The sequence below is a fragment of the Sciurus vulgaris genome, assembly GCF_902686455.1.
Source record: "Sciurus vulgaris genome assembly, chromosome: 10".
In the NCBI taxonomy this organism is placed as follows: Eukaryota; Metazoa; Chordata; class Mammalia; order Rodentia; family Sciuridae; genus Sciurus; species Sciurus vulgaris.
This window is the reverse complement of record NC_136470.1, coordinates 143,981,577-144,269,934: the sequence shown is the minus strand read 5'-3', so window position 1 is coordinate 144,269,934 and position 288,358 is coordinate 143,981,577. Positions and strand designations below refer to the sequence as shown.

General features: G+C 41.0%; 1 protein-coding gene across 1 annotated transcript; it reads right to left on the bottom strand.

Moving 5' to 3' along the window:
- Positions 1-86,816: 86,816 nt before the first annotated feature.
- LOC306637702 (uncharacterized protein) lies at positions 86,817-243,655 on the bottom strand (the record flags this gene model as incomplete). The annotated part of the gene is made up of 5 exons (XM_079100455.1): positions 243,546-243,655; positions 211,565-211,691; positions 202,768-204,164; positions 87,519-87,586; positions 86,817-86,861 (listed from the first exon to the last, which is right to left on the bottom strand). Exons 2-5 carry the CDS (start codon positions 211,636-211,638, stop codon positions 86,817-86,819), a joined length of 1,584 nt encoding a protein of 527 aa, XP_078956581.1. The 5' UTR covers positions 211,639-211,691; positions 243,546-243,655.
- Between the last annotated feature and the right edge of the window lie 44,703 nt (positions 243,656-288,358).

Here is a 288,358-nt window from a genome sequence, read left to right as displayed (position 1 = left end):
CTACCACACCAAGCAGAAAAACCTCAGGGGCAATCAGACCTTCAGGTACGCCAATGTATCTTTAGCCCTGGCCTGAGTCCCCAGACCAAGGTGGCCACACCCCAAGATCATAATAGCCTCTGGGGTGAAACTGAAGGCCCTGGATGTTGCTCCAAAATGGAGGTAGCTATGTATAATCAAACCTGCCAATATTGTTACAGTGAACTTCCCAGCAACAACAAACAGCAAGTGATCTGCTAACTGTCTGCAGGCAGTCTGCTGGCTAACAGTGGATGGTCAGTAGGTGGATGTTGGGTAGTGGGCAGTGGGTAGTTGAAAGGCAGGTGATGGGCAGTTAAGAGGTGGGTGATCGGAAGGCAAGAGGCAGACAAATGGGCAAATGATGAATGATAGGTGGCAGTCAGCAATCTGCACTCAAAATATAGGTGATATGGTGGGAATTGGAGGATGATCACAGTGAAAAATTGGGTAAACAGCAGGGGATCAGTGAGCAGTGAAGACTGCCTCAGAGATAAATGATGTTTTCTCTACTTCAATCCCAAGTTGCCGAGTGAAAAGGAATGCAGCCTCCCTCTAGTCTGCCATCTTGGATCTCTCTCTCTCTCTCTCTCTCTCTCTCTCTCTCTCTCCCTCCATATATATATATATATATATATATATATATATATATATATATATATATATATATCAGGAATTGAACTCATGGATGCTTAACCACTCAGCCACATCTTCATCACTTTTTATTTATTTTGAGAAAGGGTCTCATCAACTGGATTGAATCCTCACTCCATTGCTGAGCCTGGCCTCAAACTTGTGATCCAATTACCTCAGCCTCCAGAATTCTTGGATTACAGGCATGCTCCACCAAGCCCAGCTTGTATTGTCTGTTGTAAATATTTTTAACAGTTATATATGCTTCAACATGTTTTAGTGCCACTCTGAAAAGTTTCTGTTTGAATCAGTACTTTACATTATGTTGTTTTAGAAAGATAGTTAAGTTTTGGCATGTATGCTGTTATCAGGTAGATGAGTAACATAACATCAGCCCAAATTTTGTATTTGACATTAAAGTACAACATGAACTTCTGAGACTCATTGTTTCAAAAGACAGATAAAAATATAGAACTATTTTTTTAAAATAAAATATCAGGTTTACTAACTTCCAAGACCTTATTTTACCTTACATAAGTCACATTTAGTTCATTGGACTAAGTCAATGATTTTATCTGGTGATTTATCTGACCCAGCACCATGAACGTGAGCCATCACATTCAGTGCCATAAAGATGCCAGGTTATATCATTTAGGAGCCCTGATGATTAATCTTTCCTGGTTTTACTCCCAAGCAGATAGTGGAGCCAAAAAGGTAATTATTTACATACCCTCCAGTTATACAACATATGGTTATTAAATGCAAAACCTGGAAAATATCTAATGTTGCATAACTCCACACTAACCATTCACTGGTTTCATTCTGCTCCTTGTGTTGTGGTAAACTTTGGTTCATGTATTTCAGACACCTTCACTGTTTTTATATCCCAGTATCCAAATGAGAAAAGAATAGCAAAAGGCAGTTACAGAAAGAATGACTTGGTGCAGTAAGGGGAAGGTGCCCTTTTGTCCTCAACCCCACAATGCCGTGTGCTCTAAATATGGCAGTTTAATATAAAGACAAGACAGAACAGGACACCTATTTTATCCTTTTTTTATTACTTCTTTCAATCACAAAGGGAGTATAAATGTTAGATAGCAAAGAGTGAATGGAAATAAAAGCATATAATGAAGAATGTTTTATTTTAAAATTTGAGAAACTTAGGAAACAGAATTTACAAACATTTCAAGGACCATTTATAAAATTAAAGATGTACAAATATATTGTTATGGATTGATATGAAGTCATTTGATAAAATCAATTATGACAACACAAAATCTTCTTGTTGAACAGTAATAGTTATCCTTCATATCAAATTTTGATTAAAGGTTGAAGTTAAAAGGAAGAAGTGTGCAATTCAAGAGATAAAATTATCACAAAATCTACACAATTATGCTGACAACACAGATGGTGATGAAGATGTATTAATTCAAAGAAGAAAGACTAGAAATGCTGATTTCCCACTGTTTCCTCCTAAGGGGAAAGGACAATATGATAGGTGAGAAGATGATAGTATTTCACACTGGAAAAATTGTTCCTGTTCTATAAAATTGATTCTGAAAGCATGATTTGCAAATTATGATTTTACTTGAAATAATCAGCCTTACAGGAATATCAAAAAAATAAGCAATGAAGTAATATTTCCATATGGACTTGTAAATATTTACTTAAATGGGATAGTCATGGTTGGCAAATGTGAGTAAAAAGGTATTCTCATGCTCTGTTAGTAAGTGGAATTTATTAGTGTTTTTGGAATGACAGTTTAGTAGCATGTGCCAGAATTTCAAAATATTGTTCCACAAACCTAACAGCTTCACTTATGTTACTGGAACCTTCTAGAACAGGAAAACATGACTTATAAATGCATGCGTGTACATGTTAAATACATGTGTTACATATTATACAAAACTTAGGTGAATAATGTGTCTACATGTATGTTAAGCACATTAATGTAAACATTGCAAATATAAATATGCACATTAAGAGTATTTTGTATAGCATTGTCACATCATTAAGTTGGGGTTAATCTAAATAATTATCAATGAGGAAATAATTAAATTATCATATGTATAAAATAATGCATTGTACAACCATTTTAAAATAAATTTAGTTCTCCAGGGTACTGATATTTTCTCATGTAAATTATATTTAAAGTGCTTATTTTGATGACACCCCTTAAGAAAAATATTTTTCTAATATTGAACATACATCGTATTGTTAAAGGATACTCCTTGCTATGCTGGCACTGTTCTTGTTACAGCAAAACTACTCAATGATAGATTTGGGTCATATGTTCCCAAGGCCTGAGTGCTCAAATATTGAAGGATCAGATTAATCTATATACTGCTAATTAATTGCACATGGTTACAAAGTTTCCATCAATACTTCATTATATTTGGTAAAATCTTATAACTTTTCTCAAATAATATTTGACATATTAACCAAGGAATTGTTAAATATTTTGGTCTTTGTGAAATATAAGGTCTCTGTGGTTGTAGTCAGAAACATGTTATAGATGATAGTGAATGTGAGTGGTGTATTCCACTACAACTTTCCTCGAGAGGGATGTGGAGATTCCTCAGTAGTGATGTTTGTTTACATGCATGTAGCCTAGGTTTCATCGCCACCACCTCAATCAGTCAGTTAAGCCGTCTTTACAAAAGTAGGAAGAACTTACATTTGGCACACAAGCACTAATTTGTTGACTCCTGTGCTAAACTTGAAGTGCACCTAATGTAGTGAATCTTCATTTCCAATTTATTTTGCAGGATATATTGATATCCTTTTGAGGTTAATAAACTCAAGCATTCATCATCCCATATTATTCAACAGTGACTTCATGTAAAGTTTATAGAAATTAAATTTATAACAGATAATATTCTGAATTGTTTCCCTTTTATTACTGATATAAAAAGCAATATTTTAATATAACTTATAAATGTATATTTGCATACTCTAAAATGGGATAATCTGCTTGAAACAGAATTGCTGCCCTTGAGACATCATTTCTTTCTGTGGTCATTTTTAATCAATATGAGCAAACGATACTCAGTCTATACAATAAATAAGAAACGTTAATGGGTGCTTTAGTCCAGTTTAGAATTTCATGATTTAATGATTTAATATCTTCATCTAGTATGTTTGGGTGACAGATATTTATAATATTAAAAAGTGATGAAGTGTCATAAACATACTACATAATCATAATGTAGGAATTGAAAAGTGCAGCTGAACTAGAAGAAAATGAGTCATCCCGACTATGCTCTTCAGCTATGATGTCACTGAAAGAAGGGTCTTCGCTCACTGACCTACATTGCTTTTCCTTGTTTCCTGTTCCTTGTGGTGCTGAGATCAAACCAGTGCATTGAGCATACTAGGAAAGCAGTGAAATCCCGAGCGACAACCCCAGGCTTCCATTCATTCTTGAACTCACTCCAGAAACTTTCATGCCAGTCCTTCCTCCAAAATTGCTTTTCCCAATTTTTCCTCTGATTTTCACTTGGATAAATCTAGATATAGTTTCTCCTACCTCATTTTACTTAACCTATCAGCAATATTTGACCCAATGGATAATTACTTCTTTGAAATGTCTTCACTTGCATTTTAAGATATCATTCACTCTCCTGGTTTTCTTCCTACCTTTTAGTCCGTTCCCCTTAGTCTTCTGTGCTTGTTTGTACTCAGAGGACCCCACAATTTCTCCATACCTTGTATGTGCCAATTATTTTCAAATGTTTATCTCCAACCAATGTCTTACTCCATAATTGCAGTCCTGTATAATAAACTACCTTCGGGTTGGGGAGATAGCTCAGTTGGTAGAGTGCTTGCCTTGCAACCACAAGGCCCTGGGTTTGATCCCCAGCACTGAAAAAAAAAAAAAAAAAAAAAAAGAATAAACTACCTTCTGTCCTGTTGGGTGTCAACAATGTAGCATGTCCAGAATTCTGTTTCTAAAATTTTTCCTCAGACCTATCATTCCTCCTTGAGTTAATAGTAGCTCTTCCAGTTACTTTGACAGAATAACTTGGTATCATTATTTTCTCACCTCTCTCTCATACTGCACAGATAATCTGCTTGCTAATTTTGTCAAGTCTGCCTTCCAAGTTAGTCACATATTTCAGGTCCAAGTTACCAGCATCTCCCATCTAGATAAGGGCAAACACTAGGCTAATTAGTCTACTTGCCTCTTTTTAAATCCTCTTTCCATCAATTCATAATACAATAAACCAGTCAAATCTAAATTAATCCATTTGTTCTCCCCTGCTCACAACATTTTAATTTCATCCAAATATGCTGAGTCCATGCCAAAACTTTTCTTAATATCAGCCACATCATGCATTGTTGGTTTCCTGTGGCATCTGACTTTAACTTGTATTTTCTCTTTCACTCTCTTCCAACAGTACTGAACATCTCACTATTCCTTAAACTTCCCATGCAGATTTCTGTATTTGAAGCTTTTCTATCAGAGAGCCTCCTGGCTTGCTGATTCTTTTCCTCATTTTTTTACTTAAAGCCACTGTCTCAGAAAGATCTTTCCTGGACATCCTGAATGATGTCTGGACCACTTCTCCACTAAGATGCATAAAAAGTTTTAATTTTGCTTTTCTTTGGCATACCATATATTTTGGCTCCCTATCTTGTGAGTCTACTTTACTTTCAAAAGTAGGATTATTTTTTCATGTTTGCTATCTGGAAAAGAGGGTCTATGTATAGGAGGAAGGAACTGCTGAATAAATAATTATTAACTGTGTGAGTGGAGTTGATTCTTGGTGTATTATTTGAATTATTAGACTAATTCTCACTTAGAAAATGTTTTGGATTCTTTGAAATCTTTATTGTGGGCTATATTCTATAAATCATATTGTTCCATTGACTCATAAAAGTCTAATATTGTAATTGCTCGTTATTCTTTTATTGGTATTTATGACCTTTTAAACTGCAGTAAAATGGATCAAATCATTGCAAAGTTCTTTTGTATTAAGAAAATTGAAATATGAGTATACTAAATTTAATAAAATTAAACAATTTTCAAAGGATTAAGAATCTTCATAAACTGAAATTCTAAAAAGGAATGTACTATTATTGCTGGTAAGAGAAAGCTGTATTTGTCAGACTCTTTCTAACAGAGCACTCTACTTATCTTATGTAGGATTTTGAAAAGAGTGGAGGGTAAGGTTCAGCCAACATTGAGAAGGTAAGTGACATCTGGAGCGATGTGGCGTTTCAGGCATGCAGTTGCTAGTTGGCTGGCATTCTGAGGCATGTTCTCTGGTGAGTGTTTGTCTCCCACTGATGCCTTTCATGGCATCATGCCTTAGTTGATATTTGAAGCCATTAGTTACTGATTGCCTAAATAAGTTTAAAACTGTTTTAGGTGGCTACTTGATACCATGACTATGGGCTATTCCTTTCTAAAACCAACTGTAATCAGATGTTTTCTATCTAAAAGATGCTGAACATCAACTGTTCAGAATAAAAACTATTTCATATTTTATAACTTTTAAATAACTTTTTTTAATAACTTTTAAAGTTATAACTTTATAACTTATATTTGGACTTTGGCATGAGATATTTTTTCATAATTCCTCTCAGGAATATCTCCCTTTTTAGATGCTTAGAATGGTTAGTCTGAATAAGGATACTTATGTTCAAAACTTTTTTTTGGTAAATTTTAGCTTTGATTTATTTTTGATATTTTCATGTGATCATGCTCAACTTCTCACAAAATAATCTACAATGAAGCAGTTTCAGTCTCTGTAAATTATGTACATTTGTGATGGTGATTTCATGTGACAATTCCGTTTTCTTCATATAAAAGAAATTATGATACTTTGTCTGGGAAATCCAACTTTTTAATTTTAAGAATTTAATTCAGAAAAATTATCTTCAGGTGCTCAGAATAGGAAAATACACAAAAACAAGATATGAAGGTACATAAATTTATTGATAATGATTACTATCATAGGAAATTTACTCAAGTTTACCTTTTATGGTTTTAATATTTTTGTTTATTTTTGTATTATATTTTTACATAATATCAGGGTTCCTTTTGACATGATGATAAAGCATGGAATATAATTTGTTCCAACTCATTCTCTACTACTTTCCCTTTTTCTGCATTCCTCCCCGTTTCCTTTCCACTATTCTACCAAGTCTTTCTTCAATTTCTGATTTTTAAATTAGTGCATTATAGAAATACATATAGGTGAAACCCCATGTAAAGAAGAGAGATCAATGGAGTAGAGCAAAAGAATTTAGGGGTAATGAGGAGAATGGGAAAAAGGAGAAACAGGGGTATGAAAACAACCAAACTATCCTTGATACATGTATGAACATACGACAGTTTATATCACCTCTATCTGCAATACACCTTTTAATATTGTAATCATATACTAGGCTAAAATCTGCAAACTTTACAAATGAATTTTTGATAAAATTCACAACTAGTTATAACATTATTATTTTGAAGTCTGTTTAACATATTCATGTGTCTTAAGAGGATTTGCCACTAACATGTGTCCCAGATTTCTTCTTTCATCTTATATATCTCATGTGATTTTTAAAACTTCATTGAAATTTTCTAAAATGACCTTTAAAGATAAAATGGAAATGTGGCACAAATCTAAATTAATACTTTAAGAATCATTGCTTACATATGTAATGAGCTCTAGTGTTCAAATACAGCATTCAGACTTATTTAGCCCTAATATATTATTACTTGCCATTACCTATTTTACATTTCCCTTTGAAGTGTCCATGAAACACCTAGATGCCACATATATAACCTTTGCTCTTACATTCTATTCTCAAAGTATATTGGTTTTTTTGCCACTTTTGTGTGCTTTTGTAAGATTCTTTTTATATTTTATCTGTTCTATTAAGTTCCCCTTGGGATCAGATCCTACATTGTGGATACCAGTTCATATTTCACATTACTTCATAAGCATATATCTATTTGTCAAATCATAGTATATATTTTCTCATATATTTATATTACTTTATCACTTTTTAAAATTAATAAATGAATTAAATGGGGAAGAGTCAGAGTTTGACCAAAGTTGATTTTATTTATTGTCAGAAGACAATATGGGGAATCAGTGGCTTTCTATGGATTTTTTTACATAGTGATTCTGCCTTGTCCAATAAAGAGATAAAGAAAAATGAAAATATAAAACAGACCACCAAAGAATCTGTGGCATCATTAGTGTTAACTGATTCACTATCCAACAGCATTCTGCAAGCAAAAGTATGTCCAAATCTCCATCATATCCACTTAGAACCAGACTTACTTAACATTACTCCCAAAGCACAAGAAATAAAAGCAGAAATCAATAATTGGGATAGATTCAAAGTAAAAAGCCTTCTCTTAGCAAAGGAAACTATCAACAATGTGAAGCGAGAGCCTATGAAGTGGGAGAAAACCTTTGGCACACAAACTTTAGATAGAGCACTCTTCTCTAGAATCTATAAAGAACTCAAAAAACTTCACACCAAGAATACAAATAACCCAATCAACAAATGGGCTAAGGATGAGCAGATGCTTCACAGAAGAAGATCTACAAGCAAGTAACAGATATATGAAAAAATATTCAACATCTCTACTAATAAGAGAAATGCAAATCAAAAATATCCTAAGACTTTATCTCACCCCAATTAGAATGGTGATTGTCAAGAATACAAGCAACAATAGATGTTGGCAAGGATGTGGGGGAAAAGATACATTCATACATTTGCTGGTGGGGTTGCAAATTAACGCAGTCACTCTGGAAAGCAGTGTGGATATTCCTTAGAAAATGTTCAATGGAACCATCATTTGACCCAACTCTCCCACTCCTTGGCCTAATCAAAGAATTAAAATCAGCATACTACAGTGATACAGCTACATCAGTGTTTACAGAAGCTCAATTCACAATTGCTAGATTGTGCAGCCAACCTAGATGCCTTTCTATAGATGATTGGATAAAGGAAGTGTGATACACACACACACACACAATGGAATATTATTTATCCATAAAGAACAATGAAATTATGGCATTGGCAGGTATATGGATGGAGTTGGAGTATATCATGCTAAGTGAAATAAACCAATCCCAAAAAATCAAAAGCTGAATGATTTCTCTGATTAGATGATAATACATATTGGGGGATCAGAGGAAGGCAAGAATATAGGAAGGTAGTATTGTATAGAGGAATAAGGGGTGGGGAGGTGGTGGTGGGAAAACTAATAGAATGAGACAAACGTCATTACTGTATATACAGGTATGATTATGCAAATGATGTATCTCTGCTTCGTGTACAACCACAGAAACAATAGTTTTACCCCACTGGTATACAATGAATCAAAAATTTTAAAAAAGGAAAAATGAAAGATGGTTGCAGTTTAAATGAGATAGTTCAGGATGAAGGAAGGCAAAATCTACCAATTTTTATTTACCTGTGAAGGAAAGTTAGCAGTTATTTTTTTTTCTGGAAATAATACATAATAGTGTGAATCAAAGGAAGAGTTTACTAGATATTATCAATGCTGCTGACAGATTAATTAAGTTGAGGACAAGTGAGTTTGACAAGGAGCAGTTTCAATGAATGGTCACTATGGAATCCTGACTTCAGTGGATAAATATAAGAAGCTGCTTAAAGAATTGTTCCTGGGAAAAGCAATAGAGAAATGAACAATAGAACCAGCCCCAAGTCCCTGATCCAGTGCACGGCGAGCTCTGGCCCGCCCACATGCTGCTTCAGAGACCAAGACAGGGCAGCCAGGGACTTCCCCAAGCAGCCCGGCTCCCTCCAGCAGGAAGTGCCTTTCCAGGCTAGCTTCTCGGAGCAGACTGCCCAGTGAGAGCCTTTCTACACAGAGCCAGCCACAAGTCCCCAAGCCAGCGGAGACCTCTGACCCGCAAGCAGCCTCTGGGACCACAGCAGGGCAGCCAGAGACCTCTCCAGGTGGCCCTGCCCACCTCTGGCCCGCAGGCTTTTTCAACTGGGCAATACAAGATGGTGGACTAGAGGGTGACTGCATCTCCAGTCACTCCAGAACCCAGGATTCAAGAAGGGGAGGCATTGAGAAACTCAGACTAAAATAGAACCACGGGGTGAGTCTCCCCCACCCAGTGAAGCTCAGCCAGGGTGGCAGGCCCGGATTCGGACAGCTTATTAGAGTAGGGCAGGGCAGCTAGAATCTTCTGCAGGCAGCTCTGGGCACTCCAGAAGTGGGCACCTCCCACACAGCCAGCTTCTTGGAGCAGGCCCCCCAGTGAGAACCTTTCCACACAGATCCACCTCCAAGCCCTGGAACCAGTAGTAGGGTAGGGGCCCCTTTCTTCGGAAGTACTGCATTATCAAGTTACTACAAGACTTCAGGCTACTGAAGGCTGGCAGGTGATACACTGGAAATCTACAGGGACACTATAAGCCAATAGAGGAAATCTGCAATATCTCAGAGTCCCACTGACATCTCACCAATATGAGAAAACGAGGGAAGAAAATGTCCCAAACAAACCTAGATACTATATCAATAAAACCCAATGACAGCACAGCAGAAGACATGTCAGAAAGGGAGTTCAGAATGTACATAATTAAAACAATCAGGGAAGAAAATGAGATGAAAGAGCAAATGCAGGCATTAACTGAACGCACCAATGAAGAGTTAAAAGAGCAAATACGCGAAGCAAGAGATCATTTAGAGATACTGAAAAAAAAAAAAACAAACAGAAATCCTTGAAATGAAGGAAACAATAAACCAAGTTAAAAACTCCATAGAAAGCATAACCAATAGGATAGAACACCTGGAAGACAGAACCTCAGATATTGAAGACAAAATATTTAATCTTGAAAACAAAGTTGACCAAACAGAAAATATGGTAAGAAATCATGAACAGAATCTACAAGAATTATGGTATATCATGAAAAGGCCAAATTTAAGAATTATTGGGATTGAGAAAGGCTTAGAGAAATAAATCAAAGGAATGAACAATCGTTTCAATGAAATAATATCAGAAAATTTCCCAAATCTGAAGAATGAAATGGAAAACCAAGTACAAGAGGCTTATAGGACTCCAAATATACAAAATTACAACAGACCCACACCAAGGCACATTATTATGAAAATACCTAACATACAAAATAAAGACAGAATTTTAAAGGCCACGAGAGAAAAGAATCAAATTACATTCAGGGGGAAACCAATAAGAATATCAGCACATTTTTCAATCCAGACCCTAAAAGCTAGAAGGGCCTGGAACAACATTTAACAAGCCCTGAAAGAAAACGGATGCCAACCAAGAATCTTACACCCAGCAAAACTTACTTTCAGATTTGACGATGAAATAAGATCCTTCCATGATAAAAAAAAAAAAAAAAAAGTTAAAGGAATTTACAAAAAGAAAGCCGGCATTACAGAACATTCTCAGAAAAATATTCCATGAGGAAGAGATGAAAAACAATGATGCAAATCAGCAACAGCAGGAACTAGCCTAAAGGAATAGCCAAATAAAGGAGAAATGAAATCATGTCAAAAAAAAAAAAAAAATGAGTCAAATGACTGGGAATACAAATCATATCACAATAATAACCCTGAATGTTAATGGCCTGAATTCATCAATCAAAAGACATAGACTGGCAGATTGGATTAAAAAGAAAAATCCAACAATATGCTGCCTGCAAGAGACTCATCTCATAGAAAGAGATACCCATAGACTAAAGGTGAAAGGATGGGAAAAAAACATACCATGCACATGGACACAGCAAAAAAGCTGGAGTATCCATCTTCATTTCAGATAATGTGGACTTCAAGCCAAAACTAGTCAGAAGGGATAAAGAAGGACATTTCATACTACTTCAGGGAAGCATAAATCAGCAAGACATAACAATCACGAATATCTATGCCCCGAACATTGGCTCATTCATGTACGTCAAACAAATCCTTCTCAATTCCAGAAATCAAATAGACCACAACACAATATTCTCAGTAATTTTAACACACCTCTCTCACCGCTGGATAGATCGTCCAAACAAAATTGAATAAAGAAACCATAGATCTCAATAAACAATCAACAATTTAGACTTAACTGACTTATGTAGAACATACCATCCAATAAAGAATGAATACACTTTCTTCTCAGAAGCACACGGATCCTTCTCTAAAATAGACCATGTTTTATGCCACAAAGCTACTGTTAGCAAGTATAAGAAGATACACTACCTTGTACTCTATCAGATCATAATGGATTGAAATTAGAAATAAATGACAGAATAAAAAACAGAAACTTCTCCAATACCTGGAGATTAAATAATACACTATTATATGATGAATGGATAACAGAAGACATCAGGAGGGAAATAAAAAATTTTTTTGGAAGTAAATGAGAACAAAGACACATCATATCAAAATCTCGGGGACACTATGAAACCAGTTCTTAGAGGAAGATTTATTTCATGGGGTGCATTTAACAAAAGAAGTAGAAATCAACAAATAAACAACTTAACACTACAGCTCAAAGCCCTAGAAAAAGAAGAGCAGACCAACACCAAAAGTAGTAGAAGACAGGAAATAGTTAAAATCAGAGCTGAAATCAATGATATTGAAACAAAAGAAACAATCAGAAAAATTAACAAAATAAATAGTTGGTTCTTTGAAAAAATAAACAAAATTGATAAACCCTTAGCCACACTAACAAAGAGAAAGAGGGAGAAAACTCAAATTACTAAAATTCAGAATGAACAAGGAAATATCACAACAGACACGAGTGAAATACAAAACATAATTAGAAGCAATTTTGAAAATCTATACTCCAACAAAACAGAAAACCTCGAAGACATCAACAAGTTTCTAGAGACATATGAATTACCTAAACTGAACGAGGAGGATATACACAACTTAAATAAATCAATTTCAAGCAATGAAATAGAAGAGGTCATCAAAAGCCTACCAACAAAGAAAAGTCCGGGACCACATGGGTTCTCAGCCCAGTTCTACAAAACCTTTAAAGAAGAGCTCATTCCAATACTCCTCAAAGTATTCCATGAAATAGAAGAGGAGGGAACCCTCCCAAACTCATTCTATGAAGCCAATATCACCCTGATACCTAAACCAGACAGAGACACATCGAGGAAAGAAAATTCCAGACCAATATCCTTAATGAACATTGACGCAAAAATTCTCAATGAAATTTTAGCAAACCACATACAAAAATATATTAAAACAATAGTGCACCAGGATCAAGTGGGTTTTATCCCAGGGATGCAAGGTTGGTTCAACATCAGGAAATCAATAAATGTCATTCACCATATCAACAGACTAAAAGTTAAGAATCACATGATTATTTCAATAGATGGAGAAAAAGCATTGCATAAAATACAGCATCCCTTCATGCTCAAAACACTAGAAAAATTTGGGGTAGTGGGAACATTCCTTAACATTGTAAAGGCCATCTATGCTAAGCCCAAGACCAATATCATTCTAAATGGTGAAAAACTGAAAGCATTCCCCCTAAAAACTGGAACAAGGCAGGGATGCCCTCTTTCACCACTTCTATTCAACATCGTTCTTGAGACTCTGGCCAGAGCAATTAGACAAACCAAAGAAATTAAAGGGATACGAATTGGAAATGAAGAACTCAAACTATCCCTGTTCGCTGATGACATGATTATATATTTAGAGGAACCTGGAAATTCCACCAGAAAACTCTTAGAACTCATAAGTGAATTCAGTAAAGTAGCAGGTTACAAGATCAATGCTCATAAATCCAATGCATTTTTATACATAAGTGATGAATCTTCAGAAAAAGAAATTAGGAAAACTACCCCATTCACAATAGCATCAAAAAAAATAAAATACTTGGGAATCAATCTCACAAAAGAGGTGAAAGACCTCTACAATGAGAACTACAGAACACTAAAGAAAGAAATTAAAGAAAACCTCAGAAGATGGGAAGATCTCCCATGTTCTTGGATAGGCAGAATTAATATTGTCAAAATGGCCATACTACCAAAAGTGCTATACAGATTCAATGCAATTCCAGTTAAAATCCCAATGGTGTACTGTACAGAAATAGAGCCAGCAATTATGAAATTCATCTGGAAGAATAAGAAACCCAGAATAGCTAAAGCAATCCTCAGTAGAAAGAGCGAAGCAGGGAGTATCTCAATACCAGATCTTCAAATCTATTGCAAAGCAATAGTAACAAAAACGGCATGGTATTGGTACCAAAATGGACAGGTAGATCAATGGTACAGAATAGGGGACACGGACACAAACCCAAAAAATACAATTTTCTCATACTAGACAAAGGTGCCAAAAATATGCAATGGAGAAAAGATAGCCTCTTCAACAAATGGTGCCGGGAAAACTGGAAAACCATATGCAACAGAATGAAATTAAACCCCTATCTCTCACCCTGCACAAAACTCAACTCAAAATGGATCAAGGACCTTGGAATCAGACCAGAGACCTACATCTTATAGAAGAAAAAGTAGGTCCAAAACTTCAACTTGTTGGCTTAGGATCAGACTTCCTTAACAGGACTCCCATAGCACAAGAAATAAAAGCTAGAATCAATATCTGAGATAGATTCAAACTAAAAAGCTTTCTCTCAGCAAAGGAAACTATCAGTAATGTGAAGAGAGAGCCTACAGAATGGGAGAATATCTTTGCCACTCATACTTCAGATAGAGCGCTAATTTCCAGAATCTATAAAGAACTCAAAAAACTCTACACCAAGAATGCAAATAATCCAATCAACAAATGGGCTAAGGAAATGAACAGACACTTCACAGAAGAAGATGTACAAGCAATCAACAGATATATGAAAAAATGTTCAACATCTCTAGTAATAAGAGAAATGCAAATCAAAACTACCCTAAGATTTCATCTCACCCCAATTAGAATGGCGATTATCAAGAACAAGCAATAATAGCTGTTGGCGAGGATGTGGGGAAAAAGGTACACTCATACATTGCTGGTGGGGTTGTAAATTAATGCAGTCACTCTGGAAAGCAGTATGGACATTCCTCAGAAAGCTTGGAATGGAACCACCATTTGACCCAGCTATCCCACTCCTTGGCCTATACCCAAAGGGCTTCAAATCAGCATACTACAGAAATACAGCCACATCAATGTTCATAGCTGCTCAATTCACCATAGCCACATTGTGGAACCAATCTAGATGCCCTTCAGTTGATGAATGGATAAAAAAAAACTGTGGCATATATACAATGAAATATTACTCTGCCATGAAGAATGATAAAATTATGGCATTTGCAGGCAAATGGATGAAATTGGAGGATATCATGCTAAGTGAGATAAGCCAATCTCAAAAAAACTGAAGGACGAATGATCTCACTGATAAGTGGATGAGGACATATAATGGGGGGTAGGAGGGTTAGCATTAGGGTTAAGATTAGGTTTAGGGTTAGGGATAAGGAGGGTGGTAAGAAAGGAGGAAGGAAGGACTGTATAGAGGGAAAAGAGGGGGGATTGGTGGGGGGAAAGGGAAAAAATAACAGAATGAGTCAAACAACATTGCCCTATATAAAGTTATGATTTTTAATAAAAAAAAGAAATGAACAATAATTGGAGAACAATGTGGGAATTAAGAATTTTTTCTTTTAAAGTAGATTTTTACGTATATTTACATCCTGTTGAAAATGAGCCAGAAGAGAACAGTTTCATTCAGTTACTTGAGTTTGCAAGTTCTTTTTAGAAAACTTTATACATTATCTTGGAGGATTAATACTAAGCTACTTTTCTTCAGAATTTCTATTTATTTATAATTTTTCTGTGGTAGGAGGTGTTTTTCCATTGTGCATTGGTTCAAATATGGGATATGCTAATGTACTTGAACATGCAAATGATGATCCAAGATTTTATCTATCATAATTTTTTAATTATATAATAGAAAATGCAAACACATAGGTCAACAAGATAGAATATAATCATGCCTTGTATCATTCTGAATAGCTATGATTCTGTATGGTACTCAAAAATGTCAGGTGAATCAATGTAATAGGTATTTAGATTCTGGGTCAATGCGAGTATTTGTGTGTTTACAATCTAAAATATTAAGGATGCAGTGTAGATTATTAATTTTGAATTTTGTATTTTAAAATTTTAAAGTATCAAGGCCTTGTTTCCCTGTGCCAGTCGCAAAAATGAAAGTATATTTTGTGCTCAGTAGCTGCTAAATGAGGGAATGAAGCATGAATACATAAATGGCATCTGCTGATGAATTTGATTAGAAAAAATAAATATAATTTTTTGAAGCTTCCTTTCCAAAATTTGCTAGGTAATACTTTTATTCAAAAAATATTGCAAGATTCAGAAATTGTTATGTATAATTACAGACAGATGTGGAGTGATAACATAGATTTATCTGCTATTATTTCCCTCAAAAACCCCTGGAAAAAAATGCTATTTCCACAACACAAGGCAAAAGAAATATTACAGAGACTAAAAGCCTGAGTTTGATTTTGGGTTTGCCAGTAACCATTTGGAAAAGTTACATGGCCTTCCTGTGCCTTGTTTGTACCTTTTATAAAAATACCTAATGTGATATCTGCATATTACAGAACTGTTGTGAGGATTAAAAGATGTTTAGCACATGTACAGTACTTCTAATTATGTTCAGTGATTGTATATCCTGCAGCATAAATGGCTAACATTTTTACAGAAGCGTTTTCCTCATTTAAGGATTAAAGCCACATGCTACAAATAAATTTTAGCACCTCGTAGAAGTTTTATTTTTTGAAAAGGATAACAAAGCACTGCCATATTTCTCTCAAAAATTGCAAGTAACATTTTTTTTGGCTTGGAATATCATGAGTGTGCTCCGAATTTAATCCTTTGCTTTGATTCTATTAGTAGTAGTATTCTTATATTTTTAATGTTATTCTTCTGTTTATAATTGAATTGTCCTTGTGACAAAATGACTGTAAAATTTCTGAATAGGAGAAATAGAATACAAATGTAGAAATTTTATGTAAAAATATAGTAGTCATTGATATTATTTATATTTTAAATATATATAGTATTTTCTGAAAGGATTTTATGTGTATATAAATTTTTGTAGGCCCAGAATGAAAACATCTAAAAAAACCGAAAAGGTATTGTTAGAAATAATGCAAAATAATATCATATTGAAAAAGAACATTATGAAATGAAAGGCAATACATTTTTAAATAAAATTTAAAATAAATTATAAAAGGTAAAGTGAAAAAATAGTGAATCTTTTGTTATGTACAAACTTTAATTTTGAAATATGACCAAAAAAATGAAAATAGATGGTACTAGAGACCATTATGTTAAGTGAAATGAGAGGAACTCAGAAGGTGAGGGGTCCTGTATTTTCTCTCTTGTGGAAGCTAGGGAGTAAAAAGGAAATTTGGAACAGAAAGGTGGGGTTCTCAGATCTCATGAGAATCAATGGAGGATCTGTTGAGGAAAGAGACCAAGGCAGAAATTTGGGAGGGAACAGAGATGTGCTGGGGTGTGATACTAACCAAATTATATTGTGTATTGTGTGCATGTACAAATGTAATGACAAATCTCATCATTAAGTACAAAAACGATGCACCAATAAGAATGTGGAAAAGGACAAACAACCTGTGCTTCTGCTTATATAAAAATGTGGCTAATAATTTCCTCTGTATATTTAGTACATGGTATATAATTTTGTGTGAAATTTTTGAAAGTGTATTATTGTATTATAGGTAAAAAACCATCAGATGTTATGGAAGACCTTGATGACCTAACTTACTCACCTGAAACAGTCTCACAGGATAGTGAATTGGTTTGCCCTAATTGTAATAGTATTTTACTAATCAAAAATCATGGAATGCCATGTAAAGGTAAGATCTTTGTGTAAAAATTAGACCTTTTATGTATATTAGTACACACATTTCTCAGCACTGCACCATAGAGGACTGGTGTGCTGTTAAAGCCATAAATGTGCTTTATATTAAAATAATGTGTGAACTATGGTCCATTCTCAACTGAACACCTATGATCATTCTCCCTACACTTGTCTCCACTCTTTTTATTGACTCCTCTGCTCTCTTGTGCTTGACCATTATCAGGGCAGGTTACCAGTGTCCATACCTGAATTCTGAAGTAAACTTAGAACTGTTTTTCCTACTATACTACCTCCTTAAACCATTCCCTTTTCTACAAACATAATAATATATTCTTTAAAAATTTAGATCTACAAATGTTAAATTCTTCTTAGAATTCAGCCATCTCTTCTCTTTCATATAACATTAAAGGCCTCAGTTGTCTAGGTTTATTCTGCTCCTGTGTCCCAATCCTGTTTTAGATGTTTCTTCTTGAAATAAATCTTCCTGTTGAGGTGGTTTTCAAAAGCTTTGAGGTACTATTGACCTGATAAATTGCACATGGGAGAAGTGTGAAATTTGACAAGTTTTGACCTACATATTAATCACATACTTAATTATCATAATTAAGGTACATAAGAAATCCTTTTAAAGTCTCCAAATGCCCCTTCATGAGAGATACCAAATTAATTTTCAAATTATTTGTACAATTTTCAATGTCCATCAGCAGTATGAGAATCTCTTTTCCTCCCCATATTCATTATCAAAAAGTATTGTGGGTACATAGTGTGGTTTCAATATGCATTTCTCCAATGACTAATATTGTTGAAATTCTTTCCATGAGCTTATTATCCCTTAGGATGTCTTCCTTTGTTGAACTGTATTTTCAAATATCTTACCATAATAAGAATTAGTGTGTTCATTATTTTAACAGTTCATGATAAGTTCTGGATAGTATTTCATTATCAGTTATATTTTTGCAAAATATTCTCACTAATTTTTGTCACGAACTATATTAAGCTTTAATTTTAACCTTTTTATTTGTTGTTTCTACTTACACTTAACAGTGGAATGTATGTTGATATATTTATGGAGTTTAACTTCTCATTCTTGTTGTACATTTTGTGAAGTTACACTAGCTTGTATTCATACATGAACTTAAAAATCATGTCAAATTTATTCCACTGTCTTTCCTATTCCCGTTCTCTGTACCTTCCCTTCATTCTTCTTTGTCTAATTCAAATAACTTCTTTTCTTCCCTCCCCTCTTTATTGTGTGTTAGCATCCACTTATCAGGGAGAACATTCAGAGATTTAATATGTTGTTTCACTCTTTTCATTTACCTCAATTTATTTTTTAATTTCATCCTTCATTTCTTCTGTTATCCATTCATTATTAAGTACTGTATTATTTCATATCCAGGTGTTACTGTAGCTTCATTTTTTTAAATTTTGTCATCAATTTCTATATTTATCCTCTTATAATTTGATAGGATACAAGGTATTATCTGTATTTCTTTTTTTTATTTCCTAAAATTTGCTTTCTCACCTCAGTCATGTACAAACTTTAGAAAAAGATCTGTGTTCTGCTGAAAAGAAAGTGTATTAAATCTTTGATTAAAGAAATATTCTATATATTTCTATTAAGTCTAAATTATTAATTGTATTTTTTGATTCTATAGTTTTTTATTTAGTTTTTGTTTAGAGCATTTGTCAATGGTGAGAGAGTGCAAAAGTCACCCAGTACTATTGTGTTGTGGTCTATTTGTGCCTCAGAATTTTGAAGTCTTTTTTTGATGTATGCAGATGCTCCAGTATTTGGGGCATAAATATTTATGATTACTATGAACTGTTCTTCTTTGTCCCTTCTGATTAACTTTGGTCCAAAGTCCAACTTCATCTGATATGAGGACATAAATACCTGCTTGTATATGGGATTCATGTGACTGATACATTTCCCTGCATCCTTTCACATTCAATCTGCAGATGTGTTTGCCTATGAGGTGAATCTCTTGGTGAAAGCATATTGTTATTTCTTGTTTTGGAGTCCAGCCTGCAGTCCATGTCTTTTGATGAATTTAGGCCATTTACATTCAATGTTATAAATTGAAAATGATTTTATTCCCTGTCATTTTGATTTATTTCTGATTTTTAATTTGATTTAGTTTCTCCTTCAATTGACTATTCTTCTGGTGCAGTTTATTCCTTTGCTGGCTTTCAGTTTTGTTTTTCATTCCTTTTTCATGAAATGAATTTTATTGAGAATGCTTTGTAGTACAGGCTTTCTAGATGTGAATTATTTTAAGTTCTGTATATCATGGGACATTTTTACTTCAGCATCAATTCTGAAGCTTAATTTTGTTTGGTATAGTATTCTTGGCTGGCATCCATTTTATTTCAGAGCTTTGTATATATTGTTCCAATATCTTCTAGTTTTGATGGTCTGGTTTGAGACATCAGCTGAGATCTGAATCAGTTTCCCTCTAAATGTGACCTGCTGTTTTTCTCTGGCAGCCTTTAAAATTCTATCCTCATCCTGTATGTAATTTTGTAATAATGTGCCCTGGTCAGGGTATGCTGTAATTTTGTTTATTTGTGGTCCTGTAAGCCTCCCATATCTGATTTTCCATTTCATTCCTTAGGTTTGGGAAATTTTCTGATATTTTTTCATTAAGTGGGTTGTGCATTAATTTGGTTTGTATTTCTAGGCATTCATTTATACTGATAAACCTTAAATATGATCTTTTTTAGGTTATCCCATATTTCTTCAAAATTCTGCTCATGGTCAATTAACATCTTCTCTCCATGATCAACATTATTCAAGGTTCTATATTTTCTATTCATTGCCTAAAACTTTGTCTTCCAAGTGGCCAAGTCTGTGGGTGATGCTTTCCGTTTAATTTTAAATTTGGTTTATTGATTACTTCATTCTTCAGGATTTCTGCTTGATCTTTTTTCAGAATCTCTTCATTTAAATGACCTTTTATTTACTGTATTTGCTCTCTAATTTCACTCCTTACATCATCCTTTAACTTGCAGATAAATTTAAGTATGTAATTTCTAAACTCCTCTGATATTTCTTCTACTGTGGTGTCAATAGATTCTCTTATTAAAGTGTCTTGTTTTGTCTGGGGCAATTTATTACCTTGCTTTTATAAGTTTTTTTTTTTTTTATCTATCCATGTAATATTATGGATATGAGGTAGTAGAGATTCTTCCCTGAGGACTTAAAGTGTTTCTGGCAGTTTCAAGTACCTCAGCATTTAGGGTATGACAAATAATGAAAAAAAATGAACAATATTTATCATTAAACCAATGATGTGTACATTGTTGTCACAATAAACAAATAATATTATTGCCAACAATAATAGCAGTAAGTTAGCAAAAATATTTGCAAATTTGAATGGTGGACAGGGAAAGAAAGAAGTGATGTAAGATATGATGATTATGATGGAGGAGAAGAGAATTTAGAATTTAAAAAATTAAAGGAATAATGAAAGAGAACAATAGAGATTAGCTGTTTGTAGAAGAACAGAGAATGAGTCAAGGAAAACATATAAGTAAGAGATAAAAATATATGTATATATAAAGTAAAAATTTTGAAAATTAAATAGAATACAAAACCAAATGGAAGTATATTAATCAAACATCCTAGTCCTCAAAAAAACTGATGTATTCAAAATAAGTGGTTTCAAAAATGCTAGAAATGAGGGTATAAAAAGAAATGTGAATATATATGAATGTCCATGAACCATTAAGGTCACAGAGGAAAAATAAGGAAAACAAAAAAGATTTCAATGAAAAGTTAAGAAATTGTTTTCATTGGGATTCAAAAGATTCTTAGTTTTCCTTCTTAGCAGTATTAAGTGAGTTCATCTAGACTGTGATGCTTCATCTACCTATCTTCTGGGTGGGATTGCTACATTGAGAGAGGTAATCCCATAGGTAGAACTCCTGGAGACAGGTTTAGGTAGTCTCCAAGTTCTTTACTGGATGCCAATTGATCTGGAAATTTGAAGTCAGCACTTCTCCTGAACCAAAAATTCCTGAACCATGCTGGAAGTGATCTTCCCACGTTCCACTTGTGTGGTAAAGGAGCCAATTCTTATACAACTCCATCACCTGCAGACCCCAAGTTTTCTGGTCTTGGGTTTGGTCTCCAAAGTCAATCTCCTGCCTCTGCCCTTTCAAAAATTCAGTCAGTCACATCCCTTGAAGCTGGTCCTACAAGCAGTCAGGTTGGATTGGGAAGGAGAGCAGGGTGGATTTCCAAGACCAGTTTCCCCTGTGTAAACCTCTCTGCACATTTGATTTTCTCCTGGTCAATTAGGCACACTCCATTTTGTGCAGTATGGATTTGACAGGCCTGTATTTTCATCCAAACGTGGGTTTGCTGGGAAAGGACTTCCTCAGCTGCCAGCCCCAATTCCACATCTGCAAAATTTGTTCCTTCCACTATTCTCTGCATGCTGCAGGAAAAGGTGCAGTCTCTTTACAATATAAGGTTGTTGTGCAATGTGCCTTTCAGTTTAGCTGGGCAGTGTCTTTGATCTCTAACCTCTTTATACCCAGACCTGCCTCAGTCTGCTGAAAATGTGGGTTCCTCTAGTTCTCTTATATCTCTGCTTTGCTCACTTAAGGACTGCTCTGGGTAGTGCCTCTGATAATGGCAGTGGCTGTGCTGCTGGATATTTCTTATTTTATCATATTCAACTTCCTGAGTGTTTTGTGTCCAGTATTAAATTCCAGGAAAATCCCCCCCCCCTTTTTTTGTTTGTTTGTTTGTCCACCTTTCTGAAAATCTGCCTGCCTGCTTTCTTCGCTTCATGTCATGGATCAGAGGCAACTAGGAAATTGACCTTGTCTATTCTACCATCTTAAAACTCCAAATTTCATTATCGTAATACTGTATTTCCAAGAGCATAAGTTTTATATGAATTATATATTTGTTCATCTATGAATTTTGATGTTCATGTCATAACTATAAAATCATTTTCTATTCTGAGATTACATTTTCTCCTATGCTTTATTCTATATCATTTATTGTGGGTGTTCCACTTTCATAAATGATCCAATTTACATTCATTTTGATACATGATGGGAAGCCTGGCTCTAAGTTCATTTTGTTGATATGGAAATCTGGTTGTCCCATCACCATGTGTTAAAAAGGCTGTCCCTTCTCCATGGCTCTGCCATCATGCCTTTGTTAAAATTAATTTGGTTATGTATGTGAAGTTTCAATTCTGTACTTTCTATTGTATTCCATTTATCAATTAGAATTTCTCTATGCTAGACTCTCACTTATTTAATTACTGTAGATTTAGAGTACTTGAAATTATCCCTCCTATCCCTCATACCATTTCTTGGTTCAGAAATACTTGATCTATCCTAAAATCCTGTTATCCTCATGTGATTTTTTTTTCTGTGCCAGAGTAGTGCATGATAGACAAGCACTCTATCACTGAAATATACCCCCAGTCCTTCGTACGAATAAATGATATCTTTCCATTTAAGTGGTAATTTTCTCATTAGTAATTTGTATTATGGTGCACAGGTTTTTTTTCCATGCATCATGAGATCTAACTGAATTTCGAGTAGTTTGAAATAATGTTTTAATTCAAGTAGTTTCTAAATAATGTTGTAAATTCTTTTGTAAAATATATTTTACTTTGTACTGATACAATAATTGTATACATGTTTATGGGATGTTCTGTTTATGTATATATATATATGTGTGTGTGTGTGTGTGTGTGTGTGTGTGTTTGTGTAAACCTTTATACATATGTATATATACAAGGATTGATAATAAAATCAGTGATTGAGATATCTGTTACTTCAGATATTTATCATTCATTTGTTTTAGGAATATTCAATTCTCTCTAGAAACAAGTTATTTTGAAATATTCAACTGTCAATCATAGTTATCTTACTGTGGTTCAGAACATCAGAAATTATTTGTTCTATCTGTCTGCACTCCTGTTACTATTAAATATTCTCTCGCCATCCCACTCTTGCACACACTCCCAGCAGGCTCTTGTCACAACTATTCTATTCTTTATTTCTGTAAGATCAACTTTTTACATGGAGGCCAAATAGAGTTTTATCATTTTTATACATACCTTCCAAGTATTAGACTTCATTGACTTCTTTTATTTTTTTGTTTATGTATGCATGAGCTTATCTTTGATTTTGCAATAGTACATTTGTATTGCTATCATGAAAATACCATAGACTAGCTACACAACAAAATACAGAAAACTTTTTCCTAAAGTTCTGGAGGTGTGGAAATCTAAAATCTAGGCACTAGCAGATTTGGTGTCTCATGAAGACCTACTTCCTTGTTCACAGATGTCCAACATTTTCCCATGCCCACACATAGCAGAAGGAGTGATTGATCTCTCAGGGATCTCTTTTTAAAGAGGACTACTTATATTGTGGTGACTCTCCCCCAATTACCTAACTGCATTCAAAAGACCTTACCTTCTAATGTCATATGTGATTATACTTCAGAATATAAATTTTGAGGGGATGCAAATATTTAGAATACACCAAGTGTTTCTTACTTCAGTTCTCCTGCTTGCTTTGGGTCTGAGTTTCATACTTTCTGTTTCTTAAGGTATAAGTCAAGGTCATTGATTGGAGATACTTGTAATATAAATTTTCAGTGCTGAAATGTTTTATTTAAGTGCTGATACTGATATAGTTCTCAAATTCTACTGTCTTGAATTTTAATTTTTATTCAGTTAAAAATGATTTTCATTTCTATTTTCATTACCTCTTTGATAGAGGATTACTTATATGTGCGCTATTCAACTTCCACATGTGTGGGCATTTTCCAGAGATGTGTTATTGTTTTCTAATTTAATGACTGTGTGATCAGGGAACATACTTTGTGTGACCAATCATTTTGACTTAATCTCTTGATCATAATTTCTTGCATTTTCTTAGCATACGTTCGATTTTGAAAAGAAAATTGGTGGTATTCAAATCTCAGCACCATATTAAAAAAAACTAACTAAACAAACCTTTACTTTTTTAGAGCCAACTGTATTTTGGTGTTCTGGTCACCAGGCCCTTTGACTCCTCTCCATTTGCCTCCTGTTTTTAAATTATGTCTTATGTGCTTCTTCTTCTACTAAATTTTATTTTTGGAATTCAGTTAGGTTACTTGTAAATACCTTGATCCTTCATAAACTTGACTTTATAGTTTGTTATGTGATCAACCTAAGGTAAATTCTTCACTGTTAGGCAAGATTTCCAGATGACTCTATTCATTGTCCTATGAATTATGAAATTTCTTCAACGTAGTTGATGAGAAATGACATTCTTTATGGCATGTATAAGCACCAGGCAATTTTCTCTAATCTTTTGAAAGTTTTTTTTTTGCCCCCCTCTATATCTCAGGTCCTCTCCTGGAACACATATGTTGTTCATTAATCTGCTACATATTCAAAAGGGGCCCTCTGTAGAGCTCCTGAGATCTTTGAGAGTACTGCTCTCTTATCTCCAATGTTAAGCCCTATGATCTCTTTGCCTTGGTTTTACCAGATTAATTTTCAAACCTCAGTTAATAGAGTCTGGTGGACTCTGCTTGTGTTAATCTTGCTTGAGTCATAGCCCTGAAGTTCTCATTGCATGGAGCTGGTACATTTGGAAGACTTATTTGTTTCCAGTCTATCTGGGATGATTGTCCTCATTGCCTGAAGTCTATTGTCTTTAAAATTGCTGTTTAATGCACTATGCACTTTTCTGTTTCAGTTTTGGTAGTTTCAGGTAGAACACAAATGAGAACCTGTTAACTTCATCTTGGATAGAAAGAGATTGCATAAGATTCACAGCACATGCTGTATGTTGGGAAGAATGTTCATACTCTACCTGCTTTCTATTCATCCTTCGTTTCTCTGTGTATCCTCGTCTTCCACAGGGAATTCTTCCTGTAGATCATATTTCCTTATGAGAACATAAAAGTACCATTTTCTTTTATCATCTGTCTGAATTTATAATGGACATTTTATGTGTCTTCTTCTCTGTGACTTTAAGCTAAACAACAGAAGGGGTCTCATCTCATTTGCTTTATCTTCAGAATATAGTATAATGTGTCATATGTTGTAGGCACTCATTTGTTTAGTGCATGAATAATGCATGTGAAACATATATCCTTCATATGAGAAAATCACTCACATATTTTATTTCTACTTTATTTTCTCTTTGACAGATTATGTTAGCCTGTTGTAACCCCAGAAAACAGGTCATTTATTTGTAATAATAATAGAAGATAAAGTCACTGCTCACAGTGTTTGCTATATGTGAAAAAAAAAAATGCAGAACTGGAATACAAGATTCAAGAACTAAAAATGAGGCTATCAGAAATAAAAATAGTGGAATCAGAGCTTAAGCAGGAAAACATAGACCTGAAGCAACAAATCCACAATCTGAACAATTATATCCTAGATTGTAAGAAGGGATGGAACTCTTTTCTTTATTCGAGTACAAATAATAATTTTTTTGATTGCTGACTTATCTGTTGACATTTTACAAGGGAGAAAACATGAATAAATTACAAAATTCTTGCAAATAAGATAACATGTTGTTAAACATGATTACTTCTAAAAATTAAATGCATATTCTTCCACATCACAATTTTAATGGCTCTATGGAATGCTGTCTGCTTGAAATTTACTTATTTAACAAACAGAATTTGGTGTTGTTATTTGTTTACATTTTTGATTATTACAATTAACATTTCAAGAAATGTCATTCAAAAAAAAATTGTTTACCATCCAGGTGCCATGACACAAGCCTGTAATCCCAGTAGCTTGGGAGGCAGAAGCAGGGGGATAAAAATTTCAAAGTTAGCCTCAGCAACTTGGAAGGCAAGGCTCTAAGCAAATTAGTGAGACCCTATCTCAAAATAAAATAATTTTAAAAAGCTGGGAATGCAGATTAGTACTTAAGCTACACTGGGTTCAATCCCTGTCACCAAAGGTGGGGGTGAGAAAAAAAGAATAGGAAAGAAAAAATCATTTTCTATATTTGTCTTCTTTTGAAAAAAACTTCAATATAGAATTATTTGTTTAAAGTAGAGAAACTTCAAAAAGGGATTTGATCAGGATTTCTAAATTGCTTTTACAAAAGTTTGTATTTCATGAGTGAGGATAAAATGATCATTTTTCACTGTCCTGAAACATGTTTTTGTATACTTATCATTTTTTTCTGATGTTTGCAATCCAAACACAGGAGTTTGTGGGACTAATGTGATGTGCTAGTGCTGAGCTAGACACTGAGCTACAGTTTTAACATTAACATTCATTTAAAAATGAAATGGAGAGCTCACGATGTAACCCATCTGGTAGGGCTTTTGCCTTGCATGCAGAAGGACTGGGGTTCAAATTCCCATCACCGCAGGATGGGGGAAAATTTTTTTTTAAAGACAAAAAATGAAATGGAAATTGATTATAAATTATTTTATTCAAATTCAGTCTCACTCATAAATCAAATTTGTTCAGATTTCTTTGTTGAAAGAACATATCCTTTTAAATTTTTTTTTAGTTATACATGACAGTAGAGTGTAGTTTGACATAAATCATTCTTTTTATGGCTATTATTCCATTGTGTACATATATCATATTTTCTTTATCCATTCATCTGTTGAAGGACATTGCTCTTTATTATTGGAATACATATTAAGTCCTCTCTTGTTCCAAAGGGGATTTTGAGTTTTTAAAAAATACATAATGATCAACCATATAAGTTGAAAGTGCTACCTTAAAAGAAACACAAAATGTGTAATGACAATTATTCAATTCCTTATCCTAACTTTGGGTTATATTAATACAAAAGAAAAATATAAGTTGAAAAAAAAATCCTGAATATGCTCTTACACTGTAAGTCAATTGTAGGTATAACTGATATATTTTATGAAGCTAAAATCATAAGTGAATTCATAAGGCTGTAAATGAACAATAAGTGTGGAATCTTATTTGACTTCAAATTATCTTTTTAATTGGGGAGGATTTATGATAGTGCAAAGATGATCATTTGAACTTGTCAATTTACTGAATCATTTCAAAATTCCTTTTCTATAATATCTAAAAGAGTTACTAGCAACAGAAACTTATGAATTAACATAGTAGTCTTTATTAATGCCTTTCGATTATGTGTGTTTTAGATAATAATGAAGGAGAAATTTAAAATATGAAGCTAAAAGAGAAAAGCTTCAGAGAACATAGAATTTTTATTAGGATATTAGGATACTAATTCAACATACATAGCACTAGACCAAAAGAAGATCTTTGTGTTTTCTGGCAAAAATCAATATACAGATAACAATATTTAACTTCAGATGTACCCTGAAAGAAGAGTTGAAGAGAAGAAATGATGATGTGTTACATGAAAAAATTAAGGACCAGTTAAAAGAAAAATAAAGAGGATATAACAAAGAGGATAAAGTGACAAAACAAACTGAAATCTCTGTTAGTACATTAGATACAGAATTGAAGATTGCAAGAAACAAGTTTAATGAGGTAAATGAGCCTTCAAAGTTTCAAATTCTTAGTTTATTTGGATAATATTATTTATAATAGCCTTTTAACTTACTGTATGTGGTCATGTTTTACTTAATGAAACATGGCCTGATAAATGTGCTGTTCAGCAATTTCACCAACATGCAATCATCATTTGTGTGTACTTCCACAAATTTCAGACATCTCCCACAATGCCAGGATATATAAAATTCCAAAACCTCCATTGTATATGCAACCTGCTGTCTCTCATACCATTGGTATGTGGGGTGTGAATTATTATTTGTGTTTAAGACAGAATCTTATCTCACTCTAAAATTAAATGATGACATCTATGGCAACCCTTCCGCTTTCCAGCCCTTACCTGGCAGGTGCACACTGCTTGGTACCTATCCCTAATGGAACCTCACCCAGACATGCTGTGCAGGTCTTTTACCCTGATAGCAGCAGTCACAAGCTCCTGTGAGGTTCTCCTTTAAGTGTGGTAAGAAAGCCCACCACAGGACCTCAATCTTTCCTTGTCCCTAAGGCTCCTCATTCAAATTACCTGTGACCAGGCAGAGACTGCCCCTCCACCACAAACATGCCCCGAGTCCCCAGTGCTGCAGAGCAGGGCATGTGGTTAGTATCACCATGCATCCCTCACAAACTATGCCACAGACTACGGTTTTAAAGGAGGCTGAAATGCCTGGCTCCCCAGGGAGGGAAAGGAACATTTTGTAGCTGTAGTACAGCAGCTCAGCTGGGGTTCCTGGTGCAGAGAGCCTCGGGTGCTCTCTCCTCCTCACTCCCTTTTCCACCTCAATCAGTGTTTCTGGGACTGACCAAGAACTGCAGGAACCTGGTGATGATTAGGGGGGCCATGTTCCAAAACCCTGAGTTCTCAAGCACCAAGCTCATGGTGTGCTCAATTATCAGGTGTAGCCTCATCCTGGATCCTGCCCTGAGCCCTTTGTCCTTAAGCTCCTCCCCCTTGTCAGGTTTGGGACGGCCCTGGGTCTGGGACCTGGGGTGCTCTTCTCCTGAGCTACTCCCTAGCACTCTTTCTGTCTTATATTGAGACAGGTCTCTCTAAGATTCCCAGAGTGGCTTCAAACTCTTGAGTGACTTACATCATAAGTGGGGCAACCTGCCAGATTCAGCTCCCTTCTTGTAAAACAGGAGACCATCCTTCACAAGTGTCTGGTGTTGGAAGCTCTAAGAGTCAAACTTACACTGAAGCCAGCCAGGAAGCCCAATGGGTCTAAGGTCACACACATTCGAGTTCAATTCTGTGCTGAGGATGAAGCCTGGTTGGTACAACTTTGAGAAGGGCCAAGCACAGAGCCCTGAAGATGTACTCACTCCTAGCAGGTCTCCAGGGGCACACATGGCTGCTACTTCACCTTTCAGCTCCCATGTCAGAGAGCTCCAGACTGGGGTGGCCTGGTCAGACTGGTCACACAAAACTCCCCATAGTGGTCTTGGGCCACAGAAAATAGAAAGTCCCAGCATGTGCGATGAGTGTCCTTGGAGGTATGTTCCCTCAACCTCTCCCACTGATGGGCCTCTTCTGCAGTTGAACAAGTTTCATGGGTCAGAAATGCTTTATTGTCTGGGCTCTGCACCATCACATATCTCTCTCCTAACATGCAACTCCAACTAGGCTCTTGGTATCAGGTGCCCCAGATGGAGGGTCCAAACAGGGCCACAGGACCACTTCACAGGATTCTGCCCATTTCTACCAGCTTGAGGGACTTCCTCTTTTCCTTTGAAACACTGGTAGGACCAGTTCCTACCAGGACTTCCTCAAGGAGCCCACCCAGAAACCTCCATCATACCCTTAAGATTAGGTTACCCAAAGGGGGCAGTTGTGGGAAGGCCCCACAGCACAGGCAGGTGCTGGTAGGCAGGGGACATGTCTGTGGGTCTTGGTACTTCCTTCCTTCCCAGAGCTGGCCACTAGGGTTGCCTCCTTTCTACAGGGTGGAATTTATACTCACATGTTACCCTGTCCCACAAGACCTCTGCACTATCTTGTAGAAGAGACAGAGAGGGCTCACAGTGTTGTTCCTCTTAAAGAACTCTCCCACCAAAGCTCTGAAGGGCAGAGCCCAGTGTTCTGAAGGCAAGGCTCACCTGCCAGGTGCCTGCACTGCTGAGAACTCTCCTACTTTTGACCCTGACAGGACATAGGGAGGCCTGTGTATCTGGGGTCCTTGCACACAGACTGCTGAGTTTTCAGGTCACATCTGACAAGGACTTTGTTCTTGACTACATTCTGTGTAGGCGCCTTTAAAACTGGCATTTTCAAGAAATCTACAATAACTTTCTATAGCTCTAAACATTGTTCCATTGACCTTCTTCTTTCCTCTGCCAGGGCTTCCCACAAGTAATGCCCACATTCTGAGAATGGGAGCTCTGGCCCTGAGGACACAAGGGTGCCACAGAACTCAGGGTACTGAATCTCCAGCCAAGCTCTGCTTCACTGCACAGCAGCCTGCTCCTTAAATGTCCCTCATATGAGGTTGGGGCAGATTCACTATCATCCCAGGAGGAGCAACCTTCATTTCAATTTAGTTTCTCTTTTCATGTTCTTTTCCTCCCATTCCTGATACAGGCTGGCCATGGAGTCCAGTCAATGGGGACCTCAAGTTCAGTCTCTGGGCTGGGCCCAGGACAGAATTTGGCCAAGTTGGTGGGACTAGAACACTGTCCTGGAGTCACTGGATACAGCTCACAGGGCCTAACTCAGAGCTGCTGGCACAGGATAAGGAACAGGTAAAGGTGGTCTGTGCAGCAACAATGCTCGTTCTTGTGTCCTGACTTTCTGACACTCAGAGCCAGTGTTGATTCCATTGCCACTCCTGACAAGTTGGAAAGATGATTTTATGACTCGGTTCCCAAAGACTGACTCTACTAAATCCTTCCCAGCAGGCACATGGGCCCTCCCTCTGTGTTCTTTGTCTTTGGGTATCTCCTTGAGCTTATTTGGGGCCTATCTTTTCAGTTTAGGGGGAATAATTTTTGAACTGTTCTTCTTAAATGGCCATTGGGAGTTTGTGACTATGACATTGTCTGCAGGATGAGATGAGAGAGGCAGAGCAAATGGGAAAGTTGATAGAGAGTGTTTGCAGACAGAACACAAGAAGCCTGGAGAAAAACTATTCAAGATGCCAGATGTGGGTACAGTCCAGGAGCTGACAATACACTAGAGAACATCAACACCAAGTCCTGAGGGAAAACTATATACCACTCCACCCAGCATTCCAGGACACCTGGAATGTAGCCACCAGGCTGACCTACCATGGCTGCTTATAATCTTCACAATCTACAGTCTTCCTTTCAGGGAGAGTTTTCACCCCCAAAGGGCACCTCAGTCTCTCATGGACCTGTTGAGGACAGGGTAATATCTGTGCAGCTAACTGTCTTAATCACCAGGATGCAGGCAGTTGCGACTGCACCCTCAAGAGCCAATACAGGACAAACAGGACTGCTGGGCCCCTGTACTTATCAAGGTTGTTAAGAGATATTTGTCTGAGGAATGTGCAGCTGCCTGGAAACCTTATCTATAAAGGACAGGGGAGCCTAACCCTGACTCATCTCCTGCATAGTTTACCCCTTCCCTCCTCCCTTCTTCCTCCAGGACTGTTCAGTTCTGGTGGTACCCAACAAGAATCAAATAGATTGGTGGGACCCAACCAGAAGAGGACAAATGTTTAGCTGTTCAAATGTTAACCAATAACGTACAGGTCTTTGTGTGGGAATGCTTGGAAATCTCTTAAATAGAGGGCTTTCTCACACCTTGGGGCCACTCTCCACTCAGCCATTGCAATGGTCTGAGAGGCTGGTTGTGGTCCAGGCTCGAGCTTGCAATAAAACTTTGTTGTGTCTTGCATCACTGTGTGTGCACTTTGACTCTCTGGGGATCAGTCGATATCGGGGACCAGTCGATATCGGACCCTAACAGACCCTGCTCCATGCCTTGCATTTCTGAATAAATCTCTGCCTGTGTCTCTGCTGACAGGTCCTGAAATCCCTCTCTACAGAATGTAAAGAACCTAAGTTGAAGAGTCGAAGTTCACTCTCCCTCCTGGAGACCTCCTGGGATCCTATATGGTGATGAAAGGATTTTATTTCAGAACATAGCCTGCTCCTGGGGTGCCTACAGTGTTGTGACCCTGATCCTGGAGCCATTTACACCCCTGGTGTCCTGGATTCCTGAGACATGTGCAAGGATAGGAAGGAACATGTTCAGCAGCACGCTCACTGCCCCAAGTTCTGCTAGAGCTAGTACCTCAGCTCTCTCACAAGACCAGCCCTGCCAGGAACCACAAATACCCAGAAACTACCTGAGCTGACTGCCCAGAACTCCAGAGCAACTACAGCAAGGATATCCATGGCTACCTCCATTTTTTCCTTTTGTGCTTATGAGTTTGGGCGGTTTGGCTGCTACATTCAATTTTTGGTTTTGCAAACTTAAATAATAATTCTCCTTTCTCTGAAGGGAGGCTTTTGGTTCTCATGTCCTCTGCTTTCTCACTATAAGCTCTGGTCATCCAATTTACTTAGGGTACAGTCTCCCAATCCACAAGTTAACACACCTGCACACTTGAATGGGAATCTGCTTTCCTAAATAAGCTTTCTCTCTAAAATAGGGAAAGAAAGAAAAAAAAAATTGCATCAGACTCTGCACTGAAGTCTTCTATGAAGACTTCCAAAAGGATCCTAAATTTGAGACTTGTGACCAAGTGGTCTCAGCTTCTTTCAGCCAATCATGTCATGCCTGGGATCTGACTTTCCCTTCACAGTCTTGTCTCATATGTTATATTGTTGATGAGTCTCATGCCTCAGATTCTTACATAGGAGGATCTCTGACAAATGGGTTAATTTAGAACTTTTAGAGAAAATGATGGTATCCTCAAAACACACATGCAGTTTTGTTGTTTTAGTTGGCTTGGTGCTGGAGTGCCTGCCAGTCAGAAGCCTGTATGGGTCAGCAATCTGAGCAGCCCCTGCAGTCATGAGAGAGGTCTGTCTCCCCAGCTGATGTTGCTGCTGTGCTCCAAGCATGGTGAGTGAGCTATGCATCCAGCAGCCCTGCCAGGGACAATGGCCTCATCATGAGACTTTGTCTAGAACTCAAGGCATCACTCTTCCAGGACCCCCGAGGGTGGAGAGAAGTCACTGTCTTTCTGTGGTACTGTCTGAGGGGTCTAACTAAACCTACCTTCCTGTTCCATGTCCAGCAGCCTTGGGCCTGCACTGCTACTCCTGCTCTGGCATCCAGAAATCCAAAATCTTTCCAAACCCTCTATATTCTTGGATTCCCCTACCAAAGGGACTCACAGTGTACTCTGATGCACTCATCTGATGGGTTTCAGGTCACCTGCCATTCAGTCACCTAATCAGAAATGTGGGTAGACTTGAGTTGAAATGAACTCAATTCTTCCTGAATTCCAGTGTCTGTCACACCTGGACCTGTGCACAACCAGGTACCAGTGCTACCTAGTTCACACCCAGTTCTTTTGTAGGGAAGTAGGTGGACTGGATTGCTTCTGTGTCCAGCAGTGTATCACACTTGGCTGAAATACTTCCCAGCACATAGATGTTGGGGCAGTGTATGTTTGCTTTGTGCATGAATTTTGTTGTAGCTCTGTGCATATGGTATGTCACATGTGGAGTGAATGTGTTGTGGGGTATATAAGGAGTTGGTGTGCATGTGCAGAGTGCATTAGGAGTGAGTGTGAATGTGGAGCATGTGAAAGGAGTGAGTGTCCATGTGGAGAGTGTATACGGAGTGAGTATGCATGTGGGGTGCACATGAGGTGTGAATGTCCATATGGAGTGTGCACAGGAATGAGTGTGTATGTGGAATGTGCACGAGGTTTGATGGTTCCTGTGAAGTGAGCATAAGTGAGTGTGCATGTGGGGTGCAAGTGAGCAGTGAGTATCCATGTGGAGAGTGCATAAGGATTGAGCATCCATGTGGTTAGTGCATATGTAGTGAGTGTCAATATGGAGTGTGCATGAGTAGTGAGTGTGTATGCAAAGTTTTTATTAGGAGCTGAATGTCCATGTGGACAGTGCATGTGGAGTAAGTGTACATGTGGAGTGTTCATGAGTCATTAGTGTGCATGTGGAATGTGTATGAAGAGTGTGCACTTAGATTTTCCATTAGGAGTGACAGCATATGTAGAGTGAATGAGAAGTGATTGTGCATATGGAAAGTACATGAGGAGGGAGTGTCCATTTGGGTGTGAATGAGTAGTGAATGTGCATGTGGTGTGTGCATGTGGAGTAGGAGTCCATGTGGAGTTGCATATGCAGTGAGTGTCCATGTGGAGTGTGCATGAGGAGTGTGTCCATGTGGAGTGTGCGTGATGAGTATGCATGTGAAGTGTCGATGAGTTAGTGTGCTTGTGGGGTGTGCATGAATGAGTGTGCATAAGTATTAAGTGTCCATTTGAACAGTGCATCAGTAGTGAGTGTCCATTTGAAGTGTGCCTGAGGGGTGAGTGTATATAAAGTGTGCAAGAAGAGAGTTTGTGTGGGAGTTTATTAGGACTATGCATGTATAGTGTTCATGAAGAGGGAGTATGTGTGTGTGTGCATGAGCAGTGAGTGAGCATGTTGGTGCTCATGTTGGCATGAAGGGACCTGGAGTCCTCCAGCCTGGTGCTGCAGTGTGCCTCCCTGGCCACCCTCCACTCTGCTTTGTTCTATACCTGCTTTTTTGGGATTTGGGATCTCTGAGACTCACCCACCCTCAGTCCCTTACTGTTTTCCCTCCCACCCTGTGCCTGGAGGCCATGCCTGCTGCTTAAGAATAGATAGGGTTCCAGTCATGGTCTGTCCAAATGCCCAGGGTAGGTGGGGGTAGGGAAGGGAGGCTGGCACCTGTTGGAGGCCGCTGCCCTGTAGGGCCTGCAGTGGTAGCTGGCCTCACCCTAAGATGGCACCAAGAATCCCAACCACAAAGAAAAACAACTTTAAGGAAGTACTTCCTATTGGCTGACTGATCTCTTCCACGTCCGTGCTTAGCTTGTGATCAGTACATGTCCTCATTACCCACCATTAAGTGTCCACCAGCCAAACGCCTGACCCGTTAGGTGATTGGCTGTTACGTCCTATAAAGCTGTGTACTTTCTGTGGCAAAGAGAGAGCTGTGTGGCGAGAAGAAGAAGAGAGAGAGCTGTGCGGCAAGAAGAAGAAGAAGAAGACGGCGGTGGAGAGAGAAGAACCAGGCACTTGGCTCAGAGCTCTCCCATAAAAAGAAAGACCTTAAAACTCCATCTGAGAGCCGAGTCTTTATTGTACTCACTGGACGAGACAAGTGGTGCCGAAATCCAGGAACTCTCGTACGGGCACAAAAAGGGATAAGTAATATCCAGGTAAAACAGCTGTTAAAACTAAAACAAGTCAAGTAAAATAAGTCAAGAAAGGTTAAAGCAGTATACAGGGAGCTGGGTAAAGTAACCCCCAGTGGGCTGGCCAGGTATTAAAATAATAAGATTTTGTGTTTTTTGTTGTTTGTCAAGAGTTCATGTCTTTGGTTGCATTGTATTGTTGCAGAGCATCATTGTTTTTAGTTATTTTAGTGTGGCTTAGCATTGTAGTGTGGTTAGCATTTAAAGCTTTAGAAAATGGGCAGCAAAACATCACGGATCAGAATGGAGGGTCCGCTTAGAGACTTATTAAAAGCAAATGGAACACCTCTAAAAACAGACTGTGAGGTTTTTCCTCAGAACAATAGAGGAAGCTGCGCCATGGTTTTTAGATGAGGGACTCTTAAATATACCACAGTGGGATCACTTAGGAGAGGATCTAAGAAAGAGGGAGAAAGGAGAACCATTGCCGGTGGGCACGAGCACAATTTGGACATTGATTCCCCGGTGCTTAACTAACCTGAGGCCAACGTTTAAAGATACGCTAGAAAAAGAAGACATTTTAGAGGAGATAAAGATTTAGAATGATCCAGAACCTCTGAAAGATTATCAAAAAGAGGAAGTTCCTCAGATGAGGAAGAACTTTCAGAAGAGAAACTAGAGAGGATAGTCAAAAAAGAGGAACAGGAAAAAAAAAAAGTCTAAATTCTCTTCTTTTCACCCAATATGACTACCTACAGAGATAATTTTACCAATAATGATGTTCAGTTAGGAATGAAATGTGTCAATCCCTATGATAACTGGCTTCTGCTTTCTAACACAAAAGGATATACTAATGTACAGTCATTTTTCAGCCTTCTGGGAGTGAAACATAAATTGTGCCAGTGGAACTCCTCTAATTGGGACAATTCTTTCCTATCTGCTACTCAGGCTCTTACTGAAATAGACTGAAATAGAAGCATAATCTTTCCTCCCACTCCAGTTTGTGTGTCACCCCCTTTCATGTTTCTATTAACTAACCATAGTACTACTGTCCTAAATTGTTCTGATGCTAACGTAACTTGTTTCCTTTCACAATGTTGGAATGCCTCCCAGTTTTCTGTTGCAGTGATTATGTGTGTTCCTACTTTCTTGCCTCTACCAGTCTCCATAACTGATGAAGAGCTGCCTGTGATTTTGTCCAGAAACAAAAGAGACTTCAGCATTACAACAGCAGTGGTTACAGCAGTGCTGTGTCTGCCGCTGCAGCTGCGGCAGCAGTGACAGCATTAGCTACTACAATACCAACAGCACAAGCTGTTAATAATATAGCTGAAAGAGCTGCCTCAACTTTACAAACACAAAAGGTTATCGATGCCCACTTAAAGGCTGGCATACTTATAGTAAACCAGCGAGTAGATTTATTGCAACAACAGGTAGACATGTTACAACAAGTTATGGGATTAAAATGTATTTATACTACCCCAGGACTATGTGTTACTACTGTCGAGTGGAAAAATCAGACACATATTTCTAATCTCACAAGACAGCTTGGTATATACCTAACCTCAAACTGGTCTTATACTCTTGATAACCTTACCACTCAATTAGGATTAGAAATTATTAAACTGAACTCCACTATAGTTCACATTGAACCTATTTCAGCAATCTTCAAATCACTGAAAAGCGTCTTCAGTTTTACTGAAGCATGGGCAAGCATCATGTCTCTTGAATACTTATGGTACTGGGATTTGGACTAATGATCCAATGCCTTATGCACATAAGATGCCAACAACAGGGAGAATGTCAGACCATCAAAATGGCACTTATGGTGCTTGGAACTGGCACATCTCCCCAGATGTGGCTAAATATGCTGGATCGGTAGCCAATGACGGGTAAGCAAACAGAGACATATATCAACCTAAGACAGGTCCTCATCCCAAGGTGGGTAAGACACCAATGATGGGTAAGAATATGTTCTGCTGTTATGCAACCTAAGACAGGCATGATCCCGGGAATCCAGAGTCACAGATAGGCTCATGGGGGCCCATACCAACCTAAGACAGGGTTCTGACACCTGGAGGTCAGAATTCTGATGATGGGTAAGGATGGTGCTCACCACTTGAGCTATCATGATGACCTGATCCTAAGCCCATTAATAAAACAGAAAGGGGGAGATATTGGAGGCCACTGCCCTGTAGGGCCCGAAGTAGTAGCTGGCCTCACCCTAAGATGGCACTGAGAATCCCAACCGCAAAGAAAAACAACTTTAAGGAAGTGCTTTCTATTGGCTGACTGATCTCTTCCACATCCGTGCTTAGCTCGTGATCAGCACATGTCCTCATTACCCACCATTAAGTGTCCACCAGCCAAACGCCTGACCCATTAGGTGATTGGCTGTTACATCCTATAAAGCTGTGTACTTTCTGCGGTGAAGAGAGAGCTGTGTGGCGAGAAGAAGAAGAGAGAGAGCTGCACGGCGAGAAGAAGAAGAAAATAAGACAGCGGTGGAGAGAGAAGAACCAGGCACTTGGCTCAGAGCTCTCCCATAAAAATAAAGACCTTAAAACTCCATCTGGGAGCCGAGTCTTCATTGTACTCGCTGGATGAGACAGGCAACCTCTGAACATTTTCTGAGGTGTCAGGCTAGGCAGGGTGGGTAGGAAGCTCTGACCCCAACCCCACCAGATAAGAGTCCATGGCAGCACCCTCCCTCCCATTTCATGAGATCCCTTGGGCCAGGCTGCAGAGTGACTTCTTAGGAAAAGGTGAGGCAATCTCTGTGGGAAGGGGCAAGAGGTTTCCCAAAAACAATTTCTAACTCAACCCAGGTCAGTGGGCATCCCCTAGACCCTCAAGAGTGCCCCTTCCTTTTCTTCCCTTCCCTTCCACAGTGAGTCACAACCCCAGGACTTCAGGGTTCCAGGATGATGGAGGAGGGGTCTAGGGAGGAGCCCCCAGATATGGGAGAGTTCCCATAGCAGGGATCCTGGCTCAGCAGAACGGGGGCACAGGGAAAGAGAAAGTAGGTGTTGTCTGTGTGCATGGGCTTCACGAGGTCCAGGCAATTGTGGAGGACTCTGACATAGTCTGGGAAGTGGGAACCTAGGACACAGGGTTCAGGCAAGAGGAGAGTCTAAAGGAGTCTGGGAGATGGTGACCTGGGCCTTACGGTGTGAAGGAGTCTGGGAGGTGGGGACTTTGGGCACAGGTTTTAGACAGAAGGAGAGTATAAATGAGTCTGAAAGGTGGGGACCTAGTGCAGTGGGCCCAGGCAGGAGGAGGAATCTGAAGAAGTCTGGTAGATGGGAAATTGGGGCTTAGGATCCAGGCAGGAGGAGGGGTCTGAAGGAGCCTGAGAGCAGAGGGATCGGAGAAAAAGGTCCAGGCAGGTGTGCAGGTGTGTGAAGGAGTCTGTGCAGTGGTGATCTGGGGTACAGGGTACAGGCAGGAGGAGGGGTCTGAAGGAGTTTGGGTGGTGGGAAGGCAGTTAGCCCCCTTCCAAGCTCTACTCAAGGCTGGCAGCAAACAGGTCTGTTGGAAAATAGAGGTAGATCACAATGTCCTGCTAGTCCAGAATCAAATTCCACCAAAGGGAAAAAAAAGACAGCTTTAGCTTTGGATAAGCATTAAACCAGAAAAACTCAGCCTCACAGGTATCTGCTAGGGAATAGCCTCAGAATCTGTCTCCCTCTCCTGTGCCTAGTGCTCCAAATAGCACACACACTCTGTTGAGGTTCCTGCATCAAGACCTGCAGCAGGAGACTTGCAAGACCTCTCTGTTCTGCCTCTGGATTCACCTGGGGTTTAAGGTCATTAATGGACTCAGCCTATTGCAGGTAAAAGGAATGTGTCAGCTTTCCATTGCTGTGACAAAATACCTGAAGTGAACAACTTGCCAGCAAGAAAGGTTTCACAGTTTTCACTCCATAGTTACCTGACCCTCCTACTCTGGCCTGTGGCAGCACAACATATCATGGTGGGAGTGTGGCAGACAGGGCTTGTGCACCTCGTGGCAGCTGGGAGGCAAAGAGATAGGAAGGGCCAGGTTTCCAAGCCTGGGCCTTCTTCTACCAGTCCCTGCCTCCCAAGGGTTTCACCTCTACCAACTGCACCACTAACTAGGGACCAACTTCAACACATGGGCTTCTGGATGCACACTCCTCTGGACCTCATCAAGGCATAGGTGGCCTGGCATAGAAGCAGGGTGTGCAACTGCAGAGGCGCAGGTGTGATGAATGAAGGGACGATGGGCTAACAAGGCTACAGCCTTCTGTCCCTGCCATTTTGCTGCTGCGACTACTCTGCCCCCCTACACCATTTTACAACAAAGATCATTAGCCCATGAACTTTCTCATCAGTCATTGTTCAGATTGTTATTAGCCTGTGAAGTTGCACTACTTGAGAATAGCTTCACTTCAATTCTCTTTCTCTCTCTCTCTCTCTCCCTCTCTCTCTCTCTCACCTTCAGGGCAGACACTGTGCTAGTCTGCTTAATAAAATCTCTTGTGTGATTTCCCACATCTGGAGTTGTTCTGGGTGTTTTCAGTCAATATGTGTGCTGGCAGGCACTGGTCTCTGACTGGATCACAGGATAAGATTTCCCTAGGTCAAGAGATAATTTACAGCTAAAACCATCTGACCCAGGCTGGTGTAGTGTCATCCCAGATGAGCCACTCCCCTGCCCTCTTTCAGTCTAAATCTGTGATGCCCCAAATTGATGTTGATGCCTCAACCTCAATGTGATGTTACCAGGATGGCCTTTTGGGTCCTAGATCAGGAGAATGGAACATTTCTGAGTGCCCTGTACTCAGGCCCAGTAAGCTCCCTATCCTGACCACAGATGAGACACAGTGTGTGACCAGACTCCTAATCTGCTGTACCTTGGTCTTTGGTTCCAGCCTTCAGAACCCTGGTCATAAATTTGCTGTTTATGAACTGCCTCTTTTGGGTTTTGTTACAGAAGCCTGAATGAACTAACATATCTGGCACTGGCATTGGACAGGCTGTAAAAACATGTGAAATGTGGAAGTGGACTTGAAGTTCAGTGTATGGGAGGGACCAAAGGAAGTATGAAGTGTGTGCTGGAGAAAACCCACATTGTCACACACAGACCTTTGCTAAGAAAATTCGGGTGCAATGGCATGAGAGCTCTGGAGGCTGAGGCAGGAGGATCAACACTTCAAAGTCAGCCTCAGCACTTTAGCAAGGCCCATCTCAAAATGAAAAATAAAGAGAGCTTAGTGGTAGAGCTCCCTGGATTCAGGTTTCAGTGCTAAGAGAAATGGGGACCAGGGAGGGAAAAGTAAAGAGTTAATAATAATACCTATTACAGTATCTCAAGTTGACCACTCAGGGCAAAACAGCTACTGGAACCTGACACCAGGTGTGCAGATGAAAAGAGAGATTTCATGCATCTCTCAATACGGCCTGGATGAGTGGCAGATGGAGTCTATGATTGGAAAGTGATCAGCATGGTGTGAACATGTGGGGTCCACCAAGTTCACCTGTGGGACAGTGCAGGACCTTCAGAGGTGATGAGTTCAGGAGAGCTCAGAGATAATCAGGGCACTAATTCATTTGATAGATTAATAATTGAAAGGACAGCTAGGTGGTCACTGCAGGCAGGGGTGTGGATGGAGGAGGTAGATCACAGGAACCTTGGCCTTGGGGACTACAGTTCCTCCCTTTGGCCAGCCTCTCCCCTCTCCCAAGCTCCTGGCTGCCAAGAGCTGAGCAACTTTCTTTGATCATGTGTTTCTGCTCCCATGCTCTCACCATGGGCCCAGAGCAATGGCATTGGCCAAATATGGACTGAACCTCTGAAAACCTGAAACAAATAAACCTGTCCTCCTCTACATTGTTCTCAGACACTTTGGTCACAGTAGCCAGAAGTTGACTAGAACAAAGACCAGGGAAATCCAGAAATAAGGGGAACTCTGACTATCTGACACAACAGGAGTCTTACCATAATCCAGTCACAGTGACCAGATGTCAACTGGGGCTCCTAGGTGAGAAGGGACTCCATCAAATCACCAGGCTCATCAGACATTGATGGTGGGTTTCTTCAAAACAGATTTAGCAGAACCCATGCTGAAAGCAGATTCTACAGGAGGCCCACAGCTGGGCACAGGAAGAGTTTCTGCAGCCTGACCACAGTGGGTCCATCCTAGCACCCTGGTCATCCTCAAGGTGACTCTGTCCACACCCAGGAAAGAAAGACTTTCAGAAAACCTCCACCTGCTGAAGGCCGTATCTGAAGTCAGGACATGTGGACAGGGACTAGTCTGGTAGGCCTGAGACTGGAGTGAGGAATGGGACTGGACACAGGAGGACAGGCCAGCCTTGCTACAGGACATCCAGGAACTGAACCAATTGCTGTGACCCAGGGCTTTATGGCAGTCAGGACCTGGGAGCAAAGATAGTATTGATGGCTAAAGACTTGTCTGAGTAGGGTGCTGAGGGTGGGCTTGGCACTGCTGAATGCTTTTCATAAACCATGAGAAGACAGTTACAGGTGATAAAATTTTACCAACAAGCAAGTATACCTGAAAAATTTGGAAAGTTCTCTGTTTACTGTTCAGAGGAGTAAGAGTGAGCTCAGGAGAGGGGAATGTGATTGACCATTACTTAAGGACATGAGGACAGATGTGCCCTGGGATGACACAGAGTGACCCCAATGTTCTGGAAACATGTGGACTGCCCCTCCCACCACAGGCCTGGAGGAATGTGAGCAAAGGCAGGGGCTACTGCCAGGTCCCCTCACCAGGCTTCTCTACCCACTGTCCATCCACAGCTGTGTGAAAACCTGGCTACCCCACCTGTACTGCTAGCTGTGAGGCCCAGGTAGAGAAACAACATTGGCAAGGCCAGGGCACACCACCTTAAGCTGAGCTCTGGTGCTGAGCCGGCCCCAACTCTCCAAACCAGTGCTGACACTGGTGTTCAATTCAAGCCTGGATAGACTGCTCATTAATCAGGCACAGAGGCACTGCAGAACACCCACAGAGCATGGTCAAGGCACCAAGCAACAGGACCAGGGCTGCCACCTCTGCCACCCCTGAACAAGACACTGACACCAACTCAGGCTGGAAGCATGGCCAGTCCTGAAGGCTTAAGTGCAGAGAATGAAGCCAAAACATTGGGCATTTTTGTTGTTTATTGTCGTTGTTACTGGGGATTATACCCAAAAGCTCTTTGCCACTGAGTTGCATTCACAGTCCTTTATATGGTTTTATTTTGACACAGGGTCTTGCTAACTTGCCAGGGCTAACCTCAAACATGCAATCACCTGGACTCAGCCTCCCAACACATGGAATTGCAGATGTGTGCCATCCTGCCTAGCAGAAAGGATTATTCCTGAACTTCAACTCCAAGGCCTTGGTGGACTGTAAGCATGCACAAAAAGGCTTCCTGCTTACCTGCTTCACCCTCTGCATAGGAGTGACTGCCTGAAACTGTCCCCATTGGGTTTGGAAGCACAGAACTGGTGAGGCCTTCCATGCACTCAGTGAGAACAGGTAGACTCAGCATGAATGATGCCTGACCTCACACTGCTGTGATGGAAATGTTAACCTGAGATTCTGGTATTAAGTGCCAAGGAAGACTTTGGGGGCCCATGGAAGACCATCGATGATTTTGACATCTGAGGAGAATGAGTAAGGACATGTTAGGCATAATTAGCAGCTTAAATAAAAAATAGACTGAGCTATGTCAAGAGAGGGGCTATCACCAAGATGACACATTAAAATCAGAGTACTAGTAGATGAGGGGTGTTCAAACATAGGTCTCAAAATACCCTGAGAAATGGTGCATGAGGGGAGATTTATGGGAGGACACAGAGAAGACTGAGTACTGGTAGGAGAGGGGCACTCACCAAGAATACTTAAAGACCCTGAGCAATGGTGTTTCAGAGGAGGTTAAGAGAAAAACCCAGAGAAGACAGACCAAAGATAAAAGAGACATGCTTAACTACAGGATCCAGAGGTAATGGAGGTCTTTTGGGATAGGGGTTTCTCACCTATAGTGCTCTGAGATTTTGAATCCTTTTGGAGAGAATCCCTTGGGCCAAAGTTTTAGTGACCTGTGGAAATGGTGGATGATAAGTGGTGGAATTAGGTTTTCAGTTCTCTGGGAATTGACATCCTTTAAAATTTTCTTGGGTTTTCAGGCACTGGTGAGGAGGCTGTCCACATAGCAACATGAAAGACACATTGATGCTGTTGGAAAGAGGAAGAATCAACATCTATCCAAGTTTTCACAGAACTGTTGCCCTGGATATGCAGATAAGGCCAGTGATAGTGTACTTATATTTGCCAGACTGGGACTCACCCAAAGATTTCACTAAGAGAACCAAATTGCCTAGGACTTAGTGGAGAGTGAGCAGAGGTATTGGAGTGTGCCCAACCACAACACCCAAAGTGAACTGCTTACTGGTGGAAGAGTGGTGTTCACCCAAAGGATTCAGAGAACTCTGAACAATGTTTTAGAAAGGGAGATTAAAGGCAGGATACAGAGAACACTGAGTGCTAGTTGGAGAGGGGCCTTCACACACAAGACTCAGAAGAATATGAGCAATGTTGGAGTAGGTGAAATTAAGACAGAACCCAGAAAGAGTTGAGCAATGTTAAGGTTTTTATGATCACACATCAGAGCCAGAGGAGACTGAGGAAAGATTGGTTATGAGAACTTAGCAAATGGCACAGAGGAGACTCGGCAGTGCTGGGTGAGGGGCACTCATCGAGAGTCCCAGAATATTCTGAGCACTGCTGGATGAGGGATGCTTTCCCAGAGGATGCAAAGGAGAAAGAGAGTAATAAAGGGTAAGAGGAAATCCAAAACAATACTCGGGGAAAACAGAGCACCTGTGTGTGCATGAGGCTCACAAGAGTACTCAGATGACTCTGAGTAATGGTGTTCTAAATGAGATTGCAGGCACGGAGGATGGCCCCATCACTGGTCTGTCCCAGTCATAGAGTGAGCTGGTGGGTGAGTCAGGCCGCCTGCATCATGGAGGTAGCAGGTGGGCACCCGACTCACCTGCCTTGCAGAGCTAGGTGGCAGGCAGCCAACCTGCCCAGCCACAAGACCAAAGACAGATGCCATCACTGAGATACTCTCCCAACCACCACACTGAGGTCTGTTGCCATCATGGAGCAAGCCAGCAGATGAGCCAGCTTGACTACATCATGGAGCTAGCCAGAGGATTCTTTATAGGCTGGTGCAGGCATTTTGAATTATTCCTGAGGGTGCAGCCATCATCATTGGAAGTGTAGCTCCCTTCCTGAGAAACCTACAGGAGAATAGAGGACTTTGACAAGACTGAGGAGTCAAGAAGAGGAGCTACTGAGAGACTCGGGACCAACTCAGAGCCACTGAGTGAGTCTCTCCCACTGGTCGGGCTCCCCAGATGGGGCAGTAGTCCCAAAAAGCAGGGAACTTCGTGGAGTAGAGTGGCCCAGTGAGATTCCCATGCTGGAGCCAAAAACCCAGTCAACTGGAAGCATTGCAGAGGAGAGCCACACAGTGAAAGGCTTCCACACAGAGTGAGGGTCCAAGGCCCAGGCAGTAGCTCTGGTCCCCAGGGATCATAGCAGAGGATGGCTGCTCAGCGAGGGAATCCCTCGCAGGGCCAGGATCCCCAGCCAGGTGATAGGTCAGGACCCCTGGGAACATCGCGGAGGAGGGCTTCCCAGTCCAGGTGGTAGTTCTGGACCAAAGGTAACTTCTCAAGTAGAGCTGCCCAGCAAAACTTCTCCACCAGGTAAGTCTTCCCCACTGGGTGAAGCTTTCCCACCAGGGCAGTAGAACCAGAGACAGGCCCAGATCAGACGTGCCCAGTCTGCAGTCTAGTTCCCCTTTGACTGACCATCAGTCAACGAGTGGCGGTCCTTTGCCCACTGACAGGGAATATAACCCACCTGAAGGCCACCACCCCTAGAGGGGCAACTTCCTAGTGGAGCACCGCATTATCAAGTTCCTGCAAGACTTCATGCTACTGAAGACTAAGAAGTGAGTTATTGGAAATCTACAGAGACAATACTAGTCAATAGATGAAATCTACAATATCCCAGAGTTTCACTTCTAGAGGAGTAGATACTTCAGCAATATGAGAAAACAAGGGAAGAAAATGTCCCAAACAAACCTAGATGGCATAGCAATAAAATCCAATGACAGCATGGCAGAAGAAATGACAGAAAGGGAGTTCAGAATGTACATAACTAAAACTATTAGGGAGGAGATGGAAGATCAAATGTAGACATTGAATGATCACACCAATCAACATAAAAAGAGCAAATACAGGAAGCAAAAAATCATTTTGATAAAGAGTTAGAGATATTGAAAAAAAAACAAACTGAAATCCTTGAAATGAAAGAAACAATAAATCAAATTAAAAACTCCAAAGAAAGCATAACCAATAGGGTAGAACATCTGGAAGACAGAACCTCAGATATTGAAGACAAAATATTTATTATTGAAAACAAAGTTGACAAAACAGAGAAGATGGTAAGAAATCATGAAAAGAATCTACACCAATTATGGGATATTATGAAAAGGCAAAATTTAAGAATTATTGGGATTGAGGAAGGCTTAGAGAAACAAACCAAAGGAATGAACAATCTATTCAATGAAACAATAGTAGAAAATTTCCCAAATCTGAAGAATGAAATGGAAAATCAAGTATAAGAGGCTTATTGGACTCCAAATACACAAAATTACAACAGACCGACACCAGAGCGTGATATAATGAAAATATCTAACATACAAAATAAAGACAGAATTTTAAAGGCTGCAAGAGAAAAGAATCAAATTACATTCAGGGTGAGACAAATATGGATATAAGCAGATTTTTCAATCTACAGCCTAAAAGCTAGAAGGACCTGGAACAACATTTTTCAAGCCCTGAAAGAAAATGGATGCCAACCAAGAATCTTATACCCAGCAAAACTTACCTTCAGATTTGATGACAAAATAATACCCTTCTATGATAAACAAAAGCTAAAAGAATTTACAAAAAGAAATCCAGCATTACAGAACATTCTCAGCAAAGTATTCCATGAGGAAGAGATGAGAAACAACGATGTAAATCAGCAAAGGGAGGAACTACCCTAAAGGAACAGCCAAATAAAGGAAAAACCAAGTCATGACAAAAAAAAAAAAAAAATAAGCCAAATGACCAGGAATACAAATCATATGACAATAATAACCCTGAATGTTAATGGCCTGAACTCATCAATCAAGACATAGACTGGAAGATTGGATTAAAAAGAAACATCCAACAATTTGTGACCTGCAAGAGACTCATCTCTTAGAAAGAGATACACACAGACTAAAGGTGAAAGGATGGAGAAAAATATACCATGCATATGGACACAGCAAAAAAGCTGGAGTATCCATCCTCATATCAGATAATGTGGACTTCAAGCCAAAGTTAGTCAGAAGGGATAAAGAAGGACATTTCATACTGCTTAAGGGAAGCATAAATCAGCAAGACATAACAATCATAAATATCTATGCCCCAAACAGTGACTCATCCATATACGTCAAACAAATCCTTCTCAATTCCAGAAATCAAATAGACCACAACACAATAAGTCTCAGTGATTTTAACACACCTCTCTCACCACTGGACCAATCCTCCAAACAAAAATTGAACAAAGAAATCATAGATCTCAACAACACAATCAATAATTTAGACTTAACGGACGTTTATAGAAGATACCATTCAACAAAGAGTGAACACACCTTCTTCTCAGCAGCACATGGATTCTTCTCTAAAATAGACCATATATTATGCCACAAAGCTAATGTTAGCAAGTACAAGAAGATAGAGATACTACCTTGTATTCTATCAGATCATAATGGATTGAAATTAGAAATAAAGGAAAGAGTAAAAAACAGAAACTACTCCAACACCTGGAAATTGCATAATACACTATTGTATGATGAATGGATAACAGAAGACATCAGGAAGGAAATTTAAAAATTCTTAGAGGTAAATTAGAACAAAGAAACATCATATCAAAATCTCTGGGACACTATAAAAGTAGTACTTAGAGGATAATTTATTTCATGGAGTGCATTCAATAAAAGAAGAAAAAATCAACAAATAAATGACCTAACACTACAACTCAAAGCCCTAGAAAAAGAATAACAGAGCAACACCAAAAGTACTAGAAGGCAGGAAATAGTTAAAATCAGAGCTGAAATCAATGAAATTGAAACAATTGAAATAATTGAAAAAATTGACAAAATAAAGAGTTGGTTCTTTGAAAAAATAAACAAAATTGATAAACCCTTAGCCACACTAACAAAAAGAAAAAGAGAAAACCCAAATTACTAAAATTTGGAATGAATAAGGAAATATCACAATAGACACGAGTGAAATAGAAAACATAATTAGAAGCTATTTTGAAAATCTCTACTCCAACAAAACAGAAAATCTCGAAGACATCAACAGGTTTCTAGAGACATATGAATTACCTAAACTGAACCAGGAGGACATACACAATTTAAATAGATCAATTTCAAGTAATGAAATAGAAAAAGTCATCAAAATCCTACCAACAAAGAAAAGTTTGGGACCAGATGAATTCTCAGCCGAGTTCTAAAAACCTTTATAGAAGAGCTCATTCCAATACTCCTCAAAGTATTTCATGAAATAGAAGAGGAGGGAACCCTCCCAAACTCATTATATGAAGCCAATATCACCCTGATACCTAAACCAGACAGAGAAACATCGAGGAAAGGAAATTTCAGTCCCATATCCTTAATGAACATTGATGCAAAAATTCTCAAAAAAAACTTAGCAAATTGCATACAAACATATATTAAAAAGATAGTGCACCACAATCAAGTGGGTTTTATCCCAGGGATGAAAGGTTGGTTCAACATTCAGAAATCAATAAATGTAATTCTCCATATGAACAGACTTAAAGTCAATAATTACATGATTTTTTCAATAGATGTAGAAAAAGCAATGATAAAATACAGCATCCCTTCATTCTCAAAGCACTAGAAAAATTAGGGATAGTGGGAACATTCCTCAACATTGTAAAGGCCATCTATGCTAAACCCATGGCCAATATCATTCTAAATGGTGAACAACTGAAACCATTCACCCTAAAAACTGGAAAAAGGCAGGGATACCCTGTTTCACCACTAAAGAAAGAAATTAAAGAAAACCTCAGAAGATGGAAAGATCTCCCATGTTCTTGGATAGGCAGAATTAATATTGTCAAAATGGCCATACTACCAAAAGTGCTACACAGATTCAATGAAATTCCAGTTAAGCTCTCAATGATGTACCTTACAGAAATAGAGCAAACAACCCTGAAATTCATTTGGAAGAATAAAAAACCGAGAATAGCTAAAGCAATCCTTAGCAGGAAGAGTGAAGCAGGGTATATCACAATACCAGAACTTCAACTATACTACAAAGAAATAGTAACAAAAATGACATGGTATTGGAACCAGAATAGACAGGTGGATCAATGGTACAGAATAAAGGACATGGACGCAAACCCAAATAAATACAATTTTCTCATACTAGACAAAGGTGCCAAAAATATGCAGTGGAGAGGATAGCCTCTTCAACAAATGGTGCTGGGAAAACTGGAAATCCATATGCAATAGAATGAAACTAAACCCCTATATCTCACCCTGCACAAAACTCAACTCAAAATGGATCAAGGACCTTGAAATCAGACTAGAATCCCTGCATCTTACAGAGGAAAAAGTAGGTTCAAATCTTCAACATGTTGGCTTAGGATCACACTTCCTGAACAGGACTCCCATAGCACAAGAAATAAAAGCAAGAATCAATAACTGGGATAGATTCAAACTAAAAATCTTTCCCTCAGCAAAGGAAACTATCAGCAATGTGAAGATAGAACCTACAGAGTGGGAGAAAATCTTTGCCATGCATACTTCAGATAGAGCACTAATTTCCAGAATATATAAAGAACTCAATAAAAAAAAAAAAAAACTCTACACCAAGAATACAAATTACCCAATCAACAAATGGGCTAAGGAAATCAACAGACACTTCACAGAAGAAGATCTACAAGCAATCAACAAATATATGAAAAAATGTTCAACATCTTTAGTAATAAGAGAAATGCAAATCAAAACTACCCTAAGATTCCATCTCACCCCAATTAGAATGGCAATTATCAAGAATACTAGCTGGCTGGGGAGATAGTTCAGCTGGTAGAGTGCTTGCCTTGCAAGAACAAGGCCCTGAGTTCGATCCCCACTACTGAGAAGAAAAAAAAAAAAAAAAAGAATACTAGCACAATAGGTGTTGGTGAGGATGTGGGGGAAAAGGTACACTCATACATTGCTGGTGGGGCTGCATATTAATGCAGACACTCTGAAAAGCAGTGTGGAGATTCCTTAGAAAACTTGGAATGGAACCACCATTTGACTCAATTATCCCACTTATTGGCCTATACCCAAAGGACTCAAAATCAGCATACTTCAGAGATACAGCCACATCAATGTTCATAGCTGCTCAATTCACAATAGCCAGAATGTGGAACCAACCTAGATGCCCTTCAATGGATGAGTGGATAAAGAAACTGTGGTATATATATATACACAATGGAATATGACTCAGCCATAAAAAATAATTAAATTATGGCATTTGCAGGCAACTGGATGAAATTGGAGAATATTGTGCTAAGTGAGATAAGCCAATCTCAAAAAACTGAAAGGCGAATGATCTCGCTGATACGCGGATGATGACACATAATGGGGGGTTAGTGGGGCACAAGAATAGAGGAAGAAGGTACTGTATAGAAGGATAAGAGGGGTGGGAGGGGTGGGGGGAAGAAAAAATAACAGAATGAATCAAAAACTATTACCCTAGGTAAATGTATAATTACAAAAACTGTATGTCTCTACTTCATGTACAGAGAAACAAGATGTATCCCATTTGTTTACAATAAAAATGAATTAGAAAAAAGAAATAAGCCAATCCCAGAAAAACAAAATAAAAATGAGATTGCAGACAGAACCCAGAGAAGACTGAGCACTGTTAGGTGACAGGCACTCACTCAGAGGACTCAGAGGAATCTGAGCAATGATTATTTGGGGAACCTGGAACAGGAAAGAGAGAAGTCTGAGCACTATAAGGTAAGGGACACTCATCACAAGGACCCAGAGAAGTATAAGCAAGGAATGGTAAGGGATCTCAGAAAAAAGAACCATATAAGACTGAGCACTGTTAAGTGAGGGGCACTTACCCACAGGACCCAAAGAAGACTGAGTAAAAAAGGTTAGCTAAATTTAGTAACATTAAAAGAGAAAACTGAGCCATATTATGAGAAAGTCTATCACCAAGAGGACCAGTAGAATCAGAGCACTAGTTGGTGAAAGGTACTGTCCCACAAGACTCAGAGTAACCTGAGCAATACTGAATGAGCAGAGATTCAGTGCAGGACCCAGAAAAGATTGAGTACTGGAGGGAGAGGGTCACTCACCCAGAGAACTCAAAAGACCCTGAGAAATGGTGATTGAGAGGAGATTTACAGCATAACCTAGAGAAGGTACAGCAAAGATTGATGTGGTGTGCTTTTCCACAGGATCCAGAAGAGATGAAATTCTTTTGGGAGAGGAGTTCATACATGATGGTGTCAGAGTTTTGACATTTTCGAGATTCTTCTACGGTCAAAATTTTAGTGATCTCAGATATGAAGGGAATGCTCACATGTCTAAGGTCTAAAGAAGTCCTCTGTAATCCTCCATAATGACAGGACATTGTCCTTGGCCATATTTCACACTGTCCCTTGAAGGTAGGCATTGTGCCTGACTCAAAGCCTATGATGTTCCTCTTGTCAAAAGAAAGCAGCTAATGACATATCTAAGAAGATCCTAAAAAACTTAAATATGTGCTTTCCATCCAATGTTCAGAAGGATGTCAGAAATCCTGGGTCTGTTACATCACCCATATGAATGCAACTACTTGAGCAAGGATGTGGAAATGGTGAATGATGCATGGTGGAACCAGGTCCTCTGTGCTGTGGAAACTGACATGAATTACATTTGTCTTGGGTTTTCAGACACTGGTGAGGAGCCTGTCAGCTTGAAATCACCAAAGGCCTATTGAGATTGTTGAAAAGAGGAAGTATCCACATCTCTCCAACTGTCCACAGTTATGTAGGCCTGGACACACACATAAAGCCAGAGATGGTGTACTGACATTGACCCCCAAATGGGACTTACTCAGAGAATTCATTCTGAGAACAGGGTTGCCTAGGGCTCAGTGGAGAGTCACCACAGATGGTGGAAGTATGACCACCCACAGTACCCAGAGGGGACTGAGTACTGGTGGGAGAGAGACAGGTGCTTATTCATAGAACTAAGGGAATGCTGAACAATGGTGTGGGAGTGGATATTAAGGACAGAAACTAGAGAAGACAGCACTTCCAGGTGAGTGGTGCTCAGATGAATAACCCAGAGGAGTATGAGCAAGGATTGCCTTGGGGAACCTGGAATAGGACAGACAGAATCCTGAGCATTCTCAACTGAGGGGCACTCGGAAAAAGGATCAGAGAAGGATGAGTAAAGAAAACTCTAAAAAAAGAAAGAGAAGACAGAACACTGTTAGGTGGGGGGGGTGTGCACATATACAGGAACAAATTGACAGAGTAAAGACAGATTAGGTGAACATACTAGCTTAAACAAACAAGTCTGAGCCATGTTAGGAGAGAGGCTATCACCATGAGGACCCTGTGGAATGAGAGCACTAGTGGGTGAGGGGTACTCACTAACAGGAATCAGAGTACACAGAGCAAAGATGGATGAGTGGAGATTTAGGGCAGGACCCAGAAGAGAGCACTTGTGGGAGAGCTGTGCTCACAAAGAGGACACAGAAGATCCTGAGCATTGTTGGTTGAGAGGAGGTTTATGGCAGAACCCAGAGAAGACAGGAAAAAATCAATGAGGTGTGCTTGAATATAGGATCCAGAGGAGAAAATGTTCTTTTGGGAGAGATTTTTTTTCACCTATAGCACTATGAGTTTTGAAACCTTTGGGAGATTATGCCTTGGGACAGTTTCAGTGACCTCAGATATGGAGGAAAAGATCCTATTTCAAAGGTCCAAAGACTTCCTCCATGTTTACTGGGAAAAGTCCTAGCCAAATTTCACACTGTCATTTAAAGGTGTGCATTGTGCCTGACTCAGAAGTATTAGGAGGTCTACTCTCTTGTCAAAAGAGAGCAGCCAGTGACAAATCAGACAAGATTCTGAGAATAAATAAATATATGCTTTCCCATACAGAAAGATGTCAGAAATTCTCAGTATGCCCCATCACCCATAAGAACTTATTCACTTGAGCAATAGTGTGAAAATTGTGGATGATGAGTGGTGGAATGAGGTCCTCAGTGCTGTGGACATTGACATTCTTTAAAATTGTCTTGAGTTTTCAGGCATTGTTGAGGATTTTGCCTGCATGGCAGTACAAAAGACCTACTGATAATGTTGGAAAGCAGGAGTTTCCACATCTCTCCAAGTTTCAACAGATATGTTGTATGGACATGGACATAAAAACAGAGATGGCATACTCACTTTAGCCAGAAATGTATTTACCCAGAAATTTCACTAAGAGAACGAAGTTCCCTAGAACTAGATGGAGATTTAGCACTGGTTGCAAATGTGTGCCCATTCAAATTACCCACTGGTGACTGCGAATTGGTAGGAGAGAGGTGCTCAACCACAGGACTCACAGGACCCTGAACAATGCTGCAGGATTGAAGACTTACGACAGGTCTCAGAGAAGAGCACTGATGGGGGAGGGGCACTCACCAAGAGGACTTAGAAGACCATGATCAATGGTGGAGTAGCTGAGGTTAAGAAAGAACCCAGAAAATGCTAAGCAAGGTTTGGCTCTCTATGATCATACACAGGAGCCAGAGGATGCTGAGATAAGATTGGTTATATGAAGTTAGCACATAGCACAGAGGAGACTGAGCACTGTTGGGTGAGGGACATTCACTCAGAGGACAGAGAAGACACAGGTTACTGGAGGGTAAAGAGCACTCCAAAACAATATTCAGGGAAATCTGAGCCCCTTCTTGAGAGTGACATTCTACTCAGAACTCAGATGACACTAAGAATGATGTGTAAAGAAAGATTAAGGACAGGACCCAGGGGAGACTGATCACTGTCAGGTGAGGGGCATTCACCCACAGGACCTAGAGAAGAATGAGCAAGGAATGATTAGAAAACCCAGGAAAAAAGAATACTGAGCATTTGTAGGTAAGGGGGTTTTCCCACAGGACTCATGGAAACTGAGTGAAGACAGGTTAGATGAACTTGACAGCTTAAATGAAGAAGGCTGAATCATGTCAGGAGAGGGGCTATCATCAAGAGGACCCTATGGACTCAGAGCACTAGAGGGTGAGTGGCCCTCAACCACAGGACTCAGAGTACCCTGAGCAATAGTGAATGAGGGGAGATTTATGCCAGTACCCAGAGAAGACTCAGCATTGGTAGGAGAGGGGTACTCACCCAGAAGACTTAGATACCCTGAGCGATGGTATTTTAGAGGAGGTTTAGACAAGAACTCAGAGAAGACAGATCAATAGGAGACAGAAGTCTTTTGAGATAGGGGTTCTCACCTATAGTACTCTGAGTTTTGGAATCATTTGGAGAGTATCCCTTGGGCCAAAGTTTTAGTGACCTCAGTTATGGTCAAAGCAGTCTTATTTCAAAAACCTGAAGAAATCTTCCATAATGATGGGAAATTGTCCTTGGCCACATTTCAAAATGTCTTTTGATGTAGTGCATTGTGCCTAACTCAGAAGTCCTATAAGTTTTCCTCTCTTATCAAAAGATAGCAGCCAGTGACATATCAGAAAAGATCCTGAAAATATTTCAATATATACTTACCATTCACTTTTCAGAAATATCTCGGAAATTCTAGGCATGCTTCATCATTCGTAGGAACTCAGTCACTTTTTTAGTTGTGTGGAAATGGAGGATGATAGAATGGAGTGGGTAGAATGAAGTCATAAATTTTGTGGGCATTGTCATTCTTTAAAATTGTCTTGGGTTTTCAGGTATTAGTAACCAACCTTTCTGCATGGCATCACCAAATACCTATTGAGTTTGTTTGAATGAGGAATTATTCACATCATTCATAGATTCCACAGTATTGTTGGTATGGGCACTCAGATAAGGCCAGAGATATGTACAGATATTAGCTGGAGTGGTCTCAGTGGAGAGTTAGCAATGTTGTTGGAAGTGTGCCCACTCACAACACCCACAGGGGACTGAGCAATGATGTGAGAGGGACACTCAACCACAAGACACAGAGGATGCTGAATATTGATGTGGGAGGGGATATTAAGGATTAGAACTAGAGAAGAGTCAGCACAGTGGGAGAGGGGCACTCACCCAGAGTAATCAGAAAAATATGAGCAATGGTTGGATAATTGAGGTTAAGATAGAATGTAGAAAAGACTGAGCAATGTTAGGCTATCTATGATCACAAAACAGAAACCAGAGGAGGCTGAAATAAGATTGGCTATGGGAACTTAGCTGATGGTACAGAAGAGATGGAGCACTGCTCATTAAGGGACAATCACTCAGAGTCCCAGTGTATTCTCAGCATTGCTAATAAGGGGTACTCACACAGATGACACAGAGGAGACAGAGTACTGAAGGGTAAGGGGCAGTCCAAAACAATATTCAGGGAAATCTGAGCCCCTGCCTGAGAGTAACACTCACCAAAGAACTCAGATGACATTGAGCAATGGTGCATGAAGAGAGATTAAGGACAGGACACAGAGGAGACTGGGTACTGTCAGGTGAGGGGCGATAACCTACAGGACACAGAGGACTCTGAGAAAGAATTGCCTTGGGGAACTGTAACAAAAGAGCAAAACACCTGAGCACTCTCAGGTGAGGGTTGCTCACCAAAAGGACCCATAAAAGAATGAAGGAATGACTAGTAAACTCAGAAAAAAAGAAACAGAAGACTGAGCACTGTTAGGTGAGGGGCACTTACCCAAGGAACCCAATGGAGACTGAGTAAGGACAGGTTACACAAACTTAATAGCTTAAACAACAAATCTTAGACCAAGTCAGAAGAGAGGCTATCACCAAGAGAACATAGTTGACTCAGAGCACTAGTGAGCAAGGGACGCTCACTGAGAGGACTTACTAGACCATGAGAAATGGTGGTTCAGAGGAGGTTTAGAGCAGAACTCAGAGAGGAGAGAGCAAAGTTAGAAGAGACATACTTGACTATAGGATCCAGAGGAGACAGAAGTCTTTTTGGAGAGGCATTGTCACCTATAGTGCACTGGGTTTTTGGAACCTTTTGAAAAGTGTACGTTGAGCTAAAGTTTCCATGACCCCAGGTATGGCTGAAATGGCCCCATTTTGAAGATCTGAAGAAGTCCTCCATAATGATGGAAAATTGTCCTTGGCCACATTTCAAGGTATCATTTGATGGTGTGCATTGTGCCTGACACAGAAGTCCTAGGAGTTCTCCAGTCTTCTCAAAAGAAAGCAGCCAATAACTTATCAGACAACATCCTGAAAATACTTAAATATATAGTTTCCATCCACTGTTCAGAAATATCTCTGAAATCCTGGGCTTGCTACATTACCCTTAGGAACTTAGGCATTTGAGCAATGGTGTGGAAATGGTGAACAATGAGTGATGGAATGAGATATTCCACTCTATGGGAACTGACATCTTTTAAAATTGTGTTGGGTTTTAAGGTTTCTGCATGGCAGCACCAAAGGTCTATTGAGGTTCTTGGAAAGAGGATGTACCCACATTGATCCTAGTTTCCACAGTATTGTTCATATGAACATGCAGATAAGGCCAGAGGTGATGTACTGACATTAGCTGGAATGGGACTCAACCAGAGATTTTACTAAGAGATCCAAGTGGCATAGAGCTCAATGTAGAGTGAGCAGTGGTGTTGGAGTATGCCTGTGCACAACACCCAGAGCAGACTCAGCACTGGTGGGAGAGGAGCACTTATCAAGAGTACTCAGAAAACCTTGAGCAATGGTGGGGTTAGGTGAGGTTATGAAAGAACCTAGAAAAGGCTGAGCAATATTAGGTTACCTATGATCACACACAGGAGTCAGAGGAGGCTGAGATAAGTTTGGCTATGGAGACTTAGCACATGGGACAGAGGAGACTGAGCACTTCAGGATGAGGGATGCTCACACAGAGGTCACAGAATATTCTGAGCACTGCTGGATGAGTGGCACTCATCAAATAGACGCAAAGGAAACAGTGTACTGAAGGGTAAAGTGACCTCCAAAACAATATTCAGGGAAAACTGAGCACCTGTGTGTGAGTGACTCTCACCAGAGGACTCATATGACACTAAGAAATAGTGTTTGAAAGGAAATTAAGAACAGGACCCAGAGAAGACTGAGCACTATAAGGAGAGGAGTACTCACCCACAAGAACCACAGGATTCTGAGCTAGAATTACCTTGGGAAACCTGGAAGAGGACAGAGAAAACTGAGCACTCAAAGTTGAGGAGTGCTCACCAAAAAGAACAATAGAAGAATGAGCAAGGAATGGCTAGGTAACTCAGAAAAAAGAAAGAGAAGAATGAACACTGTTATGTGAGGGTCATTCACCCACAGGAAACAAAGGAGAGTAAGTAAGGACAAGTCAGGCAAACCTAGCAGTTCAAACAAAGAAAACTGAACCATGTTAGGAGAGGGGCTATCACAAAGAGGACCCAGTAGAATTAGATAACTAGTGCTTGAGAAGCACTCTTCCACAGGACTCAGAGTACCCTGGGCAATAATGGATGATGTGAGATTTATGGCAGGACCCAGAGAAGGTTGAGCACTGGTGAGAGAGATGCACTCTACCAGAAGACTCTGAAGACTGAGCAATGATGGTTTGGATGAGGTTTAAGGCAGAACACTGAGAAGATAAAGCAAATACAGATTATGGGTGCTTGACTACAGGATCCAGAGGAGACAAATTTCTTTGGGACTGGGTTCTAACCTATAGAGGTCTGAGTTATTGGAACATTTTGGATAGTACACCTTGGGCCAAAAGTTAGTGACCTCAGGTATGTTTGAAATGGTCCCATTTTGAAGGTCTGAATAAGTCCTTCATAAGGATGGATATTGTCCTTATCCACATTTCACACTTTCTTTTGAAGGTGTGCATTGTGCCTGCCTCAGAAGTCTTAAGAGTTATCCTCTCTTGTCAAAAGAGAGTAACCAGTGACATATCAGACAAGATCCTGGAAATACTTAAATGTATACTTCCATCCAATGTTCGGAAGATGTCAGAAATCCTGTGCCCGCTACATAACCCTTAAGTATTCAGTTGAGCAATGATGTGAAAATGGTGGATGATGAGTGGTGAAATGAGGTCCTCAGTTCTGTGGGCACTGACATTATTGATATAAGATCTGCTGTTTTGCTGATGTCATTATTCTCCCTCCCCCACATCATTTTACAACCCATTTCGTTAACCCTTGAAACTCCTAGCCAGTAATTGGTCCAGATTGTTATCCCTCAAACTGCCTTGCCAGTCATTGGTCCATTGTTATTAGCTCCTGAAATTTCACTCCTTAAGAATAGCTCCCCCCATTCTTTTCTCGCTTCTCCTCACTTTCACTTTGTCTCTCCTCCTTTCGCTCTCTCTCTCTCCTTTTCTCTCTCCTTTCTCCTCACTTTCACTTTGTCTCTCCTCCTTTCTCTCTCTCTCTCTCTCTCTCTCTCTCTCTCTCTCTCTCTCTCTCTCTCTCTCTCTCTCTCTCTCTCTCTCCTTTTCTCTCTCCTTTTCTCTCTCTTTCTCTCACCCTGTGTGGAGACAGTCTGTCTATCCACTTAATAAAATCTCTTGCGCGATTTCCCATGTCTAGAATGGTTTTCTGGGTGTTTTCATTGTTGCTGTGACTCAGATGGGCTTTTCTACTGCCACTTAGGTGTGTGGAATTCTATCTGTCTCCCCAGACCTGGAGACACTGGTCTCACGGTCCATTCACCTGGACATTCTCCTCCACATCCACCACTGGCTTCAGATTGGTGAGTTTTCTCCTAGCTTGGCTTAAACACTTCTCTACTGACCTGAGAACTGATTGTTGATCATCCAGTGCCCTCAAGGAAGTTGAGGAGTGGGGGTTCCCCCAGCCACAACTTTTATAGTCACAGCTGGCCCACTTAGTTGACCTTATTTGATGGGTGGGTTCCCAATCTTTATGGTGAAGATTCTCTCTCAGCTTTCAGGTCCCTCTTCACGCTCACTCAAAAATCCTGAAATCAGGTCCTCAAGTCTCTCAGCTTTGGCCCAGCACACACTGATGTTTGGGTGATGACCCCATCACTATGCTGCCTTCACATCTCCAGCCAAGTCATCTGGGACCTCAGGATGCCTTGGACTCTAACTCAGTTGTATCAGTTTCCACCATGGGATCTGGGTTCTCCATTCCAGCAGATCCACCCTGTGGTGTCTACTAGACAATCTAAAACCCCTTTAACTGACCCCTGGCCTAAAACAACCCAAACTTATCCTTTAGATAATCAATCCAAAATGACTACATAATGGAGTATGATATAACAGCCCCATTCCTCAAATGTAGTAGGAGATAATGTTTCATAATTTTCTGCATCCAAACCTGACCTGATTACCAAACAGGAAATAGGGTTAATAAGCCCTAGGCAATTTCCCCTGCCTATCCTTGCTGAAGCCTACATTGAAATGTAGACTGCAGAAATTTCAGCAAGGGACAAACCTGAGACTGGATTTTTAAAAAGTGTCCATTTTATACTTTTCCTGGGCTACAACACAGAACTCACTCTCTCTCTCTGTCTCTCTCTCTCTCTCTCTCTTTCTCTCTCTCTCTCTCTCTCTCTCTCTCTCTCGCTCTCTCTCTCTCTCTCCCTCTCTCTCTCTCATGCTCCTTTTCACCCCATCTCTCTTCCTTTCTTTTTCACTCTCTCATGCTATAATCAATGACCATTATCATTTTTTCTTCTAAGACTCTTGTTTTGTTTCTCTTAAAAGACTCTTGTTTTCTTTCTCTTAAATGCTATATTTTTTGAGCTCACAATTTTGATCCTACATACCTAGGCTACTGATTTTTTGATCAGTTCTATTTTTATTCAACTCTACTGTTATTCTGAACATCTGTTACATTGAAATGAAGATTCATCTATACTTAAACATTATTGGTGGTTTCGTAGATTGGTAAATAAAAAGGGTTTAAAATGGCTTTGTGTTATCACCAAAAACAAGGTTACTAAGACTTAAGTTCTAACAGGTATAATTCTATATACAAAGGGATCCAAAACTTCAACTGTTTCAACTAGAATACTCTACATAACAAAATATTCCATCTTATTAAAATGGAATAATTTATATAAGTTCAAAAATTTTAAAAGAGTTGTTTCAGAATGTGAACAAAAAGTGGTCAACATATAGGAAAGAAAAATAACCTGGGATGGGATCCACAATCATTGCCTGCTGGTTCTCCCCTCACCAGGATCTAAGTCACCTTGACCATGCCCCCTCCTCCCTAGCCAGTATCCACCATAAGGTGTTTCTGCATCCTGCTGTTGCTGACCTCCTCACCCACCACAGAATTCAACTCTGGACAGCCTTCCCTCTACTGGTGGTGAGTCCTCAGAGCTCTTCTATGAACACTCTTTCTACGAAAACCCCAGTGATGGGTCAGGGTCTCACTCAGCTTTAGCCAAAGACCGGTCAAGGATGGTAATAACAATCACTGATGGTCTGCTCCTACATGAGAAATCAAAGAGGTTGTGGGGACACCCCTTCCTCTCCTATTTTCCTTCTCTGGGCTCCTGAAGAACTCTTAGCCATGGCATCTGCCCAATCTAAAATTCTCTGCAACCTCCATCCCATTGGTTGTCTCCTCAGAAATATTTGGCCTCTCAATTTGACCCTGGATCTCAAACCTCACAGGCTAATTTTCCATTGCAACACAGTCTGATACCAATATAAGTTAGATAATGACTATTTTTGGTCAGATAATGGAACTTATACAACTTCTGTCACTGCAGCAGCAAGTAGGTAGAGATTCCCCATTTTCAAACCTTCTCTTCTCTTTACTCTTGCTCTTCTTTGTGTAAATAAGAATAGTATTGGGGATTTATTTATATATTTTAATTGTTCTATAACAGAACCCTTATAGCCTGATTTGTTTAAAGGTTAATATACTGAGACATGAAAGCATTTTGCCACTTTGCCACGCACAAAAAAGTTAAAAGTTCTCTCAACCATTCCTTGATTTATATTTTGGATGTAATGTCATTGTGTTAACTAACAATTACATAGACTCAGGAAACAATATATGTAAACTTCTTAAAATGACATTTAAGAAAGGCAAAGATCAACTTCCAACCACTTTACCTAAGGTTTGTGAAAAGCCTGCCTTACCTGAAATCAGACTTTGCCTCCCACCCTGCTGTATGTCAGAAAGGCTGCAAAATATGCCAGACTGCAGCTTACTGAAAGTTATTTTCAAAAGATTTTTTTGTTGTAAAAATTACTGTGATCTCAAGCAGGGATGTAATGTATAGCTCAGCTAAAATTCAAGATAACTATTACACAAACTATGTTTTACTATTGTTAATTCCATTTTGTATCTTCCTCATAAACTCTAACTGTTGCCTGATTAATGTTTTGCAGAAGTACTACTCCAAGAACAAACAACCTAAATTAATTTGAGATAATCAGCGATCACCTATAGGACAACCTATATATACCCCAATTAAATAAAAAAATTACAGTAAAGTCTTAAACATTAGAGTTAAAGCCCAGTACTCTTACTTTAAGACTGCTGGAACTGGATTCTGGATGTTTAAGATCAAGTTTAAGGTCAAGATTAACACAAAAGTGCCAAGAAAACCAATATTTTGTTCTTTCCCTCTGAGTCAGCCTGAACACATGGAACAGGAGAGTTTCTCTAAGGAGCTGTGCAACTTTGGGCCACATGACCTCCCTATCATGGACATTAATGAGACCACTAGGGAATGAAAAGCCAATCAGTGCACCTACTGCAAAGAGGAGTGTCATTGAAAAAGGTAGACATCCCTGATGCTTCCAAAGTAAGTCACCTCATCAAGGAGACCCTACCTAGCAAATGGCCCTAAAGGAGCTAAGAAGCTTCTCTCATGTTCTCCACAAGTAACCCCTGTGGGAATTCAACTGACCCTTAACAACAGATAAGAACAAGTTCAATTTGACCAGCTTTATCTTGAACACCTAGCAAAATAGTTAAAACCAAAACATATCCATTGCTATGTTTAACAACAGTTAAACATAACTTAAGACAAACACTTATGTTAGCCCAAGAGTAAGAAAAACTGGAGGCTACTAAAGAGATTCTTAGGCAGGAATGCCTGGTAACCATCAAGAGAAACTGCCAGAGTCAGGAAATTTTGGTCATTTTAATGTCTACAGATCTTCCTAAATAGGACCATGCTGGCTAAATTGCCTACAGATGTTTCTACAAGATCAGATACACAAGTTCCAGAGCTGGCAGACACACCCAAGTTTACAAATCAATCAGCAATCAATGGCTTCTCCTTCAAGACTACCAGCCCCTGACACTCAAAGGCAAGACATGCAATTCACTATTGACACCTTCGGCTCCAAAAACTCTGCTCCCACCTAAAGCCCTCACTAATCCTTTTTTTTTTTTTAAATAGGAATTAGATTCTTCACCCCTATCCAGCAGGAAGAAGCTACAGAAGAAAGATTATCATCCACCCCTGGTATCTATAAAAACAAAAAGAGGAATATTGGCATAAGACCTGCTATTTTGCTGCTGCCATTATTCTCCCTCCCCCATACCACTTTAAAACCCAGATTGTTAGCTTGCAAACCTCCTAGCCAGTAATTGGTTCAGATGGTTAGCGCATGAACCTCCTTCCCAGTCATTGGTCCATTGTTATTAGCTCGTGAAATTTCACTACTTAAGAATAGCTCCCCCACCAATCTCTTTCTCTCCTCGTCACTCTTGCTCCCTCTCTCATGAATGTGCGCTCTCTCTCTCTCTCTCTCTCTCTCTCTCTCTCTCTCTCTCTCTCTCTCTCTCTCTCTCTCTCTCTCTCTCTCTCTCTCTCCTTTTCTCTGTCTTTCTCTCTCACCCTGTGCACATTCTGCCTGTCTGCTTAATAAAACTTCTTGCATGAGTTCCCATGACCACAGTGGTTTCTGGGTGCTTTTCAGACACCTTTTAAAATCATCTTGGGTTTGGGGGCATTTTTTGAGAAGACTGTCTGCATGGCATAACCAAAGGGTTATTGAGGTTGTTGGAAAGAGGAAGTATCCACATCTCTCCACATTTCCAATTAGTGTTGACCTGGATATGTAGATAAGGCCAGAGAAGGTGTACTGACATTAGCTTGAATGGGGCTTACCCAGAGAAATCACTAAGTATACAGAGTTGACTGGGGCTCAGTGGAGAGTGAGCACTGTGGCAGAAGTCTGCCCACTCAAATTCCAACAGAGGACTGAGCACTGGTGGGAGAGGGTGGCTTAGCCACAGGAATCAGAGGGTTCTAAGTAAAAGGGGTTTGGAGGATTAAGAATAGGACCCAGAAAAGACTGAGAAATCCTAGGTGAGGTTTACTCACCCACAGGTCACAGGAGACTGAACATTGTTGGCCAGGGGACCTGGCACACAGGACAGTTTATATCCTTAGCACTCATGTGAATAAAACACTCACTCTTCTTCTGTTGTCCTGTCTTCTGATGTAACCTTGGTGCTGATTTGTGGCCTTATGGGATCTTCTAAGCCTTTTCTGGTACCCAGTGTCCTCTCCCCATGGTTGTCTGGGAACAGTGTTCAGCAGAGTGAGGTGCACTGCCCAGTCTCTCTCCTTAACTTTCATACAGTCTGTGATGTCATAATGGCCTAGGGGGAGGGGCAGGCATAGCTGTTGTTGTTACTAAGGCCTTGGAGAGAGTGCAGGGTCCTCAGCACTGACTTTTTCCTCCAGTGTAACCTTTCCTTGGACCTAAGGAAAGGTCTGCCTCCACTGGCTGCAGTCAGAGGGCTGGAGAGCTAGGCTCTAGTTCCGTTTGTGACTCTGTTGTCCCTGAGTTTAGGAATGTCTGATTTGGGGTTGTTGTTCCAGGCATCGGCATTGGGGGTGGGGCACAATGTGATTGTGGAGACTGGGTAACGGAGCCTCATTTTCCCATCCAGTCCCTGCAGGAGACAGGGGTCTCTATGCCCAGCTTGTCCATAGGGACCCCAGGTCTGATCTCTAACCATCACTTCCTTGTACTCAGTGTGGGACCCCTGGTCTCCCCTTTCTCCTCTCCCCTTCTCCAGGGCTTACCTGGCAGGTGCACACTGCTTGGTGCCTGGCATTGCTGAAACCCCACCCATACATGCTGTACTACCTCTTTTGACCCTGACAGCAGGAGTCACACAGGTTCATGTGAGGTCCTGATTGATGGGTGGGAAGAAAGTGCACCACAGTACTTCAATCTGTCCTTGTCTCTAGGGCTCCTCTGTTAGAGTCATCAGTGACCAGGCAGAGCCTGCCCCTCCCCAACAGGTTCACCTTGGTTCCCAAGTGATATAGAGCAAGACATGTCCTTTTTACCACCATGCCTCCCCTGCGGACTTCTCCAGGGTGTGTGGTTTTAATAGAGGCTGAAATGCCTGGGGTCCTGGGGAGGGAAAGGGATTCTGTGTGGCTGCAGGACAGCAGCAAAATTGGGGGTGCCTGGTGCAGCGGGGCCATGTTCTCTCTCCTCCTCACTCCTTGTTCATTCTCTCTCAGAGTTTCTGGGATTTACCAAAAGCAGCTTGGAGATCGGTGATGAATAGAGTTCAGTGTACCCAAACTCCCTATCGTCAAGCACCAGATCATTGTATGCTTAGGTCTCAGGGGCAGCCTCATCCTGGATCCTACCCTGTGTCCTTCTTCCCTTCAGCTCCTAGTTTCTTGTCAGGGTGTTGAGGGTCCTTGACTGGGACCCAGGGTGCTCTTCTCCTGAGCTTTCCCCCAGCTCTCTTTGTAATTATTTTAAGATGTGGTCTCTCTAAGATGCTCAGGGTGGCTTCAAACAAACCACCTTCTCAGCCTCCTGAGTGCTGGCATCAGAGGTGGGGCACCCTGCCAGCCTCAACCACTTACCTGTTAAACAGGGGACCTTCCTTCACAAGGGCCTGGTGTTGGGAAAGCTGAAAGTCAGACTCACACTGAAGCCAGCCAGGCAGCATAGTGGGTATTCACACAGTGTTGCTCACTTTTGTGCTGAGCATGAATCCATGTTGGCCCCACTTTGAGGGCCAATTGCAGAGCCCTAAAGAGCTGCCCACCCCTAGTAGGAGTATTGAGGCACATGTTTCTGCCCATCAACTTCAGTCCCCACCTCAGGTAGCTCCATTCTGAGGCGGCACGTTCAGCCTTGTCACACAAAACTACCCACAGTGATCTTCGACTACAGAAAGAAGGAAGTCCAAGTGTGTCCATTGAGGATTCACTAATATGGAATCCCTCAGAGTCTCCCAATGGTGGGTCCCCTCTGCAGCTGGGGAACAATTCTGGTAGATCAGCAATGTTTTCCTTCTAGGTTCTGCACCAACATGTGTCTCTCTGCCCTAACATGCACTACCAACTAGGCGCCTGGCATTAGGTACCCCAGATAGAGGATTCCACCTATGGAATTCCACCTATAGTGCCATGAATTCACTTCCCAGAACTCTGCCCAGCCCTACCAGCTTGAGGGATTTCTTGTTGTTCTTAGGAACCCTGACAGGACTGTTTCCTCCAAAGACCTCCTCCAGAAGCCCATCCAGGACACTCCATGTCACCCTTCATATTAGTTACTCAAGAGGGGCAGTTGTTGGGTGGTCCCTCGGCACAGGCAGGTACTGGTAAGTGTGGCCTGGTTCTTTCCCTCCCATAGCATGCCCCCAGAGTGGGCTTAGGAGGCTACCAGAAGGGAATAATTGCTTTCAACATTTCCAAGAAGGATGTGTGTTTTGGGAGTAACTGTACGGCCATAATGCTTGATGACCCCTCCCCAATGTTTAATGTCTAACCCCGAGGAAAATTGAGGGGGAGTCAGTTAGGGACAGAGACCCTCTGGGAGGCATTGGGGATCTCATGAGATAAGCCCAAGAAGCAGAGGCTCTGCCATGTGAAACATAGCCATGCAGAATGTCCAGGACAGAGAAAGGTGCTCTGTCTAGACACCAAGGCTGCTAGTGCCATGATCTTGGACTATGGACCTGCAGAACTGAGCAGGAAGGTTGGGTGCCTGTTGGTCAGTTTTGCATCTCTGCAAGATAATGCCCAAGGCAGCTGTCTTTATTGAGAAGAGTTGATTTTCCTCAGGTTTGTCATGTCTAATCCATGAAACCTGCCTCAGGCCAGTTCTGGTGAAGGTCTCTTTATCTGGTCATGGGCACCACAACAGCAGGTTGTATGGAGCAAGCATCCCATCTCCAGGCAGGGCAGACAGGTTTGGGGCTCTATAACAACCCTTTATGAGCACCACCCTTTGTCCCCTTTATGGGGTTGCTGCTCTGACCTTGGAAATGCCCACTAGGCTAAGTTCCAAAGATGCCCCACCTCCACCCAGTGCCACCCTGCAGATCAAGCCTTCACTCACAGTGGACCATGCTGGGCATGCATACCACACCCAAACCACATCATGCTGCCTGTGAGACCCCAGCAACCACCAAAGACCACACATCCTCTTTCCATTCCTTCTCATCCTGGGGCCCAGCAATGGGAGCAGTGAGGATTTGCCTTTCAAAACATGCAGAAAGATGAGTTTGTAATGCGCAGCTCCTGCTCTCTGCTGGCCACAGAGAATACAAATGCCTGCAGTTCATTTTCTTCATACAAATCTTCCTCTGGTTTCACCTGAAGCCAGCTTGAGGGCAGATGGCTTTCAGCCTATTCTTCTATGACTCCTGAGTCTTGAGGCTACCCACACCTCATCAATCTCCAGCACTCTCCCTCTAGGCCTGACAGACAGCTCTGCTCCTCTTTGCCTGTCCATCTGGCTAATGAGAACTGCTTCCTGACCACCATCCAGGTCTTGAGCCAGGAAAGACTCTTTGGTCACCCAGGGATTCCACATCCCCTCTCTCCCTGGTGTCCAGTGGCATCCCAAGCAGGAGACCACTTCCAGACACTCTGGAAACACTTGGGTGTCTGGAACCTCTACAAAATCCAGGGTGTGGACATTGCCCCTGAGTGTGCAGCTCAGGAGCTGCTGCCTTCAGTCTAGAGCCTGAAACAGGGCCCCCAGCAGCAGCCTCTACCACTCAGCTGGGGAACCCTTTTGCATTGCCTGGCTTTGGTGAGGCTACTCAAGCAAACCTGCATCCACCAGGAATGTCCCAGACATGGGCTCCCTGCCTCTCCTGTCACAGGTCCCTGAGACCCAAGTGGGCCCACCAGAGTCCTGCACCTTCCTGTGGTCTCAACATCCTCTTTGTTTGGTATCACTGCCACCACTTCAACTCCAGAAGGTTCTTCCCTGAATTTATTTTCATTTTACTTATTTAATTAATTGATTCATACTGAGATTTGAAATCAGAGATCTTTACTGCTGAGTGACAGCCCCTTTTATTTTATTTTATTTCATTTCATTTTGAGGCAAGGTCTTGAAGTTGCAGAGGCTATCCTCATATTTGCATCCTCCTGCCTGAGCTTCCATGGGCTTGGGAATTTCAGGCCTGTGCCACCTGCCCAGTAATGTTTTTTTAAAGAATTCTCAGCCTCTAATCCTGACTTAGAGGTCACATCTTGGTCAAACACAAAGGTATCTTCTAATCCTCTTATGTAGCATTTGAAATTATATTAAAGAAGCATTATAAAAGATAAAATAACTACTTGCCTTGGCAATGCTGACCTGGATTGAGATATTTTGTTCCTGAAACATCAGGGGCATACACAAGCAGAGGGCCTCATGGACAAACTATTTCCCTGGGGAAGCTGAGGAGGCTGTCTGTGCACCTGCTCTGCTTCACCACTAGGCTGGGGCAAGGGGCCAGGCTCAGGCAGCAATGGAAGCAGACAGGTGGCTGCAGCCCTTCCGTGGTACCCAAGCCAGCAGGACTGAACTTGAGCCAAAATGCCCCGCTGAGGATGCTCCTCTTGGCCATGCCTCTTGACCTCCCACCAGGGAGGCTGAGGAAGGAGAATCTCATGTTCAAGGAGTCTTATATTCTTGATGAAATACTGGTAGTGTTTGCTTTTTAAGCAGTGCTCATCTTTTAGACACGAATAAATAATGGATAAAAATCTAATTGAAACAAAATTGGTCATGGAGTGTGTCTGCCTAATCTGAGTACAAATAATTAGAACATATTTTAAAAAATTAAAAACAATTCTTAGGTGGTATCCACTTTCATTCCAAGCTTGAATATGCAGTTCCATGACCTCTTAGCTTTGAGGATCAGGGTTGAGAAATCAGTTGAGATTTGAATTTACTTCCCTTATACAAAATTTGCTTGTTTCCTCTCATGGAATTTAAGATTTTATCCTTATTTTGTATTTTAGTCATTTTCATTATAATGTGTTTTTGTGCAAGTCTGCTGTAGCTTTGTACATTTGGGTTCTTATAAGCCACCTATATTGATTTCCATTTCATCCTTTAGGACTCGGAAATTTTCTGATATTATGTCATTGAAAAGACTGTGCATTCATTTTGTTTGTATCTCTGCTACCTTTTTTATCCTGATAACTATTACATTTGGTCTTTTTATGTTTTCTCATAATTCTTGGAAGTTCTTTACATGGATTCTTATCATGTTCTCTGCATGTTTGACTTTTTTTCAATATGAAATATTTTGTCTTTATTGTCTGAGATTCTGTCTTCCAAATGGTCTAGACTGTTGTTGATTTCCATTGAATTTATAATTTGATTTACTGACTTCTTAATTTCAATGATTTCTACTTGTTATTTTTTCACAATCTCTTATTCTTTATTGAAGCGATCTTTCACATCATCTATTTTCTCTTTGCCTTAACTCTGTATACCATTCCTTACTTGTCAGATCAGGTTAACTATGTTCATTCTAAACTCCTTCTCAGACATTTCTGTTGTGTTGTCAGTGACTTCTCTTATCAGGGCATCTTGGTTTGTTTGTGGCACGTTGCTCCCTTGTTTCTTCATTTTGCTTGTGTGTTTTCCCATCTAGTTGTACAGTTTTGATGCAGTGCAGCTTCTACCCTGGCACTAAAGATTTCCAGTATTCTGCCTTTAAAAGGGAGAACAAAACCAGCAACACTCAGTACAATGTAGAAGTTCAAATCTAATTTCTCCCAGGAAGTCATCTACTGCCCTCTCACTATAAACAGTAATGATGAGTTCATTCACTGTCAACCATAAAACAGAAAATTTTCAAATTGGTTTACAATCTCAAATAATGGACAAAGAAAGAACAGAATCAGTGCAGGACATGGTGTTCATTAGGAATAAAGAGAAAAGTCAGAAGCAAAATTTCACAGGAAGAGTGGAAAATCATACAGCAGAGATTGTTTTTTTTTTTTTTTTTGGTGGAGAAAAGTGAAAAAGGGAAATTAGGGAGAATACATCTAAAGACAAGAAAAAATGAAAACATAAGAATGTACAGAATATAAATCAGAAATGCAAAACACCATGCATATATCAGTGTCTTCAAGAAACTGATGCACAAAAAAAAATTTTGTTCCAAATATGGTGGAAGGAGATGTCAGAGAAGAAAAAAATAAAAATAAGATAAATCTTGGTGGAAAATTGAACAACTGTCTTTGCCAATATTCAAAATCTCAGCCCTGTCTCTGACTTCCCACTCAAAACGGATGTGACCATGTGCAGCCAACCCTGATGTCTCCCTAGCAGTCAACTTCTGGGTAGTTGTGTAAGTGATAGTAGCAGGAGTTGGTGGCAGCAGGCAGGGGGTCAGCAGCAGCTGCATATGCTGGTGGTGAGGGCAGCAGTTGGGGGCACAGAGACGCAGTGGCAGTGGGGTCAGCTGTACTGCACCTGCAGTAGCACCAGAGTGGAGACCTTCAGGTGACCTCCAGCGAGTTGCAGTGACTTTGATGGCAGTGGCACCAGTGGTAGCAGCAGTGGTGTCAGCAGTGAACATGGCAGCCTGGTATCCCAGGCAGCATCGAGGGAGCAGACTTCTGGGTGACGACATTGTGACAGTGACAACAGCAGCAACAGCACCTGTGGCAGGGCCTCAGGGGAAGGTCTGCCCGAGAGAAGACCTCTGGGCTGTGGTAGCCGTGCCCACAGCAGGAGCTTCGGGGTAGGAGACCTCCAGTTGTCAGCGTGGGTGTGAGCAACAAAGGCACCCATAGAATACACCTCCAGGAATCTGTGGCAGGGCCTCAGGGGCAGCTTCTCCCTGCTACCCAAAGAAGACCTGATTCATAGATTTTTAAATCAGCATATTGTAGATACACTTAAAATCGAACTTCACTGCACTTTTTTCATATGTGTGCATAAGAGAGTTTGGTTTGTTTTAGTCTACTCTTCATCCCACTTTTTTCCATCTTCCTTCCATATAACCCCTTCCTCTACTCCACAGACGTCTCTTCTATTTTTATTGGATTCCTCCTTTTTCCATTATTTTATCTGGCATTCATATATGAAGGAAAATATTTGATCCTTGGCTTTCTGAGTGTGGCTTATTTCACATAGAATCACGTTCTCCAGTTTCATCAATTTTCCACCAAATGCCATCATTTCATTCTTCTCTGTGCCTTAGTTAAAACTCCATTTTGTATGTACAACCATATTATCTTTGTATGTAATTTGGGTTTTGCGAATTGTGCTGCTATAAATGCTGATATGGCTGTGTCTCTATAGTAGGCTGATATTTGGTATATATATATATATATATATATATATATATATATATATATATATATATCTATATATAGAGAGAGAGAGAGAGAGAGAGAGAGAGAGAGAGTGGCAACTGGCTCAGATAGTGCTCCCATTCCATCTTTTGAAAAGGATAACCATATAGTTTTCCAGAATGGTTATACTAATATGCTGCCCAACAAACAATGCATAAGTGGACATTTCCCCCACGTTATTCCTTTTGTTATGTTTTATAATTATTTTTAGATATACATGACAGTAGAGTGTGTTTCACATATTATAACACATGGAGTATAACTTTCCATTCTTGTGCTGTACATGATGTGGAGTTACACAGGTCACATATTCATATAGAAACATAATAAAATCATGTCTGTTTAATTCTTTTATCTGTCCTATTCCCATTTACCTCCTTTCCCTTAATCCTCTTCTCTCTAATTCAATAAAATTTTATTCTTCCCTTCTCCTCCCAAATGTTCTGTCTGATATGTGGATTCCCACAATACTCTTGATAAATGCTACTGCAAATCAATTGAGATAAAAATCTTCATTTAGTTCTTTTTGAATTTAATAATTTTATTGAAGTGTAGAAAAAGATCAAGGGCACAATAATAATAGACTTTCTCCTCCTTGTAGTTTTGATTTTCATTGCACTAATTGCTAGACATGTTGAACATGTTTCCATATATATGTTGGCCATTTGTATTTCTTATTTTGAACAATGCCTGATTAGAGCTTTTTGCCCAACTATTATTTGGGGAAGTTCTTTTTTAGTTCTTTTTATATTCTGTATATTCTTTTTATGTCTGAGGAGCAGATGGAAAATATTTTATCACATTGGTAGGCTCTCTATTCACATTCTTATTTCCTTTATTGTACAGAAGTATTCAAATTTTATTTCATCCCACTTTTTGATTCTTTATTTCCTGTGCTTTCAAAGTCTTCTTTAGGAGGTTGATGCTTTTGTCAATATGTTAGAGTGTTGGACCTGCATTATCTTTAAGCAGATGTAGAGCTTCTACTTTAATTCCTAAGTCCTTGATTCAATGGAGTTGGCTTTGGTGCAGGGTGACAGATAGGGATGAGTTTTGTTTTGTTTTGTTTTGTTTTGTTTTGCTTTGTTTTGTTTTGTTTTCCTACATATGAATATCCAGTTTTCAGAGCACCATTTGTTTAAAAATTTCATTTTCCTCCACCCTATATTTTTGGCACTTTCATCACATATCAGGTCACTCTATCTATGTGGATTTTTCTGTGCTTTATATTCCATTGGTCTTAAGGTCTGTTTTGGTGCCAATATAATGCTGTTTTATAATAAAACTCTACAATCTGAATGGATAGCTGTTATTGTGATGCTTTCAGCATCACTTTTTTTTATTCAGAATTGCTTTAGCTGTTCTATGTCACTTATTTGTTCAAATACACTTTAAAGCTTTTTTTTGTCAGTGTGTGTTGTGGAGAATGCCATTGATAATTTGGTTGGAATTGTATTGAATCTGTTTACTGCTCTAGGTAATATAAATTTTCGATAATATTAATTCTGCTTATTCAAGAACATTGGAACTATTTCCAACTGATAAATTCTTCCATTTTTACCCCTTCAGTGTTCTGTAGTTTTCATTGTTCATATCTTTCACCTCCCAGATTAGATTTTTTCCTAAGTACATTTTTAGAGTATTGTGATTGAAATATTTTTCCAAATTTCTTTTGCATCAGGTTTATTCTTGCAATATAGGATGGTATTGATTTATGTATGTTGTTCTTGTATATAGCTCCTTTAGTAAATTTGTTTATCAGCTAGAAATATGATAATGTAGCATTTTAAATCTTCTACATAAAGGTGCATGTCATCAGCAAACAGAGACCAGTGGACTTCTTTTTACCTATGTGCATGCCCTGAGATTTCTTCTCTTGCCTGATTGCTCTGAATTGAATTTCAAGTTGAATAGGAGTGGTGAGTTTCTATCCTTGTTTCATTCTTGTTTTTAGAGAAAATGCTTTATTTTTTCTCCATTCAATATGAAGTTGGCATTGGCTTTCTCATATACAGTTTTATAATGCTGAAGAAATGTCTTTCTATCACTAGTTCTTCTAGAATTTTAAACATCAATGGGTGCTGGAAATTGTCAAAAGGCTTTTCTGCACCTGTTGAGAAATCATGTAAATTTGTATTTAAATCTGTTTACACAGTGAATTACACACACACAAACCCATAGTAATATGTAAAAAATTACTTTATATGATAGTATATAAAGTTTATTTTTTGGTAGTGTGGCTTTAACCTAGGAATGATTTCATAACTAGCAACATATGCCACTAGCCACTTTTTAATTTTTATTCATATTTTTATTATCACATTAGAGTTTCACATTATGATGGGACATATTGTTATATATTCATACATTCATCCAGTATAAAAATATGCAAAATTATTCCCCAGAGTTTCCCTTTTCCTTTCCTTCCCCATACACCAGGTACCTTTCCTTCTTTTTTATTTGTTCTCTTTTGACATATGTGACAGTGAGTGTATTTTGAGATATTGTACATACATGGAATATACCTTTTTCTAAGTGGGATCCATTTTTGTGATTGTATATGAAGTGGAATTTCAGTGTTCATGTATTCATAGATGAACATAGGAAAGTCATGTCCAATTCACTTGAACGTCTTTTCTATTCTCATGCCATTCCCTTACCTTCATTCCCCTTTGTCTAATCCAATAAACCTGTTATTTTCCCCCACTTTTTATTTTGTGTTAGCATTCACAAATGATAGAGATAATATGACTTTTGGTTTTTTGAGACTGCCTGGCATATTTCACTTAGTACAATAATCTCTACTTCTACCCATTTACTGGCAAAGGCCATAATTTTATTCTTCTTTATGGTAGAGTAATATTCTATTGTGCATATATACTATATTTTCTTTATCCATTCAACTGTTGAGGGGCACCTATTCTGGTTCCTTAGCTAAGCATTTCAGCAGTGAGCTCCTATAAGAACTGATGTGCCTGCATCACTGTAGTATACTGATTTTAAATCCTTTGGCTATATACTGATGACTGGGATAACTGGGTTAAATGGTCATTCCATCCCAAGTTTTCTGAAGAATCTCCCTGCTGCTTTCCAGAATGGTTGCACCAATTTTCAGATCCACCTGCAATGTATGAGTGAAAATTTTCCACCACATTATCACTAACTTTTATTATTACTTATATTCTTGATAATTGCCATTCTAACTGAGGTTGGAAGAAATCTCAATGTAGTTTTAATTTGCATTTCCTTAAATGCTGGAGATAATGATCATGTTTTTATATATTTGTTAACAATTTGTATTTCTTCCTTCAAGTGCCTGCTAAGTTTCTTTGCTCATTTAGTGATTGGGTTTGTGGTGTGTGTGTGTGTGTGTGTGTGTGTGTGTGTGTGTGTAAGTTTTTTATTTCATTATATACTAGATATTAATGGTGTATCTGAAATGCAGGTGGCAAAGAGTGTTCCCATTCTGTAGGCATTCTATTCACATTCTTATTTTCACATTTTTACTTTGATGCCATACCATTTATTGATTCTTGGTTTTACTTCTTGAGCTTTAGAAATCTTGTTGAGGAAGTCAGTTCTTAAGCTGACATGGTGGACAATTTGGCCTAAAATTTATTGTACTAGGCAAAGAATCTCTGGTTCAATATCTAGGTCTTTGATCTGCAATGATTTGTTCTTTATGCAGGCTGAGGGATAGAAATTTAATTTTACTCTACTACATGTGGATTTCCAGTTTACCCAGCATCTTGTGATGAAGAGTCTATCTTTCTCCAGTGTGTGTGTCTGACACCTTTTTGTAGTACGAGGTAACTGCATATATTTAGGTTGGTTTCTGAGTCTTCTATTCTGTTCTGTTTGTCTTTATGTCTGTTTTGGTGCCAATACCATGCTGTTTTTGTTACTATACCTCTATAATATAATTTAAGATGTGATATTTTTATGCCTCCTTCATTTTTCTAAGGATTGCTTTAGTTATTCAGGGCCACTTGTTTTTCCAAATAAATTTTATGCATTAACTTTTCTATTTTTATGAAAAAAATAATTGGAATTTTTATAGGAGGCGAATTAAATCTCTATATTGCTTTTGCTAGTATGGCCATTTGGCATATTAATTCTGCCTATCCAAGAACATGGGCAGTCTTTCAACCTTCTAAGGTCTTCTTCGATTACTTTCTTTAATGTCCTGTAGTTTTATTGGTAAAGTCTTTCACCACTTTTGTTAGATTGATACCAAAATATTTTGTGAGGCTATTGTGAATTGAATCATTTCCTAATTTCATTTCAGATGATTCATCAATGATGTATAGAAAAAATCGGTTTATGGGTATTAATTTTATATCCTGCTAATTTTCTGAATTTCTTAATGAATTCTAGAAGTTGTCTGGTGGAGTTTATGGGTCTTCTATATATAGAATCATGTCATTACAAATAAAGATAGTTTAAGATCTTCTTTTTCTTTCATACCTCTTTAATTTCTTTCCTTTTTTAAATTGCTCCAGCTAGGGTTTCAAGTATTATGTTGAATTAAAGTGGCAAAAACTTGCATCCCTGTCTTGTTCCATTCCTAGCAAGAATAATTTCAAATTTTCTCCATTTAGAATGATAATGGCCTTCGTTTTAGCATATATAGCATTTACAATGTTGAGGAATGTTCTTACCATCCCTATTTTATTAAGTATTTTGAGCATAAATACATGCTGCATTTTCTCAATTACTTTTTCTTCACTTATTGTGATGATCATGTGATTGTTGTGTTTAAGTTTATTGATGTGATGAATTATGTTTATTGATTTTATATGTTAAATCATTCTTCCATTCCTGGCATGAATCTCATTTGATCATGGGGCTCTATCTTTTAAATGTTTTTATAAGTATTTTGCAAGCATTTTATTTAGAATTTTTGTATCTATATTCATCAGGGATATTTGAAGTTTTCTTTTCTTGATGTCTTTGTCTAATTTTGTATTATGGTGAAACTAGGAAGTTAGAATGATTTTTTAAGTGTTCCCTCCTTTTCTGTTTCATGCAGTAATTTGAGAAATATTGGTATAAAATCTTCTTTGAAGTTCTAAAAGTACTAGGCTGAAAATTCATCTGATTCTAGGATTTTTGTGGTAAGTTATTAATTGCATATTCTATTTCATTACTTGAAATTGATGGGTTTAAATTTTCTCTGTCTTCCTGTATTAATTTTTATAGGTTATATTTCTCTGGAAATGTGTTGATATTTTCATGTTTTTCTATTTTATTACAGTGTAGACATTCAAAGTTTTTCTATCATCTGTATTTTAGTAGTGTCTGTGTTGACAATTTTCATTATGAAGTTTAGTAATTTGATCTTCCTCTATCCTTTATTCAGTTATTAAATTTTGGAACTGAGGTTGTGACTCAGTGGGAGTGCACCTGTCTAGCATGTGTGAGGCACTGAATTTGATTCTCTGCATCATATATAAATAAATAAAATAAAAGTCTATTAAGTACTAAATTTTTTTAAACAAACATTTTGTACTGCCTAATTTACTGAATCACATTTGTGCTACATAATGATGTTGATCAATATCTTTAAGAACTGTCAGAAAGCTGTGTCAGAACTGTCTCTCCTGTGCTACATATTTCTCAGTAATACTCCTTTCCATGTATCAATACTGAGCTTATTTACATAGTTCAAAATTTCTAATACAGTCTCAATACCTAAATATTCATATACTTTTAAACAAGGTATGTTTATTGGATCATTTTTTACTTTGCAGGCACTCTGGAATAATAAAAACAAGAATATCTCATAAATAAAGTGTGCTGTACACTTAACTCAGAGGTTAGTTTGGGCCTGTCCACCCCCTCCATTATTCTTTCTTTTTCCAAAATGTCCCCATATCGTATAATTAAAAACTTTAAGTACCTACAATGTATGGTTCACATGAAGACATCATTTGAGTACTTTCAAATGATATACAACTTTTTATGTAAAACAGATATTTTGTGAACAGTTACCTTAAAGTGTAATTATATTCAAATAACCTGACATGTCATGCCTTAGGAATTACAAAACCAGGGTTTTGACAAATGGCAATTCATAAGTTACATGTGAAACTGGTAAATATGTGAACTGTTGTTCTGTTTAAGTCTAAGTGTTCTTTTAAGAATGCTGAAAAACTCAGGTAATGACTTTGTTTAATTAATGTAACTAGTCCACAGTACAGCACCCTGAATCATAAAGTTCAAATTAAAGAAGTGTGACTGCACAGTTTTCCAGAGGGATCTATATGTCTGTCCAGCACATCAACTCTAACTGAGTTCTTAGGACTTCAGCAGTTCTGCATTCCAGCTATTTTAACAGTTTCCCATGGATGTTCAAAAATGTTCTCAAAGGTCCAGAGCTTCACCGTGCCAGTCGCCTGAGCCAGGTCTGGGCAATGCTGGTGACAAATGAGTCACTTGCCTAAACGGCTCCACCCCGCCCAGAACCAGCCAGCTTCACAGGATGCAGGAGCCATCAGAGTATGTCCCAATATGCAGCCCCCTAAATGGCACATTTTCCTAAATGTTTTCTAAAATGTAAGTTTTTCATTTAAATATTTAGTACATTGTTAACTATAGTTTATGATTCAGAACACAGAAAATTTTAACATTGGTCACTACATATGATTTTCATAAAACTTGTACCATAATTTATTATAAAAAGAAATGTATCATATTATTCATTGTTTGTATTTAGAGAGTTTAAAGTCTGAGTTCAGTAACTCCAGAAGATACTCAAACTGGTTACCATTGAAAGAAGTTCTACCAGGAAACTTTGTTTTAGTCAGGAATACAGACCTGTTATTTCTCTTCTTACCATTCTTACTCTAATGCACTACATTTGAAGTATTAGGAAACTGATGTTTTATTTCCATTTTCCCTTCCATCCCTCCCCCTGCCCTGCACTATATTTTTCATTTTCTTTTAATGCTGCATAAATATGTATTGTCTCATGCCTCTTTGTTTTGGATGCAGTGTGTTGAGCTATACCAAGTTATTTCTTTTGTTATCTGTGTACAGCAGCTTGCTTTAAATTATTAGATCCTGAAATAGCTTGTCTTGCATGTCTAAAATAAAATTATTTCATCTAAAATAAAATAATGAAAACTATCAATGTTATGTCCATGTGGAATATTTGAAAGGCAGCTATTGTTTCTGTCATTTTTGTTTTTCTCCCTCCTCTTATTTACATGGAATACTTGAATATTTTACACTTTTGGAACATATGAATCTAATAATATCTGAAACTCATTATTCCACTACTCAACAGTGTAGACCCAATCTAACATTGTTAATCTCATTATTGGGAAATATCTGGCTAAACAGAGAGCTGTTTATTTTTCACTCAGCAATGAACTCGTACATAGGAAGGACTTTTTCTGCCCTGTCTAGGAAGCCACAGCTTTACAGAATATATAAGCAAAATGAGTGTGACACCTACAGAACAGTATAATTAGTGCTATACGATTAATCTGCAAGGAGCCATCAGAGAACACCAGAGAGGAAGTTACCTCCTTGAGAATTGCCATGGAAGAAAGGGAGCCACAAAACCTCTGTCTGATAACAAAGAATACAATTTCTATACTCATTCACAGGGATATTTCTGGAAGAACTCCCTTTCCCTCACTTAATAACACTATCTTCTTTATGAGATTAGGAATTGTTCATTTAAAAAAGTTATTTCATTCAAGTGAGCAATTCACTGACTATGTTAAGTCTCATATCCCAATCATTTCACCACTAAACTTTCTTGCATTGTCTCACACATGAGCCTTTGGAAGATACTTCATATGTGAATATTAATAGATTTATTAATTTACCTATCAACACCATAGAGTGGAGTAGAGGGATGAACAAGCAAGGGTGTTGACAGTATCTTCTATAATGGATTCTGGAATCAGATGTTACCCTTCTGTGAGATGCCACAGGAAACAGGCATATATACCTTTAACAAGTGTCAGATAGGATCAAACATTTGGCAAACCCAAAGCTTACCCCTGTATCAGGCACAAAGAAAGACATTTACACTCATTGTTTTCTATTTAAGGGGCCACTAAAACATAGAAAGACTTGGAGTTTTATGCAAAAAAAAAAAAAAAAAAAAACTCAGGATGCAGGCCTGCCCTGCCTCCAAACAGACTCACTCTCCCATTCTGAAGTTATTTCAAGGTAAAGGAAATGCTGAAAATGAATAACAGGGAAGGCCATTTTAATCTGATTTATTCTCAAATACCTCCACTCACTTTTACTGTCACTGAAATGCTTCCTATGTAACCCACCATGATGTTAAGTGGGAGCCTCTCTTGACCAGGGATTTATTTGGTAGCCTCTGGTCAATGACTGTTTCACAACAGGCATGTACCAGCACCCACTGCAAGTCTTACTGAACCAGAGTCTGTGAACAGCAGCGGATCCCTGAATAGAATCCATGTAGGCACAGAGACAGTTGTAACTCCACTGCAGGTGTGAACATAGCTGTCTGCCTCAGTGGTTAGTTGTCAGCCAGGGCAGTGGTCACACCCAAGGGACATTGGGCCTATGAGCATTTTTTATTTTCAAAAATTGCAGGAGACAATGCTAGGCATTGTTCAGGAATGCTACTAAACATATCATTATGAACAGGGAAATTCCACAAAACAAAGAAGCATCTGGTATGTTCATGTTAATCATGATGAGGTTTAGGAACCCTGCTATAGATCATAAATGGTACACAGGAAGACACTGGGCTTTTCTAGTATATCATTTTTCCCCAGTGCTTCATTGCACCGTAAGTGTTTCATAGTATGTGAGGAAAGAAGAAAAGGAAAAAAAATCGAAAAGGGAGAGGGAGACACACAAACTATTTTCAGGAGAAACTGAAAGCCTTGGGGCAGGGGAAATACTAATGTAGACCTGATCCTTATACTACAGTCTATCTGTCAAAGAGTTTGACTATTTTTCCAGAAGTTTTCCTGTCCAAGTCCTGTAGTTGATGTCAAGTCAGATGTTCCTCCCTGAATATCAGGCAAGATTCCTTCTAAGCAGTAACCTCCAAATGAGAAATAGTCTTTCCTACTCCTCTATCCCATACATGCACAGTGAGTCAAAGAGCACTTGACCGGCATGTGCACATAATCACACACACACACACACACACACACACACACACGTTAACATGCAGGGCCACTTGAATTCACTGCCCTGTGCTGGAGCTGATGACCTGAGATGGTCTCATGCCAGCTGCAAGGAAAACCTGTTGGTTTCTGATTTTTACATTCCAGAGTGGTCCATGCAGTGCTTCATTTTTCCCTTCCAAGTTGCCATCAGAAAATATAAGCTCCAGTGAGAAAAAATATCTTTCAAAGTCTGCCCACCACCCTCTTCTCTCTGAGAAGTCTCTCCTTGTCCCAAGCATTCTGAGCTTACTCGAGGCTGGCATCTCTGGTAGACAGATTTAGGATCATAGGACAGACTGTTGCAGGTATTTTGCATTCTATGCTCTGCTTACCAAGCTTTATTTCAAACTGGAAAGCATTATTTCAATTTGAGACACATTAAAATAAAGAGTCCTGCTTCTGTGCAGTCACCCAAGAGTCTGGTGTCTGTGAAGCAAGTGATCTGGAGAACCATAAAAACAGGCCCTAGCATGGAGGGACCAGAGAACTGACTTGCTAGGGGCACCTGTCCAGTTACAATTTCTTCCTGGATGGAGATTGAAAGTGCTTTGTTAACTATGTGATGTTATGCTATGTTGGCACTCTCTTTCTTTGACATCAGGTCTTTCCTGACCCTGAAAGGCATTATTTCCTTGGCTGTTTATTGCACGAATGTGTGTGTATATGTGTGTATTTGTGTGTGTGTGTGTGTGTGTGTGTGTGTGTGTTCAGGCACATATACACACACATGTGCACATTGGGGGTGGGAAGTTGCATTGGACCCAGAAAAATTCTACAACTGACCCAAAACTTAACTAGATCTCTAGCACCTTTTAAAATTGTTTGATGCAGAGTCTCACTACATATTTCAGGCTGGCCTGAAACTTGTGATATTTCTGCCTCAATTCCTTGAGTCACTTAGATTACTGGCATATTCCACTATACCCAGGGTATGCCTTCCTGGAGATAGCTAACTTCTAGAGAGTAAATTATCTCCCCAGCATGTTCACATTACTCAACCTAATTCATCTGGTTCCCACACCACCAACTCCATCAGGTTCACGTACCAGAGACTCAGGGATGGCCCTTGTCCTTTAGAGAAGACTGAAGTCTTTGAAACGTATTAATCCTAAAACTTCTTATGCTGCACCATCTTTTTTCCTGCACAAATAAACTGAAGTATGTTTCCCCATGTTCTCCCTCATCTTCCACAACACCTGCCTCCATACTAACCTTGGTGCTTTGCACATAGCCTGGAATATTTGTTTGAGGAAACTGTAGCACACTGTGAGAGCAAAATCTCTTTCTGTAAGTCTTAACACATCCAATGAAAACAAACTCAAGGTACCCTTAAAACAATGACAAGCTTATAACATTTCTCAAAAGAGCCAATGCAATTGCATCCATAACCTGAACCCCCAAGCCTATGTCATGGGGGACCTGTTCTCTGCTTTCTGTTAGGTCTTCCCCATATTAAATCTGAGGAATAGGAAGGGCCGCCAGAGGTGAGAGTGGAGGAAGGCCGCTGCACCTTCCAGGTGAGAATTGAGAAAGCACTATTCCTGTGCCAAACACTCCCTACTGTTATGGCTGCAAGCTTGGGTCACAGAAGAGGCACAGGAGCAGACAAAGTGCACAGTCAACTGGAGAAGAGCGAGACTTGGGCCCATGATTCCAATGCTAGTTCTCTTCCCACCTCCTCAGTTACCCTCTCAATGAACACTTTAAAGCATCAAAAAAGCAGGTCATTGACTTTTCTGTGTGTCATTAAAATCAAATTAGACTTCCCATGAGAAGAAAATAGCCTGTTGTGACTTTATGACCTCCCCTCCTCCTGATTGGTATTATTGGGGTCTGTGACCAGAGCTCTCCCACCCCCAACTCAGGACTGTGGGAAAATGTCAGGCTGCCACGCATGGGAACTCGGACTTGTAAACATCTGAAGGATTTTCCTGATACAGTAAGGTGCTTATTACTCCCTCTTGTTAATGAACCCGCTGCTTATCCGCTCCTGAATACTGCAGGAAAATCGCCCTCAGCACACTGACACCTTAGGGACTTTGATGGGACTCAGAATCTTGCAGCCTGTGGAGTGCCCCTCAGTGCCGGCAGGAAAGTGCACTCTCGCCATCTGGTGGTTCCGAAGGGAAACTGCAGGAATCTACACACCAGAAACCAGGATCTTTCTTCCATATAAGAAAAAACGTCCTCCCCGTCGTGATCACAGTGCAGTGACATGGCTTTTGGAGTTTCTTAAACAACAGATTAGCTAATGCTTCCACCTCCAGAAGAAAAGCAAGGGTCAAAACGTTTACAGGGTTTTGACTATTAGACTTGGATTCCTTGGCCCTAGGGAACTGCTTGTGCAGCCCCTTTGGTCTCAGGGTTTGTCTACCTGGACTGAAACTGTCCATCCCTGGAACTCAGTCATCCTGCACTGTCAGTCAGTGGGGCCATCATAAAAAGGCTTTTTTAGGTGGTGAAAATGATCCTGTTCTTGGAGGAAAGACCAAAACAGGTGGTCAGACCCAAGTGTCACCTGGAGTGACTGAAAATTAGGATTTTTGTGTCTACTACTGTACAACTGGGGTTTGACCTGAGAATCTGCATTGCTATTATGTTCTCTGGTAAAACTCATGCTGGTCTGGAATCCACTCTTAAAAACCTATTCTCAAACATAGTGTGACTTAAGCTGTTCTTTTTTTTCTTCATTGACAGATGTGAGTTGTGAGAACGTGAGGTTAAGAGAACAATTCTATAAAGTGGGCTCAATGTGCGGATCCACACGTGCATTCTTTTTCAATAAGCAATTTATCTGCATCCCTGCCTGGCCTAAGTGGACACAAGATGGCCCATTTCTCACCAAAATACCTGTTTTGGAAGGAGCAATGCAGATGTAAAGTAATGTATATAAGGTGGACCCAAGTTACTTGGAAGAGGGAGAATTTTATGACCCTTCCCACAAACCAGGTCGCAAAACTGAGGGAGATAAGAATAACTTCTTCTAATTGTAAAATTTGTAAGAATTTATGGTTAAAAATTCAATGAAAACCGGTCGGCATGGGCCAAAGTGACCTAGAGTTGTTATGGCAGTGGGGACTTGACAGTCTGAAATTATTCAACTGTCAGTAAAAATTCAAGATTTGGCCCTTGGTGGGACTCTCTGGAAAATTCCCTGGGACCCTCCAATAAAACTAGATTGCAGAAGAAGCACACAACTTCTCATTTCTTAGAGAACCCACTCTCTCCCTTGAGAGTATATTTTTTCTTTGTTTTATCCCTTCAGTAAACTGAAGCCTGTTAATCTGAGTGATGTGTCTGAAATCTTTCTGACTTGATCACAAGAATCAGAGTTGGAAGGAGAGTCTTAGTATTGCCTCAGTTTTCCAGAAGTCATAAACCCTATTTTACTAATTTGAAAAATTCTGTTCTATAATGATCTTGCTCCAGATAAACTGTGAAGATTTCTGAAACATCAGTCTACAGCTCTTTCAAGGAGAAAGAGACCAAAAAAGGAGAAAGTATAAGAACAGAGGTAAACACCAGGACTGTGTTTCCCGTCTTACACTTTGATAGGTTTATTAGGAGATAAAGTTGACCCATTCCTGAGCATCAGTCACCCTTGTTCCCCACTGTATCATGCAAATGCTCAATGATGCATGATGCTCAATATCCATGATCCCTGAGGCCAGGTTATAGACATCTCCACAAGATGGACATACATTTCCATTTCCTTTAAACACAGATTAGCATGTGAGGCTTTTCCTGCTAGAGATTTACCTACACAAATGAAAAACCTCTGCACTGTACAGCCAGCATGATTTTCCAGGATGATCTTTACCTGCCTGCAGTCTCTAGCCTAGGGGGTCATTGGTCCAATAAGAAAACCGTACATCCAGCCAGTCAAATGTGAGAGGTGCTCTGAGATCCTCCCTCCCATCCTGTTCAACAAAATCAAACCTCAACTACATTTGGCCAATCAGAAGTGGTCACTGTCTGACAGCTCACCAACGGGAACCCACAACATAGCTATACCTACTCTGTTTACTCAAGAAATGTGCCTCAGTTAATGTGGGTCTCAAAATGCAATGTAGATCCAGTGAAAATTGATTTGCCTAAAACAAGAAAGAAATAGTTTGTTACAAATATATATCCACTGACAAAAATATTTTCTATAATAGAGACAAAAGCAAGCAATTTCAGATTTGATATGTCAATTGGACACAATAATCACAGTGCCTGCATCCCATGGAAGTGTTTTATTTTGAAATCCTAAGAAAATTAAATTAATGCAATCTTTCTTGAATGATATTCATCTTTGTACCAGCCTAGTAGTAAAATGTAACTTTTCATCTTCATTGAATATGGAGAGGCCCAAGAAGGCAGACTCAAGTCTCTGGGACTGTCTAAAGCTGTGCTCCAACATGTGGCCATATGTCAGGACATATGGACCTAAACATTTTTATTATTTTTTAATTTATGTACTGTAGTTGTGAGTGCAAGGAAAACTGGTAGTTAATTGTCAAAACAAAGGAAATGGGTAGGTAGCATTCCCAGTCTTCTGGTTGCTAAGTGTCTCCAGGCAGTGGGGGGCAATTTACATTTTCCAACCCAAAAAATCATCCCCTGGATGGCTCTCTTCCTGCCCTTTTGGTCATCTTTAGTCACATAGGTACGATAGGAGGAGGGGACATGAAAAGAAAGGGAACTTAAAATCTACGATAGGAAAAACACCCCTGCACCCTCAGGCATCTGGACCTAACCCTAACCCTAACCCTTCCCTCCAGAGGAATCTCTCTCCCTGCCTCCCTCTTTCTCTCTGTTCTAGTCTTTAAATAAAACTTGTTTTCTTGCCTCAGCATTTTTGGGTGTTTAATCTTCAAAACAAGTGTAACAAGGACATGATCCTGATTTTAAAGACTTGGCTCAGTTTTATATAATGCTGGGGTCTGTTTTTACATATTTATACATGAACACAATATGACAACATAATTTGGTGGAAATCTTTCCACAGCACTTCACCCCTCCCTCCCTACTTTCCAGACCTTGGTCCCACTCCTCTACTGATCTTCCTTTGATTTTTAGAAGATCTACCCACTGCTTTGTTTTCCTTTTCCTCTCTAGCTTACATATATGACATGACCCTTAACCTTCTGAGTCTGACTTATTCCACTTAAATGAGCTCCTCTTGTCCCAGCCATTTTTCCTTAAAGACATAATTTCAGTTTTCTTTTTGGATGAATAAAACTGCATTTGGGGTGTGTGTGTGTGTGTGTGTGTGTGTGTGTGTGTGTGTGTGTAAATAACATTTTCTTTGTGGCTGGATAAAACTACATATACTACACTATATACATATATATATATATATATATATAATATTCATTTACTCATTCATTGACGTGCACCTACGCTGGTTTCATTGTTGGCTATTGTGAACTGTACTGCTATAAAATCGGGCGATGGCTGTGTATATAGCAGTGTAGCATGATGACGTTGATTCCTTAGGATAAAGAGTGCACAGTTGTATAGCTGGGTCATATGGTGCTTTATGCCTAATCTTTTGAGGAGCCTCTATATCATCTCCTAGTGGTTGTATTAATTTACAGTCCCCCAATGGTATAAAAATGGTGCTTTTTCTCCATGCCCCCTGAAGCATTTATTATTTGTATTCTTCATGACTGCAGTTCTGACCAATGAGAGATGAAATCTCAGTGTATGCTTGGTTTACATTTCCCTAATTGGTCATGACGTTGAACAGTTTTTCACATTTGTTGGTAATTTCTATTTCTTCTTTAAATAAGATCCTTTTTAGTTCACTTCCCCATTTATTAATTAAGTTTGATTTTTGAAGACATTTAATCTTCGTTGTTCCTTGTTACCATACTCTAGTCCCTTCACTGCTGCTAAAGAAAGGGGATTGAGAAAAACAATAGTTCAAACATCACTCTTTGTTTCAAGTGACAGAAAACCAAAACCAACTCAAACTAACATAGGTGTGTGTGTGTGTGTGTGTGTGTGTGTGTGTGTGTGTGTCGGGGTTTATTTTACAAGTAAAAACCCTGCGGGTAGTTCTGAATGCAGGGACAGCTGTTGTCTGTGATCCAATCTCTTTTCATCTCTCAGTTCTCATTCCATTTTCTGGTTTCTCCTGGAGCCCCAAGATGGCAGTGAGATATTCCTCCTCACTTCTTAACGGTCATTTGTGGGCCTCTGGAGCAGTCTGGATGAGCTTAAGTTAACTTCGCAGGGAAGTTCTTCCTTGTTCAGAAGGCTTCCACGCTCTGACTACAGGCATGGTCACCTGCCCTACTCATCCCATATGGGGTGAAATGCAGAGGTTGAATCCTGGAAAAAAAAAAAAAGAGGAGTTACCTATGGAGGAAAAGAAAACAGACACTGGAGAGAGAGAAAACACTGGGCTGACATCCCTCTATTTGCAGGGATACAGTTGTTTCCACCACAGAGTCGGGAAGTCTCCATCTTTGTCAGCTCATGGCACTGCTCAAGAACCCAGAAACCGGAGACCAGGGCCCAGAGGGAGGTGAACCTCCTGCCCAAAGCCACTGGTCTTGAAAGTGGTATAGCCAGAATATGAATTCAAATGCATTCTCCAAAACGATGTTTTGAATTGATCATGGCTTTCCAGTTCATTGCTAGTCTCCCTTAGGTACAAGAAGATTGTATAGGCCTACAGGGGAAGAGGGAAAGCAGAAAGGGTGAAGACAACTTGACAGCACCTGAGAGACTACGCCAGTCAGTTTGTTACTCAGATTGGGAGGATTTCTACCACTCACATCTTGTAGAAGTTTCCAAACATATTTATTTTTATGTAACCTTTGCAGTTTTGGCACTTGTATCATTTTTTGTTTATTTAGTTTTCTTAGTTCAATTTTCCTGTTATACTTACAAAAAGTATTTAACATCTCAACTGTTTATAGCAATCGCCAATTAAAATGAGTCCTACTTTCCTCAAAAACATTATTGTTCATCTTTCCACTTTCAAAATCACCCTGCATCTGAGGCGGGGTCTTCAGGCACAGTGTGAAGAATTAGAGCTATCAGGTCTCATCTCACATGAACATTGTGCTCCTCTGCCACAAGTAATTTTCCAGGAATGCCTTCAGTCATCCATGCACCCTGAGAGCAAGGTGAGGAATGCCCTAGCTCCTCTCAATGAGGAGTCCAGAATGTTCTTCCACAAGTGTGGCCTTATAACCAGGCTCTGGGTTCTGGCCATTGCATCCTAAGTTTCTGACCACATACACTTGCAGCCATATGATATTCAGCAGATGTAGTGCCTTCCAGCAACTTTGTGCCTGACAATTTAGTCATATCATGACTTCCAATTTACCTCTTTCATTATTATCAGTGGTTAAAGGCTCTGGAAAGAAGAAACCATGTTTTCACAGTGTCTGCAGGAAGCCAGACAGTACTAGGCTTAGCACAGTCACATCTTTGCCCACTGTCCTTCTGTCAGCTGCTGCTCAAATGTCTACAAAAGGCAAAAGTTTATGGGAAGACAGAGAAACCAACAACTGCAAAATAATAAGGCCTTTGAGAGCAGGGGTGAGAAATGGTTCACTCTACAGAGAAGGAAGCCAGACCTGAGAGCCCTTGCCTTCCTGTCTTGCACAGTCATCAGGGAAGACCTGTATTGGATCAATATACCATGATTCCTGGCACAAGTTTATCATTTATTCAACTGAGAATATTCCCAATATTCAAATTACATTGAGCTTATAGGTCCAAGTATAGAGAGTGCAAATTCTTCTCCCTAGAATAATCTCCTCTCTGTGGTATGTCCACATGGTCAAAATGACATTATCTCACCTAGGATATGAGCCATATTACCTGATAGACACTAATGATCATATAGAAATAGGAATAAGAGACTTGGGACATCTAAAAAGATATAAACAGCTCTACCCCACCCTGCTCTCATCTCAAGACACCAAGACTTCCCATCCTGTGCATGGGGAAGCTCAAAGCAGGTGGTGCACATAGATTGAATTTCATCTTTCTCAGAAAGCAATATAGTCACTCTTCCTTAGAGGAGGTAGGCTGTGGCCTGAGCCCTTTTCTCTCATGGGTGGCCTCGCTGCTCAGTGCTGCTCAGTCTTGTTTCTCAAATGTGCTTCAGTATGGTTACCTCTGGCTCCTCCCCCAGTGCTGGTGGGGGATGACCAGAAGTGGGTGCTCCTTCCACATTCAGCACAACTACAAGAGGAGAGGTGAGTAGGCATGAATCACACAAGGAGGCCAAGGAGAGAGAGGTCCAAACAATTCAACAGCAGAATTTGTGCCAAGGAAATAGGATTCCGAGGAAAGATGTCCTTGTGGGATAGTGATGGGAGAGAAGAGAAATCCTCCCCCAACCAAAATTTTTTTCTCTACTTTTACTGTTGGTTTATTCTTTTGGGTAACAACTTTATATTTTACAGATTATTTATATGATTGCTAAAAACTAGGAGGAACCCAAATATTAAGAAGGTATAATTAGGCTGAGTCAACCATGGTACTACTGTTCTACAAGTTCTTATGCAGATTTTAGAATAGTGGTTTAAAAATATGGATGGTTTATTAATGCAAGTAATGCTCAAATATAAAAAAGTAAATTGCATGAATGATGAAATTACTATGTGCTATCTGTTGATGTATATATTGAGCACATTGTGTGAAGCTCATACAACTATAGTGGCAGTATTGGTCGGTGTGTAGAAATATAGAAAGATATTACCTGCTCCCACTCAGAGCCTGTGGACACCCAACTCTGCCCTGCATGCCCTACAGAGCCGTCATTGGAAATTCAGGCTAGGAAGCTCATAGAGATGTGTCTAGCTACCCTGCCTCAGGGGAGGTGCCACGCATGAAGAATGGCACCGAATTTCGAAGAATCCAAGTCATATTGATGTTTTATTCCCTAAATATTCAGGCTTAAATTTGACATTCTTATGAGACTAAACGTCTCAGTGTTGCTTAGGCATTGAGCCCTGACCCTGACCTCAGGGAGTTTGCAACCCAGGAAGAATATTCACAAGTAAACCCTTTGTTGCTCCTCTAGCAAGTGATTGAATTCAAGGCCAGCAGACTGTGCTGCCAATCATTGTCACAGTTCTCCTGTCTTCTTTTTCTCTGTCCCTGCTGCCCACATTCCCCCTAGGACTCCACCAGGCAGTTCCTTCATCAGCACTGTTTAAGGCCATATGTTCACATGCTGCTTGTTAGCACCAGGATGAAATTAGAGTCATGTCATTGCTTCTTGTTGGGACTGCTACTTGAACTGGTGAGAAAATCCTAGGAGAGAGCAGGCCCTGTCTGCCATGACCAAGAGTCTGTGCTAACTTCCAGCATAACACATGATCTGGTGTACCTGATAGTCATGGTTTCATTAAATGAGCCTCAATAAGCCAAGAGTGTACTGACCTCAAGTTTTGAATCCCAGAGGCACATGTTATGCCATGGCTGGGAGACTCTTGGGTGCAGTTGTTAACAGTCTAAGCTTGGCTTCACTAGAGAAATGGCCTTTAGGAAAATGGACTTAGCTAAGAAAGTGGCCTATGTCTCTCACCAAAACCTGAAGACTAGGCCTGGATCCTTGTAGCCTACACTTCGTGGGGGAAACTGTGACTCCTAGCCCCACCTGGGGCATTTTCTCTTCAGCTCCTGGCTCCCTTCCCTTTTCTCATTCCACTGCATTCTAGACAACAGTGTGCTGGGCAGTAATGGAATCCTGGGCATTTGCCTTAAGTTTCCTAGTCAGTCCTTCAAGAGATTATTCCTGTTTCATAAATGGAGCAAATCTTGTTACTAAATTACCTTGAATGCTATTACTGGAAAACCAAAAAAAATTACTGAAAAGCAACATAGAATCTAATTAATATTATCATAGCCTGATGATAAAATCTCGTTAGGTACATTAGCATATCTGAATCTCTTCCCCAGTGCAGGTTACCAAAATTGTCAGAGACTGAGAGGAAGGTAGACATTCTGGGTGCTGCACAGAGGAGCAGAGAGAACTACACCCACCATCCCCATTCAACAAAGTAGTAGAGATCCAAGGAAGCAGGGAGTCTCAAGGTCTCCCACATTTAACTGTGGCAAACAGAAAAGTATGCATTTTAGTGGATTGGTGAGGGTCTTTATATATTTATTTATTGGCACATCTATGGAGTTTTTCACACAGTTATGAAAATCTGAAATCAGCTTTCCTAGACTCACAGTGAAAGTCAAATACTTTTTACATAAAGAGGGAGACCCTTGAGCCCATTTTAATACTGACTATTCTCTGATTCATGTGACTTTTAGCATCATAGAAACTTGGGGAGCAAGATAGCACAGAGTTCCTCTTTGAAACAAGTCAACTCTGTTTGCATCAAGACAAGCAGGCCAGGGTGAGTAGATCAAGATGCTCTTTTTATATGCTTGAAAAGCAGAGAGTGTTCAACTGTCATTAAGGATGCACAGTGGCTCTGTGGATTTTGTAGAGGCAGGTTAGTGGACACTGACTGATATCCAGGTGACTGGCCTGGAACTTGGGTGGACAACCAGGTTGACCTGAGTTTCTGCAAGGTTGCCATCATGTGACCACTGGAAATATTTCTCACCAGTGAGCTAGTTAGCCCAGGAGTACAGCTTGCTTTTACACCATTCTGAGCTCTCTAACAAGTATGTGCTGGAATTATTGTGATATTCTAGTTCCAGCCAGGATGCAGGCTCAACATATAGATTAAACTCTCTTGGCCATCCAGGTGGGGAGCACATCAGTGGCAGAGACCCTCTTTCTCTTCCTTATCCTTGCAGGTCATCCTCAACTCTTACTTCTAATACTATGTGGCAGGTGTGCACCTGTGGCCCAGCATCTACTCAGATGCTGGTGATTGACACATGGGCCCATTGTCTTGATCAAATCTCCACACATGCCATTTTCTAGCAGGAGAGGAGCTGTGGCCTGTAGGAAACCTGCTTCCTCCTGAGCTAGCTAATTTTCATTTTCACTCTCTTTTTTCTTTTCTTTTCTTTTTATTGTGTTGCTGGAAGTTGAACCACAGGATACTTTTCTACTGAGATATATCCCTAGTACATTTTACTTTTTATTCTGAGGAAGGGTCTAAGTTAGTTGTTGAGATTGGCCTCAATATGGTTTGATTTATCTAGGCTTTTCTACTGCAATTAAGTGTATAATTTTTACACACACTTGGATTTATGTATGGATTTAGTTTATACTGTGATTCCTTGATGATTATTGAAATAGTATACTTTCATAATATACATGAATATCAGGTGATGATAAGTACTCCTTTTGCTCTTATAATTGAACAATTTCTTGGCTACAATTATATATATAATTTTGTGGATGAATTTTAGAATTTTATAATTTTGTTTCTTAGTTCATTATAAGTACAGCATGTTGATTTTTTATTATTGCATAATAATTACCATATAATATTTGACTTCATTTTGACATAATCATACAAACAAAGAATATAATTTGCTCCACTTCAGTACCCAGTAGTTCCTCTTTCCCTCTTCTCCTACCTTCCTCCTCTCTTCCATTTATTTATAGTTTTATAAATTACTGCTTTATAGCTACACATAAATGTAGAAATTACTATGATGTATTCATATAAGTACATAACAATTTTACAGGGATATATTGTAGGATAATTTGGGGGAAATTGTCTTCTTTGTAATGACTAGTTTTATCATCTACACATGGGATGTGTGAATTTTTCATGTGCTTCTAATGATATTTAGTTTCTCAGAAGTCCTACATATTTTTTCTAAGCTTATATACATGTGAAATATCACATGCATATTGCATATATATAAAATTTAAACATGGTATTTTATACTATTTCTAAAATTAAAAATGCAACTGGCTCCTAGTAACCATTTTTCCCACAGACTATTATTTATTGCTTCTAAGACATATATTCTCTTTAATCATGCCCCTGAGATTGTACAGTAGGTGTTTGGATGAATAATGTTGTGTTCTTACATGTTATCATGGTCACAAATGCTGTAATTTCTGTTATTCTCTGTGACAACTTCAATATATATATATATATATATATATCTTCAATAGCAAGAATTTCCACAAATAATAATAAACTCTTGAGTTTATATTCACTTCTTTTATATCATCATCAATTTTGTTTAGTTGTATCTATGATAGAATTTTATTTTATATTTCTCTAAATGTTTTTAATATTTCTTTAGATTTTGAATTTTTTATTATTATTGAAATTTTAGCTATAGATATCCCTTGTATTAATTAGCAGTTCAAGGCATTTGCCTGCTTTTGTTTTGTGGTTTGTGGCTTCAAAGATAAGAGAATGTATCCACAAAGGCAGACAGATTTGGATTTCAAGAAAAAAAGGCTTTGTTTTTAAATAATGAAATAGAATATTTACATTTTTATTCCCCTGGGTTTGTTTTGTATATATCTTGTATGTTTTGTATTTAGAGGTTATTTCAAATAAAATTCTAGGGCTTATGTTTGGAAATTATAATAGGAAATATAAATAAGGAAAATCTCACTTCCCTATTGCTGCAGGAAAATTAATATATTTACTCAGAATCATTGATTAAATAAATTGTTAGATGACATATTCACTAAAACATCCACTCCTCTTCCTTGAAGATTTTTTAAAAATGTTATTGACAGTGAATCATTCATTCTCTTATCTGGATTTTGGACTTTATTATAAAATATGTAGAATAAGATTTGGCAATCCTAGAACTCTGCATCATAATTTATTTTTTCTGAATGATTTATTATAGGGATATCAATAAAAAGATATATTTTAGAAATATTTACATTTTTTTCTTCAAATTTTTTATGAGCCTTTTAGGTTTGTTTCTTTTCTGAGTCATACTCAGACTCTGGGTCAGTATGTGCTTTTGTGTACCATGTAATCTCCAAGCAATTACCTTATAAGCAACCTAGGTTGATAACTCAGTTTTTTAAGTTACTTAACATGAAAGAGGGGGGAAAAAAACATTTGTTTTGCTCCTGGGGTGTCTTGTCTAAGTACTTTATTCAAAATAGAAAGAAAATAATATTTCTTCAGACACATCCTCTACATCAGGAGCAAATCAACCTTTGAGGAGCTTTGAAGTGATTTCATATAGTTCTGTCTCTGGGTAGTTCTCTTTGCAGCTGGGTTGACATTTAATATCCAGAAACCTGTGTTTTCTCATCTCTAAAATGGGAATAATTTTAGAGGACACAGATGGATCCTGCTTGTCATGGAGGCTAGTAACACATGTATGTGCTGTGGTCACAGCTGACAAACCACCTGGAAACTGCTGTGTAGATACATAATTTTCTTAATAAATTTTCTTTCAAAAACTTGTAAAATCCCTTTCACTGTAGCACCAATGTCATCCACAGTGCCAACATAAATGTTGAATCTTCCTGTCTAAATTCCAAATTCCTATTCTTTGGTGCTTCAAGGTGGTATAAGTGATTGTTTTCTCTAACTACTTTTACCAGGTCTCCCCAATAAAAGAGTTGTGCACTCTATGCTTCTATCACCCACATTCAGCTATGTTTAGAAAATGACATAGAAACCTGTGTTTTTTGCTGGTTTGTATGGAGGGTTGACATTACTTCTGGCTGGTGTCATTCCTTGTTATAAACTGAACCATAATTTCCTCAGGCCTGAGAAAAGTCACCCTATAAGCAAGTCTCTTACCTGCTTTTTTTAAGGTGATGAACAAAATTCCTTACCCATATTTCTTCTCAGGTCCAAAAACTAGGAAAGACCCTGCCCAGAGTGAAAGCAGGGAGCTTTAAGCAGAAAGCTTCCAGAGTTAGGTTTTCTCGCTCCAAATTCTGGCCATGGTCCATTCCATTCCAGATACCAGAAAACATTAAAAATTAGATATATGCATACACATACACACACACACACACTCACACAGAAATCCTGACATGACATTTTTGATGATTGTGATGCTGGTTTTGTGGATATGTACATATGCCAGAGGATAAAAGTACACTTAAGATATATACAGATTAATATGTGCTGATTAAATCTCCATAAGACTGTAAAAATTGGGATGCATCTAAAGCTCTTGTTAAAAATGAAATATACAGACTTAAATTAGTAAACCATAAAATGACTAGGAATTTATTGGCAAATCATCCATCTCAATAGATTGAAAAAATAAATTTTATAAAAATAAGAGTAGAAAAAATATCCTAAGCAAAGGAGTAAAATAGACAATATTGAAAATAAACATAACACAGAAAGAATCACCAATGTCAATGATGGTGCTTTTAAAAATCAAATGAGCCAGATGTGCTGGTGCACACCTGTAATCTGAGTGACTCAGTTTCTTGGTTTGGCCATGGACTTGTGATCCTCGTGCCTTAGCCTGTAAAGTACTAGATATTTCAGGTATGCACCACCATATGCATCCTGTCTCACTCTCTCTTATGTCAACTTTAGGATGCTTTATATTACCTTTTCTATTTCACTATTAGTTATTCTTAATTCTTATATTTATATTTAATATGTGACAATGAGTTTTATGGTATGAGTGAAGGGTACAATAACATTTTTATTATCATACAAATATTCCAATATCCTAACACCTTTCTTTGGAAAAAGTGCCACTTTTCCTCTTCCCTGAACTACAATCTCTAGGATCTAAAACTGTAGAAGAAATAGAAGAGACTTCTTAAGAGTTTTCTCTTGAGTTCCACCATGTATTCAATTTATTATGGGTTCTACACTGGTTGTTTTCACTTCATTACACAAGTCTTTGGTGGCATCCTGGTTGTGGTCACTGGTAGACTTCATGTACAACAGTGGAATGGATATATCATATAGCTTTGCCTTGTGATAGTCCGTACCATCTAGATTCTTGTCATTACACTCAGATATTTGGAAAATAACAGAATCATCTTAGAATGAGTTTTCCAGAACATATTCACTTCAAGTGAGACATCATTATATATATGTATAAATATGCAATTTACATAGTATATAATTGACATACTTTTTGCTTTTTGAATTTTTTAATTTACCAGAACACTTTCAATCTCATTTGCTTTGTTTTTTTCTTGGAACTGGCATTGAACCCAGGAACACTTTACCACTGAGCCACATCTCCAACCCCTTTTCACTTTTAAGTTAGAGACAGGGTCTCACTGAGTTGCTAACTGACTCACTAAGTTGCTGAAACTGGCTTTGAACTCTTGATCTCCTGCCTAAGCCTCCTGAGTCACTCAGATTACAGGTGTGCAGCACCACATTTGGCTCATTTGCTTTTTAAAAGCACCATCATTGACATTGGTGATTCTTTCTGTGTTATGTTTATTTTCAATATTGTCTATTTTACTCCTTTGCTTACGATATTTTTTCTACTCTTATTTTTATAAATTTTTTTCAATCTATTGAGATGGATGATTTGCCAATAAATTCCTAGTCATTTTATGGTTTACTAATTCAAGTCAGTATATTTCATTTTTAACAAGAGCTTTAGATGCATCCAAATTTTTACAGTCTTATGGAGATTTAATTAGCACATATTAACCTCTATATATCTTAAGTGTATACTTTTATCTTCTGGCATATGTACATATCTTCAAAACCAGCATCACAATCAACAAAAATGTCGTGTCCATTATTAAAACATGTTCACAGAGATTAGATTACATTTATGTATGATCTGTCAAAATGTAAAATGTATTCTACTGTCATGTATAACTAATTAGAACAAATAAAATAAAATAATAATAGAACGTTCCCAAATGTTCTTTTAAGTTCCTTCTTTCACTCTTCCTCACAGCCATTCATGTAATAAATTTGATTTTATTGAGCACAGCAAGAATAGGCAAACATTTTAATTACATAGATCCCTGAATTATCACAAAGGAGACATATCATGTACTATTGCTTACATCAAGAAATAGTACTTAACATCTCTATGACCATTAGTCTCTTTTGCATGTGTGTGATTGATTTTTCTTCCCTTCCTGATGAGTGTGCAATAGTCTTTTAGCTTGAATTTTACCTTCATTAATTAGTATTGCTTTATACTCATATTCATGTTTTTATTTTTGTAATTTTAATGTTTTCTCCTTTGTAAAAACTTTTGAAATTTCTCATCTTTGCTGTTCTCTGTTGAGATGTATTTTTCACAAAATAAATGTTTGAGAGTGTGCTTCTCAACCTCTTGTTGTATATCACAAGTGGCAATCACACCCCAAAGAAAGGAGAAACCGCCTTTCACTGTATGGTCAAGCTGAGAACTTCAAGGACTGTACCTTGTTTTTCATCTCTATATAGTCTTATCACCTTTTATGTGTCAAGCAGGTGTAGGGCAGGGAGTGTCATGAGGCTGTTTTAATGACTCAAAGGCAGGTTGGGTTTCTGGTATATAAATAAAATGTTTTATTTGTTACTTTTAAGGCCTCACACAGGATTTTACCTATTAGTCCAAATTAGAGACCAGCATCTGACAGTTTTAGTCAGATTTTCATGGGTGTGACCAAAATTCTGTACAAAAATAATTTTAGAGAAGGAAAGTTTATAATGGAACTCACAGTTTCAGAAGTCTCAGAAGTCCAGTCCAGAGATGTTTGACTCCATTCCTCAGGAACTGGGATGAGACAGAACATCGTGGCAGGAGAGTGTGGTGGAGAAAAGCATCTGGGCAGCTTGGGCCAGAAAGCAGAGAGTGTTCTGCTCAACAAGGACAAAATGTAATTCTCAAATCCCTGCCCCCAGGACACCGCTCCTCCTGTCATATCCCCGTTGCCTAGAGCTACAACTCCATCCCTATCAGAGGCTTTATGCACTGAATAGGCTAGACTCCCATAACCTAATCGTATAATATCTAAACCTTCTTACATTTTCTCATGCATGAGCTTTTGGGGGACAACAAATATCTAAATCACAACACTGACATTTATAGGAACCTATGTACCTGTCTCTGGTTCCTGATTACTATAAGACTTAAGATAGGCTTACAGAAGTCAGGATAAGACTTCTTTAAATCTGACATCAAAATTCAGGGCCATTGGGTAATGTGGAATCCCAGATAGGTGACTTGTTTATAAAACTCAGCCATTTTAGTGAACATTCATATCCACCTGAGGTGAGGTGTTTCACTGCAGTGATATAGTATCTGAAAACCTTAGTTCATAGTTGGTGTTGTATATAAACAGATCATCCACATATTGTCAATGGATTTCTTGATCCAGTCATAAACCTCAGTTAAAAATTTTGGTAGACTTCTATTCAAAAAATTACAAAAAATTAAATCCATGTGTAAGAAAACCCAGTAATACTGGATTGTTACTTTTGTATTGAAGTCTTTTAGTCAACAGCAGTGATTAGGAATACCTTATCAGAGGAATGCAAAGGAACTCCTCTCTTGGTATATTTAACCAGCCATTGTTACCTGACATTACCACTATTGAAGGATATGAATTTGGTACTATTGTATGATTATCTGAAACCCTGTTACTTTAGCTATCAGATCTTGCACAGAAACCCACATGCATTAGTGGGTTTTTGGAAATTTATTTTTTACACAGGGAGGACTGGATTATTGCATGGTGTTGGGCAAATACAATTGAATTCATCATTTAAGAACTTGACCACAAGATACTTCATTCCTATTAATACTTCACTCCTAAGGGGGTATTTTTTTCTTCATGGGGGATTGCTACCTCCTTAAAAAATTGTTTGAGACAATATTCATCATCCTTCTCATGGTTCCTTTGACTAATATAGCCTCATTTATTTATTTATTTATTTTGACCATGGATTGTACCCACAGATACATTTCCCCAGTCCTTTTTATTCTTGATTTTATTTTGAGTCAGGGTCTCATGAAGTTGCTTAGGGCCTTGCTATGTTGCCTAAGGTGCATTGAAATTATAATCCTCTTGCCTCCTCCTCCAGAACAGCTGTGATTAGTGGTATGTCCCACTGCGCCTGACTCAACCATTTGTTTAAAATAATCACTATCACAAATAGATTTATGTTTTAAAAAATTGAATATTTTTATTTTTCTTTACATGAACAATTATTTTTAATGCATAAAATGTTTGTATTTTCATATATGTACACTAAACTATAAATGTCATTTGATCCAATTGATTTTGCTCTCTTCTTAACATGTGTTCATTGCTCTTCTCATTAATAATAAATGTGCTGCTCTGATAATTGTTTTAATATTCAAACTGTATTTTGACCTTAATGTTTCTTTAAATCTGAATTCCAGATCAAATAAACTTTGGTAAAATTTGAATTATACCATTTAATTGATACTTCATAAAATATCATTAAAAATGAATATTATTACTGCTATCACATTATTTTTGGTTTTATGACTTAAGATATGAAAAGCTTATAGAGTGTTATGTACACATATAAAATAAGCAAAAAAATTATTATCAAGGCAGATAAAATGGTGTATTGGATTCGGGCAGCAGGTCTCCTAAGTCAACTATTCAGAACTCAAGTGGTGGAAATAGTACCTCTTTCTGATACTCCAAGTGAAAAATCTTGAGACTGGAGGGTCAATGTGCTCTTGCTGAACCAGAGACTGTTCAACTCATCTAACTGATCTAAAAACAGTTACCCTGAGTTTACCATCATCAGTGGAGAGCTGAACCAGGAGTCATCTTGAGAGTACACTACAGTTGTGCCAATGGGTAGTGAAAACCCAGATCAGGGAGATTATAGCTAGACCTGCATAAACCTATCTGAGCCTAGCAGAGACTTAACTGAGCTTAACAAACACAGGGAAAATAAGAAAATGAGAGCATTTTTGCCCACTAAACTCCAGTTTTAAGACTACACAGAGCCCAACTCTCTCTAATGCTGTGAGTCCTGTGGCTCAAAGGAATTCATGAGGCCAGGTACAACAAATCAAAATGATGATATGATGGGTGTCAGGACACTTGACCCTCTGATTGCCTGCCTGAGTGTTCCTTGGTACTTCCAAGACCACAGCACCCACTCTTCCCTTGCACCCACCAAGTTTGGCACCTGCTGAGTCACAGGCTCAACCCACTGTAGTACCCTCTCTGTTCCTGGCACCACCAGTTGTCTGACATACAAGTGGTTCTGGCCTGCCTTACCTGACTGGTCCCTGTAATCACAATCTCTCTGGGCCCCTGGAAACCAGGGGCCTAGTCTACCAACCCCTTTAGCCTCATGCCGTGTCTACCACTTGACCTACTAAACCTGCAGGTTCACTATTTGGCCCTTAGTCTAGCATGCCTGGTGGCAACATCCCTGCCAGGCCAACTCAACCCAGGCACCTGCATTGCCATCTGGCACACAGCCTGTCCCAACCAGACCACCATTTTACCACCTGACCTTCCCAGTCTGTCACAGATTGACATTTACCAAGCTTTAGAAGAATATTGACACAACAATGCCAGCAACTCACCACAAATTAAAGCAACAAGAACTGAATTCCACCTATGGGCACTGCTCTCACAGAACCCAAAGGGGAGAACACACTGGTAATGGATGGACAGCTCTTACCATTCCACCCCTTACCAATCTCACAAGAAGGGATGTTTAGAAATCTTAGAACCCTGCTGGCAGCTTGGTGAACAACACACTAAAAAGGAAGGACTGAGCAGGTCACGCCCACACACCCACACTCAGTTCACACCTCAAGAAGAAGCAAAATCAGTTGGGAACAGACAGCAAACACGTGCTCACTCTTTGTCAAACATGGTCAAAATGACTCCATGATTTCTTAACTTTTCATTGAGATTGGTCACTTTTTTTTTTTTTTTTTTTGGTTCTGCTTTCTGTTGTTTTGGGTGTTTTGCTTTACTTTAATTCGTACCCATTTGTTTAAGAACACCTATACATATAAGTATTTGTTACTCTTTCCTAATTTCTAGCCTTTTTGTTGAAAGTAATTATTTTTCATGATCAGTTTTTTGAATGTCTTCTTTCATTAGCATAGTTTGATTTTGTTTTGTATTCTTTTTTACAGCACTGTATTCTCTATTTCCCTTTCCCCCCTCCCTTTTCTATTGAGAACAACCAAATTCTACCCTCACACTTGCTTTATATTCTTTCTTCTATTTTTCTCACTCTTCCTCATTAACAATGCATCCTACATCATTACTGCATTTACCCTATTTACCCTTTAAAATTGCAAACATTTTCTACCTTTCTATCCCTTCTCCCCCATACTGAATTCTATCCTTAACATCTCTTAATGCTACTTGATGTATATAATGTCCTCTCCTACCGCCAATTACAGAGAAATAATTAATATGGCATAAATCATACACAAACCTATTGTTTAACTTTGTGTCAAACATAATTTATGATTACTGATGGAAATTGCTGATCCTTCTATAGCTGTGTATTATAGCAAGTAACACTGTAGATGTCAAAATAGGAATGAAGTACCTCATGTACTGCTTTGTACTGTTGCCACAGGGTTTTGTTATCATTGTCCTCTGTCCCCAAACTGTGAGGTGCTTATAACATAGAGGGTCACTATAAACTCATAAGATACAAACTCTGCTGCTTCATATCCATCCAGATAGTTGGGTGGACACTCAAACAATATGAGAAATGAATGGAACAAACCATACCAAACAGCAGGACACATCAACAAGAGAATCTGTTGACACAACAAAGGAGGAAATGCTAGAGATGAGATATAGAAAGTTTATTGTTCAGCTGATCTATGAGGTAAAAGATGAGAAAATAAATCAAAGCAGAGAGAAAATACAAGGAGTGAAAGGTAACTTCAATGAGGAGATATAGATCCTTTGGAAGAATTAATTGGAAATTCTCAACGTGAAGGTATTAATAATCCAAATTAAAAATCCAATGGAAAGGATCACCAACAGATGAGACCACAAGGAAGATAGATTTTTCAGGGCTTAAAGACAAATTTTAATATGTAATCATATATATATATATATATATATATATATATATAAAACCTTAAAAAGATGACTACAAATAAATGATGTTAAGGAACTATGAACAGAAATTTGAAGATGAAGGTTTTGAAATATAAACTAAATGATGCACAATCTTAACAATGAAATAACATGAGAAAACTTACCAAGTCTTAAAAACAAAATGATCAAACACAGAAAATATACAGGACTCCAGATACACAATATTACAAGAGACTCATTTAAAAACACATCATTTTGAAAGTGCCCAATATACAGATAAAAGAATATTAAATAGCAATAGTAAAAGACTGGTCACTTTTTAAGATAAACCAATGCAAGTCTCCCAGACCCTAAAAGGTAGGAGGTTTTAGAATAGCATATACCAATCTTTGAAGAAAATGGATGCCTACCAAGAATAATATATAAAGAAAAACTAAGACTTTGAGTTGAAGATGAAATAAAAACTTTTCTTGATAAACAAAGGTTAAAAGAATTTACAACTTAAAGTTGACACTATAAAAAATACTCAATAAAGTATTTTAAGAATATACGGAGAATAAACAAAAACTTGCAAAGCAGAAACAACATTAGAAGAATATTCAAAGGAGAATCAGTTCAAGTTAAAAACTAGTAATAAACCAAAATGTCAGGAAGTTAAAAAACATATTTCAATAAAAAACACTGAACATAAATTGTCTCAGCTCATCTTAAAAAGACAGACTTGCAGATGTAATCGAAAACAAGAGCAAATTATATGCTGTCTTCAATAGACTTAGGCATAAAGACATACACAGAATGACAGTGAAAGTTTGGGGAGCATATAAGATTTATGTTGTCTTCATACACAAGCAGCAGTTTCTCTTCTCATATCAGATAAATTGAACTTGAAAGCAAAGTTAATCAGAAGAGACAAAGGTCATTTTATTCTTCTTAAGGGTATTATGCAAGAAGTAATAATAGTCATTGATGTTTATGCCCTAATAAGAGCAGCTACATATATCAAGCAAACTCTCCTCAACATCAAGAATCAAATAGGCCAAAACACACTACCACTAGAAAAACTTAACTTAACCCCCTCAAAATGAGATAGGTAATCTAAATGAAAGCTAAAGATACTACAAAACTAAAAAAAAAAAAAAAAAAAAAAAAAAAAAAAAAAAAAAAAAAAACTACACTTAACAGACATATGTAGAATATTTCATCCATTAATGACTGAATACACCTTCCTCAATAGCACTTGGAACAGTTTGCAAAATATATCCTATTCTAGGCCAGAAAGCATCTGGTTGAAAATAAAAAATAAAAATAAAGAAAATCCTCTACATACTATCTCATCATAATGGGATTAAATTAGATATCAATGAGAACACAAAAAGTAGAAAATACACAGCACCTGGGGACTAAATCATATTAAATCATTTTATTGAATGATGAATGGATGCCAGTGTGAATTAGGGATGAAATTTAAAAAAAACACTTAGAAGTAAATGAGAATAGTGATATAACATATCAAAACTTCTGGGCCAATATGAAGGAGGCTGCAAGAGGAAAGTTCATATCACTGAGCCCATTCATTAAACAAATAGAAAGATACCACATAAGTGAAATAACATTACATCTCAAGACCCTGGACAAAGAAGAATAAATCAGTAACAATATCAATAGATCCCAGGAAATGAACTCAGACTTCAACTTAATGAATTTGACATTATAAAAAAATTCAAAAATCAATGAAAAAAAGTTGGTTCTTTGAAACATTAAATAAATTTGATAAAGTTTTAACCCAACTGAGTATAGGAAAGAGAGGAAAATGCAAATTTTAAAAATCCATGATGAAAATAACACCACAAGCTCTATGAAATACAGAGAAGAATCAGAAGTAATTTGTGTTTTTTAATCCAATAAATTAGAATATTTCTAGATACATATGACCTCACCAAACTGATTCAGGATATAGAAAATTTAAAGAGATCAAATTCTAGTAAGGAAATTGAAAAAACCATGAAAAACCTACCAAAAAGAAGAGTCTAGGACTGAATGGATTCTCATCCAAATTCTACCAGGTTTTTAAAGAAGAACTAAAATCAATTCTCAATTTTTTCCACAAAATAGAAAACTAAGGCATGGTTTCAAACTAATTCTATGAAACTTGTTATTTGATACCAAAATCAGACAAAGACACATCAGAGAATGAAAACTTCACACTTATTTTCTTCATGAATAGAGATGCAAAAATATTCTTAATAAAATACTGGCAAATTGAAAAGAAAACTGTAATGAAATGATAGTTCACCCTGGTCATCCCAGGGGTGTAGGTGGAATCTACATATGGAAATCAATAAATCTAACCTATAATATTAATAGACATAAAGACAAGAATGATATGATCATCTCAGTAGTTGCAGAAAAAGCATTTGACAAAATACAACATCCACTCATGTTTAGAAAATTGGAAAATCTAGGGATAGAAGGAATTTCTCTCAAGGTTTTAAAAGCTAAATATGACAAACCCAATGCTGACATCATTCTAAATGGGGAATCTTAAATCTTTCCCACTAAAAGCAGGAAGAAGTCAAGGATGCCTTCATTTGCCAAATTTATTCAGGATACTCCTTGAAACTCTGGCTAAAACAATTAAACAAAAGATAGAATTTAAAGTGCTATGAGTAGGAAAAAAGAGTCCAAAAAATTTATTTTGCAGACATCATGATTCTACATGTAGATGTCCCAAAAACTCAACTGGTAACCTCCTAGAACTCGTGAAGATATTCAGCAAAGTAGTGATACAAAATCAATACTGATAACTCAATTGAAATTCTGTACATCGATAATGAATCAGCTAAAATAGAAATTGGGAAATCTATCCCATTCACATTAGCCTCAAAAAAAAAAAAAAAAAAAGCTACTTCACAATCAACTGAACAGGTGAAGTATCTCTACAATGAAAACCAGCAGAGAGCTATAGTGTGTGTATATATATATATATATATATATATATATAATATATAGAGAGAGAGAGAGAGAGAGAGAGAGAGAGAGAGATACCACACACTATATATATATACATTATATATATATATACATACATATATAGTGCATATATATATAGATATAGATATATATATATGCAACAAAATAGACACAAAAGAAAATGGAGCAGAATAGAGGACACAGAGATAAACTCCACATAAATATAGTAAACTCATATTGACAAAGTTGTGGCCTACTCCACCCTATCTGAAACAAAAGAGTGAGGCAACAGCTCCCCCTCGTGAAAATGGAAAGTCCCCATGGGAGGAATTTTACAAGGACTTGTGCGATTCTAGGGACCTTACTGCAGGTTCGAATGTGTGGCCAGTCCCTTCACATCATGATTTTTAAAATGCTTTTGGGACTTAATGATGATGTAATTCAAGCCTTTCCAGCTAATCCTGTAATAAATGCTCAGAGGCTGCTACAGTGGTATCTGCATCCACCTGGAACCATAAAATCATTGAGAAAAGTTGCCCTGGAGGATGGCATAAGATTCCCATACTTTGATCAGATGATAGAACAAATTAGCCTGGATTTAAACTGTCCATTTGACTGGATGCAGCTGATGCATGCCTGTTTGCCTGGAGGGCCATTTTTACTTTGGAAAGCTGCTTATATGGATCAATGTGAACAATAAGCAGAAAGAAATAGAACAACTGATGTGCCTTTAAATGTGGATTGTTTACAGGGTAATGGAGTTTATGCATCTCCAGCTACACAGGCATTGGGACCGCCCCAATATTTTGATCAGGTTCGATCGTGTGCTCTCAAGGCTCTATGACAGGTTTCTACTAAGGAATCTTCTAAGCCATTAGTTAAGCTAATCCAAAGGCCTAATGAAAGTTTTGCAGACTTTGTGGCTAGAGCCACAAATGTAGTTAATCACAAGGTAGAATATGCTGCAGCAGCAGAGGTGCTGGTTATAGAATTTGTATTTGAAGGGGCAACATCTGAATGCTGATGAGCAATATCTCTGTTTAGAAATGGAGACATGGATGATTGGTTGCTAGCATGCAGAAATGTAGGGACAAATTCTGCTCAGGCTATGGCATTAGCAGAAGTTTTCACTGCTTCCTTAGATGTAAAGGAAAGGATTCCAGAGAAAGACTTAAATATAGTGGACTTGTGGAGGAAAGGGACATTTTTCAAGAGAATGCCTATCTAAAAATCCTAACAAGGTCAATCACAGAAGACTCCTTTTTCTAGATGTCCAAAAGTCATAAAGGTTTTCACTGGGCTAGAGACTGTAGATCAAAATTAGATAATACAGGGAAGTCTTTAAACTGTGAAAAAAAGGCAAGCCCTCAGCCCTGCAACCAAGAGTAATCCAAAAGTAATGTGGACATTCCAGTGCAAATCAATAAACCTAGATTGCAAGTTAAGCTCAATGGATAACATTTAAGAGTATAATACAAGGAGATTCAAGATGGCGGACTAGAGGGTGGCTGCGTTTTGTGTTGCTCCAGGACTCAGGACTCAAGAAGAGGAGATATAGAGAGACTTGGGACCAACTCAAAGCAGCCGGGGGAGTGTCTCCCATTGGGCAGATGTCCCGGACAGGGCGGTAGCCCCGAAAACAGGGAACTTTATGAAGTAGAGCTGCCAGCGAGACGCCCCTCCCCCCGCTGGAGCAGTGAACGCGGACAACTGGGAGCGCCGTAAAGGAGGCCGCTTGGCACAGCGCTTGGACTTGGCGCAACCCACCTGGGCTCCGGGAGGCTGCCCAAAGGAGAAGGTGCTTGGTGAGCTGTTTGGACTGAAAGCGACCACCCCTGATACAGGGGGCTGCCTGGAGGAGAAGGAGAAATACGGGCTCAGCACGTCGCTTGGACTTGGAGCAGCTGCGCCAGGGCTCCGGGCGGCTATCCGGAGGAGCAGCGTGGACTCAGGACTCAAGAAGAGGAGATATTGAGAGACTTGGGACCAACTCAAAGCAGCCGGGTGAGTGTCTCCCATTGGGCAGACATCCCAGATGGGGCAGTAGTCCCCGAACGCAGGCAACTTTGAAGTAGAGCTGCTGGAGAGACGCCCCTCCCCCGCTGGAGCAGTGAATGCGGACAACTGGGAGCATCGAAAAGGAGGCCGCTCGGCACAGCGCTTGGACTCGGCACAACCCACCCGGGCTCTGGGAGGCTGCCCAAAGGAGAAGGTGCTTGGTGAGCTGTTTGGACTGAAAGTGACCACCCCTGAACACAGGGGACTGCCCAGAGGAGAAGGAGAAATACGGGCTCGGCACGTCGCTTGGACTTGGAGCAGCTGCGCAGGGCTCTGGCGGCTATCCAGTGGAACAGCGTGGTGAGTGGTTTGGTCCCAGAGCATCCGCTCCTGAACACAGGGGGGTTGTCTGGGAGAAGGAGGAGGAGCGCGGGCGGGGTGCTTTGGGCTCAAAGTGACTGCACCAGGGCTATGGGTGGCAGTCGGGACAAGAAGGTGCACAGTGAGTTCCTGGGACTCGTGACGCACCAGATCTCTGGCTGACTGCCTGGCAGAGAAGGAGGTGCGTGGTGGGGTCACTTGGACTTAGAGCGACCGCAGGAACACCAGGTGGCCTGCCGGAGGAAAAGGCGTGTGGCAGGTCACTGGGACTCGAAGCGATTGTAAGGGGCTCCAGGTGCCTGCTCAGAGGAGGGGCCGCATAGCCAGGCGAAAAGTGCAGAGCAGGGTCCCAGGGCCTAGGCGGCTTCTTGGGGAAGAGCCCCACAGACAAACTGAGGGCGGAGCGAAGACTCCAGGTCTGTAGGCAGCTTACTCTTGAGCGAGAGGCAGCCTAAGGAGATTCATCTGCGAAGGGCGAGGCTTCCAGGCCCAGGAGGTAGGTCCGAAACCTGGGAACATTGTAGAAGAAGGCTGCCCAGCCAGGCGGTAGTTGTGAATTGAACGGAACCTCTGGGAGGGGAAACCGACCAGCGAGACCTCCCCACTGGGTGAGTCCTCCCTGTCGGGTGAGGTTCTCCCAAAAGGACTGTAAAATCAGAGACACAGAACCCAAACTGGCCTTGCATCAGCCCACATCCTACTTCCCCTTGGATGACCATTCATCAGCAAGTGAAGGTACCTCTGCCCACTAGCAGGGAATATACCCCACCGGAAGGCCACCTCCCCTAGGGAGTCAGCTCCTTGTGGAGCCCCGCATTATCAACTTCCTCCAAGACCTTCAGGCTACTGAAGGCTAAGACGGGATATACTAGAAAGCTTCAGGGATATTATAAGACAATAGAGGAAATCTGCAATATCACAGCGGTCAACTGATACCTGAAACAATATGAGAAAACAAGGAAAGAAAATGCTGCAAACAAATCTAGATGGTACATCAATGAAAACCCAATGACAGCATGGCAGAAGAAATGACAGAAAGGGAGTTCAGAATGTACATAATTAAAATGATCAGGGAAGCAAATGACGAGATGCAAGAGCAAATGCAGGCACTGAATGATTGCACCAATCGACAGTTAAAAGAGCAAATACAGGAAGCAAAAGATCATTTCAATAAAGAGTTAGAGCTATTGAAAAAAAAAACAACAGAAATCCTTGAAATGAAGGAAACAATAAACCAAATTAAGAACTCCATATAAAGCATAACCAATAGACTAGAACACCTGGAAGACAGAACATCAGATATTGAAGGTAAAATATTTAACCTTGAAAACAAAGTTGAACAAACAGAGAAGATGGTAAGAAATCATGAACAGAATCTACAAGAACCTATGGGATATCATGAAAAGGCCAAATTTAAGAATTATTGGGATTGAGGAAGGCTTAGAGAAACAGACCAAAGGAATGAACAATCTATTCAATGAAATACTATCAGAAAATTTCCCAAATCTGAAGAATGAAATGGAAGATCAAGTACAAGAGGCTTATAGGACTCCAAATACACAAAATTACAACAGACCCACCACCAAGGCACATTATAATGAAAATACCTAACATACAAAATAAAGACAGAATTTTAAAGGCCACAAGAGAGAGGAATCAAATTACATTCAGGGGGGAAACCAATACGGATATCAGCAGATTCTTCAATCCAGACCCTAAAAGCTAGAAGGGCCTGGAACAACATTTTTCAAGCCCTGAAAGAAAATGGATGCCAACCAAGAATCTTATAACCCGCAAAACTTACCTTCAAATTTGATGATGAAATAAAATCCTTCCATGATAAACAAAAGCTAAAAGAATTTACAAAAAGAAAGCCAGCATTACAGAACATTCTCAGCAAAATATTCCACGAGGAAGAGATGAAAAACAAAGAAACAAATCAGCAATGGAGGAACTATCCTAAAGGGAATTGTCAAATAAAGGAAGAACCAAGTCCCGTCTCTAAATAAATAAATAAAATGAACCAAATGACCGGGAATACTAATCATATCTCAATAATAACCCTGAATATTAATGGCCCTGAACTCATCAATCAAAAGACATAGACTGGCAGATTGGATCAAAAAGAACAGATCCAACAATATGTTGCCTGCAAGAGACTCACCTCGTAGAAAGAGATACCCATAGACCTAAAGGTGAAAGGATGGGGGAAAACATACCATGCACATGGACTCAGCAAAAAAGCTGGGGTATCCATCCTCATTTCAGATAATGTGGACTTCAAGTCAAAACTAGTCAGAAAGATAAAGAAGGACAGGACATTAGATACTGCTTAAGGGAACCATAAATCAGCAAGACATAAACAATCATAAACCTCTATGCCCCAAACAGTGGCTCATCCATGTATGTCAAACAAATCCTTCTCAATTTCAGAAACCAAATAGACCATAACACAATAATACTAGGTGATTTTAACACCGCCTCTCTCACCACTGGACAGATCGTCCCAAACAAAAATTGAACAAAGAAACCATAGATCTCAATAACACAATCAATAATTTAGACTTAACAGGACATTTATAGAATATACCATCCAACCAAGAGCGAATACACTTTCTTCTCAGAAGCACATGGATCCTTCTCTAAAATAGACATATATTATGCCACAAAGCTAATATAAGCAAATACAAGAAGATAGAGACACTACCTTGTTTCTATCAGATCATAATGGATTGAAGTAGAATAAATGAAAGAGTAAAAACACAGAAACTATTCCAACATCTGGAGATTAAACAATATGCTATTACAGATGAATGGATAACAGAAAGATATAGGAAGGAAATTAAAAAATTCTTAGAGGTAAATGAGAACAAAGAAACATCATATCAAATCTTGGGACACTATGAAAGCAGTACTTAGAGGAAAATTATTTCATGAGCGCATTTAATAAAAGAAGTAAAAATCAACAAATAAACAACCTAACACTACAGCTCAAAGCCCTAGAAAAGAAGAACAGACCAACACCAAAAGTAGTAGAAGACAGGAAATAGTTAAACTCAGAGCTGAAATCAACGAAATTGAAACAAAAGAAACAATACAAAAAAATTGACAAAATAAATAGTTGGTTCTTTGAAAAAATAAACAAAATTGATAAACCCTTAGCCACTCTAAGAAAGAGAAGACGAGAGGAAAACCAAATCACTTAAATTTGGAATGAACAAGGAAATATCACAACAGACACGACTGAAATACGAAACATAATTAGAAGCTATTTTGAAATCTATACTCCAACAAAATAGAAAATTTCGAAGACATCAACAGGTTTCTAGAGGACATATGAATTGCCTAAATTGAACGAGGAGGACATACACAATTTAAATAGAACAATTTCAAGTAATGAAGTAGAAGAGGTCATCAAAGCCTACCAACAAAGAAAAGTCCAGGGACCAGATGGGTTCTCAGCCGAGTTCTACAAAACCTTTAAAGAAGAGCTCATTCCAATACTTCTCAAAGTATTCCATGAAATAGAAGAGGAGGGTACCCTCCCAAACTCATTCTATGAAACCAATATTACCCTGATACCCAAGCCAGACAGAGACAAATCGAGGAAAGAAATTTCAGACCGATATCATTAATGAACATTGACGCAAAAATTCTCAATAAAATTTTAGCAAATCGCATAGAAAATATATTAAAAAGATAGTGCACCACAATCAAATGGGTTTCATCCCAGGGATGCAAGGTTTGGTTCAAACATCTGGAAATCAATAAATGTAATTCACCTATCAATAGACTTAAAGTCAGAATCACATGATTATTTCAATCGATGCAGAAAAAGTATTTGATAAAATACAGCACCCCCTTCATGCTCAAAACACTAGAAAAATAGGGATAGTGGGAACATTTCCTTACATTGTAAAGGCCATCTATGCTAAGCCCATGGCTAATATCATCTAAACGGTGAAAAACTGAAAGCATTCCCCCTAAAAACTGGAACAAGATAGGTGATGCCCTCTTTCACCACTCCTCTTCAATATCATTCTTGAGACTCTAGCCAGAGCAATTAGGACAGACCAAGGAATTAAAGGAATACGAATAGGAAAAGAAGAACTCAAACTATCCCTATTTGCGGATGATATGATTATTACTTAGAGGAACCAGGAAATTCCACCAGAAACTGTTAGAATCATAGTGAATTCAGTAAAGTAGCAGGTTACAAGATCAATGCTCATAAATCCAATGCATTTTTTATACATAAGTGTGAATCCTCAGAAAGAGAAATTATGAAAACTACCCCATTCACCATAGCATCGAAAAAAATAAAATACTTGGGAATCATTCTCACAAAAGAGGTGAAAGACCTCTACAATGAGAACTACAGAACACGAAAGAAAGATCTTAAAGAAAACCTTAGAAGATGGAAAGATCTCCCATGTTCTTGGATAGGCCGAATTATATTGTCAAAAATGGCCATACTACCAAAAGTGCTATACAGATTCAATGCAATCCCAATTAAAATCCCAATGACGTACCTTACAGAAATAGAGCAAGCAATCATGAAATTCATTGAAGAATAAGAAACCCAGAATAGCTAAAAGCAATCCTTCGCAGGAATAATGAAGCAGGGGGTATCGCAATACCCGAACTTCAACTTTATTACAAAGCAATAGTAACAAAGACGGCATGGTACTGGTACCAAAATAGACAGGTAGATCAATGGTACAGAATAGAGGACACGGACACAAACCCAAATAAACACAACTTTCTAATACTAGACAAAGGCGCCAAAAATATGCAATGGAGAAAGATAGCCTCTTCAACAAATGGTGCTGGGAGAATTGGAAATCCATATGCAACAGAATGAAACTAAACCCATATCTCTCACCCTGCACAAAACTCAACTCAAAATGGATTAAGGACCTCAGAATCAGACCAGAGACCCTGCATCTTACAGAAGAAAAAGTAGGTCCAGATCTTCAACATGTCGGCCTAGGACAGACTTCCTCACAGGACTCCCATAGCACAAGAAATAAAGCAAGAATCAATAACTGGGATAGATTCAACTAAAAGCTTTCTCTCAGCAAAGGAAACTTTCAGTAACGTGAAGAAAGAGCCTACAGAGTGGTGGAGAAACTCTTTGCCAATCATACTTCAGATAGAGCACTAATCTCCAGAATCTATAAAGAACTCAAAAAACTCTACACCAACAATACAAATAATCCAATCGACAAATGGGCTAAGGAAATGAATAGACACTTCACAGAGAAGATGTACAAGCAATCAATAAACATATGAAAAAATGTTCAACATCTCTAGTAATAAGAGAAATGCAAATCAAAACCACCCTAAGATTCCATCTCACCCCAATTAGAATGGCGATTATCAAAAATACAAGTAACAGGTGTTGGCGAGGAGGTGGGGGGAAGGTACACTCATACATTGCTGGTGGGGCTGCAAATTAGTGCAGCCACTCTGGAAAGCAGTGTGGAGATTCCTTAGAAAACTTGGAATGGACCCGCCATTTGACCCAGCTATCCCACTCCTTGGCCTATACCCAAAGGACTTAAAATCAGCATACTACAGAGATACAGCCACATCAATGTTCATAGCTGCTCAATTCACAATAGCCAGACTATGGAACCAACCTAGATGCCCTTCAATTGATGAGTGGATAAAGAAACTGTGGTATATATATACAATGGAATATTACTCAGCCATAAAGAATGACAAAATTATGGCATTTGCACGCAAATGGATGAAATTGGAGAATATCATGCTAAGTGAGATAAGCCAATCTCAAAAAGCCAAAGGACGAATGATATCGCTAATAAGTGGAGGATGACACACAATGGGGGGGAGGGAAGGGTTAATGTTAGGGTTAGAGTTAGGGTTAGGGAGGGGGGCAAGTATGGAGGAAGAAAGTACTGTATAGAGGGTAAAGAGGGGTGGGAGGGGTGGGGGGAAGGGAAAAAATAACAGAATGAATCAAACAACATTACTGTATGTAAATTTATGATTACACAAATGGTATGCCTTTACGCCATGTACAAACAGAGAAACAACATGTATCCCATTTGTTTACAATAAAAAAAATGAGTATAATACAGGAGCTGATGTAACATTATTAAGAGTGGAGAAAGTTGGCAATTTAGGATGGAAAACAGAAAAAGGACCTAATGTTCAGGGGATAGGAGGACTACAACCTTCCCAAAAACTTAAATATCCTATAGTTTGGTAGGGCATGGATGGTAATAAAGGATCAATTATTCCTTTAGTTGTGGAAGGATTACATAACAACTTATTTGGCAGAGATTTACTGGGAAATATGGATGCAGTGATCACCACAGATGATAAAACCTCCTATGATGATATAATTATTCATGGCAAAACAGGTCAAAGTGGGAGGAAACCCCAATTCTAAAGGCCACTGTCCTGCTTATTAAACCAGATCCCATAAAATTGCAATGGAACACTACAGCCCCATATGGGTGGAACAATGGCCATTAACTCAGGAAAAGCTCAATCATTTAAATTTATTAGTTGAAGAACAATTAAAAGCTGGTCATATTGAACCTTCTGTTAGTCCCCATAATACTCCTATATTCATTATTCACAAAAGAGATAAAAATAATTGGAGATTATTACATGACTTAAGAGCCATTAATGCTCACATGAAAAAAAAATGGAAACTTTACAACCAGGGCTGCCGCACCTGTCCTATATACCAAAAAGTTGTCATATTATAATAATAGATATTAAAAACTGTTTCTTTTTTATTCTCCTACATCCAGAAGATAAACCATATTTTGCATTTACTGTTCCCACAGTTAATCATAGTCTGCCCTCAAAGAGTTTTCAATGGACAGTATTACCTCAAGGGATGAAAAATAGCCCTACAATGTGTCAGCATTATGTGGCATATGTGACAAGGACATTGAAGGGTTTATGTTACATAAGTCATTACATGGATGATATTCTAATAGGACATCAGGATGCAGATATATTAAATAAATTATTTAACCAACTACATCAAAATTTATTAGATTTGGGCCTTAATATTGCTTCTAAGAAAGTCCAAAATGTTCCACCTTACTTTTTGGGGTATGTTTTGTCAGACAAAGTGCGCCCTCTAGCACCGAAGTTACAGATTGCAGACTCCTATTCTTTGGCTGAATTACAGCAATTATGTGGAAATATTAATTGGATTTGTACAGCCTTGGCAGCCACTATAAATCAATTACAACCATTATTTATGCTTTTGGAAGGCTCATCTGATCCTAATAGCACTAGAATTGTGCTATTAAAAAAGCTAAAGAGACTGTAAAAAAAGCTAAGGAGACTGTAAAATTGATAAATAAGCAAATTCAATCATTGAGCTTAGGATGATATGATCCCCTCAGACCACTTCTGGGTATAGTCCAGAACTTGTTGGGGAATATTAATCATATCACTGACAAAAAAATGAAGAGTAATAAAGGAAAACTTTAACAGATCACCACAATTAGGAGAGTTATTAGCAATAATTAAGGCTTTTGGTTTGCCCAGAATCTTTTAGTCTCTTTTCTGACAGCACTTATGCAACTCAAGTAGCAAAAAATCTCCCATACTCTACTTTTAGACCTTCTTTGTGCCCACTAGATCAGGCAATGGACACATTAAGGCTAGACACATTAATAAAAATTGAACTAATCCTTGGTTTATTCAAAATATAAGATCTCATACTAACTTACCAGGACCTCTAACTAAAGGCAATGAAATTATTGATAAATTAATAATGTACATGGATTCTTCCCCAATTCAACAAGCAAAAGAGTTACATGCTAGATTTCACATGTCTGCTCAGTATCTACATCATTTGTATCCAGATCTAACTATTTCCTTATGCAACATTTGGTCTGAACATGTGCTAAATGTGCACCCTTGTTGCCTTTAGGACCTCTTCAATTTCAAGGTGTAAATCCTAGAGGTCTACAACCAAATAAGTTATGGCAAATGGATGTCACTCATGTACCTTCTCTTGGAAAGTTAAAATTTGTTCATATAATTATAGATATATGTTCAAGTTACACTTATACTACTGCTTTAAGTGGTGAGAAAACAAAACATGCCATTGAGGCATTAAAGCAAGCATTCTTGATAATGAGAATACCTTGGTCCTTAAAAACAGATAAAGGGCCATGTTTTGTTAGTTCTCAATTTAAACAATTTTGTACATCATGGAACATTCATCATCTTACTGGTATTCCTCATAACCTGCAAGGACAGGCAATCATAGAATGTGCAAATCATTCTTTAAAAGCTCAAATACAAAAGTAAAGGGGGAACTCATCCTCCCCTGGAGAAATGTTAATATCTTCCCTATTTACCTTAAAATTTTTAACTTTTGATTTGCATGGAATATCCCCTGCCTATAAACACTGGGGATCCATTTTATCATCTCCATCACCATTACCATTCGTTAGATGGAAAGATCCTTTGACAAATGAATGGAACTGTCCTCATCCTCTTCTAACCCAAGGTCAAGGTTTTGCTTTTCTTTCCAGAATCGGCAACATTGCCTCTCTGGGTACCAGCAAGAAATGTCAGACCAGCCACAACAACAAAAGCAGATGACACTGCCGACAAGACAGATGGAGCAATTGAAAATTGAGGGTGAAGATGCTCAATCCACACCAGGACCAATACAAAAAAAAAAGACGCCCATGCTCCAGAAGACATCATGCCATAACACGGGGAGATATGAAGAATCTGATGCATCAAGCGGAGCAGATGTCGTCGGAGGCCAATCCAGGGCCTGGGACATTATTCCTATTAATGTGTGCTATAATCACTGCTAATTCCAATAAGTTATGGCAAATGGATGTGACTCATGTACCTTCAAGAGGCTCATGCCTCTGTCCTATCATCTTCTACTTTAACTGATTGTGTTCATTATAATATTTGGGTTCATTTGGTGGAAATTGTTAATTCCTCTAAAACTTGTCTGTATGGGGTGTATAAAGAAGTCATGAAATTAGCATGTGCCATGTAAAAAATAATTATACCTCGCAGACTATTGCAATGCTCAATGAAAAAAGGCAGCATCATCAAGCTATTCTTGATGATAGAGCTGCCATTGATTATTTTTGCTATTACACCACAAGGGCTGTAAGGAACTTAGGAATATGTGTTGTCAACTTAACTGATAATAGTAATTCTATTTCCAAAGAGTTAAGTCATGTAAAAGACATTGTTGATAACATTCATCAAGAACCTGGAAATATAGACCTGCTAGATTGGCTGACTTCTTGGTTACCAGACATGTCTTGGTTAAAGCAACTTTTTGTAACTGTGCCCATACTTATATTTGTTGTACTCTTATGAATATGTGGGTTTTGTTGTATTTTCAATCTTCCTTCTGAGTGACTAGCTTACCTTGCCAAATCACAACAAATGTTTGCCAAGATCCTACTTGCTTCCACTAGTAAAGAAGGGGGAAATGTAGGGAACATTCCTCAAGCTTATCTGACAGTAGTCACTGACACCATTGTCTAAGTAAGCCAAACAGTCTGAACAGAGAAACTGAGGTAATGGTAAAGACTTGCCATGGAGTGAAGGTCTTTGCAGTTGCTGAGGCTGAGTTTGAGATGAGGGGAGGCCTTGTTCTGTCATACATCACAGAAAGCTGTGATGTGAGCTTGCCTGCACTGACTTGTCTCATGCTGTGTGATGGAGTTTGCCATTCCCCCAGTCCTTTGTCTCAGACCTGTCGCTGGGCAGAATTGCTTAGGCATGCTTGGTTTGTTTACACTACCTGGACCCTCGATGTATAGTTCACCTATAGACTGACTCTGTTTTACTTTAACAAGTGTGTTAACCTGATTGGATAATGTGCCTATATATGTCCTGTGAAACCCTAAATAAAATTAGATCCATGCCTTCAGAGTTTGATCTCCAATGCCTGAGTAAGCACGTGGGTAAGGCTAAATAGGGTAGGCATCATTCATCCTCACCCTCAGCAAACCCATCTCTGAACATCTACACCTGCCCTCAGGCCCTCAAGTTGAAACCCACATTGGTGACCCATTCCCAGAACCCTCCCCATTCTGCCCCATGCCACCCTGCACTGTTTGCTCACCTTCTCTGCCTGTGAATCCAACCTCTGCAGACTGGCTCCTCCTCGTGGCTCCAGATTACCCAAAAGGAGGCTCAGTGCCACTGCTTGGGCTGTTCCTGGGGAGGAGGTCAGTCCTTCATCTCAGAGAGGGCCCAATCTGGCCTTGAGGGTGATGGTGTCAGCTCTGTGGCCCTGTCCTCCTGGGGATGGCATGCAGGTCTGGCTGGGGAAGTCCTGAAGAATGGAGTCTTGCAGAGGAAGCTATAGGACTGCTGAAAGAGTGCCACATGGACTTATAGGCAAGCAGTGCAGGGCTCTCCAGGTAGAGGCAAGCGTCCAGAGCAGAGCTCTGTGACACTACCACTGTCTATCATGCAACACACAGACATTCCCCTGAGCACCAAACTATGAATGCCACAGTCTTCCACAATCACCTACCTGTGCACAAATGCACATGACCCCATGGTGAAACTGCAGAACCACACATGTACACAGCCAAGAATTCCTCACTGAGTCCATTCCATAGTGCCTGCTCCTGCACCCAAGGCATCCTCTGCAGCTGAACTGTGGTCCTGCACTGTGTCCAACTCCTCCACTGTTTCACCTTCACTCTTCAACACTGCAGCACCCACTCCCTGTCTGTAAAACAATTTCCACATCATGTTGCCCTGACATTTTATGGGCCCCTACTGCCTTACTGCAAGAACACCTCCTCCTCCCCTTTCAAGTGCTTCACAATTTTTAGAAGTGGTCCAGCAGCAGATCTTCCTGATTTCTCCATCTGTATCAGTGAATCCAGGAAGGTGAGCTTGGGTCTGGGACATGTTCCTGTCCCATTTCCAAACAGCTTACCAAGTTCTTCTCCCTGGCTCCTAGGACCTGTGGTATATTTAGAAGCAAACATTTCAACTCCTCCTCATTGGCATTTGGTATTTTCATTTTAAGAAAGGGCTTTTCCCACCAGGAGGGTGCCTGGCCTGGGTTGTATTTATGTTGCCTAGGTCCAGGTCTTCAGGCCTCACAAGGGCAGAGGCGTGCCCTCTTCAGTATTCAGTGAATTCTTTCTCCTGAAATTCCATGTGACATGCTCTGCATGGAGGCAAGTGTGAGATCCTAAAGCTCTGACTTCAAGTCCAGAGGAGGCAAGCAGAGCCAAAGCCCAGCTCTGCCCAGGGGTTTTTGTTCCTCAAGAGGGATGCACCATGGAGGTCACAGGAGAAGAGTGATGGGAGGGAACAGAGGGTATGAGAAGTCTGGGGAGGACATCATGGACCTTGGAGGAAAGCAGGAAATGCAATGACTGCAGGAGCCTCCACAGCTGAGCTGTCGACAGGGTGGCCTTGTCCCAAACCCTCCCATTTCTGCTGCACCTCCTAGGTGCCATTGTGCCTGGGAACCTGAGTGCAGAAACCAGGTCTGGTCATGATCAGGGCTGGGCTCTTGGACCTGTCAGCCAACCCTGAGTCCCAGAGCAAGGAACTGAATGAGCTGAGCCTGGGCTGCTGTTCTCTCATCTGCATCCTGAGGATCACTGCACCCAGTCTTGCTATCACCCCTACTCAGGACTCACCTGAGCCAAGTTCACAGGCAACCAGTCTTCCTATCATCCGTAATCAGGACTCAGCTGAATCACATCCACAGGCTCCCAGTCTTGTCACCCCTGCTCAGGACTAAGCTGAATCACATTCACAGGTATCCAGTCTTGCTACAACCCCTGCTCAGGACTCACCTGACTCACGGTCACAGGCAAACATGGCACTGCTCTATTACATGTCCATTCCTGGCCATGCCCAGCCCAGGTTGCATGAGGCATTTACCACACAGAAATCGGCAGCCACTGCCTGCTTTGGACTGGTGTGTTGTTTGGTGCACTGACTCCATTCAATGCAGTGATCAAGTAAATACCAAATGTGTATCTATGTAATCATTCCATTGTGAAGAGCTACAGAAATGTGTGGAATTTGCTTCCTGCACTCGAATCTAGTATGTGTTCCACCAGGAATACCCACTTGTCTGTACAAAGGAGCTGAGTACAATAAATGTTCCTTGATTTTGTTTTGTGTTATGCATAAATGACATTATTAACCAACATTCTTTGCAGAACTGTACTCACCTATCAGCCAGTGACTACTCAAAGGAAGTCTGTGAATAGAGAGCAGTGAATACTTCCTTGGAACCTGACCTTGCTCATGGTGTGTCCATGACCACCATCAGCTGAGTACAGACTCAGGAGTCTAGACAACAGGGAAGCAGGTAGTGAGCATCACTTGATCCATGGAATCCAACATGGAGAGGGTGTGTTTTAAGATTATTAGTGAAACACAGGTCACACATCCTGTGCACCATGGAAATTAATAATGAGTTCACAACTGCTCTCAGGAAGCCTGGTGATTGCCCTCTACTGGCACCCAGGTAGGTACAAACAAGCACCCCTGGGGGCCTCTGAAGTCCCAGGAGGGCTATGGGTAATGGAGCAGCACAGGGAAAGGCCTAGGTCCCAAGCAGACTCTCCACCCAGCCCACTCACAAATTTCCACACACAACTTCTCAGCCTGGGCTTCTGTAGATCTTCTCAGTGCTGCTCCTCCCACTGGGTACAGAGCAGAACAAGAAGGGAATGACCCCAAAACACTGGAACTAACCATAGGAGAGGAGAACCCACACTCAATCCCTAGAATTTTCTGCAGGGAGCAGCTGACCAACCTGTGAAAGAGTCCAGGTGAATGAACAGGCAGGCCATGAGGAGAAGAACGACTTTCATCAGCATGAATCAGAGACCTGGAAGTACCACAAGAGAGCTTGGCAGGAGGACAGAGTCCCTGCTCCTAGCCTTTCCCAGGGAGGGCTTTGGGAAGGAGGCAGCCTGTGCAGAGTGAGATACAGGGATGTGTGCTTGAAAACTGCCTAAGAGCTTGTGAACTTCAGCACAACCAGATCTGGCAAAGCTAGGGAAGATGCCCTGCAGAAAGCCTGTCAGCAGATTCAGATGTATCCACTAAGTGAGAGGACAGCCCAGGTGGCCAATGTCTCCATGAATCACCAAAATGTGGGCCATGAAAGGCACCACAGGTTTAGAAGAACTCCTAACCTACATATGAAGAAGGCAGCACAGAACTTCAAACAAGAGCCCAGAACCAATCCCCCACCCAGCTCCACCAGGGACAAGCAAGACAGGAAAGACTCAACCACAAAGACCAAGGGTGCCCAAGGATCTGGAGGAAGACTCTAATCATATTTTCATGAAGAAGTAACACTAGAGATAGGGTGATACCAGCAGCCGACTGAGGACCAGCTGCAATGAATAACAACTGGAACTGTGCACAGGCCAGTGAGGATCCTGGGCTCTGCATGGTGAGGGCTCAAACCCACACACCCAGAGGAGCACTGGTGGGTACCAGCCAAAAACATGAAGGACATAGAGGAGTCTGAGTAGTGCTCACGAGATGACAAAGAGAACACTAAAAACAGAAGGTAAGAAGTGTTTGGTAATAGTATTCAGGGAAAATGAGCAACTGTGAGCAATTGTGGGCTCTCATCACAGGACTCAGAAGACCCTGAGCAAAGGTAGGGAAGTTGAGGTTAAGACAGAACCCAGAGAATTTGAGTACTCTTAGGCTATATATGCTCAAACACAGGAGCCAGATGAGGCTGAGAAAAGTTTGGCTAGGGGAACATAGCACATGGCACAGAGGAGACTGAACACTGCTAGGTGAGGCTGCTCACCCAGAGGTTTCAGAGAACTGCAGCATTAGGTGCAACCACCCAGAGGACACAGTTGATACAGGGTACAGGAGGGCAAGGGGCACTCCATAACAATATTTATGGAAAACTGAACCTGTGTGCAAGTGGAGGTCACCACAAGACTCAGATGACACCGAACAATGTTGTGTGAAGGGAGATTAAAGACAGGACAGAGAGGAAAAATAAGCACTGTCAGGTGAAAGGCAATCACCCACAGGACACAGAGGAGTCTGAGCATGAATTGCCTTAGGGAAAATAGAATAAGAAAAAGAGAAGACTGAGCACTCTTAGGTGAGGGATGCTCCCCCACAGGACCCAAAGGAGACTGATAAGGAGAGGTTAGGCAAACTTAGCAGCTTAAACAAAGAAGGCTGAGTCATGTTAGGAGAGGGGCAATCAACTGGAGGACCCAGTGGAATCAAAGCACAGTGGAAGAGGGGTGCTAACCACAGAACTAAGAGCACCCTCAGCAATGATGTGTGAGGGGAGATTTAGGTCAGGAACAAGAAAAAAACTGAGCACTGGTGGGAGAGGGGCATTCAATCATAGAAAAGAGAAGACTCTGAGTAATGTGGGGGAGGGGAGAGTTATGGCAGGACTCAGAGAAGTCAGGGAAAAGTTAGGTGAGATGTGCTTTAACAGAGGAGCCAGAGGAGACAGACTTCTGCTGGAAAAGAGGAGCAAAACAAGATGACTCACAGCCTTTGGATCCTTATGAAGAGAATCCCTAGGGCCATGGTCTCAGTTATTTCAGGGGTGTTGTGACAGTGTTGCATTTTCAGAGGTCTGGGGAAGTCCTCCATGATGACAGAAATTTCCCTTGGCCATATTTTATGCTGTTTCTTAAATGGGTCCATTGTGCCCAACTCAGATGTCCTAGGAGGTTTACTGTCTTGTCAAAAGAGAGAAACTAGTGGCATATCAGAAAAGATTTTTAACCTCAACTTCCCTACCTTTGCTCAGGGTCTTCTGAGTCCTGTGATGAGAGCCCACAATTGCTCACAGTTGCTCATTTTCCCTGAATACTATTACCAAACACTTCTTACCTTCTGCATTGTGCCCAACTCAGATGTCCTAGGAGGTTTACTGTCTTGTCAAAAGAGAGAAACTAGTGGCATATCAGAGAAGATTCTGAAAACACTTAAATATATGCTTTTCATTCACTCTTCAGAAAGATGTCAGAAATCCTGGTCGAGCTACATCACCCATAAGACCTCAGCCTCCTAAGAAATGATCTGGAAATGGTGGATGATAAGTGGTGAAATGAGGTCCCCAGTGCTGTGGGCATTGACATCTTTTAAACTTCTCTTGGGTTTTCAGGCACTGGACAGGAGCCTGCTGCATGACAGTACCAAAGGCCTATTAAGGTTGTTGGAAAGAGGAAGTATCCACATGTCTTTAATTCTGCACACTAGTGTTGGCCTTGACATGCAGATAAGGATGGAGAAGCTTCAGTGACATTAGTTGGAATGGGACTCACCCAGATATTTCACTGAAATAATCAAGGTACTGAGGGCTCTGTGAAGACAGAGCACCAGTGGTGCAAGTGTACCCTCCCACAACACACAGGGGACTGTGCACTGCTGGGAGAGTGGTGCTCACCCACAGGACTCAGAGTACTTTGAGCAATGATGTAGAAGAGGAGATCAAATACAAGAACTAGGCAAGACTGGGCACTGTTGGGAGAGAGACACTGACAGGACTCAGAAGAGCAATAGTAATAGTGGGGCAGGTGAGGTTAAAACAGAACCCAGAAGAGACTGAGCAATGTTAGACTATCTATGATCACACACAGAACCCAGAGGAGTCTGAGATAATTTTGGCTATGGGAACTTAGCATGTGGCACAGAGGAGACTGAGCACTGCTGGGTGAGATGTGCTTACCAAGAGGTTCCAGAGTATAGGACACTGATGGAAGAGGAGCACTCACCCAGAGGACACAGAGGAGACAGGGTACTGGAGGGTAAGGGGAACTCCAGAACTAAAAATACTGAATTATATTCTTTCCGTCCACTGTTCATAGGGGTGTTAGAAATCCTGGATGTTACATCACTCATAAGGGCTCAGTCCCTTGAGGAAATGTGTAGGGTTGGTGGACTATGAGTAGTGCAAAAAGGTCCTGTGCTGTTAGAATTAACATTCATAAAAAATGTCTTTTGTTTTCAAACTTTGGCAAGGATCCTGTCTGCATGGAGGCACCAAAGGCCTATTGTTGGAAAGATGAAGTATCCACATCTCTCCAAGTTTCCACTGATACATTGACCTGAATATGCAGTAAGGTCAAAGATGGCATATTGATATTAGAAGGAAAAGGACTTACCCAGAGAGTTCACTAAGGAACCCAGGTTGACTAGGGCTCGTTGGAGAGTAAGAACTGGTAGGTGAAGGTTGTATACCCACAATACCAAGAGGGGACTGAGCACTATTGAGAGTGGGGCACTCATCCACAGGACACAGATGACACTGTGCAATGGTGCATAAAGAAATTTTAAGGACAAGACCCAGAGAACATGGAGCACTGTCAAGAGTGGGGTACTCACCCAAAGGACCCAGAAGAGAATGAGCAAGGAATGGTAAGAGAATGCAGAAAAAGAAACATAACAGACTGAGCACTCTTAGGTTACTGACACTCACCCACAGGATGGAAAAGAGACTGAGTAAGGACAGGTTAGGTGAACTTAGCAGATACAAGAAAGAAGGCTGAGCAATGTTAGGAGAGGGCTATCACCAAGAGGACCCAGGGGAGTCTGAGGAGTAGTGGGTGAGGTCACTCACCCCCAGTACTGAGTAACCTGAGCAATAATGAGTGATGGGAGATTTAGGGTAGATCCCAGAGAAGACAGTGTCCTGGTGGGAGAGGTGTAGTCACCCATAGGACACAGACAACCCTGAGCAATTTTGGTAGAAGGGAAATTTAGGGCAGGACACAGAGAAGCCTGAGCAGTTAGATGAATTGCACTTGACCACAGGAGTCAGAGGAGACTAAACTCTACTGGAAGAGAGTTTCTCACCAAGATTACTCACAGCTCTTGGACACTTTACAAGAAAAAAGTTCTCAGTTACTTCAGAGGTGGTGGGACAGTGGCATGTTTTCAAAGTTCTGAAGAACTCCTCCATTATTATTGAAAATTTTCCATAGCCACATTTCACACTGTCCCTTGAAGGTGTGCATTTTGCCTCATGCAGAGGTCCTAGGAGGTTTCCTCTCTTGTCAAAAGAGAGAAGCCAGTGACATATCAGAGGAGATTCTTAAAATACTTAAATATATGGTTTTCATTCACTGTTCTGAAAGATGTCAGAAATCCTGGGCTTGCTACATCAACCATAAGAACTCATCCATTGAGCAAATTTGTGGAAATTGTGGACAACGAGTGGTGGAATGAGGTCTTCAGGGTTTTGGAATTGATATCCACTGAAATTATCTTGGGTTTTTAGACACTGGTGAGAAGTATTTCTGCATGGCAGTTCCAAAGGCCTATTGAAGTTGTTGGAAAGATGAAGTATCCTCATCTCTGCAAGTTTCTACAGTCATGTTGACCTGGGCATACAGAAAAACCACAGATGTTCTAGTGACATTAGCAGGAAAAGGTCACACCCAGAGTGTTCAGTAAGGGAAAAAGGTTGCCTAGGACTCATTGGAGAGTGAGCACTGGTAGTTGAAGGGAATTCACCCACAAACGCAGAGGGGACAGAACACTGGTGGGAGAGCAGTGCTAACACAGGACTCAGAGGACCCTGTGCAATGGTTGGGGTGGGGAAATTTAGTGCAGGACACAAAGAAGATTGAACACTGGTGGGAGATGGATTCTCTCCCAAAGTAGTCAGAAGATCCTGAACAACAGTGCTTAAAGAGAGTTTTAGGGAAGAACCCAGAAAAGACTGAGGCAAGTTAGATGAGGTGTCCTTGATCACAGGATCCAGCAGAGACAGAGCTCTTCTGGGAAAGGTTTCCTCTCCTACACATGTCAGAGTTTTTATATTCTTTTTGAGAGTGTCCCTTGGGACAATGTCTCAGTATCCTGGGGGATGGTGGGAATGGTGCTATTTAAAAGTCTAAAGAAGTCATCCATGGTGCAAGAATTCATTCTTGGTTACATTTCACACTGTCGCTTGAAGGTGTACTTTGTGCTGGACCCAGAAGTCCAAAGATGGTTTTTCTCTTGTCAAAAGAGAGAAGCTGGTGACATATCAGAGAAGATCCTGAAAATACTTAAATATATGCTTTCCATCCAATGCTCAGAGAGATGGCAGAAATACTGGGCATACTACATCATTCATAAGAGCTCAGACACTTGAAAATAGGTTTGGAAATTTTGGACTATGAGTGGTGGAATGAGGTTCTCAGTGCTGTGGGAATTGACATCCCTTAAAATTGTCTTGCATTTTCAGGCATTCATGAGGAGACTGTCTGCATGGTAGCACCAAAGACAATTGAGTTTTTGGAAAGAGGAAGAATTCACGGTTTTTTTCCAAGTTTCCACAGTCACATTGGCCTGAACACACAGATAAGTCTAGAGGTGTTGTACTCCCTTAGCAGGAAAGGGGCTCATCCAGAGAGTTCACTAAGAGAATTAGGTTGTCTAGGGCTCATTTGAGCATGAGCACTGGTAGGTGAAGTGTGTCCACCCACGATACCAAGAGGGACTGAACACTGGTGGGAGAGGAATGTTCTCCCAGAGGAAACAGGAGATCCTGAGCAATGGGGTGTGAAAGGAGCTTATTAAACATAAGTCCCAGAGAAGACTAAGAACTCCTAGGTGAGGAGTGCTCAATCACATGGCACAGGAGACTGAGTAGTTCTGGCCTAGGGACCTATCTCACAGGACATTTTATGTCCTTTGTACTCACATGAATGTAGTACTCACTGTTCTCCAATTGTCCCCTTTTCTGATGTGACCTTGGTGATATGTGGCCTCATGGGATCTTCCCTGCCTCCTCCACTCCCCAATGTCCACTCCCAATGGTGGTTTGGGAACCGTATCCACCAGTCTGTGTTACCCTGCCCAGTCTCTCTTTAATTCCCATATAGTTTGTGATGTCATAATGGCCTGGGGGAGGGACAGGCACAGTTGTTTTTGCTACCAAGGCCTTAGAAGGGTGTGGGGCCCTCAGGACTGCCTGTATCTCCCAGTGTAACCTTTCTTTGGGTCTAATGTCATCTGCCTCCACTGGCTGAAGTCAGAGGTCTAAAGAACCTGGGTCCAGTTCTGTGTCTGACCCTTTGTCCCTGAGTTTAGAAATTTCCGGTGTGAGGCAGCTGTCCCAGGCATGCAGGGTGAGGTCACAATGTGAATGTGGAGACTGGGTAACAGAGTTTCAGTTTCCCATCCAATCCCTGCTAGATCCATGGGCCTCTTTTCCCCAACTTGTTCACAGGGACCACAGGCCTGGTCTCTAAACCTTGTTTCCTCATCCTGGAAATCCTAAGTATCCCCTTCTTCCCTTCCCTTCTCCAACCCTTACCTGGCCAGTGCCTATCACTTGGTTCCTGGTCCTGCTGTAACCCCACCCAGATATGCTGTACCAGTTCTTTCAACCCTGGTAGCAGGAGTTCCATAGGCTCATGTGAGGTCTTCACTGACAATTGGGAAGACCACCATAGGACCTTGATCTGTCCTTGTACCTAGTGCTCCTCAGTCAGGGTCACTAGTGACCAGGCATATCCTGCCCCTCCGTGACAGACCCAGCTAGAGCACCCAGTGCTACACAGTGAAACATGTCATCATTATCACCCTTCCTCCCCCAGACTGCCCTATGGGCCATGGTGTTGGAGGAGACTGAGATGAAGAAAGTGACCTTTTGTGGCTGCAGAACAGCAGGACAACTGGGTGTGCCTGGTGCAATGGTGCCCAGGTGCTCTCTCCTCATTCCCTGTTCCTCCTCACTCAGAGAATGGGATTTACCAATAAATGGAGGGAGCCTGTTGATGACTAGGGGACAGTGTTTCCAAACCCCAAGTCATCAAGTATCAAGCTCATGGTGTCTTCATATCTCAGGGTAAGCCTAGGCCTGAACTCTGCCCTAAGTCCCTCTCCCCTTCCAGTCCTCTCTCTTGTCAGGGTAGGGAGGGCCTTGGACTGAGATGTGGGGTGTGCTTCCCCTGAGCTTCCCCTAGCCCACTGTGTGTTTTATATTTACAGGGTCTGTGGGAGCCACAGACTGGGGCAGCCTGGTCGACCTGGTCACACAAAACTCCCCACAGTGGTCTCGGGCCCCAGAAAGAACAAAGATCCAGTGTGTGCAGTGAGGATCCCCTGAGATGAACTCTCTCTGTGTCTTTCCCTCTGCAGCTGGGGGGAAATGCTGGTAGATCAGAAATGCTTTCCTTTCTGGTTTCTGCACCATCACATAACTCTGTCTTCACATGCACCACCTACTGTTTCCCTGGCATCAGGTGCCCCAGGTGGAGACTCCCACCAGGACCACAGACCCACCTCCCAGGATTCTGCCCAGTTTTGCCAGGTTGAGAAATTTCCTGTTGTCCTTGGGATTCCTGACAGGGCTATTTCCTCCCAAGGCCTCTTCCAGGAGCCCACCAGACCTTTCATATGACCCTTCATGTTAGGTCCCATGGAGAGGGCAATTGTGGGAAGGCCCCTCAGCACAGGCAAGTGGGGATTACTTCTGTGACCAGTTCCTTCCCTTGCAGAACCATTCCCCAGAGTGGCCTATGTGCTGTTGTCTCTTACCATCTCAGAGTCTCCCCTGGCCCACAAGACCCCTGCAATATCTCCTAGGAGAGAGAGAGGACTTACTGTATTGGTCCTCTGAAGAACTCTCCCATAAATGTTCTGCAGCGAAGAGCTCAGTGTTCTGCTGTCAGGGCTTGGCTGTCAGGTGCCTCCTTTGCTCAGAGCTCTCCTACTTTTGACCCTAACATGTCACAGGGAGGCATGCTCTCCTGGTGGCCTTGCCACAGACTGCTTATTTTTCAAGTCACAATTGAGGACTGGGTTTTGACCACATTTTGTCCAGGTTCCTTTTAAACTGGAAATTTTCAAGAAGTCACAAATAGCTTTCCCCAACCCTAAGCGTTGACCTGCTCCTTCTTGAATGCCAGGGCTTCCCACAGGCAAAGTATGAATGCTGAGAATGGGAGCCCTGGCCCTGAGGATAGAAGGATGGCAGAGAACTCAGGGAACAGAATTCCCAGCTACACTCTGCCCTACCAGACAGCAGTCTCCACTTAAATGCCCCTCCTGCGTGGTTGGGGCAGATTCACTATCTTCACAGAAAGAGCAACCTGAATTTCAATTTGATTTCTCATTTCATGTTCTTTTCCTCTTCTCCCTGATGCAGGTTGGCCACAGAATCCAGTTATTGAGGAACTCAGGTTCAGGCTCTGTCCTGGGCCCAGGACAGAATTTGACCAGACTGATGGGACTAGAGTCCTCTGTTGGAGTCACTAGATACAGCTTCCAGGGTCTAGTCCAGGGTTGCTGGCCCAGAGTGAAGGACAGGTAAAGATGGTCCCTATTGCTGCAAAGTTCAATCTTGTGTCCTGACTTTCTGACTCTCAGAGGCAGTGTTGATGTCATCACTACTCCTGGTAAGATGAAAGGATGACTTTTATGACTCTGGTCCCAAAGTATGACCCTAGAAACTCCTTCCCAGTGGGCACACAGCCCCCCCTCCTCCCTGTTACTTGCCCTTCAGTTTCTCCTTGAGCCCCTTTGGGGCCTCTCTTTCTAGTCTAGATGATTTCATTTTGAACTGTTTTTCTGAAAGGTCCATTTGGATGTTTGTGACTGTGTTACTGTCTGCAGGCAAGAGGAGAGAGATAGAGCAACTGGGTTATTTTACAGAAAGTGTTTACAGACTGAGTACAAGTAGCCTGGAGAAAAATTAGGGCTCTAAGACCCTGGATTTGGGCACAGTCAAGGAGCTGCCAATCCACTAAAGAGCATCAACCACAGATCCTCAGGGGAAACCAGATGCCACCCCAGTCACACCCCACAACACTTGGAATGGAGCCACCAGGTTGGGGCAGATTCGCAGGAGGGCCATTTAAGTGGAGAATGCTGTCTGGTAGGGCAGAGTGTAGCTGGGAATTCTGTTCCCTGAGTTCCCTGTCATCCTTCTGCTCCTCTTCTCCACCATCTACATGTTTTCTTTCATGGAGAGATGTGGATTGGGAGACATTCCCCTAAGTAACTTGGATAAACAGGGTTTACAGTGAGGGGCCAGAGGGCATGAGAGCCAAAAGTCTCTCTTCAGACAAAACAGATGTATCTCTTAAAGGTGCAAAACCAAAACGTGAAAGTACCCGTCAAATCCCCCAAACTCATAAGCAAAAAAAGACAAATGGAGGCAGGAGAGTGTGCATGAGGAGTGAGTGTCTATGTAGAGAGTGCCTGTGGAGTGAGTGTGCATGAGGAGATTTTATGAGGCATGGGTGTGCATGTGGAATGTGTATGAGGAGTGCACACATGTATTGTGCATGAGAAGTGAGTGTGCATGTGGAGTGTGCATGAGGAGTGAGTGTCCATGGGGGTTGTGCATGAGGAGTGAATGTGTATGTGGAGTGTGCATGAGGAATGAGTGTGACATGGAGCATACATGAAGAGCAAGTGTCCATGTGGAGTGTGCATGAAGAGAGAGTGTACATGTGGAATGTGTATGAGTAGTAATTGTGTATGAGGGGTGTACATGATGAGTGAATGTGCATGTGGAGTGTGGGTGAGTGAGTTGCATGTGGGTGTGCCTGAGTGAGTGTGCATGAGAATTGAGAGTCCATATGAATCATGCATGTGTAGTGAGTGTATGTGAAGTGTGAATGAGGGGTGAGTATGTATGTGGAGTGTAAAAGAGGAGTGAGTGTGTGTGTGGGAGTGTATTAGGAGTGCACATGTACAGTGTGCATTAAGTATGAATGTGTGTGGGTGTCCATGAGCAGTGAGAAGCATGTTGTTCTCCTTGTTGGCATGAAGGTTCCTGGGGCCCTGCAGCTGGTAGTGCAGTGTGCATCCCTGGCCATCCTCCACTCTGGTTTGTTCCAGAACTGCTCTTTTGGGCTTTGGGGCCTCTGATTCTCACCCGCCCCAGTCCCTTACTGCCTCCCCACCTACACTGGGCCTGGAGACCAGATCTGTCAGGGAAAAGAAAAGCAGGGGCTCAGCCAGTGTCTGGACAATGGCCCAGGGTGGGTGGGGGCAGCGAGGGGAGTCTGGCAACCTGTGGACATTTTCTGAGGTGCCAGGCCAGGCAGGGTGAATGGGGAACACTCTCCCCATCCCCACCAGGTCAGAGGCCCTGGCAGCACTCTCTGTCCCATTCCACAAGATCCCCTGGGTTGGGCTGCAGGGAGTGACTTCCTGGGAAAAGATTAGGCAATATCTGTGGGAAGGGGAAAGGGGTTTTTGGGAAAGAATATCTAGCTAGCCCAGGTCAGCAGGGAGCCTGGGTATCCCCCAGACCCTTTAAGCTGCATCTTCCTTCCTTTCCCTTCCCTTGCACTGTGAGTCACAGCCCCAGTACCTTGGGTCTCCAGGATGATGCAGGTTGGGGTTGTGGAGAAACCCCCGGATGGGGAGAGTTCCCATGGCAGGGCTCTGGGTTTAGTTGAGGGGTGCACAGGGAAAGAGAAAGCAGGGCTAGCATGCAGAAATGGGGTCCACAAGGTCCTGGTGGGAGTGGGTGGCTTTAAAGGAGTCTGGGAGGTGGGGCCCTGGGGCAAAGGGTCAAGGCAGAAAGAGATGTCTGAAGGAGTCTGGCAGGTAGAGATCTGGGGCAGTGTCTAGGCAGGAGGAGGGGTCTCAAGAAATCTGGGGTAGGGACCATTGGCATAGGATTTAGGCAGGTGGAGGGATCAGAAGGAGCCTGTGAGGTGGGAACCTGGGGCACAGAGTCCAGGTAGGAAGAAGGGTCTGAAGGAGGTGGGGAGGCAGCTAGACCCATTCCAATACCTACTCGAGGCTGGCAGCAAACAGCTCTGCTAGAAAATACAGGTAAATCAAAATCTCCTGTGAGCCCAAAAACAAATTCCACATAAGAAGGGAAAGAAGACAGTTTTAGCCTTGAATAAGCATTAAACCAGGAAAACTCAGTTTCACAGTCATCTGCTAGGAGACTGACTGTGACTCTTCAGCTCACTGTCCTGTGCCCAGTACCTCCACCCAGCACACAAACTCAGTTGAGATTTCTGCATCAAGACCTGCAACAGGAGACCTTCAAGGCCTCTCTGTCCTGTCCCTGGATTCTGCTGGGAATGAAGGTCATTAACAGAGTAGCTAAGGCTCAACCAGTTCCAGGTTAAAGGCATGAGAGTCAGCTTTCTGCTGCTGTGACAAATAACTTAAGTGAACAGCTCATTAGGAGGAAATTTCAGAGGTTTCATTCCATGGTTACCTGACTCTGCTGCTCTGGTCTGTGGCAGCACCACATCATGGCTGGAGTTTGTGGCAGAGGAGGTCTGAGACCCTCAGGGCAGCTGGGATGCAAAGAGACAGAAAGGGCCAGGTCCCCAAGCCCTCACCTTCTCCCACCAGGCCCCAACTCCTAAGGATCCCACCTCTTCCAACAGTGCCACCAAGTGGAGACCAACTTCAACACGTGGAACTCTGGGTGGGCACTCCTCTGGACCTCAGCAGGACACAGGTGGCCTCTTGAAGCAGGGTGTGCAACTACAGAGACTCGGGTGTGGTCAATGAAGGGACAATGTGTTAACAAGGCTGCAGTCATCCCTCCCCTGACATTTTTCTCCTGCCACTATTTCCCCCCACACACAACATTTTAAAACCTAGTTAATTAGCCCACAAACTTTCTCATCAGTCATTGGTCAGATTGCTATTAGCCCATGAAATTCACATATTTGATAATTTCTCCTCTGCAATTCTCTCTTTCATCCTTCAGAGCAGACACTTTTCTCATCTGTTTAATAAAATCTCCTGTGTGAGCTCCCAGGTTCAGAGTGGTTTTCTGAGTGCCTTCAGTCAATGGGTGTGCTGTCAGGCACTGGTCTCTGATTGGTTCACATGATCAGATACCCCTAGGCCCAGTGAATCTTTGCAGCATAACCTAACTGACAGGACTAGGGTAGGGTCACCCCAGCAGAAATCCTCCCATTCCCTCTTACGGTCTGAAAGTGTGATGGCCCAAATTCAGGTTGACGCCTTAACCCCAATGAGATGGAATCAGGAGGGCCATTGGGAGGTCCTAGGTCACAAGCATGAACCCTTCCTGAGTGCCACATACTCTGGTCCAGTGAGTTCCCTGCCTGGACCACAGGTTAGGACCAGACTCCCAATCTACTGTGCCTCCGTTTTAGGCTCCAGCCTCCAGCACCTTGGGCATAAATTTCTGTTGTTTATGAGCTCTCTGGTTTTTGTTTTGCTGCAGAAGCCTGAACAACCTAAGAGATCTGGCACTGGGCATGAACTGGCTGTACAAACATGTAAAATGTGGAGGTGCATTTGATCCTGGGAAGACGGGAGGGAGCTAAGGAGGACTGAAGTGCATGCTGGAGAAAGCCCACATTGCCACACATAGAACTTTGCTAAGAAAAGTCAGGTGCAATGGCACAAGGACTCTGGAGACTGAAGTAGGAAGATCACCACTTCAAGGCCAGCCTCAGAAACTTTGTAAGGCCCTATCTCAAAATGAAAAATAAAGAAGGCTTAGTGGTAGAGCTCCCCAGATTCAGGCTCCAGTGCCAAGGGAAATGGGAACCATGAGGGAAAAGGAAGTTCAATGATACATATTAAAATATCTCAAGGTAGATGACTCAGGGCATGACAAGTACTGAGACCTGACATCAGGTGTGCAGAGAAGAGATATTTCAAGCACCCCTGTCTGGACTAGGAAATCTGTAGCCCAGGGGCCAGTAGAGTCCATGGGTGGAAAGTGACTGGCATGGTGTAGACAGATGTTCACCAAGTTCACCTGTGGGACAGTGCAGGAACTATGGAGGTAAAGTGATGAGATCAAAAGTGCTCAGACACAATGAGAACACTAGTCCATTTGATGGATTAAGAAGTAAATGGACTGGTAGGTGGTCACTTAAGGCAGAAATGTGGCTGGAGGGAGTATGTCACAGGAGCCAAGTCCTTGGGGACTACAGTTTCTCCCCTTGGCTGACCCCTCCCCCTCTCCCATACTCTTGGCTGCCATGAGTTGAGAAGCTTTCCTTGGCCATGTGATTCTGCTGCCATGCTCTAAACTTGGATCCAGAGCAATGGCATTTGCCACCTATGAACTGAACCAATAAAACCTAGAGACAAATAAACCTGTCCTCTTCTTCATTGTTCTCAGGCATTTTGGTCACAGTAGCCAGAAGCTGACTAGAAAATGACCCCTCAGAAATGAGAGGATATCTGGCTATCTGACACAATACTAGTCTTACCATAAGCAGGCCAGGGTGACTAGACATCACCTGGGACGCCTGGGGGAGAACAAACTCCAACAAATCATCAGGATTATCAGACATTGAGGGTGGGCTTCTTCCAAGTGGACTTAACAGAGCTTGTGCTGAAAGCAGACTCTACAGGAGGCCCACAGCTGGGCACAGGAGGAAGTTCTGCAACCTCACCACAGTGGGTTCATCAGAGCACCCTGGTCTCCCTTAGGGTGATTCTGTCCACACACAGGAAGGAAAGACTTGAAGAGAGCCTCAGCCTGCTGCAGGTGACCTCTGAAGTCAGGACATGTGGACAGGGTGTCAGTCTAGAAGGCCTGAAACTGGAGCGAGAAATGGGACTGGACACAGAGGACAGGCCAGCCTTGCTAGAGGACATCCAGGAACTCATGCAACTGCTCTCCCCTAAGGTTTCACAGCAGGCAGAACTTGGGAGCAAAGAAAGCCTTGTTGGCTGAAGACATGTGTGAGCAGTGTGATGAGGGTGGGCATGGCACTGCTGGGTACTTCTCATAAACCATGAGAAGAGAATTAAGAGGATAGAATTTTCCCAACAAGCAAGCCTACCTGAAAAGTTTGGAAAGTTCTCTGTCTATTCATCAGATGGGTGAGAGCAAGCTCAGGAAAGGAGGAGAGTGTGACCAACCCTTCCTTAAGTACATGAGGACAGATGCACACTGGGATGACACAAGACTGGCCCCAAAGTCCTGGAGAGATGTGAACTACCCCCCCACACACACACACAACAGGCCTGGAAGACAGTAAACCCAGGCAGGGGCTACTGCTAGGTCCCATCATTAGATGGCTCCACTCACTCTCCCTCCTCAGCTCTGTGCACACATGGCAACCCCACCCGGATTGCCAGCTGTGAGGCCCAGGCAGAGGACCACCATGGGCAAAGCCACTGAGAGTTCCAAGAGCTGAGTCTCTGGGGTAGAGCTGGAAACAACTCCCCAAAGTAGTGCTGAAAGGGGTGTCCAACTCCAGCCTGGGGTGGGACTGCTCATGACTCTAGCACAGAGGCAGTGCAGGACACCCACAGGGCATGGCCCAGGCACAGAGCATGAGTTGCTAACTGACTCACTAAGTTGCTGAAACTGGCTTTGAACTCTTGATCTCCTGCCTAAGCCTCCTGAGTCACTCAGATTACAGGTGTGCAGCACCACATTTGGCTCATTTGCTTTTTAAAAGCACCATCATTGACATTGGTGATTCTTTCTGTGTTATGTTTATTTTCAATATTGTCTATTTTACTCCTTTGCTTACGATATTTTTTCTACTCTTATTTTTATAAATTTTTTTCAATCTATTGAGATGGATGATTTGCCAATAAATTCCTAGTCATTTTATGGTTTACTAATTCAAGTCAGTATATTTCATTTTTAACAAGAGCTTTAGATGCATCCAAATTTTTACAGTCTTATGGAGATTTAATTAGCACATATTAACCTCTATATATCTTAAGTGTATACTTTTATCTTCTGGCATATGTACATATCTTCAAAACCAGCATCACAATCAACAAAAATGTCGTGTCCATTATTAAAACATGTTCACAGAGATTAGATTACATTTATGTATGATCTGTCAAAATGTAAAATGTATTCTACTGTCATGTATAACTAATTAGAACAAATAAAATAAAATAATAATAGAATGTTCCCAAATGTTCTTTTAAGTTCCTTCTTTCACTCTTCCTCACAGCCATTCATGTAATAAATTTGATTTTATTGAGCACAGCAAGAATAGGCAAACATTTTAATTACATAGATCCCTGAATTATCACAAAGGAGACATATCATGTACTATTGCTTACATCAAGAAATAGTACTTAACATCTCTATGACCATTAGTCTCTTTTGCATGTGTGTGATTGATTTTTCTTCCCTTCCTGATGAGTGTGCAATAGTCTTTTAGCTTGAATTTTACCTTCATTAATTAGTATTGCTTTATACTCATATTCATGTTTTTATTTTTGTAATTTTAATGTTTTCTCCTTTGTAAAAACTTTTGAAATTTCTCATCTTTGCTGTTCTCTGTTGAGATGTATTTTTCACGAAATAAATGTTTGAGAGTGTGCTTCTCAACCTCTTGTTGTATATCACAAGTGGCAATCACACCCCAAAGAAAGGAGAAACCGCCTTTCACTGTATGGTCAAGCTGAGAACTTCAAGGACTGTACCTTGTTTTTCATCTCTATATAGTCTTATCACCTTTTATGTGTCAAGCAGGTGTAGGGCAGGGAGTGTCATGAGGCTGTTTTAATGACTCAAAGGCAGGTTGGGTTTCTGGTATATAAATAAAATGTTTTATTTGTTACTTTAAGGCCTCACACAGGATTTTACCTAGTCCAAATTAGGACCAGCATCTGACAGTTTTAGTCAGATTTTCATGGGTGTGACCAAAATTCTGTACAAAAATAATTTTAGAGAAGGAAAGTTTATAATGGAACTCACAGTTTCAGAAGTCTCAGAAGTCCAGTCCAGAGATGTTTGACTCCATTCCTCAGGAACTGGGATGAGACAGAACATCGTGGCAGGAGAGTGTGGTGGAGAAAAGCATCTGGGCAGCTTGGGCCAGAAAGCAGAGAGTGTTCTGCTCAACAAGGACAAAATGTAATTCTCAAATCCCTGCCCCCAGGACACCGCTCCTCCTGCCATATCCCCGTTGCCTAGAGCTACAACTCCATCCCTATCAGAGGCTTTATGCACTGAATAGGCTAGACTCCCATAACCTAATCGTATAATATCTAAACCTTCTTACATTTTCTCATGCATGAGCTTTTGGGGGACAACAAATATCTAAATCACAACACTGACATTTATAGGAACCTATGTACCTGTCTCTGGTTCCTGATTACTATAAGACTTAAGATAGGCTTACAGAAGTCAGGATAAGACTTCGTTAAATCTGACATCAAAATTCAGGGCCATTGGGTAATGTGGAATCCCAGATAGGTGACTTGTTTATAAAACTCAGCCATTTTAGTGAACATTCATATCCACCTGAGGTGAGGTGTTTCACTGCAGTGATATAGTATCTGAAAACCTTAGTTCATAGTTGGTGTTGTATATAAACAGATCATCCACATATTGTCAATGGATTTCTTGATCCAGTCATAAACCTCAGTTAAAAATTTTGGTAGACTTCTATTCAAAAAATTACAAAAAATTAAATCCATGTGTAAGAAAACCCAGTAATACTGGATTGTTACTTTTGTATTGAAGTCTTTTAGTCAACAGCAGTGATTAGGAATACCTTATCAGAGGAATGCAAAGGAACTCCTCTCTTGGTATATTTAACCAGCCATTGTTACCTGACATTACCACTATTGAAGGATATGAATTTGGTACTATTGTATGATTATCTGAAACCCTGTTACTTTAGCTATCAGATCTTGCACAGAAACCCACATGCATTAGTGGGTTTTTGGAAATTTATTTTTTACACAGGGAGGACTGGATTATTGCATGGTGTTGGGCAAATACAATTGAATTCATCATTTAAGAACTTGACCACAAGATACTTCATTCCTATTAATACTTCACTCCTAAGGGGGTATTTTTTTCTTCATGGGGGATTGCTACCTCCTTAAAAAATTGTTTGAGACAATATTCATCATCCTTCTCATGGTTCCTTTGACTAATATAGCCTCATTTATTTTATTTATTTTGACCATGGATTGTACCCACAGATACATTTCCCCAGTCCTTTTATTCTTGATTTTATTTTGAGTCAGGGTCTCATGAAGTTGCTTAGGGCCTTGCTATGTTGCCTAAGGTGCATTGAAATTATAATCCTCTTGCCTCCTCCTCCAGAACAGCTGTGATTAGTGGTATGTCCCACTGCGCCTGACTCAACCATTTGTTTAAAATAATCACTATCACAAATAGATTTATGTTTTAAAAAATTGAATATTTTTATTTTTCTTTACATGAACAATTATTTTTAATGCATAAAATGTTTGTATTTTCATATATGTACACTAAACTATAAATGTCATTTGATCCAATTGATTTTGCTCTCTTCTTAACATGTGTTCATTGCTCTTCTCATTAATAATAAATGTGCTGCTCTGATAATTGTTTTAATATTCAAACTGTATTTTGACCTTAATGTTTCTTTAAATCTGAATTCCAGATCAAATAAACTTTGGTAAAATTTGAATTATACCATTTAATTGATACTTCATAAAATATCATTAAAATGAATATTATTACTGCTATCACATTATTTTTGGTTTTATGACTTAAGATATGAAAAGCTTATAGAGTGTTATGTACACATATAAAATAACAAAAAAATTATTATCAAGGCAGATAAAATGGTGTATTGGATTCGGGCAGCAGGTCTCCTAAGTCAACTATTCAGAACTCAAGTGGTGGAAATAGTACCTCTTTCTGATACTCCAAGTGAAAAATCTTGAGACTGGAGGGTCAATGTGCTCTTGCTGAACCAGAGACTGTTCAACTCATCTAACTGATCTAAAAACAGTTACCCTGAGTTTACCATCATCAGTGGAGAGCTGAACCAGGAGTCATCTTGAGGAGAGTACACTACAGTTGTGCCAATGGGTAGTGAAAACCCAGATCAGGGAGATTATAGCTAGACCTGCATAAACCTATCTGAGCCTAGCAGAGACTTAACTGAGCTTAACACACAGGGGGAAAATAAGAAAATGAGAGCATTTTTGCCCACTAAACTCCAGTTTTAAGACTACACAGAGCCCAACTCTCTCTAATGCTGTGAGTCCTGTGGCTCAAAGGAATTCATGAGGCCAGGTACAACAAATCAAAATGATGATATGATGGGTGTCAGGACACTTGACCCTCTGATTGCCTGCCTGAGTGTTCCTTGGTACTTCCAAGACCACAGCACCCACTCTTCCCTTGCACCCACCAAGTTTGGCACCTGCTGAGTCACAGGCTCAACCCACTGTAGTACCCTCTCTGTTCCTGGCACCACCAGTTGTCTGACATACAAGTGGTTCTGGCCTGCCTTACCTGACTGGTCCCTGTAATCACAATCTCTCTGGGCCCCTGGAAACCAGGGGCCTAGTCTACCAACCCCTTTAGCCTCATGCCGTGTCTACCACTTGACCTACTAAACCTGCAGGTTCACTATTTGGCCCTTAGTCTAGCATGCCTGGTGGCAACATCCCTGCCAGGCCAACTCAACCAGGCACCTGCATTGCCATCTGGCACACAGCCTGTCCCAACCAGACCACCATTTTACCACCTGACCTTCCCAGTCTGTCACAGATTGACATTTACCAAGCTTTAGAAGAATATTGACACAACAATGCCAGCAACTCACCACAAATTAAAGCAACAAGAACTGAATTCCACCTATGGGCACTGCTCTCACAGAACCCAAAGGGGAGAACACACTGGTAATGGATGGACAGCTCTTACCATTCCACCCCTTACCAATCTCACAAGAAGGGACGTTTAGAAATCTTAGAACCCTGCTGGCAGCTTGGTGAACAACACACTAAAAAGGAAGGACTGAGCAGGTCACGCCCACACACCCACACTCAGTTCACACCTCAAGAAGAAGCAAAATCAGTTGGGAACAGACAGCAAACACGAGCTCACTCTTTGTCAAACATGGTCAAAATGACTCCATGATTTCTTAACTTTTCATTGAGATTGGTCACTTTTTTTTTTTTTTTTTGGTTCTGCTTTCTGTTTTTTGGGTGTTTTGCTTTACTTTAATTCGTACCCATTTGTTTAAGAACACCTATACATATAAGTATTTGCTACTCTTCCTAATTTCTAGCCTTTTTGTTGAAAGTAATTATTTTTCATGATCAGTTTTTTGAATGTCTTCTTTCATTAGCATAGTTTGATTTTGTTTTGTATTCTTTTTTCCACCACCTGTTCTCTATTTCCCTTTCCCCCCTCCCTTTTCTATTGAGAACAACCAAATTCTACCCTCACACTTGCTTTATATTCTTTCTTCTTTTTCTCACTCTTCCTCATTAACAATGCATCCTACATCATTACTGCATTTACCCTATTTACCCTTTAAAATTGCAAACATTTTCTACCTTTCTATCCCTTCCCCCATACTGAATTCTATCCTTAAATCTCTTAATGCTACTTGATGTATATAATGTCCTCTCCTACCGCCAATTACAGAGAAATAATTAATATGGCATAAATCATACACAAACCTATTGTTTAACTTTGTGTCAAACATAATTTATGATTACTGATGGAAATTGCTGATCCTTCTATAGCTGTGTATTATAGCAAGTAACACTGTAGATGTCAAAATAGGAATGAAGTACCTCATGTACTGCTTTGTACTGTTGCCACAGGGTTTTGTTATCATTGTCCTCTGTCCCCAAACTGTGAGGTGCTTATAACATAGAGGGTCACTATAAACTCATAAGATACAAACTCTGCTGCTTCATATCCATCCAGATAGTTGGGTGGACACTCAAACAATATGAGAAATGAATGGAACAAACCATACCAAACAGCAGGACATCAACAAGAGAATCTGTTGACACAACAAAGGAGGAAATGCTAGAGATGAGATATAGAAAGTTTATTGTTCAGCTGATCTATGAGGTAAAAGATGAGAAAATAAATCAAAGCAGAGAGAAAATACAAGGAGTGAAAGGTAACTTCAATGAGGAGATAGATCCTTTGGAAGAATTAATTGGAAATTCTCAACGTGAAGGTATTAATAATCCAAATTAAAAATCCAATGGAAAGGATCACCAACAGATGAGACCACAAGGAAGATAGATTTTTCAGGGCTTAAAGACAAATTTTAATATGTAATCATATATATATATATATATATATATATATATAAAACCTTAAAAGATGACTACAAATAAATGATGTTAAGGAACTATGAACAGAAATTTGAAGATGAAGGTTTTGAAATATAAACTAAATGATGCACAATCTTAACAATGAAATAACATGAGAAAACTTACCAAGTCTTAAAAACAAAATGATTCAAACACAGAAAATATACAGGACTCCAGATACACAATATTACAATGATGACTCATTTTAAAAACACATCATTTTGAAAGTGCCAATATACAGATAAAGAATATTAAATAGCAATAGTAAAAGACTGGTCACTTTTTAAGATAAACCAATGCAAGTCTCCAGACCCTAAAAGGTAGGAGGTTTTAGAATAGGCATATACCAATCTTTGAAGAAAATGGATTGCCTACCAAGAATAATATATAAAGAAAAACTAAGACTTTGAGTTGAAGATGAAATAAAACTTTTCTTGATAAACAAAGGTTAAAAGAATTTACAACTTAAAGGTGACACTATAAAAAATACTCAATAAAGTATTTTAAGAATATACGGAGAATAAACAAAACTTGCAAAGCAGAAACAACATTAGAAGAATATTCAAAGGAGGAATCAGTTCAAGTTAAAAACTAGTAATAAACCAAAATGTCAGGAAGTTAAAAAACATATTTCAATAAAAAACACCTGAACATTAAATTGTCTCAGCTCATCTTAAAAAGACAGACTTGCAGATGTAATCGAAACAAGAGCAAATTATATGCTGTCTTCAATAGACTTAGGCATAAAGACATACACAGAATGACAGTGAAAGTTTGGGGAGCATATAAGATTTATGTTGTCTTCATACACAAGCAGCAGTTTCTCTTCTCATATCAGATAAATTGAACTTGAAAGCCAAAGTTAATCAGAAGAGACAAGGTCATTTTATTCTTCTTAAGGGTATTATGCAAGAAGTAATAATAGTCATTGATGTTTATGCCCTAATAAGAGCAGCTACATATATCAAGCAAACTCTCCTCAACATCAAGAATCAAATAGGCCAAAACACACTACCACTAGAAAAACTTAACTTAACCCCCTCAAAATGAGATAGGTAATCTAAATGAAAGCTAAAGATACTACAAAACTAAAAAAAAAAAAAAAAAAAAAAAAAAAAAAAAAAAAAAAAAACTACACTTAACAGACATATGTAGAATATTTCATCCATTAATGACTGAATACACCTTCCTCAATAGCACTTGGAACAGTTTGCAAAATATATCCTATTCTAGGGCCAGAAAGCATCTGGTTGAAAATAAAAAATAAAAATAAAGAAAATCCTCTACATACTATCTCATCATAATGGGATTAAATTAGATATCAATGAGAACACAAAAAGTAGAAAATACACAGCACCTGGGGACTAATCATATTAAATCATTTTATTGAATGATGAATGGATGCCAGTGTGAATTAGGGATGAAATTTAAAAAAAAACACTTAGAAGTAAATGAGAATAGTGATATAACATATCAAAACTTCTGGGCCAATATGAAGGAGGCTGCAAGAGGAAAGTTCATATCACTGAGCCCATTCATTAAACAAATAGAAAGATACCACATAAGTGAAATAACATTACATCTCAAGACCCTGGACAAAGAAGAATAAATCAGTAACAATATCAATAGATCCCAGGAAATGAACTCAGACTTCAACTTAATGAATTTGACATTATAAAAAAATTCAAAAATCAATGAAAAAAGTTGGTTCTTGAAACATTAAATAAATTTGATAAAGTTTTAACCCAACTGAGTATAGGAAAGAGAGGAAAATGCAAATTTTAAAAATCCATGATGAAAATAACACCACAAGCTCTATGAAATACAGAGAAGAATCAGAAGTAATTTGTGTTTTTTAATCCAATAAATTAGAATATTTCTAGATACATATGACCTCACCAAACTGATTCAGGATATAGAAAATTTAAAGAGATCAAATTCTAGTAAGGAAATTGAAAAAAACCATGAAAAACCTACCAAAAAGAAGAGTCTAGGACTGAATGGATTCTCATCCAAATTCTACCAGGTTTTTAAAGAAGAACTAAAATCAATTCTCAATTTTTTCCACAAAATAGAAAACTAAGGCATGGTTTCAAACTAATTCTATGAAACTTGTTATTTGATACCAAAATCAGACAAAGACACATCAGAGAATGAAAACTTCACACTTATTTTTCTTCATGAATAGAGATGCAAAATATTCTTAATAAAATACTGGCAAATTGAAAAGAAAACTGTAATGAAATGATAGTTCACCCTGGTCATCCCAGGGGTGTAGGTGGAATCTACATATGGAAATCAATAAATCTAACCTATAATATTAATAGACATAAGACAAGAATGATATGATCATCTCAGTAGTTGCAGAAAAAGCATTTGACAAAATACAACATCCACTCATGTTTAGAAAATTGGAAAATCTAGGGATAGAAGGAATTTCTCTCAAGGTTTTAAAAGCTAAATATGACAAACCCAATGCTGACATCATTCTAAATGGGGAATCTTAAATCTTTCCCACTAAAAGCAGGAAGAAGTCAAGGATGCCTTCATTTGCCAAATTTATTCAGGATACTCCTTGAAACTCTGGCTAAAACAATTAAACAAAAGATAGAATTTAAAGTGCTATGAGTAGGAAAAAAGAGTCCAAAAATTTATTTTGCAGACATCATGATTCTACATGTAGATGTCCCAAAACTCAACTGGTAACCTCCTAGAACTCGTGAAGATATTCAGCAAAGTAGTGATACAAAATCAATACTGATAACTCAATTGAATTCTGTACATCGATAATGAATCAGCTAAAATAGAAATTGGGAAATCTATCCCATTCACATTAGCCTCAAAAAAAAAAAAAAAAAAAGCTACTTCCCAATCAACTGAACAGGTGAAGTATCTCTACAATGAAAACCAGCAGAGAGCTATAGTGTGTGTATATATATATATATATATATATATATATATATATAGAGAGAGAGAGAGAGAGAGAGAGAGAGAGAGAGATACCACACACTATATATATATACATTATATATATATATACATACATATATAGTGCATATATATATAGATATAGATATATATATATGCAACAAAATAGACACAAAAGAAAATGGAGCAGAATAGAGGACACAGAGATAAACTCCACATAAATATAGTAAACTCATATTGACAAAGTTGTGGCCTACTCCACCCTATCTGAAACAAAAGAGTGAGGCAACAGCTCCCCCTCGTGAAAATGGAAAGTCCCCATGGGAGGAATTTTACAAGGACTTGTGCGATTCTAGGGACCTTACTGCAGGTTCGAATGTGTGGCCAGTCCCTTCACATCATGATTTTTAAAATGCTTTTGGGACTTAATGATGATGTAATTCAAGCCTTTCCAGCTAATCCTGTAATAAATGCTCAGAGGCTGCTACAGTGGTATCTGCATCCACCTGGAACCATAAAATCATTGAGAAAGTTGCCCCTGGAGGATGGCATAAGATTCCATACTTTGATCAGATGATAGAACAAATAGCCTGGATTTAAACTGTCCATTTGACTGGATGCAGCTGATGCATGCCTGTTTGCCTGGAGGGCCATTTTTACTTTGGAAAGCTGCTTATATGGATCAATGTGAACAATAAGCAGAAAGAAATAGAACAACTGATGTGCCTTTAAATGTGGATTGTTTACAGGGTAATGGAGTTTATGCATCTCCAGCTACACAGGCATTGGGACCGCCCCAATATTTTGATCAGGTTCGATCGTGTGCTCTCAAGGCTCTATGACAGGTTTCTACTAAGGAATCTTCTAAGCCATTAGTTAAGCTAATTCCAAAGGCCTAATGAAAGTTTTGCAGACTTTGTGGCTAGAGCCACAAAGTAGTTAATCACAAGGTAGAATATGCTGCAGCAGCAGAGGTGCTGGTTATAGAATTTGTATTTGAAGGGGCAACATCTGAATGCTGATGAGCAATATCTCTGTTTAGAAATGGAGACATGGATGATTGGTTGCTAGCATGCAGAAATGTAGGGACAAATTCTGCTCAGGCTATGGCATTAGCAGAAGTTTTCACTGCTTCCTTAGATGTAAAGGAAAGGATTCCAGAGAAAGACTTAAATATATGTGGACTTGTGGAGGAAAGGGACATTTTTCAAGAGAATGCCTATCTAAAAATCCTAAACAAGGTCAATCACAGAAGACTCCTTTTTCTAGATGTCCAAAATGTCATAAAGGTTTTCACTGGGCTAGAGACTGTAGATCAAAATTAGATAATACAGGGAAGTCTTTAAACTGTGAAAAAAAGGCAGCCCTCAGCCCTGCAACCAAGAGTAATCCAAAAGTAATGTGGACAATTCCAGTGCAAATCAATAAACCTAGATTGCAAGTTAAGCTCAATGGAATAACATTTAAGAGTATAATACAAGGAGATTCAAGATGGCGGACTAGAGGGTGGCTGCGTTTTGTGTTGCTCCAGGACTCAGGACTCAAGAAGAGGAGATATAGAGAGACTTGGGACCAACTCAAAGCAGCCGGGGGAGTGTCTCCCATTGGGCAGATGTCCCGGACAGGGCGGTAGCCCCGAAAACAGGGAACTTTATGAAGTAGAGCTGCCAGCGAGACGCCCCTCCCCCCGCTGGAGCAGTGAACGCGGACAACTGGGAGCGCCGTAAAGGAGGCCGCTTGGCACAGCGCTTGGACTTGGCGCAACCCACCTGGGCTCCGGGAGGCTGCCCAAAGGAGAAGGTGCTTGGTGAGCTGTTTGGACTGAAAGCGACCACCCCTGATACAGGGGGCTGCCTGGAGGAGAAGGAGAAATACGGGCTCAGCACGTCGCTTGGACTTGGAGCAGCTGCGCCAGGGCTCCGGGCGGCTATCCGGAGGAGCAGCGTGGACTCAGGACTCAAGAAGAGGAGATATTGAGAGACTTGGGACCAACTCAAAGCAGCCGGGTGAGTGTCTCCCATTGGGCAGACATCCCAGATGGGGCAGTAGTCCCCGAACGCAGGCAACTTTGAAGTAGAGCTGCTGGAGAGACGCCCCTCCCCCCGCTGGAGCAGTGAATGCGGACAACTGGGAGCATCGAAAAGGAGGCCGCTCGGCACAGCGCTTGGACTCGGCACAACCCACCCGGGCTCTGGGAGGCTGCCCAAAGGAGAAGGTGCTTGGTGAGCTGTTTGGACTGAAAGTGACCACCCCTGAACACAGGGGACTGCCCAGAGGAGAAGGAGAAATACGGGCTCGGCACGTCGCTTGGACTTGGAGCAGCTGCGCCAGGGCTCTGGGCGGCTATCCAGTGGAACAGCGTGGTGAGTGGTTTGGTCCCAGAGCATCCGCTCCTGAACACAGGGGGGTTGTCTGGAGAAGGAGGAGGAGCGCGGCGGGGTGCTTGGGCTCAAAGTGACTGCACCAGGGCTATGGGTGGCAGTCGGGACAAGAAGGTGCACAGTGAGTTCCTGGGACTCGTGACGCACCAGATCTCTGGATGACTGCCTGGCAGAGAAGGAGGTGCGTGGTGGGTCACTTGGACTTAGAGCGACCGCAGGGAACACCAGGTGGCTGCCGGAGGAAAAGGCGTGTGGCAGGTCACTGGGACTCGAAGCGATTGTAAGGGGCTCCAGGTGCCTGCTCAGAGGAGGGGCCGCATAGCCAGGCGAAAAGTGCAGAGCAGGGTCCCAGGGCCTAGGCGGCTTCTTGGTGGAAGAGCCCCACAGACAAACTGAGGGGCGGAGCGAAGACTCCAGGTCTGTAGGCAGCTTCTCTGAGGAGAGGCAGCCTAAGGAGATTCATCTGCGAAGGGCGAGGCTTCCAGGCCCAGGAGGTAGGTCCGAAACCTGGGAACATTGTAGAAGAAGGCTGCCCAGCCCAGGCGGTAGTTGTGAATTGAACGGAACCTCTGGGAGGGAAACCGACCAGCGAGACCTCCCCACTGGGTGAGTCCTCCCTGTCGGGTGAGGTTCTCCCAAAAGGACTGTAAAATCAGAGACACAGACCCAAACTGGCCTTGCATCAGCCCACATCCTACTTCCCCTTTGGATGACCATTCATCAGCAAGTGAAGGTACCTCTGCCCACTAGCAGGGAATATACCCCACCGGAAGGCCACCTCCCCTAGGGAGTCAGCTTCCTTGTGGAGCCCCGCATTATCAACTTCCTCCAAGACTTCAGGCTACTGAAGGCTAAGACGGGATATACTAGAAAGCTTCAGGGATATTATAAGACAATAGAGGAAATCTGCAATATCACAGCGGTCAACTGATACCTGAACAATATGAGAAAACAAGGAAAGAAAATGCTGCAAACAAATCTAGATGGTACATCAATGAAACCCAATGACAGCATGGCAGAAGAAATGACAGAAAGGGAGTTCAGAATGTACATAATTAAAATGATCAGGGAAGCAAATGACGAGATGCAAGAGCAAATGCAGGCACTGAATGATTGCACCAATCGACAGTTAAAAGAGCAAATACAGGAAGCAAAAGATCATTTCAATAAAGAGTTAGAGCTATTGAAAAAAAAAAACAAACAGAAATCCTTGAAATGAAGGAAACAATAAACCAAATTAAGAACTCCATATAAAGCATAACCAATAGACTAGAACACCTGGAAGACAGAACATCAGATATTGAAGGTAAAATATTTAACCTTGAAAACAAAGTTGAACAAACAGAGAAGATGGTAAGAAATCATGAACAGAATCTACAAGAACTATGGGATATCATGAAAAGGCCAAATTTAAGAATTATTGGGATTGAGGAAGGCTTAGAGAAACAGACCAAAGGAATGAACAATCTATTCAATGAAATACTATCAGAAAATTTCCCAAATCTGAAGAATGAAATGGAAGATCAAGTACAAGAGGCTTATAGGACTCCAAATACACAAAATTACAACAGACCCACACCAAGGCACATTATAATGAAAATACCTAACATACAAAATAAAGACAGAATTTTAAAGGCCACAAGAGAGAGGAATCAAATTACATTCAGGGGGAAACCAATACGGATATCAGCAGATTCTTCAATCCAGACCCTAAAAGCTAGAAGGGCCTGGAACAACATTTTTCAAGCCCTGAAAGAAAATGGATGCCAACCAAGAATCTTATACCCAGCAAAACTTACCTTCAAATTTGATGATGAAATAAAATCCTTCCATGATAAACAAAAGCTAAAAGAATTTACAAAAAGAAAGCCAGCATTACAGAACATTCTCAGCAAAATATTCCACGAGGAAGAGATGAAAAACAAAGAAACAAATCAGCAATGGGAGGAACTATCCTAAAGGAATTGTCAAATAAAGGAAGAACCAAGTCGTCTCTAAATAAATAAATAAAATGAACCAAATGACCGGGAATACTAATCATATCTCAATAATAACCCTGAATATTAATGGCCTGAACTCATCAATCAAAAGACATAGACTGGCAGATTGGATCAAAAAGAAAGATCCAACAATATGTTGCCTGCAAGAGACTCACCTCGTAGAAAGAGATACCCATAGACTAAAGGTGAAAGGATGGGGGAAAACATACCATGCACATGGACTCAGCAAAAAAGCTGGGGTATCCATCCTCATTTCAGATAATGTGGACTTCAAGTCAAAACTAGTCAGAAAGGATAAAGAAGGACAGGACATTAGATACTGCTTAAGGGAACCATAAATCAGCAAGACATAACAATCATAAACATCTATGCCCCAAACAGTGGCTCATCCATGTATGTCAAACAAATCCTTCTCAATTTCAGAAACCAAATAGACCATAACACAATAATACTAGGTGATTTTAACACGCCTCTCTCACCACTGGACAGATCGTCCAAACAAAAATTGAACAAAGAAACCATAGATCTCAATAACACAATCAATAATTTAGACTTAACAGACATTTATAGAATATACCATCCAACCAAGAGCGAATACACTTTCTTCTCAGAAGCACATGGATCCTTCTCTAAAATAGACCATATATTATGCCACAAAGCTAATATAAGCAAATACAAGAAGATAGAGACACTACCTTGTATTCTATCAGATCATAATGGATTGAAGTTAGAAATAAATGAAAGAGTAAAACACAGAAACTATTCCAACATCTGGAGATTAAACAATATGCTATTACATGATGAATGGATAACAGAAGATATTAGGAAGGAAATTAAAAAATTCTTAGAGGTAAATGAGAACAAAGAAACATCATATCAAAATCTTTGGGACACTATGAAAGCAGTACTTAGAGGAAAATTTATTTCATGGAGCGCATTTAATAAAAGAAGTAAAAATCAACAAATAAACAACCTAACACTACAGCTCAAAGCCCTAGAAAAAGAAGAACAGACCAACACCAAAAGTAGTAGAAGACAGGAAATAGTTAAACTCAGAGCTGAAATCAACGAAATTGAAACAAAAGAAACAATACAAAAAATTGACAAAATAAATAGTTGGTTCTTTGAAAAAATAAACAAAATTGATAAACCCTTAGCCACTCTAAGAAAGAGAAGACGAGAGAAAACCCAAATCACTTAAATTTGGAATGAACAAGGAAATATCACAACAGACACGACTGAAATACGAAACATAATTAGAAGCTATTTTGAAAATCTATACTCCAACAAAATAGAAAATTTCGAAGACATCAACAGGTTTCTAGAGACATATGAATTGCCTAAATTGAACGAGGAGGACATACACAATTTAAATAGAACAATTTCAAGTAATGAAGTAGAAGAGGTCATCAAAAGCCTACCAACAAAGAAAAGTCCAGGACCAGATGGGTTCTCAGCCGAGTTCTACAAAACCTTTAAAGAAGAGCTCATTCCAATACTTCTCAAAGTATTCCATGAAATAGAAGAGGAGGGTACCCTCCCAAACTCATTCTATGAAACCAATATTACCCTGATACCCAAGCCAGACAGAGACAAATCGAGGAAAGAAAATTTCAGACCGATATCATTAATGAACATTGACGCAAAAATTCTCAATAAAATTTTAGCAAATCGCATAGAAAAATATATTAAAAAGATAGTGCACCACAATCAAATGGGTTTCATCCCAGGGATGCAAGGTTGGTTCAACATCTGGAAATCAATAAATGTAATTCACCATATCAATAGACTTAAAGTCAAGAATCACATGATTATTTCAATCGATGCAGAAAAAGTATTTGATAAAATACAGCACCCCTTCATGCTCAAAACACTAGAAAAAATAGGGATAGTGGGAACATTCCTTAACATTGTAAAGGCCATCTATGCTAAGCCCATGGCTAATATCATTCTAAACGGTGAAAAACTGAAAGCATTCCCCCTAAAAACTGGAACAAGATAGGGATGCCCTCTTTCACCACTCCTCTTCAATATCATTCTTGAGACTCTAGCCAGAGCAATTAGACAGACCAAGGAAATTAAAGGAATACGAATAGGAAAAGAAGAACTCAAACTATCCCTATTTGCGGATGATATGATTATATACTTAGAGGAACCAGGAAATTCCACCAGAAAACTGTTAGAACTCATAAGTGAATTCAGTAAAGTAGCAGGTTACAAGATCAATGCTCATAAATCCAATGCATTTTTATACATAAGTGATGAATCCTCAGAAAGAGAAATTATGAAAACTACCCCATTCACCATAGCATCGAAAAAAATAAAATACTTGGGAATCATTCTCACAAAAGAGGTGAAAGACCTCTACAATGAGAACTACAGAACACGAAAGAAAGATATTAAAGAAAACCTTAGAAGATGGAAAGATCTCCCATGTTCTTGGATAGGCCGAATTAATATTGTCAAAATGGCCATACTACCAAAAGTGCTATACAGATTCAATGCAATCCCAATTAAAATCCCAATGACGTACCTTACAGAAATAGAGCAAGCAATCATGAAATTCATTTGGAAGAATAAGAAACCCAGAATAGCTAAAGCAATCCTTCGCAGGAAAAATGAAGCAGGGGGTATCGCAATACCCGAACTTCAACTTTATTACAAAGCAATAGTAACAAAGACGGCATGGTACTGGTACCAAAATAGACAGGTAGATCAATGGTACAGAATAGAGGACACGGACACAAACCCAAATAAACACAACTTTCTAATACTAGACAAAGGCGCCAAAAATATGCAATGGAGAAAAGATAGCCTCTTCAACAAATGGTGCTGGGAGAATTGGAAATCCATATGCAACAGAATGAAACTAAACCCATATCTCTCACCCTGCACAAAACTCAACTCAAAATGGATTAAGGACCTCAGAATCAGACCAGAGACCCTGCATCTTACAGAAGAAAAAGTAGGTCCAGATCTTCAACATGTCGGCCTAGGACCAGACTTCCTCAACAGGACTCCCATAGCACAAGAAATAAAAGCAAGAATCAATAACTGGGATAGATTCAAACTAAAAAGCTTTCTCTCAGCAAAGGAAACTATCAGTAACGTGAAGAAAGAGCCTACAGAGTGGGAGAATATCTTTGCCAATCATACTTCAGATAGAGCACTAATCTCCAGAATCTATAAAGAACTCAAAAAACTCTACACCAACAATACAAATAATCCAATCGACAAATGGGCTAAGGAAATGAACAGACACTTCACAGAAGAAGATGTACAAGCAATCAATAAACATATGAAAAAATGTTCAACATCTCTAGTAATAAGAGAAATGCAAATCAAAACCACCCTAAGATTCCATCTCACCCCAATTAGAATGGCGATTATCAAAAATACAAGTAACAGGTGTTGGCGAGGATGTGGGGAGAGAGGTACACTCATACATTGCTGGTGGGGCTGCAAATTAGTGCAGCCACTCTGGAAAGCAGTGTGGAGATTCCTTAGAAAACTTGGAATGGACCCTCCATTTGACCCAGCTATCCCACTCCTTGGCCTATACCCAAAGGACTTAAAATCAGCATACTACAGAGATAAAGCCACATCAATGTTCATAGCTGCTCAATTCACAATAGCCAGACTATGGAACCAACCTAGATGCCCTTCAATTGATGAGTGGATAAAGAAACTGTGGTATATATATACAATGGAATATTACTCAGCCATAAAGAATGACAAAATTATGGCATTTGCACGCAAATGGATGAAATTGGAGAATATCATGCTAAGTGAGATAAGCCAATCTCAAAAAGCCAAAGGACGAATGATATCGCTAATAAGTGGAGGATGACACATAATGGGGGGGAGGGAAGGGTTAATGTTAGGGTTAGAGTTAGGGTTAGGGAGGGGGGCAAGTATGGAGGAAGAAAGTACTGTATAGAGGGTAAAGAGGGGTGGGAGGGGTGGGGGGAAGGGAAAAAATAACAGAATGAATCAAACAACATTACTGTATGTAAATTTATGATTACACAAATGGTATGCCTTTACGCCATGTACAAACAGAGAAACAACATGTATCCCATTTGTTTACAATAAAAAAAAAAAGAGTATAATACAGGAGCTGATGTAACATTATTAAGAGTGGAGAAAGTTGGCAATTTAGGATGGAAAACAGAAAAAGGACCTAATGTTCAGGGGATAGGAGGACTACAACCTTCCCAAAAACTTAAATATCCTATAGTTTGGTAGGGCATGGATGGTAATAAAGGATCAATTATTCCTTTAGTTGTGGAAGGATTACATAACAACTTATTTGGCAGAGATTTACTGGGAAATATGGATGCAGTGATCACCACAGATGATAAAACCTCCTATGATGATATAATTATTCATGGCAAAACAGGTCAAAGTGGGAGGAAACCCCAATTCTAAAGGCCACTGTCCTGCTTATTAAACCAGATCCCATAAAATTGCAATGGAACACTACAGCCCCATATGGGTGGAACAATGGCCATTAACTCAGGAAAAGCTCAATCATTTAAATTTATTAGTTGAAGAACAATTAAAAGCTGGTCATATTGAACCTTCTGTTAGTCCCCATAATACTCCTATATTCATTATTCACAAAAGAGATAAAAATAATTGGAGATTATTACATGACTTAAGAGCCATTAATGCTCACATGAAAAAAAAATGGAAACTTTACAACCAGGGCTGCCGCACCTGTCCTATATACCAAAAAGTTGTCATATTATAATAATAGATATTAAAAACTGTTTCTTTTTTATTCTCCTACATCCAGAAGATAAACCATATTTTGCATTTACTGTTCCCACAGTTAATCATAGGCTGCCCTCAAAGAGTTTTCAATGGACAGTATTACCTCAAGGGATGAAAAATAGCCCTACAATGTGTCAGCATTATGTGGCATATGTGACAAGGACATTGAAGGGTTTATGTTACATAAGTCATTACATGGATGATATTCTAATAGGACATCAGGATGCAGATATATTAAATAAATTATTTAACCAACTACATCAAAATTTATTAGATTTGGGCCTTAATATTGCTTCTAAGAAAGTCCAAAATGTTCCACCTTACTTTTTGGGGTATGTTTTGTCAGACAAAGTGCGCCCTCTAGCACCGAAGTTACAGATTGCAGACTCCTATTCTTTGGCTGAATTACAGCAATTATGTGGAAATATTAATTGGATTTGTACAGCCTTGGCAGCCACTATAAATCAATTACAACCATTATTTATGCTTTTGGAAGGCTCATCTGATCCTAATAGCACTAGAATTGTGCTATTAAAAAAGCTAAAGAGACTGTAAAAAGAAGCTAAGGAGACTGTAAAATTGATAAATAAGCAAATTCAATCATTGAGCTTAGGATGATATGATCCCCTCAGATCACTTCTGGGTATAGTCCAGAACTTGTTGGGGAATATTAATCATATCACCGACAAAAAAATGAAGAGTAATAAAGGAAAACTTTAACAGATCACCACAATTAGGAGAGTTATTAGCAATAATTAAGGCTTTTGGTTTGCCCAGAATCTTTTAGTCTCTTTTCTGACAGCACTTATGCAACTCAAGTAGCAAAAAATCTCCCACACTCTATTTTTAAACCTTCTTTGTGCCCACTAGATCAGGCAATGGACACATTAAAGCTTCTAATAGAAAATTGAACTAATCCTTGGTTTATTCAAAATATAAGATCTCATACTAACTTACCAGGACCTCTAACTAAAGGCAATGAAATTATTGATAAATTAATAATGTACATGGATTCTTCCCCAATTCAACAAGCAAAAGAGTTACATGCTAGATTTCACATGTCTGCTCAGTATCTACATCATTTGTATCCAGATCTAACTATTTCCTTATGCAACATTTGGTCTGAACATGTGCTAAATGTGCACCCTTGTTGCCTTTAGGACCTCTTCAATTTCAAGGTGTAAATCCTAGAGGTCTACAACCAAATAAGTTATGGCAAATGGATGTCACTCATGTACCTTCTCTTGGAAAGTTAAAATTTGTTCATATAATTATAGATATATGTTCAAGTTACACTTATACTACTGCTTTAAGTGGTGAGAAAACAAAACATGCCATTGAGGCATTAAAGCAAGCATTCTTGATAATGAGAATACCTTGGTCCTTAAAAACAGATAAAGGGCCATGTTTTGTTAGTTCTCAATTTAAACAATTTTGTACATCATGGAACATTCATCATCTTACTGGTATTCCTCATAACCTGCAAGGACAGGCAATCATAGAATGTGCAAATCATTCTTTAAAAGCTCAAATACAAAAGTAAAGGGGGAACTCATCCTCCCCTGGAGAAATGTTAATATCTTCCCTATTTACCTTAAAATTTTTAACTTTTGATTTGCATGGAATATCCCCTGCCTATAAACACTGGGGATCCATTTATCATCTCCATCACCATTACCATTCGTTAGATGGAAAGATCCTTTGACAAATGAATGGAACGGTCCTCATCCTCTTCTAACCCAAGGTCAAGGTTTTGCTTGTGTCTTTCCAGAATCGGCAACATTGCCTCTCTGGGTACCAGCAAGAAATGTCAGACCAGCCACAACAACAAAAGCAGATGACACTGCCGACAAGACAGATGGAGCAATTGAAGATTGAGGGTGAAGATGCTCAATCCACACCAGGACCAATACAAAAAAAAAAAGACGCCCATGCTCCAGAAGACATCATGCCATAACACGGGGAGATATGAAGAATCTGATGCATCAAGCGGAGCAGATGTCGTCGGAGGCCAATCCAGGGCCTGGGACATTATTCCTATTAATGTGTGCTATAATCACTGCTAATTCCAATAAGTTATGGCAAATGGATGTGACTCATGTACCTTCAAGAGGCTCATGCCTCTGTCCTATCATCTTCTACTTTAACTGATTGTGTTCATTATAATATTTGGGTTCATTTGGTGGAAATTGTTAATTCCTCTAAAACTTGTCTGTATGGGGTGTATAAAGAAGTCATGAAATTAGCATGTGCCATGTAAAAAATAATTATACCTCGCAGACTATTGCAATGCTCAATGAGGAACAAAGGCAGCATCATCAAGCTATTCTTGATGATAGAGCTGCCATTGATTATTTGTTGCTATTACACCACAAGGGCTGTAAGGAACTTAGGAATATGTGTTGTCAACTTAACTGATAATAGTAATTCTATTTCCAAAGAGTTAAGTCATGTAAAAGACATTGTTGATAACATTCATCAAGAACCTGGAAATATAGACCTGCTAGATTGGCTGACTTCTTGGTTACCAGACATGTCTTGGTTAAAGCAACTTTTTGTAACTGTGCCCATACTTATATTTGTTGTACTCTTATGAATATGTGGGTTTTGTTGTATTTTCAATCTTCCTTCTGAGTGACTAGCTTACCTTGCCAAATCACAACAAATGTTTGCCAAGATCCTACTTGCTTCCACTAGTAAAGAAGGGGGAAATGTAGGGAACATTCCTCAAGCTTATCTGACAGTAGTCACTGACACCATTGTCTAAGTAAGCCAAACAGTCTGAACAGAGAAACTGAGGTAATGGTAAAGACTTGCCATGGAGTGGAGGTCTTTGCAGTTGCTGAGGCTGAGTTTGAGATGAGGGGAGGCCTTGTTCTGTCATGCATCACAGAAAGCTGTGATGTGAGCTTGCCTGCACTGACTTGTCTCATGCTGTGTGATGGAGTTTGCCATTCCCCCAGTCCTTTGTCTCAGACCTGTCGCTGGGCAGAATTGCTTAGGCATGCTTGGTTTGTTTACACTACCTGGACCCTCGATGTATAGTTCACCTATAGACTGACTCTGTTTTACTTTAACAAGTGTGTTAACCTGATTGGATAATGTGCCTATATATGTCCTGTGAAACCCTAAATAAAATTAGATCCATGCCTTCAGAGTTCGATCTCCAATGCCTGAGTAAGCACGTGGGTAAGGCTAAATAGGGTAGGCATCATTCATCCTCACCCTCAGCAAACCCATCTCTGAACATCTACACCTGCCCTCAGGCCCTCAAGTTGAAACCCACATTGGTGACCCATTCCCAGAACCCTCCCCATTCTGCCCCATGCCACCCATGCACTGTTTGCTCACCTTCTCTGCCTGTGAATCCAACCTCTGCAGACTGGCTCCTCCTCGTGGCTCCAGATTACCCAAAAGGAGGCTCAGTGCCACTGCTTGGGCTGTTCCTGGGGAGGAGGTCAGTCCTTCATCTCAGAGAGGGCCCAATCTGGCCTTGAGGGTGATGGTGTCAGCTCTGTGGCCCTGTCCTCCTGGGGATGGCATGCAGGTCTGGCTGGGGAAGTCCTGAAGAATGGAGTCTTGCAGAGGAAGCTATAGGACTGCTGAAAGAGTGCCACATGGACTTATAGGCAAGCAGTGCAGGGCTCTCCAGGTAGAGGCAAGCGTCCAGAGCAGAGCTCTGTGACACTACCACTGTCTATCATGCAACACACAGACATTCCCCTGAGCACCAAACTATGAATGCCACAGTCTTCCACAATCACCTACCTGTGCACAAATGCACATGACCCCATGGTGAAACTGCAGAACCACACATGTACACAGCCAAGAATTCCTCCACTGAGTCCATTCCATAGTGCCTGCTCCTGCACCCAAGGCATCCTCTGCAGCTGAACTGTGGTCCTGCACTATGTCCAACTCCTCCACTGTTTCACCTTCACTCTTCAACACTGCAGCACCCACTCCCTGTCTGTAAAACAATTTCCACATCATGTTGCCCTGACATTTTATGGGCCCCTACTGCCTTACTGCAAGAACACCTCCTCCTCCCCTTTCAAGTGCTTCACAATTTTTAGAAGTGGTCCAGCAGCAGATCTTCCTGATTTCTCCATCTGTATCAGTGAATCCAGGAAGGTGAGCTTGGGTCTGGGACATGTTCCTGTCCCATTTCCAAACAGCTTACCAAGTTCTTCTCCCTGGCTCCTAGGACCTGTGGTATATTTAGAAGCAAACATTTCAACTCCTCCTCATTGGCATTTGGTATTTTCATTTTAAGAAAGGGCTTTTCCCACCAGGAGGGTGCCTGGCCTGGGTTGTATTTATGTTGCCTAGGTCCAGGTCTTCAGGCCTCACAAGGGCAGAGGCGTGTGCCCTCGTCTCAGTATTCAGTGAATTCTTTCTCCTGAAATTCCATGTGACATGCTCTGCATGGAGGCAAGTGTGAGATCCTAAAGCTCTGACTTCAAGTCCAGAGGAGGCAAGCAGAGCCAAAGCCCAGCTCTGCCCAGGGGTTTTTGTTCCTCAAGAGGGATGCACCATGGAGGTCACAGGAGAAGAGTGATGGGAGGGAACAGAGGGTATGAGAAGTCTGGGGAGGACATCATGGACCTTGGAGGAAAGCAGGAAATGCAATGACTGCAGGAGCCTCCACAGCTGAGCTGTCGACAGGGTGGCCTTGTCCCAAACCCTCCCATTTCTGCTGCACCTGCCTAGGTGCCATTGTGCCTGGGAACCTAAGTGCAGAAACCAGGTCTGGTCATGATCAGGGCTGGGCTCTTGGACCTGTCAGCCAACCCTGAGTCCCAGAGCAAGGAACTGAATGAGCTGAGCCTGGGCTGCTGTTCTCTCATCTGCATCCTGAGGATCACTGCACCCAGTCTTGCTATCACCCCTACTCAGGACTCACCTGAGCCAAGTTCACAGGCAACCAGTCTTCCTATCATCCGTAATCAGGACTCAGCTGAATCACATCCACAGGCTCCCAGTCTTGTCACCCCTGCTCAGGACTAAGCTGAATCACATTCACAGGTATCCAGTCTTGCTACAACCCCTGCTCAGGACTCACCTGACTCACGGTCACAGGCAAACATGGCACTGCTCTATTACATGTCCATTCCTGGCCATGCCCAGCCCAGGTTGCATGAGGCATTTACCACACAGAAATCGGCAGCCACTGCCTGCTTTGGACTGGTGTGTTGTTTGGTGCACTGACTCCATTCAATGCAGTGATCAAGTAAATACCAAATGTGTATCTATGTAATCATTCCATTGTGAAGAGCTACAGAAATGTGTGGAATTTGCTTCCTGCACTCGAATCTAGCATGTGTTCCACCAGGAATACCCACTTGTCTGTACAAAGGAGCTGAGTACAATAAATGTTCCTTGATTTTGTTTTGTGTTATGCATAAATGACATTATTAACCAACATTCTCTGCAGAACTGTACTCACCTATCAGCCAGTGACTACTCAAAGGAAGTCTGTGAATAGAGAGCAGTGAATACTTCCTTGGAACCTGACCTTGCTCATGGTGTGTCCATGACCACCATCAGCTGAGTACAGACTCAGGAGTCTAGACAACAGGGAAGCAGGTAGTGAGCATCACTTGATCCATGGAATCCAACATGGAGAGGGTGTGTTTTAAGATTATTAGTGAAACACAGGTCACACATCCTGTGCACCATGGAAATTAATAATGAGTTCACAACTGCTCTCAGGAAGCCTGGTGATTGCCCTCTACTGGCACCCAGGTAGGTACAAACAAGCACCCCTGGGGGCCTCTGAAGTCCCAGGAGGGCTATGGGTAATGGAGCAGCACAGGGAAAGGCCTAGGTCCCAAGCAGACTCTCCACCCAGCCCACTCACAAATTTCCACACACAACTTCTCAGCCTGGGCTTCTGTAGATCTTCTCAGTGCTGCTCCTCCCACTGGGTACAGAGCAGAACAAGAAGGGAATGACCCCAAAACACTGGAACTAACCATAGGAGAGGAGAACCCACACTCAATCCCTAGAATTTTCTGCAGGGAGCAGCTGACCAACCTGTGAAAGAGTCCAGGTGAATGAACAGGCAGGCCATGAGGAGAAGAACGACTTTCATCAGCATGAATCAGAGACCTGGAAGTACCACAAGAGAGCTTGGCAGGAGGACAGAGTCCCTGCTCCTAGCCTTTCCCAGGGAGGGCTTTGGGAAGGAGGCAGCCTGTGCAGAGTGAGATACAGGGATGTGTGCTTGAAAACTGCCTAAGAGCTTGTGAACTTCAGCACAACCAGATCTGGCAAAGCTAGGGAAGATGCCCTGCAGAAAGCCTGTCAGCAGATTCAGATGTATCCACTAAGTGAGAGGACAGCCCAGGTGGCCAATGTCTCCATGAATCACCAAAATGTGGGCCATGAAAGGCACCACAGGTTTAGAAGAACTCCTAACCTACATATGAAGAAGGCAGCACAGAACTTCAAACAAGAGCCCAGAACCAACCCCCCACCCAGCTCCACCAGGGACAAGCAAGACAGGAAAGACTCAACCACAAAGACCAAGGGTGCCCAAGGATCTGGAGGAAGACTCTAATCATATTTTCATGAAGAAGTAACACTAGAGATAGGGTGATACCAGCAGCCGACTGAGGACCAGCTGCAATGAATAACAACTGGAACTGTGCACAGGCCAGTGAGGATCCTGGGCTCTGCATGGTGAGGGCTCAAACCCACACACCCAGAGGAGCACTGGTGGGTACCAGCCAAAAACATGAAGGACCTAGAGGAGTCTGAGTAGTGCTCACGAGATGACAAAGAGAACACTAAAAACAGAAGGTAAGAAGTGTTTGGTAATAGTATTCAGGGAAAATGAGCAACTGTGAGCAATCGTGGGCTCTCATCACAGGACTCAGAAGACCCTGAGCAAAGGTAGGGAAGTTGAGGTTAAGACAGAACCCAGAGAATTTGAGTACTCTTAGGCTATATATGCTCAAACACAGGAGCCAGATGAGGCTGAGAAAAGTTTGGCTAGGGGAACATAGCACATGGCACAGAGGAGACTGAACACTGCTAGGTGAGGCTGCTCACCCAGAGGTTTCAGAGAACTGCAGCATTAGGTGCAACCACCCAGAGGACACAGTTGATACAGGGTACAGGAGGGCAAGGGGCACTCCATAACAATATTTATGGAAAACTGAGCACCTGTGTGCAAGTGGAGGTCACCACAAGACTCAGATGACACCGAACAATGTTGTGTGAAGGGAGATTAAAGACAGGACAGAGAGGAAAAATAAGCACTGTCAGGTGAAAGGCAATCACCCACAGGACACAGAGGAGTCTGAGCATGAATTGCCTTAGGGAAAATAGAATAAGAAAAAGAGAAGACTGAGCACTCTTAGGTGAGGGATGCTCCCCCACAGGACCCAAAGGAGACTGATAAGGAGAGGTTAGGCAAACTTAGCAGCTTAAACAAAGAAGGCTGAGTCATGTTAGGAGAGGGGCAATCAACTGGAGGACCCAGTGGAATCAAAGCACAGTGGAAGAGGGGTGCTAACCACAGAACTAAGAGCACCCTCAGCAATGATGTGTGAGGGGAGATTTAGGTCAGGAACAAGAAAAAAAACTGAGCACTGGTGGGAGAGGGGCATTCAATCATAGAAAAGAGAAGACTCTGAGTAATGTGGGGGAGGGGAGAGTTATGGCAGGACTCAGAGAAGTCAGGGAAAAGTTAGGTGAGATGTGCTTTAACAGAGGAGCCAGAGGAGACAGACTTCTGCTGGAAAAGAGGAGCAAAACAAGATGACTCACAGCCTTTGGATCCTTATGAAGAGAATCCCTAGGGCCATGGTCTCAGTTATTTCAGGGGTGTTGTGACAGTGTTGCATTTTCAGAGGTCTGGGGAAGTCCTCCATGATGACAGAAATTTCCCTTGGCCATATTTTATGCTGTTTCTTAAATGGGTCCATTGTGCCCAACTCAGATGTCCTAGGAGGTTTACTGTCTTGTCAAAAGAGAGAAACTAGTGGCATATCAGAGAAGATTTTTAACCTCAACTTCCCTACCTTTGCTCAGGGTCTTCTGAGTCCTGTGATGAGAGCCCACAATTGCTCACAGTTGCTCATTTTCCCTGAATACTATTACCAAACACTTCTTACCTTCTGCATTGTGCCCAACTCAGATGTCCTAGGAGGTTTACTGTCTTGTCAAAAGAGAGAAACTAGTGGCATATCAGAGAAGATTCTGAAAACACTTAAATATATGCTTTTCATTCACTCTTCAGAAAGATGTCAGAAATCCTGGTCGAGCTACATCACCCATAAGACCTCAGCCTCCTAAGAAATGATCTGGAAATGGTGGATGATAAGTGGTGAAATGAGGTCCCCAGTGCTGTGGGCATTGACATCTTTTAAACTTCTCTTGGGTTTTCAGGCACTGGACAGGAGCCTGCTGCATGACAGTACCAAAGGCCTATTAAGGTTGTTGGAAAGAGGAAGTATCCACATGTCTTTAATTCTGCACACTAGTGTTGGCCTTGACATGCAGATAAGGATGGAGAAGCTTCAGTGACATTAGTTGGAATGGGACTCACCCAGATATTTCACTGAAATAATCAAGGTACTGAGGGCTCTGTGAAGACAGAGCACCAGTGGTGCAAGTGTACCCTCCCACAACACACAGGGGACTGTGCACTGCTGGGAGAGTGGTGCTCACCCACAGGACTCAGAGTACTTTGAGCAATGATGTAGAAGAGGAGATCAAATACAAGAACTAGGCAAGACTGGGCACTGTTGGGAGAGAGGCACTGACAGGACTCAGAAGAGCAATAGTAATAGTGGGGCAGGTGAGGTTAAAACAGAACCCAGAAGAGACTGAGCAATGTTAGACTATCTATGATCACACACAGAACCCAGAGGAGTCTGAGATAATTTTGGCTATGGGAACTTAGCATGTGGCACAGAGGAGACTGAGCACTGCTGGGTGAGATGTGCTTACCAAGAGGTTCCAGAGTATAGGACACTGATGGAAGAGGAGCACTCACCCAGAGGACACAGAGGAGACAGGGTACTGGAGGGTAAGGGGAACTCCAGAACTAAAAATACTGAATTATATTCTTTCCGTCCACTGTTCATAGGGGTGTTAGAAATCCTGGATGTTACATCACTCATAAGGGCTCAGTCCCTTGAGGAAATGTGTAGGGTTGGTGGACTATGAGTAGTGCAAAAAGGTCCTGTGCTGTTGGAATTAACATTCATAAAAAATGTCTTTTGTTTTCAAACTTTGGCAAGGATCCTGTCTGCATGGAGGCACCAAAGGCCTATTGTTGGAAAGATGAAGTATCCACATCTCTCCAAGTTTCCACTGATACATTGACCTGAATATGCAAGTAAGGTCAAAGATGGCATATTGATATTAGAAGGAAAAGGACTTACCCAGAGAGTTCACTAAGGAACCCAGGTTGACTAGGGCTCGTTGGAGAGTAAGAACTGGTAGGTGAAGGTTGTATACCCACAATACCAAGAGGGGACTGAGCACTATTGAGAGTGGGGCACTCATCCACAGGACACAGATGACACTGTGCAATGGTGCATAAAGAAATTTTAAGGACAAGACCCAGAGAACATGGAGCACTGTCAAGAGTGGGGTACTCACCCAAAGGACCCAGAAGAGAATGAGCAAGGAATGGTAAGAGAATGCAGAAAAAAGAAACAGACTGAGCACTCTTAGGTTACTGACACTCACCCACAGGATGGAAAAGAGACTGAGTAAGGACAGGTTAGGTGAACTTAGCAGATACAAGAAAGAAGGCTGAGCAATGTTAGGAGAGGGCTATCACCAAGAGGACCCAGGGGAGTCTGAGGAGTAGTGGGTGAGGTCACTCACCCCCAGTACTGAGTAACCTGAGCAATAATGAGTGATGGGAGATTTAGGGTAGATCCCAGAGAAGACAGTGTCCTGGTGGGAGAGGTGTAGTCACCCATAGGACACAGACAACCCTGAGCAATTTTGGTAGAAGGGAAATTTAGGGCAGGACACAGAGAAGCCTGAGCAGTTAGATGAATTGCACTTGACCACAGGAGTCAGAGGAGACTAAACTCTACTGGAAGAGAGTTTCTCACCAAGATTACTCACAGCTCTTGGACACTTTACAAGAAAAAAGTTCTCAGTTACTTCAGAGGTGGTGGGACAGTGGCATGTTTTCAAAGTTCTGAAGAACTCCTCCATGATTATTGAAAATTTTCCATAGCCACATTTCACACTGTCCCTTGAAGGTGTGCATTTTGCCTCATGCAGAGGTCCTAGGAGGTTTCCTCTCTTGTCAAAAGAGAGAAGCCAGTGACATATCAGAGGAGATTCTTAAAATACTTAAATATATGGTTTTCATTCACTGTTCTGAAAGATGTCAGAAATCCTGGGCTTGCTACATCAACCATAAGAACTCATCCATTGAGCAAATTTGTGGAAATTGTGGACAACGAGTGGTGGAATGAGGTCTTCAGGGTTTTGGAATTGATATCCACTGAAATTATCTTGGGTTTTTAGACACTGGTGAGAAGTATTTCTGCATGGCAGTTCCAAAGGCCTATTGAAGTTGTTGGAAAGATGAAGTATCCTCATCTCTGCAAGTTTCTACAGTCATGTTGACCTGGGCATACAGAAAAAACCACAGATGTTCTAGTGACATTAGCAGGAAAAGGTCACACCCAGAGTGTTCAGTAAGGGAAAAAGGTTGCCTAGGACTCATTGGAGAGTGAGCACTGGTAGTTGAAGGGAATTCACCCACAAACGCAGAGGGGACAGAACACTGGTGGGAGAGCAGTGCTAACACAGGACTCAGAGGACCCTGTGCAATGGTTGGGGTGGGGAAATTTAGTGCAGGACACAAAGAAGATTGAACACTGGTGGGAGATGGATTCTCTCCCAAAGTAGTCAGAAGATCCTGAACAACAGTGCTTAAAGAGAGTTTTAGGGAAGAACCCAGAAAAGACTGAGGCAAGTTAGATGAGGTGTCCTTGATCACAGGATCCAGCAGAGACAGAGCTCTTCTGGGAAAGGTTTCCTCTCCTACACATGTCAGAGTTTTTATATTCTTTTTGAGAGTGTCCCTTGGGACAATGTCTCAGTATCCTGGGGGATGGTGGGAATGGTGCTATTTAAAAGTCTAAAGAAGTCATCCATGGTGCAAGAATTCATTCTTGGTTACATTTCACACTGTCGCTTGAAGGTGTACTTTGTGCTGGACCCAGAAGTCCAAAGATGGTTTTTCTCTTGTCAAAAGAGAGAAGCTGGTGACATATCAGAGAAGATCCTGAAAATACTTAAATATATGCTTTCCATCCAATGCTCAGAGAGATGGCAGAAATACTGGGCATACTACATCATTCATAAGAGCTCAGACACTTGAAAATAGGTTTGGAAATTTTGGACTATGAGTGGTGGAATGAGGTTCTCAGTGCTGTGGGAATTGACATCCCTTAAAATTGTCTTGCATTTTCAGGCATTCATGAGGAGACTGTCTGCATGGTAGCACCAAAGACAATTGAGTTTTTGGAAAGAGGAAGAATTCACGGTTTTTTTCCAAGTTTCCACAGTCACATTGGCCTGAACACACAGATAAGTCTAGAGGTGTTGTACTCCCTTAGCAGGAAAGGGGCTCATCCAGAGAGTTCACTAAGAGAATTAGGTTGTCTAGGGCTCATTTGAGCATGAGCACTGGTAGGTGAAGTGTGTCCACCCACGATACCAAGAGGGAACTGAACACTGGTGGGAGAGGAATGTTCTCCCAGAGGAAACAGGAGATCCTGAGCAATGGGGTGTGAAAGGAGCTTATTAAACATAAGTCCCAGAGAAGACTAAGAACTCCTAGGTGAGGAGTGCTCAATCACATGGCACAGGAGACTGAGTAGTTCTGGCCTAGGGACCTATCTCACAGGACATTTTATGTCCTTTGTACTCACATGAATGTAGTACTCACTGTTCTCCAATTGTCCCCTTTTCTGATGTGACCTTGGTGATATGTGGCCTCATGGGATCTTCCCTGCCTCCTCCACTCCCCAATGTCCACTCCCAATGGTGGTTTGGGAACCGTATCCACCAGTCTGTGTTACCCTGCCCAGTCTCTCTTTAATTCCCATATAGTTTGTGATGTCATAATGGCCTGGGGGAGGGACAGGCACAGTTGTTTTTGCTACCAAGGCCTTAGAGAGGGTGTGGGGCCCTCAGGACTGCCTGTATCTCCCAGTGTAACCTTTCTTTGGGTCTAATGTCATCTGCCTCCACTGGCTGAAGTCAGAGGTCTAAAGAACCTGGGTCCAGTTCTGTGTCTGACCCTTTGTCCCTGAGTTTAGAAATTTCTGGTGTGAGGCAGCTGTCCCAGGCATGCAGGGTGAGGTCACAATGTGAATGTGGAGACTGGGTAACAGAGTTTCAGTTTCCCATCCAATCCCTGCTAGATCCATGGGCCTCTTTTCCCCAACTTGTTCACAGGGACCACAGGCCTGGTCTCTAAACCTTGTTTCCTCATCCTGGAAATCCTAAGTATCCCCTTCTTCCCTTCCCTTCTCCAACCCTTACCTGGCCAGTGCCTATCACTTGGTTCCTGGTCCTGCTGTAACCCCACCCAGATATGCTGTACCAGTTCTTTCAACCCTGGTAGCAGGAGTTCCATAGGCTCATGTGAGGTCTTCACTGACAATTGGGAAGACCACCATAGGACCTTGATCTGTCCTTGTACCTAGTGCTCCTCAGTCAGGGTCACTAGTGACCAGGCATATCCTGCCCCTCCGTGACAGACCCAGCTAGAGCACCCAGTGCTACACAGTGAAACATGTCATCATTATCACCCTTCCTCCCCCACAGACTGCCCTATGGGCCATGGTGTTGGAGGAGACTGAGATGAAGAAAGTGACCTTTTGTGGCTGCAGAACAGCAGGACAACTGGGTGTGCCTGGTGCAATGGTGCCCAGGTGCTCTCTCCTCATTCCCTGTTCCTCCTCACTCAGAGAATGGGATTTACCAATAAATGGAGGGAGCCTGTTGATGACTAGGGGACAGTGTTTCCAAACCCCAAGTCATCAAGTATCAAGCTCATGGTGTCTTCATATCTCAGGGTAAGCCTAGGCCTGAACTCTGCCCTAAGTCCCTCTCCCCTTCCAGTCCTCTCTCTTGTCAGGGTAGGGAGGGCCTTGGACTGAGATGTGGGGTGTGCTTCCCCTGAGCTTCCCCCTAGCCCACTGTGTGTTTTATATTTACAGGGTCTGTGGGAGCCACAGACTGGGGCAGCCTGGTCGACCTGGTCACACAAAACTCCCCACAATGGTCTCGGGCCCCAGAAAGAACAAAGATCCAGTGTGTGCAGTGAGGATCCCCTGAGATGAACTCTCTCTGTGTCTTTCCCTCTGCAGCTGGGGGGAAATGCTGGTAGATCAGAAATGCTTTCCTTTCTGGTTTCTGCACCATCACATAACTCTGTCTTCACATGCACCACCTACTGTTTCCCTGGCATCAGGTGCCCCAGGTGGAGACTCCCACCAGGACCACAGACCCACCTCCCAGGATTCTGCCCAGTTTTGCCAGGTTGAGAAATTTCCTGTTGTCCTTGGGATTCCTGACAGGGCTATTTCCTCCCAAGGCCTCTTCCAGGAGCCCACCAGACCTTTCATATGACCCTTCATGTTAGGTCCCATGGAGAGGACAATTGTGGGAAGGCCCCTCAGCACAGGCAAGTGGGGATTACTTCTGTGACCAGTTCCTTCCCTTGCAGAACCATTCCCCAGAGTGGCCTATGTGCTGTTGTCTCTTACCATCTCAGAGTCTCCCCTGGCCCACAAGACCCCTGCAATATCTCCTAGGAGAGAGAGACAGGACTTACTGTATTGGTCCTCTGAAGAACTCTCCCATAAATGTTCTGCAGCGAAGAGCTCAGTGTTCTGCTGTCAGGGCTTGGCTGTCAGGTGCCTCCTTTGCTCAGAGCTCTCCTACTTTTGACCCTAACATGTCACAGGGAGGCATGCTCTCCTGGTGGCCTTGCCACAGACTGCTTATTTTTCAAGTCACAATTGAGGACTGGGTTTTGACCACATTTTGTCCAGGTTCCTTTTAAACTGGAAATTTTCAAGAAGTCACAAATAGCTTTCCCCAACCCTAAGCGTTGACCTGCTCCTTCTTGAATGCCAGGGCTTCCCACAGGCAAAGTATGAATGCTGAGAATGGGAGCCCTGGCCCTGAGGATAGAAGGATGGCAGAGAACTCAGGGAACAGAATTCCCAGCTACACTCTGCCCTACCAGACAGCAGTCTCCACTTAAATGCCCCTCCTGCGTGGTTGGGGCAGATTCACTATCTTCACAGAAAGAGCAACCTGAATTTCAATTTGATTTCTCATTTCATGTTCTTTTCCTCTTCTCCCTGATGCAGGTTGGCCACAGAATCCAGTTATTGAGGAACTCAGGTTCAGGCTCTGTCCTGGGCCCAGGACAGAATTTGACCAGACTGATGGGACTAGAGTCCTCTGTTGGAGTCACTAGATACAGCTTCCAGGGTCTAGTCCAGGGTTGCTGGCCCAGAGTGAAGGACAGGTAAAGATGGTCCCTATTGCTGCAAAGTTCAATCTTGTGTCCTGACTTTCTGACTCTCAGAGGCAGTGTTGATGTCATCACTACTCCTGGTAAGATGAAAGGATGACTTTTATGACTCTGGTCCCAAAGTATGACCCTAGAAACTCCTTCCCAGTGGGCACACAGCCCCCCCTCCTCCCTGTTACTTGCCCTTCAGTTTCTCCTTGAGCCCCTTTGGGGCCTCTCTTTCTAGTCTAGATGATTTCATTTTGAACTGTTTTTCTGAAAGGTCCATTTGGATGTTTGTGACTGTGTTACTGTCTGCAGGCAAGAGGAGAGAGATAGAGCAACTGGGTTATTTTACAGAAAGTGTTTACAGACTGAGTACAAGTAGCCTGGAGAAAAATTAGGGCTCTAAGACCCTGGATTTGGGCACAGTCAAGGAGCTGCCAATCCACTAAAGAGCATCAACCACAGATCCTCAGGGGAAACCAGATGCCACCCCAGTCACACCCCACAACACTTGGAATGGAGCCACCAGGTTGGGGCAGATTCGCAGGAGGGCCATTTAAGTGGAGAATGCTGTCTGGTAGGGCAGAGTGTAGCTGGGAATTCTGTTCCCTGAGTTCCCTGTCATCCTTCTGCTCCTCTTCTCCACCATCTACATGTTTTCTTTCATGGAGAGATGTGGATTGGGAGACATTCCCCTAAGTAACTTGGATAAACAGGGTTTACAGTGAGGGGCCAGAGGGCATGAGAGCCAAAAGTCTCTCTTCAGACAAAACAGATGTATCTCTTAAAGGTGCAAAACCAAAACGTGAAAGTACCCGTCAAATCCCCCAAACTCATAAGCAAAAAAAGACAAATGGAGGCAGGAGAGTGTGCATGAGGAGTGAGTGTCTATGTAGAGAGTGCCTGTGGAGTGAGTGTGCATGAGGAGATTTTATGAGGCATGGGTGTGCATGTGGAATGTGTATGAGGAGTGCACACATGTATTGTGCATGAGAAGTGAGTGTGCATGTGGAGTGTGCATGAGGAGTGAGTGTCCATGGGGGTTGTGCATGAGGAGTGAATGTGTATGTGGAGTGTGCATGAGGAATGAGTGTGACATGGAGCATACATGAAGAGCAAGTGTCCATGTGGAGTGTGCATGAAGAGAGAGTGTACATGTGGAATGTGTATGAGGAGTAATTGTGTATGAGGGGTGTACATGATGAGTGAATGTGCATGTGGAGTGTGGGTGAGTGAGTTGCATGTGGGTGTGCCTGAGTGAGTGTGCATGAGAATTGAGAGTCCATATGAATCATGCATGTGTAGTGAGTGTATGTGAAGTGTGAATGAGGGGTGAGTATGTATGTGGAGTGTAAAAGAGGAGTGAGTGTGTGTGTGTGGGAGTGTATTAGGAGTGCACATGTACAGTGTGCATTAAGTATGAATGTGTGTGGGTGTCCATGAGCAATGAGAAGCATGTTGTTCTCCTTGTTGGCATGAAGGTTCCTGGGGCCCTGCAGCTGGTAGTGCAGTGTGCATCCCTGGCCATCCTCCACTCTGGTTTGTTCCAGAACTGCTCTTTTGGGCTTTGGGGCCTCTGATTCTCACCCGCCCCAGTCCCTTACTGCCTCCCCACCTACACTGGGCCTGGAGACCAGATCTGTCAGGGAAAAGAAAAGCAGGGGCTCAGCCAGTGTCTGGACAATGGCCCAGGGTGGGTGGGGGCAGCGAGGGGAGTCTGGCAACCTGTGGACATTTTCTGAGGTGCCAGGCCAGGCAGGGTGAATGGGGAACACTCTCCCCATCCCCACCAGGTCAGAGGCCCTGGCAGCACTCTCTGTCCCATTCCACAAGATCCCCTGGGTTGGGCTGCAGGGAGTGACTTCCTGGGAAAAGATTAGGCAATATCTGTGGGAAGGGGAAAGGGGTTTTTTGGGAAAGAATATCTAGCTAGCCCAGGTCAGCAGGGAGCCTGGGTATCCCCCAGACCCTTTAAGCTGCATCTTCCTTCCTTTCCCTTCCCTTGCACTGTGAGTCACAGCCCCAGTACCTTGGGTCTCCAGGATGATGCAGGTTGGGGTTGTGGAGAAACCCCCGGATGGGGAGAGTTCCCATGGCAGGGCTCTGGGTTTAGTTGAGGGGTGCACAGGGAAAGAGAAAGCAGGGCTAGCATGCAGAAATGGGGTCCACAAGGTCCTGGTGGGAGTGGGTGGCTTTAAAGGAGTCTGGGAGGTGGGGCCCTGGGGCAAAGGGTCAAGGCAGAAAGAGATGTCTGAAGGAGTCTGGCAGGTAGAGATCTGGGGCAGTGTCTAGGCAGGAGGAGGGGTCTCAAGAAATCTGGGAGGTAGGGACCATTGGCATAGGATTTAGGCAGGTGGAGGGATCAGAAGGAGCCTGTGAGGTGGGAACCTGGGGCACAGAGTCCAGGTAGGAAGAAGGGTCTGAAGGAGGTGGGGAGGCAGCTAGACCCATTCCAATACCTACTCGAGGCTGGCAGCAAACAGCTCTGCTAGAAAATACAGGTAAATCAAAATCTCCTGTGAGCCCAAAAACAAATTCCACATAAGAAGGGAAAGAAGACAGTTTTAGCCTTGAATAAGCATTAAACCAGGAAAACTCGGTTTCACAGTCATCTGCTAGGAGACTGACTGTGACTCTTCAGCTCACTGTCCTGTGCCCAGTACCTCCACCCAGCACACAAACTCAGTTGAGGTTTCTGCATCAAGACCTGCAACAGGAGACCTTCAAGGCCTCTCTGTCCTGTCCCTGGATTCTGCTGGGAATGAAGGTCATTAACAGAGTAGCTAAGGCTCAACAAGTTCCAGGTTAAAGGCATGAGAGTCAGCTTTCTGCTGCTGTGACAAAATAACTTAAGTGAACAGCTCATTAGGAGGAAAGGTTTCAGAGGTTTCATTCCATGGTTACCTGACTCTGCTGCTCTGGTCTGTGGCAGCACAGCACATCATGGCTGGAGTTTGTGGCAGAGGAGGTCTGAGACCCTCAGGGCAGCTGGGATGCAAAGAGACAGAAAGGGCCAGGTCCCCAAGCCCTCACCTTCTCCCACCAGGCCCCAACTCCTAAGGGTCCCACCTCTTCCAACAGTGCCACCAAGTGGAGACCAACTTCAACACGTGGAACTCTGGGTGGGCACTCCTCTGGACCTCAGCAGGGCATAGGTGGCCTCTTGAAGCAGGGTGTGCAACTACAGAGACTCGGGTGTGGTCAATGAAGGGACAATGTGTTAACAAGGCTGCAGTCATCCCTCCCCTGACATTTTTCTCCTGCCACTATTTCCCCCACACACACACAACATTTTAAAACCTAGTTAATTAGCCCACAAACTTTCTCATCAGTCATTGGTCAGATTGCTATTAGCCCATGAAATTCACATATTTGATAATTTCTCCTCTGCAATTCTCTCTTTCATCCTTCAGAGCAGACACTTTTCTCATCTGTTTAATAAAATCTCCTGTGTGAGCTCCCAGGTTCAGAGTGGTTTTCTGAGTGCCTTCAGTCAATGGGTGTGCTGTCAGGCACTGGTCTCTGATTGGTTCACATGATCAGATACCCCTAGGCCCAGTGAATCTTTGCAGCATAACCTAACTGACAGGACTGGGGTAGGGTCACCCCAGCAGAAATCCTCCCATTCCCTCTTACGGTCTGAAAGTGTGATGGCCCAAATTCAGGTTGACGCCTTAACCCCAATGAGATGGAATCAGGAGGGCCATTGGGAGGTCCTAGGTCACAAGCATGAACCCTTCCTGAGTGCCACATACTCTGGTCCAGTGAGTTCCCTGCCTGGACCACAGGTTAGGACCAGACTCCCAATCTACTGTGCCTCAGTTTTAGGCTCCAGCCTCCAGCACCTTGGGCATAAATTTCTGTTGTTTATGAGCTCTCTGGTTTTTGTTTTGCTGCAGAAGCCTGAACAACCTAAGAGATCTGGCACTGGGCATGAACTGGCTGTACAAACATGTAAAATGTGGAGGTGCATTTGATCCTGGGAAGACGGGAGGGAGCTAAGGAGGACTGAAGTGCATGCTGGAGAAAGCCCACATTGCCACACATAGAACTTTGCTAAGAAAAGTCAGGTGCAATGGCACAAGGACTCTGGAGACTGAAGTAGGAAGATCACCACTTCAAGGCCAGCCTCAGAAACTTTGTAAGGCCCTGTCTCAAAATGAAAAATAAAGAAGGCTTAGTGGTAGAGCTCCCCAGATTCCGGCTCCAGTGCCAAGGGAAATGGGAACCATGAGGGAAAAGGAAGTTCAATGATACATATTAAAATATCTCAAGGTAGATGACTCAGGGCATGACAAGTACTGAGACCTGACATCAGGTGTGCAGAGAAGAGATATTTCAAGCACCCCTGTCTGGACTAGGAAATCTGTAGCCCAGGGGCCAGTAGAGTCCATGGGTGGAAAGTGACTGGCATGGTGTAGACAGATGTTCACCAAGTTCACCTGTGGGACAGTGCAGGAACTATGGAGGTAAAGTGATGAGATCAAAAGTGCTCAGACACAATGAGAACACTAGTCCATTTGATGGATTAAGAAGTAAATGGACTGGTAGGTGGTCACTTAAGGCAGAAATGTGGCTGGAGGGAGTATGTCACAGGAGCCAAGTCCTTGGGGACTACAGTTTCTCCCCTTGGCTGACCCCTCCCCCTCTCCCATACTCTTGGCTGCCATGAGTTGAGAAGCTTTCCTTGGCCATGTGATTCTGCTGCCATGCTCTAAACTTGGATCCAGAGCAATGGCATTTGCCACCTATGAACTGAACCAATAAAACCTAGAGACAAATAAACCTGTCCTCTTCTTCATTGTTCTCAGGCATTTTGGTCACAGTAGCCAGAAGCTGACTAGAAAAATGACCCCTCAGAAATGAGAGGATATCTGGCTATCTGACACAATACTAGTCTTACCATAAGCAGGCCAGGGTGACTAGACATCACCTGGGACGCCTGGGGGAGAACAAACTCCAACAAATCATCAGGATTATCAGACATTGAGGGTGGGCTTCTTCCAAGTGGACTTAACAGAGCTTGTGCTGAAAGCAGACTCTACAGGAGGCCCACAGCTGGGCACAGGAGGAAGTTCTGCAACCTCACCACAGTGGGTTCATCAGAGCACCCTGGTCTCCCTTAGGGTGATTCTGTCCACACACAGGAAGGAAAGACTTGAAGAGAGCCTCAGCCTGCTGCAGGTGACCTCTGAAGTCAGGACATGTGGACAGGGTGTCAGTCTAGAAGGCCTGAAACTGGAGAGAGAAATGGGACTGGACACAGGAGGACAGGCCAGCCTTGCTAGAGGACATCCAGGAACTCATGCAACTGCTCTCCCCTAAGGTTTCACAGCAGGCAGAACTTGGGAGCAAAGAAAGCCTTGTTGGCTGAAGACATGTGTGAGCAGTGTGATGAGGGTGGGCATGGCACTGCTGGGTACTTCTCATAAACCATGAGAAGAGAATTAAGAGGATAGAATTTTCCCAACAAGCAAGCCTACCTGAAAAGTTTGGAAAGTTCTCTGTCTATTCATCAGATGGGTGAGAGCAAGCTCAGGAAAGGAGGAGAGTGTGACCAACCCTTCCTTAAGTACATGAGGACAGATGCACACTGGGATGACACAAGACTGGCCCCAAAGTCCTGGAGAGATGTGAACTACCCCCCCACACACACACACACAACAGGCCTGGAAGACAGTAAACCCAGGCAGGGGCTACTGCTAGGTCCCATCATTAGATGGCTCCACTCACTCTCCCTCCTCAGCTCTGTGCACACATGGCAACCCCACCCGGATTGCCAGCTGTGAGGCCCAGGCAGAGGACCACCATGGGCAAAGCCACTGAGAGTTCCAAGAGCTGAGTCTCTGGGGTAGAGCTGGAAACAACTCCCCAAAGTAGTGCTGAAAGGGGTGTCCAACTCCAGCCTGGGGTGGGACTGCTCATGACTCTAGCACAGAGGCAGTGCAGGACACCCACAGGGCATGGCCCAGGCACAGAGCAACAGGGTCAGGGCTGCTGCCTCTGCCACCCCTGAACAGGACACTGACACCAATGCAGGATGGAAGGGGTCCAGCCCTGAAGGTTTAATGGCACAGCATCAAGTCAAAACATAGGGTATTTTTATTGTTTTTTGTTGTTGTTACTGTGGATTATACCCAAAGATGCTTTGCCACTGAGCTGCATCCCCAGCCCTTTTTATGGTTTTTTTTTTTTTTTTGACACAGGGTCTCACTAAATTGCCAGTGCTGACCTCAAACTTGAAATCATCCTGCCTCAGCCTTCCAACTCACTGGAACTGTAGATGTGTGCCATCCTGTTCAGCAGAAAGAATTATTTCTTCAGCTCCAATGTCCCGGTGGACTGTGAGCTTGCACAAAATGCCTTCCTGCTTCCCTGCTTCTCCCTCTGAATAATAATAGCTGCCTAGTCTGCCAAATTGACTTTGGAAGCACAGAACTGGTGGGACTTTACACTCACACAGCAAGAACAGGCAGACTCAGCATGAATGGTACCTGACCTCACCCTCAGTGATGAAAATGTTCACGTGAGATTCTGGAGTTAAATGCCAAGGTAGACCTTCAGGGCTCACATAAGGAAATGAATGATTTCAACATGTCTGAGAAGGAGAATGAGTAAGGATGTATTAGGCAAACTTAACACCTAAAACAAAGAAGGCTGAGCCATATCAACAGAGGGACTATCACCAAGAGGATTCAGTGGAATCAGAGCATTAGTGGGTGAGGGATGCTCACCCACAGGACTCATAGTATACTGAGCAATTGTGGATGAGGAGAGATTTAGGGAAGGACCTGGAGAAGACTGAGCACAGGTAGAACAGGGGTGTTCACCCAGAGGACTTACTGGACCCTAAGCAATGGTGGTTGAGAGGAGGTTTAAAGCAGAACACAGAGAAGATGGAGCAATGATAGATGCATGCTTGACTACAGGATCCAGAGGAGAGAGAGGTCTTTTGGGAGAGGGGATCTTACATATAGTGCTCTGAGATTTGGGAGGCTTTTGGAAAGTATCCCTTGGGCCACAGTTTTAGTGACCTCAGGAATGGTCAAATGGTCTCATTTCAAAGTTCTGAAGAAGTCCTCCATAGTGATGGGAAATTGTCCTCAGCCACATTTAACACTGTCTTTTGAAGGTGTGCATTTTTCCTGACTCTGAAGTCTTAGGAGCTCTCCTATCTTGTCAAAAGAGAGCAGCCAGTGACATATCAGAAAAAAATCCTAAAAATACTTAAATATATACTTTCCATCCACTGTTCAGAGAGATGTCAGAAATCCTGGGCATGATACATCAACCATAAGAACTCAGTCACTTGATCAGTGGTGTGGAAATGGTGGACTGTGAGTGATGAAATTAGGTCTTCAGTTCTGTGGGCATTGACACACTTTAAAATTTTCTTGGGTTTTCTGGCATTGGCAAAGAGCCTTTCCACATGGCAGCACAAAAGCCACATTGAGGTTGTTGGAAACAGGTAGTATCCAATCTCTCCAAGTTTCCACAGTACTGTTGGTATAGATGCATAGTAAGTCTACAGATGTTGTATTGACTTTAGCCAGATTGGGTCTCACCCAGATATTTCACTAAGAGAACCAAGTTGCCTAGTACTCAGTAGAGAGTGAGCACTGGTTTTGGAAGTGGGCCTACCCACAACACCCACAGAGCACTGAGCACTGGTGGGAGAGGGGTGTTCATCCACAGTACTCAGAGGACTCTGAAAAATGGTGAAGGAGGGGAGATTAAGGATAGTATGCAGAGAACACTGAGCACTGGTGGGAGATGGGCCATCACACATAGGACTCAAAAAAAAAAAAATGAGCAAAGGTGGGTTAGGTGAGGTTAAGACAGAACACATGAAAGTCTGAGCAATGTTAGAATAATTAAGATTTCACACAGGATCCAGAGTAGACTGAGAAAAGATTGGCTAGGGTAAATTAGCACATGTCATAGAAGAGATTGAGCACCATTTGGTGAGGGACACTCACCCAGAGTCCCAGAATATTCTGAGCCCTGCTGAATGAGAGGTGCTTTCCCAGAGGACACACAGAGACAGAACTGAAGGGTAAGGAGAAATTTTTTAAAAATCAGGAAAAACCAAGCACCTGTGTGTGAGTGACACTCACAAAAATACTCAGATGACACTGAGCAATGGAGTCTTAAGGGAGATTAGAAACAGGACCAAGAGAAGATTGAGCACTGTTAGGTGAGGAGAGCTCACCCTCAGAACCCAAAGGAGTCTGAGAACGGATTATCTTGGGAAATCTGGAAGGGGACAGAGAGAAGTCTGAGCACTGTAAGTTGAGGGGTGCTCACCAAAAGGACCCAGGTAAGAATAAGCAAGGAATTGTTAGGGAACTCAGAAAAAAAGAAACAGAAAAGACTGTTAGATGTTAAATGAGGGGCACTCACCCACAGGACCCAAAGGAGACTCAGTAAGGATAGGTTAGGTGAATTTTTCAAATTTAAAGAAGAAGTCTGAGCCATGTTAGGACAAAGACTGTCACCAAGAGGTCCCAGTGGAATCAGAGCACTAGTGGGGGAGGGTTTCTCACCCACAGGACTCAGAGTACCCTGATCAATGTTGGATGAGGGAAAATTTAGGGCAGGAACCAGAGAAGACTAAGCACTGGTGGGAGAGGGGTGCTCAACCAGAGGACTTAGAAGACCCTGAGAAATGGTGGTTCAGGAGATTTAAGACATAACTTAGAGAAGACAGAGGACAGATAGATGTAGTGTATTTACCACATGATCCAGAGGAGATAGAGTTCTTTTGGGAGAGGGGTTCTCACATTTTGGAGTCAGAGTTTTGGAATCTTTTTGAGAGTGTCCCTTGGGCCAAAGTTTCAAAGTATACAGGGAATGTTCCCATGTCAAAGGTCAAAAGAAGTCCTCCATAATTATGGGATATTGTCCTTGGCTACATTTCACACTGTCCCTTGAAGGTATTCATTGTGCCTGACTCAAAGTTCTTAGGACGTTCCTGTCTTATCAAAAGAGAGCAGCTAATGATATATCAGAAAAGATCCTAAAAAATTTAAATATGTGCTTTTCATCCACTATTCAGAAAGATGTCAGAAATTCTGGGCATGTTACATCACCCATAAGAATGCAGCCACTTGAGCAATGGTGTGAAAATTGTAGAGAATGAGTGGTGGAACAAGATCCTCAATGCTGTGAAAATTGACTTGCATTACAAATGTCTTCAATTTTCAGGCATTGGTGTGGAGCCTGTCTGCATGGAAGCACCAAAGTCCTATTGAGGTTTTTGAAAAGAGAAAATATTCACATCTCTCCAAGTGTCCACAGTAATGTTGACGTGGACATGCAGATAATATGACAGATGGTGTACTGGCATTAGCCAGATTGGGAATCATTCAGAGAATTCATTTGGAGAACCAGGTTGCCTAGGGCTCAGTGGAGAGTGATCACAGGTGGCAGAAGTGTGCCCACCCGCAATACCTAGAGAGGACTGAGCAGTAGAGGGGAGGGACACTCAACTACAGGACTCAGAGGACCCTAAACAATTGTGCAGGAAGGGAGATTAAGGACAGGACCCAGAGAAGACTGAGCACTGTTAGGGGAGGGTTGCTCACACATATGAATCAGAGGAGTCTGAGCTAGGATTGCCTTTGGGAACCTGGAAGAGGACAGACAGAATCCTGAGGACTCTAAGCAGAGTGGTGCTCAGGAAAAGGACCCAAATAAGAATGAGCAAGAAACAGTTATGGAACTCAGAAAAAAAGAAAGTGAGAAGACTGTGCACTCTTAGGTGGGGGGTACACACACACAAGACCCAAATGAGACTGAGTAAGGGCAGCTTAGGAGACATACCAGTTTAAGCAAAGAATGCTGAGCCATTAAGGAGAGGAACTATCATCAAGAGGACCCAGTGGAATCAGAACACTAGTGGGTGAGAGGCGCTCACCCATGGGATTCAGAGTACCCTGAGCAAAGGTGGATGAGGAGAGATTTAGGACAGGACCTAGAAAAGACTGAGTAATGGTGGAAGATGAGTGCTCACAAAGAGGAGTCAGAAGATCCTGAGCAATGGTTGTTGAGAGGAGATTTATGGCAGAACTCAGAGAAGACAGAGCAAAAATAGATGATGGGTGCTTGAATACAGGATGTGGAGGAGATGGATGGAGGTCTTTGGGGAAAGGACTTTTCACCTATAGTGCTCTGAAATTTTGGAACTTTTTGGAGATTATTCCTTGGTCCAAAGTTTTGTTGACCTCAAGTGTGATGGGAATGATCCTATTTCAAAGATCAAAAGAAGTCCTCCATGCTGATTGTAAAAAGTTCACACTGTCTTTTGAAGTTGAGCATTTTGTCTGACTTCTGTCTTAGGAGGTCTCCTCTCTTGTTAAAAGAGAGCAGCTAGTGACATATCAGACAAGATCCTGAAAATATTTAAATATATTCTTTCCATGTACTGTTCAAAGAGATGTCCAAAATCTTAGGCATGCTATTTCACCCATAGGAACTCAGCAACTTGAGCAATGATGTTGAAATGGTTGATGATGAGTGGTGGAATGAGGTCTTTAGTGCTGTGTGCATTGACATCCTTTAAAATTGTCTTGGGTTTTCAGGCATTGGTCAGGAGCCTGCCTGCATGGCAGCACAAAAGGCCTATTGAGAATGTTGGAAAGTGGAAATATCCTCACCTCTCCAGGTTTGTACAGTAGTGTTAGTATGTTCCTGCAGATAAAAACAGAGATGGTGTACTCACTTTAGCCAGAAAGGATATTTCCAGAGATTTCACTAAGAGAACCAAGTTCCCTAGGACTAGGTGAAGATTTACCACTGGTTGCAGAACTATGCTCACCCACAATAACCAAGAAGACTCAGCATTTATAGGAGAGTGGTGCTCAACCACAGGACTCAGAGGATCCTGAACAATGCTGCTGGATTGGAGCTTAAGGACAGGACCCAGAGAAGAATGAGCACTGGTTGGAAAGGGACACTCAACCACAGGATTCAGACCATGAGCAATGGTGGGGTAAGTGGTGCTAAAAATAGAACCCAGAAAAGGCTGAGCAATGTTAGGCTATCAGATCACATACATGAGTCAGAGGAGGTTGAGATAAGTTTGGCTATAGGAACTTACCACATGTCCCAGTGGAGAGTGAGTAATGCTGGATGAGGGACACTCACCCAGAGGACACAGAAAAGACAGGAACCTGGAGGACAAGGAGCACTCCAAAACAATATTCAAGGAAAAGAGAGCATCTGTGTTTGAGGGGCACTCACCAGAGGACTCAGATGAGATGAAGCAATAGTGTGTGAATGCAGATTAAGGACAATACCCAGAGAAGAATGAGCACTGTCAAGTGAGGTGGGTTCACTCACAGGACCCAGTGGATTCTGAGCAAGGATATCATTGGGGAACCTGGAACAGGAGAGAAAGAAGACAGAGCACTCAAAGATAAGGGGCACTCAGAAATAACCTAGAGAGGAATGAGCAAGGAATGGTTAGGGAACTCAGACAAAAGAAAGATGGAAGACTGAGCACAGTTAGGTAAGCAGGGCCCACACACTGACTCATGGAGACAGTAAGGAGAGGTTAGGAGAACTTTGCAGCTTAAATGAAGAAGGCTGAACCATTTGAGGAGAGGAATTAACAACAAGAGGGCCCAGTGGAATCAGAGCACTAGTGGGTGAGGAGCACTCAGCCATAGGACTCAGAGTACCCTGAGCAATGGTGGATGAGTGGAGATTTAGGGCAATACTCAAAGAAGACTGAGTACTGGTAGGAGAGGTGTGCTTACCCAGAAAACTTAGAGACCCGGACCAATGGTGTTTCAGAAGAGGTTTAGTGCAGAACCCAGAGAAGACAGAGCAAAGATTGAAAAGTCTTGCTTGACTAGAGGATCTAGAAGAGATAGAAGTATTTTGGGAGAGGGGTTATCACCTATAGTGTTATGAGTTTTTGGAAGCTTTTGGCCAAAGTTTTAGTTATGTCAGGTATGGTTGAAATGGCTTTATTTTGAAGATCTGAAAAAAATCCTCCATAATGATGGGAAATTGTCCTTGGCCAGATTTCTCACTCTTTTGATGGTATGCAATGTGCTTGTCACAGAAGTTCTAGGAGTTTTTTTCTCTTGTCAAAAGAGAACATCCAGTGACATGTCAGAAAACATCCTGAAAATACTTAAATATATAGTTTCATTCACTGTTCAGAAAGATGTCAGAAATCCTTGGCATGCTACATCACTCATAGGAACTCAGCCACTTGAACAATGGTGTGGAAATGGTGGATGAGGAAAGGTGGAATGAGGTCTTCAGTTCTGTGTGCATTGACATTCTTTAAATTGTCGGGTTTTCAGGCATCAGTGACAAGCCTTTCTGAATGGCAGCACCAACTGCTTTTTGAGTTTGTTGAAACAAGGAAGTATCCACATCGTTCCTATTTCTGCAGTATTGTTGGTAAGGACACACAGATAAGGGAAGAGATAGTGTACAGACATTAACCAGAATGGGACACACCCAGAGATTTCACTAATAGTACCAAATTGCCTAGGGCTCAGTAGAGAGTCAGAACTAGTGTCAAAAGGGTGTTCACCCACAACACCCATAGAGAACTGAGCACAGGTGGGAGAGGGGCACTAAACTACATGACTCAGAAGATGCTGAGCAATGATGGTTGAGAGGAGGCTTAGGGCAGAACCCAAGAAGAAAGAGCAAAGATACATAAGATTAGCTTGACTACAGGATCCAGAGGAATCAGATGTCTTTTGGGAGAGGGGTTCTAAGCCTATAAGGATCATAATTTTTGAAACCATTTTAGAGCATCCCTTGGGACAAAGTTTTATTGACCTCAGGTATTGTCAAAATGGTCCTATTTCAAAGGTCTAAAGATGTCCTCTGTAATTATGGGAAATTGTCCTTGACCACATTTCACACTGTTTTTTGAAGGTGTGAATTGTGCCTGAATCAGAGATCACACCCTGCAAGGGTGGGGGAAGGGGGATTAAGGACAGGACCCAGAGAAGATTGAGCACTGGTGGAGGGGGATGCTCACCCACAGTACTCAGAAGACCCTGAACAATGGTGGGGTAGGCGAAGTTAAGAAAGAACCCAGAAAAATTGAGCAATGTTAGGCTATATATGATCACACACAAGAACCAGATGAGACTGAGAAAAGATTGGCTAGGGGAACTTAGCACATGGCACAGAGGACACTCAACACTGCCGGGTGAGGAGTGCTCACACAGAGGTCCCAGATATTCTGAGCACTGTTGGATGAGTGGCACTGAGTCAGAGGACACAGAGGAGACAAAGTACTGAAGGGTAAAGGGCACTCCAAAACAATATTCAGGGAAAGCAAACCACTTGTTTGTGAGTGGCACTCATCAGAAAAGTCATATGACACTGAGCGATGGTGTGTGAAGGGAAATTAAGGACAGAACCCAGAGAACAATGAGCACTGTCAGGAGAGGGGTGCTCACCCACAGGACCCAGAGAATTCTGAGCTAGGTTTGCTTTAGAGAACCTAGAATAGGAAAGAAAAAAGACTGAGTACTCAAACATGAGAAGTGCTCATCAAAAATTCCATGAGAAGAATGATCAAGGAATAGGGAACTCAGAAAAAAGAAACAGAGAAGACTAGGCACTATTAGGTGAGGGTCATTCACCCACAGGACCCAAAGGAGGATGAATAAGTACAAGTTAGGCAAACTTAGCAGTTTAAACAAAGAAGGCTGAACCATGTAAGAAGAGGGACTATCACCAAGAGGATCCAGGGGTTTCAGAGAACTAGTGCATGAGGGGCACTCTCCCACAGGACTCAGAGAACCTTGAGCACTGATGAATGAGAGGAGACTTAGCACAGGACCCAGAGAAGACAGAGCACTGGTGGGACAAGGGCTTTCAACCAGAGGGCTCTGAAGACAGTTAGCAAAGATGGTAGGGATGAGGTTTGAAGAAAGAGCAAATATAGATGTAGGTGCTTGAATACAGTATCCAGAGGAGACACATCGTCTTTTGGGAGAGAGGCTCTCACCCATAGGAATCTGAGATTTTGGAACCTTTTGTAGATTATCCTTTGGGTCAAAAGTTTAGTGACCTCATGTATGGTTGAAATGGTCCCATTTTTAAGATCTGAAGACATCCTTCATAAAGACAAAAATTGTCCTTAGCCACATTTCACACTGTCTTTTGAAGGTGTGCATTGTGCATGACTCAGAATTTGTATGGGTTTCCTCTCTTGTCAAAAGAGAGCAGCCAGTGACATATCAGACAAGATCCTGAAAATACTAAAATATATGCCTCCATCCACTGTTGAGAAAGATGTCAGAATTCCTGGGCATGTTACATCACTCATAGGAACTCAGCCACTTGAGCAATGAAATGGAAATTGTGGTTGATGAGTAGTGGAATAATGTCCTCATGGCTGTGGACATTAACATCTTTTGAAATTGTCTTGGGTTTTCAGGAATTGGTGAGGAGCCTGTCTGCATGGCATCACCAAAGGGCTATTGAGGTTGTTGGAAAGTGGAAGTATCCATATCTTTCCAAGTTTCCACATTAGTGTTGACCTGGACATGCAGAGAAGGCCAGAGATGGTGTACTGACACTAGTTGTAATGGGGCTAACCCAGGGAAATGACGAAGAGTACTGAGTTGCCTAGGTCTCAGTGGAGATTGAGTACTAGTTGTGGAAGTCTGTCCACTCACAAAACCCACAGGGGACTGAGCATTTGTGGGAGAGGGGTTCTAACCCACCAGAGTCACAGGACCCTAAGCAATGGTGGTGGATGGGAGATTAATGATATGACTGAGAAAAGAGTGAGAACTCCTAGTTGAGAAGTGCTCATCCACAGGGCACAGGAGACAGCATTGTTGAGCAGTGGACCTGGTTCATGGGACAGTTTATGTTCTTTGTATTAATGTGAATTTAGCACTCACTCTTCTACTTTTATCCCTTGTTCTGATGTGACCTTAGTGCTGATCTGTGGCCTCATGGAATCTTCTTTGCCTTCTCTACTCTTCTGTATTCTCTCCTCATGGTGGTTTGGGAACAGTGTCCAGCAGTTTGTGGTGCCCTGCCCAGGCTCTCTCCTTAACTCCCATACAGTTTGTGATGTCATAATGGCTTAAAAGAAGGGGCAGACACAACTGTTTTAGCTACCAAGGCATTAGAGAGGGTATTGGGCCCTCAGGGTTGACTTTGTCCACCAGTGTAACCTTTCTTTGGACCTAATGACCTCTGCCTCCACTGGTTGGAGTCAGAGGTCTGAAGATCCTGGGTCCAGTTTTGTTTCTTACGTAAGACCGCTGTTCTAGCCGGGGTTGCTCCAAGCAGCTCCTCTTGGGGAAATCCGCGGCTTCTTTGCCTGGCTTGCTCCAAGCGTTTAGGCGTGGCTTCTTGCTCTTTTTGCTTACCTAAAACCGCCGCTTCTCATGCTTATGGCCCAACCAGCGGGACAGAAGACACGTACATTTCAAAGGTTCATCAAGCAGCTTCCCCTTTATTCAGATAACACCCTTGATATATAAATCTCATACATAAGCAATTGTAACCAGATATGTCCATCCAATCCTGTTAAAGGTCAAGCGATCACTCGCTCGAGCATACATGTAAAGTATATCTGTCCACGTGGTAGGCAGCTGCACTGATTATAATACAGCCAATTGTAAACATGTTCTGCCTTTCTCCATGCATATTCAGAATGCCGTTTGCTCTCTGCCAGTCGCCATCTTTGGATGCACAGTAGTGCATCCAGGGCCCCAGGTTCCACCCGCCACAGTTTCTGACCCTGTTTTCCCTGATTTTAGGAATGTCTGGTGTGGGGCTGCTGTCACAAGCATGAGGGGTGGGTCACAATGTGACTAGAGACTGAGTAACAGAGCCTCAGTTTCCCATCTAGTCTCTGCTGGAGCCTTGTTCATAGGGACCTCAGTCCTGGTCTCTAATCCTTGTTTCCTTGTGCTCAACCTCAGACCCCTAGTCTCTCCCTTCTGCCCTCCCCTTATCCAACTCTTACCTGGCATGCGCACACCACTTCTTCTCTCCCCTTATCCAACCCTTACCTGGCATGTGGTGGGGAACCCCACCACAAAATGCTATACTGTGTCTTTTGCCCTGACATCAGGATATCCACAGGATCTGCTGAGGTCCTCAATGACAGGTGGGAAGAAAGTCCACCACAGGACCTCAGTCTATCCTTGCCCCTAGGGCTCCTCAGCCAGGATTATCTGTGATCAGGCAGTCTGCCCCTACAACTCAGTCCTGCCCTGGTTCCCCAGAGTTATAGAGAGGTGCATGTTCTTTTTATCACTATGCCTCCCACACAGACTGCCCCAGGGTCTGTGGTTTTAAAGAAGGCTTAAATGCCTTGGCCCCTGGGGAGGGAAAGGGACCTTCTGTGACTGCAGAACAGTGGCACAGCTGAGGATGCCTAGTGCAGACAGGCCCAGGTGCTCTCTCCTCCTCACTCCCTGTTCCTCCTCCCTCATATTTTATGGGATTTACAAAAAAACAGCAGAATCTGGTGATGATTATGGGGTCAGTATTTCCAAACCCCAAGTCCTCAAGCACCAAGCTCATTGTGTGCATAAGTTCCAAGGGCAGCCTCAACCTGGACACTGCCCTAATTCCCTCTCTCCTTCCCTCTCCCTTTATCAGGGTGGGGAGATCCCTTTGGCTGGGACCTGGGGAGCTCCTCTCATGAGATAACCCCCCAGTCCTCTTTGCAATTTATTTGGGACGCAGTCTCTCTAACATTCATACATGTGCATACTGTAAATGGACCCATAAGTAAATGACCATGAATGTGGTCAGTTTCCTCACTGTTGAAAAAGGAGGTACAGACTAGCAAAGGTACAATATAAAGACCCAAATTTTAGTGAAACAAAATTGAAGACATCATTATGAACCAAGTCCTTTTCAGCAGAATATAGGTACAGTTGGCTACACACAGAAACATGTATTGAAGCGTGTGTGTGTTAGTATATACACAACTAGTTCCTTGTTCCATCAGCAATGATGCTACAGTGGCAATAAACATAGTTAGCTCCCAATTTCAGTTTCTATTAATGTTCAACAACAACAACAAAAGGAAACTGGGGCTCCTTGTTGAAACTGTTGATTAAGGGGAGGGGCAGGAGATAGAAAAACTGAGCCTGGAAGCATCTTGTAATGCAAAGAAGAAAGTGCTTGGAGGAAAGTTAAACAAATGAAAATCAGTGATGGAAGCATGTTAAATGGAGAAGGGAGCCAAAAGATCTGCCAAGAGCCAAAGCAAGGCAATCTGACCTAAATGAATAAATAAATAGTTAATCAATAAGATCCTGTTGGATTAAACTCCAAATTATAAAATAAGCATCAATAAATTCAGATTGATTAAACAAAGTAATAAATTGTGGAGTGGAGGCAACTTTCTCACTCAGAATTCCAGATAACTTATTATGCAATTTGTTGAGGAGGTGGAACATAATTTTGCATAAAGGAGAAAAGTAGGAAAGAGGAGATTAGTTTGACACTATCTTACCCAGCATGTCAAGACAAAATCAACACTGATGAGTGAAGTTGAAAGTAGGTACTCTTGATAAGATATGGTGTGGACAATTTATCTCCATGTTCTTTAGCTCCCAGACCTATAATTCAAAACAAATCATGAAAACAAAGCAGGTAAATATCAATATAATACCATTTTATATAATACCTGACCAGTTCTTCTAAAAAATATCATCATCATAAACTAGGTATGTCTAAGAACATGTTACAGTAAAGAGGAGCCTAAGGAGGCCTGATGACTGAACCTGACATGCTTCTCCTGGATGGGATCCTAGAACAGAAAATGAAACTAGGTAAAAACTATAAAAATATGAACAAACAAAAGAAATGAACGATAACAATATAGAAATGATAGTTTATAATATATAAGTAAATCTTATGAATGTGCTAGAGAAAAATACCTATAGGGTTTATTGGAACTTTGAATTCTTCATTGTTTTGCAAATATCAAATTGTTTTAAAAACTGAAGATTAATTCAAAACTAAAATATATTTTGACTAGAGTAAGCAAAGGATTATACATAATGCACTTGAAAAACCACGAGTCAAATCACGTAACACTTTATAATTTGTTTGAAATTTCTTCTCAATGCAATGGGAAGCTACTAGTAATTTAAATCTAGTATATTTATAATTTTAAAAGATCTAGCAGTTTGGAAAAGTGGATTAAAGCTTATGGTATACAGCATAATGGTTTGGGAATTAAAACAAGTACAGCAGTAAAAAATAAATCTGTTACAATAGAACAAGATAGAGGAAATTCAAGTTGCCAAGCTTTGAAAGAGCATGAATTTGAAGTATACCTTAGATGCAAAATTGACTACTCAATTATAGGCTGAATCTCTGAAGCAGAACAGGTTGTAAATAATGGCATGGATTTCTAGTATTCCTGTTAGAGAACATTTAGAGATGTATAAAGCTACAGGAGAAATCTTGGGGGAAAACATCAGAATTTTGCTATGGGTGTGCCATGTTTAAGAACTTTGAGTCTTGCTTACTGAAGTTATCAAGCAGTAAATGGAATATGCTTGGAAGTATGGTCAAAGTTAGAAAGAAAATTTTGATAGTGAAAGCATGAATGACATTCACAGACAAGAAAATCAGAGAACAATCTATAAAAAGAAAATAGAAAGCAAAATGATGGTAACCAGAAGGCAGAATGGTAGAAGTTCAAGGGTAGAAAACAAGAGAGTGGTAATTTAGGGCACAAAAGGGAAGTGTTCGAGGTTAATGCTGCTAGGGGTCCTTAATGGATGAGAACATTTTCATCATATAAAGGGATATAGTGACCATTTTCAAGTCTTAAGACAGTTGTGCACAGACCGTTTTAATGAATGTATAATAAGTATTTGTTGAGTGAAGACTGTAGAGAAATATAGAGGCAGTAAGTGTGTTACTGCATAAAAAGAAATAAAGTTACTGGATTGTTACAGTGACAGGTAACCACATATTTGGGATAATTAACACTAGTTGCCACAATAAACATATCTTCAAACATATCATTGGCCAACACAACAAAAGGCAGTTTACCTGATTTATCTAGGAAGAATCAAAATACACTGGGAAAGTGTTCTCTTTTTCTTTCCTCTTTTTTAATTTTACTTTTTTTACTTCAGTGTTTGGTGGTGCTGGAAATTGAACCAGGGTCACTCACTATCCACACGGTAGTGAAACACTCACACTCTAATAGTGAATACCGCTACTCTATGAAAGTTTTAATCATCCCACTTTTAGAAGAATTTCTTAGCTTTACTCCATTTTGAGACACTATTAATGCAATACACGGCTTCCAAAATCATTTAATTAGAAAAAGCAATGGATAGAGGATGCACAGCTTCTCTTCACTGTACACTTTAAACAGACTCAGCCACATGAACTGAATTTGCTCCCAGAGAGTTTAAAAGTAAACAGAAGTTCTTTTCATTTGGGATATTTGGTAATCATTTCGTCACAAAGCCTAAAGCTTTCTTTCAATGTCTTAAGTTAGATGAGCTGGAAATCTAAAAACCTGTGGCCAGTTTTAATTGATGTCGTTGGGCATTTTCAATGTGTGTTAAAATCTGTGGTGTGATGCTGGGAATGGATGACTAAGATAGCAATGTTGAAAAGGAATTTGGAGAACAGGTTTGCAGTAACTTAGTGTAGTTTAAATTTCAATGAAGGATGTCTGTGGATTTCAGCAACCAGATAAAGAAGAGACTATAGGTAGATGTCACAAACCTCAAAGAGCTTAGAAAGTTAGAAAATGGAACAGAAGTATAGACCTAGAAACAATTCCTAGCTTCCAGTCATGAGATAGATAAAGTGCAAGAGGATGTGAAGTCAGACTCCTCTAGAGAGGAGATTTACTGACCCAGAAGACATTCAGATTTTGGTTAAGACAAGGTGAATAGAGGAATGTTTCAGAGTAAGGTAAGAATATTTGAAAAATTGTACATGCACAAGTCAGCATAGGGAGAAAATTGGGGAAGACTGGTACAGTTAAAAACCAGACGAGTTATGTATAAAACCACAAGGTATATGAATCCAGGAATAATGAATAACAAACATGTCTAAGAGTAGCAAAAATAAACAAAATGAAGTTGCACTGAAATTACTGTCAAATAGTATTACACAAACTGAGAAAATCACATGAAATTAAGACATATAGGTAATGAAATTTAAATCTTATTTCTCCATTAGTACTTTTTTTGCTATTTCAACTTTTTACTCTTTTGCTTCTCCATGTAGTTTGCAAATAAGTGATAATGTAATGAATTACTCTATTTTTAAAACAATATTGCATGTTCTGAACATATTTTCTATGTTCTGCAAACTGCTTAAGATTAACTTGTAAAAATGGTTAAAGTTTAGTTTGTTTTTGAATTAGTAAGCCTTTTCCTTCACTAACATGATAATTTAGAGGAAAAGTCAATATGATTATTTGAAGTCTATCATTTTTTCCAATTAATTAGTTATTTCCTCTGTGATACATACTTAAGAACTTCCACCTATGCACAACCATTTTTATGCATAGACCTAAAGAAATAAAATTTCAGAATTTTATGTGTTTAATTGACATAAACAATGGGATATGGATATGTACGATTGATATACTTCCCTTTTAGTTTACCTTTCATTGTCCAAACAAGCTTTTCAAACTCTCCAAACTGCTTGATTCCTAGCTGTAAATACATATACTCTGCATTGTTTCTCTCTACTTCACATGGTGGGGATGATAGTAGAAAATGAGAAACTGTCCAAAATTTTCCTTTTATCTGTTTTTAAAACCAGCAACATAAACTGTAAATCTTCATCCCATGAGAAGAAAGAGTTTAGATTTTTGTGAAAAAAAAATTTTTTTTTCATGATGGAAACTAAAAAAAAAAAAAAAAAAAAATCAATAAAATTTATGAGGGCTATTCTCTATCCACAATTAATTAAAATCCCTACTCCATACTTAGACCTACCTCCAAATCAAATAAGGCCAAGGATAGAATATTTTGTTATCTTTCTGTCTCAAAAACAGATCGAAGCAAATTCCATTGAAATTAAAGAATAGAGTTAAAGCTATCCAATGGTAAAATTTATGATTTTTTCACTAATAGCATACTCCCCAATCCAAGAAATGGTGAATTTTGCATGGCCGTCTCTTAGTTAGAATGTAGAGTTGATTTTTTTCATAGGTTGATAGATCTAGGTGCTTTCTACTTCCTCTTTTCTCTAATCTAAATCAATAGCTACACTACAAATCCACAAGCACTTCTGCTGGCATCACTAGTCTTAAGTATCAGTTTAACTGAATAATAGGTAATTGATGCTTTGTTTAAGGTCTGCACAACAGATATCCAAACTCCTCTTTTCTGCCTCAACTTAGAAGAGGACATGTTGAAGGTCGAATTCCTGCAGCTCCAAATCGATGTCTGTTTATAAGCTCGTCAAAACCAGACTGCCACTAGCTGCTAAAGGAAGGAGAAAGGCCACATAAAGAATCCCAGTGTGCCTCCTGCCCCAGGAGCCATTCTCTGGTTGCTATGGAAGCATTCGCTGACAGCAGTCAGTGGCAGGGTGCAAGTGGAGAAGGAGGCATGGTCTTTTAATCAACACATCTCCTGGGGTGCAGCCACTTTTTGAAAGAATGTGGTGAGCAGAACTTATCACTCTGACAAATAGTTCAGGAGAACGGTGAGTTCTTTTCACAGATAGAATAGTGCTATTTTCATTTGTTTTTCTCTTCCAGTTAAGCATTTCCTTCATATTGATTTGTATAAGAGTATAGAGAGGAGGAAGGAAGACAATCCACATTTATGAAGTACCTACTATGCACCACTTTGCAGAACATAAGTTTTAATATTTCTTCAGGGAAAATGACTTGAGGGCTATCTTAAAAGACTCTTCCTCTCAAGTATGGGCTGGGATCAGGAAGCTGGACCATTTCATAGTGTTAAATAGATGTTTGCTGAATTGAATGGATTCACTTTGTTCACAAAGGTTTTGTGTCTAGTAATTTAAATTTTAGAATTTGATTTTTAAAGAATATGCTTATAGTAAACAAAGCCTCAAACTTGAAACTTGATGGAATTACATACTCATTTCACATTCACTCTATCTCATATTTGTTTCCATCAATCTCTTTCTAACTAGAGTTAAATTTCTATATATTTAGCTTTCTGGGTGACCAGTGAGTTCTACCAATGCTCTAAGACAAGGGCATTGACACAGACACACTGTCTGTGGTTCACCCTTTCTTGACCTATATTCGTTGTTTTTATCAATTCTGATTACTCCTCAACAGGTTCAATTTCAACTGTTTTATTTGTCCTAGTGAACACGGTTAAAATGGCATTAAAATTAAATTAAATTGGAATTCAGTGATAATAACAATACCATATAGCACTTTCTCATTAATGTTTCTCATCTTAATATGAACTCCAGCATCTTTCAATTTACACACAATTGCTTCCTATGCTAAACTAAAATAGAACTTGTTATAGACATTATAAAACATTTGGTCCTTCTGTATCTGAATGTCTTAAAGGTCATAAAAGGATGCCCAGGGTGTAATGATCTACTTGGAATTTCCACACCCAATTGCTCACATTGATACTACTAAGCAATTTAACCTCTACTGGAAGGTTTATTTCTTTTCTCTGTCATTGTCAAGTCAACCTTGACATTCAAGAAGAATTCTATGAGGTAAACTTAGCAATTCAGTTTTAAATCTTATAACCTACAGTAGAGAACCCTATTGGATCCCAGTCCACATGCACTGGGTTCTGTTATAATTTTCAAGATTTTTAGCACATTTTTAAATTGCTTTTTTTCTTTAACTTGTCTCATGAGTTCCTGCCTTAGTAGATGCAGTCAATAAATATTCCACTCTGGGATTGAAACTCTCAGTGGTTGGATTTCTTCCACTGAATTCTAGTTTTTGTATGACTAAGTTCTCAGTACAAATTTTTCTCTCACTTTTAAATGTCCTTCTACTGGAAGTACCAAATTTTCCTGGCTAGAATGATACTCCAAATATTGTAACATATTTGATGATTTATTGGTTTATAACTTGGAAGTTCATATTTTGCCTCCATTATTTAGTGCACAATCCTCTTCCTCAAAGCAATAGAATTGTTTGCTCCCATTTCAATACTTTGCCTTACAATATACATTACTTTCAAGTTTCACTTTCTTCTAAACTTCTGCCTATTCACCCTTTTTTTTATTTGTTCTTTTTAGTTATACAATGCAGTAGAATGTTTTCTGATATGACACACATACATGGAATATAACTTCCTATTCTTTGGTTGTTCATGATGTAGAGTTACACTGGCCATGTATTCATACATGAACAAAGGAGAGTAATGTCTAATTAATGTAATGTCTCTTTTCCTAGTGGCCTTCTGTTCTGAGACCATGAGAACCCTGTCAAGAACTATACTGAGAAAATGTCCTTCTACCGACTGGGGAAGAATGATATAATTTGCATACTGAAGTCTAGTTATAGACTGTATAAAGTTGATCAAGTCCTTCAGTAATATGAATTGCTTACAAATTGTGTTGTTTCATAACATGAATAAATGAAACAATAGTGATTAAGCAAGATTTAATTTAATTTTGTGTTAAACTAAATCCATATATAAGTAGTTGTTGACATTATCAACTCAAGGGAAACAGGACTAAAGTCTGAAAGAATTTCTTAGATTTTCTGTCATGGTATCAAGATAACTCCTCTGGCCCCAGATATTACAGAAGAAATTCCTAAAGATCATAAATTTTCGCCACAGAGTAATTCCTCCCTTTCTTCTGTAGTAAGATAAAACTGATTTTATTGGAGAAAGAATTGTGCTTAATTTATGAATAAACATACAAATAAACCAATAAGGAAATTAAACAAAAACAAAAATGGCTCTAGGTTTCCCAGATTCTTTGATGGAACATAGTTTGACCCATGAAATATTTGCAGAATCACTGTGAAGTGTTGTTGGAAATTTTTTAAGTGATGATTCAGTTAACATGTCATTTTGATGCTTTCTTATTTCTTCCTACCAGAATTATTGATATCAAAATTGATACTCAACTGTTATGTCCCCATGTGGCTTCACTGGTTTTTTATACTCAATCCATTTTTCTTGTTCAGGTATCCATTCCGATTAGTTTACTGTCCCTATTATACTGATAGTTGTGATTACTGAATATCATTGCAGGTGTCTGCTACCTCTCATGGATATCAATCAAAGAAATGTCATTAGAATTGCAGTTATTTTGCTGTATAGGCCTGTTCCGTTAACCAATATTGTGTTATATACTGCCAAAATATTTTGTTATCTAAGTGCAAAATGGACCTTGTTTCTTGTTGACATCTCTGGTGTCTTCATTTTCTATTACATGCAACTGAATGCAAATGCTCACTAATAGAGGTAGCTCCCTGAAAACCGACTGAGAGCCTTTACAGAACTCCTTAGGTAGGTGCAACATGTTTGATGTACCTATTTTATGAAATGTTTGCATTCACAGTCTGATCTCAAACTTTAGCCTCATAATACAGTGTTTGCATTAATTTAAATATATGACTTTGCTGTTTTCTTGAGGTTGTTAAAAAAAATTATACCATTCTTTCCAGTGAATTTCTACTAGATCCTGTTTTACTGAAGGTAAATCATATCTTAGTGATATGCTAACTGAACACCTGGCTTGTGTAATTTTCAGATTTAATCCATAACTAACACATTTATGGCTAGGAAATCATGACTGGGCCATCCATGAATTATGCTATTCCGAATGTTGTTTTTTTTTTCTTTTTTCATGGCATTATCACAGTTATCCTGTTTCAGAGTTCTAAGGTAACTTAAGCAGTCTTGTTTTTATTTTATTTAAAAATGATAAAATAGAATGCTAAAACAGTTCAGCAACTTGTCAAAGACCAGAATGATTAACCAATAGCAGAGCCTGATTAAGATAATGGTAAACAATCAACTTGCACCTGCTTAGATTGAGACATCTTATATAACACAAGAATTGGTAACTGAGATTATAAGCAATTGCATATATTTATTTAAAACTGGTTTTCAGGTAATTTATAGTATTCCTTGTGTCTTAATTTTCTATTATTCTAAAATAAGTGGATGTAATAACATATATTATTTTTTTCCTGACCTAACAAGACATATTTTTCAGTTCATGTGGCAGATATGTAGACAATTCCTCATGATAATTCTTTGTACATAAAATTATATATTTGAAGAAATAGTTAATATTACTTGCTTTATGTCAATGAGCTCATTTGAAAATGTAATTTAGCAATAGTTCTAAATAGGAAGTAAGTCACATAATGAGTACTTTTCAAAGTAGAGAGTTTTTTAACATCAATATCCACAATATTTTCCAGGGAGCTATCATCACCTCCCTCTTTCACTTCATACCAGCAGCCTAGCCCAGGGAACGTGCCTGCACCACAGCTGGCTGGATTCAGCTGCCTGCCTGTATGAGAAATAGACAATAGATGGATGTTTTAGTTAGCTTTTTTGCTGCTGTGTCTAAATGACCCAACCAGTACAACTGTAGAAGAGGAAAATTTATTTGGGGGCTCAGTTTCAGAAGTCTCAATTCACTGACAGCAGGCTCCCTTCCTCCAGGTTTGAGGTGAGGCAGAATATTATGGCAGAAGACTGGGGCAAAAGGAAACAGCTTACATATCAATCAGGAGGCAGAGAGAGGCTCCATCACCAGATACCCCATAGCCACGCTCCCAGTGAATCACTTCATCCAGTCACACCCTACCTGCCACATAGTTAGTCCCATCAGGATTCAATCCACTGATTATGTTAAGGCTATAACACAGTCATTTCTCCAAACCTTCTTGCATTGTCTCACATGTGAGCTTTTGGGGAACATCACATCTAAACCATAACAAAGGAAAAGGAAAAATGAACTTTGTGCACTTTGATCAAATTGGGGAGAAACAGGAAGATTTCTTCCCCTAACCAGTCCCACAATGATTTATAGAAACAAAAGCCATGTGGTATACACATGCAGATTTAGTTATCTTGTGTTACATAGGACGGAGGCAGGGGGCCGTCTCTGTTCTCCCTCTCTGCGACCCTTTAACTTCCTTCTCTCAGTAGGAAGGTTCTTGCTTCAGAAAGGGGACCCCAAATTCAATGTTTTACCTTAACTCACTCCTTTAGTAGGTTTTCAATAAATCCACTGAATTTTTATCATTGTGCCACATAATTTCTCACCCTGATCCTACTATTATTTTCCATGATCCTCATTATGTGCATCCCTGAAAAATATCATCTAAACATTTTTTCTGCATCAAGTATCTTACTCTTCCAGGTTTTTCCCAACTCAACTAGATGTGATATTTTTCTAAAACGCTAATCTACATCTTTCTTCTTAAATACTTAAATGGGATGTCCCTTATCAAATGTCATCTTTGTATACTTTCCATTAGCTAAACAAACTTTTCTGTATGTCTCCATCTGCTTCTCCAATGTGTCCATCTCAAAACTTAAATCTCAAGTCATATGTGCACCATATCAAGTCATATCATATGTGCACCATAGAAAATATTGACTTTTTCTTTTTGAACTTCCTCTCCTCTCACAAGTCTTCTTTCTAATTGTATGCTCTTTGAATTTGATTTCAGCCAACTGGAAAAATCACTACGTGTTCTGCTATGTCAGAAAACTTCCTTCTCCCTAACTCTGCTCAAGTGGTAATTTTAGCAGTACGAAATCTCTAACTTAGGAAGTATACACACCACTCCCTTTGTGTGATCAATGTGTCATACATATATACACACATATATATGTACACATATATATATATATGAACACACATACGTGTGCATACATATACACATGCATACACACATACATATTGAAAGCACATGGCACACAAATAAAGGAGATAGGAAGTGGGAAGCAGACTTTAGATCAGCAAGCTCTTCTTAATTCAGTGGTGGAGTCAGTCAGTCAAACACCTGATGTGGTTCATTTTGGGGAAGAAAACTGGCTCCTGGGTTTTATACATAGCCTTAGCAGAGCCAGGTCAGGGGAGGAGTTAGCTACTTTTGGTGTACGATTTTGGTGGGCAGGGTGCAAAACCAGGTCATGGGATGAGTTTTGGTGGTGGGATCATTTAGGGTGGGGCTGGAGGACAGGTAGGTAACCATATCCTTCACATACATATGTATGTATAATAAGATTATATATTCCTAGTGTGTTAAAGATATACATATATGTACATATATACTTATGTAAAATATACATATTGTATAAAAGATATATACATATGATTTTATGTATGATAAAATATATAGACACACATATACATTCACATACCCTGAATTTTATGTTGCTTTTTAATCTGGACTTTCCCTTGGTGACTGAACCACCCTTGCCAAACCATCATTTTGATAACTCCATTTACTGGTGATGAGTTCTGCTTCCTCGGGTGTTGATGTATAATAACCAGAGAAGCATGCTAAGGCAAGCATATACTAAGCAGATTTTAATTAAAAGTAGCGACAGACTTCTCCCATGAGGGAGAAAAGGGCCATGACTGATGTTCTAGAGTCCCCAAGAAGTGAGCATGCCCTACATCTTTTATAGGTTAGGGTCTCTTTTGTCCTCCTGTTCTTTCCCCCATCTCTCTCCTTCCTGCCTACATGGCTAGACCCTGGAGATGCCCATAACATAGCGAATATGAGAAGCAGATGACAGGAGGAAGGACCACAGGGAGGATTCAGGCAGTAGGGACCCAGGGGACACTAATTAGCAACTCCCTGCTTTCAGCTTTTTGGGAAGGGCAGTTAGGTGGTAACCTCAGTGACCAAAAGGACTCTGGAGACACTGACATTCCAGTCTCCCAGGGTGGTCTCCAACCTCCAGATGCAGGTGGCTTCCATGGCTTCATGGCTTCCAAGTCCTCAATTTGACCTGATCCCCTATTTCCACACTAACTGCCTGTCCCCAGTTCTGTTTCAATTTTAGGACTTGTTCCTTTACACTTTTCGAATCCTCACCAATTAATTAAATGATGCTACATAACTTGTACCCTCTCTATAGGAATTGAATAAGTGTATGTAATGACATGCCAAAGGGGGAGGGGGGGGGACTGAGGTGGAGAAAATGTTGCAAAGCCCTCTTTTATCCATAAATTCTTTAAACTCACCAAACTTGCAATGATATCAGGTCCATGCCAGCAGAGGTGCAGTTAAACCTTTCACCAGCCAAGAAAGCATTCTATTTATGACAAACTTCTTTACTTTGTGTAAAAAACAAATGACATTTTTTTTCACCAACACATTCATTACCCAAACTGCTGTTTTTCTCAAGTCCTTTGTCTGTTTGGTGAAATCAAACCAAGACAAGATAGTCAGAAATGTCAAAAATAAGTAAGATTTTCCTAATGATGAAAATGAAGGAAGAAAAAAAGCTTTGTGTTAACTCAAAGGCAGATCATTCCCAGCAGAGACATATATCAGAATGAACTCAAAAGTTAGCTTTTGAGATGACTTATAAAGCTGAGGTAGGTCATCACTACCCAAAGTAAATTCATTGAGAAATATTGACAAAGCAACCATTTCCTACCTTTTTCATCACATCCCAATTCTTTAAGGGGAACCTATTCTTCTGAGGAGGACACTATCAGACTGAACTGCTGGTCCTTTGAATGGAGTTACTGCTTTGCTGGTGTGAACTCATTCTCAGCAATGGTCTGCTATCAGCTACGAATCTCTGTTCACTTCAGGGGAGCTGTAGTTCTTGAAGTACCAGACACTGAACCTGAATGGATTGCTACTGACAACAAATCTTCTGCAGGAGGAGTAAAAAGAAATCTCCCCTAGTCAAAATAATTGCAGCTTAGACTTACTATAACACTGAAATCTGCATAGGAGACTGAGTAATTGTGTTCTTATCACTCCATTCCAGAAGCGATAAAGTCACTGAATTCTTGGACACAACTTTCCTGTGTTCCTCACATTTGTTCTTGGACACGTTTTTGTTATTAAATGGGGTGTCCAGATGGAGTCCAGGTCTTTGGTGTCCCCATCAAAAAAGAGCAAGACACACAGCAGTAACAAGGAAATTACAGATTTATTAAAGGTGAAGGTGAAAGTAGCACTCTGTAATGTAGAACAGAATGGGCTGAGCATGAGAAAAAGGCTCAAAACCTGGATGTCTGGAAATAAGTGTCTTATATACTAGACTATGAAGCATTCTTTTCCCCCTATGGGCAGATTAAAATTCTTACCCATTTGTTCCCTTATAATACTGGATTAGAATAGTGGTCAATTTTACCCCACTGGTTACTTTAGAAAACCTAATTAGAATGCTGTCCAATTTTCCTCACTGGTCATTTTAGAATACTGAACCTGTGGTGGGAGTCATCATAGGCCATAAGTCCTCAGTGATGGGAGCTGTCATGGTAATGGGGCTCAGTGTAAACAGGGATGTGATGACTCATCTCGCTGTCTTGTCCTCAGCACCATTTTTCTTGTACCCTGCCTCCTCTATCTTTGAATCTCTGAACTCTTACCTAATAGTTTGCCCTCATATGTCCATCTAACTATAGATTCTTTATCATATTTGAGACAGCTGCAAGTTCCAGATAGAGTGGTTTGTAACTCTTAGTAGAGACTACCTATAACTATAGTCACAGGCAACCTAAAATATGGTCAGGTACTAGAAAAATCCCTATTCAATATGGCAACTGTGATCAAAGATAAACAGAAATACCTCCAAAGCTATGCATTTAAACTCATGGAAAAATTAGTAGAATATAACACACCATGTTTGAAAGGACAAGTAACTGTATTTAGAGAAAGTATTTTGTTAAAATCAGTCAGTTTAGGATATTCAGAAGATTATGGGATGCCTCTTTATGAAATAGGAACTGTAATAAAACTACCATTCATGTAGTGCCTACACTTAACTCAGTGTAAAACATTTTCATATGCACCATTATCTCTTTGCATCTTTATAGCAACCTCAATGACAAGTTGAACTTTCTAGAAGTGACTTTAAGGCAGAGTTTAATAGACCAAAGTTTGGTGAATGATTTGTCTTGGAGCAACACACTTGGAAAAGATGATGAGACAGCAAACCTGGCAAAGAGAGACCCTAGTTACACAGCAGACCAAAGAGCAATGCTGTCCAGCTCCGTGGTAGCTCTAAAACTAACGTGACTTATCTGAATTCTCTCATTTGGGCCCCAAATGGTCAGACCTTTATGTCCCTGTTTAAAATCACTGAGTGTGGGTTTTCCCCCAAATTAGTTGTCCTTGGATAAGGTAACTTTCTGCCATGAAGGCAATTGCTGAAGAAACTAGCAGTACACTGCTACCTGCAGATGCCACGACCAGTAATCATGATAAGTTTTTCTTCATTGAGGTATCTGGGAATTACATCTCTGTTCATCACAACCTAATTTAAAAATGGAAGGACATGAGAATGAGAGAGGTTAGAAGAAGTTAATACATTGAAGGTCTCATAACAATTGGTGGTATGGAAATTATACCATGGTTTGTTAATTTGATTTACAGAGCAATTCCAGTGCTCCAAGTTGACTGTCTTGAACTCAAACATCTAGAACTCTTTAAAAGGAACGTTGTATTTTAAAACTACCTTCCTTTATTTTTCTATGCCGGCATTTCAGGATGTTCACATGTTGACTTCTTTTTCTTGTGCCAGAATAATAACCTCTGCTCCTTTTTGAAAAATCCAACACCTGAACACTTCATTTTATCTTACTCATTTTTCATCATCTTTGAAAACTTGATCAATCACTTATCCTTTCCAATTTACCATCAATTTCTCCCTTATGCTTACTTTTCCAATACATTTAAAATACACCCAAGAGGTTCTGTTTCTCTTTAGAACGCCCATGACAGCATTTCTCATTTTTTACTTATACCTCCCTCTGGCTACATATCTACCTACTCGATGGCAATTTCTAGATTCCTTACAATCTAGCTTCATCTCCATTTCTGATATTCAAATTGTTTCTTACAGTGCAATACTGACATGGAAGTTCCATTGGTGCACTGGATCCCACACTTCCTCCTGAAACATCCGCCACACTCCCCCCTTTGCTGTTATATCTGAGCATCTTTAGTTGTGCCCCCTATTTTCTCATTCCCCTGAAAGAATATTTAAATTCCCCACACTTCTGTTCATGCCCTCTTTCCCTGTGGTTATGTTTCTACTATGGTGAGTTAATTGTCATCTATATCTCAAGCAACGGTTGTATTTTTTTGTGTTTCTGACATGAATTCCAACTTTACAGTAATAAAGTATAGTTAATTTTCAAACAATGAATAGTCTTGCAATTTTACTATTCATCAACTCAGCAATCCCTTTTCATTATTCAATGTCTTTATCATCTTTGTGGCCCTTTCTCAACATTTTATTATTCACCTGTTGAAGTCCTAATAATTCTTTACATGCTGAATATCCCAAATCACTTATTCTTATTTTTAATTTTTTGAGTATTAAATGATTTTATAAGGTTTTTTAACTCATTCATCTTATACTTGCCAGAGTATGTGTAATAAAAAAGGTATCAAAGATGTTCATTGAATTATTTAGATAAATTTAATAATACTGATTTTTTAACCAAATGGAGAGTTGCCCTAACTGAAGTTAGATTTAGACATTCAACATTTTTAGAATTCCCAGTATGTGCCAGGTACTGAGCTAACTGCAAAAGAAAAATAAAGGCATCTCCTGAAATTCAGGAATTCATGAGTAGGGTGGAGGTAGAAAAGTAATATATTCAACTGGTGTTCCATGGTAAAAATAGTACTGAAGAAATATGAAACTGTCTTATATGCCAGATTGTATAGTCAGCAAGGTTTCTATTTATTCAATGGCAAGTAATATCTCATATTGCTTCTGATTGCTCATTGTACAATTTTGATTTTATACTTTGTTTTATTCAAAATATGTATCCAAAAATGTTTGAAGACATTGTAAACACTCAAATACTTGTATGCACATTTATTGAAGATATAGGTCACAATTAGCCAACACAAAGAAGAGAAATACTACCCTGCATTCTATCAGATCATAATAGAATGAAACCAGAAATGAATTATAAAATTTTTTTAAAAAAGGTATTCCAACACCTGGAGATGAAATAACATGTGACTGAATGAAAAATAGAAAGCAGTAGAAATCAGGCAGGGGGAAAATGTACTTAGAGGTAAATGACAACACCTATAGAACATGTCAAATTATCTGGGATACTATGAAGGAAGTACTAAAAGAAAAGTTCATTGCATTGAGCTCATTCATTAAAAGACTTAAAGACCAAGGAACAAATATCCTAACTTTACACCTCAAAGTCCTAGAAAAAGAAAAACAAATCAACAACAAAACTAGTAAAAGACAGGAAACAAAAGACAGGAAACAATTAAAACTTAGATTTGAAATCAATGAAATTGAAACAAAGGAAACAATTTTTTTTAAATGAGAATTGAAACTTGATTCTTTGAGAAAATAAATTAAATTGATAAACCCTTAGCTAAACTATTGAATTGAAAGAGAGAGAAAACCCAAATTACTAAAATCCTTGAATAAGGAAATATCATGATAGATACTACTTAAATACAGAAGAAAATAAGAAATTATTTTGAAAATTTGTACTTTAATGAAATAGAAAATCTTGAAGATGTTGACAAATTTCAAAAGACAAATACACTACCCAAACTAAATCAAGAGCATATGCACAATGTAAACAAACCAATTATAAGCAATGAAATTGAAGACACTATCAAAATCTACCAACCAAGAGAAGCCACGTACCAGAGACCAATTATCAGCTGAGAGCCACAAGGCCTTCAAAGAAGAATTAATGCCAATACTCCTCAAATTATACCAGAAAATAAAAAAGAAGAGAAGCCTTCCTAATTCATTCTATGAGACTAGTTTCATGTTAATACCAAAAAAAAAAAAGACTAAGACACATGAAGGAATGAAAACTTCAGATCAATATCCCTGACGAACCAGACCCAAAAATTCTTAATAAAATTCTGTCAAATCACAAAGACACATTAAAAAGATGGTGCTGCTATAAACATTGATGTGGCTGTGTTACTGTAGTATGCTAATTTTAAGTCCTTTGTGTATAAACAGAGGAGTGGGATAATGGGTCAAACCAAGTTTTCTAAGGAATCTCCACACTGCTTTCCAGACTGGCTGCACCAATTTGCAACTCCACCAGCAGTGTAAAAGTATGTCTTTTTTTAACCACATCCATGCCAACATCTATTATTGCTTGTGTCCTTGATAATACCCATTATAATTGGAGTAAGATGTAATATTAGAGTTGTATTAATTTGCACTTCTATAATAACTAGAGATGTTGATTGTGCAACCAACCTAGATACCCTTCAACAGATAAATGGATAAAAATACTGTGGTATATATACATAATAAAATATTATTCAGCCATAAAGAAGAATAAAATCATAGAATTTTCAGATAAATTGATGGAACTGAATAATAATTGAGAAGGATGGAGGAATTTTAGATTATATAAAGAAAAATGAGAATGAGGAGGGGTGTATGAAAGATTATGGAATGAGAAAGACACCATTACCCTATGTACACATATGATTATATGAATGGTATGAATGTACATTGTGCACAACCATAGGAATGAAAAGATGTACCCCATTTCTGTACAATGAATTAAAATGCAGTCTGTAAAAATAAAAAATAAATGTATCAAAAAAGATGGTGCACCATAATTCAATGGGGTTCATCCCAGGGATGCAAGGTTAGTTCAACATATGAATAGCAATAAACATAATTCATCACATCAATAGATGTAAAGAAGAGAATCATGTGGTCATCTCAATACATGGAGATAATTCATTTGACAAAATACAGCATCCATTTCTGTTTAAAACACTAGAAAATCTAGGGATAGTAGGAACATACCTCAACAGGATGAAAGCCACCTATGCTAAAGCAAAGGAAAACATCATTCTAGATACACAAAAAATGAAGCCTTACCCATATGAACTGGAAGAAGATATAAATGTCCTCTTTTAACACTTCTATTTGACATAGTCCTTAAAACTTGAGCCAGAGAAATTGGATAGAGGAAAGAAATTTAAAAGGCATGAATAGTAAATAAAAATTCAGCATATCACTATTTGCCAAAGTCATGATTTTACATTCAAAAGACACAAAAACTCCATCAGAAAACTCCTAGACTTAATAAAGAAATTAAGAAAAAATTGCAGGATATAAATACTCATAAATGCATTTCTATACATCAGTGATGAATCAACATTCACAAGTTGCAACAAAATTAAATATTGAGAATCAACCTAATAAAAGAGGAGAAAGAACTCTACAAGAAAAAATTCAGAATGCTAAATAAGAAAATTGAGGTAATCCATAGAAAATGAAAAGATCTCTCACACACTTGGATAGGAAGAATTAATATTGTCAAAATGGCCATACTACCAAAACTGTTACAGATTTAATGCAATTCCTACTAAAATCCAAATGACATTCTTCACAGAACTAGAAAAAGCAATCATGAAATTCATTTGGAAAACAAGAGTTCCAGAATAGCCGAGGTGATCCTTACCAAAAAGAATGAAGCAGGAGGGCTCACAATGCAGACTTACAGAGTAATGGTAACAAAAATGGCACGGTATTGGGACCAAAAAAGACATGTAATACAATGATACAGAAGACACAGGGACAAAACCAAATAAATAGGGTTATCTCATACTAAACAAAGACACCAAAACACACAATGAAAAAAGATAGCCTATTAAACAAACAGTGCTGGAAAAAATGGAAATTCATATGTAGCAAAATGAAATCAAACTCTCTAACCCTGTGGAAAAATCAACTCAAAGGTGATTAAAGATGTAGACAGTGCAACAGAGACCATTTACTTAATAGGAGAAAAAGTCACACCAAATCTACACCACGTCAGCTTAGAAACAGACCTCATTAACAAGACTTGTGAGAATCAAGAAACAATAAATGGGATAGACTCAAAATAAAACTCTCAGTAAGGGAAACAATAACATGAACAAAGGGCCTACAGAATTAGAGCAAATCTTTACCATATAACCCTTAGATAAAGCAGTAATAAAGCAGATATATAAAGAACTCAAAAACTTAACATCAAAAAAGCAAATAACCCATTCAATAAATGGGTAATGAACTCAACCAACACTTCATAGAAGAAAAACTACAAATGATCAACTAACATAAGAAAAAATGTTTCATTATCTCTAGCAAATAGAGAAATTACAGCACAAAACTATTCAAAGATTATATTCCACTTCTATTAAAATGAGAATTATCAAGAATAAAAGCAACAATAAGTTTTGGCAAGGAGGCAGGGAAAAAGGACAGTTATACCTTGCTGGTGGGACTGCAAATTGATTTAACGATTCTTGAAATTTTATTGAAATTTCTTATAAAATTCTGAATGAAACCACCATTTGACCCAGTTATCCCACTCCTTGGTTTATGCTCAAGGAACTCGAAACCAGTACACTACAGTGACTGAGCCACATCAATCTTTATAGCAACTCAGTTTACAATAAATAAACTAAATACCCTTCAACAGATGCATGGATAAAGAAAATTTAGTATACGCAAAGGAATGTTATTCGGACTTCAAGAAAATTGAAATTATGGCATTTGCCATTAAATGGTTGGAACTAGAGAATACCACAATAAGTGAAATAAGCAAAACCCCCAAAAAAAGTTTAAATGTTTTCTCTGATAGGCAAATGCTGATCCATAATGTGGGGGGAACGAAGTCCTCTGACTGTATGTCAGGGAATGAGGGAAAAGAAATCAGTGTTGGGAGGGGATGGACAGTGAAATGATTTCAACATTTTTATCCTGTACGCATGCACTATTACACGCCCTTTGTGTCTGCAACATTTTTAGCCCATGCAATGAGAATTGATGCTCCTTTTCTGTACAATTTGTCTGAATGCTTTCTACTCATATAGAACTAATTGGAAACAAATAAAACTAATCTTTAACAAATAGATGTTTGCCAAATTCTTTTTATTTCTTTTTTCCAGTATGATTTATCTGCTAGTAAGAAATGCACACATTTTCATTAAAAGTTTTGTCATATTTTTGCATTTGTAGGGCTTCTCTCCAGTATGATTTCCCTGTTGGTGTATTTGGCATCCTTTTTTATTAAAACTTACACCATAGTCTGCACATTTTTAAGACTTCTCACCAGTATGAATTTACTGATATTGAATAAGGTATGATGGTCAAATAAAAGATTTGTCATATTCTGTACATTTGTAGGGTTTGTCTCAACTATGACAAACTATGCATGGTGTCAAATAAGTCTTGATTGTGCATTAAAAACTTTGCCACATTATTTGCATTTGTATGGCTTTTCTCCAGTATGAATTCTCTGGTGTTGAGCAAGGCATGGCGTCCGCTTAAAAGCTTTGCCACATTCTTTACATTGGTACGGTTTCTCTCCAGTATGAATTCTCTGATGGCAAATAAGGCTTGATTTCAGATTAAAAGTTTGGCCACATTCTTTACATTAATAGGGCTTCTCTCCAGTATGAATTCTCTGGTGTTGAGTAAGGTGTGAACTCTGATTAAAAGCTTTGCCACATTCTTTACATTCATACGGCTTCTCTCCAGTATGAATTCTCTGGTGGTCAATAAGGTTTGATTTTGAACGAAAAGCTTTGCCACATCCTTTACATTTGTATGGCTTTTCTCCAGTATGAATTCTCTCATGTTGAGTGAGGCTTGACCGCCGATTAAAAGCTTTACCACATTCTTTACATTTGTTGGGTTTCTCTCCCGTGTGAATCCTCTGATGGCAAATAAGGCTTGATTTCTGCTTAAAAGTTTTGCCACATTCTTTACATTCACAGGGCTTCTCTTCACTAGGAATTCCCTGGTGGTGAGTAAGTCTTGATTTTGCGATAAAAGCTTTGCCACATTCTTTATGTTCACAGGGCTTCCCTTCACTATGAATTCTCTGATGGTGAATAAGGCGTGATTTCTGATTAAAAGCTTTGCCACATTCTTTACATTCATAGGGCTTCTCTCCAGTATGAATTCTCTGGTGGTGAACAAGGCTTGATTTAGCACTAAAATCTTTGCCACATTCTTTACATTTGTATGGCTTCTCTCCAGTATGAATTCTCTGGTGTTGAGTAAGGTGTGAACTCTGATTAAAAGCTTTGCCACATTCTTTACATCCATACGGCTTCTCTCCAGTATGAATTCTCTGGTGGTCAATAAGGCTTGATTTTGAATTAAAAGCTTTGCCACATCCTTTACATTTGTATGGCTTTTCTCCAGTATGAATTCTCTCGTGTTGAGTGAGGCTTGACCGCCGATTAAAAGCTTTGCCACATTCTTTACATTTGTTGGGTTTCTCTCCCGTGTGAATCCTCTGATGGCAAATAAGGCTTGATTTTTTATTAAAAGCTTTGCCACATTCTTTACATTTGTTGGGTTTCTCTCCCGTGTGAATCCTGTGATGGTGAATAAGGCTTGTTTTTTTATTAAAAGTTTTGCCACATTCTTTACATTCACAGGGCTTCTCTTCACTAGGAATTCCCTGGTGGTGAGTAAGTCTTGATTTTGGAATAAAAGCTTTGCTATGTTCTTTATGTTCACAGGGCTTCCCTTCACTATGAATTCTCTGATGGCGAATAAGACGTGATTTCTGATTAAAAGCTTTGCCACATTCTCTACATTGGTTGGGGTTCTCTCCAGTATGAATTCTCTGGTGGTGAACAAGGTTTGATTTAGCATTAAAATCTTTGCCACATTCTTTACATTTGTATGGCTTCTCTCCAGTATGAATTCTCTGATGTTGAGTAAGGTGTGAACTCTGATTAAAAGCTTTGCCACATTCTTTACATTCATACGGCTTCTCTCCAGTGTGAATTCTCTGGTGGTCAATAAGGCTTGATTTTGAATTAAAAGCTTTGCCACATCCTTTACATTTGTATGGCTTTTCTCCAGTATGAATTCTCTCGTGTTGAGTGAGGCTTGCCCTCCGATTAAAAGCTTTGCCACATTCTTTACATTTGTTGGGTTTCTCTCCCGTGTGAATCCTCTGATGGCAAATAAGGCTTGATTTTTTATTAAAAGTTTTGCCACATTCTTTACATTCATAGGGCTTCTCTCCAGTATGAATTCTCTGGTGCTGAGTAAGGCTTGATTTTGCAATAAAAGCTTTGCCACATTCTTTACATTTGTATGGCTTCTCTCCAGTATGAATTCTCTCGTGTTGAGTGAGGCTTGACCTCCAATTAAAAGCTTTGCCACATTCTTTACATTGGTAGTGCTTCTCTCCATTATGAATTATCTGATGGCAAATGAGGTTTGATTTTCTACAGAAAGGTTTGTTGCATATTGTACACTTATAGGGCTTCTCTCCACTATGAATTCTCTGATGGCGAATCAGGAATGATTTTTCATTAAAACCTTTGTTGCATACTACACATTTGTAAGGCTTCTCTTCAGTATGAATTCTCTGGTGGTGAACAAGGCTTGAGTTAGCATTAAAATCTTTGCCACATTCTTTACATTTGTATGGCTTCTCTCCAGTATGAATTTTCTGATGGCAAATAAGGTTTGATTTTTTATGAAAAGGTTTGTTGCATGTTGTACAGTGGTAGGGTTTCTCTCCAGTATGAATTATCTGGTGTTGAGTAAGGTATGATTTTTTATGAAAACCTCTGTTGCATTCTGTACATTTGTAAGGCTTCTCTGCCGAATTAATTCTTAGATGGTGACTAAGGCTTGATTTTGCATTAAAAATTTTGTCACATTCTTTAAATTGGCACAGCTTCTCCCCAATATGAATTCTCTGGTGTTGAGTAAGGTGGGACCTGCAATTAAAATTTTTGCCACATTCTTTACATTGATAGGGTTTCTCTCCCATAAGAACACTCTGATGACAAATAAGGTGTAATTTTTCATTAAAACTTTTGTCATATGCTATACATTTGTAGGGCTTCTCTCCAGTATGAATTCTCTGCCAGTGAACTAGGTCTGCTTTCTGATAATGTGATTTGTGATGTTCACTCTCACTTAAAGTTTTCCATAATGTCCTCTGTTGAGAACTATCAAGGTCACAATTTCCATATTTTCCATTAGTCAGTTTTTGAAATATATGTCTTATGCCCTGGTCTGGTGAAAATTCTTGGGTATCTTGACATGTCATTGCTGAAATGAATGAAAATTTTACGAAAATTACTTAGTAGCCTTGGATAAATATATTTTACATGCATAATAGAAAATTATAGCAATGTTAACAATATCAGATCAGAATGTAGCAGATTAGTAAATCCACAGCCATCATTACTACAGAAACATGCTACATAAAATGCACCTACACAATTATGCTGTTAAAATTACCCAAATTATTGTAGAAAGCACTGCATCCAAGATGAGAACATTACCAGGAATACCAATATAGTAGAAAAAGGAATCTAATGTTTTATCTACCATAGCATTTCCTCCTCTCTTAAATGTCATTGGGCAATTAGGAAAAAAATCTATAAGCTAACACCACTCTCAGTAAAATAAACGAAATATAAAACATACACAAACATTTCTGACTTATTTGAAGACTGTGTGAAAACTGGTTTCTGTCTCCCAAGACACAGAGATCTGAAAGTAAAAGGTAGCTTTTGAATGCTAAAACAAGGGATATTCAACAAGTTTAAAGAGGGTAGGGAATCTTAAGAAAAAATATTTTTAAAAATTTTAATTAGAAAAACATATACATGTCTAGAAGATTATGCAAAAAAATAAAAAAATAAAACAAGTTCAAGAGGCATTAAAAGCCTTGCAGAGCCTATGTCAATATTACTTGGATGAAGCCAACACATGGAAACCAAGACTAATAAAATTTTTTTGATATTTGTGTTATTTGTTGATTTTGTATTGACAAATTTAATTTTGTATATTTACTAATTATATCATTGTATTGTAATGTATTTATACAACATGAAATGACATGTAATATTAGTAATTACAAGTATTATTTTGTATAATTATCAGTTTTGTGCTTACAAACATTACATTTATTCCATTAGTATTTATCAAGAACATATTACCTAACAGTCACCATGTGGTACAGCAAAATTCTTGATCACATTTTGCCCACTGAAATAATAATCTGTAGACTCTGAGTAACAATATAAAAACACTTCAAAACCACAGTACCTGGTGACCACAATTACACTCTGAATTTCTTTCACATGTGAATCAAATGCTCCTGCAACTGCCTTTTTTGTATCTACTGTATTACACATAACTCAAAGTCCTGCATATTAATCCTATATCACTTTAAATGTCAATATATTTTGTTTTATAGCAAAATACTAATAGCATATAAATGCCATGTTTTTAATCATACAATCATTGGTGGGCACATAGGTTTATTTTATAAATTGAATTGAATATTGATAGCCATGTTTTTTGCACTGAACACAATACTGAGGCTATGTTTTCAACATTTGGTTTTAATTTCCTATGGATATATATTTAGACTGATATTTCTGGATCGTGATGCCATTCTACTTTTTTTTTTTTTAAATCTGATGCTTAGGATTAAGCCCAAGGGTGCTATAACACAGAACTATAACAAAAGTCATTTTAAACTTGTTTGGGACACATTGTTTCTAAATCCCTGTGACTTGTCTCAAACTTGAAATCCTTTTGCATGGCCTCACAATTAGCTGACATTTCAAATACGTAGTTTGAAACTGAACATGACTTTTCTTATTTATTTGAAATCTTCCACACTGTTTTCCCAAATGACTCTATAATCTACTCTTGACTGTTTTTTTTAATGGACAAATCAATTTTAAAAAGTGCAGCACATAAAGGAAAAGGAAATTGGGTCTAAATTAAAGTAATGACCCAAAATATTAGGAATGGAACATTAGATAAGTGAGAGTTATGAACTACCCAAAGAATGCTGAATAATGATTCCACGGAAGTTTGGTGAGTCAAATTCAAAGAAAAATTGTTAATACAAAAAAGGAGAAATTCAGTATGTGAAGACATCCTTAAGAAAAATTGTCTGAGGCAGGAATGGTGTGTAAATCTGTAATACTACCAACATAGGGGAGGATGATAAAGAGGACCTCAAAGCCAGTCTTAGCAACTTCGTGAGATCCTGTGAAAAATTAAAAACCTGTATAATATATAAAGGGAAGTGACAATAAAAATATGTAAAGGGAAGTGTGAGAGAAATCAAAGCATGCCACTATGAAAAGCAATGAACCATATGTTAAACCAATGAGAAAATTAGGGGGAAAAAATTAAGAAATATAGAAAGCAACTTATGAAATACGAGTAGTGAGTTCTTCATTTTTCAAATCGTATTTGATTATTAATGCAGTATTATAAAACAAATCAAAAAAATTGAATCTAAAAGAAGGAACTGCCATCTTAGTTCTGGCAGAGAAAGAGTGGCAAGAAATGGAGCATGACCTGCTCTAGGAGCTTCCGTGGTCTCCAGCCCCAGGCTGCGGGTAAGATGCAGGTCCCCGGGAAAGGTGAGCCTCTGCCTGCAGGTCCCAGAACTCCCACTGTGACTGCCCAAGGGTGGCCTAGGCAGTGAAGCTTTGGGAGCTGTGCCTGCATGACCTGACAGTCGTGTTGACCTTTCTGACCCAGACCTTGGCTGTCACGACTCCTGGCCCAATACTGTCCATCCTAGCCAAAGCTTGCACTGAAAAAATGGTACCATTGGGTGGTGGGGGCATGGAATTTCAAGAATAACTGTGGCCAACCGAAAGTGCTGAGTCCAGCAGGGGGCAGATGATGACATAAAGTTTGTCCAATCAGCACAGACTGGGGCCCTCCGTGTGCACTGTGTGCAGGCTCCACTCAGTGACACCTTGTCCTGAGAAGGCAAACAAGAATCTTAGCCATCACAGAAGGTGAGAGAGGATGTGGAGCATGACGGGTGGAAGAGTGCACACCTCTGGACAGTTGTGGTTTGTTCTACCAAAGAGAGAAACTGCAGGTTTACAAACTGTATGATCTATTGGAAAGGCCCAACCACTTCAGAAGATTTACTCGGCATTTGTAGAAGGCCTGCGTATGTATTGTAAAAAAGCTGCTGTCAACTTGCCGCCAACCTATAAGAGGTTACTGATATATGTTGCAGCTAGAATACAATGTTACGTAAATACCCATATTTTTTAAAAAGTCAGAAATGCCCTCTGGGAGTGACTTTGAAAGGAATTAGACCACCTCTAGCAGTGACATCTCCACATTTGTTCAGGGGTAGGAGGACATGCAGAAGACTCTGAGCATGAGAAGGGTGGATCCTGGGCCAGACTGGTTGTGGATAAAAGACATTCACCATATTATGACCATTTCTTGGTGTGTGCATTTTACTCCTCATTCCTGTACATATATTTGAAAGTGTTTTTTTTAGAAATATCAACATTTTAGATACACTAATTTTAAGAATAGAAGCAGTAAAATATAAAAACATTTACTAAATTAATTTTTAAAATTCTATGAAATGTTTTATGGAGGATAATAACCAAGATCCCTGTTGAGTAATAAGCATTTATGCTGGTTCTGTGGAGCACCATGGCAGTGTGCTTACAATGAGGCAAAAGTAACAACTGTTACTACGTGTATGGGCTTTGTTTTATATTGCTCTTTATATAGTGTATATAAAGGACAAATGAGTCCTAGTCTACATGTACCTTTTTTAGATGTTAAAGAGGTGTCCATTGTATGACAAAAGTAGAATCAGTGAACAAAATTTTGTATGTTGTGTTAAAAATTTTAGGAAGGATTTTCTTCTTAAAATTGGAGCATTATAGCACACTGGGTTGGTTAAGGACAAGAATGCTCATATTTTAAAGATATCTTTAATTTAGAACTATTGTTAAATATGTGCACTTCCTTTAAGAGTGAATGTACACAGTGGACAAACTGAGTTTTAATTGAAACCTCTAGTCTGTCTAGATGTTTAGAAGTCCTGGTGAATGTTAAATGTAGAGTTAGTAAAATATCAACTCATAAGTCTGTATGTTCTCTCTGATATGTGAGGCTAACACACAATAATGTGGGGGAGTATAGAGTAAAATTTAATTGGATTAGATAAAGTGGAATTAAAGGAAGAAAATGGATATGAGTATTAAAAAGGCAATAGACATAACTTTTCTATGTTCACATATGAACACATGAGCAGTGTAACTCCACATTGCATAAAACCCCAAACATGGGTGAAGTTATACTCCAAGTACAACTTTATACTTTATGTATGAAAAGAACAACTTAAAATTTAAAACAGGAAAATAATAAATCTAAAAGAAACACAAACATATGCAATCAACTTGGAACTCTATATCTAAGAAAACATGTAGAATGAAAGCAAAAGATTAGAAAAGCATTACATAAAAATGTGGCCAAAAGAAAGCTTGCATGGCCAAATTATGATATAGGAAAGAGTTTAAAAAAAGAAGTTACATGAGATAAAATATATTTTAAATTTAACAAAAAGGCTTTGAAAAGAGGCAAAGGAGAATATTATATGAAGATAAAAAAGAGCTTTCCCTAGAATACTGTAATAAGAATATAGTTTCAACTCACATCAAACTTCCAAAAAATAAAAAGTTAAGATTGACAAACTAATGAAATAGAAAGCAACACTTTAATACTAGGGGAAATCAATCCATATGTGCTGTAAAGGAAGTCAAACAAAATGGTAATCAAAAAACAGAAGACTTTGAAAATAATTTAAACATATTTGACATATACTAATTGTTCTCAATAGCATATGAAATATTAAACTGAATCAACTAATAGGAAAGGAAAAGACTAAAGGTTAATAAGTAAGTAAATATTAAAATTTTGTGATCATAATAGAATAAAGTTAAAAATCAAAAAGTGGAAAGGATATTCAAAAATCCACACATATGTGGCAACTGATTGAAGAGGGTTGAATATCATCATTTTCCAGAATGGAAAGATTAAAGTAAAAGACCTTTGTCTTTAATCTGGAGATTCCATGTAAATCTCTGTTATTTTTTGCAGTGACAGAAAACAACTTATTCTAGAAATTTTATAGACTCTCAGTTTTATGGATATATCAAAAATATTCAAAATAGAAACAAAATTGGGAGAAAGTTGGTTTCATGATTTAAAAACATTAAACACTACAATATTCGATTGGCAATAGTGACATCAATTAAGACAGAAGGACATAGTGAATTCTGACTTTAACGAGTTCTTGCATATATAGCAAATAAGACATTTGAACACCAATGTTTGTTATGGTATTATTCAACAGAGCTACCATGGGGAAGCATACCAAATATCCCTTGAAATGAGTGAATGGAGGAATTTGGAATACAGAAACTACATAATATTTTTCAAGTTAAAAATGTAATACATTTTTACAAAACCTATAATCAGGATAAATTCTCAGTACATTGTGATAACTGAAATATGTCACTACCACACAGAAAAATATAGCAGATCTCTACTTGTATAAGACACCAAAAAACAAATATACAAAAAATCTTTCTAAACAGAAATGAGAAGGACATTATTGATAAGAGAAGACAAAAATGAGTGTTTGTTTACATGGCAATTGATTTATTGACTTTTGAGACGTAAATCTTCTACAGATATATTACATCACAATTTGAATTAACATTGCTGAACGGTATATGTGATATGTTAGGAAGATAAAGCATTGTTTTTTGATTTTGATCACAATTAAAATTTCAAAAACAAAAATAAAAACAACTGTAAAATGTTTGAAAGTTAAATTTAAAATGCTATGGTCTTTATCCTATAAATAAGAACAAATTCGTGAATATATAGATAAAGAGCATGCATATAATCCAGAATTGTTAGTGTAATTCTGAGGCAGGAAATTTATAATCTCAAGACCATCCTCAATAAATTCATGACATAGAAAGGGGTTGGGGTGTAGCACATTAATAGAGTCCCCCTGAATTCTATCCCTATTACATTAACTATGGAAAATATACGTTACTATGTACATAGGCAGGATAAAAATAAATAAATAAAATATAAAACTCAGTTCAAAAGGTGTAATATTTATAGAAACAAGGTAAAGCACATAAAACTTTGGCAATAGAAACAAAAATCATGCATATATTAATTTCAATATTGTACAAACTCCTGAAGTAATAGAAATTGTCATATATTCATAAAATATAGCCAAAAATAAAACACTAATATGTGAAGGGAGAAAACCTATTCTACAACATAAAACCTACCCTATAAAATGAAAGAAAAGGGGAAAGGAAAATTTAACCAACATTTATATATAACATATATATAGAACCAACATTATATATATATAATATATATATAATTTGTATATGTATTATTTACAAACAGTTTTATGTAACTACAAATTGCAACTATCACTATGGACCAAAAAAAGATTATTTATTGTGAATCTTGACTTTCACGGAAAATCCTTTACAAGTATTTATAAAAAGCATATATAAGGTAATTTTAATGAATAAATATATAAATAATGTTAAAGAGATTTAGGATATTAATTTTTTGCAACGGTTTGACCTAGAATTCTCCAAAAATGTGCACATACCACATGGTGACCCACAAATAACAGAAGATCCTTTTTTTTTTTTTTTTTGGTGCTGGGGATGGAACCCATGGCCTTGTGCTTCTAAGGCAAGCACTCTACTGACTGAGCTATCTCCCAGTCCCTCAGAAGATCTTTTAGATCATGCTGACACTCACTGGCAAAGGGGAGTTTGGTTGGTTAATTTAAATGAACTGGGACATCACTGGAGACAAACAGAAGATTTTTAAAAATTTGAAAACTTGATAAATATAGGGCAGTACATGTTCACTCACCACAGGAGAAATCAATCTAAGCTTCTGAAACATCTTTTCTGCTAGGTAACTTCTCCATAACATGTTGAAGTTTGAATTCCTCCTTGATCTTTGGATCTCTCAACTGTGTCTTCTGCTATGTCAGGCCACAATATTTTATATCACTGAGTTACTGTCAGTACCACTTTTCTAAAGTGAAAGATATATAACCTCCCAAGAAAGGGAGAGATTAAAGATGAAAAGGAATGTCTTTAACATTTTATCTGTACCAAAAAATGTCCTTTTATTTCTTGAAAACACAAATCTGAAACACATTCTTATACAGAAGTTCCCAGAAGTATTCTGCAAGTGAAGAAAATTAAATAATCATAATTAATTAAAAATTATGAAGGGGAGTTATGCTTACTCAGGAAGACCAAGTTTTTGTAATTCTCGAACATTACATCTCGATATAAGTTTTGTTGAGCTGGCTGAAGGCATGCCCACTCCTCTTCAGTGAAATCAATGGCCACATCCCTGAATGTCAACAGATCCTGAAATAAGAGGTAAATAAATAGTACACTGAATACTTGATCATTCAGAGAGTTTTTAATTTAACAGAAGTTGCAATGAGAGTAGACTCCCATGGAGGTTGATGACTTTATTTATGAATATACTTTTATACACAGTGATATTCTAATATACCTCTGAAGAAAAACAGACATAAGTCCAAAAGGAGTATGATAATTTCACTTTTATGAAATAAGATATAAAACTCAGACATCAACATAAAAATATACATTTTGTAATTTTATATATCATAAACTAAATTGTACATATCCTTCATATAAGAAAGTTATGGTAATTAATAAAGGGAATCCTCAGATATAATTACACAACCATGAACCAGAGATTTACTGAAATGAAAAATGTGATTCAACAGTTATGCAATGGACCAGTTTTCTGAAAATGTAGCAATTTCTCTAGTTATTCCAGGACCAGTAGGATTAGAGAAACTTTTGAATGTCAATGAGGTTGACTACTTAAAGGAAACATTTACTAGTAAATTTGAGTTCAAATATTTTATGGTATTTATGTATGTTATTAAAATATCAAATAACAGCAATCCCATTTGGATATTTTGTACTTTTTTTCAAATTTAAACTTATTTTAATATATTAAATAAAAATTACATGAATTTATGCAATGAAGTTTTGATACATGTATACATTGTATTATGTTTATAACAGGATAATCATCTAACTCTTCAAACAATTGTCATTTTTTTACTTAACTTTATTGGTTCTTCTTAGTTCTACATGACAGTAGAAACCATTTTCAAGAACTTACACAAACATTGGAAATATCTTATTCTAATCACATAACAATTGTCTTGTGGGAGGGCACCATGGTGGAACTCAGGTATTTTTATATGTACGGACAGGAAACTATGTCAGATTCATTCTGTTTCCTATTCCTCTTCCCCTCCTCCTTTTTTCACCATTGTTTAATCTTATGTCTTTTCTTACCCTCATACACTTCATGTGGTTTAGATTTCACATATCAGCAAAAAATTCAATCTTTGGATACAGGAATTGGTTTATTTCACTTAGTATAATACTCTCCAAATTTATCCATTTACTGGCAAAGGTCATGAAGTCATCCTTTTTTTATCGTTGAATAAAATACATTATGTATATACGCCCCTGTTTCTTTATCCATTCATTTGTTGGAGAGCACTTAGGTTGGTTTCATAACCTAGATATTTTAAATTGTGCTGCTATAAATATTAATTTAACTGCTTCACTCTAGTATGCTGATTTTAATGTCCTTTGGGTAAATATTGAGGCTTGGATTCACTGGGTTTAAGGTGTGATCATTCGTTGAAGAATATCCTTATAGCTTTCCAGAGGGGTAGCACAACTTGCAGTCCCACCAACAATGTGTGAGCATTCTATTTTCCCCACATCTTCATGAACAGGCATTAATTTTATTGTTGATACTTGCCATATTGACTGGACTGAGATGGAATCTCAGGGCAGTTTTAATTTGTATTTCTCTAATATCTAGAGATGTTGAACGTTTTTTCAAATATTTGTTGATCATTTCTATTTACTCTTTAAGAGTGATCTGTTCAATTCCTTTGCCCCTTTATCGAATTTTTTTTTTTTTTTTGACATGTGTGTGTTAAGCTTTTTGAAACCTAGAAAATGACAACATATGCAGGTAGGAAAATTCTTCTCCAATTCTGTAGGTTCTGTCTTCATTTTCCTTTTGCTATGAAGGTATTTAGTCTGATTCCACCTAATTTATTTTTACTATTATTTTAAACTTCAGAGTCTTGTTTAGGAAATCATTTTCTGTACCAATGTGTTGGAGTTCTGGGCCTAACTGCTCTTCTAGAAGGTGCTGTGTTTCTGGTAAGATTTCTAGATCTTTGATCTATTTAGTGTTGACTTTTGTGGAGGTGAGAAATAAGGATTACCTTTCATTCTATTACATATAAATTTCCAGTTTTCCCAGCACTGTTTGTTGCAAATGCTATCTTTTCTTCAGTGCTTACTTTTAACAACTTTGTCTAATATGAGTCTAGTATATTTATGTGGAGTTTATCTCTGTGTCCTCTATTCTGCTCCATTTTCTTTTGAGTCTATTTGGTTGCATACATATATATACAACATATATATGTACATACATGTACACTATATATATATGCATGTATACATTATGTATATATAGTGTGTGTGTATACACACACTATAGGTCTCTGCTGGTTTTCATTGTAGAGATACTTAACCTTTGTAATTGTTGATTGTGAAGTAGTTTTTTTTTTTTGTTTTTTTTTTTTTTTTTTTTTTTTGAGGCTAATGTGAATGGGATAGTTTTCCCAATTTCTATTTTAGCTGATTCATTATCGATGTACAGAATTTCAATTGAGTTATCAGTATTGATTTTGCATCACTACTTTGCTGAATATCTTCATGAGTTCTAGGAGGTTACCAGTTGAGTTTTTGGGACATCTACATGTAGAATCATGATGTCCGCAAAATAAATTCTTTGGACTCTTTTTTCCTACCCATATCACTTTAAATTCTATCTTTTGCTTAATTGTTTTAGCCAGAGTTTCAAGGAGTATCCTGAATAAATTTGGTAAATGAAGGCATCCTTGACTTCTTCCTGCTTTTAGTGGGGAAGATTTAAGATTCCCCAATTAGAATGATGTCGGCGTTGGGTTTGTCATATTTAGCTTTTAAAACCTTGAGAGAAATTCCTTCTATCCCTAGATTTTCCAATTTTCTAAACATGAGTGGATGTTGTATTTTGTCAAATGCTTTTTCTGCAACTACTGAGATGATCATATCATTCTTGTTTTATGTCTATTAATATTATAGGTTAGATTTATTGATTTCCATATGTAGATTCCACCTACACCCCTGGGATGACCAGGGTGAACTATCATTTCAATGTTTTTCTTTGCAATGTGCCAGTATTTTATTAAGAATTTTTTGCATCTCTATTCATGAAGAAAATCAATGTTTAATTTTCATTCTTTGATGTGTCTTTGTCTGATTTTGGTATCAAACTTCAAGTTTCATAGAATTAGTTTGAAACCATGCCTTAGTTTTCTATTTTGTGGAAAATTTTAAGGAGAATTGATTTTAGTTCTTCTTTAAGAGAACTTGGATGAGAATCCATTCAGTCCTAGACTCTTCTTTTTGGCAGGTTTTTCATGGCTTCTTCAATTTCCTTACTAGAATTTGATCTCTTCAAATTTTCTATATCCTTCTGAATCAGTTTGGTTAGGCCATATGTACCTAGAAATATTCTAATATACTGGAGTACAAAAACACAAAGTGCTTTCTGATTCTCCTCTGTATTTCAGTAGGGCTTGTGGTGTTATTTTCATCATGGATTTTTAAAATTTGCATTTTCCTCTCTTTCCTATACTTAGTTAGGTTTAAACTTTATCAAATTTATTTAATGTTTCAAAGAACCAAATTTTCATTGATTTTTGAATTGTTTGTATAATGTCAAATTCATTAAGTTGGAGTCTGATTTAATTTCCTGTGATCTACTTATATTGTTACTGATTTGCTCTGTGTCCCGGGCCTTGAGATGTAATGTTAGTTCATGTATTTGGAGTCTTCCTATTTATTTAATGGATGGGCTCGAAGACGAGACCTTTCCTCTTACAACCTCCTTTATAGTGGCCCAGAAGGTTTGGTATGTTGCACCACTATCCTCATTTACTTCTAAGTAATTTATTTCATCTCTGAGTCACACTGGTATCATCATTTAATAAAATGATTTAATATGATTTAATCTCCAGCTGCTTGTGTATTTTCTACTTATGTTTCTCATTGATGTCTAATTTAATTTCATTATGATGTGATAGTATGCAAAGGATTTTCTTTATTTTTATTTCTTTTATTTGCAATGAGATGCTTTTTGGCCTAGGATAGGGTATATTTTGCAAAATGTTCCAAGTGCTCTTGAGGAAGGTGTATTCAGTCATTGATTGATGAAATATTCTACATATGTCTGTTAAGTGTAGATTTTTTTTTAAGTTCTGTAGCATCTTCAGTTTTTATTTAGATTATCTAATTTTGAGAGCGGTATGTTAAGGTTATCTAGTAGTATTGTGTTTTGGCCTATTTGACTCGATGTTGAGGAGAGTTTGCTTGATATATGTAGCTGCTCTTCTTAGGGCATAAACATCAATGACTGCTATTATTTCTTGCATAATTCCCTTGAGAATAAAATAACCTTCTTTGTCTCTTCTGATTAACTCTGATTTGAAGTCCAATTTATCTGATATGAGAACAGAAACTGCTGCTTGTATATGAAAACATGAGTAATATATTTTCCCCAAACTTTCACCTTCATTCTGTGTATGTCTTTCTTTATGTCTAAGTCTATTGAAGACAACATATAATTGGGTCTTGTTTTCTGATTCAACCTGCAAGGCTATGTTTTTTTTAAATGAACTGAGACAATTTATGTTCAGTGTTTTTTTATTGAAATGTTATTTAATTTTCTGAAATTTTGGTTTATTTCTAGTTTTTAACTTGAACTGATTTTCCTTTGAGTATTCTTCTAGTGTTTCTGCTTTGCTAGTTTTTGTTTTTTCTCCATATATTCTTAAAGTTTTTAATTGAGTATCTTGCATGGTGTCAACTTTAAGTTGTAAATTCTTTTAACCTTTGTTTATCATGAAAAGTTTTTATTTCATCTTCAAGTCAAAGTCTTAATTTTGCTTTATATAGTATTCTTGGTAGGCATCCATTTTCTTCAGTGTTTGGCAGATGTTATTCTAAAACCTCCTACCTTTAAGGATCTGGGTTAAAATATCAGCTGAGATTTGCATTGTTTTTTCTTAAAAAATGACCAGTCTTTTAACCTTGCTGCTTTAAGATTCCTTTATCTGTATATTGGGCATTTTCAAAATGATGTGTCTTTAAATGAGTATCTTGCAATATTGTATATCTGGAGTCCTGCATATTTCCTATATTTGATTTTCCATTTGGATTTTAAGACTTGGGAAATTTCCTGATGTTATTTCATTGTTAATATTGTGTTTCATTTAGTTTATATTTCAAAACCTTAATCTTAAAATTTCTGTTCATAGTACCTTAACATCATTTATCTGTAGTCATTTTTCTTTAAGATTATAGAGTTTGTCTTCAAGCCCTGAAAAATCTATCTTCTTGTGGTCTCATCTGTTGGTGATCCTTTCCAATGGATTTTTAATTTGGATTATTAATACCTTCACGTTGAGAATTTCCAATTAATTCTTCCAAAGGATCTATATCTCCTCATTGAAGTTACCTTTCACTCCTTGTATTTTCTCTCTGCTTTGATTTATTTTCTCATCTTTTACCTCATAGATCAGCTGAACAATAAACTTTCTATATCTCATCTCTGGCACGTCCTCCATTGTTGTGTCAATGGATTCTCTTGTTGACGTATTCTGCTGTTTGGTATGGTTTGTTCCATTCATTTCTCATATTGTTTGAGTGTCCACCCAACTATCTGGATGGATCTGAAGCAGTAGTTTCTAGTATATGAGTTTATAGTGACCCTCTATGTTATAAGCACCTCACAGTTTGGGGACAGAGGACAATGATAGCAAAACCCTGTGGCAACAGTACAAAGCAGTACATGAGGTACTTCATTCCTATTTTGACATCTACAGTGTTACTTGCTGTAATACACAGATATAGAAGGATTAGCAATTTCCATCAGTAATGATAAATTATGTTTGGCACAAAGTCAAACAATAGGTGTTGTCTATGATTTCTGCTGTATTAATTACTCTCTGTAAATGGCAGTAGGGGAGGACAAGATATACATCAAGTAGCATTAAGAGATGTTAAGGATAGAATTCAGTATGAGGGGAGAAGGGATAGAAAGGTAGAAAATGTTTGCAATCTTAAAGGGTAAAGAGGGCAGATGCACTGGTAACATAGGATATGTTGCTAATGAGGAAGATGGAGAAAAATAGAAGAAAGAATATAAAGCAAGAGCGAGGACAGAATTTGGTTGTTCACAATATAAAAGGGAGGGGGGAAAGGGAAATAGAGAATACAGTGCTGTAAAAAAGAATACAAAACAAAATCAAACTATGCTAATGAAAGAAGACATTCAAAAAAACTGATCATGAAAAATAATTACTTTCAACAAAAAGGCTAGAAATTAGGAAAGAGTAACAAATACTTATATGTATAGGTGTTCTTAAACAAATGGGTACGAATTAAAGTAAAGCAAAACACCCAAAACAACAGAAAGCATAACCAAAAAAAAAAGTGACCAATCTGAATGAAAAGTTAAGAAATCATGGAGTCATTTTGACCATGTTTGACAAAGAGTGAGCACATGTGTTTGCTGTCTGTTCCCAACTGATTTTGCTTCTTCTTGAGGTGTGAACTGAGTGTGGGTGTATGGGCGTGACCTGCTGAGTCTTTCCTTGTTAGTGTGTTGTTCACCAAGCTGCCAGCAGGGTTCTAAGATTTCTAAACGTCCCTTCTTGTGAGATTGGTAAGGGGTGGAATGGTAAGAGCTGTCCATCCATTACCAGTGTGTTCTCCCCTTTGGGTTCTGTGAGAGCAGTGCCCATAGGTGGAATTCAGTTCTTGTTGCTTTAATTTGTGGTGAGTTGCTGGCATTGTTGTGTCAATATTCTTCTAAAGCTTGGTAAATGTCAATCTGTGATAGACTGGGAAGGTCAGGTGGTAAAATGGTCTGGTTGGGACAGGCAGTGGGACAGATAGCAATGCAGGTGCCTGGGTTGGATCGACCTGGCAGGGATGTTGCCACCAGGCATGCTGGACTAAGGGTCAAACAGTGAACTGCAGGTTTAGTAGGGCAAGTAATAGGCAGGGTGTGAGGCTGAAGGGGTTGGCAGACTAGGCCCCTGGTTTCCAGGGGCCCAGAGAGATTGTGATCCCAGGGACCAGTCAGGTAAGGCAGGCCAGAACCACTTGTATGTCAGACAACTGGTGGTGCCAGGAACAGGGAGGGTACTACAGTGGGTTGAGCTGTGACTCAGCAGGTGCCAAACTTGGTGGGTGCAAGGGAAAAGTGGGTGCAGTGGTCTAGGAAGTACCAAGGAACACTCAGGCAGGCAGGCAGAGGGTCAAGTGCCCTGACACCCATCATATCATCATTTTGATTTGTTGTACCTGGCCTCATGAATTCCTTTGAGCCACAGGACTCACAGCATTAGAGAGAGTTGGGCTCTGTGTAGTCTTAAAACTGGAGTTTAGTGGGCAAAAATGCTCTCATTTTCTTATTTTCCCTGTGTCTGTTAAGCTCAGTTAAGTCTCTGCTAGGCTCAGATAGGTTTATGCAGGTCTAGCCATAATCTCCCTGATCTGGGTTTTCACTACCCATTGGCACAGCTGTAGTGTACTCTCAAGATGACTCCTGGTTCAGCTCTCCACTGATGATGGTAAACTCAGGGTAACTGTTTTTAGATCTGTTTAATGAGTTGAACAGTCTCTGGTTCAGCAAGAGCACATTGACCCTCCAGTCTCAAGATTTTTCACTTGGAGTATCAGAAAGAGGTACTATTTCCACCACTTGAGTTCTGAATAACTGTCTTAGGAGACCTGCTGCCTAACTCTAATACACCATTTTGTCTGCCTTGATAATAATCTTTGTCATTTCAAATGTGTACATAGCACTCTATAAGATTTCATACCTTAAGTCATAGAACCAAAAACAACATGATAGCAGTAATAATATTCATTTTTATGACATTTTATAAAGTATCCATTAAGTGGTACAACTCAATTTTTACCAAGGTTTATTTGATCTGGAATTCAGATGTAAAGAAATATTAAGGTCAAAAGATAGTTTGAATATTAAAACAATTATCAGAGCAGGGCAGTTATTATTAATGAGAAGAACAATGGGCACATGTTAAGAAGAGAGCAAAATCAGTTGGATCAAATGATATTTATAGCCTTTTCCCCTTTCCCCCGTGCAGACGTGAATTCGTCTGCGCAAATAAATGGTTCCTTGTATGAGACCTGTATCTGTGGAGCGTTTCTGGGAGCTAGCGACGAACCATAACTGTGCGCCTCTTTTTCCAACCTAACATCTGGTGCCATGACTCGGAGATGGTTTTTTTTTTTCTGCTGCCTAAGCAGGCTGCACCCCATCCGCAAGCTCCTGCGAGCGCCCCTTATACAGGCTCATCTTCCATTCACCGGGATGCCCACTTCTCTGCACACAACACAGGACTCCAGAATCGGTGAGTTCCCTTAGGCCCCTGACCAGAAACACATCTCTGCAGCCCACGGCGCCGTGGTCCCATTCCCTCTCGCTCGCCGCCCGCGGCTTCCCCCTCCCACTCATGGCTTCCGCTGCCTGGGCTGTGGCTCGGCCGCCGGACTGCCGAGGTGTGGGAATAACTGGTCCTAGTTGCTGGGTGGATTCCTGGGTTTTATGGTGCTTGTAAGGTTCCATATGCAGTCCGATCCACACCAAAGATGGCCCCTGAGCGGCTTCTTCTTCCCATAAGTCTCGGCTTCCCGCCACCTATTTTCCCGCCGGCGGCAAGCCGGACCAATCAGACACCTACACGTCACTTTCTCCCTTAACCCGGAAGCCCCAAGAGTATATATGTAAGCCTCATCTTGTAATAAAGCGGACTTCTCCGGTGACTTGCCAACCGTCTCCATCTTTTATTGGTGCCGAAACCCGGGACGGAGTTAGCCTTCAACGGCACTCCGTTCCTCTGTTGGCAGGCCACCCTCGTCCTCTTGCTCCAGTGCTAGCTCTCGACACTCAACACTGGCTTCGAAAATTCGTAAGTTTCCCCCTGGAAGAGCACACCTTACCTCAGCTATACGCGGGAGTACTAGCCGTGACCGTCCGGTAGCCTCCCGACGCTGAGTTAAGGGGGGACAACCTCCCACCACGACCTACATGGTCACAGTGGACCCCTGTGCCCTTCCATCAGAACACAAAAGAGGCCAATAGAAGACACTTTATGAGGAGTGAGGAGCTTAATCTACCCCCGGGGAACCCCAGTCTCCTTTTCTCTCCAACTGCCTAAATCCAGTACTGGTAACCTCGTGGCCATCCGGGTTCCTTACCCCTTTGGGAATAGCGATCGAGGTGACGATCTCCATCGCGCTTTCCCTTCCGTTCCGTCTCTGGAACCTCCGGATCCTTCTCAAGGCATTGGGGACGCCCTTTACCTTGTAGATTGATCCCCCTCCGGGTCTCTCTCGAGGCATTGGGGACGCCCTTTACCTCGCAGACTGCTCCCTCCTCACCCGAGGTCTTCCGCTCCCTACACTCTTCTTCCCTCTAACCATGGGGACCTCCCCATCTTCCCCGGTGGCAGACACGCCCCTCCAGTGTCTCCTCAAAAATTTAGGACCTCTTTCCCTTAAGCCTGACATCAAACCCAAATTATTGACAAAATTCTGCACTCAGGATTGGCCCCATTACCCTCTAGATAACCAGAACAAATGGCCCCCTGAAGGCTCTTTAGATCCAAATCTTTTAAGGGACCTTTTCAACTATTGCCAGCGCCTGAACAAGTGGAAGGAGATCCCTTATGTCGAAGCTTTTAGGTTACTATCCCAAAACCCCTCACTTTGCACGACTTGCTCTCCCTCCCAGGCTCTTCTGGCATGTAAGATTGCTTCCCCATTGTCCTCCCCTCCCCCATCCTCCTCTCTTGATTCTTTTGACCCGGCCGATGAGCCTCCCCCTTATAGGGCCCCTCCTCTCAACCCTATACTCCCGGAGTCACCTTCCTCCCCTCTCTCCCCCCCCGCCACCTTGGCTGCGGCGCCCATAGCTCCTACACCCACCGCTCCGCCTATTTCCTTCAGCCCGCGGCTCAAGCGCTCCCATGGACCCCCTCCGGCCCCTCCCACTTTTATGGCCCCATTAAGGGAGGTAGCTGGAGCTGAAGGTATTGTCCGTGTCCACGTCCCCTTCTCCCTGGCTGATTTATCTCAGATGGAGCGCAAATTGGGCTCCTATTCCTCCGATCCTACCACTTACATAAAGGAATTCCAATGGATTTTACAAGCCTACAGCTTAACTTTTAAAGATATATTTATGCTCCTCGCCAACACCCTCCTGACCGAGGAACGGCGACGAGTTTGGGATGCAGCTCAAACTCATGCGAATGAAACACATTGCATAGACCCTACTTTCCCTCTAGGGCCTGAAGCGGTCCCAGAAATCGATCCACAATGGGACTACAATACAAATCAAGGCATACAAGCCCGAGATAGGTTTGCCTCGTGTCTCGTTGTGGGCCTAAAGAAGGCAGCCCGCAAAGTAGTTAATTTTCAGAAGGTCCAGGAAATTATCCAAAAAAAGGATGAAACCCCCACTGAGTTTCTAGAGAGGCTTACTCAGGCCCTCAGGCAATATACCACACTGGACCCGGACACAGATGAGGGCCGTTATATCCTTATGACCAGTTTCCTAGTTCAGTCCTACCCCGACATTAAGGCCAAATTAAAAAAATTGGAACATGGACCGGCAACTCCTCAAAGTGAGATTCTGTCGCTGGCCTTTAAGGTTTTCCATGGACGAGATGACGAAAAAGAACGCCTAAGGCATAAGGCCAGGCAAACTGATTTACTAATGGTTGCTCAAATGATCAGGGGGACTCCTCATCCTGTTCCCCATTCACAGAAATTCCCGATCCCTACAAGGGCCCCTCCTGGAGCTTGCTTTAAATGTGGAAAAGAGGGTCATTGGTCACGCTCCTGTCCTCAGCCGCGGCCCCCCAATAAACCCTGTCCCAAATGTAAACAAACAGGACATTGGGGCTCCGATTGCCCCTTCTCCCGAAGGGGTGAAGGGCCAATCGCTAGAATGCCCCCCTCTTGTCCTCCGATAGTGGGATTGGCTGAAGAGGACTGATGGAGCCCTGGGCCACACCCGACCCTCAATATCACCACTCGCGAGCCTAGGGTAACCCTTGGATGGCCGGTCTGTCACCTTTTTATTAGATACAGGAGCAACCTTCTCACTTTTGACAGAGTTCCATGGTGCCACCACTCCTAGTTCCACTCCTATTGTCGGAGTAGGAGGGAAACGCATATATCCACTCAGAACTCCCCCACTTCTGTGTCGCCTTAAGAATTCCTCTTCACATTTTATCCACTCCTTTTTAGTCATGCCTCAATGCCCAATTCCCTTGTTGGGACGGGACATTCTTTCCCAATTCAAGGCGTCTATTTCCTTCCCACTTTTCGATGCCTCTACTTCCTTTTTTATGGCCCTATTGCAGGATCCTACCTCCTCACATCCACGTATCTCCCACCCTGTTAACCCCTCAGTTTGGGACACGGACAATCCCTCCATAGCTCAGTGCCCCCCAGTCTCCATCCAATTACGGGACCCTACCAAATTTATTCATCAGCCTCAGTATCCCTTAACCACCTCTACCCTTCTCGGACTTTCTCCCATTATTTCTGACCTTCTTCACAAAGGATATCTACGTCCCACTCAGTCCCCCTATAACACCCCCATTCTGGGTATAAAAAAACCCAATGGTTCCTACCGTTTGGTACAGGACCTCCGCTCCATAAATGCCGCTGTCATACCCATCCACCCTCTTGTTCCCAATCCCTACACTCTACTCTCTCTCATCCCAGCTTCTTCCACTCACTTCTCAGTTCTGGACTTGAAGGATGCCTTCTTTTCCGTACCTCTAGACCCTTCCTCACAGGACCTTTTTGCCTTCACATGGACTGACCCCCACACACGACACTCCAAACAGCTCACTTGGACAGTTCTTCCTCAGGGTTTTAGGGACAGCCCACATCTATTTGGACAGACCCTCTCCCATGACCTCAAAAATTTCTACCCCACTTGTCCTCTTTCCACACTTTTGCAGTATGTTGATGATCTCCTTCTCTGTAGCCCTTCTTGGGATATCTCTCAACGGGACACGGCTGCCTTGCTTAACTTTTTGGCCCAACATGGATACAAAGTGACACCTTCTAAAGCTCAAATCTCAGCCTCCCAAGTCACTTACCTAGGGTTCTTACTCACACCACTACATAAATCCATTACAACTGACAGGAAACAAGCCCTTTCGTCCTGGCCCGTACCTAAAACCAAGGCTGAAATTCTCTCTTTTTTTGGGCTTAGCAGGGTATTTCCGTGCTTGGATCCCTAACTTTTCTCTTTTAGCCAAACCCCTTTACGATCTCTCTAAAGGAGACCCAAATGAACCACTCCCCTCCTCCCCTAAAACGCCTTTTAATAACCTACGTCTCAAACTCCTATCCGCCCCTGCATTACACTTACCAGATTTAACAAGGTCCTTTCTTCTGTATGTTCATGAAAATCAGGGACAGGCCCTAGGGGTACTGGGACAAATGCAGGGCTCCACATTTGCCCCAGTAGCCTATTTATCAAAACAACTTGACCCCACAGTAAGGGGATGGGCCCCTTGTCTCAGGGTCCTTGCAGCTGCCCAAAAACTACAGCGGGAAACTTTTAAACTTACTTTTGGAGCCCCCTTAACTATATGCTCTCCACACCATCTAAAGGATCTCCTAGCTTACAAGTCCCTGCATACTTTACCCCCCTCACGAGTTTTAGCCCTAATTACTTCCTTTTTAGAAAACCCTTCTATATCCTTTCAATCCTGTTCTCCTCTCAACCCAGCCACTCTTCTTCCTGTTCACCCTACCCCAGAGCCTCCACTTCACAACTGTCTAGAAACATTACAATCCTTAACTCATTCTCCCTCTACCATTGTCGAGGGCCCCTTACCCCATGCGGATCACAATTGGTTCACAGATGGATCCTCATATAGAAGTCCAACGGCCCCCAAAGCTGGTTATGCCATAGTCTCCCTAACAGCCACTATAGAAGCCCAACCTCTCCCTCCGGGTACCACCAATCAGCAAGCTGAACTTATCGCGGCAACCCGAGCATGCATTCTGGCCGAAGGGAAAACCCTAAACTTATACACCGACTCTAAATATGTGTTCCACACACTCCTCTCCCATTCGGCAATATGGAAAGAGAGAGGATTTATGACAACTCGTGGGAACACCATTACCAATTCTGACCTAATTCACAAGCTATTACAAGCGTCCCAACTACCCACGCGGCTCGGAATTATCCACTGTAAAGCCCATAAGAAGGACAACTCTCCTTCTACACAAGGAAATCGATTAGCTGATGCTGCTGCCAAGAACGCAGCATTTAGGAAGTCATCTGAGACCCCACCCCCCATTCTTCACTTGTCCTCTCCCAGTCCAATCCCGGACAAGAAACTTCTCTTTCAAATGCTGCATGACCTGTTTCACTCCAGTCCTCAAAGCCTGTCTCGTTTCTTACAATCCTTCTTTCCTCTCACATCCCAAGATAGAGAAATGCTAAAACAACTTTCTCAAACTTGTGTTATATGCCAAAGAACCAACCCTAACACCACTACAGTTCCTTACCCATATCCCTCACATCAAGCCCGCGGTTCCATTCCGGCGGCAGACTGGCAAGTTGATTCACACACATGCCTCCTGTTCGCCGACACCGGTACCTCCTAGTTTTCCTAGATACCTTTAGTGGCTGGATTGAGGCATTTCCTACTACCAACAAAAGGGCCTCCACTGTCGCCAATCACCTCCTTACCTCCATCATCCCACGCTTTGGGATGCCTACCTCCCTTCAATCGGACAATGGACCGGAATTCACAGCTCAAGTAATCCAATCTCTCTCTCAATCTCTAGCCTTACCCTGGCATCTACACTGCCCGTATCGTCCTCAGGCCTCAGGTAAGGTTGAGAGAGCAAATCGATCCATAAAGGAGACTCTCACCAAACTTTCCCTAGAACTCCACTTAGACTGGATTCGCCTCCTCCCTCTGGCACTCTTTAAACTACGCTTACTTCCAAAGAAACCTACCAATTTGTCCCCTTTTGAGGTGATGTATGGAAGATCTCCTGTACCCCCCAGAATCGTTCCTACCTCCCTAAACATTCCAAATACCCTCAGCCTTCCTCTCCTTTCTCACCTTAGAGCTGAACTTTGGAAACATCAAGCCTGGTTACTTCCCCGTCCTCTTGCAACCTCCCCTCCTCCCTCCTTGAACCCAGGGGATCTTGCCTATTATACTCCACCAACCACACCTGAACCCTTATCTCCTAAATGGCTGGGACCATACCCAGTAATCCTTAGTACCCCCACCGCAGCTAAACTCATCCTACCTTCTAACGAGACCACTCCTTGGATCCATATTTCCAGGTTAAAACCCTGCCCGGCTGACCAAGGAGACTCACCCCCTACTCCTCTGGATCCTGACCCTATAAATACGGGCAAGCCGAACATCTACACCAGTTCCGTGGATCCCTCTAATCCTTTGAAACTCCGTCTCTCACGCCTCTCACCCATTCAGGAGGAATGATAACTTCCTACCTTTCTGTTTTTTTCCCCTTCTTTTCCCTGACCCTAGCTGGATTTGGTCCACCTGTCAACAAACTGGAACTCATTAAAACCCTATATGGACAACCCTGTGCAACTTGCAAAGGGGCCTCAACCCCGGGAGCAGTGACCACCACAGGGAAAAATTATGTAGTTGCCTCCCTCTAATGGGTCCACTTATTGGAGTTCTTTGCATCATTTTCTTCCTCCCCTGTCTCATAAGGTTTGTTAGAGACCAAGTACAAAACATTTCTAACCAAGCCTTTAACCAGCTTCTCCTCAGGAACTATCAACTGCTACCTACTGGGAACGATGCCTGGTGACGTCCTGCTATGATGGACTTCCCCCAACTTCTTCCAAGGCTAATATCCTTTCTACGGACCTTGGACACTGATGCATGGCTCCTCCACCCAACTAATGACTACAATGAATTCCTAGACCAAATTGAGGACTTATGGCTCCAAGGGAGTTTTATGGACTTTACGGGGGACGAAGTAATCTGATATAATAGCCAACGCTTTGTTCTCCCCTCACAACCAACCCCCCTGCCCCGGGCCCCTTGACGACGCCCCTGATCAGCAGGAAGCAGCCAGATTGAAAATCAACGTCCCGAATTCCCATAAACCAAAGAGGGGGGAATGTAAGGTTCCATATGCAGTCCGATCCACACCAAAGATGGCCCCTGAGCGGCTTCTTCTTCCCATAAGTCTCGGCTTCCCGCCACCTATTTTCCCGCCGGCGGCAAGCCGGACCAATCAGACACCCACACGTCACTTTCTCCCTTAACCCGGAAGCCCCAAGAGTATATATGTAAGCCTCATCTTGTAATAAAGCGGACTTCTCCGGTGACTTGCCAACCATCTCCATCTTTTAGTGCTGAGATTCTTTCTCAGGTTTTGGACCTCTCTCTTATTTTCCACTGCATCTCGCTCGAAATCCTGGCCAGGTGTTCAAAACCTCTCGGCATATGCCCGGTTAAACATTGTTTTTTTTTTTTTGGTGACCACCGAGCCTTTGTTCTAACCTCTCGTTGCCTGGCATTGTGGTCTCAGGACACCGAAATCACTAGCCAGGTGGGTCTCAGTTTACCATGGGATTCAGAACATCGACCCCAGCAAACGCACCTCTGAGATGTTTATTGAATCATCTCAAACCCCTTCACCTGTTCGCTGAATCAGAGCTAAATTGTCCTTTAGAAAGTAAGTCAGAATGGTCCATTTATGACACCCTAAATTTCAGTTTTGTACTAGGAATAATTATATGCCTAATCGTACTAGTTATAATTAAATACATATGCGGGCAACCTGGTGAATGGAAAGGAACCTTTCCCCTACATGTTTTTCCTTTCTTTCTTGCTGCTTCTCCTTCCCCTTTTAACCCTTTCTCTTCCGAGTTTAATCCAGCTGATGAGTCACGTCCTTACAGAACTCCTACTGCAGAAGTTCCTGTTCATTCTGTTTCTCCTTCCGCTCCGCCATTCAGCCCACCAAGTCCCCCCACCACATGGTCTCGTACACACATTCTAGCTTCTTTACGGGAGGTGGCTGGCGCGGAGGGAGTAAAACCTGAACACGTTCTCTTGACTAATTCCTTATTTTCAAATCTCTTCTTTCTCTCTCAGCTCTCCCTGCAGGCTCAAGAAATTAAAAGGACCTAAGCATCAAGTTTCTGCTAGAACATATTGGCCCCTTTCAGATTCAGATCTCAGTCAAGGGTTACATTAACATGTGAATGAAGAAAGGCGCAGTAGGAAACCAGTTTCAAACCTAAGAAAAAAAAGTGTAAAAGTGTCCATTTTAAATTTCTCCTGGGCTACAACTCAGAATACTTTTCTCCCTTTCAACTTTTCTCCCCTTCTCATTTTCTCATGCTTTAATTAATAACCATTATCATTTTTCTTCCAGGGTTTATTTTTCTTAAATGATGTATTCTTGAGCTCACAATTTTGATCCTACAGACCTAGGTTAATAATTTTTAATCAGTTCTCTTTATCCAACTCTAGAGTTATTTTTGAACATCCATTACATTGCAACGGAAATAAATATTACAAGGCCTTTGCTTTTGTGTTAAATATAAGCACGCATAAAAATTAAAATTTTAAAAATGTATCCAAATATTTTTAAGTCACGTGATTTAATAAGGTTCAATTTTAAGATTTAGTAAGGCTCTGCCTCACCACCCTGCTACACATTACAATGGCTCCAAAGTAAGCCTGACTTTAACTCATTTAAAGTTGTGTTCAAAAGTTTAATGTTTGTTGTAAAGATTACTGTGATCTCAAATGAGAACTCAGCCAAAATTCAAAATAGCTATTGCACAAACTGAATGTTTTCCTGTTGACCCCATTTTGCATTTTCCTTATAAACTCTAATTGTTGCCTGATCAATATTTTGCAGAAGTACTGCTTCAAGAGGAAACATCATAAATTTACTTGGAATAGTAAGCCATCACCTATAGAACAGATAATGTAAACCCCAATTAGATAAAAGGGGGTAAATAACTGTAAAGTTATAGACATTAAAGCCAAAGCCCAGTACTCTTACTTTATGACTGGTGAGACTGACGTGCTTGATGGTTAAGACCAAACTTAGAAATAGAGATTTTAAATAGAGAGGTCAAGAAAAGTCCATATTTGGGTCTTGCCCTCAAAGTCAGCCTGAACCCAGGGAACAAGAGAACTTCTCTAAGGAGTGTTGCAACTCTGGGTCACACAACCTCCTGATCAAGGAGACTGTTGAGACTAGAGGATGAAAAATCACTCAGTGCACCTGCTGCAGAGGAGGGTCATGGAAAAAAGGGAAACATCCCTGATGCTTTCAAAGAAAGCCACGTCATGGAAAAGACCCTGCCGAACCAAATGGCACTAATGGAGCTAAGAAGCTGCTATGAGTTAAGTTCTCTATGAGTTACCCCTGTGGAAACTCAGCTGACTCTTTAACAGATAGGAACAGGTCACTTTGACCAGCTTGATCTTAAACACCTAGCAAATCACTTAAAACCAAAGTATAGCCATTCTTGGGCATTTAAAATAATAGTAACTATCAAGAGAAACTGCCAGAGTCAGAAGTTTTTAGTCAGTTTAAGGCCTACAGACACAGGTAGGCTTAATCTATGTTTGCTAGTAACAGAAGTATAGAGATCTCTACTAAATGTTGTGTTTACATTCCTGATAACCTAGACAATGTTAAAGCTCCCAAGTAAAGGCCTGTCCTCTCCATCCTTTGCTAGGCCTTGTTATGGGAACAACTTCTCAGTTCTTCCACCCCCTGGTGAGGAATTATTGATTTCTCTCATCTTTATAATATGCATTGGCATGTTCCAGATCCTGCAACATTTATATTGTATCAACCTCATTTCAGAACTCATGTCTTTTTGTTCTTCTCCCATAGAAGCACATCCCCAGATGCCTTTACAGCCTGCTCTCCCCGCAACTGGACTTCTACCATGAACCCCTCAATTGACCCGATTTCTAAAAAGGAACCTCCAAACTGCTTGCCCCACGCTGTCCACTACCAGCTCGAAGAAGTCAGATCGGTCATCGGCCCTTTTCCCTACAGCAGTGAAGGAGTTCCTAGTATTAGAGGGGTAAATGAAGTCAGAATTGGGGACAGGCAGTTAGTGTAGAAATAGGGGATCAATCAAATCGAGGAAATGAAGTCCATGAAAATCATCTGCCTTTGGAAGCCTGGGAGGAGAATGGACTTTTTACATCTCACCTGCAAAACCAGCCCCAGTCACTTAGGCAGGATGGAGAGAAGGCTTCAAAAAGAACTGGAGAGCAAGATTTTTTTATTTTTTATATAAAATGAAATGGGGGAATGTAAGATATAAAGCCATCTTTCTCTCCCGTTACAGGAATTTCCCACCTCCCAATGACCTGTCAATCTGCATTTCCCCGCCTCTCCGGTTACAGGAATTTCCCATCCTCCCCACCACCTGTCAATCTGCGTTAGCCCGCCTCTCACGTTACAGGAATTTCCGGCTTACGTTGCTTCCTGCCTCCAGCATTACGTCTTAATATGTCATTGGCCCATCAGTCAGTCTGTAAGAATTCTCCTCCACGATTGGCTCCTCTCAGCCTGCGAAATTCCTATGTCTGAGATGAACCGTGCGCCATTTTCTCCTTGCCCTTTTCCCCTTCCCCCGTGGAGACATGAATTCGTCTGCGCAAATAAATGGTTCCTTGTAAAAAAAAAAAAAAAAGATATTTATATTTTATGTGTACATATATAAATATATATATATATATATATATATATATATATTTGTGTGTGTGTGGTGCTGGAACCCAGGGCCTTGTGCATGCAAGACAAGCACTCTACCAACTGAGCTACTTCCCCAGCCCAAAACATAAACATTTTATACATTAAAAATGATTGTTCATGTAAAGAAAAATAAAAATATTCAATTTTTTAAAACATAAATCTACTTGTGATAAAGATTTTTTTTTTTCAAACAAATGATTGAGTCAGGCACAGTGGTACATACCATAATCCCAGATGTTTGGGAAGAGGAGGCAAGAGGATTATACTTCCAAAGCCACCTAAGGAAACACAGCAAGACCCTAAGTAACTTAGTGAGACCCTGACTCAAAATAAAAACAAGAATAAAAAGTGCTGGGGAAATGTATCCATGGTCAAAGTAAATAAATAAATGAGGCTATATTAGTCAAAGGAACCATGAGAAGGATGATGAATATTGTCTCAAACTATTTTTTTAAGGAGGTGGCAATCCCCCATGAAGAAAAAATACCTCCTTAGGAGTGAAGTATTAATAGGAATGAAGTCTCTTGTGGTCAAGTTCTTGAAAGATGAATTCAATTGTATTTGCCAAACACCATGCAATAATCCTGTCCTCTGTGTTTAAAAAAAAAAGTTTCAAAAAACCCACTGATAACAAAAGAATTTGTGCAAGATCTGAGAGCTAAAGTAACAGTCTCAGATAAATCATACAATAGTACCAAATTCATATTCTTTAATAGTGGTAATGTCAGGTAACAATGGCTGGTTAAAAGTATCAATTTTAAGAGAGGAGTTCCTCTGCATTCCTCTGGTAAGGTATTCCTAATCACTGCTCTTGAGTGAAAGGCTTCAACGTAAAAGTAACAATCCAGTATTACTGGGTTTTCTTACACACAGATTTAATTTTTTGTAACTTTTTGAATAGAAGTCTACCAAAATTATTAGCTGAGGTTTATGACTGGATCAAGAAATCCTTTCACAATGTGCAAATGATCTGCTTATAACTAAGTCCAACTATGAACTAAGGTTTTCAGATACTATATCACTGCAGTGGAACTCCTCACCATGTGGATATGAATGTTCACTAAAATGGCTGAGTTTTATAAACAAGTCATCTATCTGGGATTCCACATTACCCAATGGCCCTGAATTTTGATGTCAGATTTAAAGAAGTCTTATCCTGACTTCTGTAAGCCTATCTTAAGTCTTATAGTAATCAGGAACCAGAGACAGGTACATAGGTTCCTATAAATGTCAGTGTTGTGATTTAGACATTTGTTGTTCCCCATGAGTCCATTCATGAGACAAGGCAAGAAGGTTTAGATATTAAATGATTAGGTTATGGGAGTCTAGCCTATTCAATGCATTAAGCCTCTGATAGGGATTGAGTTGTAGCTCTAGGCAAGGGGGATATGGCAGAAGGAGAGGTGTCCTGGGGGCAGGGATTTGAGAATTACATTTTGTCCTTGTTGAGCAGAGCACTCTCTGCTTTCTGGCCCAAGCTGCCCAGATGCTTTTCTCCACCACACTCTCCTGCCACGATGTTCTGTCTCATCCCAGTTCCTGAGGAATGGAGTCAAACATCTCTGGACTGGACTTCTGAGACTTCTGAAACTGTGAGCCCCATAATAAATTTTCCTTCTCTAAATTGTTTTTGTACAGAATTTTGGTCACAGCCATGAAAATCTGACTAAAACTGTCAGATGCTGGTCCCTAATTTGAACTAATAGGTAAACTCCTGTGTGAGGCCTTAAAAGTAACAAATAAAACATTTTATTTATATACCAGAAACCCAACCTGCCTTTGAGTCGTTAAAACAGCCTCATGACACTCCCTGCCCTACACCTGCTTGACACATAAAAGGTGAAAAGACTACATAGAGATGAAAACAAGGTACAGTCCTTGAAGTTCTCAGCTTGATCATACAGTGAAAGGCGGTTTCTCCTTTCTTTGGGGTGTGATTGCCACTTGTGATATACAAGAGGTTGAGAAGCACACTCTTGACCATTTCTTTGGGAAAATATACATCTCAACAGAAAACAGCAAAGATGAGAAATTTCAAAAGTTTTCACAAAGGAGAAAACATTAAAATTACAAAAATAAAAACATGAATATGAGTATAAAGCAATACTAATTAATGAAGGTAAAATTCAAGCTAAAAGACTTGTTTTACACTCATCAGGAGGGGAAAAAAAATCAATCACACACATGCAAAAGAGACTAATGGTCACAGAGATGTTAAGTGCTATTTCTTGATGTAAGCAATAGTACATGATATGTCTCCTTTGTGATAATTCAGGGATCTATGTAATTAAAATGTTTGCCTATTCTTGCTGTGCTCAATAAAATCAAATTTATTACATGAATGGCTGTGAGGAAGAGTGAAAGAAGGAACTTAAAAGAACATTTGGGAACATTCTATTATTTTATTTTATTTGTTCTAATTAGTTATACATGACAGTAGAAAACATTTTACATTTTGATAGATCATACATAAACGTAATGTAATCTCTGTGAACATGTTTTAATAATGGACATGACATTTTCGTTGATTGTGATGCTGGTTTTGTGGATATGTACATATGCCAGAAGATAAAAGTACACACTTAAGATATATACAGGTCAATATGTGCTAATTAAATCTCCATAAGACTGTAAAAATTGGGCTGCATCTAAAGCTCTTGTTAAAAATGAAATATACAGACTTAAATTAGTAAACCATAAAATGACTAGGAATTTATTGGCAAATCATCCATCTCAAGAGTTTCAAAAAATTAATTTTATAAAAAGAGTAGAGAAAAAAAATCTTAAAAGAGTAAACTAGAAAATATTAAAAATAAATATAACACAGAAAGAATCACCAATGTCAATGATGGTGCTTTTAAAAAGCAAATGAGCCACATGTGGTGCTGCACACCTGTAATCTGAGTGACTCAGGAGGCTTAGGCAGGAGATCATGAGTTCAAAGCCAGTTTCAGCAACTTAGTGAGTCAGTTAGCAACTCAGTGAGACCCTGTCTCTAACTTAAAAGTGAAAAAGGGCTGGAGATGTGGCTCAGTGGTTAAGTCTTCCTGGGTTCAATTGCCAGTACCAAGAAAAAAACAAAGCAAATGAGATTGAAAGAGCTCTGGTAAATTAAAAAAATCAACACGTAAAAAGTATGTCAATTATATACTATGTAAGTTGCATATATATATAATGATGTCTCACTTGAAGTGAATATGTTCTGGAAAACTCATTCTAAGATGATCTGTTATTTTCCAAATATCTGAGTGTAATGACAAGAATCTAGATGGTACGGACTATTACAAGGCGAAGCTATATGATATATCCATTCCACTGTCGTACATGAAGTCTACCAGTGACCACAACCAGGATGCCACCAAAGACTGGTGTAATGAAGTGAAAACAACCAGTGCAGAACCCATAATAAATTGAATACATGGTGGAACTCAAGAGAAAACTCTTAAGAAGTCTCTTCTATTTAGACAGTATTAAATCCTAGAGACTGTAGTGCAGGGAAGAGGAAAAATGGCATTCTTTCCAAAGAAAGGTGTTAGGATATTGGAATATTTGTAAGATAATAAAAATGTTATTGCACCCTTCATTCATACCATAAAGCCCATTTTCACATACTAAATATAAGAATTAAGAATAAACAATAGGGAAATATAAAAGGTAATACAAAGCATCCTAAAGTTGACATAAGAAAGAGTGGGACAGGATGCATACGGTGAGGCACACCTAAAATATCTAGTACTTTAGAGGCTAAAGCCTGAGAATCACGTCTATGGCCAACCCAAGAAACTGACTGAGCAAAGTGTGTCTGAAAATAATTTTTAAAAAAGAGCAGAGGATATAGCTCAGTAATAGTACAACTTGATTACCCAACATCACAAAAGGGAAAAAGAACAATAAAAAAATTTAAATTTTAAAAATTACACAAAGATTATTAAATTTATAAATTATATAATATTAATATAAAAATTCTTTTCATCAGATGATTCTATGAAATCGTGCAAGGACAAATGACCTAATTGCTCCGTACACAATCAAACACTTACAAAAAGAAAGAAAATACAGACTGCAAAAGAAAAGGGGGCAAAAGACTGGAACAGTAACTTTAAATAGAAGATATCTGTGTTCCATAATCATAAAAAACTAAACATCTTTAGAGATTAGGTAATGTAAAATAAAAACACACCATTATCACAAAATTAAGTAGTATTGACGATTATGTGCAATAAAGACATTCTCATAAAGGGAAACTATAGTTCAAACTGTTATTCTCCATGTGCAGAAACTTTTTAAGAAAACATATGTGATACACCACCACCAAACACAGAGACTGAAATTACACTCCTGGACATATGAGAACATAATCATATTCCTCCAGAGTTGAAATCCAGAGTCATGATTATAGGGGATGTACATTTAGAAAGAAATAAATACTAAGCTGTTCAAAATGATGGTTCTAGAAACCAGAAACATTTTCTGTTACATCTAGTTTGACAAATACTAAAAAATACCATGTATATTTTTTAAAGATGTCACATGAATGTTGTTTCATATGTAAGCATATTTAAAAACATGCAGAATTTGAGAAAACACAAGTACACAGAAGTACATCAAAGATTCAATTACACATCCTATGTCTACATGGTAAAACTATCATTATAAGAATGACTATTAGCTAAAGCAATCCTTCGCAGGAAAAATGAAGCCGGGGGTATCGCAATACCCAAACTTCAACTTTACTACAAAGCAATAGTAACAAAGACGGCATGGTATTGGCACCAGAATAGACAGGTAGATCAATGGTACAGAATAGAGGACACGAACACAAACCCAAATAAATACAATTTTCTAATACTAGACAAAGGTGCCAAAAATATGTAATGGAGAAAAGATAGTCTCTTCAACAAATGGTGCTAGGAAAACTGGAAATCCATATGCAACAGAATGAAACTAAACCCCTATCTCTCACCGTGCACGAAACTAAACTCAAAATGGGTTAAGGACCTTGGAATCAGACCAGAGACCCTGCATCTTATAGAAGAAAAAGTAGGTCCAAATCTTCAACATGTCGGCTTAGGACCAGCCTTCCTCAACAGGACTCCCATAGCACAAGAAATAAAAGCAAGAATCAGTAACTGGGATAGATTCAAACTAAACAGCTTTCTCTCAGCAAAGGAAACTATCAGCAATGCGAAGAAAGAGCCTACAGAGTGGGAGAAAATCTTTGCCAATCATACTTCAGATAGAGCACTAATCTCCAGAATCTATAAAGAACTCAAAAAACTCTACACCAAGAATCCAAATAATCCAATCGACAAATGGGCTAAGGAAATGAACAGACACTTCACAGAAGAAGATCTACAAGCAATCAACAAACATATGGAAAAATGTTCAACATCTCTAGTAATAAGAGAAATGCAAATCAAAACCACCCTAAGATTCCATCTCACCCCAATTAGAATGGCGATTATCAAAAATACAAGCAACAACAGGTGTTGGCAAGGATGTGGGGAGAAAGGTACACTCATACATTGCTGGTGGGGCTGCAAATTAGTGCAGCCACTCTGGAAAGCAGTGTGGAGATTCCTTAGAAAACTTGGAATGGAACCACCATTTCACCCAGCTATCCCACTCCTTGGCCTATACCCAAAGGACTTAAAATCAGCATACTACAGAGATACAGCCACATCAATGTTCATAGCTGCTCAATTCACAATAGCCAGATTATGGAACCAACCTACACGCCCTTCAATTGATGAATGGATAAAGAAACTGTGGTATATATATATACAATGGAATATTACTCAGCCATAAAGAATGATAAAATTATGGCATTTGCAGGCAAATGGATGAAATTGGAGAATATCATGCTAAGTGAGATAAGCCAAACTCAAAAAACCAAAGGACGAATGATCTCGCTGATAAGTGGATGATGACACATAATGGGGGGCGGGAGGGGTTAGTGTTAGGGTTAGGGTTATGGAGGGGGGCAAGAATGGAGGAAGAAAGGACTGTACAGAGGGAAAAGAGGGGTGGGAGGGGTGGGGGGAAGGGAAAAAATAACAGAATGAATTAAACAACATTACCCTATGTAAATTATACAAACGTATGCCGTTAACCCATGTACAGAGAAACAACATGTATCCCATTTGTTTACAATTAAAAAAAAATAACTATTTTAAGCAAGCCAATATATAATAATAACCCAGCAAAATGAAAGAAGGGAACAAAGTAAAAACATCTAAAATTCCTCTGGAAGATTATACACACATATAATTAGCCAAAAACTCTATGAAATGTAAAAGCAAAATTACCAGCTATCACTACCAGCTATCAATACTAATATGCTATAAAATTATAGAATCATGATAATATAAAGATCAAGAATTCACAATAGAGAAAATTGCACACATGAATTCATATGCATGTAAACATTATTTTTATTGCTCAGTACAATATAAGGGCCTATATATATTCAATCATATCAAGAAAATTATTTAACATGAATGAATGATATAATACAGCCTAAAGGTAGATATCAAGAGGCCCAGGACACTGGTTGGGATTATGTGCAGAATATGTGTGACACTGGATCATACCCCAGCACCGCCCAACAGAAAGCAGATATTAAGAGGGATGATTATAAAAATATAGCAGAGTATGAACCTCCTGACTCTTGATTCACTCATGGATATACCAAATAAATATCTACTCCTGTTGTGAATCCCTCTTAAATTTATAAATTAATTAGAGACATGAAACAAAAAAATCTACCATCAGATAACTTGGAAAAGTTGGGTAATACTATGATATTAGCATTCCTTAATGATCTTTATAACTGGGAAAGGATGCTTAAATCCACCGTCACCCTGAGCAGAAAAAGACACTTTGGGTCGTAAGTATAGCACATTTAACTCTAAATCATTTCTAGAATGAATTTTAATACAACTGATACACACAGAAAAGGACACTAGATATACATGAGTATCAAGATCAGAGAAAAAGAGTGTTTTCTATGAAAATGAAAGATACATGGACTTATTCCCTGGGACCAGGGAAGAAGAGGCGTTAAATCTCAAAGATCCCACTTTTTCCTAAAAGACATTTGCCAGCATAACATGGGAAATGGTGTTCCTAACAGTTGAGGTTCTATCCATCCAGGATCAAAGAGTTAACAAGGGAAATACAGTCTACAACTGGCAGCCACATTGGTAGTCACGTACATCGTGAGCCCTCTTCCTCAACTCACCTCAGAAATAACTAACTCCAGGGCTAACCAATTCTTTCTGTAAGGAATGGGTCCAAAATTCAACTTTTCCATTCAATGTACTACATTCTAATCTCCCAGGATTTGGGAGCAATGACAAATATACAGGTGCATATCTCTCTGCATCACAAAATGTGGCTCCACTTCGGCATGCAAGAACGTCCACGGGCTGCGTCTCCACCAGGAGAGAAGAAAAGGTGGAAAGTACAGACTCCTGTTTATTTCTAAGTGAGGTCCACATCACCTTCTTTCAAAGAGGATAAGGCAGCATGAATGCTAACTTTAGCATAAGTGCAGTGCACCACTCAACTACGAGAACTTCTGCGGCCTGAGAGCAGTTTCTAGAAAGGCTACTATCAAAAACGGAAGAACAGCAGTACTGCAATTACGTGGATATGGATAAAATAAACACTTGCAAACTGTGCTAGAACATGATTTCAGTAGGGCTGATTTTTAAAAGGCCTGGAAAGTTGAACGTTCTTTAAACATTAACACAATGATAATGATTCTGGGTGCATTCCCAAAGTATCTGAAATCAGTATGTTAAATCAGTGGTGCACTATCATCTTCATCATAGAGTATTCACAGCAGCCAAGCTCAGGGAACAACTGAGGGGATCTGTGGATAAAGGCAAACCAGGAGGTTTCCCCCAGCTTTTAGGGCACTCAACTATTTCCCTGGAAAACCAGAGTTCTTCCTGAATTTAGTTTGCTCTCTTACAAGAAAAGGGCCAAGTGCTGACACTCACTGGACTCTGAGGGGACATTAGGTGTGTCAGCTGTGGGATCCTCGTATCAGACAACTCTGAGACACTACCAGGAAAATACCAGAGGGGAAGGAGAATCTTCTGACATAAATTCCACCAGGGGCTTCTCAACACAAAGACACGTGACAAGGCGTCTGGCCTTGGAGAGACAAAAGAAGCACAAGCACGTATTTTTCCAAAGATCAAGTGATTTTTCTCTAATTTCTATCATGTGAAATACTCATAAATAACAACAATGAAAGCCTTTGTTTTTTACTTTTTCTATGGTACTGGGGATTGGCACACGGGCATGTTAAGTCTGAGCTGCACACCCAGTCCGAGGTTTAACCTTTTCAAACGGGTCTTTCTAAGTTGCCTATGCTCAACTTTAATTCCTGATGTTGAGCTTGAAACTGCAATCTTCATGCCTTAGCCAACTGAGTCTCTGGGATTATAGGCATGAGCCATCGCACCCAGCCAGAAAACAAATATTCATAAACTTCTGTCCAGTTCTTGGTAAAAAAATAAAATAAAATAAAATGATTAATTAATTAATCAATTAAAATACTGTGCTCTTTTGAAATGTAATAGTGGAAAATTATTGAGAATACTGATCAGAGAAGAAGTTGTCATTGGGAATATGGGCAGGGAGGTGCAATTTTAGGATTTTATTGACATATATAAAGGCATAGGCTGGGAGACGGGGTTCTGGATTTCACATTTTGCTTCCCATACATTGAGAACATTCAGGAGGATCCAGCCAGGGTGGTACACATTGGTAATCCTAGCAACTCATGAGACTGGGCACAAGTTCAAGGCCAGACTCAGCATCTGTTTCAAATAAAAAACAAAAGGTGCCAGGGATGTAGCTTAGTGGTAGAGGACCTCTGGGCTTAAAGCACAGTACCACCAACCCACCAAAAGAGAAAAACAAGTTCAGGAAGAAAGAAGATTCGAGACACCCACAGACACAGAACACAGCCCTCCTCATGCCAGAAAACAATACGTGCAGCTGTGATTCTGATGATCATCCCTCTCCACAATCCACCACACCATCTGGGAATGTGCGGGAATGCTGGCATACATGTGCTCAGACAGGACTTCAGGAAGCAGTCGAAGATATTCTTCACAAACAGGACTGAACTTCTGGAGTCTACTGCTGACATATGCCCCACTTGACTGGACAGTGAGGATTCAGGATTATACCTTACTTTGCAATTTGGCCCTAGACATCATTCCCACTCCATGATATTTTTATTCCTATGATGAAAGACCCTAAATAAGCAAGTGGACTTGAAATCAAGATAAATTTTGTTGCCAGGCATGGTGGCACACACATGTGATCCCAGCAGCTTGTAAGGTTGAGATAGGCAGGTTGCAAGTTCAAAGCCAGCCTCAGCAACTTAGCAAGAACCTGTCACTAAGTAAAATATTTAAAAGTGCTGGGGATGTGGCTCAGTGGTTAAGTGACCCTGGGTTCAATCCAGAGTACAAAAAAAGTTGTGTATAATTTAAAGCCCAAACACCTCTACTATACCACATGACTCATACAACATTTCTCATTATTTTAGAATTTGGCTAGAAACACTTATTCAAAAAAGCAAGAATTGTGTGTAAATGTGTGTGTGTGTATGTGTGTGTGTGCGTGCTTATATCTAATTTTCAAAGTATTTTGCTTTGTTTCCTGGTATCTGGAATGGAATGGACCATGGCCAGCATTTGCAGGCAGAAAACCTAACTCTGGGAGCTTTTCTGCTTAAAGCTCCCTGCTTTCCCTCAGGACAGTGTCTCTCCTGTATTTTGTACCTGAGAAGAAATATGGGTAAGGAATTGTGTTCCTCACCTAAAAAGAAGCAGGTAAGAGACTAGCCTAAACCTATGTGTATATATGTAATATGCACATATATTACATATGAACAAAACCTTTTTATATACCTGATTGTTTATGGGGTGACTTTTCTCAGGCCTGGAGAAATCCTGGTTCACTTTATAACGAGGAATGACACCAGCCAGAAGCAATGTCCACCTCCTTTATAAACCAGCAAAAAACACAGGTTTCTATGTCATCTTCTAGACAGCTGAATGTGGGTGATAAAGCATGAAGCAGACAACTCTTTAACGGGGATAAAAGCAGTTCAAGGAAACAATCACTTATACCACCTTGAAGCACCAGAGAATAGGAATTTGGGATTTAGACAGGAAGACTCAACCTTTTATGTTGGCAATGTGGATGACATTGGTGCCTACAGTGAAAGGGATTTTATAAGTTTTTGAAAGAAAATTCACGTGAGTGGCACATAAACAATCAGCATCTGCACAGCATTTTCCAGGTGGCTTGTCAGTGTGGCCACAGCACATACATGTGTTACTAGCCTCCATGACAAGCATGATCCATCTGTGTCCTCTAAAATTATTCCCATTTTAGAGATGAGAAAACACAGGTTTCTGGATATTAAATGTCAACCCAGCTGCAAAGAGAACCACCCAGAGAAAGAACTATATGAAATCACTTCAAAGCTCCTCAAAGGTTGATTTGCTCCTGATGTAGAGGATGTGTCTGAAGAAATATTATTTTCTCTCCATTTTGAATAAAGTACTTAGACAAGACACCCCAGGAGCAAAACAAATTTTTTTTTTCTTTCCCCTCTTTCATGTTAAGCAACTACTCAATAACTGAGCTATCAACCTAAATTCCTTATGAGAATTGCTTGGAGATTACAGGGTACAAAAAAGCACATCACAGACCCAGAGTCTGAGTATGACTCAGAAAAGAAAGAAATTTAAAAGGCTCATAAGAAATTTTGTAGAAAAAGTATGTAACTATTTCTAAAAATATATGTCCTTTTGTTGCTATCTCTATAACATATCATTCAGAAAACAATAAATTATGATGCATATTTCTAGGATTTCCCAAATCTTACTCTATATATTTTATAATAAAGTCCAAAATCCAGATAAGAGAACGAATGATTCACTGTCAATATCATTTTTAAAAAATCTTCAAGGAAGAGAAGTGGATGTTTTAGTGAATGTGTCATTCAACAATATACTTAACCAATGATTTTGAGTAAATATATTCATTTTCCTGAAGCAATAGGGAAGTGAGATTTTCCTTATTTATATTCCCTGTTAGAATTTCAAAGGATAAGCCCTAGAATCTCATTTGAATTAACCTCCAAATACAAAACATACAAGATACCTACGACATAAACCCAGGGGAATAGAAGTGTAAGTATTCTATTTTATTAATTAAAAACAAAATCTTTTTTCTTGAAATCCAATCTATCTGCCTTTTTGGATATATTTTCTTATCTTTAAAGCCAGAAACAAAAAAAGAAAAGCAGGCAAATACCCTGAACTGCCAATTAATACAAGGATCTACAGCTAAGTTTTCAATAATCATAAGAAATTCAAAATCTAAAGAAATATTAAAAATATTTAAAGAAATATAAAATAAATTCCATCAGACACAACTAAATAAAACTGATGATGACATAAAGCAAGTGAATATTCATAAACTCAAGAGTTTATTATTATTTGTGGAAATTCTTGCTATTGAAGATATATGATGCTCACTGTCAGAGAATAACAGAAATCACAGCATTTGTGACCATGATAACACGTAAGAACACAACATTACTCCCCCAACACCTACCCTACAATTTCAGGGGCATGGTTAAAAAGAATATACATGTCAGAAGAAATAAATAATAATCTGTGGGAAAAATGGTTCCTAGGAGTTAGTCACATTTTTAGTAACAGTACATCTAGTTTAAGAAATAGGATAAAACACCATGCTTAAGTTTTATATATGTGCAAAATGTATCTGATATTTCACATATATATGTTTAGAAAAAAATATGTAGATCTTCTGAGAAAACAAATATGAACAGAAGCACATAAAAATCTCACACATTCCATGTGTACATGATAAAACTAATCCTTACAAAGAAAACTATTTTCACCCGAATTAACCTACAATATATCGCTGTAAAATTGTTATGTACCTATAATGAATACATCATAGTAGTTTCTAAATTTAGGTGTATCTATAAAGCAGTAATTTATAAAATTATAAATAAATGGAAGAGAGGAAGAAGGTAGGAGGAGAGGGAAAGACGAACTACAGGGTACAGAAATGGAGCAAATTATACTCTTTGCTAGTATGATTATGTCAAAATGAAGTCAAATATTATTTATAACCACTATGCAATAATAAAAAATCAACATGCTTTACTTCTAATAAGAAACCAAATTATGAAGTTCTAAAATTCATCCACAGAATTATATATATAATTTTAGCCAAGAAATTATTCAATAAGAGCAAAAGGAGTACTTATTACCTGACATTCATGTATATTAGGAAACTATACTATTTCAATAATCATCAAGGAATCACAATATAAACTAAACCCATATATGAATCCATATGTATGTAAAAATCATACACTTCATTGCAATAGAAAAATCTAAATAAACCAAACCATAAGAATGCCAATGTCACCAACTAACCTAGACCCTGTCTCAAAATACGAAGTAAAGAGTACTAGGGATAAATCTCTGCAGTAAAGTATCCAAGGTTCAACTTCCAGCAGAAGAATACAAAGAACAGGAAAGAAAAAGAAAGTGGAAATGAAATCAGCTAGCTCAGGAGGAAGCAGCTTCCTATAGCCACAGGTCCGCTCCTGCCGGAAAGTGGCCAGTGGAGGTTTGACCATACAATGGGCCCACTGTCCATCTCCAAATGGGCCCCGTTGTCAATCTACAATGGGCCCACTGTCAATCTCCAATGGGCCCACTGTCAATCTCCAATGGGCCCACCTGTCAATCTCCAATGGGCCCACGTGTCCATCTCCAATGGGCCCACTGTCAATCTCCCAAGGGCCCACGTGTCCATCTCCAATGGGCCCACTGTCAATCTCCAATGGGCCCACGTGTCCATCTCCAGCCTCTGGCAGCTGCTGGGCCACAGGCCACACCTGCCAGACAGTGTCAGAGGTGGGGGTCAGGGTCCTGCAAGGATAAGGAAGAGCGAGGGTCTCCGCACGGCGCGCCCCGGCTGGAGGCCAGCAGGACGGAGGGTGCCCTGCCCACAGCAGGGCTCGCCTGCAGCCTCCGGCGGGCGGAGCACACGCTCCGCCAGCTCCGCTTCCTGCGCCGCCACCGCCATTCCCACAGCCCCCTCCCCCACTCTGAGGCCACTGCCGCTCACCATTTCCGGGCGCTCAGGAGCCAGTCCTGGTCCCTAGGGATCGTCAGCCTGCCCCGCAGCGCGACCTGGGGCTCCGAGGCAGGAGCGAGGCACCCAGAGGCGAACCGCTGATGGCGGCCTGGGGAGCTGGGAAGGCGGGGAGGCCCGCCCCCAGCTCCCCGCAGCAGACGCCATTGGACAGTTCCCAGCGCTCCTGATTGGACAGGGCCTCAGCCCTGCCCTCCAGTCAGCCAGCCTTCTCTGTGAGTGACAGCAAGTAGTATCCAATCCAGGCATGAAGAACACCAGAATGACAGGTTCTTGGTTGCAGTTTTTTGCTTTTTGGTTTTTCTTTTTCTTTTGGGGTTTGGGAATGGCTCCCAAGAGCCTCAGGCTGCTGCTATTTTAAGGCAATATTTCCTTCTAGAGGTGGGATCTACTCCAACCCGCGGAACACTTCCATTTAACATGATGCACAAGGCATTTCAGTTTATGCATTTTATCTGTTCCTATTAGGACACAGACTAAGCTTTGAATGGGAACAACCTCTTAAAGCAACATTATCCACTGAAAACAACACTTAAGGCACAAATGTAAATATTTCTAGTATTCACGTTGATAGCATAAAAAGAAAGAGTTGACACTGACATCAATAACAACACAGCCTTTCCGGAATACTACCTTTGTGTGACGTATGAAATGCTACCAATGGAGTGCATGTGTTTGGGAACTACATGCTCACGTTTGACTCTCTCCATCGCACCTCATTTCACAGTAGCCACATTCCAGGTGTGAGGGCTATGGGTCCCTTGATGGCAGGGACTTAAAGGACCTGGTCTGTCTCTTTATATGCCCGTGTTGAGGGATACAGTTCCCCAATAAAAATTCTCCACAGGCCCAAAATTAGAAGAGGAGACCCTGAGTGGGAGGAGGGAGCTCAAACCAGGAAGAGTCCAAAAGTAGCTCATTCTTTCTCACTTCAAAATGACCACAGGTTTTTCACATTGCAGATATCTACAGCAGAAAAAACAACTTGGGTTATTTAGGGGGTAGGAACACAGCGTGCATTCTTCCACAGCCCTGACTCTATTGTTTACATACATGAAATTCAAACTTATTTGGCGATTTGGGGTTGGACATAATGGCCAAGCTGTAATATCTGTTTCCTTCTGTGGACCTACTTTCACAATTAATAAGCAGGTGGGCTGGAACTCAGGATGAGCTGTGTCTGATTCCAGAGTCAAATCAGCTCCACTAGATCAGAAGAATCTTGAAATATTTCTTATTCTCATCAGACTTGGAAAGTGACAATTATTCAAAACAGCAGGATTTGTGATATATGTACATGAAATCCAGTCCTGTGTATTACATAGCATAACACAAACAGAACATGCTCATATACATGTATCATCTTGGGGCTCCCATTCAACAATCCAGGGAATCTGATTCAGTTTACATCAAGGGCAAACAACAGCTAGAATTTATCTGAACACCCATTTACATATCAAAATATAGTTTGATGTCAAATATGTGAAAAGTTAAATCAGGGTTTGTTAATTTTAGGACAGGCTGACCCACAGGAATGTAAAGGACCACCAAGCCCTGTGTTTTCAAACCAAAGTGGGACATGGGCTACCGAGTCATGCAGCAGAAATTTTATATTGCTCTATGGAGCAAAAGGAGGCCAAGGAGGAACATGTAATTATTGGCAGTACCATGAAACAGCAGATAATGGGAATCTGGATTTCCAACAGAAAGCATTGACAGATTGTGTTTAGGCATGTGAACGCTCTGAGTGTCCGTGAAGAAAAGGTAGTATACTTCTGAAGTAAAATGATATGTCAGACAATGGCGAAGCACTATCCAACCTTAGACCATGGACAAGAGATTAGCAAGAAAAATAGCTTTCTTAAATGCCAAAACCCAGAGAATCCTGGCTGAGAGAAGCTGCTACAATCAGAGATTTCTTGTGCTGATGAAACCTCAGCAGCTCATCTGTGAAGCGATTTGCCTGTCGATAGTAAATTTTTGCATGTGCATATCCCTTAACTCAGTATGCCCTTTCCTGGGCGTCTGTCTTCAACAACCAACTAGTTTACATTACCAGCTGGATTTTATCCTCGCCCCAAATCTCATATGTTGATATTCCAAATACCTGGTGACTCCATTGAAATATATGGTCCCTAAATACACGATTAATGGTATTCCAGTTAATTGGTGTGAAGTCTAATCTTCTTACAAAAAGCTTCAATGAGTAAACAGAAGCATTGGAAAAAATGGCATGCAAACAGTCAGAAGATGGCAATGTACATGTCAAAGAGCGGGTCCAGAAGGAAAACACTCAGGAGACACCATGACATAGAGACCCTGGAATCAGCATAATGAATTTCTCTTTAACCCCATTTGTGGCATTTTCATGACAGCCAAACAATATTGATGGAGCCCACTAGGTCACACATACGCTGTCCCTGCAGCATGGGTGAATGAAGGTGGGAAAGAATCACACCACACCCACCAGCACTGAAAGGCTGAACTACTTCAAGGAGTGAGGTCTATTCCTGGAATATTATAAAGACTTTGGGGCACACTTCTTACGTGATGGGGCTATCGAGATTTATTTTGTGACATGGTACAATCATGAAAAACCAGTGGACTACTTCTACCTCATTTGTTTGTGTGAACTTTCTCCTCTTTGCGTGAAACACTTTCTGGGGAAAGGTTAGGTTTTAAGTCTTCTAGAATAACTACGTATACAGTGGAGATGACAGGTACATGGGCTTCCGGGGCAGGTAGCTAAAACAAAAGAGTAGCAACAGAAAATAAATATTCAGTGCCCAGTAATCATTGAAAATAATGGAGAAATATGTTCTCTGATTTCTACATTTATGTAGATTTACAACTATTAATTTGCCAGAGAGAGTAATACAGTCTATATTTCTTTGGGAATGGGAATGTAGGTCATGCAAGTTGTAAATTCCTGGAAAAGGTTTAGGGGAATTCCCATAACTGGGTATTTGCCCTGGATCTATCCTGACAAGCTCCAAATCCTGCCCATTTAGACCATTCTCCAGATGTCTCATCTAACCTTAGACCAAAGATATCAGTATTGTTTTTTTAGTCTGCTCACTCTCTCCCCAAGGACACAGAATTAGGAAGTGGCTTCATGAATATCTACATGGAACTCTATGAACAGATTGTCTTACATATAAGACAATAACAAACTGACCATCCTGGCTGATTCCACAGGGGACACTCCCCAATGAATATTTTTATATCCAAAATACTTATCTATAAATACATGCATAGGTCTCCATACTTGGGTGATACTCTTTTATAGAATAATGTCTATGGATAAATATTTGAGTAGAAAAAAACAGTATTCAGTACTTAAATATCCACCCTACCATCCATGTCCAGCAGCACAAACATGGAAGTTCTGTCAGATTCTACATGGAATGTCCTGCTCCTATCATTGCAGACCCCTGCCATTCATGCACCTTACACACAGACACAGAAGGTGAATGTAAAAGGGCTTCTCAGATATGATCCCGGATGAGGACTTGCCAGGATCCATCTTCTCTGGGCTGCTCTCTTTTACCTGTGGGCGCCTCCTGATAAGTGGCCATGTGGGTCTGGTGTGAGGGCCAACTCAATATCTAAAAATGCTCCCACTCTGGACATTTTTTATGCCTAGAATATTGGAAGGTTTTGACACATCAATAAAACATCTTTCTGTCTTTCACATCTTCCTTAACACGAGCTAAACAAGGGAGCGTCTCTAGAATGTGGTGCCTGGTTTCCAGAGTTCTACATTCTGTTGGATTCTAGTGCTAATAAACCATCACTTTTTCAAAGTTTAATTACCTGGGTCTCTTTCCATAATAAAGCCTCTCAAAAGTTTCCTTTAGAGTGCTCATTTGTCATCTCCTTAACAATACAAAATTATACAAACAGGGATGGCCTTTCAGCCCCCTGGGAATTTGTCAGTGCAGTATTGCCCACTTTTGTGGAGGCTCATAGCAGGTTTTCCAGGTGCCCTGGAGAAAATCTGAATCTGGATGGCAGCATTACAACTTTGATTTCTTCCAAGTGAGTTTGAACTACATCTTGAGCATGCATCCTGATTGGAGCTAAAAAAATCACAATAATTCCAGAATATACTTGTTAGATGTTGGGGGCTATGCCGTGCAGACGGCGCTGGGATGGCGCCTGACAGCTAGCCAGAGGTTGCTTTGATCACATCGCCAGTGAGGAGGTTAATTAACATAAGCACACCCAGGTGATTTGTCATTGGCTGAATTCAATTAAGTCCACGCACACAACCGTGTACAGGTGTTCCCAAGTGCTCCTGCTCAGGCCTGCTCGTTTTAACCTTTGCCGTAATAGGGCAGCTGGCTCCTCACCTGATCTCAACTGGCGCGGCCCAGCCGTCCGCCTCCTGGAGGGAATATAAGCGGGCAGTAGGCGGAAGGCAGGAGCAGCAGCTAGCAGAGAAAAGCAGCAGCAGTAAGCAGAAGCACAGTAAGAAGAAGCAGCTAGGAAAAGCAGCAGCTAGCAGAGAAGAGAAGCAGCTAGCAATAAGAAGCAGTAGGCAGCGGCAGAAGGCAGATCGTAGAGCGGAGAACTGAGAACACACCTCTAGGTTGCACCCTTTAGTTCACAGGATGCAGGACGCACCTCTAAGAAGAAACAGATCTCTGATAAGCATAGTAAGCCTGTCTTTCTCTAAAACTTCCTCTAAGCAAAGTTTCTCTTCCTCTAATCAAAGCCTATCTTTCTCTCAAAGTCTCTCTTCCTCTATAAATTAGTGAATATCGGAAAAGTAGTTTATTTTCAGTCCACCTCTGATAAATACCCACACAATTGTTGCTGTGGGCAGCGACAGTTAGAGAGTTCAGAATGGTGTAAAAGCAAGCTGTACTCCTGGGCTAACTAGCTCACTGGTGAGAAATATTTCCAGTGGTCACATGATGGCAACCTTCCCAAACTCAGGTCAACCTGGTTGCCCACCCAAGTTCCAGGCCAGTCACCTGGATATCAGTCAGTGGTCACTAACCTGCCTCTACAAAATCCACAAAGGCATTACCCAATGTGCATCCTTAATGGGAGCTGAACACTCTGCTTTTCAAGGGAAAAAAGAGCATGTTGAACTACTCACCCTGGCCTGCTTGTCGTGATGCAGAGTTGACTTGTTTCAAAAAGGAACTCTGGGGCTGGGGAAATAGCTCAGTTGGTAGAGGGCTTGCCTCACATGTACAAGGCCCTGGGTTCAAGCCCCAGCACCAAAAAAAAAAAAAAAAAAAAAAAACAAAGAGGAACTCTGTGCTATCTTGCTCCCCAAGTTTCTATGATGCAAAATATCACATGATACAGAGAATAGTCATTATTAACATGGGCTCAGAGGTCTTCCTCTTTATGTAAAAAAGCATTTGACTTTCACTGTGAGTCTAGGAAAGCAGATTCCAGATTTTCATAACTGTGTGAATAACTCCATATGTGACTAAAATAAATATATAAAGACCCTCACCAATCCACTGAAATGCATACTCTTCTCTTTGCCATAGTTAAATGTGGGAGACCTTGAGACTCCCTGCTTCCTTGGATCTCTACAACTTTGTTGAATGGGGATGGTGGGTGTAGTTCTCTCTGCTCCTCTGTGCAGCACCCAGAATGTCTACCTTCCTCTCAGTCTCTGACAATTTTGGTAACCTGCACTGGGGAAGAGATTCAGATATGCTAATGTACCTAACGAGATTTTATCATCAGGCTATGATAACATCGATTTGATTCTATGTTGCTTTTCAGTAATTTTTTTTGGTTTTCCAGTAATAGCATTCAAGGTAATTTAGTAACAAGATTTGCTCCATTTATGAAACAGGAACAATGATTTTCTTGAAGGACTGACTAGGAAACTTAAGGCAAATGCCCAGGATTCCATTACTGCCCAGCACACTATTGTCTAGAATGCAGTGGAATGAGAAAAGGGAAGGGAGCCAGGAGCTGAAGATAAAATGCCCCAGGTGGGGCTAGGAGTCACAGTTTCCCCCACGAAGTGTAGGCTACAAGGATCCAGGCCTAGTCTTCAGGTTTTGGTGAGAGACATAGGCCACTTTCTTAGCTAAGTCCATTTTCCTAAAGGCCATTTCTCTAGTGAAGCCAAGCTTAGACTGTTAACAACTGCACCCAAGAGTCTCCCAGCCATGGCATAACATGTGCCTCTGGGATTCAAAACTTGAGGTCAGTACACTCTTGGCTTATTGAGGCTCATTTAATGAAACCATGACTATCAGGTACACCAGATCATGTGTTATGCTGGAAGTTAGCACAGACTCTTGGTCATGGCAGACAGGGCCTGCTCTCTCCAGGATTTTCTCACCAGTTCAAGTAGCAGTCCCAACAAGAAGCAATGACATGACGCTAATTTCATCCTGGTGCTAACAAGCAGCATGTGAACATATGGCCTTAAACAGTGCTGATGAAGGAACTGCCTGGTGGAGTCCTAGGGGGAATGTGGGCAGCAGGGACAGAGAAAAAGAAGACAGGAGGACTGTGACAATGGTTGGCAGCACAGTCTGCTGGCCTTGAAGTCAATCACTTGCTAGAGGAGTAACAAAGGGTTTACTTGTGAATATTCTTCCTGGGTTGCAAACCCCTGAGGTCAGGGTCAGGGCTCAATGCCTAAGCAACACTGAGACGTTTAGTCCCATAAGAATGTCAAATTTAAGCCTGAATATTTAGGGAATAAAACATCAATATGACTTGGATTCTTCGAAATTCGGTGCCATTCTTCATACGTGGCACCTCCCCTGAGGCAGGGTAGCTAGACACATCTCTATGAGCTTCCTAGCCTGAATTTCCAATGACGGCTCTGTAGGGCATGCAGGGCAGAGTTGGGTGTCCACAGGCTCTGAGTGGGAGCAGGTAATATCTTTCTATATTTCTACATACTGACCCACAAATTCAATAGTGCCACTATAGTTGTATGAGCTTCACACAATGTGCTCAATATATTCAACAACAAATAGCACAATAGTAATTCCATCATTCATGCAATTTACTGTTTTTTTTTATATTTGAGCATTACTTGCATTAATAAACCATCCATATTTTTAAACCATTATCCTAAAATCTGCATAAGAACTTGTAGAACAGTAGTACCATGGTTGACCCAGTCTTATTATTCCTTTTTAAGATATGGGTTCCTCCTAGTTCTTAGCAATCATATATATAATCTGTAAAATATAAACTTGTTACACAAAAGAATAAACCAACAGTGAGAGTAGAGAAAAAATTTTGGTTGGGGGAGGATTTCTCTTCTCTCCCATCACTATCCCACAAGGACATCTTTCCTCGGAATCCTATTTCCTTGGCACAAATTCTGCTGTTGAATTGTTTGGACCTCTCTCTCCTTGGCCTCCTTGTGTGATTCATGCCTACTCACCTCTCCTCTTGTAGTTGTGCTGAATGTGGAAGGAGCACCCACTTCTGGTCATCCCCCACCAGCACTGCGGGAGGAGCCAGAAGTAGCCATACTGAAGGACATTTGAGAAACAAGACTGAGCAGCACTGAGCAGCGAGGCCACCCATGAGAGAAAAGGGCTCAGACCACAGCCTACCTCCTCTAAGGAAGAGTGACTATATTGCTTTCTGAGAAAGATGAAATTCAATCTATGTGCACCACCTGCTTTGAGCTTCCCCATGCACAGGATGGGAAGTCTTGGTGTCTTGAGATGAGAGCAGGGTGGGGTAGAGCTGTTTATATCTTTTTAGATGTCCCAAGTCTCTTATTCCTATTTCTACATGATCATTAGTGTCTATCAGGTCATATGGCTCATATCCTAGGTAAGAGAATGTCATTTTGACCACATGGACATACCACAGAGAGTAGATTATTCTAGGGAAAAGAATCTGCACTCTCTATACTTGGAGCTATAAGCTCAATGTAATTTGGGTTGGAAATATTCTCAGTTGAATAAATGATAAACTTGTGTCAGGAATCATGGTATATTGATCCAATACAGGTCTTTCCCTGATGATTGTGCAAGACAGGAAGGCAAGGGCTCTCAGGTCTGGCTTCCTTCTCTGTACAGTGAACCACTTCTCACCCCTGCTCTCAAAGGCCTTATTATTTTGCAGTTGTTGGTTTCTCTGTCTTCCCATAAACTTTTGTCTTTTGTAGACATTTGAGCAGCAGCTGACAGAAGGACAGTGGGCAAAGATGTGACTGTGCTAAGCCTAGTACTGTCTGGCTTCCTGCAGACACTGTGAAAACATGGTTTCTTCTTTCCAGAGCCCTTAACCATTGATAATAATGAAAGAGGTAAATTGGAAGTCATGATATGACTAAACTGTCAGGCACAAAGGTGCTGGAAGGCACTACATCTGCTGAATATCATATGGCTGCAAGTGTATGTGGTCAGAAACTTAGGATGCAATGGCCAGAACCCAGAGCCTGGTTATAAGGCCACACTTGTGGAAGAACATTCTGGACTCCTCATTGAGAGGAGCTAGGGCATTCCTCACCTTGCTCTCAGGGTGCATGGATGACTGAAGGCATTCCTGGAAAATTACTTGTGGCAGAGGAGCACAGTGTTCATGTGAGATGAGACCTGATAGCTCTAATTCTTCACACTGTGCCTGAAGACCCCGCCTCAGATGCAGGGTGATTTTGAAAGTGGAAAGATGAACAATAATGTTTTTGAGGAAAGTAGGACTCATTTTAATTGGCAATTGCTATAAACAGTTGAGATGTTAAATACTTTCTGTAAGTATAACAGGAAAATTGAACTAAGAAAACTAAATAAACAAAAAATGATACAAGTGCCAAAACTGCAAAGGTTACATAAAAATAAATATGTTTGGAAAGTTCTACAAGATGTGAGTGGCAGGAATCCTCCCAATCTGAGTAACAAACTGACTGGCGTAGTCTCTCAGGTGCTGTCAGGTTGTCTTCACCCTTTCTGCTTTCCCTCTTCCCCTGTAGGCCTATACAATCTTCTTGTACCTAAGGGAGACTAGCAATGAACTGGAAAGCCATGATCAATTCAAAACATCGTTTTGGAGAATGCATTTGAATTCATATTCTGGCTATATCACTTTCAAGACCAGTGGCTTTGGGCAGGAGGTTCACCTCCCTCTGGGCCCTGGTCTCCGGTTTCTGGGTTCTTGAGCAGTGCCATGAGCTGACAAAGATGGAGACTTCCCGACTCTGTGGTGGAAACAACTGTATCCCTGCAAATAGAGGGATGTCAGCCCAGTGTTTTCTCTCTCTCCAGTGTCTGTTTTCTTTTCCTCCATAGGTAACTCCTCTTTTTTTTTTTTTCCAGGATTCAACCTCTGCATTTCACCCCATATGGGATGAGTAGGGCAGGTGACCATGCCTGTAGTCAGAGCGTGGAAGCCTTCTGAACAAGGAAGAACTTCCCTGCGAAGTTAACTTAAGCTCATCCAGACTGCTCCAGAGGCCCACAAATGACCGTTAAGAAGTGAGGAGGAATATCTCACTGCCATCTTGGGGCTCCAGGAGAAACCAGAAAATGGAATGAGAACTGAGAGATGAAAAGAGATTGGATCACAGACAACAGCTGTCCCTGCATTCAGAACTACCCGCAGGGTTTTTACTTGTAAAATAAACCCCGACACACACACACACACACACACACACACACACACACACACACACACCTATGTTAGTTTGAGTTGGTTTTGGTTTTCTGTCACTTGAAACAACGAGTGATGTTTGAACTATTGTTTTTCTCAATCCCCTTTTTTTAGCAGCAGTGAAGGGACTAGAGTATGGTAACAAGGAACAACGAAGATTAAATGTCTTCAAAAATCAAACCTAATTAATAAATGGGGAAATGAAGTAAACAGAAACTTATTAAAAGAAGAAATAGAAATGACCTACAAACGTGAAAAACTGTTCAACGTCATGACCAATTAGGGAAATGTAAACCAAGCATACACTGAGATTTCATCTCTCATCAGTCAGAACTGCAGTCATGAAGAATACAAATAATAAATGCTTCAGGGGGCATGGAGAAAAAGGACCATTTTTATACCATTGGGGGACTGTAAATTAATACAACCACTAGGAGATGATATAGAGGCTCCTCAAAAGATGAGGCATAAAGCACCATATGACCAGCTATACAACTGTGCACTCTTTGTCCTAAGGAATCAACGTCATCATGCTACACTGCTATATACACAGCCATCGCCCGATTTTATAGCAGTACAGTTCACAATAGCCAACAATGAAACCAGCGTAGGTGCACGTCAATGAATGAGTAAATGAAGATTTCAAATATATATATGTAGTTTTATCCAGCCACAAAGAAAATGTTATTTACACACACACACACACACACACACACACACACACACACACCCCAAATGCAGTTTTATTCATCCAAAAAGAAAACTGAAATTATGTCTTTGAGGAAAAATGGCTGGGACAAGAGGAGCTCATTTAAGTGGAATAAGTCAGACTCAGAAGGTTAAGGGTCATGTCATATATGTAAGCTAGAGAGGAAAAGGAAAACAAAGCAGTGGGTAGATCTTCTAAAAATCAAAGGAAGATCAGTAGAGGAGTGGGACCAAGGTCTGGAAAGTAGGGAGGGAGGGGTGAAGTGCTGTGGAAAGATTTCCACCAAATTATGTTGTCATATTGTGTTCATGTATAAATATGTAAAAACAGACCCCAGCATTATATAAAACTGAGCCAAGTCTTTAAAATCAGGATCATGTCCTTGTTACACTTGTTTTGAAGATTAAACACCCAAAAATGCTGAGGCAAGAAAACAAGTTTAATTTAAAGACTAGAACAGAGAGAAAGAGGGAGGCAGGGAGAGAGATTCCTCTGGAGGGAAGGGTTAGGGTTAGGGTTAGGTCCAGATGCCTGAGGGTGCAGGGGTGTTTTTCCTATCGTAGATTTTAAGTTCCCTTTCTTTTCATGTCCCCTCCTCCTATCGTACCTATGTGACTAAAGATGACCAAAAGGGCAGGAAGAGAGCCATCCAGGGGATGATTTTTTGGGTTGGAAAAATGTAACCCCCCACCCCCCAACACCTGGAGACACTTAGCAACCAGAAGACTGGGAATGCTACCTACCCATTTCCTTTGTTTTGACAATTAACTACCAGTTTTCCCTGCACTCACAACTACAGTACATAAATTAAAAAGTAATAGAAAAGTTTAAGTCCATATAGCCTGAGAATGTCCTGACACTGGCCACATGTTGGAGCACAGCTTTAGACAATCCCAGAGACTTGAGTCTGCCTTCTTGGGCCTCTCCATATTCAATGAAGATTAAAAGTTACATTTTACTACTGGGCTGGTACAAAGATGAATATTATTCAAGAAAGATTGCATTAATTTAATTTTCTTAGGATTTCAAAATAAAACACTTCCATGGGATGCAGGCACTGTGATTATTGTGTCCAATTGACATATCAAATCTGAAATTGCTTGCTTTTGTCTCTATTATAGAAAATATTTTTGTCAGTGGGTATATATTTGTAACAAACTATTTCTTTCTTGTTTCAGGCAAATCAATTTTCACTGGATCTACATTGCATTTTGAGACCCACATTAACTGAGGCACATTTCTTGAGTAAACAGAGTAGGTATAGCTATGTTGTGGGTTCCCGTTGGTGAGCTGTCAGACAGTGACCACTTCTGATTGGCTAAATGTAGTTGAGGTTTGATTTTGTTGAACAGGATGGGAGGGAGGATCTCAGAGCACCTCTCACATTTGACTGGCTGGATGTACAGTTTTCTTATTGGACCAATGACCCCCTAGGCTAGAGACTGCAGGCAGGTAAAGATCATCCTGGAAAATCATGCTGGCTGTACAGTGCAGAGGCTTTTCATTTGTGTAGGTAAATCTCTAGCAGGAAAAGCCTCACATGCTAATCTGTGTTTAAAGGAAATGGAAATGTATGTCCATCTTGTGGAGATGTCTATAACCTGGCCTCAGGGATCATGGATATGGAGCATCATGCATCATTGAGCATTTGCATGATACAGTGGGGAACAAGGGTGACTGATGCTCAGGAATGGGTCAACTTTATCTCCTAATAAACCTATCAAAGTGTAAGACGGGAAACACAGTCCTGGATACTTTCTCCTTTTTTGGTCTCTTTCTCCTTGAAAGAGCTGTAGACTGATGTTTCAGAAATCTTCACAGTTTATCTGGAGCAAGATCATTATAGAACAGAATTTTTCAAATTAGTAAAATAGGGTTTATGACTTCTGGAAAACTGAGGTAATACTAAGACTCTCCTTCAAACTCTGATTCTTGTGATCAAGTCAGAAAGATTTCAGACACATCACTCAGATTAACAGGCTTCAGTTTACTGAAGGGATAAAACAAAGAAAAAATATACTCTCAAGGGAGAGAGTGGGTTCTCTAAGAAATGAGAAGTTGTGTGCTTCTTCTGCAATCTAGTTTTATTGGAGGGTCCCAGGGAATTTTCCAGAGAGTCCCACCAAGGGCCAAATCTTGAATTTTTACTGACAGTTGAATAATTTCAGACTGTCAAGTCCCCACTGCCATAACAACTCTAGGTCACTTTGGCCCATGCCGACCGGTTTTCATTGAATTTTTAACCATAAATTCTTACAAATTTTACAATTGGAAGAAGTTATTCTTATCTCCCTGAGTTTTGGGACCTAGTTTGTGGGAAGGGTCATAAAATTCTCCCTCTTCCAGGTAACTTGGGTCCACCTTATATACATTACTTTACATCTGCATTGCTCCTTCCAAAACAGGTATTTTGGTGAGAAATGGGCCATCTTGTGTCCACTTAGGCCAGGCAGGGATGCAGATAAATTGCTCATTGAAAAAGAATGCATGTGTGGATCCGCACATTGAGCCCACTTTATAGAATTATTCTCTTAACCTCACGTTCTCACAACTCACATCTGTCAATGAAGAAAAAAAAGGACAGCCTAAGTCACACTATGTTTGAGAATGGGTTTCTAAGAGTGGATTCCAGACCAGCATGAGTTTTACCACAGAACATAATAGCAATGCAGATTCTCAGGTCAAACCCCAGTTGTACAGTAGTAGACACAAAAATCCTAATTTTCAGTCACTCCAGGTGACACTTGGGTCTGACCACCTGTTTTGGTCTTTCCTCCAAGAACAGGATCATTTTCACCACCTAAAAAAGCCTTTTTATGATGGCCCCACTGACTGACACTGCAGGAAGACTGACTTCCAGGGATGGACAGTTTCAGTCCAGGTAGACAAACCCTGAGACCAAAGGGGCTGCACAAGCAGTTCCCTAGGGCCAAGGAATCCAAGTCTAATAGTCAAAACCCTGTAAACCCTTTTGACCCTTGCTTTTTCTGGAGGTGGAAGCATTAGCTAATCTGTTGTTTAAGAAACTCCAAAAGCCATGTCACTGCACTGTGATCACGACGGGGAGGACGTTTTTTCTTATATGGAAGAAAGATCCTGGTTTCTGGTGTGTAGATTCCTGCAGTTTCCCTTCGGAACCACCAGATGGCGAGAGTGCACTTTCCTGCCGGCACTGAGGGGCACTCCACAGGCTGCAAGATTCTGAGTCCCATCAAAGTCCCTAAGGTGTCAGTGTGCTGAGGGCGATTTTCCTGCAGTATTCAGGAGTGGATAAGCAGCTGGGTTCATTAACAAGAGGAAGTAATAAGCACCTTACTGTATCAGGAAAATCCTTCAGATGTTTACAAGTCCGAGTTCCCATGCGTGGCAGCCTGACATTTTCCCACAGTCCTGAGTTGGGGGTGGGAGAGCTCTGGTCACAGACCCCAATAATACCAATCAGGAGGAGGGGAGGTCATAAAGTCACAACAGGCTATTTTCTTCTCATGGGAAGTCTAATTTGATTTTAATGACACACAGAAAAGTCAATGACCTGCTTTTTTGATGCTTTAAAGTGTTCATTGAGAGGGTAACTGAGGAGGTGGGAAGAGAACTAGCATTGGAATCATGGGCCCAAGTCTCGCTCTTCTCCAGTTGACTGTGCACTTTGTCTGCTCCTGTGCCTCTTCTGTGACCCAAGCTTGCAGCCATAACAGTAGGGAGTGTTTGGCACAGGAATAGTGCTTTCTCAGTTCTCACCTGGAAGGTGCAGCGGCCTTCCTCCACTCTCACCTCTGGCGGCCCTTCCTATTCCTCAGACTTAACATGGGGAGGACCTAACAGAAAGCAGAGGACAGGTGCCCCCATGACACAGGCTTGGGGGTTTGAGTTATGGAAGCAACTGCATTGGCTCTTTTGAGAAACTTTGCAAGTTTAACATTGCTTTAAGGGTAACTTGAGTTTGTTTTAATTAAATATGGTAAGACTTACAGAAACAGATTTTGCTCTCAGTTTCCTCAAACAAATATTCAAGACTATGTGCAAAGCACCGAGGTTGGTGAGGAGGCAAAGGTTGTGGAAGGTGAGGGAGAACGTAGGAAAGAGATTTCATTCTTATTTGTGCAAGAAAAAAGATGCAGCATGAGAAGTTTTAGGATTAGCACTTCTCAAAGACCTCAGTCTTCTCTAAAGGACAAGGGCCATCCTGGGTCTCTGGTACACGAACCTGGTGGAGCTGGTGGTGTGGGAACCAGATGAATTAGCTCGAGTAAAGTGAACATGCTGGGGAGATAATGACTCTCTAGGAATGAGCGTGCTGCAGACAGGACGGCCGCCGGACTGCCCTCGGTGTGAGCGTGTCCGCTGCCGACCCCTAGGCAGCATCAGAGTGGAGACCAGCACCTCTGTCATCACGGGAGACAGCAGGACTGCTGCCGGCCTTCCAGCAGCTGCTCGCCTGCTTCTGTGTGACTGGACTCAGGCCGTGTGGCACTTTAACTTGCGGGTAGTTAATTCTCATCGTGGACGCACTGCAGGTTCTGCCTTGTTTCCTGGCATAAGTGCTGTGTCCAGGTCAGTGAAGCAGAGGAAGTGAGGAGCGCGTGGCTTTCCCAGCTGGCCAGCCCTGGCTCTCGGTCTGCCCTTTTCAGTGGTGAACACTGCGTAACTCACGTGTCACCGCTTTCACATGGACTGGAAGATTCATTAATGTGGACATACAAGTGGTAAGAAATTGAAGAAATAAACTAGGGAATTTTTCCCATTATTCTTCAAAATGTAGTTTTGATACATCAGTAAAAGTCCTGCCCATCAGGAAAGCGTTGATGTTGGGCAGTTCCACAGACATTTTCCTCTCATTACTGTGTCAGCTCTGTGCTTCCACTCCCAACAAGCACCTTGGGCAACTGTTTGAAAAGTTGAAGAGATGTGGCATTTTTTGTTTACTTGTTTTTTAAAGATGTAATGACTGAGTGTAAAAGTTAGATTTATTTATTGTGTAAATTTGGGTCCAAGATAACATTTTTGACCAAAAAAATCACTGGTATGTTGGAAAATATAGAAAACACATTTACCACAGGATATTTAATTTAGGTCAGTCAAGTTGGTGATGCTTGTCCATTAACCAATTATGCATTATTTACGAAATTGCAAGAATAAAACTGACAAAAAGTAAAAGAAAATGTTTCTGGGTAAGAAATACATGAGGGTCTAAGTAAGTGCTAAGAAAGTCTGTAGTGAGTATAGGACACATTTCAGTAAGTTTGTATTTAACTAAGTTGGTTATATTTGTGCGACAATCATTTAAAACTATTTAAGTTTTTTCCCTAAGATTGAATACTAATGTACTGACTGATATAAACCAAAGTTTGACTATATGTTAAATTGATGAGGATTTCTTAAAAACACTAATCTACTCTTAACACAAGTGTCTATTCATTTTTATTCTTTAAAACAATTAATCTTAAAAATTAGGACTTGTACAATAGTGATTAAATAACAACTGTTAGAGTATTGTACTATGTTACAGAGTCTAAATTTTTCTTTAAATACTAAATTGGCTAATATGAAAACATCAAGATAATTGTGCTATTACTCTTCTTATATATTAAATGTGTTCAGATCTTTCAGATATATTAGTCTTTAAAGCAGAAAATTTATCCAATGGCTACTCTCCAAACTAGACTTGTCTGTAAGGGTAATTTTAAACTTATAAGAAAAGTTTATAAGAAAATTTTATTGTGGATTTATTTATACAATTTAATGTTCTGAAACTGGATCTGAAACTTGTTATCTTCGACACTGGGATAAAAATGTAAAAGTATTTCTAAAAGATAATGAAAGTATGCTCTGTTTACAGGTTAATATTTTGAATCATGAAAGCATTTTGCCATTTTACTACAATAAAAGTTAAAAGTTCTCTGAACCTGTCCTTGATTTATGTTTTAAATATAATTTTATATTGTGTGAACTAGCATTTGTACAGACTAAGGAAATCATATATATATGTAATTTGTAAAATGATACTTAAAAAAGAGACAAAGATCAGTTTCAAAACTAGAACATTTTTCCTAAGATTTGTGAAGAGAAGCACATAACCTGAGATAAGGTTCTGCCTCCCATCTTACTACACATTAGAATGGCTCCAAAATAAGCCAGACTTCAGCTCATTTTAAAGTTATATTCAAAAGATTGGTTTTTGTTGTAAATTTACTCTGATCTTAAACAGGGGATATAATGTGACATAATGTATAGCTCAGACAAAATTCAAGATAGCTATTACAAAAACACATATGTTTTTACTATTGTTAATTCATTTTTATGTTCCTTGTAAACTCTATAACTGTCACCTGTTAATGTTTTCCAGAGGTACTGCTTCAAGAAAAAACAATCTGAATTATTTTGAGATAACAAGTCATAATCTATAGGACAGATAGGATAATACAGACCCCATTTAAATAAAAGCAGGATTGGCTATAAAGTCATAGACATTGAAATTAAAGCCCAATATTCTTACTTTATGACTGCTGAGATTGGCTTGCTGGATATTTAAGATCAAGACTTAAAGACTGAGATTAAATTAGAGGCCAAGAAAACCAATATTTAGCTCTTGCCCTCAGCATCAGCCTAAACCCAGGAAAAAAGAAAATTTCTCTATGGAGCTTTGCAACTCTGGGCTACATGATCTCCTGATCAGGGAGATTGATGAGGCCACTGGAGAATGGAAAGCCAATCATTGCACCTGCTGCAAATAGGAGGTTCAGATAAAAGGGAGACATTCCTGGTGCTTCCAGAGAAAGTCACCTCATCAAGGAGATGCTACCTAGCAAATGGCACCAAAGGAGCTAAGAAGCTGCTCTCAAGTTCCCCATGAGTGACCCCTGTGGGAACTCAACTGATTCTTAGCAACAAACAGGAACAGGTCAATTTGACCAAGTTTGCTCTTGAACACCTAGCCAAACAGTTAAAACCAAAACATAACCATACCTGGGCATTTAAAAGAAGAAAAAATAGTTAAATATAACTTAAGATATACACTCCTGTTAGCTCCTTAAAATAAGTAAAGACCGGAAGCAACAAAAGAGAGATTCTCAGGCAGGCAGGAGTACCTGATAACTATTAAGAAAAATTGCCAGAGTCTATAATTCCTGGTTGATTTAAGGACTGAATATCTTCCTAACAGGACCATGATTGCTAAATTGCCTACAGAAGTCTCTACAAGATCAGATACACACATTTATCAATGAATCATTCATTCAACCACTTCTTATTAAAGACTACCAGCCCCTGACACCCAAGTGTCCAAGTTGCCAAGATGTACAACTCACAATTGACACCTCTGGTTTCAAAAACTCTGCTCTCACCTAAAGCCCTCCCTGTTCCCCTTTGTACAGGAATGAGATTCTTCACCCGAATAGCAGGAAAAAGCTACAGAAGAAAGACCTACCCCTGGTGTCTATAAAAACAACAAGGGAGGATTATTGCCATCAGATCCACCATTTTAGGTCAGAAGTCATTTTACCTATGGGGCTCTTTAAGTTTCAATTCTGAGGTCATGACCCTTAGTTTCCCTTAAAACCTAGAGGTCAACCCGAGCACGGCCCATGATGCAACAACTAAGAATGCATACAAATTCCTATTTCAGGCTATGAAACTGTCCTGTGAGAACTGACACATCTGGGGGGACAGTCTTCTGGGTGTTCTGTGAGAACTGACACGTCTGGGGGACAGTCTTCTGGGTGTTCTGTGAGAACTGACACGTCTGGGGGACAGTCTTCCTGGTGTTCTGTGAGAAATGACACGTCTGGGGGACAGTCTTCTGGGTGTTCTGTGAGAACTGACACGTCTGGGGGACAGTCTTCTGGGTGTTCTGTGAGAACTGACACGTCTGGGGGGACAGTCTTCCTGGTGTTCTGTGAGAACTGACACATCTGGGGGACAGTCTTTTGGGTGTTCTGTGAGAACTGACACGTCTGGGGGACAGTCTTCTTGGTGTTCTGTGAGAACTGACACGTCTGGGGGACAGTCTTCTGGGTGTTCTGTGAGAACTGACACGTCTGGGGGACAGTCTTCCTGGTGTTCTGTGAGAACTGACACGTCTGGGGGACAGTCTTCCTGGTGTTCTGTGAGAACTGACACGTCTGGGGGACAGTCTTCTGGGTGTTCTGTGAGAACTGACACGTCTGGGGGACAGTCTTTCGGGTGTTCTGTGAGAACTGACACGTCTGGGGGACAGTCTTCTTGGTGTTCTGTGAGAACTGACACGTCTGGGGGACAGTCTTTTTGGTGTTCTGTGAGAACTGACACGTCTGGGGGACAGTCTTCTGGGTGTTCTGTGAGAACTGACACGTCTGGGGGACAGTCTTCTGGGTGTTCTGTGAGAACTGACACGTCTGGGGGACAGTCTTCTGGGTGTTCTGTGAGAACTGACACGTCTGGGAGACAGTCTTTTGGGTGTTCTGTGAGAACTGACACGTCTGGGGGACAGTCTTTTGGGTGTTCTGTGAGAACTGACACGTCTGGGGGACAGTCTTCTGGGTGTTCTGTGAGAACTGACACGTCTGGGGGACAGTCTTCTGGGTGTTCTGTGAGAACTGACACGTCTGGGGGACAGTCTTCCTGGTGTTCTGTGAGAACTGACACGTCTGGGGGACAGTCTTTCGAGTGTTCTGTGAGAACTGACACGTCTGGGGGGACAGTCTTCTTGGTGTTCTGTGAGAACTGACACGTCTGGGGGACAGTCTTCCTGGTGTTCTGTGAGAACTGACACGTCTGGGGGACAGTCTTTTTGGTGTTCTGTGAGAACTGACACGTCTGGGGGACAGTCTTCTGGGTGTTCTGTGAGAACTGACACGTCTGGGGGACAGTCTTCTGGGTGTTCTGTGAGAACTGACACGTCTGGGGGACAGTCTTCCTGGTGTTCTGTGAGAACTGACACGTCTGGGGGACAGTCTTTCGAGTGTTCTGTGAGAACTGACACGTCTGGGGGGACAGTCTTCTTGGTGTTCTGTGAGAACTGACACGTCTGGGGGACAGTCTTCTGGGTGTTCTGTGAGAACTGACACATCTGGGGGACAGTCTTCTGGGTGTTCTGTGAGAACTGACACGTCGGGGGGACAGTCTTCTGGGTGTTCTGTGAGAACTGACACGTCGGGGGGACAGTCTTCTGGGTGTTCTGTGAGAACTGACACGTCTGAGGGACAGTCTTTTTGGTGTTCTGTGAGAACTGACACGTCTGGGGGACAGTCTTCTGGGTGTTCTGTGAGAACTGACACATCTGGGGGACAGTCTTCTGGGTGTTCTGTGAGAACTGACACGTCTGGGGGACAGTCTTCCTGGTGTTCTGTGAGAACTGACACGTCTGGGGGACAGTCTTTCGAGTGTTCTGTGAGAACTGACACGTCTGGGGGGACAGTCTTCTTGGTGTTCTGTGAGAACTGACACGTCTGGGGGACAGTCTTCTGGGTGTTCTGTGAGAACTGACACATCTGGGGGACAGTCTTCTGGGTGTTCTGTGAGAACTGACACGTCGGGGGGACAGTCTTCTGGGTGTTCTGTGAGAACTGACACGTCGGGGGGACAGTCTTCTGGGTGTTCTGTGAGAACTGACACGTCTGAGGGACAGTCTTTTTGGTGTTCTGTGAGAACTGACACGTCTGGGGGACAGTCTTCTGGGTGTTCTGTGAGAACTGACACATCTGGGGGACAGTCTTCTGGGTGTTCTGTGAGAACTGACACGTCTGGGGGACAGTCTTTTGGGTGTTCTGTGAGAACTGACACGTCTGGGGGACAGTCTTCTGGGTGTTCTGTGAGAACTGACACGTCTGGGGGACAGTCTTCTTGGTGTTCTGTGAGAACTGACACATCTGGGGGACAGTCTTCCTGGTGTTCTGTGAAAACTGACACGTCTGGGGGACAGTCTTTCGAGTGTTCTGTGAGAACTGACACGTCTGGGGGACAGTCTTCTTGGTGTTCTGTGAGAACTGACACGTCTGGGGGACAGTCTTCTTGGTGTTCTGTGAGAACTGACACGTCTGGGGGGACAGTCTTCTTGGTGTTCTGTGAGAACTGACACGTCTGGGGGACAGTCTTCTGGGTGTTCTGTGAGAACTGACACACCTGGGGGACAGTCTTCTGGGTGTTCTGTGAGAACTGACACGTCGGGGGGACAGTCTTCTGGGTGTTCTGTGAGAACTGACATGTCTGAGGGACAGTCTTTTTGGTGTTCTGTGAGAACTGACACATCTGGGGGACAGTCTTCTGGGTGTTCTGTGAGAACTGACACGTCTGGGGGACAGTCTTCTGGGTGTTCTGTGAGAACTGACACGTCGGGGGGACAGTCTTCTGGGTGTTCTGTGAGAACTGACATGTCTGAGGGACAGTCTTTTTGGTGTTCTGTGAGAACTGACACATCTGGGGGACAGTCTTCTGGGTGTTCTGTGAGAACTGACACGTCTGGGGGACAGTCTTCTGGGTGTTCTGTGAGAACTGACACATCTGAGGGACAGTCTTCTGGGTGTTCTGTGAGAACTGACACATCGGGGGGACAGTCTTCTGGGTGTTCTGTGAGAACTGACACGTCTGGGGGACAGTCTTTTTGGTGTTCTGTGAGAACTGACACGTCTGGGGGGACAGTCTTCCTGGTGTTCTGTGAGAACTGACACATCTGGGGGACAGTGTTTTGGGTGTTCTGTGAGAACTGACACGTCTGGGGGACAGTCTTTTTGGTGTTCTGTGAGAACTGACACGTCTGGGGGACAGTCTTTTTGGTGTTCTGTGAGAACTGACACGTCTGGGGGACAGTCTTTTTGGTGTTCTGTGAGAACTGACACGTCTGGGGGACAGTCTTCTGGGTGTTCTGTGAGAACTGACACGTCTGGGGGACAGTCTTCTGGGTGTTCTGTGAGAACTGACACGTCTGGGAGACAGTCTTTTGGGTGTTCTGTGAGAACTGACACGTCTGGGGGACAGTCTTTTGGGTGTTCTGTGAGAACTGACACGTCTGGGGGACAGTCTTCTGGGTGTTCTGTGAGAACTGACACGTCTGGGGGACAGTCTTCTGGGTGTTCTGTGAGAACTGACACGTCTGGGAGACAGTCTTTTGGGTGTTCTGTGAGAACTGACACGTCTGGGGGACAGTCTTTTGGGTTGTCCTTTGTGCTACTGACAATGAATCTCCTGTAGGAGATTCCGGTGTGTGGCATGTTGCTTGGACTCTGTTTGAACTTTGTCCTTTCAACAACAAAATAAAAATGATCCTTTTATATTGCAGGTCTATTTGCTCAAACTGCATATTGCCATTTAAGTATGTGTTTTTCTCTGTTGTGGAGGAGAAAAGTAAAATCTTCACACCTTCCTTACCCATACCCAACATTTAGCAGTCAAGATATTTTATTATACCAAGGTTTCTAATTTACCTTCCACCTCCCTTTCCTTGGATATTTCACAAAATGCTTATTTGATATAAGATCTCTCTGATTAAAGTTTGTCTCAACATAAATTTAAAAAATATTTTTAAAAAGGATTCAGGAAGTGGCTCAGTGGTTAAACACCCTTGGGTTCAATCCCTGGTACCAAAAAAACAAAACAAAATGAAAAAAAATTGTGGGTTTTCTTCTTAAATGACATATTTCAATTGCAGCACTTATTTTTCTCTATTTGGACAGATGAAAACAGTAAGTCCTTCACACATTCTTCCATGTTAACACCCAAAATTTTGTGGTCAGGATACTGTTTTATGCCAAGGTCTGTAATTTACCTGCCACCTCCATTCCCTTGGAAAACTTACCAAAATACTAGGTTTATAGGAGGCATCTCTTACCTCCAGTCCTGGTACACTGGCTTCTTCCTTTCTGTGTTTATTTAGGTTCAAGTCTTAAGTTGGCACAACACCGCTTTATAGATGGGAACAAGGACTGCTCAAAGTTCCTTTCTCCAAGGCCCATCAGTGCAGAAACCGAGATACAGACCAGTGTTCACCTGTCATACAGTCCACAAGAGAGCCATGGGGATCTTGAGATTTTGGACTTGAGTGTTTACATCCAGAAAACTGAAATACTCACAAATATGCCATTTAAAAATGTGAGGTGATCGAGATTATTGGTTAAAATACTGAAGTGCTGATTTCTTTTCATTTCAATTGTTAATTAGAATCTACTCTTTGTACTTGGATATGAGACACAGTGTCAAAATTCAACGTGCGTAGTGTGTAGTGAGGAGGTCTACTCAGATTGTCATTTTTATGTCTGGCCCTTCAAATTCTTCTCTGGGCAGTTTGATTGGTATAAGTAGCTGCTGTAGGGTGCGATCACCCTATGGTGCTATCAACCCTGAGACACTCCCCTCTGAACTGATGTTGGCACCCCTTACCAACCCTCATTCCCATTCTCTTTCTTATCATAGGTATAGCAAGGTTTTCTGTTCTCAGCTTCTGTGTGACCGACTTTTTCAGCTTCAACACGAGTGCCAACATGCAGTATTTGTGGAGAATGAAAACTCTCTACCACTACTAGAAAAGACAACATTTTCCCTAAATAAACATCAGGTAAAGTAACACAATTTTCTCCATTCACTCATTCAGTGTCTTGGGGTTGTCTCTCATGATACAGAAAAAATAATAGAAAAATACAAATCAAGTGTCCATGTGTCCAAGACTTTATGTGTCACACTTGATCACTAGGACACAGTTGTACTTTGTGACACGTATGTCCATACGAATGATACATGCCTATTCATATAAAATCATTTCACCCAAGCCGATGTATTAAAGCGTATTTTACAGTCACACCTCGGCTAACTTTGCTCTGGCTACTCTACATCGTTCCTACCTCCCCCATCCTCCAACATTTCTCAGGCTCTTCTGTGTCCTAAGGGTGAATGTCGCTCTCCCACCAGTGCTGTTTTCTCTGGGTTCTGCCCTAAATCTCCCCTCATCCACAACTGCTGAGAGTGCTGATTTCTGTGGGTGAGTACCCTCACCCACTAGTGTCTTGATTCCACTGGGTACTCTGGGTGATTGCCCCTCTCCTTACATGGCCCAGCCTTCTTTGTTTAAAGTGCCAAGTTCGCCTAACCTGTCCTTACTAAATCTCATTTTGTTCCTGTGGGAAAGCACCTCGCCTAACAGTGCTCAGGCTTCTCTGGTTCTTTTCTGAGTTCCCCAACCATTCCTTGCTCATTCCTCTCTGAACCCACTGGGTGACTCCCCTCACCTAAGAGTGCTCACTCTTCTGTCTTGTTCTGTCTTCCCCAAGGCAATGCTTGCTCAGACTCATCTGGGTACTGTGGGTGAGCACCTCTCACCTGACAGTTCTGTCTTCTCTGTGTCCTGTCCTTCATCTCGCTTCACACAACACTGCTCAGTATCAACCGAGTCCTCGGGTGACGCTCCTCACGCACAGAAGCTCAGTTTACTCTGAATGTTTTTATGAAGTTACCCTCCAGCCCCAGGTACATGTGTTCTCTGGGTGTTGGCACCGCATCCAGCAGTGCTCAGTCTCCTCTGGGTCATGTGCTGTTTCCCCAGTCAATCTTTCCTCAGCCTCATCTTTCTCCTGTGTGTGAACATATACAGTCTAGTAGTCCTCAGCCTTCTCTGGATTTTATCTTCACCTCACCATTTCCCCACCATCGCTCAGGGTCCTCTGAGCCCTGTGGTGAGAGTTCCTTGTGCACATTTGCTCATTTTCCCTGAATACTACTACCAAGCACCACTTGTGCTTCTGTTCTATTTGCTCCTCATCCTCTCCTAAGCACCCCTCTCCCACCATTACTCAGACTCCTCTGGGTCTTCTGGGTTTGTGCCCTTCACCCACAAGTGCTCAGTCTTCTCTGGGTCTGTGGGTGAATGCCCTTGTCCAGCAGAGCTCAGGCTCCTCCCTCTCCTGTGCACAGAAAATCAGATCAAAGGGAACATTTGGGGTACTGGGCTTCTTTGTGCAAGATGAGTGGGAGTTCATGCTGGAAAGGATGCTAGTTTTCAATGCAGGAAGCAAGTACCACACATTTCTGTACCTCTTCACCATGGAATGGCTACATAGATACACATTCCTGCTTTATTAGCCTTCGCACAATCACTACATTAAATGGAATCAATGTACCAAAAAGACACCACCCCACAGCAGGCAGTGGCTGCCCATTTTCCTTTGAAATTGCCTCATGTGACCTGGGCTGGGCATGGCCAGGAAAGCACCTGGATTACAGCAGCACTGTGACTGCCCATGAATGCGACTCAGGTGAGTCCTGGACAGGGATGATAGCAAGACAACTGGGTGCCTGTGAATACAACTCAGGTGAGTCCTGAGCAGGACTGATAGCAAGATTGTGTGCCTGTGAAGATGACTCATACTAGTCCTGATCAGGGTGATAGCAAGACTGGTTGCCTGCAAAGGTGACTCAGATGAGTCCTGAGCAGGGGTGATAGCAAGACTCAGTGCAGTGATCCTCAATTTACAGGTGGGAGAACAACACCTCAGGGTTGCCTCACTCAGTTCCTGGCTTGGAGCTTAGGGTGGGCTGACAGGTCCAGGAGCTGAGCCCTGCCTACATCCAGCCCTGGCTTCTGCTCACAGGTTACCAGATACTCATGATGCCCAGGGATGTGGGGCAGAGCTGGCAGGATTTAGGGCAGGGCTAGTCCTGCCCACAGCCCAGCTGTGGAAGCTCCTCGAGTCACTGCCTTTTCTGCTCCCCTCCAGGGACCAGCGCTGCTGTTCTCTCCAGGTTCTTGCTGCCCTCTGTCCTCTCCAATCACTCTTCTCCTGTGTCTGCCCTTGTGCATGCATCCCTCTTGAGGAACCCAAACACCTGCGAATACCTGGGCTTGGGTTCTGCTCACCTCCTCTGGACATGAAGTCAGAACTTCGGGATGTCACACTTGACTCCACGCAGAGCTACCCATAGGAACTTTCAGGAGAAAAAGAATCCATGAACACTGAGAAGAAGGACACAGACATCTACCCTTGTGACTCCTGAGGACCTGGCACTTGGCAACATAAATAAAAGCAGGAGAAGGATGTTAGATGCCACCCTCCTGGTGGACAGACTTTCTTAAGATGCAAATACCAAGTGCCAGTGAGGAGGCGTTGACATGTACATTTCCAAACATAGAAGTCAAATGAGCCAGTGGGAAGAACTTGGATAGCTCTTAGAAACGGAACAAGCACACGCCTCAGCCCCAAGCTGGCCTTCCTGGGGTCACTGATGCAGACGGAGCAATCAGAGGAAGCTCTGCCACTGGACCACCTCTAGAAATTGTGAAGCACTTGACAGGGGAGAAGGAGGTGTTCATGCACTAAGGCAGGGAGGCATGAAACATGCAGGGCAACGTGACATGGAAGTTGTTTTTCAGACCAGGGAGGAAGCACTCCAGTGGTGAACAGGGAAGATGAAAACGTGGAGGAGCTATACACAGTGCAGGGCCACAGTACAGGGCCACGACTGCAGGGAATGCCTCAGAAGCAGGAACAGCACTGTGGGACGGACACAACTGAGGTCCCTGGCTCTGCACACAGGTGGTTCTGCAGTTTGACCATGGGGTGTGTGCACCTGTGTACAGGTAGGTGGTCAAAGGTGGCATTCCTCAGCTGGCTCTGTGGGGCCTCTGTATTTTTGTGGTGGATGCTAGAGAACAGTCCTCCCACATGGAGCTGTTCTTTGGCCACTTGCCTCTTCCCGGGGAGTCCTGCACTGCTGTCTGCCAGTCCCTGCATCACTCTCCCAGAAGCCCTGTATCTTCCTCTGCAAGGACCCATTCCTCAGCCTTGCCCGGGCCAGGCCTTCATATCAACCCCAAGAGGCCACAGCCACAGAGCTGGCACCATACCCTCGAGGCCAGTCTGGGCCCCCTCTGTGCTGCAGAACTGATCTCCTCCCAGGACCTGGCAGTGGGACTGAGTCTCCTTTGTGGTGTTCTGGAGGCTCCAGGAGAGCCAGGCTGTGGAGGGTGTGTGGAGGGGCAGAGAGGTGAGTAAATAGCAGGCGAAGGCTGTGGGGAAGGAGGGCAGGGTGCTGGGAGGGATCAACCATGTGGGCTCTGACCTGAGGGTGTGAAAGCAGGGGGGACTCCCCACTCCATCCTGCTAGGGAGCTGGTAGGGCAGAGCTCCCACTGCTGAGAACACCTGTTCTGCCCTGAGGCTTGCAGGATTCTCCACACACAGAGGGCCATGGACAATCCGCCTCAAATCTGTAAGGGAGAAGAGATCACCTTAGCTTCCAAGTGGCAGAGGAGGTCTAGGGAGTTGATATCCCTTGTCCAGTGGTGCCCAAGTAAAAAGGGATAGGCCAAGTACCAGAACCCAGGCCCATCTGCCCTGGGGCCACTCTATGCATGGTACAGCCAGAACCCTCAAAGGGAGGATTCAGACAGGAGTTGTCAAGGAGGGGCCATGTCCTGTCCTGTGGTCAGTGAAGCTGTTCTGCCTGGGTGCTCCAGTGAGATGACAGGCACAGTCTGCCAAACAGCTGTCCTCTAGGGAGCCCCACAGGGTGGTGGGCCCTTTCAGACTTGGATGTTCTTAGCTTTAACCCCAGGAGCACAGATAAGCTTGTGTGTACAGAACAGATGACACAAAGCCAAGATTCCATTGCAGACCTCATCCAGGACTGTGCCCAGCCAGGTCAAGAGGAGGCAAGGGCCAAGATCAAGACCAGGCCAACCTCGCCTACACACACCTAGCTGAGCCCAGCATATGATGGTGTCAGGGGCAGGACCAGGCATGTGAGGGAGGGTAAGACTGGTGCTGCTGGAATCTCACCTCCTCCACAGGAGGATGGGATCTTCCTGGTTCCTCATGCGAGTGCTTGGCTCATCCATCTCAGGATGTTTAAAATCTACAAGCATTTGATTTTAGGTAGTATGTGTGGATCCCAGGGGCTCTCTGCTAGACTTTATTCTTTTTTTAATTTAAACACAACATCACCCTAAGTGGCCCAGGCTGGCCTCAAACATAAGATCCTGGAGCCTCAGCTTCCTGGAACCTGGAATTCCAGACATGGCCACTTCACCAGGCTCTGTGGATATTGTAACCCATTGACCACACTCAGGGGAAGATTCATGCACATTGCGGGTGAAGTCCAAGATCTCTTCTTCAGTGACCTTCTGGCAGGTTCGGGATCTCCTGAGTCTTTGGAGGAGAGTGGGTCCTGGGGTAGGTTTTGTCTTTCACTGGGATTGTGCTGCTGATGAGGGCTGAGATGGTATGTCCAGTCCACAGGTGAAAGGGACAGAATGATGAGGACCACAAATGGAGAAAAGGATCTGACCTCGGTGGTTTGAGTCATGACCCTGACCTGAGGCACTTCTGCCCCTGCAGGGAGGAAAGGGTCATAGTGAAAGGTCAATAGAAATGTATGCCTCTCCCAGGTGCAAGGCAGTGTGGGCCCTTTTGGAAAACCCAGACGGCAGGTCTTCCCAGCCCTTGCAATAATGGCCTGACTCAGTGCTCTGGAGAGGAGAAGAGGAGAGGTTTTCATCCAGTCTGGTCAACGATAAAGTGGAGAAGTCTACCACGTGCCTTTCTGGTCAGCACGGGCAGTGGAATTGCGAGCTTTGCTGCTTCCTCTGGCCTTGGTCTCCTTGCACGCAGACAGATGCTGCATGGTTCTGGGTGAAGGTCTCAGATGGGCTCCATGCAAGCCACTGGTTCTTCCTGCTCTCATCTCCTCCACCTTCCCAGAGGTTTCCACAGCAATCAGTTCTCTTTTGTAACAAAATAAAGAAAAAATTAAATTGCAGGTAGAATTCTTACCAAGGGCACTGGGTGTGAAGCAGCATCCAGGGTCACCTGGTCACGGTGCTGATGACTCACTGACCCCACAGCTGGGTCACTTGGGAGCCTGCACCCATCAAAGAGGGACTCCCAGATAGAACTGCAGGAGTCACATGATTGAAGGGGCAGATGAGGGAGAAGACATGTGGGAGCTCTTAGCTCCACCTTTAGAGAAAGTGTCTGGGTTTGGGGACCACACCCAGGTGCACATACCCCAGGAGAGGAGGAGGAGTGGGGGAGCTCAGACAAGGAAGATCTGGATGCACATGGGGTCCAGAGGGTGGGGAGACAGGAGGTAGACTTGAGCAGCTGCTGTGAGCCCTACGGATATTCCAGGGACCTTTATCATGGACATCCACAGAGCTCTGGGAGATGGGCAGCTCCATGAGGTGAAAGGGGGTCCTGGGCACTTGGAGAGGACAGAACCTGCACTCAGGGAACCAGGAGACTGGGCTGGGCAGGAGGCAGGTGATGACCAGGGCTACTCTCCACTGCACATGCAACTGCTCTCCCACCTGGAGCACCACAGGCATGTGCTTCAGGACTCCTAGTAAAGCTCAGCCAAGGAATCACTCTCTCTGAGCCTGTTTTGGTGCTCACTTTGGCTAAACAGGTCTTTTCTACTGATTCCTACAGCCTGTCACTTCCCCTCTGAACAGGGACCTGATCAGTCCAAAGCACAGGACACGTCCATCCTGGTGACAGGAGTCCAGTGCACTTGAACAATCATCAGTGTCTTCTGAAACAGTAGCTCAGGACGGAGGAACTGTCAGGGTGATGCTGGCCAGGTGCCAACCCTAACAAACCGGCTCTGCCCAGGCTTCTGAGCAGGTTCCCCCGCCATCCACTAGGGGAGCCAGTGGGCAGCTCTGCGTGCTGCCTCTTCTCACTCGCAAGCTCTGGCTGCTCTTGAGGGGATCTCCACACCAACGTTAAATATAGGGCCAGATGAAAGGGAGTCCCACACCCCTCAAGACTGTGGGATGAACTAAACCTGAGACTCTGACAGGGCCGATTAAACTGAGAGAATTTCAAAGAAGTTCCAAATTGCTTTTTCCTCAGTGTCTGTCATTTGCTGCCAAATGCACGCAGCCGTCCCATGACCGGGAGGGTCGTTTGACCAGGCCACAGCCTGACCCAGGAAGGAAGTCAGGGCCGGGGGCACTGATCTGGCTACCTCCAGGGCCCCAGTTCTCCACCTGCACGCATGTCTCCTGGCTCAGTGCCTGTGGATGGCAGTTCTTTTGTGGACAGTGTTGGCGAATCAGCTTCTTTGCTTTGGCTGAATTGTGATTATTTTCATTTTTTTCTTATGTTTGATGCTGGCAAAGGCCCCAGTCCTTTCAGAAGGGAGTCCACGAAGACAAAATGTTCTCCCTGGTGCCTGCTCCCCTGTAGGGACTCCCAAGGGTCCCCAGCCTGCTGACACTGGGCCCCTCACTGAGGTGCTATCCATATCCTTTGCACAATGGTGGCCATAAGCACCTGGGCCTGGGGTGTCTTAGGTGCCAGGGTCTCCTCACCCTCCTTCAGTTCTCCCATGTACCAGGTCCTACAGCAAGTTCTGCTAAGTACATGGAACCCCCACCTGCCCCAAGCTGTTCCTGTGCTTCAGGGCAGGTCAGTGGCACAGTCAATGCTAGAGAGAGTCCAGAGGGAAAGTTCTGTGACCTGAAGGCCCAGGCCCTGCTTATCTCCTCTCCCCAGTTCTGTATTGTGGGAGGCTGCAGCTGGAGCACAGACCAGGGAAGAAATGGAAGGACCAGGGTAGAGTCCTTGGGTGGGAATTCCCTGGACCTGGCCAGCAGACAGACAGGCCAGGGGGTGAGGTTGCAGAGCCTACAGCTCTAGGGCACAGGGATGCTAAGCTGCGGGGTGGGGCTCCTATCCTGTGGGCACCTAGGTGTGGCCTAGGTTGAGTGGCATCACCTGGACTGGGCCCTGGGTCCTCAGTGTATCATTGGAAGCCACTGTCAGGGAGGGGCTTAGCAGGGTAGGAGGGGATCTTGGGCTCTGGCGAAGAGAAACGCTTTCACCTGGGACTCCCCTCCTACACTGCTAAGCCCCTCCCTGACTGGCTGCTTTCCTTGGGCCGTCCAGGTGTGGCCTGGGCTGAGTGGCATCAGCTGGGCTTGGCCCTGGTCCCTCGGTTTGTCATCCTAGGTCACTGTCAGGGAGGGGCTCAGTAGGGCAGGCAGGGAACTCCATGGGAGCTGAGCCCCTCCTCACAGAAGAGTAACCTGGTTTGCAGCTGATGACAAAGGACACGTGGCACATATCTTTCAGAACACTGACCACGTAATGAGCCATAGAAATCTTTAGTAAAGTCAAGGCACATCTGGGATACGTAGTGAAGTGTGTGTATGTGATGTGTGTGAAGTACATGAGTGGGTGGGCATGTGGTGTGTGTATTGTGTGTGGACACGTGAGCACTGTTCATGTGGTTTGTGCTGTGTGTTTTGATGTATACTGTGTGATGTGTAAGAGGTCTGTATGCCCATGCTGTGTTTTGTGAATGTGTGTGTGTAAGGAGGTGTGTGTGCATGTGATGTGTGCTGTGTTGCATTGTGAGTGTTCTGTGTGATGTGTAAGGAGATCTATGTGCATGTGGTGTGTGCTGTGTGTTCCATTGTGTTGTGATGTGTAAAGAGGAGTGTGTACACCGTTGTATGCTATGTTGCACTGTGTGATGTGTAAGGAGGTGTGTGCACATGGTGCTGTTGCATTGCACTTTGCATGTTGTGTGATGTGTAAGTAGATGTGTGCCCATGGTGTGTGCTGTGTTGCATTTTGGGCATTGTGTGATGTGTAAGGAGGTGTTTGTGAATGTGGTGTGTGCTGTATTACATTGTGTGAGTAGTGTAATGTGTAAGGAGGTGTGTGTGCATATAGTGTGTGCTTTGTTGCATTTTATGCATTACATGATGTGTAAGAAAGTGTATTTGCCCAAGGATGGTGCTTTGTGTTGTGCAATATGTGTTATGTGATGTTTAAGGAGGTGTGTGTTCACATGGTATGTGCTATGTTGCACTGTGTTGTGTGAGTTCTAAGGTGTATGTGCATATTGTGTGTGCTGTTTTGTGTTGCGTTTTGAGATGTGTAAGGAAGTGTGTGTGCACATGGTATGGGCTGTGTTGCATTGTGTATGTTATGTGAGGTCTACAGATGTGTGTGTGCTCGTGGTGTGTGCTGTGTTGCATTTTGTGCATTGAGTGATACATAAGAGGTGTGTTTGTCCGTGGAAGATGCTTTATGTTGCATGATGCATGTTGCGTGGTTTGTAAGATGTGTGGACATAGTGTATGCTCTGTGTTACATTGTGTGTGCTGTCAGGTGTAAGGAGATGTGCGTGCCCATGGAGTGCTCTGTGTTGCACTGTGTGTGCTGTGTGATGTGTAAGGAGGGGTGTGTGCACTTGGTGTTTGCTGTGTGCTTTGTCTATCAATTCCAGGTGTCTGAGCCTTGCAGAGTCAGGCCCACAGGATAACCCAGTGCTGGTGCCACCTGCCCTCTGGTGGTGACAACGTAATCCCTATGTGCACAGAGAAGCTTGGGGCAGACAAGATGACCTGTGAGCCTGACATGTAAGCCGAGGCCCTAGACTCCCACAGAATTCCAGTGTCTAGACAGCAGTGGGCTGGTGGGGCCAGTGCCCAGCAGGAGCCTGTCTACCTGTGCCAAGTGGAGGACAGGCTGGAAGCTCCCAGGTCTCCCTGTGGCCAACGGAGAGCCGCCCACGGCTGTGCTCACGCCATGCTCAGGGACCCAAGGAGCCGGCTCCTGTGGCACCAGAAAGCCACAGGGGTGAACGTGATGCCATGTGCTCAGTGGCCATGATTGCAGTGTGGACTCTGAGGCTGCAGCCTCCAGTGTCCACGCATGGGAGAAAAGGCTGCGGTAGGAAGCCAGGTAACTCACCATGGGCCAGTGTCTGCCAGAGGTTCTGCAGAGGCCAGGGGCCCCTCTCCACACCCTCTCGCTACACCACTAAAGCCTCCTGGCTGGCACAGACGGTGGCGCTGGTCCAGGTCACAGGAGGGCATCCTCAGGGCCTCTGCAATCTGGGAGCCTCTTCCACAGTGCCTGGGGCGACGACAGCTAAGGGAAAGTTCCTGGCGAGGACCCGGCTGCAGGGTGGCTTCTCTGAGCTGCTGGGCAGGATGCTCTGTCATGAAAGGACTGTCTTCCTTCTTCTCTTGGTGTCCCCTGGGCAGTCCCAGAACACAGATGCTAGGATTGCTATGGGGTTTAGGACACGGGTTCACGACACCCCGGCTGATACCCCACAGCCTCCGCCTGCTCCACGTTCTCCTCTGCGCCCTTTCCTGCTGTCTCCAAGGCCTGCAGTCTTCCCGTTGCCTTAGAAGGCAGGGGGCCACGGCTGAGGGTGGAGCCAGGCCGCTGCCCAGAGAGGCTGAGCCCCCCAGGTGGCAGGCTGGGTTCTGTCCCAGAGAGCATGTCGTTCACCAAGGGCCAGCTGGGGCATGGCAAGGACAGCAGGGAGTCAGGCCTGGCCACACCCCAGAGGCCTGTCTCTTGCCCCTTAGATCCACTCCCCCTGAAGAGGTGACTACAGGCTTTGCCCTATGGTGAAGTCAGGGCACCAGACAGAAGGCCCTGGGCCTCCCTTGCAGACAGGGGACTGGTCGGACTGGGCCTCAGGGAAACCCAGTGATTGTCTCAGCATGGGTGTGTCTCATGCAGCATCAGGAGTGAAGCCCAGCAGGACTGCTGGAGGACAGAGAGCCCAGAGGCCACCTATTCCTGTCCAAATTTTTTTTGGCATTTTACTTTGAAAAATTCTAAACAAGATTGTGCTGTGCAAAATGCTCAGACACTACTGGTTTTGGACCTTGCCTATCATCTCAGGTAGGAGTGACATACAGATGTGCCCCTGGGAGGAGAACTGTCAGGGTGAGGGGTCTGCTGGGGATTCAGGGTCCTGAGGTGTGTCCCTGAAGAGGACCGTGAGACCCAGGTTCATCCTGCTTCTCTCTCGTATCCCAGAGATGAGGTGGGGGTTGCCCTGCAACATGCTCCTTCACGATGTGCTGCCTCGTCCTGGGCCCCAAGAAGCCCTGGTCCAAGGCCTTTAAAACAGAGTCAAAGCAAACCCTCCCTCCTGCAGGTCTCTGACATTCTGATGCATCCTGGGAAGCTGGCTCTCTCCCTCCATAGCATCCTCCTGTGCGCAGCACTTTCTGTTCCAGTCACTCAGCCAGGAGGCAGAAAATGACCTGGAGGGCCCACGAAGGTGGGTCATGTTCAACCTGTCCATCAACAGGACAGAGAAGGAGCCTCTGTGACACAGTCACCACAGCAGGTCACTCAGCAGCACAGAGCAGAGCCTGGAAGGTCCCCGACCCACAAGCAGAGCACCAAGCCCATGCAAATTCAGAGCGGCACCCCTCCCGAATCTACTCATGGAAATTTCCAGAATGGAGAAGGCGTGGGTTGGTGTTAATCCTGACAGGGGTCACTGGGAGGATCAGGGCCCCGTTGTCCTGCCCTGGAGAGAGGGCAGACTGCCATCTGGAACCCAGCACCATCAGCAGGTTGTCTTCCAGGTGGGCAGGCATGGGATTGGCCAGGACAAGTGGAGGGCTTGGTAAGGCGGAGCTTCCAAGACTCCAGGTGCTTGCCTGTGGGTGGATGGTTGCGGAGTGGGAGGCCTGGGTCCCTTAACTGGGGCAAGTCTCTCCCAGTCCAGGGCCGAGGTGTCAATAGTGCTTGGCCTCAGGTGATCAATGGCTTCCTACCTCCGCCTGCCAGCCTGATGTGTGATATTGATGCTGATGTGTGAATACCCAAGAAAGTGAACGCCTGCCTTCCTGGAACGGGGGACCTGTGATGGGGGATGAAATGTGCAGCTGGCACCAGGGATTCCAGAAGCAGGGTGGGCCCAGGAATACGCCCAGTTCTAATCTGGGCATTGAGATTGGCCATAACTGCTCAGCAATGGCTGTGACTTCTGTGGCCCTGTCCCCACCCTGCAAAATGGGAGCAGGGTGTCTCCATCCAGAGGGCCTCAGAGGAACAGACGGATTTTCTGTCCTCTCCACACACTGCATGGGAAACGCTGGCCTCAGATTGTTCCTAAGGGCACCAGCTACTCAGAAACGAAGCTGGGGAAGTGCGGGTAGCAGTGAGAAGCCCTGGTGGTACTCACAGTTTGGACCCTGGACCAGTATCTACTGGGCCCTGTCTGCTCACAACTGGCCACAACTCTGGTCACACTCTGGGTCCTGACCCTGGTTATACTCTGGGCCTTGAACCTGTTCATACTCTACCCTGACCAGGTCACACATGGGTACTGACCTGGTCACAACTGGGCCCTGACCTGGTCAAACCCTCTGCCCTGGCCTGGTCAAGCACAGGCCCTCACCTGGTCACAACTGAGCTGATATCTGGTGACACACTGGATGCTGACCCTGTTCTCATTATGGGCCCTGACCCTGATCACACTCTGGGTCACTCTCTCTAACATGTCCATGTCACGCACAGGGCCCTGGCCTTTGTAACATGCTGCACCCTTACCCTGGTCACATACTGGGCCTTGACCCTGGTCACACTATGGGCCTTGACCCTGGTCACATTTGTATACTTATCTTGTCACAATTGGGCACTGACCTGGTCACAAGTGGGTCCTGACCTAGTCACACTCTGTGCTATGGGCTGGTCAAGCACAGGGCCTGACCTGGTTACAACTGGGCCCTGAACTAATCACATACTCGGCACTGACCCTGGTCACACTTTGAGCCCTTACCTTGGTCACATCCTGCATTCTGACACACGACAGACTCTGGGCCCTGACCCTAGTCACCCTCTATGTCCTGACATTACTCACCCTCTGGGCCCTGACCTAGTCACATTCTGAACCCTGACCCTGCTCAACGTCTAGGCCCTGGCCTTGGTTACACTCTGAGAAAATTACATACAATAGAGAAAGTTACATAGGTAAATCCATATGTATGTAAACATTATTTATATTGATCAGTGCAATACAAAGGCCTATATAAATTCAATCATATCAAGAAAATTATTTAACATGAATGAATGATATAATACAGCCTAAAGGTAGATATCAGAACTAGAGGCCCAGGACACTGGTTGGGATTATGTGCAGAATATGTGTGACACTGGATCATACCCCAGCACCGCCCAACAGAAAGCAGATATTAAGAGGGATGATTATAAAAATATAGCAGAGTATGAACCTCCTGACTCTTGATTCACTCATGGATATACCAAATAAATATCTACTCCTGTTGTGAATCCCTCTTAAATTTATAAATTAATTAGAGACATGAAACAAAAAAATCTACCATCAGATAACTTGGAAAAGTTGGGTAATACTATGATATTAGCATTCCTTAATGATCTTTATAACTGGGAAAGGATGCTTAAATCCACCGTCACCCTGAGCAGAAAAAGACACTTTGGGTCGTAAGTATAGCACATTTAACTCTAAATCATTTCTAGAATGAATTTTAATACAACTGATACACACAGAAAAGGACACTAGATATACATGAGTATCAAGATCAGAGAAAAAGAGTGTTTTCTATGAAAATGAAAGATACATGGACTTATTCCCTGGGACCAGGGAAGAAGAGGCGTTAAATCTCAAAGATCCCACTTTTTCCTAAAAGACATTTGCCAGCATAACATGGGAAATGGTGTTCCTAACAGTTGAGGTTCTATCCATCCAGGATCAAAGAGTTAACAAGGGAAATACAGTCTACAACTGGCAGCCACATTGGTAGTCACGTACATCGTGAGCCCTCTTCCTCAACTCACCTCAGAAATAACTAACTCCAGGGCTAACCAATTCTTTCTGTAAGGAATGGGTCCAAAATTCAACTTTTCCATTCAATGTACTACATTCTAATCTCCCAGGATTTGGGAGCAATGACAAATATACAGGTGCATATCTCTCTGCATCACAAAATGTGGCTCCACTTCGGCATGCAAGAACGTCCACGGGCTGCGTCTCCACCAGGAGAGAAGAAAAGGTGGAAAGTACAGACTCCTGTTTATTTCTAAGTGAGGTCCACATCACCTTCTTTCAAAGAGGATAAGGCAGCATGAATGCTAACTTTAGCATAAGTGCAGTGCACCACTCAACTACGAGAACTTCTGCGGCCTGAGAGCAGTTTCTAGAAAGGCTACTATCAAAAACGGAAGAACAGCAGTACTGCAATTACGTGGATATGGATAAAATAAACACTTGCAAACTGTGCTAGAACATGATTTCAGTAGGGCTGATTTTTAAAAGGCCTGGAAAGTTGAACGTTCTTTAAACATTAACACAATGATAATGATTCTGGGTGCATTCCCAAAGTATCTGAAATCAGTATGTTAAATCAGTGGTGCACTATCATCTTCATCATAGAGTATTCACAGCAGCCAAGCTCAGGGAACAACTGAGGGGATCTGTGGATAAAGGCAAACCAGGAGGTTTCCCCCAGCTTTTAGGGCACTCAACTATTTCCCTGGAAAACCAGAGTTCTTCCTGAATTTAGTTTGCTCTCTTACAAGAAAAGGGCCAAGTGCTGACACTCACTGGACTCTGAGGGGACATTAGGTGTGTCAGCTGTGGGATCCTCGTATCAGACAACTCTGAGACACTACCAGGAAAATACCAGAGGGGAAGGAGAATCTTCTGACATAAATTCCACCAGGGGCTTCTCAACACAAAGACACGTGACAAGGCGTCTGGCCTTGGAGAGACAAAAGAAGCACAAGCACGTATTTTTCCAAAGATCAAGTGATTTTTCTCTAATTTCTATCATGTGAAATACTCATAAATAACAACAATGAAAGCCTTTGTTTTTTACTTTTTCTATGGTACTGGGGATTGGCACACGGGCATGTTAAGTCTGAGCTGCACACCCAGTCCGAGGTTTAACCTTTTCAAACGGGTCTTTCTAAGTTGCCTATGCTCAACTTTAATTCCTGATGTTGAGCTTGAAACTGCAATCTTCATGCCTTAGCCAACTGAGTCTCTGGGATTATAGGCATGAGCCATCGCACCCAGCCAGAAAACAAATATTCATAAACTTCTGTCCAGTTCTTGGTAAAAAAATAAAATAAAATAAAATGATTAATTAATTAATCAATTAAATACTGTGCTCTTTTGAAATGTAATAGTGGAAAATTATTGAGAATACTGATCAGAGAAGAAGTTGTCATTGGGAATATGGGCAGGGAGGTGCAATTTTAGGATTTTATTGACATATATAAAGGCATAGGCTGGGAGACGGGGTTCTGGATTTCACATTTTGCTTCCCATACATTGAGAACATTCAGGAGGATCCAGCCAGGGTGGTACACATTGGTAATCCTAGCAACTCATGAGACTGGGCACAAGTTCAAGGCCAGACTCAGCATCTGTTTCAAATAAAAAACAAAAGGTGCCAGGGATGTAGCTTAGTGGTAGAGGACCTCTGGGCTTAAAGCACAGTACCACCAACCCACCAAAAGAGAAAAACAAGTTCAGGAAGAAAGAAGATTCGAGACACCCACAGACACAGAACACAGCCCTCCTCATGCCAGAAAACAATACGTGCAGCTGTGATTCTGATGATCATCCCTCTCCACAATCCACCACACCATCTGGGAATGTGCGGGAATGCTGGCATACATGTGCTCAGACAGGACTTCAGGAAGCAGTCGAAGATATTCTTCACAAACAGGACTGAACTTCTGGAGTCTACTGCTGACATATGCCCCACTTGACTGGACAGTGAGGATTCAGGATTATACCTTACTTTGCAATTTGGCCCTAGACATCATTCCCACTCCATGATATTTTTATTCCTATGATGAAAGACCCTAAATAAGCAAGTGGACTTGAAATCAAGATAAATTTTGTTGCCAGGCATGGTGGCACACACATGTGATCCCAGCAGCTTGTAAGGTTGAGATAGGCAGGTTGCAAGTTCAAAGCCAGCCTCAGCAACTTAGCAAGAACCTGTCACTAAGTAAAATATTTAAAAGTGCTGGGGATGTGGCTCAGTGGTTAAGTGACCCTGGGTTCAATCCAGAGTACAAAAAAAGTTGTGTATAATTTAAAGCCCAAACACCTCTACTATACCACATGACTCATACAACATTTCTCATTATTTTAGAATTTGGCTAGAGACACTTATTCAAAAAAGCAAGATTTGTGTGTAAATGTGTGTGTGTGTGTATGTGTGTGTGTGCGTGCTTATATCTAATTTTCAAAGTATTTTGCTTTGTTTCCTGGTATCTGGAATGGAATGGACCATGGCCAGCATTTGCAGGCAGAAAACCTAACTCTGGGAGCTTTTCTGCTTAAAGCTCCCTGATTTCCCTCAGGACAGTGTCTCTCCTGTATTTTGTACCTGAGAAGAAATATGGGTAAGGAATTGTGTTCCTCACCTAAAAAGAAGCAGGTAAGAGACTAGCCTAAACCTATGTGTATATATGTAATATGCACATATATTACATATGAACAAAACCTTTTTATATACCTGATTGTTTATGGGGTGACTTTTCTCAGGCCTGGAGAAATCCTGGTTCACTTTATAATGAGGAATGACACCATCCAGAAGCAAAGTACACCTCCTTTATAAACCAGCAAAAAACACAGGTTTCTATGTCATTTTCTGTCTAGCTGAATGTGGGTGATAGAAGCATGGAGCAGACAACTCTTTAACGGGGATAAAAGCAGTTCAAGGAAACAATCACTTATACCACCTTGAAGCACCAGAGAATAGGAATTTGGGATTTAGACAGGAAGACTCAACCTTTTATGTCGGCAATGTGGATGACATTGGTACCTACAGTGAAAGGGATTTTATAAGTTTTTGAAAGAAAATTCACATGAGTGGCACATAAACAATCAGCATCTGCACAGCATTTTCCAGGTGGCTTGTCAGTGTGGCCACAGCACATACATGTGTTACTAGCCTCCATGACAAGCATGATCCATCTGTGTCCTCTAAAATTATTCCCATTTTAGAGATGAGAAAACACAGGTTTCTGGATATTAAATGTCAACCCAGCTGCAAAGAGAACCACCCAGAGAAAGAACTATATGAAATCACTTCAAAGCTCCTCAAAGGTTGATTTGCTCCTGATGTAGAGGATGTGTCTGAAGAAATATTATTTTCTCTCCATTTTGAATAAAGTACTTAGACAAGACACCCCAGGAGCAAAACAAATGTTTGTTGTTTTTCTTTCCCCTCTTTCATGTTAAGTAACTATTCAATAACTGAGCTATCAACCTAAATTCCTTATGAGAATTACTTGGAGATTACAGGGTACAAAAAAGCACATCACAGACCTAGAGTCTGAGTATGACTCAGAAAAGAAAGAAATTTAAAAGGCTCATAAGAAATTTTGAAGAAAAAGTATGTAACTATTTCTAAAAATATATGTCCTTTCGTTGCTATCTCTATAACATATCATTCAGAAAACAATAAATTATGATGCATATTTCTAGGATTTCCCAAATCTTACTCTATATATTTTATAATAAAGTCCAAAATCCAGATAAGAGAACGAATGATTCACTGTCAATATCATTTTTAAAAAATCTTCAAGGAAGAGAAGTGGATGTTTTAGTGAATGTGTCATTCAACAATATACTTAACCAATGATTTTGAGTAAATATATTCATTTTCCTGAAGCAATAGGGAAGTGAGATTTTCCTTATTTATATTCCCTATTAGAATTTCCAAAGATAAGCCCTAGAATCTCATTTGAATTAACCTCCAAATACAAAACATACAAGATACCTACGACATAAACCCAGGGGAATAGAAGTGTAAGTATTCTATTTTATTAATTAAAAACAAAATCTTTTTTCTTGAAATCCAAATCTATCTTCCTTTTTGGATATATTTTCTTATCTTTAAAGCCAGAAACAAAAAAAGAAAAGCAGGCAAATACCCTGAACTGCCAATTAATACAAGGGATCCCTACAGCTAAGATTTCAATAATCATAAGAAATTCAAAATCTAAAGAAATATTAAAAATATTTAAAGAAATATAAAATAAAATTCCATCAGACACAACTAAATAAAACTGATGATGACATAAAGCAAGTGAATATTCATAAACTCAAGAGTTTATTATTATTTGTGGAAATTCTTGCTATTGAAGATATATGAGCTCACTGACAGAGAATAACAGAAATCACAGCATTTGTGAGCATGATAACACGTAAGAACACAACATTACTCCCAAAACACCTACCCTACAATTTCAGGGGCATGGTTAAAAAGAATATACATGTCAGAAGAAATAAATAATAATCTGTGGGAAAAATGATTCCTAGGAGTTAGTCACATTTTTAGTAACAGTACATCTAGTTTAAGAAATAGGATAAAACACCATGCTTAAGTTTTATATATGTGCAATATGTATCTGATATTTCACATATATGTTTAGAAAAAATATGTAGATCTTCTGAGAAAACAAATATGAACAGAAGCACAAAAAATCTCACACATTCCATGTGTATGATAAAACTAATCCTTACAAAGAAAACTATTTTCACCCGAATTAACCTACAATATATCGCTGTAAAATTGTTATGAACCTATAATGAATACATCATAGTAGTTTCTAAATTTAGGTGTATCTATAAAGCAGTAATTTATAAAATTATAAATAAATGGAAGAGAGGAGGAAGGTAGGAGAGGGAAAGACGAACTACAGGGTACTGAAATGGAGCAAATTATACTCTTTGCTTGCATGATTATGTCAAAATGAAGTCAAATATTATTTATAACCACTATGCAATAATAAAAAATCAACATGCTTTACTTCTAATAAGAAACCAAATTATGAAGTTCTAAAATTCATCCACAGAATTATATAATTTTAGCCAAGAAATTATTCAATTATAAGAGCAAAAGGAGTACTTATTACCTGACATTCATGTATATTAGGAAACTATACTATTTCAATAATCATCAAGGAATCACAATATAAACTAAACCCATATATGAATCCATATGTATGTAAAAATCATACACTTAATTGCAATAGAAAAATCTAAATAAATCAAACCATAAGAAGGCCAATGTCACCAACTAACCTAGACCCTGTCTCAAAATAAGAAGTAAAGAGTACTAGGGATAAATCTCTGCAGTAAAGTATCCAAGGTTCAACTTCCAGCAAAAGAATACAAAGAAAAGGAAAGAAAAAGAAAGTGGAAATGAAATCAGCTAGCTCAGGAAGAAGCAGCTTCCTATAGCCACAGGTCCGCTCCTGCCGGAAAGTGGCCAGTGGAGGTTTGACCATACAATGGGCCCACTGTCCATCTCCAAATGGGCCCATTGTCAATCTCCAAAGGGCCCACTGTCAATCTCCAATGGGCCCACCTGTCAATCTCCAAATGGGCCCACTGTCAATCTCCAATGGGCCCATTGTCAATCTCCAATGGGCCCACGTGTCCATCTCCAAATGGGCCCATTGTCAATCTCCAGTGGGCCCACTGTCAATCTCCAATGGGCCCACCTGTCAATCTCCAATGGGCCCACTGTCAATCTCCAATGGGCCCACGTGTCAATCTCCAATGGACCCACTGTCAATCTCCAATGGGCCCACGTGTCCATCTCCAATGGGCCCACTGTCAATCTCCAATGGGCCCACGTGTCCATCTCCAGCCTCTGGCAGCTGCTGGGTCACAGGCCACACCTGCCAGACAGTGTCAGAGGTGGGGGTCACGGTCCTGCAAGGATAAGGAAGAGCGAGGGTCTCCGCACGGCGCGCCCCGGCTGGAGGCCAGCAGGACGGAGGGTGCCCTGCCCACAGCCGGGCTCGCCTGCAGCCTCCGGCGGGCGGAGCACACGCTCCGCCAGCTCCGCTTCCTGCGCAGCCACCGCCATTCCCACAGCTCCCTCCCCGACTCTGAGGCCACTGCCGCTCACCATTTCCGGGCGCTCAGGAGCCAGTCCTGGTCCCTAGGGATCGTCAGCCTGCCCCGCAGCGCGACCTGGGGCTCCGAGGCAGGAGCGAGGCACCCAGAGGCGAACCGCTGATGGCGGCCTGGGGAGCAGGGAAGGCGGGGAGGCCCGCCCCCAGCTCCCCGCAGCAGACGCCATTGGACAGTTCCCAGCGCTCCTGATTGGACAGGGCCTCAGCCCTGCCCTCCAGTCAGCCAGCCTTCTCTGTGAGTGACAGCAAGTAGTATCCAATCCAGGCATGAAGAACACCAGAATGACAGGTTCTTGGTTGCAGTTTTTTGCTTTTTGGTTTTTCTTTTTCTTTTGGGGTTTGGGAATGGCTCCCAAGAGCCTCAGGCTGCTGCTATTTTAAGGCAATATTTCCTTCTAGAGGTGGGATCTACTCCAACCCGCGGAACACTTCCATTTAACATGATGCACAAGGCATTTCAGTTTATGCATTTTATCTGTTCCTATTAGGACACAGACTAAGCTTTGAATGGGAACAACCTCTTAAAGCAACATTATCCACTGAAAACAACACCTAAGGCACAAATGTAAATATTTCTAGTATTCACGTTGATAGCATAAAAAGAAAGAGTTGACACTGACATCAATAACAACACAGCCTTTCCGGAATACTACCTTTGTGTGACGTATGAAATGCTACCAATGGAGTGCATGTGTTTGGGAACTACATGCTCACGTTTGACTCTCTCCATCGCACCTCATTTCACAGTAGCCACATTCCAGGTGTGAGGGCTATGGGTCCCTTGATGGCAGGGACTTAAAGGACCTGGTCTGTCTCTTTATATGCCCGTGTTGAGGGATAGAGTTCTCCAATAAAAATTCTCCACAGGCCCAAAATTAGAAGAAAGGAGACCCTGAGTGGGAGGAGGGAGCTCAAACCAGGAAGAGTCCAAAAGTAGCTCATTCTTTCTCACTTCAAAATGACCACAGGTTTTTCACATTGCAGATATCTACAGCAGAAAAAACAACTTGGGTTATTTAGGGGGTAGGAACACAGCGTGCATTCTTCCACAGCCCTGACTCTATTGTTTACATACATGAAATTCAAACTTATTTGGCGATTTGGGGTTGGACATAATGGCCAAGCTGTAATATCTGTTTCCTTCTGTGGACCTACTTTCACAATTAATAAGCAGGTGGGCTGGAACTCAGGATGAGCTGTCTGATTCCAGAGTCAAATCAGCTCCACTAGATCAGAAGAATCTTGAAATATTTCTTATTCTCATCAGACTTGGAAAGTGACAATTATTCAAAACAGCAGGATTTGTGATATATGTACATGAAATCCAGTCCTGTGTATTACATAGCATAACACAAACAGAACATGCTCATATACATGTATCATCTTGGGGCTCCCATTCAACAATCCAGGGAATCTGATTCAGTTTACATCAAGGGCAAACAACAGCTAGAATTTATCTGAACACCCATTTACATATCAAAATATAGTTTGATGTCAAATATGTGAAAAGTTAAATCAGGGTTTGTTAATTTTAGGACAGGCTGACCCACAGGAATGTAAAGGACCACCAAGCCCTGTGTTTTCAAACCAAAGTGGGACATGGGCTACCGAGTCATGCAGCAGAAATTTTATATTGCTCTATGGAGCAAAAGGAGGCCAAGGAGGAACATGTAATTATTGGCAGTACCATGAAACAGCAGATAATGGGAATCTGGATTTCCAACAGAAAGCATTGACAGATTGTGTTTAGGCATGTGAACGCTCTGAGTGTCCGTGAAGAAAAGGTAGTATACTTCTGAAGTAAAATGATATGTCAGACAATGGCGAAGCACTATCCAACCTTAGACCATGGACAAGAGATTAGCAAGAAAAATAGCTTTCTTAAATGCCAAAACCCAGAGAATCCTGGCTGAGAGAAGCTGCTACAATCAGAGATTTCTTGTGCTGATGAAACCTCAGCAGCTCATCTGTGAAGCGATTTGCCCGTCGATAGTAAATTTTTGCATGTGCATATCCCTTAACTCAGTATGCCCTTTCCTGGGCGTCTGTCTTCAACAACCAACTAGTTTACATTACCAGCTGGATTTTATCCTCGCCCCAAATCTCATATGTTGATATTCCAAATACCTGGTGACTCCATTGAAATATATGGTCCCTAAATACACGATTAATGGTATTCCAGTTAATTGGTGTGAAGTCTAATCTTCTTACAAAAAGCTTCAATGAGGAAACAGAAGCATTGGAAAAAATGGCATGCAAACAGTCAGAAGATGGCAATGTACATGTCAAAGAGCGGGTCCAGAAGGAAAACACTCAGGAGACACCATGACATAGAGACCCTGGAATCAGCATGATGAATTTCTCTTTAACCCCATTTGTGGCATTTTCATGACAGCCAAACGATATTGATGGTAGGGTATGGTGAGGCCGGACAGAGATCATCAGGGATCACCAAGTCTTCCAGTGGCTGGTCAGTGTGCTGCCCACGTGGGGACAGATGCTCCCTGATTGTCATGGGGGTTGTGCTGGTGGTCACGGAGGCAGCACAGTGACACTTGCAACCCAAGCCTCCCCTACACGCCAGGGTGGGCCTGCCCCCCCACCAGAACCTCCGCTGCCAGGACTCCAGTACACACTGGATCCGAAGCTCGGGGACAAGGAAGGCAAGGGCCGTGGCTTACCTGGCTGAGAGGCCTCTTCCGAGCCTCCCGAGGCCTTTCTCCCTCGACTCCTGCAGCCAGTGATGCCTGGGTCAGCTGTCCACCATCAGGAGCCATTCATTCTTCAGTCCAGAGTGGCTAC